Raw genomic sequence first — 285,714 nt, 5'->3', positions numbered from 1 at the left:
ATCAAGATACAAAGCCATGACATTTCCTTTCCTAGCCTCATTACTTTTGTTACTTGCTTTTTATTTACTCTCTTTAATGAATATAAGGACTCATATATTTCATTATAGTCCCCTCCCTCTGCCAATATTTAAATTTAAATTAAGGGAGGTTCTTTTACCAGAGTGTTTGGATCAGGTCATATTGAGGGGGGGGGAGAGCAGAAATGGAGAAAAACAATGGGTCAAATAATCAGGGAAACCATATTTAAATTTCAAAAATACAAATAGTCAATGCCTAGAGTTTTTCAATTCAGATCTAACTTTAACTTAGTTCTTACCTTCTTCTCTATTTCCCACATTCCCACATTCTGTTTCAGTGAATGTTCTTATAGAAACATAGATTTTACATGAACATTTAGATGCTGTTCAATATTTAGAACCTGCTCATGTTTGGCAGGTTTAAACAAAGCAAAGGAAGACAAATATAATGAAGTCGGTAAATGAGCATCATGAAATTTATGATGACTAGAATGCCCTTGGAAGAGCTGAGGGCAGAGGTGATGAGCATTTGTCCATTCAGTCATCAGAAGTTAAACCCAACCCAATGGTAACAAATTAATTAATTTGATATTACGGAATTAATTCCTTTCCTTATCCATGCAGAAAAAAATCTCCATGGATGAAGAGAAAATTAATTAATATATCCTCCTCAACTGCCACTTGTATGTTTCATTAAACCCAATTATCCTGCTAGTACTTTCTACTAGAGTAAGAACTTTTCTAACTCTAATCTTCCATATGTGCAGGGAATAGAATAAATATCCAATGATGTCTCTGTGAATTCACTGTTACATACTTTGGGAATCATGGATTGTGGTATTCTTCAAATGAGTTCATTATTTTATATCTTAATCAGGGATACTTATTTACCTCAGAACAGAAGTAATAGTTTAAAAAATAAAACCACAGAGAGAAAACTCAAGATCTATGCCATTGGAAAAATCAAAGCTTAAATCTTGGATATGACTCTTGCAGGTTATCTGATCACTTCTATTACATTCTGCACTAGTGTGATCTAAAGGAATAGTGTCTCTCAGTTGCCTTAAGATGATGTTCCTTGAAAGGGTAATTAGATATCAGATAAGTTAATAGTGAATACAAACCTTTTTAGCAAAAGGTGTGATTTATCATTTAAAAGCTTTATTTAGTGAAGAGAGGTTTTATAATCACTTTAATTTGTATACACAAGATAAATGTTGCTATAATATAAAAGGCAGCTACTGATTTAATGAATAAAGAAAAACAGGATTTGGCACAGATGCCATGTATTTGTAGGTAACTGTAATGGAATAAACACAATCCAACAAATCCCCGATTTCATTCAGGGCCACATCAAGGTTGTGTTTGACCTTGTGGGGGGGCATGTGGGCATGGCCAGGGTAGGCATGCCAAGGTAGGCGTGGCCAGGTCGACATCCTGCAGCCCTCTTCCAGTGAAAATAGAGCCTGGGAGGGCGGCAGAGGCACCACGAGTCGGTCCTTCACTGTTTCCAGGGTGGCCCTGCAGGCCAGATCTAAGCACCCTTCGGGCCTTGAGTTTGATACCCCTGATCTAGAGGGATGGTGATTTGCATGCACCATTGCACTAAGAAATGAATGAAGATATTTTGCTGATTGAAAAACCCCAAATAGTGCTCTCCAGTAGTAATATAAAATAATGAATAAATAATAACAACTTTTAGTAAAATAGACTAGGTCATCAGACTCATGCTATATGAAGTTTTCCTTGCTAATGGTAAGAACAACATGGATAGGTTTTGGCACGTCTTCCCTAGTTGGTAACCAAAGTTCAATTTTACCTCAAGCATATTTACCCTATTCTGTGCAAGCCAGAATATCTAATCTAAGGACTATCTTGCAATCCAACATATTGTATTGTCCATATCCCACTTACTAGGAGCTACATGCAACATTCTGATGTGATGGAGATAAGGATGGTTGGCAAGAGTAAAAAGATAAAGAGCGGTAAAGTGATTCCTGCTTAGGCAAACTATGTTTGTCTATACCTTTTTTTCTTTTGTTGTCTCGTGACTTAATTTCTTTCCTTTACTATTTCTTTCCCTTTTTCTGCACTTTGTGCATCATTGCTTCATCTGAGTGAAAAAGCATGACTGAAATGTCATTGATGTGTGTGTATGTAGTTGGAGTATGTGTTGGAGTGTATGTGCATGTTTGGGTATATCTATATAAAAGAAGGGGATGACAGAGAATGAGATGGCTGGATGGAGTCAATGAATCAGTAGGTGTGAGCTTAAATGATGGTAGAGGACAGGAAGTCCATGGGGTCAAGAAAGGTCAGATACAACTTCACAATTAACAACAAAAAATACAAAATGATGAAATAATAATTGAAATTTAACGTCATAAAAATTGCCTGCTAGTTGAAACCAAAAGATCTACTGTACAGTATATAATGTAAGATTTTTTTCCCCAATACTGACTGGATAGGTGGCTCTGTAAAGGTGATTCTGCAAGCAAGATATGAAGCTGACCCCTTCCTTTACCTTCACCAGCATTGCCATTGTCCCAAAGGTGCTTTTTTAAAAAAACAACAACTGGATTTTTGAAAAAGCACCTTTGAAGCTCCAGTTCTTATAGTTATAGTTTATAGTTTATTATATTTATATACCGCCCCCTCTCCCGAGGAACTCAGGGCGGTGAACAGCCAGCAAATAAAATACACAAAATTTAAAACAATATTAAAATCCAATTAAATCAATTTGGCCCATAGTTAAAAACCCTATATTAAAACTCCTATTTTTTAAAAAACAATTCTTTTTAAAAAGAGTAGGTCAGGCCAGCCCGGCTTGATGAAACAAAAACGTCTTTAGGGTAGTTCAGAAAGCACGAAGGTCAGGGATCCGCCGTATCTCTGGGGGCAACTCATTCCAGAGGGTAGGTGCCCCCACAGAGAATGCTCTCCCCCTGGGGGCTGCCAGCCGGCATTGTCTGGCCGAGAGCACCCTGAGGAGGCCCTCTCTGTGGGAGCGTACTGGTCGGTGGGAGGCTACCAGTGGCAGAAGAAGCTTAAGAAGCTTCTTGGATGAGAAGCAAAACGTCTTCAAGGAAAAACAAAGTCCAGTTGTCTTTTGAAAAAGTACCTTTGTATCAACTATGACCTGGATGACTGAGAATCTCCATAGATATTCCCGCATTGCCAGTGTTTGGTCCTTGGAAGGATATTTGCCTAAAGGATTGAATAGATTCTGCTTTTTCATGCATGGAATCTGAGAATAAATGGGAAATTTGTATCAACAAATCAGGAATCCAATACTGGTAATGGCATAATAGAAATACGACACAGGAAGATCCCAAAAGAAATTGGATCTATAGTTCTTTTACAGTTTTTCATCTTCTAGTCACCCCTATCTGCTTTGCCAATACCAGGCTGGCTACAATAGATAGCACTCGAAAAATTGCCTTGCAGTTTTCAAGAAGTTGTCTTTTCCCATGGAAGAAGTATCTGTTTTACTCCTTTATTCTCAGGGCATGTGAGAATTTCTTTCAAATATCCTTTGTGGTGCAGTTGAACTTACTTTATTACTGAAGTAGCAGAGAGAGTGACAGATGTTTTTTCAGGGTTTTGCTTTGTTATACCATTCTTCATCCCTCTAAAGCAGTAGTTCTCAACCTGTGAGTCGTGACCCCTTTGGGGGTCGAACGACCCTTTCACAGGGGTCACCTAAGACCATCGGAAAACACATATTTTCAATGGTCTTAGGAATAATTTTATGGTTGGGGGTCACCACAACATGAGGAACTGTATTAAAGGGTCGCGGCATTAGGAAGGTTGAGAACCACTGCTTTAAAGGTTTTCTGCTTGCCTACATTTCCCATTTTGAAAAAATACCAGTGGGAAAAGTTTCTCCTTAATATCTTCATCTGAAACTACCTGAAGTAGAGGAAAGCAGGGAAATTGCAGTCTCCTGGAGAAATTATTATGCAAAGCAGAAACGTCGCATACCCTCCTGAACTATTCTCCACTCGCAAAATGCTCATCAACTTTCTCTTCTCCTTTATAAATAAATTTCAAAAAGAAATTCAGCTGTATGAAATTGAATGAAACCTATTAAAAATTAAGTATTGTAGTGGAATCTCCCCATGTCTTAAATGATTTGCCCAGTTAGAGAGGCATGAAAATACACATCCTAGAATTTAGAATTTAGAATAACAGAGTTGGAAGGCACCTTGGAGGTCTTCTAGTCCAACTCCCTGCTTAGGCAGAAAACCCTACACCAGTTCAGACAAATGGTTATCAACATCTTCTTAAAAGTTTCCAGTGTTGGAGCATTCACAACTTCTGGAGGCAAGTTGTTCCACTGATTAATTGTTCTAACTGTCAGGAAATTTCTCCTTAGTTCTAGGTTGCTTCTCTCCTTGATTAGTTTCCATCCATTGCTTCTTGTTCTACCCTTAGATCTGGGGTGGGTTCCAAATCCCGTCACTATTGGTTTGCTTGTGCGTATGCGCAGAACATCTGGGTGGGCGGGCGGAGCCTCCCACCCCTGCCACTACCGGTTCGCCCGATTTGGTGTGAACCAGTAGCAACCCACCACTACCTCAGGTGCTTTGGAGAATAGCTTGACTCCCTCTTCTTTGTGGCAGCCCCTGAGATATTGGAACACTCCTATCATGTCACCCCTAGTTCTTCTTTTCATTAAACTAGACATACCCAGTTCCTGCAACCGTTCTTCATATGTTTTAGCCTCCAGTCCCCTAATCATCTTTGTTACTCTTCTCTGCACTCTTTCTAGATTTTCCACTTGTTACAGTAACTTTGAATTCTGTTTTCTAAGAGTTAATGTCATATAAGATACAAACACAATTCAAGGAATTATAATTGGATCTACATTAATATACTTATATACACAGGCACCCACAGATGTCTACAAATATGTTTTTGCATGTTAAGTAGGAAGTATCCAATGCACAAATTCTTAATGAGTAACATCGTGACAGCATAAGTAAAAATATTGTAAGAGCTTTGGTAAAACATACTGTAAATTGAACAAGAGGCATTGATAACCAATATAATTTTAAATTGTAAAATTAAAATTTTACTACACTACATACTTAGATAAGAGTCTATTGTTTATTTGTTTTGTTACAATTATATTTTTAATTCATAAAAATATGTTCAAGGAAGGATGTGAAAATGGCAAGTTTAAAGACTATGAAGGATGTAGTAGAATCATAATTAAAGAATGTTAGGGTTAGAAGAGTCTCACCATAATCCTATATAGACACTACTCTGCAAAGAAGAGTCATTAAGTTCAGTGCATCTTACTCTTTAATAATCTTGCCACATTTCTCTGTATTTAATTTTGCATTGACTGCAATGTTTTGTAGAACTGTGTAGCTTTCATGGATTAGAATCTGGGTGTGGATATTAGGTACTTTTGAAAGGCATTTATGAAGCATTTCTCCAGTGCTCACCTACTCAGCATGCCCTTTTAAAATAGCTTTTTAAAAATAACTTATAAGTCTCCCAGGGTCACTTTTGCAACTTGAGGGGCCATAGAAACTAAATGTTTTAATAAATCAAAATAATAAATAAATAACATTATGAATACATTCTATTGAGCTGCAAAATGGGTTCAGAATTTCTTTTTCTATGGTTTTCCTGACAGGATTTTTACAGAGGTTCTGGACTCTTGGTTTTAGCTTCTTTTGTAATTTACTTTGTTTTGACATTTCTTGTTCTTTGTGTTTTGAATATGTTATTATATGTCTTCTCAGTACTTGGCTCATAGTGAGAGAATTTTCCTCTGGGCTATTAGTTCAAAATATATTTCAGCATATGTATTTATGCATGTGTTTGAGGTTCTTAACCTTGTTCACTAGTAGACTACACTTTTTCCTGTTTGAATTGCCTGTGTTTAAAGAAAGAATATAATTTAATAGAATTTTGTAAAGGATGCATTTTTGAATTTATCCTTTATCTTCCTCTTGACTGAATCAAAATAAAAGCTGCTGGAATTGATCTTCCAGTGGTTTCATTCGAACATGTGAACTGTCCTTTGCCACAGTTTGACAGAGAAGCCTTTGTTTCTTTGCAAAGTCTCTTGTGAGTCTACTTTCAAACACAGCATTTGAGAAACGGAATTATTCTCCCTAAGGCAGTGTTTCTCAAAGTTGGCAGCTTGAAGAAGTGTGAACTTCAACATCCAGAATTCTCCAGCCAACCTTCCTTGCTGAGAAATCTGGATGTTGAAATCTGCACACTTTCAAATTGCTAAGGTTGATAAGCACTGCTTTAAGGACTAGATATATATATACTGAAGGAAACTCATAGACCTCTTTCACTGTTTACTCCTTGTTGGCATGAATATGTTTCATACGTTTGCTGAAAAGAACAATGGGAGGCAGGATTATTATTAGTGGGGAAAAACAAATGTCAGAGCCTGGATAGCTCAGCAGACTAATGCATTGTAATTTAACTCCAGCTGTCTGCAATTAGTAAATTCGAATCTTGCCAGGCTCAAGGTTGACTCAGCCTTCCATCCTTTCTAAGGTAGGTAAATTGAGGACCCAGTTTGTGGGGGCAATAAACTGACTTTGTAAAAATATACAAAAGTATGAAGGCTATTGCTTAACGCATTGTAAGCCGCCCTGAGTCTCCGGAGAAGGGCAGCATATAAATCAAATTAAAAAAAATATCACACCAGTAAAATATTCTTTCTCGGATCCACATATAAGGATAGAAATGATTCTAGATTCTTGAGTTTCTAAAGTCATACTAAGAGGCAGAGTTAGGCTCTTGTATATCTCCTATAAGATCTTTTCTTTTCTTTTCTTTTCTTTTCTTTTCTTTTCTTTTCTTTTCTGTCCACTTATTCTCATGGTAGCTTGACATAAACCTAAGAACTAGTTCTGAATCCTCTTGGATCTTCTGGATTCCAGTCCACTCTCACTTGCCCACAACCTGCAGAACAATAGACATCCAGCAATATATTTATATGGAGATAGTTTTCTGCAAAGCCTAATCTGGGATTGTAGGGTAGAGATGGGTCTATTTATTTATTTTTATTTTATTAAATTTATATACTGCCCTACTCCCGAAGGACTCAGGGTGGTGAACAGCCAAAAAATAAAACACATAGATTACAAAATTTAAAAGACAGTATAAAACCACATTAGATAATTTGGCCCGGGACAAATTAAAACACCCCCAATACTTAAGACAAATTTAAAATTTACAATTTAAAAAGTTAAAAGGGAAAAGTTAGGCCAGGCCGGCCTGTTGAAATAAAAAAGTCTTGAGGGCGCGGTGAAAGGTGCGTAGATCCGGGATCCTCCGTATCTCTGGGGGGAGCTGATTCCAGATAGCAGGTGCCCCCACAGAGAAGGCTCTCGCCCTGGGGGCCGCCAGTTGACACTGTTTGGCCAACGACACCCGGAGGAGCCCCTCTCTAGGAGAGCGTACTGGCCGGTGAGAGGCTACTGGTGGCAGCAGGCGGTCCCGTAAATATCCAGGTCCTAAGCCATGGAGCGCTCTAAAGGTGGTAACCAAAACCTTTAAGTGCACTCGGAAGACCACTGGGAGCCAGTGCAGCTTGCGCAGGAGAGGTGTTACATAGGAACGCCATGTCTGTCCCATAACCACCTGCGCGGCCGCACTCTGCACCAGTTGAAGCCTCTGGGTGCTCCTCAAGGGGAGCCCCATGTAGAGAACATTGCAGTAGTCCAGGCGGGAAGCGACAAGGGCATGAGTGACTGTGCGTAAGGAGTCCCAATCTAGAAAGGGACGCGACTGGTGGATCAGGTGAACCTGATGGAAAGTCCTCCCGGTCACAGCCATCAAGTGCTCTTCTAAAGACAGCCATGAATCCAGGAGGACACCCAAGTTGCGAGCCCTCTCCGTGGGGGCTAATGACTCACCCCCAATAGTCAGTGATGGCACCAACTGACTATATCGGGATGCTGGAAACCACAGCCACTCGGTCTTGGATGGGTTGAGCCTGAGTCTGTTTCTCCCCATCCAGATCTGCCCGGCCTCCAGGCACCAGGACATCACTTCAAGGGCATCATTGGGGTGGTCTGGGGTGGAGATGTAGAGCTGAGTGTCATCAGCGTACTGATGATACTTCACCCCAATGAAGTATCATCTAGGACAATTCATCTCGACCACCTCATCCTGACCAACTCAGGATTAGAATTAGAATTAATGGATCCAGCGTTCAAAATGCAAGAAAACTATTGCTTCAGGAAGAAACTACTGGAAAAGATTATGATCTTTAAGAAAGGGCATACAGAGAACTAGATGAATTATGGTCTACATCTTCTAATCATGGTATTCTGGATGGCAACTTTTTAATTGGATGAAGCAGTGGAAGAAGTCTATATTTTTTCTAAGCTAATGGGGAAGATAATAAGGGAAGAATAAAGACACATTAACAAAGAAACAGATATTATCTGCAGGAGGAATAAATTATCTTCACCTAAACCATGATGTCAAATTATAGTTTCAGGAGAACGTGTTGCCCCTAATTAACTCCCACTACCCAAGAATCTGACATCTGAACATTTTCAAAGAATAGTGGGAAGTAGTATGCTGAAAGTACCGGTAATTGTACTTTCAGTATTATGCTGAAAGTAATTGTATAGAAACAGACAGAGTGTTACATAAGTAAATGGCAGTTAGCTGGGCAAGCAAACATTTTACAATCTTAAACTAATGTAGAGGGAAAAACTGGACATGCTGTTTCTTAGAACAGTCATGGTATAGATTCACATTACATAATTTCTTCTTAGTGGTTTAAAATATATTTATAGAGGTCATTCAAGAAGCAGATTTATTTAGAAGCTATTCAGTACATATATTTTGCAGAGCAATCAGGTAGGACTAATAAATGTTTATTGGACTTCTGTGTATAAAGAAAATGCCTGCTCAATTCTGAAATTTCATGAGAACTAAATATGTGTATAGGTACTATAGACTAATTCTGATTAAATATCATTTGCCAAATTACCAACTCCGTTAGAAAAGAAGTTAACAAGAGCTGGTTATGTGCATCTTGGAAAAGAGAAAATTAAGTATTTTCTTTTTTAATTGTTGTTTGTTCTATCTTATTCCTGGGAGAAGAACTTTAATCAACAGATTCTAGATGCAAAGACTGGAATTCACCATAGTATTCATTAATTTCACCTATCTATCCCCCCCCCTTATTTAACTATAAAATGCCTCAGAAGATTATGAATTCTATTTCATGACCACCTCTAAGGATGCTATATAGAATTGTGCAAGACAGTTAAATTCTCCCATGCTGTTTCCTATTAACTTTCATTTAATTTAATGGAAGAGGTTTATTTGTTTTTTCCTTAGAAATTATTTCAAAGAGAAAAAGGTTTTAGTAGGTGTAGCTTTGAGCAATGCATCTTCTCTAAAGTTGCTATGGGAAAAAAAATTAAAAGCAAAGCAAAGTTTCAAAACAAAATACAGAAATAGCAGTGATGCTTTACTACAATCAACAAAATGACTTTGAATTAGAATTAAAGGGTGAATAGCCTGTCCACTGAATTGTGGTATCTTTGATCTGTTACAAGGTATTATCCAGAACTGGACATGAAGACTTTGTGAACTTTATATGTATAAGTAGATGCATTTGTACTGTGCACCTGCTTTTTATGATTTCAATGTAAGGATTTTACCATAAGGAAAGATACCCTTACATTTAATGAAATCTAGGTAGCCTTAATCTAGTATTTCTATGGCAGTAAAAAAAAAATAGTTCTTAATTGTCTTTTTTAAGGCACCCATCTTTATGTCCGAACACTGATAAAATGTGTTTCCTCAATCCAAACTGAACATTTCTAGTTCTTTCAGTCAGAACACATAGGAGAAGGGTTCTTAAACTTTTTCTTATTATACATCCCTTTAATATAATCTTAATGTAAATTCCTCCCCTGAAATTGCAAATACTAAAATAAACACCACTGAACAATGGAAACTATACAAAGGATCTTTGGGAAAGTTGAATTTATTGTAGCAATGTACAGCTAAAAGATTCTTCACATCTCCTTATAATTTGGAGAACCTTGTCATAGGAAATTTCCCCTTTTTGCCCTTTTTCTGGAAATCTGTTGATCAGTACACCAGGTGTGGTCTCACCAGTGCAGAGCAAAACTTCAAATGCCTTTGATACAGTTCTGTTTTGAATGCAGTCCAGAGCTAGACTAAATTCCCTAACATTGATGTTTCATATTCAGTTGATATTAATGATCAACCTAAGTCCTTCTCTAATATAATGCTTTGAAGGCATAACCTCTTTCTATCTTGTATCTATATCATTCCTCCCTAACTTATATTATGTAGTACCTTACATTTTGGACCCTGGACCTGCGAAAAAAATTCTAGGACGATGTTGATGCTGACATTTCTCTATGTTAAAGACATCTTGTTCCCTTCTGGTTACATTTCCAGCCTGCACAGATTAGTAATCTCATTCTGTCATCCTCAGTATTGTCTGTATGTCCCAATTGTGTGTTATCCTCAATTTTGATAAGAAGCGTATCAGTGCCATTATCCAGGTCATTCATAAAAATGTTGAACAACACTGGCCCCAAGAGACATCCCTGTGGGCTGCTATTGGTTGCAGCTGTCCAATACAATGTAGAATCATCAATAATTTCTTTATAATGTGCCTCAGCCAAATGTAGATCCACCCTGCTATTGTGCAATTCAAACGTCATTTTAACAGCTCATCAATAAAAGTGTTATGTGAAACCTTGACAAATGTTTCGCTCAAATTGAGGAACAGTAAATCATTTTCCTCCTTCACAAAATGCAAATTTGGTGAACAATACTGGCTGTTAAGGACCACATTTTCTCAGATAATCAAAATGGCCAAATTTTTAGAAGGTTATTAATTTTTTAAACATCAGCCTTTGACGATTAGACATGTGACAATATAGAAAAATAGAGAGAAAAGCATGTCCAACTGTATTGTTGATAGTCAACATCTGGGGAAAATAGAGAGAAAAAGATGGTTTTATTTCCTAAGAAAGCAAATATGACCTTTGATTGATTTTCCACTATACTAGATTAATTAGACAGCTTAGCTAGTAAAAGCAAATAAAACAATTTCTATAGATATATTTAGGGAAAATAGTTTACACTGAAATTAATCTCATTAAATTAACTCAAGGGTACTAGAAATTCATACAATGGTAACTGAAGACTCTTGGAAGCATCACAAAATCAGAATCCCCCAAAATAAAATAAAAACCCATTTAGTGCAGGAATTAAATATATAAAACATTCCTGACCAATGGCTGTCCAGTTTCCACTTGAAGATATCTTATGAAGTAAACTCATAACTTTCATTCTAGTTTATAACAGCTCTGTTAGAAGGTTTCTTAAACTTTTAAGTATATGCCTTCTTTTCTCTTAAATCCTTTATTACATGTGCTGCATTCTGGAACTATAAATAAACAAGCCTTGACCATCTTCATTGTGATACCCTTCAAATATTGAAAAAGTGGCACTATATTCTCCAGCTGTCATCTTTTTTTAAGTTTAGACACACCAAGTTTCCTCAAGAGAATTAATCTTCAGATCAGCCTTGTATGAACACATTCTACACTGGCACTAGGCCTGTTTTCATTCCCCTGTTTTGATCTTTTCATTTCAAAGTTATCAAAATTTAAGAAAGTATTTAAATGTATGAATATCTGGAAACACAATTATCTGTAAAATTTACATAGTAAAAGTATGGCAGCCATTTTCCAACGTTTATAGATGTTGGAACTTTGTATAACCAATTTAGATTAAAGGGATCTGTAATAGTGCTCTGCAGAAAAATTCTCATTTTTATTAGCCAGTTGCCACTCGGATTTCTATTTTTTATTTCAGATTGAAAGAATAGATGTTCAGGTTCACATTGCTGGAAATATATATATAACAAAACATAACGGCACCACAGTAGTATTCTGTGCCACTTTTAACAATAGCATATGCTCAAAACCTCTTTTGAGAAAAATTAAAAAGAAATTCTCAAGCACCTTTCAAATAAAGTAGAAAAACACATTTTTTTTTCTCACATTAAAAGAAAACTTGTGACTGCAAAGCAATGTTTCAGCATTAATCTGAAATTGATGTTGTTCCATAGGCATCTTTCCATCATATTTATATGTTCTATCGCCCAAAGATTAGTGGTAGGGCAGGATCTCTATAGTAATAATGCTAAATTATTGGGGCAGGGGATTAATAGTGGATGTGTGGAAACCCTTCCCCCACAATCTTAGGATTTGGGCAGAGTATTAATAGAGTACTGAAAATAGATGAATATATAAATAAATACGCATTTGATTTCTAAGGACTTCTGCTTGCACTCAGTTTTGCTCAGTTTGAGGTGGTCATAATGGCTGTTTTGATTATCTAGATTTTGCCTGGTTTGTTTGTTTTTTTGTAACATCTTTTGCATTGGTACAAGTTTTTTTTTTTTAAAGCTGGAATTTGGTTCAAACGGAAAAGTGATTCGTACATATTTTAAGAAATTGATTTGGTTCCCAACCCAGTGACAGGACAGAGAGTTTTACTTGCTCGTTTTACTCTTCCAAGGCTTGGTTGATAAAAATGTACCATGGCTGCTTTACCTTACCATCCTTTAATTCCACGGATGATTGAAACTTTTAGTTGAACCTGTTAAGTTCAGCTTGTAGCTTACTCCTAACTTGTTGGTCAGGCAATATATCTGTTTCTTTAAGAAACAACTGAGCCACGTAATCAGGGTTTGCTGAACCCTGTAATTAGGCTACAGTGCGTACATAAGCAGCGCAGAGAAGTGTTCTTTGTTCCTGCTTGTACCTGTTACTGTTGCTTCCTGCGTCTTTCTGCTGATTGGTGTTAGACTGGATTGTTATATGGTATTGTATACCGAGAGTTACTAAAGTCTGTTTGCTTTGGTAAGGGAAGATACTTACTGGACTGATATTACTGTTTATGACCTTGGACTGTTTTACCTACACCGAGACTGCTTATTATCTTGTATATAAAGTATTTTTCTCACACGAGCTGCACGTTTATCTCCTTCCCTGTGTATTTCTGCTCTGCTCGTTGCACAAGCAACAAATACTGTTACACCCTAACAGAACCAATGTGAAGTGTAATGTAGAACAGCAATGGCAGGATAGTGTTAGATCTGTCCATACTGAAAAAATAATCTTGACACTATTTTAGGTATGATTATTCCTCTGTAAAGGTGGTAAATCTCGACAACCATATTCTGCATTAAAATAAGCCATCCGTTTTTTGCTCATTAGTGACACAATCTGCCAGATGAGGCAGATTGCTTTTCCTGCTCCTGAACAGATTAAATCATTGAAGAAAATAAGACTAAATAATGCACTAGATCTGCATAAAGCATTTGAAAGAGGAAATAATAAAAGCTATCCTATAAGACAAATGCTAATTGCTGTGGACCTCAGAACATTGTCATGTTGATTGGAAACTGGGAGAAGTTCATAAATGAAATGTAATAAAGAAGTGCAAAGCATTTAGCCAGGAGGAAATGACCAGTTGGATGCTGATTGAATCAGCCTTAGGTCATATCGTATGTTGTATTCTCATTAGTGCTCCAAGAGAAAAAGCAAATGAATAGCATATTAAATTATGTACATAAAGATGAGTTAGAGGAAACTAGTTAAGGAAAAAGACAGAAGAATGGCAGTGATTTGATCTGCAGAGAACAGTGAATTTCAGCTTAAGAAAAAAAAGCAAGCCTGGATGAAAGCAGAGGAGGAACTGCAAAAAAAATAAAAATCTATTGGGATAAAAGTAACCAAAGAAAGTATGAAAATATCTAATTTGCACCAGACGTCTGGAAGAATGGTTTAATCTAGAATACGAAGGAAAGGAAGTTGTAAGTTTTAAGATGCAGTACTGTATAGCCAATTACTACTCGGTATATAATAACATAACAGATGTGGTGGCTCAGTGGCTAAGATGCTGAGCTTGTCAATCGACAAGCTCAGTCAGTTCAGCGGTTCGAATTCCTAGTGCCGTGTAACAGGGTGAGCTCCTGTTACTTGTCCCAGCTTCTGCCAACCTAGCAGTTCAAAAGCATGTAAAAAATGCAAGTAGAAAAATAGGGATCACCTTTGGTGGGAAGATAACAGCGTTTTCATGCCAGCCACATGACCACAGAGACGTCTTCGGACAGTGCTGGCTCTTCGGCTTTGAAACGGAGATGAGCACTGCCCTCTAAAATCGGGAACAACTAACACATATGTGCGAGGGGAACCTTTACCTTATATAATAACATATAACAATGTTAGAGCAATTGGTAGAATTACAACTATGCATTTTAACTGACATTGTTTTTTCAATCATCAGTACTTAGTGAAGTAAGGATTAAAGACAATTGCATTATTTTAGTTTTGAAGATGTGTTGTGTAGGTGTTAGCAGTACTGTTCTCACTAGACAGTATTGAATAGTAGCGCAATCCCAACATAAGGCTAAGCATTTTCGCTCACATGGTGCCATGCGCTTCCATCGGCTGTCCTGTCCGGCAAGTATAAAAAGAAACCATTGACTGAAAGGCTCTCTTCCTGTGGTTCAGGAGAGGTGGAGACAGTTGGTAATATACTCCTTCGATGTTCCTTTTACAGAAATATTTGAAAAAAACATATCCTTCCAATAATTGCTAGGTATCCTGGCCATTCCCACACTGCTTATTCCCAGGGGCTACGTAAGGACGAACAGTCCATAACTACAGCTCAGGTGGCTAGATTCTGCCAGCAGCACTGGGGATTCGTCAGAAATACGTGTCTAATCCATCATAGCTATTTTATATAACAAATGTGGCAAACTCTTTGCACTGCTTATTCCTTTGCATTTTAGTATTAAACTGACTACGGACCTCACAGTTTATGGATTGTTATTTTAGTATAATTAGACCATGAATAATTGACAGAATGGATTTTATCAAAGATTTAATCTGTTATTTATTATTTTATTCTAGAATTTTTAATTGGATATTCACTGAGTGTTTTTAATTTGTTCTGGTCTTTGGTCTATGACTGTAATAAGCTGGAAAAAATAGTTTTGAAGAATAATCATGAGTGAAGGATTTTGTTTGGAGATCTAATCAACTATCCTGATTTTACAATTACAATTTGCCAGTAAGTGACATAACTGGCTGAATGGGAGATATTTTGGCAGCAGGGTAAAAGCAACAGTCACATTCAAGGGATGGTCTAAAACAGAGGTCTTCAAACTATGCTGGCTGGAGAATTCTGGGAGTTGAAGTCCACAAGTCTTAAAGCCGCCAAGTTTGAAGACCTCTGGTCTAAAAGGAGAGGTCTTAAGTGGGTCTGTCAGTCCTAACACCCAGCCTGAGATATATGAGGAGACTCAGAAGATTAGTCTTGCGGTTGCAGGTAATACCATGGAAAGTCAGAGATCTGATTTATTTCTCATGAGCATAGCATTTCCAAGATGCTGCCTAATGAATCTGAATAGTGGAGGAGAGTGGAGAGTGGATTGCAAACATCTCTAATAACAATAATAATAATTTGGTAAAGCTTTTATGCTGCCTATTATCTCTATCAATGGCTCTGGGTGGTTAACAACACTCAAAGAATTTACTGTAAAATCAATACAAAATAAAAATAAAAGATTTGACAATGAAGGCAGGACTAGAAACAATGGATGAACCAACCTAGAACTAAGGAGAAATTTCCTGAGAGAACAACTAATCAGTGGAATGACTTGCCTCCAGAGTCTGTGGGTACTCCAAAATTGGAGGTTTTTAAGATTGGACAACCATTTGTCTGAAATAGTATAGGGTTTTCTGTTGAGCAGGGGTTGGACTAGAAGACCTCCAAGGTTTTTTTCCAACTCTGGCTTTCTGTTATTACTCTGTTGTTATTATTCTACAGGATGACAGACGCATTTCATTCCTCCTTTGCTAACGGCCTGGGTGAAGAGCCAAGTCTGCATACCTCTTGCAAACAACAGCAGAGTAGGAGCCACCTGCATCTCAGGGGGAACTTCATTCCAGAAAGCAGGTGCTGCTACAGAAAATGCACACTTCTGGGATCCCAAAAGATGAAACGGTTTAAGTGTACTTAAGTGTTTAATTGTAATCTAGAGTGTACCCATCCTACAGGATCAAATATGCCAGGCAGATGTTATAGGAGAAAAGCAGCCCTTCAAGCAACCAGGCCCCATGCCATGAACAGCTTTAACAGAATGATGACAGAAGCACAACAGAGACACTCTTCATTTTTAAGCCATGGGCAACTTCTTTGTAATTAGTGTTTTCTTTACTAATATTTGATTATGTAATTTAGTTTATGGTATTTTGATATGGTTGTGTAGATTAGTTTCCCCTGACAAAAAACAAGTGTAGTGGAATACTACTCTTTCATCTCTTTAATACTATTGTTCTGTTCCATCTGGAATACAGGCTGTTCTATCTGGAATACAGGCTGTGAGGAAGACTGTTGTAACTTTATTGTAGATTGGAGAAGGCTGCTGTAACAAACTATAGATTTTTTCCCCATTTTGTTGTATGTTTCAAAGAGACAGAGTCAGAAAATTAAATAGGATATAATAGGACAAACCCAATAAAAGAAAACAAGATGAAAGGGAAAGCAGTAGAATGTAAACTGAAAAGAAAATTGCAGACAGTAATCACTAGTTGTAACCTAAGAGTTAAACAATTAAAAGGGCAAGAAAGAATGTAACTGAATTTTTCTGTTTTCTGGAGTTTTAAAGTATCGGTCCATATAATGGATACTATTTGCCTAATGGCTTGTCTCAACATTCATAGTTCAGCTTCAGTTACTACAATTTTAATCAGCTCTTTGTGAAATATCTACCGACTTAGAGAATCCATAATGGTTGGGCCTTCATATTTCATCATATGGTAGCTTTGTAGGTTAAATCTTACTGCTTTAAAGATTCTGCAATGTATTTGCATCAGTCTGCTTAAAGTGGAAGAATGGTAGAAGGAACTGCTACTAAGATACAAGTATTTGGCTGCTTTTAAGACCAGAATTTTGACATAAAGGACTGATTTATGCTAGAGTCTCAAACAATGATTGAGAAGATTGTATATATACAAGTTGGATGCACACACACAAAAAAGGAGAGGATAGGACTGATCGTGGCATACCCAGCTCTTACTTTGAAATCAAAGAGAGTTAATATATACAGTCTATATTTAGTCTCCAATCGCATATAGACTTCCAACATTCAGTTCAGATTTGAACTGGATATCATATATGCAAGTTAAATACTTTATGTACTATACATCCTAGTGCTTTGCTTTTCAGCCATACTAGCTTGTGATCAACTTACCATTTTGGAAGTTATCAATTATAAGTCTGGGTGTAAATTGTTATTATTTTTGCATTCCTGCAAATTCAAAGCAAACTTTCCTATCTTATGCTTTATTTCACCCATGTTCTTCACTCACACCTCCATTTTAAAGCACAAGCTGTTTAATCAAGAATTTTCCGATATTTCTTCAGCTTGAGAATTCCAGGTGTCACTCAGTGAAAAATATAACAGCTCTTCTCAAAACACATACCTCATTCTTTCCCGCAGACTTGGGCTTAAGGGGCAGAAAGTTACTAAGTCTCAATAATATCCAGGTATCAAGTGTAGCTGACTTGTCATGGAGAATTTGAAAGAGCTGGCAATATTATCCACTGCAGGTTTGTGATTTACTGAGGCACAGTTGTCAGGCAGACAATGAGTGGTATGGAAGTTGGAAATGGCAGACAGGTAATTCTTTGAGGAATCTCATAGCCGTTTGCCAGTCCCTTGGGCTTGAAGAAAAAGAGGTAAAGGAAAGCAGGAGAGATGGCCCTTTATAAGACACTTTCTAATTGGCCATCAAAATGATGGAAGGCAGAAGTGAGAGATGACAGTATGAGCCCCTCAAGGATATTTTTGACCATTTTTCTGTGCTCAACATTTTATATCTATGCTTGAATATTTGCCAGAGTGTTTCATCTAACACCTAGTTAAATCTCCTTCTGTCTCATCTTGAGATTCACAGCCTGAAATATATGCTCTTTTTTTCTTCCTTCCTTCCAATCAATCATTGTTTGCAGATCTCGCTTTCTTTATATCTGCATATGCACAAGAATTGACATGAAAACTCAAAAAAAAAAAAATTGGCAACACCGGCATTCTATTTTATTTGTTTATTGTAAATACAATCACCTTGCCTAGATGGTTGAACAAATGAATATCTGGGCTTTGCTCTGTGCAGGGCAGGCATGATTTGGTGAAGTGAAGGAACATGAAACCTGGAGATTTAGTTTCTAAAACACATGGTTAAGGCAGTCCAATCTCAAAGAAATAGAAAAAAATACCTCAAGATGTTCAAATGATTATTGAAATGTGGTAGGGTTTTGAAAAAGAAAGTACACCTTTCTGCTAGAACTGGGGCATGAAAATAAAACCGATACCTAGACATGTTGGAATGTGTCAGAATATTCATGATGGAAAGACATGGTAACAAGGTCAGCCAACTGGGAATTGAGACAGACTGGAGCCAGGGCGTGTCTTAGACTGCAGCTTCTGATTCTGTGCAGATAATTGAAACTGAAACCTCTCTCTCTCTCTCTCTCTCTCTCTCTCTCTCTCTCTCTCTCTCTCTCTCTCTCTCTCTCTCTCTCTCTGTGTGTGTGTGTGTGTGTGTGTGTGTGTGTGTGTGTGTGTGTTAGTCTCTGCTGTACTCTGTGTGTGAACATGTCTGATGATCTGAGCTGAAGAACCACTGTTGGTATTGTAAATATATTTTATGTATTATTATGAATATAAAGAAGTTAATGATTCAGTTATCTGTGTGTGGTTCTGGATTTGATTTTTGCAAGAAACTCTGATAGAATGAGTCCCAACTGATTCCAACATCATGAGAATGAAGGCATAGACAATAGCAGCATGGAAAACTCTATGAGTGCATCTAGCATATTATTTTCCACCCACTCCACTGTAGCTCTGGTACAGTTTCAAGTATCAACCTTTTCCATTAAGAGCTACTTGATCATTTTAAACAGGAAATGCTCAGAGCCAAAGTCTAATCCAGGATGCTCTCTGCCACATTGATATGGTCTCTATAGTAGGCAAGTGAAATAGGCAGAGAGTTGGCAGGAATCCATTCCCAGCCTCTTTATGATTTCAGATTTTTTGAATGAGGATTGCCATACAGAATAACAATAAGCTGCATATGGAACATACCTAGAAATCTGCTTGTATAAACAGGTAACAAAGATTCTGCTTCCTCTATTGATTGTATACACACCTGCCTTAGCAAAAGCATTGCTGTAAATTTTAAATGGATCTTCTTTTATCAATATCCCCAAATAATAAATGATAATTTGAAAGGCAGCCTTACTAACTCACAGTGTTAAATAAACTGAATTTATTTTGATCTATAATTAGACCATCTTCCACTAGCTGGTTACAAGAACTTGTAATATTCTGCAGCCATCATTAACACAGTCTAAACCCATTATCATCATATTTGTCTAATGATGGTTGGATGACACTAGAAGACACTTCAAGTCACTAATGTGGAAATTTATTTTATTTATTAATCAAATTTATATGCCCATCTCTCCAGATTAGATTTAGATTTAGATTTTATTTGATTTTTATACTGCCCTTCTCCAGCAGGACTCAGGGCGGTGAACAGCCGAGATAAAACATAGCATACAAAATTTAAAAACAGTTTAAAAGGTAATTAAATAATTTCGGCCCACAATTTAAAACAACCCAGTTAAAACCAATTTCAAATTAAAACCAAACGGATGGGATCAAGCCAGTCCAGCTAGATGAAATAAATGAGTTTTCAGGGCCCGACGAAAAGTCCGGAGGTCTGGTATCGTGCGTATCTCTGGGGGTAGGTTGTTCCAGAGGGCGGGTGACTCTGGGTGATGACTCTGGGTGATGCACAATAGATAAAACAGAAAATATAAAAACAGCAATAACAAATACAAAAAAGATAGTAAATAAATATCCTAAAAACCCAACATACAAACTGTAAAAGAAGAGAAAATAAAATATAACCCCCTCAACAATGAAGCCATCCAGACAAATCTCCAATTCCATGGAAGGCCCAGCCTTGCCATATAACCAAGTCTTGAGGGCCTTCCAGAATATCAGAAAAGATGGGGCCAATCTGATTTTACAGAGAAGGACATAAAAGTGGTGCCACTGCAGGGAAGGCACAGCTCCTGGGACACTGAATGTAGATGACATGCCTTCTTTGCCTGATCTGATGGGGGAAGCTAATGTAAACATGGGGAGGTAAATCCCTGAGATAGCTTGGTCCCATGCTAAGAAGGGCTTTAAAGGTTAAAACCAACACCTTAAGGGAGACCCAGAAGCCAACTGCCAACCAATATAGCTCACAAATCAGATGTGCAGCATGGATTTCCTAGGAGCACACATAACTGCCCTCATCATTACATCCTGTAACCAGATGAAGTTTGTAAATCCTCTTCAAGGACAGCTCCATGTACAGCGCATTGCAGTAGATCAATTTGGAGGGGACTACACCACGAATAACTGCAAGCTGTATTAAGAACTGAAACAGTCTTCACAGCTATATTATAGTTTAAATCACTGTACTGTTGGAACCACTTCTTCGTGAAATATTTATTTGTTGTCACTTTTCTTCCAGAAGTTAAAGATGGCACGTATAGACTTTGTCCTCCAATTTAATTCTCACCACAACTCTATAGAATGCATTTGGTTGAGAGACAGGGATTTAGCCAAAGCCACTCAGATGAACTTCATGGGTGAATGGGAATTTGAACTTGAGCACCCTCAGTCCCAATTCAATATTTTCACCACAGTATACTGGCTCTCAATTCCATATATGTCACCGGCACTAATAGAAAATTCCATTGATTTTGGAAATTAAAATCTTGTTCAAATCACTCACTAAGCTTGTAGGCAAGCAGAGTTTATTTATTTATTTACTTATTTCCTTACATAGTTGCCACCCCAATCAACTGATGCTGAGAGGTATACCACTCCCAAATCTATCATTTCAATTAAACATTGTCAGTAAAGAAGCTTAAACTTCCTTCTTTTGACTAGAATTACAGTTGTTATTTTGCTTTGTTTTTTACTGCTGGCTTCTTTTAGTATGCTATGGATAAAAAGGTCATATGTTGAAGTAGTAAGAGAACAATACATAAAAGTTGTTCCAAAAGCTGTAAGACTTTACAACAAGTTTATAAAAACTTAAATTAAAACCTGGCACATAGGATGTGTTACAAGTCAGAGAGAGAGGGAGGGTAGGGAGGGTGTGGGAAGAGAGAGAGAGGGAGGGAGGGAGAGAGAGATTCACATAGATAGAGAGATTCACATAGATAGAGAGATTCACATAGATAAATAATAAAACTGATTTTTTTTAAATATTCAGTGAGGAAAACTCACAAACTTTGTCCAGACATCTTAGCCACCATTCGTAGCTGATAATGAGCTATGATGGGGCCACATCATAGCAAGGCAGATATAGAACAATCAGATGGAAGAGAGCCCATAAGGGTATTATAATGCAAATTGCAGATAATAGTTTTGATTTTCCATAATCTAGTTCAGGGTGTCAAACTCACATTGTCATGCCAGAGTCACATGATGTATCAGGACTTTTCCCCCTTCGCTAAAATAGATGTGGACGTGGCCAGCATGTGATACATCTGGCTTGCGGGTCAGGAGTTTTACAGCCCTGCTTTAGTGGCACCTCATATATTCCTCAGATGAAAGTCATTGTCTTCAGGGATGGGTTCTATTTACCTTTATTACCAGTTCGCAATGGGAGTGTGCATGCACACTTGTTTCACTTGCACATGTGTGCCTGCTTCTGCGCATGCACAGATCATCCATTATGACGTCTGGGTGGGTGGACGGAACCTCCCACCACTTTTACTACCGGTTCACAAGAACCAGACAGAACCCGGAGCAACCCACCAGTGATTGTCTTCCATTAATGTAGCTTCCAATTCTAACTCAAGTTAAGCTTTGTTACTGGCAAACTAACAAGCAGTGACAGTTAATAGATCTAATCCTCAAAGAGTAAAGGTTGCAAAAGACAAAATGCCTGTATCTGCTGGTGAGCTGCCTCAGCAAACTGGAAAAAGAACCACCTTTCTTTTTTCCTTCTAGAAAAGTGTCATGATATACATCAATTCTTTCAGATGGATGTGAAGTCACTCCCAACTTCAGTCTCTTGTTTTCTGTCCATGGAAAAAATGCAAGGTGTAGCTGCATGTGACATGGCTTGGGTAAAACAATCTGCAGAACAAAAGGATACAAAGACATTGCAAAGAATTAATAGATAAGATCCAGTTGATGGATCTGTTGGCTCCACAGCTGATTTCTTGGTTGGCTCCACAACAAAAAAGAAATATATCACAGAGATGTTTTCACTATACCTGGCATTTATTCTGCTAATCCACCTGAAGATCACTACCATCAATCTCTGAATTATTTGTAAATAAACCATAATATAAATTGTTCCCTTGAAATGAGTAGGTCCTTACCTGCAGCCTCTCACCATGTACGGTTTCCATAAATATGCAGAACATTTGATAATAATTAAAGCAATTAGTAATTAGATATATGTTGTTGATTTTCCCTTCATACCATTATGTCTTTAGAAGAGTGCAATAAATATAAGGAGCATACATACAATGTCTCACAAAGTGCATGCTAGAAATATTTTTCTACCAATAAAAGATTGTAAACAAGGTCAGATTATTTAATTTCAACAAAAGACAGAAATATGAATTTGGAAAAGGAACTTTCTTAGTTTAGCGTTCTAAATTCAACAAATAATGTTACAGCTGCATCGATTTGGGGGATAGCAGTAATATTTTTTATAATAAAAGAAGCTCTAGTCATCTATCGTGATTTCCCTAACCCATTTAAAAGCCTTTTTTTATATGATACCATAATTTTAGAACTATTGAATCATGTCTCTATGTTACCCTACCCACCCATTACCACAACCATATTCTTCTATCAAAATCAACAGGTACAGGACTTCCGGTTGGCTCCGCGGACTTCGCTGACGCTCCTCCATGGGCACCCGATCCCCGGCACTGTAAAAGCCCCAGAACAGCCGAAAAACAGCTTTCTGGGACTTGGAAACCCTCTCCCCAGGCAAAGGGGAGAGAGAAGAGCCAACAGGCGGAGGTAGAGACCCCCAAGCGCCCTAGGAGTAATCTTAGGGCGCGAAGGGTGAGAGCTCCCTAGAAACCTGTCAATCTGTTCCGGACCTGGGACGACTCCGCTAATTAGCGGAGCTAGAAGCCGCATCCAATTCTGCTGACCACAAGTGAGGGGATTCTTAATATCTTCAATTGCTGCAGGCAGAACAAGCCAGGAGAAGTCAGACTGCAAGTATTTACACTTAACTCCAAGGTTTATAGCCTCCTTCGGAAGTAACAATTTAGCAATTTGCAACAAAATGGCGATTGAAGCTTGAAAGGGAAGGGTGGAGAAAGTGAAAGTTTCAGAAAGTTTTGTTTCGCTGGTAGCCTCTTGCCTGGAAAGAACTTTTGTGTTGAGAGAAGGAGGACTTTAAACATTAATTTATGATTGGGGAAATCCTTTGATTTTGGAACTTTTCCTTTTGGCTTCTGATTAAAATACAAAGACTAATTTAAACTGAAAATGGCCCCAAAATCTGTAAAGACCGTTCCCATTAAAGGAACTGGGAGCGCTGGAAGCTCCCCAGCTCATACTCCTAGATTGCAAGCCTCTGCCCCCCCCCAACAGATTCACAGACTTTAATGTTGGAGATATACAAGAAGCCCTACAAGCCACACAAAATAAAATTGCTACTGTGATTAATGAAAAAATTAATGAAACTAATGAAAAAATACACACTGTTTCAGAAGAGATTTTAATTTGGAAAAGGTAAATTAGAGAAGACATATTTTTGGCATTTAAATGTTTGGCAGGTGATATTGAAATTGTGGATGATAAAGTTGAAGAAATTAAGCAATCTACGGAAATTTTGGACAATAAATTAGCAGAGACTCAGAACAGACTTGAAAGAGCTGAAGTTGATGTAACGATGTTACAATATAGACATATGGAATTTGCTTTAAGATTCAGAGGGGTGAAGGAGAATAAACAAGAGAACTTGAAAGAAATGATGTCAGAGGCATTGGCACAGTTGTTGAGGGAGACAAAAATTGAGCTGGGCTGGCAGATTGACAAGGCATATCGTGTCAACTCTTGAGCTGCCAAACAGAAACACTTACCAAGAGACATTGTAATATATTTTACTACAAGGAGATTACATAACGAAATTTTACAGGCTACCTTTAAAAACAAACTTCAGGTTGAAGGCCAGGAGGTGATGACAATGAAAGAAATCCCCCCTAAGATGTTGAGAGCCAGAAGGGAGTATGCTTTTCTGGTGGATGAGTTGAAAAAACGCCAATTACAGTATAGATGGGAGGTGCCAGCCGGCCTTGTCATGACTTATTTGGGAGAGAGATATCGGCTCAACACAATATGGAAAGCAAGAGATTTTTACATCAACATATTAAAGGCTGGGACACCCAAATCACCAGAAGGAAAAAGAAAGAAGGAAGTAATGGAAGGAGAGAGAGAGAAGAGCTACTGACAGTAGTTCAGGGGGGAGCTATGACTGGTCAAGAAGAACCACTACAAATTCAGATGGCTGTTCAAGATGTGGATTTAATTGATATATTTGAAGAACCGAAGGATCAAAGACAGACCAGAGCAGCAACAGCTAAGCGCAAGGAAGAATTAAGACAGCGACAACAACAACAACTGCAGATAACAACCCAAGAAACTACCAAAACAGAAGCTGTGGGAGGAGCAAGACATCAAATGAGGCAAGATCATCAGAAATTGCTCCAGATGTTTCAGAGGCCCAGACATGGGAACTAGATTTTTGACCTGGAATGTCAATGGTTTGAATTCTCCACAGAAGAGAAGGAAAATATTTCACTATCTTAAACAATTTAAGAATGAAGTAATTTGTTTACAAGAGACTCATATTAGGATACAAGATCAAAAACATTTGATAAATGCAAGATTAGGTACACATTATGTTGCAGCAGCATCAGAGAAGAAAAATGGTATAGTTATATATGTGAAAAGAGACTTAATTGCAAAATTAGTTGAAGCGGATGATCAAGGAAGATTTTTAGCGATTGAACTTTTAATAAAAGGAGAAAAAACACTTGTAATTGGAGTATATGCCCCGAACCAACAACAAGAAAAATTTTATAACTTACTATACTCAAAGTTGACACAATGGAGATATAAAACTTGTATCCTATTGGGGGATTGGAATGGTGTTTTGGACGTAAAAAAAGATAAGAAGGGACCTAAACAAAATGTTTTAACAAGAGCAAAATTGCCCAAACCGTTCTGGGAGATGATGGACGATTGGGAGTTGAGGGATATTTGGCATGAAAGAAACCCAGAAGAAAAAGACTTTACTTTTTTCTCGGATAGACATCAATCTTTTTCAAGGATTGATTTTATATTAATTACTAATGATCTCTTATCTATGGTGAAGAACATGAAGATTTGTTCAAGAACATTGACAGACCATAGTCCAGTCTGGCTGGAATTGGAGTATGGAAAAGGGCCTAGGAGGTCCTGGAGGTTAAATGATAATTTGTTTAGATATGAAGAAAATGTAAAAGAGTGTAAAAAATTTATGAAAGAGTTTTTTGCTATGAATATGCAAAAGGGTACATCTATGGAAATGGTATGGGATGCAAGTAAAGCGTACATGCGAGGAATTTTGATATATTTGAATAATAAATATAGAAAGAAACAGGGGGTAAAAAGAAAAGAATTAGAAGATGAGATTAATAAACAGGAACGGGCTTTAATAGCCAACCCAACAGATAAGAAAATTAAAGAGGCAATCAATTTATTGAAGGGTCAATTTAATATGTTAATAGCAGATCAAGTGGCAACCAATTTACAATATGCAAAATATAATACTTTTTGTAACATTAATAAACCAGGCAGGTGGTTGGTATATTTGTTAAGGAAAAAGTAGAAAGCAAGGACAATAGAGAAAATAAAATACAAGGGTAAGGAGGTTTATGAGCAAGAATTGATTAAAAAAGCTTTTTTAGAGTTCTATTCAAGGCTGTATACTGGGGATAAAATTCAAGATACAAATATAGATAGATATCTGCAGAAAGAGAATATTTATATAACTTCAAAAGAGCAGAGGGATAGCTTAAGTCAATTGATAACTTCCGAGGAAATTATGTTTGCAATTAAGCAGTAATTGGGTAAAGCTCCTGGAACGGATCGTTTGACAGCTATTTATTATAAAAGTTTACAGGAGGAAATGGTGGAACCATTGAAGGAATTATTCAATAATATACAACAGGGAGGAGAGGTACCTCCAACTTGGAAGACAGCATTTATTTCGCTGATCCCAAAAGATGGGCAAGACTATACAGATTCTAAAAACTATAGGCCGATTTCACTTTTAAATACAGACTATAAGATTTTTGCTAAAATTTTAGCAAATAGATTAATGACAGTTATGCAGCAAATGATTCATCATGATCAAACTGGTTTTATAAATGGTAGACAAATGAAAAGTAATGTAAGGCAAATTGTTAATTTATTAGAGTATTTATTTATTTTATTTATTTATTATTAGATTTTTATACCGCCCCCTCTCCCGAAGGACTCGGGGCGGTGAACAGCCAAAATTAAAAAACATACAATATAAACAATTAAAATACGTTTAAAACAGAATTAAATCTAAAATGGCTCCCATTTGAGAAGGAACAACCAGGTTCCCACAGTGCTAGTTTTTTTGGATGCTGAAAAAGCTTTTGATAGATTGAATTAGCAATTTTTATTAAAACTAATATTTTACACAATCTATTAAGGCAATATATCAAAAACAAACAGCGCAAATAATAATCAATGGTGGTTTAACAGATAATTTTAATATAGAAAAAGGAACAAGGCAAAGTTGTCCCCTTGTCTCCGTTATTGTTTATTTTGACGCTGGAAATTTTATTAAATAAAATATGTGGGACTGATATAATAAAGGGAATTAGAATTAGACAGCATGAATATAAGCTACGAGCATTTGCGGATGACCTGGTGGTTACCTTAGCTCAACCGGTACAATCAATTACAGCCTTGATGGATATAATCTGCTCATATGGACAAGTATCTGGTTTTAAAATAAATACAGCTAAAACAAAGATAATAGCTAAAAATATGGACAGAAGCCAGAAAGAAGAGATAGAAAGGTTAACAGGATTTGAAATAGTTAAGAAGGTTAAATATTTAGAGGTTTATATTATGACTGCAAATACGAAATTATATCAACATAATTATGAACCGTTATGGCAAAAAATACAGAAAAAAAATGGAAAATTGGAAAAAATTGCAACTGTCTTTGCTGGGTAGAATAGCTGCTGTAAAAATGAATATCTTACCACAATTTTTATTTCTTTTTCAAATGATACCTATACTTAAAAAAGATGAAAATTTGAAGGAATGGCAGAAGGGCATAAACAAGTTTGTGTGGGCAGGGAAGAAACCACGAGTTAATCAAAAGATAATGCAAGACACCTGAGAAAGAGGTGGTCATAAAATGCCCAACTTAAGACTGTATTATGAAGCCGCTACCCTCTCAGCAATTACAGATTGGATAAATTTAACGGAGGAAAAGATACTATCTTTTCCTCCGGATATGGTCTGGTCTATGGCTGGCATGCTTATCTATTGTATGACAAGAAAGTAGATAAGACTTTTAAAAGTCACATATTAAGAAATGCTCTACTGCGTATCTGGAAAAAGTATAAATATAAATTAAAGGATAAGTTACCAATATGGACAGTACCCAGACATGCGATAGAGAATATAAATTTGGAGCAAAAGCAAGATAAGTTTACATATAAGGAACTCCTTTATAAGGAAGGAGTCAGATTACAATTAAAATCTATGGAGCAATTAAGAGAAGAAGGAATTATTAGGACTTGGTTTCAGTATGGTCAGCTGCAGGCCAGATGAAGAGGGGATCAAAAAACTGGTATTTTGCAGCAGGATGAGAATTTGATAAAGCAAATAAGAGATAAAGGTCAAATGCATATAAAAAGGTTGTATAATGTATTAGTGGAAATAGATTCGGAAACAGAGCTAGTCAAGGATTGTATGATAAAATGGGCACAAAACATAGGTGAACCAATAATGATGGATACATGGGAACAGATATGGGTTAGAAATGTAAGATTCTCACAAGCTCAAAACTTAAGAGAGAACTTTTACAAATTTTTTTATAGATGGCATTTAGACCCAAAAAAACTAGCCTGTATGTATCCAAATTTAAAACCTAAGTGTTGGCGATGTGAGTGTGAAGATGCTACATATTTTCATATATGGTGGACATGTAAAAAAATTAAGGCTTTTTGGATAAAAATATGGTGGATTACTCAAAATATTTTAAGGAAAAAAATTAAATTTACACCACAGTTTTTTCTGTTGGGAATAGTCACGGATTGTACTGTAATAGAGATTAAGTTGGTTTTGAATTTAATAACAGCTGCCAGGTTACTGGTGGCACAGTACTGGAAGAAGGAAGATCCACCCACCATTGAGGAATGGACACTAAAAGTGGTGCATTTGCCAGAGATGGCAAAAATTTCATCATACCTTAAAGATCATTCAAATGAAAGATACATATCAGAATGGAGAAGCTGGACTGACTATATACAAAAAAAGTATTCAAACAAGAAGATTCATATAGCTTATGAATGAAATATTTTTACGTAGTTTATGTTTATGTTTTTGAGTTATAAGGAGTTAAAGATTTAGGGAGAATATGAATGCAATAATGTGTTAGCATATTTTAGCTTTATGTTTGTGAATGCTATACCCTGTGCCTGTTCTGGGAAGTCTAGGGAGGGGGGTGGGGGGGAAGGAGGGGAAGGGGGTGGGAGGGAGGGGGGAGGGGGTTGAGGGGGGAAGGGTGGGGGGGGAGAAAATGTTTGTATTTTCTATAAAACTTTTCAATAAAAGTTTTGGTGCTTTCTAGGGCAAAAAAAATCAACAGGTACAGTGTTTGGGCAAAGATGGATGCTTTCTGTTAGGATATGGTGTAAGTCTAACAAGTTGTCCAGGCAATATATGTGTTCTATCACTTTAAATGTACTCTGTAACTTTATGTAATGCTGTAACAGATGTAATGCTGAGTAATTGTACTGCTGAGTCATTGTAATGACTAATGACTGATAACTGACTGCTGACTGCAATTATAATTGTACTGTTGAGTCATTGCACTGCTGACTTCACTTATCTTAAGTGAATAATTACTAGTGTAAACTGTATATAAGAAGGAAGCCGAGCTATAGTCATTGTTGGACCTGCTCTCATCATTGCTTGACTTGCTGCTTGACTTGTTGGTTGGAACTGTTACTGTCGTGTGTGAAGACGTGGATGGATATGCTACCATTGTGATTTGTTACCAGAGTTAAATTGCTGTTTATTATCAACTGCTGTTTGTCTGGTAAGAAGATATCTGTAACTTTGGATTGATGTGAATGGCTAAAGACTTGGATTGACTAAAAGACTATGCAATTGTTTTTCACTACAAAGTAAAAGCTTGGTTAAACCAGTTTGTATGTATTGTATTCATTGCTCTCAGTACCATTTCTCTGTGCACTTACTCTGCTGGTTGGTAACACAACAATATCCTTAACACTTTCCACTCTGTCTCAGTAGAAAAGTATAAGGGATTTATTTTCATTATTGCATGAGAGAGTTGCCTCCAACTAATTTGTACAGACACTGGATTCTCTCAGAGGAGCAATGCGCAGACCGTCAATAATTAACTCTGTCAGATGGCAGGAGGCCAGAACCAATTACACAGCGGTGCAGACATCTTCAGCTGCTTATGAATAAAAAAAGGAAATCTGGAATAAAAGTAAATAAAAGCATTATTTGCCAGCATGATCAATAATTGCTCTCTATTCCCCCCAGCTTTCATCTATACTGCATTACCTTTCCTGATTGCAAATAACAAAACAAAACAAGAGAACCCAGGAAAGCTGTAGATAATCTATCTTTTGGAACAATAATGGTTTTTCTTAAATATATTCCCTCCTCAAACTTTTTAAAGGATCAATCTAAGGTTGTTGGGTTTTTTTAATTTCCCTCTAGAATTTAGCAATATATATTAAAGCAAACATCTTTCTACAATTACTAGAGGATGAAATGGCATATTGGCTACAGTCCCAAATTTGATCTAGGTTTGATAGCAGTGGTGAAATCCAAATTTTTTTTACTATTGGTTCTGTGGACATGGTTTGGTGGGCGTGATGTGGCTTGGTGGGCATGGCAGGGAAAGGATACTGCAAAATTTCCATTCCCACTCCACTCCAGGGGAAGGATACTGCAAAATCTCCATTTCCACCCCACTCTGGGGCCAGCCAGAGGTGGTATTTGCCGGTTGTCCGAACTGCTCAAAATTTCTGCTACCAGTTCTCCAGAACCTGTCAGAACCTGCTGGATTTCACCCCTGGTTGATAGCCACAAGAAAAATGGTAAAACTGTGGTGTCCTATTTTCTTCCTTCCTGTCCAGGAGAAGTAAAGAAGAAGGGGAATCCATTAACCAGTGGTAGGTCCAGGCAGGACATAAAGTCATTACCATGGTGAAAGCAAATGAAAGCAGGGGAAACTGGTAATGGTATGACAAAGGGCAACAATTTTTGAACCAAGGTACATCAAATGGGCTAACTTACAGAATGCCATGATTCATTATTCCAGTGGGAATGAAATTTGGGAAGAGTCTGTTTACTTCCAGTCTGCTGCATCAGCCATATCAGGTGACTGTCATTTCCAACACTACCAAAAAGTCACTGGGGAAATTATCAGGAATTATGAACTTAATTGTAATTGTGCAAGCTCCTGATTAGTTTCCCAGTAGCAAAGATGCCAGCACACCTTTTCCAATCCATGCACCACTACATACCCCTATAAACCCTTCCTAAATTGGGCAGCACCTCTTGTACAACTGCTTAAGAGCCTTGGTGGTGCAGCGGACTAAAGTGCTGTTAAGTAGCACTTAGCTGCCAGCTGCCTGCAATTACTGTGAGTTCAAATTTCACCAGGCTCAAGGTTGACTCAGCCTTCCATCCTTCCGAGGTAGGTAAAATGAGGACCCGGATTGTGGGGGCAATAAGCTGACTTTGTATAAAAAAGAACACTGCTTGGGGGGGCCTAAAGCCCTACTAAGCAGGTATATACAAAAGTATGAAGGTTATTGCTTAACACATTGTAAGCCACCCTGAGTCTCCGCAGAAGGGCGGCATATAAATCGAACCAATAAATAAATAAATAAATAAATAAATAAATAAATAAATAAATAAATAAATAAATAAATATTCTCTTTCTGACCTATCCTGTGCACTCATTTCAACCCACGACACAACCACTCACAGCCTTCCTAAAAGGTGTCACATGGGTTGGGGAGGATGCATGGGGTGTTGTACAGGTTGGACAAGGTTTATGGAGGAGCTTGTGAGTGCAAGGCAAGCAGCATAAAAGTTAAACATAGTGCATGGAGTTATGCGACTCTTAAATAAGGAATTATCTCTAAATCAATTATCAATGTGTCAATGGATTATCTAGTTTCTACTTAGAAGTAACAAATGCAATGTTCAGGCAGCTGAAAATACAGAGGGAAAGCTTAATAGTTTCTGTTATAGGTTTCCTAAGCATTTTTAACTGTTGAAAATTATGATAGATGATAAAGCCAGGTAATGCTGGGCCCTGTTATTATTGTGGATCTCATAAGCTGAGTCTGTGGTTACTGCCTATTAGAAAGTAGAACTTTGGTAGTCAGCATCTGCTGGAATTGCGTGTACATGTCTCATGTGGTAAAGTACTAAACTGTAAAATACTAACTGTAAACTTCTCTGAAAACTATATGTACCATATTTTTCGGAGTATAAGACGCATAGACTTATTATAGTCTATATATAAGACTTATTTTCTTCCCCCATAGTTTTGGGGGAGGAAAATAAGAAAAAAGCTGATTGGTAGATGGATCAGCTTCCCGGACTACCCCCAATCAGCTGTTCTCAGAATTTTAGCAACAGGTTTGTTGGTTGTGAGTTCTGTGCCTTGCTTTTTTTTTCTGCCGCTGAAACTTCTGAAACTCTGTTTCAGAAAAACTTTTTTTTCTGCCTCTGAAAGCCTCTGAAACAGAGCTTCAGAAAAAAAGGCTTTTTTTTTTTCTGAAGCTCTGTTTGGAGGCTTTTTTTCTGAAGCTTCTTTCAGATGCTTTTATTTTGAAGGACTATCTGTACTCTGTTCAATCTCCTTTCTTTGGTATTGGTATGTAGATTAACCTCTTTGGATCTGTTGGTTATTGTGTCATTCTCCAGATTTGTTAGCATAGTTTGGTATTGATTCTTCTTTTGTTGCTTGCCATATTATTTTAGATAAAAGCCTTACAGAGGCTTTTTTTCTGAAGATTCGTTTCTGAAGCTTCTTTTAGCCTCTGAAATCTTCATTTGCGAGGCTGGGCGGGTCTACATTCGGAATATAAGACGCACCCAGATTTTCACCCTCTTTATTTTTTTGGGGGGGGGAAGGTGCATCTTATACTCCGAAAAATACGGTGTATGTAGATTTCCCTGGCTTACCTAATGCTATGAAAGACTAATCAAAGGTAGGTCACACTGAATTCCATAGGCCTGTTCAGAATGCAGCATTATTCCATTAAAATTTATGCAATTCATTAGCTAGGAGTGCTTTCCTCTATTTATCTAATCAAAAGAGTGATTGCTTTTAATGACTTTTACTCTCAGGGAAGCATGGACTGGACTGTGTGTATGTGACAGCCCTAATAAATCTAATATACAATCCAGGCAAGCCACAGTTAAGGACGTTTATATTCTGTTGACCAAGTTTGGTAGAATCCACTGTGCTATTAATTGCATGATGATATCACACAAATCGTATAATTCACAGCAATTGAATGTTTACTAACCTCCCCTTCCTCCACTGGGTGCTCATGGAAAAGGTTTAAATATGTCCCTAATCTCACCCATTGGAATCAGGGGGACTTAAAGATGCTTACTGTTGACTCCTTGGTGACTTTTGATTGATTGATTGATTGATTTCTATAGTCGCCCACTCTGAGCGGCTTTCAATTCAAATTTACTATTTACAATTACTATTAAAATTTTATAAAACATTTTAAAACAATAAAAAAAACCCAGTAAAAGGCATTAACAATGTAGCCAGGAGGGTTTTGCTAATAATACAAGAATACCCTGTTTTCATTTTTTTTTTCATTTCTTTTATTTATGTATTGAGTTGTATTAAGATTTGTCTTAAATCTGTCAAGTTGAATAGATTGGCAAAAGAAACCAAGATTACTAAATTCCCAAAGAAGGTATTTTGAACCTCTCAAAATGTAGTTGCAAAGCAATTTTCAAAATTTGACAATTCTGAGTGCTAAATTGGTGAAGGCTAGAGAAATCATACTTAATAAACTCCCACATCCTAAAATTTGCTAATTGGAGCCTTTGAAGATTTCTTTAAACTTCCTTTTCTGATTATGATTATTTATACAATACAGACTACCACTACTATTTAATTTTCTCTTGGATACTTTAATTATAATTAACTAACATTTCAGTCCAGTTGTCCAAGGATATACAGTATATCAGTAAGATCTAAAGCTAAATACAGAACATTCATTCCCCTCTCCATTTTTCCCTGGATTTGACTGACACAACTTTGGTAATATGAAATTATTTTAGTTTCCATGAGTGTGACAGCATGAGTGAGAGTCTTACTTTTAAACAAGGCATTCCTTTTTGCACTACTCACTAAAAAAAACCCTTGAAGTTTCTATTCCATATGTTGTTCCAAATTGACATAAAATAACATTATTCTTTGCTTATTAGAACCGAGACCTTAGAGAATTTATCCCACATGAAGAATGATCTACAGTGAACTCAAAAAAGATTTATGGAAAATATACACCTATATTTCTTCCACCTCTTCAAGTATCACCCTTTTGATTGATATTGTGTTGTTATTGTTGTTGTTGTTGTTGTTGTTGTTTACTCACCCACATTTCTGCTAGTAAGAGATGCTAAGAATACCAATCCCCTGTAGGTTCATTTTTCCCTCTGCTGAATTTCATAGCCTTTATTATCTTCGCCAGAAAATTACTCAGAAAATGTAGATTGGCACAGAACTGCCTCAAAATGCAGAGCCATCACTACAGGTATTACACAAAAGAGCTAACTTTGTTTCTATCTCTTTAATGCTGGAAAATGAATTTAAGTAATTTGCAGTTTACTTTGCATCCAGCATGCTTCTGCACAATCTCTTGTCTCCGTATTCCAGTCAAGTTCTCATGCTACTCAGCATGATGAGCACAAAATATAGCTGGTGATTCATTTATTAAACCTCAGCAAACGTCAAACCAATTAATTGTCAAAAATGGGACAAAATGCAGGAAAACGCAAAGAGAGATGAACAAAGGCAAGAATTTACATTAACCCATACTCCATTTACCAGAAAATTCAGAGTTTTCAGGAAGTATTGAAAACAATATTGTGGGAAAGTAGCATGAACAATCCCATAGGAAGTGGCCTTTGGCCGTTCCAGCTTAACCCCCCCCCGCCCTTTTTTTTTAATACACTATTGTAGCAGAATAGAGATGAAAAGTAGGATACCAGGCCTCTCTCTATTCCTCATCATGAAGGAAACGATAGATGGAAATGATGTATCTAGCACTTAACCTGCAATATGTACAACACCCTGCTTTACTGAGGGAGGAAGAGTAGTGTTTTCATGTTTTGTGAGAGAATAGAATAGAATAGAATAGAATAGAATAGAATAGAATAGAATAGAATAGAATAGAATAGAATAGAATAATTCTTTATGGGCCAATACTTGTATGGACATACAAGTAATTTGTCTCTGGTGTGTAAGCTCTAAGTGTACATACAAGCAACAGGTGATAAATCATGATCATAATCATAAAATACAATCATCATAAATCATAAGATACAACACTCAGTGATAGTCATAGGATATTAAATAATCAATCAACATAAATCATAATAGGAAACTAAATAAAAGCAATCAACATAAATCATGAGATAAAAAGAACAAAGTTATAGTCATAAGAGACTAAGGAAATAGGTAATAGGAAAGATAAGGATAATAGTAATAGTAATACAGCCCAAGTAGGTGGTTTTTGTTATCCCAGGGCTTAAGACAGTGTTGTGGGAATTAGTTGTTTAGCAGAGTGATAGCATGGGTGAAAAAAACTGTCCCTTTAGTCTGGTTGTTTTGGCGTGCAATGCCCTATAGTGTCATCTTGAGGGGTGAAGTTGAAACAGTTTATGTCCAGGAAGTGAGGGGTCTGTAGATATTTTCACAGCCCTGTTTCTGGCTTGTGCATTATACAGGTACTCAATGGAATGCAGGCTAGTTGCAGTTATGTTTTCTGCAGTCCTAATTATCAGGTGAAGTCTGTGTCTATCTTATTTGGTTGCTGTGCCAAACCACATGGTTACAAATGACAGACTCAATAATTCCTTTGTATTTTAAAGGCAGAAGGAGAATCATTTGAAAATGACATCATTTGTTTTTAGCTGTGGGAAAGACAATAAATGAATACCTTGTCAGTGAACGGCATGTGAAAATATCAATTTAATAAATAAATGCTGGGAAAAAAAGGATACTAGAAATTCTGAAGATTGGACAGCCATTTGTCTGGCATGGTATAGGACCTCCTGTTCAAATAGGGGGATTGGACTGGAAAACCTCCAGGGTCCTTTCCCAACTCTGTTATTCTGATATTCTAAAACAAATCATAATATATTTTTGGAATAATGATATGATTCCTTCATATCATAATAATATTGTATTCAATTCTACTTAGATAATTCAAGCCCATCATTCCATTTAACTGACCCCTAGATGTTTATTTTTCAGTACATGTGAGTATATCCAAAACATTATGGTAGGAAAATATAGGGCTTATTTATGCTGACCCCTTCAGTTCTACAGAAAACAAAATTCTCAAAAGTAGAGTAGAGCAATGTTTCTGTGGCTAGAAACTGTACTCTTGAAAACACTTTATTTTGCAGCAGCTGAGATTCCACAAAGGGCAGGGCAAGGATGAAATGATGGCTTACAAGTGGGTGGCCCAAAATTCCAAAGGTTTCTTGATTTTGTTGATTTTAAGGAAAGAGATGTTTATTTTTTCCCATCTAAATTTGACTGGAAAATATCACCAACATTTGCAGGAACGTGTTTTTTTTTTTTTTTTTTGCCAAATTTCAAAGCCATACCTTTTGAGGATATGGGAATTATAAAGCAGTCCAGGAACCTTAGACTAATTATGCCTTTTTAAAACCAAAAATATCTTTTTTAAAAAGAAAAAATAAGTATTTTCCAGTCATTTTTTTTCCTTCTCCATCCTGCCTCTTACAATATTGTCACTCCATTAAACTCATATGCAGACAAAATAGAGTTCTAGTGGGCTTGATAGACATTACCAGCTCTGTCCTATGCTATCAAGTTTCTGTTCTTGATAATGGCTAGAACATAGGAGTACACATAGTTCATAAAAAAACTCAGCCTAAGTATTCTGGTCCATCTGAAATATCTGATAATCATTGATCCTTTAGAGAAATTATCTTTTTTCCTATTATCATTAGAATAATCATTCTCTGACTTTTGCTGTTCTTGTGGTTGAAAGTTTCTCAGATGTAATCTCCCCTTATATCCTTGTATGAGGTTCTCTCTCATCAATGTCTTGCCCACACAGCCAGGGCAGTCATTAAGGTAGTATTCACTGATGCCATCTATTATTTTTTTTCCCAAACAGGGTTATAGGAACTAGGCTCAAAAAAATAAATATATTCCTGTTGTAGATGAACAAGAATGGTACACAAAATCATAATCATAAGTTTATTTGTCAAGCATATATAAGATAACAGGTAAAAGTATAAACATAATTTGAATACATGAAAAGAGTAAGTAAAAAGGAATATTAGGACAGGGATGGTAGGCACGCTGGTGCACTTATGCACACACCTTACAGACTTCTTAGGAATGGGGAGAGGTCAACAGTAAAAAGTTTTATTAATACAGTAATTTTTGGGTTCTAGTTTATAAAAAGAAAAGACAAGTAAGGATTTTATGGATACTTGACAGTGGGGCTGGTTGTTTTCTGATTTGCTTTTTTTTAAAAAAAATTCGGAGAAATAAATCTGATTGGTTTGGCTAAACTACTACTAAAGATGTGTATGAAGCAGCAGCAGCATTGGAAAAACTGTTATAACTTTATTATAAGAAGAGTTGGAATGTTGATGAGATTAGGCACCTATGTTAATTGACATGGGATACTTGCAGCTACACAGCGTTATAATGTTGACTTTTTCCCTGATTGGGTTAACCTCAGACAATTACACAGAACTGAATCCCCACTGCTTCTAGTCAGTTGTAATCTGTCTATCTGTTTTGGGTAAGCAGAGCTTCATTTCTTTCAGTTTGTGATGATATTAAAGGGAATTGGGAAAGAGAGAGGAAACAAGTTTTAGGCTTGATTAGATTATTAAAATTAATATTAAATATTAAAATTGTGAACATGGTCCCATGTTCACAAGAGCATTAGAAAAATAAACCAGAAATAAATTCCTTGTTATTTCAGCCATGACATTCCAGTTTGTGTTAAGCGAGGAACAGAAGGGAACCTTAAACCCAATATTTGGCAGTCTGAAAAGCCCTAATCCATTTGAGGCATGTTATCAAATTATCTCTCTTTCAAGACAAAATTGTTTAAAAATGAAATGCATGACATGAAAAATGTATGTTTGAAATGTTACTAAAGATTTAAAAAGAGCAAAGAAAGTGAGTTAAGCTTAAAGAAATTGTTTAGATATAGAGAGACAAAACAAAGAAAGGGACAATGGGTGTGTCCATCCAAAATGGGGAATATGCCTCAGAGAACAAACAGCTTTAAATAAAACCAATCAATTTGTTTTGAACACAGACAAAACAAAACTGTAACCCTACTCCATCTAACCTAATGTGGATTAGATTATGTGCTTCCCTAAAACATTTACTTCATAAGTGAGAAAGGGAGTTGTTCTAGATTTGCTGCTTTTTTCGTCATAGTCTTATTTGAGGGGGAGATGATCTTTGATCTTCCACAAAGTCTTCTTTTTCTTTTTAACTTCAAGGGGAGGAGGGCTAGGTTTGCTGAGGATTTAAGTAATTGCTTATCCATCGGTTATTAATTAGTCTGCAAAGTATTTCTGATGTAACAGGGACCTCCAGATTGCTAGAAGTGCTTGTTACAGCATGGCTTATCTTTTCTGATATCCTGTTTGCAACATAATTTCATCACATAACTTGATATGTAATTTGTGTGTCACCCTAAAGTTTTATTGTCCTTCCAAGATTCTTGCATTATCAATCTTTTTTCCACTTTCTATCCATTTGGTTCTTCCACCAGATGCTTTCAGTCACCAATAATATTCGAATGATAATAAATGTATCCTGTTCCTGTCTCTGTCCAGTCCTTTTCACATATTCAAGTATATATTTGGCTGAGTTTTTTAATAATGGTTTATCATTTAAAAATAATAATTTAAAAACTAAACAGAATAAACGAAACATTTGATAACATAAACCTACAAGATGAAAAACCATGAATTACAATTATTTATATTAGTACATAATTGTGCATACTGTACTAGTTTCATTCTGGTAACATACACAGACCCGTATTTCTGTGTTTATTTTAATATTTATTTATTTGCAGAGCTTTTTTTAAAAAAATCATTAACTCTCAAATAATCAGAACCTCTGCTACAAAGGGATTCATATTACTAACAATGTTTTGATTACTCTAAGATTTTGTCCTATTAGTTACCAATCTCAGCAGAAAAGCATTTAATGTATGCATTTGAGTTGTGCTACTAACTTTTTAGCTGAAAGATTGATGACTGTCATTTAAACAGGTAAGCCAAATATTAAATTCTGGATTATGGAGAGTAGCTAGCTGCTGTCTACAAAATTTCTAGTGTAGCATCTATTATGTACAATGCATCTTTTAGGTTAATATTAATACAAAACTGCTTATTTTGTCATTGTTATTTTTGTTAATTATCCCCTTCTGGTATCCTTTCCAGTAAATGGGTGTATTGGACTTCCTGTATCATGCTGAATCAAAATTTCCAGCTATCTACTTTCCAAACAGTGTGTAAACAATTTGCTGAAAATCCATCAATTTATTTTCATTAGTAACATTTGTTTTTTCTTCCATTCCATCATGTCTGATTCCTGGAGACTGCCTAGGCAAATCCCTGTGGTTTTCTTGGCAAGGCTTTTCAGAAGTGGTTTGCCATTGCCTGCTCCTTAGGGCTGACAGAAAATGACTAGCCCAAGGTCACCCAGCTTGGCATCACGCCCAAAGCAGAACTAGAACACATAATTCTTATGGTTTCTAGCCTGATGCCTTATCTACTACATTAATTGATTCTCATTAGTAGCAAATCGGGATTAATAATGACATCTTCAGACACTCTAAATATTTATGTTGCATGAAGCATAATCTTTAGCTTTTCCCAACTGAACATTTTGTTATTTACTATTTTTGTCTGCTATGTTTATATTTCTTTCCCATATAAAAACCCAGTGATTTTTTTAATATGGAATCTGAGAATTCTCAATATTGACAAGGAGATAAAATGTTTCACAAAAGTGTTGAAAGCACAGATGGGCTTTTTTTTTTCTTTTTCACACCATGTGAAAAAAAAATCTTCGTGGAGGTTAAACCTCCAAATAACAAATGACAAAGGGATTCCCAGTGGATCATGATGGAAGATGGAATAGAGAACAAAAGGTTGCGCATGAAATTGAAAAGTTGCTAACATTTAAGTCAGTAATGTTAACTGATTCTTGTTGTAATGCTGGTTGTGACAATTCATTTGGTATTTGTTAGGGTTTTCTATGCATTTTTATTTTTTAAAGTCCCAAATGATCATTTGTTGCTTGAGTACACAGCTGTTTACAAAAGGAAAAAGCCCTTGAAAATTCAGGAATTATTCTTTTTACAGTTGGGCATAACACTATATAGAAGCCTTTCCTTTAAGTCTAATGAAGGAAAGACTTCTAGATAGTATTATGCCCAACTGGAAAAATCTACAATTATCATTGATGGGAAAAGTAGCCACTATAAAAATTAATATCTTGCCAAGACTACTATATTTATTTCAAACAATACTAATAAAACTGGAAAAAATATTTTGAAGAATTAAATATTAAAATATATTTGGCAAGGCAAAAAAGCAAGGATAAGTTTGAAAATGTTGCAAGATTCTAAAAATAGAGGTGGTTTTGGGCTACCAGATTGGGAATTGCTTTATCAGGCTTCGATACTTACTTGGGTGAAAGAATGGATTGGCTTGAGGAACAAAAGACTATTGACTTTGGAGGGACATGATCTTGAATTAGGTTGGCATGCTTTTTTATGATATGGAAAAAAACAAATTACATAGCTATTTCCAAAGACACTATGTTAGGAATGCATTATTATTAGTATGGGAGAAAATTAAAGAACAACATTATTTGAAAATACCGGCCTGGCTCTCCACAATGGAGGCACTGATTTATCCAAATGTTATTGATATAGAGAATGTTACCAGATATAAAGATATTTTAAATGAAAAGGGGAACTTAAAACTAAACAGGAACTGAGTGATCAGGAGATTGAAATAACATGGTGGTCATATGTGCAGATACAATTTAGATATGAGAAGGATGTTAAAATGTATAGTTAAAATAAAGAATTAACAGAATTAGATCAGGGAAATTAATAAAGAAAATATATAGCTATTTGTTAAGTATTAAGATGGAAGATGAACAAGTAAAAGAGACAATGATAGTATGGGCTAAAACTTTTGGCTATTCGATTGAGTTAGATAAATGGAAGAAATTATGGGATAGAAATTATAAATTAACAATGTCTACTGCATACAAAGAAAATCTTTATAAAATGTTTTATAGATGGCATTTCCATCCTCAAGGTTAGCCAAGGCGTTTAAGGATAAATCTGCAAAATGTTGGAAATGTCACCAGATACCTGGTTCATACTATCACATGTGGTAGACATGTCAAAAATGTCAGGCCTGGGTACATGTCAGCATGGAAACGGCATTGGTCGTATTGGTTGATGATCTCTGGAGGGCTTGGGACAGGGATTGTTCCTCTGTCCTGGTCCTATTAGACCTCTCAGTGGCTTTTGATACCATCAACCATGGTATCATGCTGCACCAGTTGGAAGAGTTGGGGGTGGGGGGAACCGTGTTGCGGTGGTTCTCCTCCTTTCTCTCTGACCGGTCGCAGTCTGTGTTGGCAGGGGGGCAGAGGTCGACCCCAAGGCGTCTTATATGTGGGGTGCCACAAGGGTCTCGTCCCTTCTGTTCAACATTTATGTGAAGCCACTGGGTGAGATCATCCATGGTTTCGGGGTGAAGTACCATCAGTATGCTGATGATACTCAGCTGTACATCTCCACACCGGACCACTCCAATGATGCCCTTGAAGTGATGTCCCAGTGCCTGGAGGCCGTGCGAATCTGGATGGGGAGAAACAGACTCAGGCGCAACCCATTCAAGACTGAGTGGCTGTGGTTTTTGGCAACCGATATAGTCAGTTGGTATCATCACTGACTATTGGGGGCGAGCCATTGGCCCCCACAGACAGGGCTCTTAACTTGGGTGTCCTGTGGATTCACGGCTGTCTTTAGAAGACCATTTGACAGCTGTGGCCAGGAGGACTTTTTATCAGGTCCGCCTGATTCGCCAGTTGCGTCCCTTTCTAGATCGGGACTCCTTATGCATGGTCACTCATGCCCTCGTCACTTCCCACCTGGACTACTGTAATGCTCTCTACATGGGGCTCCCCTTGAGGAGCATCCGGAGGCTCCAAATGGTTCAGAGTGCGGCCGTGCGGGTGGTTATGGAAGCGACGTGGCAATCCCATGTAACACCTCTCTTGCGCGAGCTGCACTGGCTCCCGGTGGTCTTCCGGGTGCGCTTCAAGGTTTTGGTTACCATCTTTAGAGCGCTCCCTGGCTTAGGACCTGGTTACTTACGGGACCGCCTTCTGCCATCAGTAGCCTCTCACTGGCCAGTACGCTCATATAGAGAGGGGCTCCTCAGGGTACTGTCGGCCAAACAGTGTCGACTGGTGGCCCCCAGGGGTAGAGCCTTCTCTGTGGGGGCACCTGCCATCTGGAATGAGTTCCCCCCGGAGATACGGACGATCCCGGATTTACGCACCTTCCGCCGTGCCCTCAAGACCTTTTTATTTCAGCAGGCTGGCCTGGCCTAACTTCCCTTTTAAATTGTAAATTGTAAATTTGTTTTAAAATATTAGGGGTGTTTTAATTTGTTTTGGGCCAAATTATCTAATGGGTTTTTATATTGTCTTTTAAATTTTGTAGTTTGTGTGTTTTATCTTTTTGGCTGTTCACCGCCCTGAGTCCTTCGGGAATAGGGTGGTATATAAATCCAATAAAATAAAATAAATAATAAATAAATAAAATAAAAAGCAAAAAATATTGGACAAAAATACATACATGGCTGGAAAGAATGATAAAACAACATATAGATATGAAACCAGACACATTTTTGTTGGGCATTTTACCAGACAAGTATAATAAAGGGAATGTATATTTTGCATGTATTGACTGCAGCGAGAATAGTATTTGCACAAAAATGGAAAAGTGATGAGACCCCAAGAGATGAAAATGTGATTAGAAAAATATTAGAATGTGCAGAAATGGATAAGCTAACACTTACAATTAAAGAAAAGAAAGAAACTGAATATTTTTTGAATTGGGACTTATTTTATCAATGGTTAGCTGACAAAAACAGGAGCTAAAAACAGGGCAATATATGGAAGGATCAGTAATATAAGAAAGATATGTTAACTTGGTTAAACAAATGGCCTGGTGGCTCAGCAGACTAATAGCAGTGTGATTAACACCAGTTGTTTGCAATTACTGTAATTTCGAATCTCACCAGGCTCAAGGTTGACTCAGCCTTCCATCCTTTCTAAGGTAGGTAAGTTGAGGACCCAGTTTGTGGGGGCAATAAGATGACTTTGTATAAATATACAAAAGTATGAAGGCTATTGCTTAATGCATTGTAAGCTGCCCTGAGTCTCCAGAGAAGGGCGGCATATAAATCAAATTTAAAAAAAAATATTATGATTATTATAACTGTCAATATTAATATAATTGCTATTAATGCAATGTTGTAAACACTTTGATTATTATTTTCTAAAATTATTTGTACCCAGACAACACACTGTTCAATTGAAATTGGAATTTTTGTATGTTATAAAATAAAAACTTATTACAAAAAAAAAAGTCTACAAAAATGAATGGAAGGTCCAGCTGAATATGTTATTATCAAGATTGGATTCATTTCAGAATTCTAGTATCATGAAATAACTCCATGACTATAGAAGCAGTTTGTGCCTGCCATACATGATTTGACAATTCTTTCTTGAAGTGCAAATTGCTTCCTTTCTTCGAGTTAGGGCTGTAGCTAAGGGGTAGTATTTATATTTTGTATATAGAAGATATAATGTTCAATCTAGTAAAAAAAAAGCTGTTCAGAGGTAATTTATGGTGAAGAGCCATTTATACATTAAGAAATGTAATTAAACACAGTTTACAATTACCAGTTACAGGTCAAACCCTAGAACTATAAATTTAAAGACTCTCATCATTACATTTATCCTTTTATGTAAATTATTTCCTAAATAATACATGAATTGTGTTCATTCTGTGAGCTTGCCTCGAAGGGTAGTATCAAGCGGATGCTCTTGTCATAACAAAATTCATGAAACTACTCGGATTTTGTAAAGTGTAGCAACATAGGGAGTTATTGTTATATTTGTAGCTGTTAAAGGTTTAGAAATAATTCGTGGTTTACTAATTCTAAAGATCTTTGAGTGTATTTTGCAAAGTGGCACAGAATTCCATAGAGCTTAGGCTAAGGCTTTTCAACGATCACACAGATAGAGCAGTGGTGAAATCCAAAATTTTTTACTACCATGGGCGTGGCTTGGTGGGCATGGTGTGGCTTGGTAGGCATGGTAGGGGAAGGATACTGCAAAATCTTCATTCCGACCCCACTCCAGGGGAATGATATTGCAAAATCCCCATTCCCACCCCACTCTGGGGCCAGCCAGAAGTGGTGTTTGCCAGTTCTCCAAACTACTTAAAATTTCCGCTGCCGGTTCTGTGAACTGTTCAAAATTTCCGCTACCAGTTCTCCAGAACCTGTCCGAACCTGCTGGATTTCACCCCTAAGGTAGAGCCGTTGTTCTCTTTTTAATGACAGGAAAACTTCCACTTGTGATTATTGCCATTCTTTTTGGATAAGAAGTATTTGATAATATAATCACCACTGCTTCTCTTTGCTACCCTTGACCATGCTAATGAACAGGAATCCTCTGAAAACTTCAGATGTTCAGATATTTCTATTTTCACCCATCTGCAGATCTAGTCCCCTGGAGACAGTTTATCAGATTCACTGTTTACTTGTATTCTGGCACATATATTCTAGCTAGTTAAATATTTATCATCAGAAGAGGAATATTCACTAGCAGACATCTATTAAACCTTAGAAAAAAGAAAAAAGCAAAGTTGTTCCTGTATACCATATTTCTAAATATCAGCTGTACAAATTATAGGAAAATTAGGATCTTATTTCTAGCTCAGCTACATAATGTGCTTTAGTTGTAAGAAACTTTTGTTCCGCCCTATCAATTCCTTCCACCTAATATTAATTTTAAACTTTTCATATATATTCTCCAGCATTAATATAACTTACATATTTGATTCATATATTTTCATGTTGTAGCCCAGCATTACACACTGATAGAATAACTGAATAGGGAAGCAAGCACTTGTTTTATTAATCCTTGAAGTCAATTAATTTCTGAACATTTTTTTTAAAAATTCAGATCAGACCCAAAGTAATGCATATATTTCAGTATTTTTTTCAGTTAAACCAAATTGGTTTAAATATTGGCTAGTTAATGATGTCATAATTGATTGGGTCATACTGTGCACATAAAAAGGTGGGGCTTCAGTCATACAGTTGTGGCTGTCTCCAGTGGTGGGATTCAATTTTTTTAACAACCGGTTCTGTGGGCGTGGCTTAGTTGGGGGTGTGGCTTGGTGGTCATGTGACCAGGTGGGCGTGGCTAGCTGGTCATGTGACTGGGTGGGCGTGGCTAGCTGGTCATGTGACCGGTGGGTGTGGCTATCTGCATAGGGACTACAGAGGGCTGAAAAAAGTCATTTCTGACTGGTCCTTGCACTTTTGACCGGTCCTCGCACTTATGACCATCCTCACATTTATGCCTGTTGCGGCATTCTTAACCGTGACACTAATTTCACAACTGCTTCTCTTCATCATGGTGACAAGATAGGGCAAAAACGTAAAATGTGAGGACAGTCGTAAGTTTGAGGACTGGTCAAAAGTGTGAGGACCAGTCAAAAATAACTTTTTCAGCCCTCTGAGTAGTCCATATGCACAAAAGGACTACCCAGAGGGCTGAAAAAAGTGATTTCTGACTGGTCCTCGCACTTTTGACCAGTCCGGTCGGTCTTCGCACTTATGACTGGTCATCATTTATGCCCATTGTAGCATTCTTAATAACCATGTCACTCATTTCACAACTGCTTCTCTTCACCATGGTGACAAGATAGGGCAAAAACGTAAAATATGAGGACAGTCGTAAGTTCGAGGACTGGTCAAAAGTGCGAGGACCAGTCAGAAATAATTTTTTCAGCCCTCTGAGTAGTCCATATGCATAAAAGGATACAGCAATAGAGAGGGATGAAAGAAGGGAAGGGAAATTAGAGTAGGAGTGAGGGTAAGAGAGGGAGGAAGAGAGGAGGAGAAGGAGAAAGGAAGAGGAAGTAGGGAGGAGAAGAAGAAGGGGAGGAAGAGAAAGTAAGAAGGAAAGAAAAGAGAGAGGTGGTAGGTTTGAGGAGAAAGATTGCTGTACAATAAAAAAGATGAAAGGGAAGAAAGCCAACCCCAAACAAATATAAAGATATTAAGATAAAGAATGAATTGTTAAACTTTAAAGAATAAAAGAGAACAAATATGAATAAATAACAATAATTAGAAACACACATACAAACATACAATGTATTTTCTTTGAACAGAGTATTTGGCCGGTTCACAAATTTAAAGTGTTTAGTCATTTCAATTAAATTTACAATTTCTATATTTCCTTTTTGCCATATTTATTCCTCATCTATTTTTGTAAAAAACCAATATTACCCTTCATCTTCATCTCTAATCTTAATCAAATTCAATTTTTCCCTTCTATTCTATATTATACCCCTTCTCATTGTCATCTATTTTTATATCCATCCTCACATTGGTTAATTATGTAATATTACAGTTGTTTAATATAAATTCAACATTTTAATATAAATCAATTAGTTATATAACTACCTTTTTTGTATATTAATCAATATGAACATGAATATTCCAATTATTTCCATGCAATCCAATTTCTTACAAATCAATTAATTATATTTACCAATAATAATAAACCAAATAATTTCCCCCATATATTCCTCCAAACCACAACTTAACCATTTCTGCTTTCAACACAATATACAATTAATAGTATCTCAATTATTACAATTCCCTAGTTAAATAGAGCTTTTTTTCTTTTGTGTTTTAAAATCTTGAACTCTCCTCTTTTCCCCTAAATTTCCCACTGTTTGCAACTACCTTGCTTGGTGAGGAAAAAGAAAAAGAAATCTCTCTCTGCCTCATTTTGCCACATTGCAACAACAGCAAAGCCAACAGCCTGCTTTACTTTCTGTTTCGTTTTTCAGCATAGCTAGGGGGAAAAAAATCAGCACTCTTTGCAAGCAAGCAGCAGAGCCTTGAGCAAAACAGCTGAGAGCAAATCAGCTGAGAGTCGGGAGCCGATCTAAGCAAGGGCTAATTAGCCTATGCTGAAGCTCCGCAGGCAAATAAAATTACAAAAAAACACCGAACCCTTTGTTAAATTGCTGGTTCGCCCGCCCCTCACCCACCACTATTTATTGGCAATAAATAGTGGTGCGGAGGGGCGGGGCGAGCCAGCAATTTAACAAAGGGTTCGGCCGAACCCCCTAGAACCGGCAGAATCCCACCACTGGCTGTCTCCCTCTATGGACCCTTTCCAGTGCCAGTCCTATGGCAAAGTTGTATCACCTTGACACAAGGGTGAAATGCTCCCGGTTCGCCGGATCCGGTAGTGATGGTGGCGGGTGGTTCGGAGAACCGGTAGCAAAAATCCCTGCGCCCCCTCCCCATGCCCAGCTGAGCCGCATGATCATCAGAGGGTTTTTTTTTATTTTTAAAAGCATTTTTTCTATAACCTCTTCCAACGAAAAAATGCTTTTAAAAGTAAAAAAAAATGATGATCGCGCGGCTCAGCTGGGATCATCAGAGGCTTTTCAAAGCATTTTTTTCTGCAACCTCTTGGCCGAAGAGGTGGTAAAAAAATGCTTTGAAAAGTCTCTGACGATCCCAGCTGAGTTGCCTGATCGGCAGACATTAGAAAAAATGCTTTGAAAAGTTAAAAAGAAAAAGTTGGCCATGCCCCCCAGTCACATTACCCCACCCCCACCAAGCCACGCCCACAGAACCAGTAGTAACAAATTTTATATTTCACCCCTGCCTTGACACTGTTATGAGGGATATTCTAGAATGGAAAAATCCGTGGGTAGTTTTAAGGTTCATGTCATGACGTCAAAGTTTTAATTCATACTTTTAAAACTTCAAAGTCCAACTGAGCCCAAAATTCCTGTTGCTAAAGGAGACATTTGTTAAGTGAATTTTGCTCCATTTTACAACCTTTCTGGCCACCATTGTTAAGCGAATCAGTGCAGTTGTTAAGTTAGTAACATGGTTGCTGAGTGAATCTGGCTTCCTCATTGACGTTGCTTGTCAGAAGGTAGCAAAAGGGAATCACATGATCCTGGCACACTGCAACTATCATAAATATGAGTTAATTGACAAGCATCTGAATTTTGATCACATGACCATGGGGATGCTGCAACCATCTTAAGTGTGAAAAATGATCATTAGTCATTTTTCTTCGGTGTCGTAATTTTGAACAATCACTAAACAAACTGTTGTAAGTCAAGGACTACCGGTAAAAAAACAGATTAAAGCAAGCTGCTAGGTATGTGTATTTGAGGTGTGCTGATTTTTATTCCCATTGCATGGAGGTGAAAGCCTGCAATCCTTATATATGGAAGTAAGGCTTACCTTAGCATTTGTAATTAATTTAAAGTAAAAAAAAAAAAAAAGAAAAGATGTTGCATACAACAGCCTATTGTCAAATGTTTAGTTTAACTTTTAGGCTCTTGCAATCAGAAAGAATATAAAATAGCTTGTATTATATTTAGAATTAGGGAGATCTGGAACAATCATTTTCTGGACATTAGACTTTCTGGGAACTAGCCTGGAAGCAGAGCAAAGTAAAAGCATAATTAGTAATTAATCATCTCCTCTGGGAATTTGCAAATGATGGTGATTTCATCTACTCCAAGAATGAAAAAAAAAATGTCTAAAGATGTTCAGACTTCAAACTAACTCTGTACAAGACATAAGATGAACGCAATGCTTTTATGGCTAAAAGCTAAATAGGTTTGCAGCTAGCAACTCATTTTTATTCCTCTAATTTTTTTTCCTATACTTTCTTTCTACCTATATGTATTTACCAAAGTTTTTACAGGAATATAAAACTCTTTGGGGAAAGGTGCAAAAAAACTTCAATAGAAAAAACAGCAGCATGTACTCTATAAGAAAATGATAGTGTTGCTATGAAGGTTTTGGGAGAATATTTGTCTGGTTACCTTGAATTAAAAGAGTAAGAACTAAGTACACATGGTTGGTGGAGGTCATTAACAATGTTTTTTTTTAATTTTTAATTTTCATTTCATTTTCATTTTATTTGATTTATATACCGCCCTACTCCCGAAGGATTCAGGGCAGTGAACAGGCACAAGATAAAACACATAGAATACAAAAATTTAAGAACAGAAGTAAAATCGAATTAAATCAATTTAGCCCAAAACAAATTTAAAACCCCAGGTTAAGAACAAATTAAAATTTACATTAAAATTTACATTAAAAATAGAATGGGAGAGGTTAGGCCAGACCAGCCTGCTGAAATAAAAAGGTCTTGCGAGCGCAGCGGAAGGTGCATAGATCCGGGATCCTCCGTATCTCCGGGGGGAACTCATTCCAGATTGTAGGTGCCCCCACAGAGAAGGCTCTCCCCCTGGGGGCCACCAGCTGACATTGTTTGGCCGACGGCACCCGGAGGAGTCCCTCTCTGTGAGAGCGTACCGGCTGATGGGAGGCTGTTTGCGGCAGCAGGCAGTCCCGTAAATAACCAGGCCCTAAGCCATGGAGCGCTCTAAAGGTGGTAACCAAAACCTTGAAGCGCACCCAGAAGACCACTGGGAGCCAGGGCAGCTCGCGCAGGAGAGGTGTTACATGGGAGCGCCACGTCACTCCCATAACCACCCGCACAGCCGCACTCTGCGCCAGTTGGACCCTCCGGGTGCTCCTCAAGGGGAGCCCTTGAGAGAGTGTTGCAGTAGTCCAGGCGGGAAGTGACGAGGGCATGATGACCGTGTTTAAGGAGTCCCGATCCAGAAAGGGACGCAACTGGTGAATCAGGCGGCCAAAATCAGGCGGAAAATCCTCCCGGTCACGGCCGTCAAGTGCTCTTCTAAAGACAGCCGTGATTTAAATGCCACCCTTCTCCGGAGACTCAGGGCGGCTTACAATGCGTTAAGCAATAGCCTTCATACTTTTGTATATTTATACAAAGTCAGCTTTGACCACCAACAATTGTGATCTCACAACCAGCAAATCATGCTGGACAAAGAAATTCTCCTGAATTTTCATCTACTAGTATTTTTTATTTTCATGAAAAACATTTTGTTTTATTTTTCTTTCATTGGAAAAATAATGTTTGAAACTGGTATGTGTTGATTGTGCCATATTTTTATTTATAAAGTGGCCAGAGGGCATGCATGTGAATGTCTTATCTTCCACTATACAATTACCTTCCCAAATTCCATTGGTCGGATTGAAATACCAAGGAAATCAGTAAAAAAGAAAACCTTCAATGGTGCTATTACTGTTACTAAGAATATTAACGTGTTAGAGATTTTGTTCCTTCCTTCAAGAAATTGGAACAGGTTATCTACCCAATTTCTGTGCCCGCAGATTTAGTGAAGAGTTTTGAAATTTGTACTCGGCCAAATGGGATTGCCATGGGGATAGGATCAAAGAAGTTAAGATAACAATCCCAACCATGCAAGTGAAGACACACTTTTTAATGTACTTTGCAACACATGGGGAAAAAACAGGGATTTAATCTCATGTATGTGACTGCCATCTTGATTTTTTTTTAAACTTTCCCCAAGGACAAACCTGTGTCCAGCTCATATACGTACAACTACACTTTATTAGGACACAAGTGTCCATAATAGCACTAGGTGGCATAATATCTTCAGGTGTTTTGAATTCTAACTCCGTTTAGGCCCAGTCAGGCTTCCTTCAGATTGCAGCAGTAGTCCAAAGAAATAGCAATAGTACTTAGCCTTATATGCCACTTCATATTCCTTTACAGCCCTCTCTAAGCAGTTTGCAGAATCAATATATTGCCCCCCAAAATCTGGGTCCTCATTTTACTGACCTTGGAAGGATGGAGGGCTAAGTCAACCTTGAGCCGGTCAGGATCAAACTCCTGGCAGTCGGCAGAATTAGCCTGCAGTACTGTATGCTAACCACTGCACCTCCGCCTGAACCTCTTTCAGTATTCATGCACTTCTAGACATGTGAAAAACAGAAATAAAGAGCTGAAAAAGTTGAAGATTTCAAGATGCAATGAGTTTCCTACTAAAAAGCTATGCACAGTGGTGGGGCAGAAAGAAGATGGACATCAAGCCAGGAATTTCAGGAGTCTCACATAGTATTTTATTAGCCAGGCTCTTTCCTCTCAACACAGAATCTCTAGAAATCAATCACAAATTTAATCAAATGAAAAGCTATGGTATGTATTGCAGAAGATACATTCCAGGGGATCTGCTCCCAAAAAGACAAATATATTATAGTCATACTGCTAAAGTGAATCATAAACATTCAGTAGCTGAACAGATGCTAAACAGAAGTTCACAACAGTGCCTTGAGTTCCAAGCCTTGAAGTAAATTATAATGGGGGTTGGTTTATTTACCCATGAAAGCCAGCTGGGTGACTTTGGGCCAGAGACATTCTCTCAGCTCAACCCACCTCCAGGGACATAGGGATATGTTTGCCACCGTGTCTTATTTGTAAAAATAATAAAGGCTGGAAATAAATAAATAAATACTTCTAAATAAATGTGTGATATGAACCTCAGCACTGTAATTTGTAAACTCTATCTTATGGCTTATCATAATATACAAATTCAGATAATTACAATTATCAACAAACCACTATTAAAGACATTATGACTTAGCATGTTGTGTAAATCATTGGGAGGATTTTCAGCATTTGCAGTAGGGCAGCTTTACCAACTTGCCTTTTTGTGGTGTGTAGGCAACATTGGTGTTCATCTAACTAGGGCGCCATTTTGGGGAACACTGGTTTACGGTGTGAATGAAATAGACCTAACTTCTAAAGACCTCGCCAGCAAGGTCCTTTCAGAAAAATGGAGAATGGCCCTGACAGCCATATCTTGCTGCCTACAAGCTGCTAGGTTTTGACAGCTTGGCAGCTTAAAAACAGAAAAAGAGGCATGGATCAAAATGGAAGTGGTCAGAATGGTCAGGCTCAGGGGTGAAATCCAGCAGGTTCTAACAGGTTCTGGAGAACCGGCAGCAGAAATTTTGAGTAGGTCGGAGAACTGGCAAATACCACCTCCGGCTGGCCCCAGAGTGGGGTGGGAATGGAGATTTTGCAATATCCTTCCCCTGCCACGCCCACCAAGCCACGCCCACAGAATGAAAGGAACATAGTGAAATGAAATGAAACCAATAAAATGTAACACAATTATTGTGAAGTGTTGGGTACTCAACAATGAATTTTTCTAAAAAATGAAATGGTGTCTTCTTTGCAGCTGTTCTTTGTAATTTCTTCTGAAATCAGCTGGATAGCTGCAGCTCATGAGATCAGGCAAAGGAAATTCTCTCTCTTTCTTTTAAGGATTTATTTTTTGGTTTTATAGGTTTTAGAGTTCTACTAAGGGAATTGCTAACCTCCTCCTTTTATTACATTGAAAGCTCTCTAAATATCATCATTTCCATGGGGAAGTACAAACATAATGTTCATCATTTCCTTCAGTCCAAGCAAACGGGCAAATATTTTTTTAGCACTCATCTCTCTTCTTAACAACCACTAGCACAAGTACAGCAGCAAAGGCAGTTGATGATAACAGGAGTTTTCTGACCAAAGCAACCCTGGCCAAAAATGGGGAAATCAAAATGGAGAGCAAAATGCAGTACTGTAGAATCCCAGTCAAGATAATACAACATTTTTATATTATTCTTTTCAGTCCCATTTATGGGAAGATCTGGGTAAGGTTTTTTTCCCCTTCCATTTGCTAAATTGGAGCTAAGCAAAATGTTTACAACTGAAGGCCCCATATTAATCCCTAACTCCTGAAGTCTGGAGAGAGATCCAGAATATTTCCAAGAATTGCTGTCAACTTTTTAAGTGAAAGAAGGTGGAATATTAATCTATATAAATAAAAATGTAAATGTCGGTTTGTACATAACCGCACATCTCCTAAAGTTCTTCACTGATTGCTTTCAAATTTTGACACAACGTTGCATTCGACTACGGGAGTGTTTTTATATACCTATATTATATACATGTTACACCTGTGACAGGTAAAAATATGAAAAACATTGGAAAATGTTGAAAGACATTGACAAACATTGAAAAACAGCGCTACCTGCTGGATGTAAAACCAATACACCAACATTTTACCACATGAATTTTGAAAATTAAATCACAAATTTTTCACTAGGTATAATTCCAAAATATATCAACAAAAAAATATCAGCAGTCCAGATACAGAAGACTCAGGTAGTCCTCGACTTGCAACAATTCACTTACTGACCATTCGAAGTTACAACAGTACTGAAAAAAGTGACTTATTACCATTTTTCATGCTTATGACCACTGCAGCATCCCCATGGTTATGTTATTTAGCTGCTTGACAACTGACTTACATTTATGACGGTTTCACTGTTCCTGGGTCATGTGATCACTTTTTGCAACCTTCTGACAAGCAAAGTCAATGGAGAAACCAGATTCACTTAACAACAGGGTTACTAATTTAACAACTGCTGTGATTCACTTAACAAATGTGGCAACAAAAAAAGGGGTAAAATGGGGCAAAACTCATTTAAGAAATTTCTCACTTAGCAATGTAGATTTTGGTTTCAGTTGTGGTTGTAAATTAAGGACTATCTGTATTAAAGATTGATTGGATCGATTGGAAAGATTTAAAGAGCTCAAAACCAGATAAGAAAAATATAGTGCTACAAACATAGCAATAGAAACTTAGATATAGAAATTCATAATTCTATAAAATATAAATAGTTGTAAATTAAAGTAATGGGCTCTAGCTTAAGATAGGTAGGAGAGTAGAAACAAATATATTGTTAACATAACATGCTGTGGTGTGGAGAGCTGCGAAGGCCTGGCCTGAAAAGGTAAGGGCGATGGCGGGTGATGCAGAAGAGGCCAGAGACAAAGATAAATAGAGAGAGAGGGAGAGAGATACATAAAGAAATACAGAGAGACGGGGGGAGAGAGAGAGACACATACAGAGATTCAGAGAGAGAGGGTGGGAGAGAAAGAGACAGAGATACAGAGAGAGGGAGGGAGAGAGAGAGACATAGAGATACAGAGAGAGGAGGAGAGAGAGAGACATAGATACAGAGGGGGAGAGAGTGAGACAGAGAGATACAGAGAGGGGGGAGAGAGAGAGATAGAGATACAGAGAGAGGGGGAGAGAGAGAGAGAGACAGAGATACAGGGGGGAGAGAGAGAGACATAGATACATAGGGGGAGAGAGAGAGACATAGAGAGATACAGGGGGGAGAGAGAGACAGAGAGAGGGGGAAGAGAGAGAGACAGAGATACAGAGAGAGCAGGAGAGAGAGAGACATAGAGAGATACAGGGGGGAGAAAGAGACATAGAGAGATACAAAGAGAGAGGGGGAGACAGAGAGGGAGGATTTTGTGGTTCCCATTGTTTTTTAGCAACCGGTTCTCTGCCCTAATCACCAGCTGCATAGGCATGGCTTGGGGGCTGTCATATGACTGATGAAAGTGAGTGACGTTGAGTTGGCCACGCCCACCAAATGTTCGTGGAGAGTTTGGAACTTCAGCCTCGCTCTTTTAGCCCAGCGGAAGCACCAGACTGGGCCACAGCAATGCATGGCTGGGTACAGCTAGTGATTATATAAAAGGAAAATATATACATACATTTCAATTAAGCCACATTCAGTTTTTCTATTAGTTCTCCTTGCTTTTTGCCTAAATTCTATGTGCTCTTTGATCTGTGGCCTCTAGCATGTCTCTTAATGGTCCAATAGGCCCCTCAATATATTCTAGAAAAGCTATAAACTCTTGCCACACATGAAGCCCTCTCAAGCCTGGCAAAGGCAGAGATATTTATTTTACTTTTTCTATTGGCACCAAAGCAGTGGAGGTGACACAATGGACTGGAAGAAGTAATATTGCTCCTATATCTGTAATTACATAAAGAAAGTGAGAAGATGCAGCCACATATTTTTATTAAGCTTATTGTTGAGTTTCATTGTAAGATTCAGTGATGCATCTTTTCAAGTTTACTGTATTATAATTAATATGTCCATCCAGGATCCCAAGGACATAGCTGAAAGGGCAATACTAAAAGGGGAGTTATGTATCTGATGGGTATGTCTATATTGTTTCAGTGAAGAAGCCAGCCTGCTTGCCAGAAGTGTATCTAAATATTTCCTTTCCTCAGAGAGAGCACTCCTGAAAGAGGTATAAATTTGAAAGTAACTAATTGACTTTGGGGTGGGGGGTGGGGGGGGGAATCCTAGAATAATAGAAAGGAAAAATTGTTCTATGCTGAGAACTCCACTCTGAACACTTCTGATTTGTCAGTGAACCCATAAAAAATATATCAAAAGACAAGAGTCTATATTGAGGCATAGGTTGAAATTGATTAAGCACATCAGCCATTAGGAAATTGACAAATATCAATAACTCAATCATAACCAAATGAAATCCACTCAAGATATAGAAATATTTTACCTATGCAACATGATTCTCCTGATCCCAGACCCATCACTCCAAAACCAATACTTGGATACACAAAGAAGCAAAATTTATTATACCTCACAGGGTGAGAAAACTGCATTTCTTTCCTACTAGATCCTGCATATGCACAGACACATTATACATACCCACCCGGAGGCAAACACACAGGGAGACATGCCCGCATGCGTCTCAGACAAAAAAACAGACTTTCCTATAAATATTATTCTGTCCCTGTCTTTTAACTTGTGGCCACCTTTGACTTCTAAACTGCCTGTTTTGCTGTTGAATTCTGAACAGTTGCTTTGTCTTCTTTGAACCAAGTCTGGATTGAACCAGAATTTTCTCCTCACATATGTTTTAAACAGGCACAAGTATAAGTCTCCAAATCTGTTTTTCTTTCTCTTCATTCAAAGTTAAAGAGCCTGTGGTACAGTGGACTAAAGCACTGTTATTAACAACTGCTGCTTGCAATTACTGCAAGTTCAGATCTCACCAGGCTCAAGGTTGACTCAGCCTTCCATCCTTTCAAAGGTAAGTGAAATGAGGACCTGGATTGTGGGGGCAATAAGCTGACTTTGTATAAATATACAAAAGTATGAAGGCTATTGCTTAACACATTGTAAGCCACCCTAAGTCTCCGGAGAAGGGCGGCATATAAATTAAAGCAAAAAAAAAAAGTTCACCACATATTCACCACATCAAAAACACAGTCAGGTTAATATGATATTCCAATACCTGGAAACAAATCCCAAGGAGAGGATACAGTTGCTAAAACGTTAGGCTGTTCATCTCCTATGAAGATTCATAAAATCCTTTGTGCCCACAGATTAAAAGCAATCTGAGTTTGGACAATTTGGTGTTGATTTCTAGGTTGTTTTTATATACAAGATTCCAATTAACCTAATATTTTAAATATTTTCCCCAAACTTATTCCTTTCATTGTTTTTCTCCCCCCCCCCCTTTCTATCTTGGAAAAAGTTGTTCAAAATGAGGGGGAGGGGAAAATCTCTTATATGCTAAAGTACACCAAAATCCATCTGGAGGATTCAGCTTGAAAAATAATACTAATTAAGGTGGGTTTTCCCCCTCCATGGAGAGAGAGAGAGAGAGAGAGAGTGACAACCTCCTTCCCAACTAACATAAACCCATTGAAACAATTGATAATCCAGTAGCACAAGCTAAAACACACAGGGATTAGCTATAAAACTATTGAAAATATTTTTTTCTTTTTAAAAAAAATCAAGACATTAGGTAGACCAGAGTATTGTTTAATGTCCCAACCAACAGCAAGATTTTTTCTTTATAAGTATTCAACAACACCAATTAAAGGTGCTTCTGACATGAACACAAGGCATGTTTTAAAACTACTACAAACAGATATGTCAGAAGAAGCTTCAGTGGAGTAAATCTAAGTGGATTTATTTATATTTAGATTCATTATAAAATAAGGATCCTTATATAAAACTATAGTACAAGTAATTGTTTTACTTGTCCAGTAATCATTTTATTTTTACCTACAAATCCTTTTCTTTTGTTTTTGTGCCTTTGAGTCAGTATTGACTGGTGACTGCCTGGTTTCTGCCATTTTTTTCCAAAGTTTTTTGGAAGTAGTTTGCCATTTCCTACTTTCTAGGGCTGAGATAGGGAGTCTGGTCCAAGGTTTCCCAGCTGGCTTTGACCCTAAAATGATACTAGAAAATGCTTTTAGCCTGATGCCTTAACTGTTTCCCAATTGGTATTCTTTATTGGTAGTAGCAAAATCTATTACTTAAATATCTGTATCTGAATATTGGACTCTTTCAGAGCTTAACCCATAAGCAGTGACTGCAACAGTTTTCCAAAATGTTCGGAACACCCCTATTTTTAGAAATGGACCATTCCGGTTGCGAATAGCTTTTGTTTTCCCACCAATAAGAATATATGCAGCATCATATTTGTGTCAGTTATTTGGTGTTTTCTGTAGCGGCACTTGAATTTGAGTTTCGGTCATTTTGACCACAGATCTTTGTTAACGTATTTTTTTTTTATAATGTCGGGGTCACGTTTTCCACCAAAAAGAGTACAATTTGGTGATCCAAACTTCAAAAGAACTGTTCTAAAATGTTATGGAGAAGCAGATAGTGATCTGAGTGAAGTGGAATCGGATGTGATGAAAATTTTGCAATGAATGATAAGAACCCGCCGCTGTTGATTCTGACATCAGCGATAATGAAGCTCCCAATGAAATTGATGACCAGGGACAATCTACATTGTGCAATAATTTATATGGCAAGAACAAATTCAAATTCTGCACCTTTTGGAAGCAATAGATCCAGAACTGTTAGTCACAATATTGTTGTGCAATTACCTGGACTATGAGCAGCAGCTAGAAATCTTGGAAATTCACCTACTCCCCTAGAGATTTGGAAATTATTATTTTCTAAAGAAATTATTAGCACCATCATTCAGTGGACCAATGTAAAAATTAGAGAAGAAAGATTGAAGTTCAAGGGATGGAGAAACAAAAAGTGACCTGTGCAATGTGGATTTGATAGAGATCAATACATTTTTTGGTTTACTGCTCTATACATCAATTTTTAGATCCAACCATGAAAACATTGAATGTCTTTTTGCTACTGAGGTCATTATGACCTCATGTCTATAATAGTATAGCCAAAACATATGTCTGTAGTTAAGGGTTAATAACAGGGTAAAATGCTCCTGGTTTGCACCGGTTCAGGTGAACCAGTAGTAATAAAAGCTACTGGTTCGTCTGAACCAGTATTTCCAACAATCAGCTGTGCCGTGCGATTTATAGTCCTAGAAAGCAAGAATTTTTCCCCCCCTCGTTGTTCTAATTACCTTCTTAAGCCTCCTTTTTCAGCGCTGCGCGGTAGCACCTGTGGTGCATATGCCTGCAAAGTGTGCATTTGGTGTGCACTGCTCATGCGCATGCGCATAGTGCACATTTGGCACACACCACGCATGCGTGCGTAACGAACCGGTGGCAGACCTTGGAGGATTTCACCACTGGTTAATAATATGGTTCCCACCGGTACAGAGTCTTCAACAGCCAAATTGTTGTATGATATCCATGAAATTTTAAATAATTTTGAACACACCAATGCTGAATGTTTACATATAATGCATACATCCACAAATGCTCTCATGAACTTGAATAGAAAAATTGCTGAAAATTGGTTGAGTGATCTTGGGAAGGGGAATAGTGAAATCAGGTTTTATTGTGCAAGTTGTGATGGCTCCCAGGCCTAGAAAAGACTGCTGATGCTTGTAAATAAATAAAATGACTTGCTGATCAATAAATGTTTATAAAAGTTCTTGCTAAATGGAAAACAATATAAATTTATTGTATATTGAAAAACCATACAGTAATACATCAGCACTGATTCCCATATTTTTTAAATCTATGTACACACTTATGCATATTAAATGTATAACGAAAGAATCTCAGCTCAGTCAGAAATTGTGTGACATCAGACTACTTTTTTCAATGTTTGGTAAAATGTCACATCAGTAGTGCAGGGGGAAAAAAGACAAAAAGATAAGTGGGGGTGGGATGATATTTATATGATTTAGAGATAGCCTAACCAGTTAACTCTGGGTGTTTTGCATTTTAAAAAAGCAAAATTAGGTATTATTTGTACATAATATCTTAATGTTAAATGTGGAATCTAATTGTCTATGAATGCACTAAATCTTTGCTGTTATTATTTTTAATATTAACATTTCATTGAGCTGCTAATAATGTAATAACTCCAAAAGCATTAAAATGATGAAATATTCAAAATGATATCATCATATTAAAGCTGGGACTCTTGCATCACAATATCCAACATAAGTATGTGAGTCTTGGCATTTGCATGACAATGTCTTCTGTGTGGATCATTACTTGTCAGTCAGATAAGTTTTTTACAGTTTTTCTGCCTGTAATCTTCTATTTCTAGAAACAACTATGATTATGTTTTTCTGTTCTTTAGATGTCTGTGAAGCAAGGCAAACAGATGCACATTGGAAATAATTCTTGCCTTTAGGTTAATTGTTCTGTGGGTTACTGTTGAATGTTTTGAATTGTGAACTACCCAGACTCATTTGCTGAGATGGGTGGCTACAGAAATCAAATAAAAAATAAATAAATTATGAATAACTAAATAATTAGGGTTGGACCTCAGAGTCAAATTGTAGAGCCCACAACAAAAAATAGCAAATAATGGGACCAATTGTCAATTATCTGAGCTCACATGGAAATGTCATGCTTGACGCTGCATGCATCTATATTGTCTCAGTGTCTGAGTTCTCTCTCTCTCTCTCTCTCTCTCTCTCTCTCTCTCTCTCTCTCTCTCTCTCTCTCTCTGTGTGTGTGTGTGTGTGTGAGAGAGAGAGAGAGGTGGGGGGGGAAGGCAGCTTATTGGGAATGCTCTTACTGTAATTGCCAATATTGTACTTGTACTTATCTTAACAATTTATCTTATTTATCTCCCCTAAAATTATTTTATCAATTCCCAAAACAATTAAAGGGAGGAATCCCCCTTTAAAATCCCCCTTTAAAAAACATTGCAATTCAAAGACTATTTTGATTTGATATATTTAAGAAACATAATGTACATGCAAAAAATGCATATAAGGCATTTGAATTGTTTTACCAGTAAAGGAAGTAAAATGATTTTCAGACACCTAAGGGAGATAGGGAGATAATGGATTGTGTTTCAAAATCTGAAAGAAAATGCAGATGTTCAGATCAATAAAGAAAAAAAAATACTGATGCAATATTTGGAAATTTTGGGCAAGTTATTCTTTGTTAAGATTGTCAAAATAAATCAAAGACAATCATTGGACCAGTTTAGGATTAGGGATCATCTCTGCTTGTTTGCATTCTACAAGCTTCCATTTTAGCAATATCACTTCCAGGAATCCTCAGTTAATCTACAACTTTGAACTACTGTATTCATGGGTAAAACTTGACATTTCTAAAAAAACTGAAGATCTCTCAGTCAATACTTTAATTAAGAAAGTATCGATAGTATTCGTTGTCTTTGATTTATTTTGACAATCTTAAAAAAGAAAAAGTTGCCCAAAATTTCCAAATATTGCATCAGTATTTTTTTTCTTTATTGATCTTCTATTTTCTTTCAGATTTTGAAACACAATTAGACTGCATGTCTAATTGGAGTGGACAATCTAATTTTACTGTCCTCAAATTCCTTAGTAAATTTCTTTTCCATTTTAAGAGGAGAGGCCATGTAGCTATTTTGCCATCTGGACACAAATGTAAGGAAAAGGACCTTCCAGTGTGCCTAAGACTGTTATGGTATAAGTAGATTGTAAACCCTCTTTTTTTAAAATTAATCCTCAGTCATTGTCATCTACCCAATTTATCAGCTTTAAAATTCTAAAGCCAAAATATCTTTCTGGATTAAGAAGTAGAGTTTAATGCATCCCAATCATTTGCTGAGTATGTCACTTATTTTTTCACTTAAATTGCCAAAATAATCCCAAGCCACTCCCATTTATTTTTTGAATCCCAGCTAAGAATATATACAGCCCATTCCTGCTAGAAAAACATGTCCTGTCTTATGAACCATCATATCTTGTATATATTGACAGATGGCTTTGTTTGAGGAAGGCTTCATTAGCAGACCTTTCCCTTTCAAAAAGCCCATATGGCACTTTATACTCACAAGAGTATAAATGTGTTCGCTTTTTTTTTTCATTTTTAAACAGCGACTAGTGATCTTTTTCTATGAAATGTTTCTTCAATCCTACAATAACGTTCAATCCTAAAAACCCATTTTTAAAATATATAATAGTACTGGACTAATTCTAGTCTTTATCTGATGACCCCATATACACATTTCTAATAATATAGCAAAGTGACTGTGGATGCTTTGCTTTCTTCCATAGCCTTATCCAATGTAGAAGGGGGGAGGGAGTCTACTCCTTTAATATAGTTCTGTAGATTCACCTATTAAAAAGAGATGCACACTTGGCAGTCTTCTCATGAATGGAAGAACAGATACAGCTCCTTTCTTTCAATAAATATAAATGGGGTCAATCTCTGCAGAGATTCCTACTTCTTCATTTTGATGTAGATATTTTTAAAAAAGTGATGTGACATTTTTTTTTAATGTGATGGTCTCTCTGGAATGTTCATGTCAAGTATATTGTAATATATATAACTGTAGGGAAGGGACATGTCTAATAAAGGTTAGTGATTGATGTGAATTCTGCCTTCCAACCAAACTCCTCTGATTTGGAAATTCCTCTCAAAATGCAACTTAAGCATAGACATTTTTTTTAGACAAGACATCAGCAGCTTCAGAGCTCCTATTAATGCAAAATGGACCAACAATCATATATTTATGAATGAAAGATTGGTGCCCTGATCATCTTTCCACAACATCCCTTTTATTTAAAGTTGTGTGATGGAATGTGCACTTGTAGAAGCAGTGGATGGGATTCTTGGCAGCACAGTATTTTTTCAGGGAGGAGGCATACTTTCCATCAATGAGAAGCACAAAGATACTTTGCAGGACAGAGGTGGATGGGGAGATTCACCCCCCCAGTGGATGAGGGGGGGAAAGAGATTCAGATTAGCCACACCCTGAATTTCTCAGGATACATCTATCAGGATACAGAGTTATAGCTTTAGTTTGTCAAGATTCTGTCCATTAGGCGTAAACAAATAAAACATTGGACTCAATTGGATTTCTCTGTGACACCATTGGGCTTTGGACTGACAACAAATCCATGGTAGATGCACTACATAACATGCAGCTTGATACAGGGGTGGGTTCCAAATCCCGTCGCTACCAGTTTGCTCATGCTTGTACGCTCAGCGCTTCTGCGCATGTGCAGAAGCATCCAGGCTGGTAGGCGGAGCCTCCTGCCACCGCCACTACCAGTTCGCCCGATCCGGTGCGAACCTGTAGCAACCCACCACTGGCTTGATACTGGATATCTCCTGCCTGTAAAAGAAAAGGATTTTAGTACTTCAAACATCTCTTTAAACATTGTATAAATACCTTAGTGATAAATAGAACAAACTGATATCAATAACTCAAAAGAGAAGAGTTATGGAGAACCACATTAATAAACATATAAATGCAAATTTCTGACAGTGTACATCACTCTCTAAAGTTGTTTTGAAGAGCAATATGGCCACCTTGTCTCTTAGAATTAAACAAAGTGACTGTGGCTGCTTTGCTTTCTTCCACAGCCTTATCCAATACTTGCAGTAGGTAAACATAACTGCCCTGGATCTTTTTTTGAGCTTTTGCAACTGGCTAAGAGGTGACACAATGTGCCATGTTAAGGCCAATTGTTGTAATGATCATGTCATTTTCATAACGCAGAGTGCCTCATATTTTCCTCTCTGTAAAATCAAATTCAGCAGGGTAGAGTAACAGGAAATATTGTTGCGTCAATAGAAAGCTGCTTTTTCTGCTATCTCATTGATTGACTAGCTGGAGTGTTCAGTTCATGGGAAGTATGAACATGACTATTTCATATATGTGGTCAGGGGCAGGTTTTCTCTTTTTCCTTTGAGGTATATGTCTGTAGAATTTGTACTTCTGTTTTTTTAATCCATGTTAATAAACCAAGCTACTATTTTTATTATTTTGCCTTACAATGACACAAATCTATGCTGGGGAAATTTGAGGGAATTATAGTTGGGGAATGGTCTGGAATTAAAAGTGTTTGTTCATTTAATAAATGAACTGTATGAAACACAATTCATGACTATTTACAAATTTAGCAGTACAAAATTACTTGGAAATTTGGAAACATATAAATTATTATCCTCTTCCTCAGTATTGTAGCTTTCCTTGCTAGAACAGGTATTCAAAAACATGCTTTTTTTCCTACTATAAAGAAAATAATGATTTAATGGAAAGATGAAATTCTAATCAAAAGGGTTACCGCAAAATTGTCTCAGCCAATATGGTATATCAGCAATTCTTAAACAATAATTAGTATTGCCAAATATAATTTATTCATTAAGGATATTCATCACTTGAGGAAAAAACATCATTAGAACAGAAAGGTTACTCAATCAGTTAGAAAGTATCCTATTTATTTTTTTAATTTAAAAACATATGAGGTTTTAAATGTATTACTGATTTAATTCATATTTATTTATTCAAATGCCAGCCTAATGCTGCACTCAAAGCTCTTTTTTCAAAGAAAAGGTCACAAGACAAGGAAAGTGAAGTAAACATAAATAATGAGCAAATAGAAAAAACAATATTTAAGAATAATTTAAAATTTAAAAAAATACAAAGGGATACCATTTTTAAAAACTGTTATTTTTTATTATGAAATATTTGCTGCTACAACTGCTGGAGATGCATAAGTTCTCTATTGCCAATTTTAAGATGTGAGGTCTTCAACATGGCTGGTTGAGGTCATGAATTGAAGTCCACACATCTTAAAGTTGGCAAGGTTGGGAAACACTTCCCTCAGCTCTATTCAGGTTCTGCTATGCATTTGTATCACAACATCTACCCTGTTTTCCCCAAAATAAGACATCCCCTGATAATAAGCCCAATCGGGCTTTTGAGCGCATGGCAATAAGGCCAAGCACTTATTTCACGGTTCAAAAAAATATAAGACAGGGTCTTATTTTCGGGAAAACATGGTAGTCTTTTGGGGATCTTCATCTTCCTGAAAATTGCAAATAGACGATTGAAAAATGATAAGAATCAGAAGAGACACATTTGTGAAGCCTGTCAAGCAGAAAGTACTTAAAATAAGGACAAAAGAAAAAAATGTTTTCCAACAAGAAGTTTCTCACAGAATGTGAAGTAATTTGAAACTTTCCTTTTGATTGTCTGAGGTGCTTACAGAATGGGAAGGAAAGACAAAAAGAGTTACTTTGTCTCTGAGAACAGTTTTTTATGCTTTCTAATGGAAATGTGTTTTTTTCCCACTGTCCTAGTTATTTCTTTAATGAGTATATCATACAGAGATGCCTTATGTCATTCCATCAATAGATCACCTTGACTATTTACTTGATATAAATATCTTAGATCGGTTTTCCACAGTTAGATGCCTTCCTGATGTGTTGGGATTCAACCCTCAGAATTTCTATGCTAGCTGGAAACTCTGGTGGCTATTTCAGAAAACATCTGAAAACCATCAGTTTGCAAAACTGGATCAAATCATATTTTGTTTAAACTGCAATTAATCTGAAAAAGATTAAGTTTCATGCAAAAAAAACCTAAGCTTGCTTCTAAATAGATATACCAACATCTGGGGGTACAGAGTGGGGTTTAACAGTTTAACAGATTAACAGAGTTGGAAGGGACCATGTAGATCATATAGTCCAATCCCCTACCCAAGCAGGAGACCCTACACCATTTCTGACAAATGGCAGTCCAGTCTCTTCTTGAAAGCTTCCAGTGATTAAGTTCCCACAACTTCTGAATTATGTATGTAACACTGCCATCCTACACATGATGATAGTGATTTTTTTCTTATTGGCTTCAATAAAAAGCCAATAAGTTGAGTTTAATCTTGTAAACTCAAATTGGTCAATTTGCCATCCATGAGCTGTGTGGAACTTTCAGATCCTACTTCCACAAATAAAACAAGGAGTAAGTTATGTTAAACTTTGAATAGGTTTAGCCCATTTGAAACAGTTTTTGATTCCAAAAAGAACACAGCCTCTCTTCCTATCTATATGGGATATTCTACCCATATGATCCTGGGGGACCATAAATGAGATGCAGCAAGAGTAATTTTAAGCAATGAAAGATTGCTTGCCCCTGAAGTATAAATTAGCAGGCCTGTCTTAGATTCATGAGTCTCTTGGTTTCTGTCTACTTACTTCTGGGTAGGTAGATGTTGATATAAATGTGGATATATACTGTAGATATGTAGATATGCAGATATAGAAAACATAGACACAAAGGGAAAAAGAATAAGAGAGAATGGCTCAATTTGACAGCTTTACTAGCTTTCAATATGTATTGGTTTTATGCAGGGGTGAAATGCCGGTTTACTACTGGTTCACCCAAACCGGTAGTAAAAAATGCTACTGGTTCGCCGAACCGGTAGTAAAAAATGTAAAAAAAAAAAATTTCGAACGATCAGCTGTGACACACAATCATCGGAACTCTTTTTTTTTTTTTTACTTTTTAAGCATTTTTTTTACTACCAGTTCAGGCAAACAGGTAGTAAAAAAATGTTTTTAAAAAGTAAAAAAAAAAAAAAGGCTCATGATCACGCAGCACAGCTGTGATCGTCCGAGCCTTTTTTTTTTTTTTTTACTTTTTACTTTTATAAAACATTTTTTACTACCTATTCACCTGAACCGGTAGTAAAAAAAAATGCTTTAAAAAGGCAAAAAAAAAAAAAAGGTTTCCAAGATCACAGCTGTGCCGTGCGATCATCGGAACCTTTTTTTTTACTTTTTAAGTAAAAAAGCATTTAGTAAAAAAATGCTTTAAAAAGGTTTTTTAAAAAGGTTCCCAAGATTGTGTACCACAGCTGATTCCCTCCCCCATGTTCTACTTACCTTCCAAAAGCCTCCTTTTGGCGCATACTGTGCATGGGTGCGCAGCGCATGTTTGGTGTGAACTGCGCATGCCAGCAAACCGGTAGCAAACCGCTTCAGATTTCACCACTGGTTTTATGAATATAAAATGTTCTACTGCATATTCTAAAGGTTCCTTCCTATTTATGCTATTTCTGGATACATTAAACCACAGTGGTAAATTATAGTAAATAAAATAAAAATAAAACCACTGTAGAATCAAAATTTCTGGCTTGCAACATCATACAAAACCCAACTACTTCGATTCCTTCAGTATAATCTTTTCAAGATCAGCATTCAGGTGTTTTCATGAACTACAGTATTTTGTTGTTTGGAAGCTTAGAGTTGCTATGAGTTCAGGTAATGCTGAGTGGTTTACACAGCAGGCTTTGAAGACAATGCTATATTTATTCAGGATGTGAATTTCTACACAAGCATCAGTCTTTAAAAAAATGTGTTGAAGTAAGCACATTAAAGAAAATTGCTCAGTGTGGCTACACATTTTGCATCCAGAATAAGAAGAACATTTTAAAGTCCAAATAGCTTCTTGCTGTGCCATCATGTTGCTTTTTCTTTTCAAATTGCCAGAGCAGAAAGCAAGTGCTAAAGGAAAGCTTTGGAGATTACCGAAACATGATGACTTTTATTTCCTTACCAAGCAAATTTTACCACATATATAGACATTTTTGTGCTTCCCTAGCATTTAAAATGATCAGTCTGAAATCTCTTGACAAGGATTTCCCAAAAAAAGTATCAACTGAAGTTGGAAAACAAGAATTTGGAAGATCACTGACAAGACAACTAAACCATACTAGGGTGAAGTTTAATCACTAAGGTATAATGCATTCCATTAAGAGAATATCCAATGGAGTTTTGTAAATGGAAAATACTAGCTTATTTTTAAATTTGTATACCACCCTTCTCCCTGAGGACTCAGGGCGGTGAACAGCCAAGTAAAAGCATAAACTACAAACATTAAAATACAATTAAAAAGATATATTTAAATTTGGCCCCATGATTAAAAACAATAACAAACAATTAAAAACATTTTAAAAAGTGTTAGGCCAGCCCGGCTTGCTGGAAAAAGAAGGTTTTAAGGGCACGGTGGAAGGCACTGAGGTCTTGGATTCTCCTTATCTCTGGGGGCAGCTGATTCCAGAGGGTAGGTGCCCCCACAGAAAAGGCCCTCCCCCTGGGGGGTCATCAGCCTACTTTATTTGGCTGATGGCACCCCGAGGAGGCCCTCTCTGTGGGAGCACACAGGTCGATGGGAGGCCGTCGGTAGCAGCAGGCAGTCTCGAAGATAACTAGGTCCTATGCCATGGAGCGCTTTAAAGGTGATAACCAGCACCTTGAAGCGCATTCGGAAGACCACTGGGAGCCAGTGCAGCTCACACATGAGAAGTGTTGTATGGGAGCGCCATTTTGCAATAGATTCTTTCTACTTGGAGTTATCGCCATGTAATATGGATATATCCACTAGCATGATGCGGAACATAATATCTAACAATCAAATCCAATTTTTTTGTGGGGGAAGGGAGAGAATAATCATTTCTACAGCAATGAATGTAATATGGGAAGAATACTGCCTTTTATTTCAAATCATCTTGCTGGATAATCCTGAACTCTAATATCACAAGAGAGAACATTTCTCAAAATTCATATTTTCCTCACTATGAATTTCTTTTTCTCCTGTGGCAGCAACTTATTAGCAGTTTGCCAGATTTTTTGGGGGGTGGGTGGGTTGGGGGACAGAGTGGGAGATGGTTTCTGGAAGTGACTGATGATGGCTTGACTACTTCATCAGCAAACTGTCCTTCCTCCCAATAGGTGTTTGCAATGAAATAGGTGATTGGTTTTTTTTTTTTTTTTTCTTTTCCTTCCACATTTTCCCCAGAAGTCTTTTATGGAGATGGTTAGATTTACATCTCAGAACATGAGCTACAATTTCTGCAAAAAAAAAAATTAAGGAAAAAAAATCCAATTTGTTTCTTTACCATTGTTTGGTGCATGCCAAGGTGATGACCAAATGAGAATAGAACATATTAGTCTGTCCATCTTTCTATTTCCAAATTATTTTAAAAAATATTATTAGAGCACTGAGCTGTCATAATAAAACTGCATTTGCTGCTCACATCTCAGCCATCATATCTACCCTAGACCTAGCACTGATATTTATCCTACCACTTCTGCAAAGTCTAATTTGCATATATATTTGCATATATATTGCAAATATATTGCTCAAAGGAACAACTGTGGTTCATTCAACAAATCATCATTGAGCAGCTATGACTTAGTGTGATGTGTGAATCAGGTGATTTAATAGCCTTGAGTGTTTTCTGTACTGTAGGAAAGTCTTATTCTGGAATACTTTGGGGTTGCAAATATATTTGCTCCTGTTAAAATAAATGTATGGTATATTTTTTTGCTACAATAAAATATATTTGCTGCTGTTATAACATGAGAAAATTGATTCTGTAAGATTCAATTGCTTTTTAGAAAACATAAAACTGTGTTGAGTAATTATTAATTTTTATCTGCCTTTCTTGGAATAAAATATTATAGCAAATTCCCATCTAATAATCTTTTTGTTGTTATTTCAAAAATGCCACACATATAGATACATACGGTTAATTTTGTATGATTTCACTTTCTTATGGACCTTCTGCATGGTATACATTCATTCTTTGCAGCTATGCAGATAATTTAATGAAGTTGTTTTTCAAACAGTGAACTTACTTAAGTGTCAAGGAATTGTCAAGCTAATTTAATATAGGACACAAAATTTAGTTTAGAACACAGTTCTGTGTGTCTTTTGACAGGAATGTTTAAAAACCCAATATGACATTATATATGTTAATCACAAAGACATATAGTTCTATATTTAACAGAATTGCTTCATATTTGAATGAATTATATAGTTGATTGTTCCATTCCATTCTATCCCATTCCATTGTTATAAGATAAAAATATAGTTGAGCTTAGCTACTATTGACTGCATTGACTACATACAGTTTTCATGGTATGGCAAAAAGACTGAAGTAGTTTGCTTTTGTTTTCTTTCAATATTTGTTTGTTAGTTTCCACTCTACAACTCTGCAGTGCCTTGGATGTGAGGTCCTCTATCCAATTAATAACCATGGTTGATGGGTTCCAAGCTCAGAAAGATTCAGCTGAATGCTGCCATTTGCTGAACTATACACCATATAGTTAAAACACATAAATATAAAATATTTTGAATTTTGAAATGTGCCTACAAAAATCAAGATAAATGGTCACCTAAAGGAAGCAGCTCTAAATGTAAGGGGCAGAAAAGAAAAAGTAGTCTGAGATATTTCAAGAAACAAGAGCTCCATGAACAATATAGAAAGATGGAATTAATTGGGGAAAATTTGCAAGAAGGAAAGTACAACCAGAGACTGGCAGGCCAAATGAAAATCAATAAGAGATTCTAAATTAGCTGGGAAATCAGTTAAATGTTTAAGATTAGACCTGCACTCAATAAACTTGCAGTCTAGCACCTGTTGCCTCTCAAAATAGCTCCAATAGTTCATGAAAAGTTTTCCACATAAGTTGTAACATGGAAAAGAGACAAATGAGGATTGAAATACATGTTAAAAAGTAATATAATAAAAGACTGAGAAGCACTTTTATGATATAATCAACCATACAAAACAATTGACTCACTCAAAGTCTACTCACTCAAAGTGCTTCTAGATGGGCACAGTATGGAAATGTTCAGATTTCCAAAGTCTAAACAATCACTGTGAAGTTTCTTTGAAAAAAGTCTAAAACCTGCATCTGAAGTTTAACTTTGTATGGGATGGCCTATGCTTTGTGTATTGGAGGGAATACGTGCACCCATGCTTCCGACAGGAATGTGATTTATAATGACCTCTAAAAGATGATTTGCAAGAACATTCTATGATTCTCTATCATAGTGGATCACAGTATGAAACGTAGATTATGAAATTTGTCTCCAAATTGCTTAGAGAACAGAATCCTCAAAGAAATATCACAGCAATCATCAATTGTCTCCCACAATTCTTTGCTGAGATGACTAATTTACATTATTTTAAAAAAAATTGAAGGAATGGATTAGGTGGATATAACTGTATTTTAAAAAGTTTGGAAAAATAGACATATCAGGCAAAAGAAAACATGAATGAGCATTTAAATCATGGGAAGAATAGATTCTAGGAAATTGAGCAATCAGATCAGTAGCAACCCAGATTTTTCAGATTTTTTTTTAAAAAAAGCAACAGTGCAGTATTTTTTCTGCAGTGATAGGCACTGCAGTGATATACGTAAGTATATAACTAAACCAGGGGTGAAATGCTCCCGGTTTGGACCGGATCACCCGATCCAGTAGCAATGGAGGCGGGTGGTTCGGAGAACCAGTAGCAAAAATCCCTGCCCCCCACCCCGCCCAGCTGAGCCGCACAATCATCAGAGGCTTTTTTTTAATTTTTAAAAGCATTTTTTCTACAACCTGTTCAGCTTTTTTTTAAAAAAAAAAGCCTCTGATGATCGTGCGGCTCAGCTGGGATCGTCAAATGCTTTTAAAAGCCTCTGATGATCCCAGCTGAATTTCCTGATTGGCAGAGGCTTTGTTTCTTTTAAATGCCTCTGACGATCCAAGCTGAGTTGCCTGATCAGCAGAGGCTTTTAAAAGAAAAAAAGCCTCTGCCGATCAGGCAACTCAGCTGGGATCATCAGAACCTTTTGAAAGCATTTTTTTACAATCTCTTCGCCGAAGAGATTGTAGAAAAAATGGTTTTAAAAGTAAAAAAAAAAATTGGCCACGCCTACCCAGTCACATTACCACACCACTACCAAGCCATGCTCACAGAACCAGTAGTAACAAATTTTAGATTTCACCACTGAACTAAACATATGATATAAACATATGTTTACAGATTTCTTATTTATTGGAACAATACCATTAAAAATAGCAGGAATAACAATGTAACACAAATATGGATCTTGGTTGACGCTGCAAAATGATTCAGACTGAAAGTGAGCCATAGTAAAAAACCTGTTTTAAAATACTACAAAGTCTCACATAGTTAAAAATAAAAGTTCTTTCTAAGAAGGTTATAAAGTCATAATTGCCTTAAAATAAGCAAAAGAGATGCTAATGAAAAATAAAAGTGAGGAAGGAGAAAATACAGAATCAACAGTTCCTTTTTGAGAAGCTTTGATGAAGTTTACTTAAGGAAATTGAAGACTGGCTTGCCAAATTTCTGGTTTACAATATAAGGACTAATGAATAGTTGATCAGATATCTTGGAGGAAAGAAAGAACAAGCAACAGAGGCACATTTGCACAAAAATGTTTGTGTTGAAAATCCAAGTCCAAGAAAAAAATCTTATTAGGAAATAGAATGAGATGTCTACTACATATTTAAAAATTGTATTTAAGCATTGTAAGCCCCGCAGAGTCACTTGATAATGAGATGGGTAGCATATAAATTTAATAAATAAATAAACTGTTTGGTGTTGAATACAGAGAAATAAGCAACATTTCATGTGGAAACTACACCAAAAGATTTCTTAAAACTTATTGTTCTGGATAATCAAGTGTAGCTTTCATATGGATCAATTTTTTACATTACATGTCTCTTCCAATTGCAGATTAGGACATACTAGCATACATGAAACAGAAATGAAGCAATCAAATTAAGCGTACCTTCATACATTCTATTCTATTATTTATTTATTTGGGAAAAGAGGACAGCTGGAGCTCTTAAAGTCAGTTATTTTTTACATCCACTGCATGCAGTTATAAGCATTCATAAATCTTTGGAAAGCAATGTGAACATCCAGAAGAAAATGGAGAAATGAAATGTGACAAAATTCATATTTTGCATTAAGCCATGATTTGTTTAACTTTGCTTAATTTAAAGAGTTTCAAATTCACAGCCAATCCTCTTTCTCCCCATTGGAGGTCTTCTAGTCCAACCTCCTGCTTAGGCAGGAAACACTACACCATTTCAGACAAATGGTTATCCAGTTTCTTTTGGATTCTGGTGGCACCTGTCCCTGTTGATCTACCCCAGTGATATGTTAATATGGCATCTGAGAAATGTAAACATCATGTCCCATCATGAGGTGAGGTTAGAGGGTGGGCAAAGATTTAAAAAATGTCATTTCACTTTGGGAGCTGTGAGGTAGGATTTAAATGAGGAAAATGGATGTGTTTTGCCTACAGAGGCTCAGTGCATTCCTTGCCTCCCTTTAAAAAAAAAAAAGCAAATGAAAACATTATGTCACTGAACAGCTGCCATTTTGATATAGAACTTTAATCATGCAATCTTGAAGTTTCAAAGGATAGAAAGTTGAAGCTGAGGGCAGCAATGAATTTATATTGCCTAGTCCTGCAATATCTTACAGAGATTGTTTCACAGACATTTAAAAAATTGTCAGTACAATGTACCATTGTCAATTTTTGATGTTGGAGAAAAAGGGACTCCATGGGCCAAGCAAAGAAGCAGGTGCACTCAATGGGGCTTTTGATACTCATCGTTGTCATTCAGCAGAATGTTTTGCATAAGTGCCTTTGAGCTCATATGTATTATATATTGACTCCCAAAAGAAAGAGAGAAAAAGAAAGCATATAATCAAAAATAAAGATAAAAGGTACAGATTTGCCTAAAATGTGCAGGCTGTTTTTTAAAAGGTAGATGCAAAATTAGAAATAATGTTGATAATGAAAATTAAAATGCAATACGGATCACCATGTGGATAAAATTACAAATTTATTACTTGTTTACCTGATCACATTCCTTGAAGCCATGTCTCCTGCTTCAGATACTGGATAATCTGGTGCAAAGTAGAACAGATGGTCAGCCTGCTTCCCAATTAATAATTACACCTACTTCCTAGTCAAAAATTGTTTTCTTGCACAAAGTTTTATCTTTGGAGTTATATGGGGTTTGATTATGCACCAAACAAATTGGAAATGGCTGAATGGTTAATGTCAGGAAAAAAGTTAAGCACTTCGGGTTTTTTTTTTCCCCTACCCCACAGCAACAATTAGAATGAAAACTGAAGTTTCACATCTGCAAAATGTTCCAATTTGGATGAGACAGTTATGGTTTCAGGGAGCTCTACCTGTCCAAAAAAATAGCACAGTGATAATCTGGGATGGCGTATTGATCTCAGCTGGCAGAATTTTCTACAGTGGGGTTGAAACCATAGCAGCAGGCAAAACAACTTCCTCATTGGAAAAGTTAAATTCAGGAACATGGCACACTAGCCGCTCTCAGATTTATTTATTTATTTTATTTTTATTTATTTATTAATGTCAAGCATGTATAATATAACAGATATAAGTATAAACATGATTATACAGGAAATGGGTACAAATAAATGGGGAGAGTAGGACAGGGACTCTCTGTAGTAGGTGCACTTATGTAGGTGCGCTTATGCATGCCCCTTACTGACCTCTTAGGAATGGGGTGAGGTCAACAGTAGACAGTCTAACATTAAAGTTATGGGGGTTTGGGGATGAAGCCACAGAGTCAGGTAGTGCATTCCAGGCATTGACCACTCTGTTGCTGAAGTTGTATTTTCTGCAATCGAGTTTGGAGTGGTTTACCTTAAATTTGTATCTATTGTGTGTTCATGTATTATTGCAGTTGAAGCTGAAGTAGTCACTGTACTGATTTATTGTATAAACTCAAAGAGAGACCCACTCCAGGCTGGCTCTTAATCCAGTCTTTTTATTATTATTATATAGAAACACCACAAAGTGAGAATAAAACTTACGTACAGTATAACAGAACAGATTCAACATGATCCGTTAGTTTAACATGAAGAAATATAATGGCATATTAAATTCAGATGTATAATGCAGATCCCAGTTAATTATGTCAGAGAGAGTAGAAGCCAGAATGTAGGAGACACCAAACTAGATTATTATTCCAGTCAAGAAGTTATCTGATACAGAAGAAAATGTTTCTTTTCAAAAGTTGCTTCTATCACCAGCTACTTAACTTAGTTTTTTTATGAAAATCTGTACATTAGTCTACTTGGAGGCTTTTCTGATGTTTTTCTCCTCCACACTTCCTATTGCTTCATGCCAGACAGAAACTGAAGCAAGAACCTTTTTCTCATATTCTTCAATTGGCAAGGGATTTATAAAATATGCAGAAACTTGTATATGAAACCAGTCTCCGTGATCTGTACATCCCATCATTTTACTCCTGAAATAAAAATGCATGAAACTTAAGATAAATCACCCCCAATCCTGAGGTCCATTCAGCCCAATCCGGTAACAGAATAGTGAATATGGAAAAATTTCTTCATTTATTTTTTTTACTGCATTAGAATTTGCCATTTGAAAGAAATAACTAGTTTTAATAAATCAATAAGCTTTTGGACTTTGGCATTGAGAAGGCTCTTGTGAATAATATGGACAGAATACCAAGAAAACAAACAAATGGTTCATTGAAAAAATCAACCCAGAGTTCTCGCTTGAGGCACAAATGAACAGACTCAAATTATCCTGCTTCAGAGACATTATGCAAAGGCTTAGCTCTCTAGAGAAGATTCTAATACTGGGAAATGTGCAAGAAAAGAGAAAAGGACAACCAGCAACTAAGTGGAACAACTCATTCACAGTTGTGATGGGTGCACTATTGGTAGAAGAAAGACCACAATAAAGCAGATTATTGTGTATGTGTGTGAGGGGAATCTATATAGTTTAAGAGTTGACAATGACTTGATATTCCACAATCAAATTAATAACTAATACAATTAGTTTTCACTTCTTAGTTCAACATATTTTTTTTCAATCTGAGTAAAGCTAAGTCTGACAATGGCAGATGCAGCCTGAGTTGACTTACTCTGCTGAATTTAGCACTGAAAGAACCTAATGTTTGTGGAGGAAAGAGCACAATAAAACAATACATGTGAGGTGCCATAGATGAAACTTTAAATATACTATGTTCCTATTTATTACACCATTGTGTTCGCATCCACGGAGTTTGATTTTCTTGTTACACATTTTAGAAGTTTGGGATAGATTTTTGGGCATTAAACATTTCAGTATGAGCTGATATACAGATTTCACTTTGCCACATTTAAATGTTTGGCAAGAGGAAAATATATCCTTTGGCTAATTCATTGGCCATTTGATGCAGCACATTCACCTGGCTGGCAGAAGGCCTAATTAGCCAAAGTTCCAAGTACTCTCCACTGTAATGGCTCACAATGTTGTTTATTGTGGTTCATTGGTGCTTTGGGGATCTACAACATGGCTGCTGTGCCTGAGATAACTAGAGCAGAAATGTACTAAGCTGAAAACATAGCAGAGCAACTGAAACCCACCTGGCACAGTGTCAGTTCTCTCTATTTGCAATTCAGTCTTCTGGCTTTGAAGTAAAAAAATCTTAGGAAGGAAAGTCTTTAAGGCTTTATCAACAGAGGAGATCAATTGTAGACTGGTAGGCTAGTGAATAGTACTTTGATTGGAAGGAATTTTCAATTGGATTCAGAATCCCTTTGCTTTCTTTTTGCTTTCTGTTGCTATTGTCACCTCAAAGAAGCATTCAGCCTTTATTTTGGCCAAATTTCACAGCAACACATTATCACTACATAGAACATTGCTTTCTCCCTAGCAATAAGTTCCTCTCTATTTCTCCAATACACTCTCCAACTTTACTCTTCCGTTCAACCCTCTCCCCTCAGATATATCACTTTCAATTCTTCACCTTATCACCTGTAAATTCACTAAACAGTACAGTTGATGTTAGTTCAAGGCATGTACAAAAAGAGGAGAAAGTGAAAGAATAAGAGGCAGACCCAGAAGAAGATGGACAGTCAATATGAAAAACAAAATACAACTACATCAATTAACAATGTTTGAGGCCATCAGAAGAGCAAGAGTCAGAACTTTGTATTTCCCTCGACAGCTGAAGCGGTAAAAGAGGAAGTAAAGAAGAAGAAGAAGAAGAAGAACATTAACTCAGATGTTTGACTTTCCATTTTTATCTTCATAATGAGTTTTTCTAAATCATTTTAATTGGCTAACAAAATGTTCTTATCTGCATCTTTTGAATTATTTTCTTCAGCTTCCAATTTTTATTCCAGCTGTCCTCCTTTGCTATTCTGCCTTTCTTTTAATAGGGGACCATATGTATCTTTTCTCACACCTTCTCTGTTCTGAACTACTCTCAGTTCTCATAATAGCTTCTTGTTCACTGTAAAGTTCCTTTCAATAATAGGGTGTTATGATACACCCCATTAACCATTCAATGTTCAACATTTTGGCATGATCTATACTGTCAAAGACCTTTCTGTAGAAAAAGAACAAAAAAGTTTATATTCTTTTGCTCTTCCATTATCTATTATATGTTAGCTATTTAATCTAATTTCATTCTATCTTTTCTGAAACCTGCATATTCATTTGACATTATCTTCTCAACAAATCTGCTTTTGTAAAATATTAAATAAAATATTGCTTGCAAGAAGAATCAGTTCAACAGTTCTGTAATTAATATTAGACTGGATCCATTTCTTTGCAATAGATTTATATTTTCCCTTAATGGCCTCATCCTCATATAGTCTATAACATCATGAAGCAAATAACAAAATGGGTTTATTGGAATCGGTTGTGATAAAAGTATTGAATTGCATCTTTTGCACAATGACATCATAATGTTTGTTGTTATTTTGATACCATCTTGGCTTATTATGAATGCTACTATGGAGGAGTAGAAGTTCTGTATTTGGCTTTTGGGTTGTTTGCTAGTATTGTCCTCCAAAAAAGGAAGAAGGATCAGGAGAAAGAAGTTGAGGGTAGCAGAATACATACTAAATATAATGTAATTTATGTTATTAAAATGTAAAAAAACACTGTTCTTAAATAATAATGAAATTATTTTTTATCTTCAACTTTTATCTAATGATAACACCATTGCATTTTTAAAGAGTCAGGGACTACTGAAGGTCCCTTCCAAATCTCTTATTCTATGTTTTTTTAAGTGGATATGAATAGAGCCTTGGACCTCCAAAGGTTCACCTGTTCTATACAATATGTACATAACTTTTGAAAAAAGTGTATTGTACATGGATACATCAATTGATTAATAGAGCAAGAGAAAAATCAGACTAATATAAATCTGACATCTTCCCCTCGCCAATGTTTTCTGTGCTGTTTCATTGTGTTGGAGGCTGTAAAAGGGATGAGCAAAGGATGACAAGGGTATATAATGCCAACAGGATCACTGAAGGGGTGAACATGATCCCAGCTGTCCCACTAAATCAATCAGGCACTTATATTGGGCAGCAGTAATATAGGAACATGCTGGAGGCCAGTTATTACTTTAGTGACAATGACGAAGGCATTATTTCATAGGGGGGAAGTAATGATAAACCACTCCTGTATTTTACTAAGAAAACCTCATGGATAAATAATGTAAAGTGGTGATTATAGTGCCAGATGATGGACCCCTCAGGTCAGATGGCATTCCATATGCTACTGAGGAAGAGTTGAAGATCTTTCAGAGGCTAGTTGTGTTAGATAAAGCCTTCCTTCCAGAATTTAGTTGCTCATTCAGTGAAACTAAATTTAAAGTTGCATAGGAAGAGTTCCTGCATAGGAAACATGACATTTAAGAAGTAGGAACATATGCAGACCAACACAATGAAAGATGAAATGACTAATCATTGACATCTTAAGCATCAGGGAATTGATATGGACTGGAATTGGACACTTTCAGTCAGATGATCATACTATTTACTATTCAGGATCCCCCTCAAAATGGATTGATATTGTTTTCATAGTCAGGAAGGACATAGCAAAGACAGAATTTGAGTACAGTGTATTTAATGACTGAATAATATGATTAGAGTTCATGAACATCACTTTAATCCTCTTAGCCAAGCTTTTGCTTCAACCACTGATGTAGAAGAAGAGGTTGATAAGTTTATTGATTGCTGACTTTAACTATGTACTCTGCTTTCCAAAGCTGCTCTTCTACTTTTTGTATTTCCTTACAGTGAGGAATAAAATTAGAGCTGCCATATCTGGACTGCAAAACTCTGGACACATACTTAGCTGACATCTGTGGATCTATATTATTTACAGGCCGGATATGTTTAAGCCATTCCAACTTTATCCCTCAATTCTGCACTCACTGTAGCACAGTTTTGGGTTGCTGACTTTCTTGGAGCCTTTTTCAACTGTAAGATAGTAATGGCCCTTTTATGCTATAATCAGGTATTTCCAGGGGATGGCATACAGCTAAATTGAAGATCTTATTCCCCCCCCCCAAAAAAAATGGGAAAAATGGCAGCAAAAATATTCTTTTCCTTTCATTCTGTCCCCTTGTATCACACAGGAGAGCCTTTGCTTCCTCTCTTAACCTCCCCACTGACACCTGGCTTTTACTGGAAATTTTCTTAAAAGGTGTGTTATACCTGAGAAAGGCTACTATTCTTTTCACTGTGTATGACCCACAGTGATGGTGCTCACCATTCTTCTCTTAGCTGAATAGACCCATTTATACCATTACTGAGTTCACAACACTTACAGCTTAAATCTGGCTTTGATCCTTTTGTTACAAAGTAGACGGATGACAAATTTCTTCTGATGTAAAATTAACACTGTGCACTTTAAGAAAAGCCAGGCTGTACGCTATCAAAGGTCTACATTTTGCCCAGATTACTGATTGATCTAGTGTATATAGCAGTACAAAGAATGAAAGGGTCAGTGAAAACATAGAACATGTGTTATCTCCTGTGTGCAGTTGTTCAAGAAATTGCAATCGAATGTATGAATTCTATGTGTATTTTTAAATGTCAGCCCTGCTTTTCACATTGGTAGTACAACTTTATTGAAGGAAAGCAGGGAGATGGAGGATACATGGCAGAAGAGCTGTCATTTTCTATTTATATTTTATCATATTTTTATCTTGCATTATTGCAAATATACGTATATCTCTATAAGTCCATCTCTCTTATTTCTCTCTATCATCTATCTATCTATCTATCATTTATCTATCTACCATCTATCTATCTATCTATCTATCTATCTATCTATCTATCTATCTATCCATCCATCCATCCATCCATCCATCCATCATCTCTATCCATCTCTATCTCTCTCTCTCTCTAAACTCCTCTATCTCTTTCTATATATATGGAGCATGATGGCTCAGCAGTTAAAGATGCTGAGAGCCTGGATTCGCAACCTGAGCTCCACACAACAGGATGAGCTCCTGCTACTTGCCCCAGCTGCTGCTCACCTAGCAGTTGGAAAACATGCAGACACAGACACACACACATATATTGTCTTTCCCTGTGTGTGTGTATGACTCTAGGGAGCAGTGTTCATCTCTGTTTCCTAGTCGTGGGAGCCAGCATTGTCTGAAGAGGCTTTCATGGTCATGTGACTGGCATGACTCTACGCCGAGGCGCACAGAACACTGTTACCTTCCCACTGAAGTGATACCTATTTATCTACTTGCATGCTTTTGAATTGCTAGGTTGGCAGGAACTGGAGCACGAATGGGAGCTCACCCCTTCACATGATGCTTGGGTATTGAATTGCCAAACTTTCGTTCGACAAGCCCAGAGTTTTAACTGCTAAGACACTGTGCATGTGTAGTTACAAAAAATAAAATCAAGCTACCTAGTGACTTGGTTTCTCTAATAAATGCATTTTGCGAATTATGCATCGAAAGGGTATGTTGACGACAGCAAGATCCCACAGCAATGTTCTTCCATAGTCAATAGAATAGCACTCTTCAATTGACAAAATTTGTGGTTTCTTTGTTGTCCTCTTTGGGCAACGTTTTGAAAAGAGTGCTCTTTCCTTTATTAGCAAATTTGCTGTTTAGCATTTGCTAGTAAATTACACTAGCATTCTTATGGATTCGTTTGTGCTTTTTGAAACTCTTTGATGTAGATTTTAGAATGATTTCCAAGCTTCAGTAGAAGAAAAAAAGAACTGAATTGAATTGAATTGCATTGCATTGCATCCATCTTGAGTGGGCAAGCAAAGTAGCAGTAGGGAGAAGGCACTGCCATGTGTGACTAGATAATTCATAATCTATGATGGATGATGAAATCACACTCATCGTATATCCCAAGGGGCACTGCTGGGAAGATGCCCAGAGACTTTCCTGTCTGAATGCCTTAACAGTATCTCTTGAATCCCTTTAACTAAAAACTGCAGAGCTATGCACTGGAATACATAGATAACCACACAGAATATAGTGGAATGTATTTGCCAATAAATATGCACAAAATTGGCATGCACGTTTCTCATTTTAAATCTTTTTTCCTGAATTTAAATTTTAATATATAGGACTATTAAAAAAATAATTGCATATAGCTATTAAATTTGCTGGATTATCACATCTAAATGATTCAGGAAAGTTAAATCTGCTACTATTTGCTAAGCGCTTCTTGGTTGCTTAAAAGAATACTCTAGAGCACGATACTTTATTATGGTTTCCTGGATTGCTTATCAGTACTCACGCTTCAATTTACAATGAATCAGCCTCTGAGAAAATGCCACATTTTTTTAAACTAGTGGATTAGTCCTTTTCCATTAGGCTTTTGATAAGAAAACTAAACAATCTGGATCAGTGGTGGGTTTCAAAAAATTTTACTATCGGTTCTGTGGGTGTGGCTTTGTGGGCATGGCATGACTTTGTGGGCATGGCTTTGTGGGCATGGCAGGGGAAGGTTACTCCAAAATCCCCATTTCTTACCGATTAGCTGGGACTCGGGAGGTAGAGAATAGATGGGGGTGGGGCCAGTCAGAGGTGGTATTTACTGGTTCTCTGAACTACTCAAAATTTCTGCTACCGGTTCTCCAGAACTGGTCAGAACCTGCTGAAACCCACCTCTGATCTGGATCAAAATTTTACTTCCCAAATTTTAAGGAAACCATTTTAATTAATAGTTCCATCAAGCTTATGTTGTGAGGACCTTTATTAAGAGCTGTTATTGGCTCAGCAGATTAAACAGTGAAATAGGTGTGAGACAGTCAGCCAGTTTTCCCTTTTCACTCAAGCAATTACTAAATGGCTCTTCTAAGCCAATTTTTCTGAATGCTAATCTTCCTAATGCCATGCTTACATTTTGCAAGGCAGCACATTCTTAGATCTGCTGGACATCAGTGCCAACTTCTTCCAAGACTGCGTATAATTTTGAGACTGGCTTTTGATTTTATCCATACAAATATAATATACGTAGTACTCCCAAATATGAATAAAATGATTGCTAACTTTTATGTCGGAGGATTTATTTAAAGCATAAGTGTAATATTAATTAATTAATTAATTTTTTATTCTGCCTTTATTACTGTACAAATAACACAAGCTGATACACATATCTAATTTCCTTCTGTCTCCTATTTTCCCCACAAGAACAACCCTCTGAGGTGGCTTGCTCTGAGAGCGAGAGAGAGACTAGTCCAAAATCACTCAGCTGGCTTTGAGATATAAGGAACTAGAACTCATAGTCTCCTGGATTATAGGCAAGCATTTTAATCACTACACTAAAATGGCTCTCTTTATTATTAAATACTAATTAATATTTAATTAATGCCAAACTTAGAAAGCTTATAAATGTGCCTCTCTGCATAAAGGTTGTACTACTTCTTTTGGAGGATATGATGTTTATTGTAAAGATAAGAAAGGAATAAATAATCAGACAACACCTCCAGTGGTGGGTTTCAAATTTTTTCACTACAGGTTCTGTGGGCGTGGCTTGGTGGGCATGGCATGGCATGGCTTGGTGGGCGTGGCTTGGTGGACATAGCAGGGGAAGGATACTGTAAAATCTCCATTCCCTCCCCAATCCAGGGGAAGATTACTGCAAAATCCCCATTTCTTCCCAATCAGCTGGGACTTGGGAAATAGAGAATAGATGGGTGTGGGGCCAGTCAGAATTTTTACTACCGGTTTTCCAAACTACTCAAAATTTCCGCTACTGGTTCTCCAGAACTAGTCAGAACCTGCTGAAACCCACCTCTGAACACCTCCTCTGATGGAAAGGCTTTGGAGACATTCTTGTTAATACACAAAGAATGGAAATTAAGTGGGCAGGGCTAGAATATGTATCTTTAACGCCTCTACACACTTAAATTTTCTGTTTCTATGAATAGTTTTAGTGCCTTATTTATAATGACGGGATATATTTGTTCTGCTCAGTTTATTATCTTCTGTTGTGGTTGCTTGATTGTGCTTGATTTGCGTTTTATTGAATTTTGAGGGATTCTAATCATTATCTTATACAGTGCCCTAATATCTGGAAGTCATGTCTATATTGTAACTAATAAATGAATAATAGAGATTCAGAATGCTATTTTCAGCACTTCACACACCATCAACCTCAATTATCAATGAGGAGAATGGCACACTCCTGTAATATTTAATGATACTTTCAAAGCTGTGTATTAACCAGATAATAATTCTTGTTCTTGCTTATTGCCTCAGTCATTTTACTATGACTCTTTAGACAAAAACATATTTCTGTGGAACTGCCTCTGCTAATGAAATAATGCAACACTTCTCATGAACCAGGATACCCAGATGAATCTCTAGCACCTGTAAGGGACACACTGGAAACAAGGTTTTTCTGTTTAAATCAATCACATTTTTGCTACCATCTTTATTTGATACGTTGTCAACTTTAATATATTGTGTAATTTCACATTGACATAAGAACTAGTGCAAAAATTAGCCAAATGAGCACTCAGCTACATAAAGAATAAGATTGATAATGTCCAAATTACAGCACCTTCTTGGAAAATACTAGATTCATGTCCACAGAGAAAAGATTAAATAAGAAATCAAAATTAGAACTGCTATTGAAAAGTACTTCAGATTTAACAATCAAAATTAAATATTTAAGCTGTATCAGTTTCACCCTCTGCTTTCTCTGAAACTGTCCATATAAATTGGCGTAAAGAAGTCTATTTAGCAGTCACTATTCAGGGAAATCACTAGAAATAAAAGCGTAAGCAGCAATTTATATTGAGTCTGTGCAATTTCTGAAAGATACAGAAATTCCTCCTATGCTATTCAAGATGGCTGGACTGATGACATTAGGGTTTCTTCCTGATAGTCACATGTGCTTGGTTTCCAAATGTGTGTTGGTGATTATGGTACATAAAAACATTATGTCATAAGGACAAGTGTCATTTGCTTTTTTCATAGGAAGCATATAGATTTTTGCCTGTCTGCTTCTGTTCATCTGAGATACCAGTTAGGCAGGGGCAGGTTTCAAAACCTGTCGCTACCAGTGTGCTTGTGGGCACGCGCACATATACGTGCATGCATGCAATGCATCTGCGCATGCACAGAAGCATCCTGATGGATGGGTGGAGCCTCCCACTGCCACCTCCCACTGCCACCGCTACCACCCGACCCGGGGCGAACCGGTAGCAACTCACCACTGCAGCTATGGCATAACAATAGGAGCCATTATGAAAAGATGATAGTTTGTACATTTCTTGCATATACAATAATTCAGTGCAAAATTGTATTGAAATACAAAAGTATGGCTTACATAATAGATCTATGACAATTGTTTTTTGTATCAAACAAGTGTGCTAAACTGATGTAATTTATACATGGTATAAATTTTAGAAACCTATTCCCTTCTCTTTGGCATTGCTGGCCATTTTATTTTTTATTTTTTTACTTTTCTCTGATTTTAAAATATACAGTTTAAAAAGTATTCTATTGAGAACAATGAAAAACAGAAACTATAAGAAAATGTTCTAATGTTCTAATTTTACAGAAAATTGTTTGCATATAGCTTTTCTCTACAATCAGATACCTTTCATTAGCTAGGATTACAGATGTTACTTGGAGCAGGGATCTCCAACCTTGGCAACTTTAAGACTTGTGGACATCAAATCCCAGAGTTCCTCAGCCAGGAGCTCTGGGAGTTGAAGCCCACAAATCTTAATGTTGCCAAGGTTGGAGACCCCTGACTTGGAAGGTATCTGGTTAAGGAAGACAATTAGAGGAGTAATTTTAAATATGTACAGTGAAAACCGAAACAGGTTCATCCATTTTAGTACTTCAAAATTGTCATTAGTATTTCATGCCTACTAATATCCTGATTTGAACAAGTCATTCTACCCAATAGCATATCTTAGGAAAAAAATGATCTGAGTGCATGATCTGACAGCACTTCTTTTCTACACTGAGAATCTTAATGTCTTTTTCTCTACTGGTACCACAGCAACCACTGAAAAAAAAAGGGACATAATATGCCAATTGGCTCAGCTGCCCCAGTTAGCTTCAGTCTTCATTTCATATATGACAACAGGATGACAAGTAGTCTGCCAGGGAAAGAGTTGAGAAAATAGGCTGTAGGAGAATATATCACAAAAGGAAGGTACAGTCTAAAGTTTGGGTGATTGTAAAGAATGAAAAAGGTTTTTTCTTATCCAGAATGTGTTTTATTTTGATAAATTACGGTAGAGGTAAAATAGAAATATTTTATTTTTCATACCGCTATTTTATTTCCAAAAGTGATTTAAGTGCTTCAGGTAAGAATCTTTTTTAAACCTTCCTTGTTGGAGCAATTATTCCTGGTCCAGTTCAAGTACTGGAGAAGAGCCATACTGACCATCACAGTTCCTGAAGTGATGCTGTCTATCATAAAGCAGAGGAAAGCTATATCTTCTCCATATGTATTCCTCGTTGAATATAAGCATATCACTATTTTATATCTTATATGAATGAGGTAAGTAACTTCATAAAAATTTCAACTGAGCACAAATGGCCTTTTAAAATTCTCTTCCAGATTTATTGGCCAGAAATTCAGTCACACAATAGTTTTCCAAGAAAAAGATAAATTCTCCATTCATTTCTTAAGGATAGGACCTTTTCTTGGTCATGACAATAGTGGCACAACTATGCAAATATTCATGTGGAATACTTTCTTAAAATATTTTTTGTACTGGGGATTTTTTTAAAAAAGCATGGAAAGTCAAGGAGAGCTGGGGGAAAAAGAGCTGGAAAAATGATAATACATTGAACATTTACACAGACCCTTGGTTAAATTATAATTAGAGCCTTGGTACTACAGTGGTTTAAAGCACCCTGTTATTAACACAGCTGCCTGCAATTTACTGCTGGTTCGAATCTCTCCAAGGCTCAAGGTTGACTCAGCCTTCCATCCTTTCTAAGGTAGGTTAAATGAGGACCCAGTTTGTGGGGGCAATAAGCTGACTTTGTATAAATATACAAAAGTATGAAGGCTATTGCTTAACGCACTGTAAGCCGCCCTGAGTCTCCGGAGAAGGGCGGCATATAAATCAAATTAAAAAAAAAATTAAATCAATGTACAGGCATCACAAAATTTTAGAACAATCCCTCTTTCTTTGCCTGACATGAGAAAGTGACAGAAACTTTATCTGCCCAACATCAATAAAAGTATGCAAATTTACTCCATTCTCAGTTTTTTTTTTTTTTTTAATATAATTCTATCTGGATAAATAGAAGAAATGCAATGGTTATCACTATTGTTTGGTTATCATTTAAAACTTAAATATATAGATAGTCTCTGCAAGTCTATATTTTTTAGGACCAATCCCAGAAAACTCAATGTATTTATTGATAATTAAATAATATAAGATCTCCAAGTGTACTTTTTTCATTATTTGCTTTAGATTTGCATATAGAGATTCAGATAGAGTTGCTTGGAATTCTATTCAGAGTAGAGGAAAATAATGGGAATTATTATAGTGAATTCCTATCCTGCTTGCAGCCCATTTTGACAAAATTAGGTAAGTGTCTGAAACACCATGAGAGGCAGCTTAATGGAATATAGGAGAAACTCAAGGTAGATCATTCTTTCACCTTCTTTCCTAACATGGAACTTGTATCTTGATACTTTCATGAATGTAATGAGTTGCTCCATTTATACAATGATTGGCTTGGGCCCAACCCAATGAAATTCTTAATAGATATAAAATACAATATATGCAGTGAATTATCAGGCATAATTCATGCTTCAGTTAAGAAAAAAGAGTAATATCAAAAGCATATTTATCAGCTAATCAGCAACTGGGATCTGTCCTCTGTGAATTTATCTAACATTCTTAGAAAAAAAAATTCTAATATTGGATAACTGATCTTGTGTAGGGTAACTTTAATGTAATCTTATGAATGCAAATGGGAATGAAGGAAAGCTGGCAGAGTACATAACTTTTCAGAAGATTTTAATATAATGATTATTTCTTTTTCAGATCTGTGAATTAAATATAAAACAGATGGGAAATGTTGTATATGGAAAGGAAAAACTGAAGAAAGTGTTATATCTTAGTCAAAATTACCAAATCCCCAATATGCAAATATTTTCCAAGAATCATTTTACTTTATTTAATCCAGATGTTTGGTAGTTTAAGTAGTCTGCAAAATAGATCAAATAGAGAAAATCATATATCTGTAGCAGTACCTTCCCTCTGGGATGTGGTTCCTCCTGAGATCTGGATGAAACCTGCTAGGCTGTGCTTTAGAAGAGATGTGATTATTTGTTTCTTAACCCAAGCTTTTGTAATCACATACAGAAGTAGAAGGAAGTTTATGAACAGTTTAGCTGTGCTATTTTTCTATACCTGCCTATTTTTTGCTCTGTTTACCTTAAACCTGAAAAGGTATTATGGCTTCAAATTACTGTTTTCCTTTCCTATTACATGTTTCCAACTGATATGTTCTGATGGGACTTAGCCTTTAGCTTAGCTAGCCTCTAACTCTTTCCTTTGTAATCCAGACTGCAGGATATTCTATCTTCGTGCAAAGAAGAACAGAGACTGCCCTTTGGGATTTAGTCCTTCACAACCTTTAGTAAAGTTTTTTAAAAAGTTTTGACAGGTTTTCAATCAATTTTCTGGAACAAAATTGGAAACAAAAAGAAATGGGTGCTTTATAATGTAGAGTAAGTAAGAATAATATTTTGAGATTTTAAATCCTGGCCCTCATTTCTTTAAGTAACTTATTAAAAGACCTTAAACTAAATAAAAGGGATTAGCCATTGTTCAGTATAAATTGGAATTGTTCAGAAATTTATTTAACTGAGATTGTCTAGTTAAAAAGTCTACTTTGAATAATTTGAATTGGATCAATAGAATTTGAACTAATTTAGACAATAAAACTATATGTGGAAAAGCAGAAATGATATCCAAACCATTCTGAATTTAATTGACACTTTGAATCAAATATTCTCACATCCCCATAAACCATATTCTGGCTAATGTTGACTTCTTAGCAACAGATAACCATAGGGGATGGAACAAATCATCCATCTGTTCCACTTTTAGGTCATCAGTAAATGGATGGGAAGAAATGGATAGGCAATCTCTCTCTCCTGGATCTGCTTTGAAACATATAAGCAGATCAGGAGTAGCTCTAGACATTTTGGCACCTTAGGCAAAGTCATCTTCTAACACTTCCTTTGGTTTGACAATTTTGTTAGGGATTTCAAAAGAGCATCCTCTTCTTTTTCTTTCAGTTTTTGGGATTTACATTTAAGATTTTCAGCCCTTAACAATTTCCCCCCTTTCACAGTGATTTTCACCCTATTTACATAGTAAGTAATTTTAATTGCATCCATTCTCCATCCATGTGGCAACAATATTGTGAAATTATATTTAACTCTCAAATTCATGGAACACACTATTACTGCTTTTGTGAAGTCTTTTCAGTTTTGGTGTCCCCTAAAATTTGCAGCCACTTGGCAGGTGCCTACATGACCTTATCTTAGAGACAACCCTGAGGCAGAATTACCAATCACTATCATGCTTCTTCAGTTCAAGAATATGGTTTGTGGCCTACACTTTTCCACAATTTTAGTTAGTTCCAACTGTGAAAACAAGTTCTTGGATCTACTAAGTGAGTTGTTTGGATATTATCATGTGACTAGAATTTATAACTGGCCAAAAGCAATGAAAAAATATAAATACCCTAGTACCTATTCTGATAAAATACTGATAACTGATAAAGTGGTAGATAGAAAGGGAGAGTTGGCTAAAGTGCTAAATGAAAAACATACACTTGAATTGTATGTTTTTCTAAATATATACAGTAGAGAAACTATTCAATATTTGTTGTTCAAACAAAAATCTATGTATGCATGGGTATAAAGAGTTTTACTTGCATTTTTATAATACAATATATAATATTTTATAACTAGCCCTTTTTATATCCTAGGATTGGAATTGCTATACAGTCAAGAGTCTGTTTTTCAACATGATTTTTTAGCTTTTAAAGGTAAAGATTTTCCCCTGTCCAGTCATGTCCAATTAGGGGGCAATGCTCATCTCGATTTTCTAGCTGAGAGAGCCAGCGTTGTCTGAAAACATTTCCACGGTCATGTGACCAGCAGACTATATCCCAAGACACATGGAATGCTGTTACCTTCCCACTGAATTAGTACCTATTTAACTACTTTCATTTGTATGCTTTCAAACTGCTAGGTGGGCAGGAGCTGACAAGATCGTTGTCTTTAACCACTGAGCCATCACACCCTTCTTAGTTTACAAACACAGGTTAATATTTTCATGGAAGTAAGTTCTATTCAGCTCAGTGAAGCTCACTTCTAAGTAGTTATGCTAGTGACATCTTTGTGTAAGTAGACATGCCACACTTTCCAAAGGAACATAAGCAAAGCTCTGAGAACAAATAGTGATTAAGCTGCTAAGAACAGAAACAGAGAGAGGGAAAGAGAGACTCAAAGACCAAAGATGACTTGAATGTGTAATATCAATCAGAATTTATCCACCACCCTCCTGAATGATTCAGCAGCAATGTACGGTCCATTCACACTAGCTGAGGTGTAGTTTGTTAGCCACTGTTCTAAAATGGAAAGACAGGAAGGAAGAAAGGAAGGCTGGTTGCAGAGATATCTTTCTAGGGTTAACTGAAGTATGATGCAGTTCAGATAGAATTGTTTATTCCTTCTTGTTAATAATCTGTGATAATTTATCAAGGAGCTCACCATTATTTAAAAAGATGCACTTATAATTCAGTTTTGTCTTCTTGGTCAGTTCATACTTAAAGTCCTCCCATTGTAAAATTACTTCATCAAACAACCATTACTATGCTTATCCATCTCAACCAGGCCAACTGAGAAGCTACGTGTTTCTCATACTCTGTCTCAGCAGATGATATGGTTGGACAAAAAACTCAAATCAGGCATTTCTAGCCAATTTCTAAGGAAATAATGTACCAGATGAGTTAGTTGCAGGGAACTGGACATACACAAGGCAATTCTATATAGCTCTTAGTCACTCTGTGTAAGTCTAGATTAGAGTATAGGATTAATGGGAGGTTAAAGAAGGCCATTCCAGCCTTTGGAGGAATGCAGCTGTGAAGAGATTATAAACTAGTCCTTCAAATGTTCTGAAATTTATCTATATGTTTTTATATATATTGACCATATTTAACATTTTTTTTCAAGGAACAAGTAGATGGGAGAATTGAGGCAAAATCAATAGTACTGTGTCTTGTTTATTAAGGGTTTCCTGGGTTATTTGGAGGGATTTGTATGTTTAACTATACTAAACTTAATTTGGCCTTACACTATATTTTCTGTGCTTCCTAGCTGGGCAATTGTAACAAGTTTTTAACTATTTTAATTGGAGGGCACCAAAGGTCACCAAAAGCAAACTGGAGGACCAATGTCCTTGTTTGTCCCAAACTGTACTTTTGTTGCAAGAACTGGAAGAAAACCAACATTATAGAATAGCCGAATAACAGAGTTGGAAGGGATCTTGGAGGTCTTCTATTCCAACCTCTCGTCCTGCAGAAACCCTATACCATTTCAGACAAATGGTCTTCCAATCTCTTCTTGAAAATTTCCAGTGTTGGAGCATCCCAAACTTCTGGAGGTAAGTCGTTCCACTGATTAATTGTTCTAACTGACAGGAAAATTCTCCTCAGTTTTAGATTGCTTCTTTCCTTGATTAGTTTCCATCCATTGCTTCTTGTCCTGCCTTCAGGTGCTTTGGAGAATAGGTTGACTGCCTCTTCTTCATGGCAACCCTTTAGATATTGGAACACCACTATTATTACTTAGCTCTCCATCTAGATGCCGCTCTATTCTAGTGCTTTTGCAGTAGGTTTTTCTTTCCTTAGGCCTTTTCTGGCCTTTTCATTTTTCTGAAAGTCTACCTTTATTGGAAGAAATGGCTTCCTGATTATTCATTGTCCTTTTAATCTCTGTGTATTGTACATCACTGATAATTATATCGGCAGCTAAGGCAGCTGACCAAATGACTCACTGAGGTAGCCAACTACATTATTTGGGAACCTTACCTTATAGGCCTCTGCTAGTCATATTTTGGTTCCTAATGAAGCATCCAGCTATAAGCAAGTATGTTTTCCTGGCCTCTTGCCTCCCTTGAAAATTTCCCAGTGAGCCACCCTGGGATGAAATAAATAAAACATGATGCTTCTCAAGGAAGGCAGCGTTAAACCCAGCAGCACTTTGATTAGGCACATTTCTGCCCTAACTTGCTTTCAGTAATGAGGAGTAAACAAACCATCTTTGCAGGAGGGTGATTTGAAGGCAATCAAAAAGGTTAATGAAGGCACTCAGGTATCAGCAAACTCTGGCTCCTGATTCTGCAGCAAGTCCCTGCCTTGTTCATTTACTCAAATGGCAGGGTCCTGTTTTAATGCCAAGTCATGAAAAGAAAACTGTTTCTCCCTTTAAAAAGAAACTGTTTATCAATCCCACAATGAATCCTTTTAAAATGCAATTGCAAAGACTCGCTGAACTTCCAAGGCAGCAGTTCTTTGCCTTCCTTCTCTCATGAATATTAAAGCTGCTCCAGGAAGTCACAAGATCTTATGCATGGTATGCAAATAAACCTTTAGGTGCTAGTGGGACATTAGAAATTGTATTTTTTTTTAACCTTGTACTTAATATTTATTTATTTGCATAAATTCCTAGAAACTTGTATTGGATTCTTTTCAGAATTTGGAGGGGCTTCATTTTAATAATTCATGAGATCTATTTTAGTTGCACCTTTAATAATTTTCCACGTAAAAATCTTAAAGTAGCAGAACAAAAAGGAACTCCACTCTATTTGTTAAACTTAGTAGCACAGAGAAACCCATTGAAAATGATACGAACCAATCTCCAAATTCAAAGGTTGAGGAGTTTGACCAGACTTGCACTGTCTCAGTCTGCATTACAAGAATTAGTAGAAGAGATTGGAGTAGAGCACAGGTGTCAAACTCGCCAGTCATGTTGCCATCGGGTGATGTTTTGGGATATTTTTCCCATTTGCGGAGCTGGGGTAGGTATGGCCTGCTCATGACACATCCAGCCTGTGGGCCACCAGTTTGACAACCCTGGAGTAGGGGGAAAAGGTATATATATAACCTTAGCTAAGGTTTTAAAGGACCTTGCAGAGTGCTCTGTAAGGATTTTTGGAAGATTTTAAGCTAGGACTTTAACCAGAATTTTAAACATTTTAACTAACTTATTTAACATGACGTGGGAAAACACCCGAGATTTTAATTTTATATATATATGTCTTCTTAAGTTTTTGCGGGTGTGTACATTGTTTCCTAGTACGATTTGATAGCTTATTAGTAACCTTGACAATCACTAAGTGTCGTATCTTTTTATTCTTGTTGAATGTATTTTATTCTCCTTATGTACATTGACTTTTTCTCTTGACTGTGTGATCTTTTCTGATCAACCCTTAAGAGTTTGCTCATCCCTTCCCTAATTTCAAAGTAAGCCATACATTCTTCCTCTACAGAGGACACAACATATCCTGATCAATAGTATCTTGCAGCAATTCTAGCTATACATTAGGGCATTACTTTTTGATAGGAGGGATTTCGGTCAGGGTGGATTCAGGGCAAGCAACTGGGCACAATTAAAAGAGCATTATATGTTGAAATACTACACAATATCACTAAGAGTCTGCTATTCAAGGCCTGATATTTTTAGCTAATAGAACTCTAACCCTTCCTTCCCTCCCTCTCTCCCTCCTTTCATTCTGCCGTTAGGATAGGATGAATGTGTTTCAATGCCTTTTATTTTTTTCTAAGAATTTCTTTATATTTAAAATAAGGAAGTCGGGAGAACGAAAGAAAAACTGATGGATTTCTTGTGCATCGGTTTCCATTTCTTCTTTATCTTTTTCTTTTCTTTCATTCATTATACTGCTATCACTTGCATGTCCTAACTAATGCATATGCATTAGAAAAGAAGAGACATTTATATCAGTGCATAAAATAAATGAATACTTCATCTATATCAAGCAACTGATAATTTTTAAATGAAGATGATAACAATGATTTCTATTACTATTGTTCTTATTTGCAGAGTCAAGGCTATGTCAGACTGCAAGAAAACTATACCTCTTTATATAATTGTATTGGATTTATATCCACTAAGTGTTTTAATGCATAATACCCTGGCGTGTATTAAAGACACTAAAAAACCCACTTACATATTATTGCTATATCATTCTCGTCTTACGTTATAAGAATCACATGTACTTTCAGTTCTGATTATACATATTTTCTATGCAAATTCATCTAAGGGTGTCTATGTTGACATGGCCCACAGACAGGTAGACATAAGGCCATAATTGAGCCCAAAATTTCTGCTGATGGAAGAGATAGTTGTTAAGTGATTTTTTACCCTATTTTATGGTCTTTCTTGCCACAGTTGTTAAGTGAATCACTGTCGTTGTTAAATTAGTAACATGGTGGTTAAGTGAATCTCGCTTTCCCATTGACTTTGCTTGTCTGAAGGTTGCAAAAGGTGATGACATGACCCCAGAACACAGCAACTGCCATAAATATGAATCAGTTTCTAGGAGTCTGAGTTTTGATCACATGACCGTGGAGATGTTGCAATGGTTGTAAGTGTGAAAAAACAATTTTCAATGCCATTGTAACTTGGAAGGTTCACTAAATGAACTGTCGTAAATCAAGGTCTAGCTGTGATGACCCTGGGGATAACTATATGGACCAAATTGCAGCTGAGAACCAGGTCCAATATAGGCAGAAAATCTTACACAGGAAAATTTTAATCCTCGTTGATTCTATAAGGACATGATTCCTTGTGAGGTATAGGGAGAGTGAGCAAGAAGAATTGGTAAATTGGTAAATTTTAAGGTAAAGTCCTTGTTTTTTTTCTTCTCTTAAATTTAGATGCTGCCCATCTCACTCTCCCAAGTAACTCTGGGCAGTTTACTATAGTATAAAAGCAGATATAAAAATATTAGCTGCATTAAAATTAAGATTTGTCACATTCAACCAGAATTTATCTTGAGAAGAATTGCTATATATATTCTTGACAAAGTCTGACCTTTAATCTTATTTTATTGCGGCAGGAAGAGAGCTGTATGGACAATTCACAGACTGTTCAAAGAATAGTTTCTCTATTCTTACCTTTAACAAACTTAAGGAAGTGCTACAGGCAATGCTTATCCACCCACCCATCCGCCCACTTTATTTATATTATTTTTTTGCTAGACTAGACTTTCCTGTGAGGTTTCCGTCAGTTTATGATTTGGGCCCAAATCAGAAATACAGTGAGAACTGGAGCTCATGGGTTTTTAGCAAAGACACAATGTATGAAACAAATGGTGTACTAGGAGGGAGGGAAAATCAAAACAAGAAATGGAAACATTATCCAGACATGGTCAAGGCTTAAGTAAAGATTTAATTCAAAAGATGGCCAAACGTTTATACAAACTTGCATTCGGCTGGAATCAATGAGGTATCAAATAGCAGTTACTCAGCTAGTGGAGGCTAAATTTCAAATTACAGAGCAAGAACAGGAAATGGGCCATAGTTCATAAATGTAGAAAAGCTGTACACTGCATTCCATTTTGCATGGAGAAAGAGCAAATAAGGGACCTGTTAAAACAGATATTATTCTAATGTATGTGAAAAGAACGATCCACAGTTCTACATGCATTTCAACTAGATTTCTTTCCTTCTTCCTCATCCCCAAAGCCTTGGATTTTTATTTATTATTCAACTTTATGCTTTCCCCAAGATTTTGCTGATATTGGGCCTGGGTCGTTACTTCCAATCTTATCTAAATAATCATATATCATTAAAATATGTAGGTGGTGTGGAGCTCATGTCAATTCATATCCTACATGTTATCTATTAATTCAGAGAATGTGGTTTTATTCTAACTTGTTTGCAAGGACTAAAGTGACTAATACACATTCATCCAAGAGAAGCAAGTTGATGACAAGCACCATATTTGATTATGGAAAAGTAATCAGAGCTGGTATTAAAGTGAAGAAATGTACCAACACTCCTCCATCTGTCTTAGGTGATTGAGTTTTGTGTAACTTCCATGCAAACCAAAGCAAGGCCAATACAATGTTTATTCCACTCCAGAAAACCATCTTCAAGTTGGTAACAGTCAGTTACATCACTGATGGCTCCATCTTCGAGGATAGTGTTTGTCTTCACCAACTACAAGTGGTCCTCAACTTATGAGCACAATTGGAACTGGAACCTCTGTCACCAAGTGAGATGGTTGTTAAGTCAGTCACATCTGATTTTACAACTTTTTTGCAATGATGATTAAACGACTCTCCATGGTTGTTAAGTGAATTCCCACATTGAGTTTGCTTGTTGGAAGCTGGCTAGGAAAGTCCTAAATGCCAACCACATGACCCCAGAATGCTGCAACAATGTAAATGCATGCTGGTTGCCAAATGCATGAATTTTGATCATGTGACATGAGGATTGTACGGAACGGTCATCATCATTGGAACTTCAAAGTGTCATCATGCAAATGGTAAGTTGGGGACATTCTGTATATTCCTAGCAGGAGGTGATGTAATATATGATGTTCTGACCCAGCTCCCCAAACATGATCAACCCTCTGAAGTTAACTCAAAGATTCCTTTATTAAGAGCGCCAGCAGCTCCAGCAAAAAGTTTCTCTCTAACAGCAGGCTAACAAGTCTGTCCGTCGGAAGATGAATAGTTGTCTGCCACATCTATTCATTTCCCTGCCTTTTATCCCCAGAGCTAGGGTAGGCTTCGCTAGCAGCAGTGACTCTTCTGTCCCACAGATTTCCACTTCTCTCCTTTTCTCTGTATTCTGCACATTCATGCATCAGGCACTGGACCCAGCTTCTTATTCCTCATCAGCCACCTCCAGACTTGGGGGCTGTTGACTCTCCATCAGACAGATGGCCCAGGCTCTGCCTCTGTCTGTCTCTCAGACAGCTCCATTCCCTCTTCCCCCTCTGAGTTCTCAGATTGCCTTGATGCTGATCCTGCCTCCCACGCTTCCTCCTCACCTGATTCAGCTGCTGGAGGGGCCTGCAGGCCACAACACATGCCTGTTTGACAAGTAAAAGCCCTAAATCACCAGGAAGAAGTATAAGATCCCATTTATTTATTCATTTATTAAATTTCTATGCCACCCATCTCCCTACAAGGAACTTCTTTCCTGCTGCCCATATCCATAGCTCTCCTCTTACACTGACTGCTGAAAATAGGTAGAGAGATATCCCTCATCAAAACTACCAGTGTATTGTAATTTAGGATTTACACAAACAGTCCCCAATGTCCATTCTGATTGGGCCAATATACCAATAAATAAAATAGACTTACATATTTAAGGGGGAAATGTTCCCTCCCTCAGAAAGAGAGAGAGATAATGTTGCCTATAGCTACATATACTACATGACCCCCTTTAGCCCCCTTTCATCAAAAGAATGACCACACTTTTAGTTAACATTGGAGCATTTTAGCGTTATTAAAATCTAGTTGGGACTGTGATTCCAATTAATTTGAAACTTAGTATAAGTTGATAATGGAGTAAGATTAATTAAAATTGTATTTTTGTTCAGCTACAACTATAAGATCAAAAGAATGTCTTTTCATCTACAGGGAATTGTTGGCCCAAATAAAAGTTTATTAAACATTTATTATGATGAAATGGCTATATATCTAAAAAAGAAAGCATTTGGAGAATGTGAAAGAAGAAAATAAATATAACAAATGTCCTTAAAATTATAGGGAAATATATATAATCATTCATTACCATGCAATCAAGAAACCATTATGCAAAATTGGTAAGAAGCATCTCAGATGAATTACATATGCTTACCAATGTTTATGTAATATAAGCTATAGTCTTTTGACAGAACTAATTAAGCTCTTTTAAAGTAATAGAGCCATTCATCTAAGTGTATAATGTATAGCATCCTATTGGTATATTATTTAAAAGTCACAGATTTAATAAACCAAATTAGTATTCCTTAATATAATATATCCAATAGTATTTCAAATGAAATATAGCAATAAACTATTGAGTCACTCAGCTCTTAAACTGCACAACCTCTACTACAGTTAGCTGGGAGCATGGACTATCTTAAAATTGTTTCAGTGTTGATCATAGACTACTTTAACTAGATATTGTCATATTTTATTGCTCTGCTTTTATGGAATTTCTCCTACAGTAAATATCTTTGAGCCAATTGGGACCAACTTGAGATAATTCAGGTCTTATCGTTTCTTTCAATATTTTCAATTCATAAACCAGAGCTTTACATAAGTCTCTGCCCAAACATCCTTCATCATTAAATAAAACAAAATATCATAAATTTCCACCTACAGTAGATGAGGAAAAGCAGCTTCTATTTTATTTCTCCAGAGTTTTAGAAGCATATTTGAACTGTTTCCCAATTTGATACTGAGTTTTCTTATTTATTCCTTCAAGATTGTTTACAATGTATTGTGGATCAATGAAAACAAAATAAAAGAATAAGAATAAGAAGAGAAGAAAAATAAGCTTAAATTTAACTAACAAAGAACATTTTGAAACCTAAGTCCTATCGCTTTGGAGCTTCAGAGAAATAAACAACCATTCTCTTCTGCTGGCAGAAAATTGGGCCCATTAATTCATCAGATTACCTCTGCCATCAACTCCACTAGTTCTTCTTTAGAATAAATAATTCTAAAGTGGGGGGGTAGTGTAAGAGAACTAAAGAAAGACATAATGCCTTCTGTCATGAGCAGCCAGCTGCAGACTCCATGATGAATCTATTCCCCGACCTTTTGTCAATGAATGTTTGAACAGAAATTTGTCTTTTGAGAACTTGGAAGAAATCTTATAAGATGAATTGCTGGAAAATAAAATTAGCCCTTGTTCTCTGGCACTGTAGAGTTCTTACACTCCTGCTCAGAACTTACACATGGATTATTGCCTGTATAAATGAGCACAATTGCACTTTAATATTAGTACCCTTAACTGTACATTACATATGTGCTGTGGTTTAGCTGCATATTAACCCCTGAAGGTATACTTATTTAATGTTGCTGCTTTAACATATTTTGATCAATTTATTGTACTAAATTGTTCAGTTATATTTTAACATGTAAATGCATGTTAACATCTAAATAGTATTTTCTATTCTTGCTGCTTAAATAGTCTATTTACCTAAATTCTCTTTGCTTGGAAGAGATAGTATTTGGGGATTTTGTCAGGAAGAATGTGGAGTATGTGGTTGCGATTTATTCAGACTGACTTTACTGATAATAAAGAAAAATAGTGGAGATTTATCAGTCAGTTCAGGGAAAGGAGGATCAGATACATGTTATATACCCACTCTAATTTCTCCTTCCTTTATAATTGACTAATTATTTAAAATCTGTAATATCAAAACTTTTAGCAAAAACCAAAAAAGTTAAGAATACATCCGTGTTTTAATATTTCTCATGGTCAGCTATTCTTTATATTATTGTATTACTATAGTATATAGCAAATAATAATACAGTATTTGTCACAATGATGCTACATTTGCTTGTCTTAGAAAGGATTAGTAATCTTTTTCTGTCAAAGAGCTATCTTTCTTTTTATAGATTCTTGGGAACAACTATCAATGAAGTCAGAAGGGGCAGAACATGAAGTGAATAAAGCAAGGTTAGCAGGTGGTTTGTAAGCAACCAACATTCAAACAAATAGACAGACATACAACTAACCTAGGTTAGATTTTAACAGAAAAAAAACAAGAGTTATAATAATTATGAAGACATTACAATAGCTCATTGCAGACAACAAGCTTCTCCACTGAATTTCAAGGGCAACTGTAATACAGGAAATACGACTTATGACCACAATTATAAATCAAAATCAAAATCAAAATCAAAATAAAATAAAATAAAATAAAATAAAATAAAATAAAATAAAATAAAATAAAATAACATTAAGGTCAACGTTTCTGTTCTAGGTAAAACATCTGTTAAGTGAGTTTTGCCTCATTTTATGACCTTCCTTGACATAGTTAAGTTAGTAATATGGTTGTTAAGTGAATCTGGCTTCTCTATCGACTTTCCTTCTCAGAAAGTTACAGAAAGTGATCACATGGCCCCAGGACACTGAACCATCATAAATATGAGTCAATTGTCAAGCGTCTGAATTTCAATTACGTGACCATGGGGATGCTGCAATGATTGTTAAGTGTGAAAAGGTCATTTTTTTCATTGCTGTTATAACTTTGAACCCTCACTAAATGAACTGTTGTAAATCAAGGACTATCTGTATGAATTTTGGAAGCCACAAAGAAAAAAATCACTGGAGTGGACAGGGGACTGTATATAGCCTATAGATTGCCTCATCCTCATTTAAAGAAATATTTGTAAGAAGAATGCTAGAGATTATGAATACTGTAGGTTTCTAGCTCTTGCGGGTTTCTTGTAGAGCATACATGGACAATCCTTAGGCTTTTCCTTACTGAAGGAATTATGCCATCACATTTTATGCAATTTCAGTTGTCTTGCAGCCTGTCTTCTATTCCAAGCAGCCAATAAGAAAAGGAAGAAATGTTGATTATTATATAGGATATCCTACATAATAGGTAGTGATTGATCTGATGGATTATTGAAATTATACAAACTTGTCATAAGTCATGCATCAAGCAACAACTATCTAGGTGTACAACTTTTGGAATGGCTTATAAAGGAATTTAAAATTAACTATCTTCTACCCAATCATATGACCGGGATGAGTTCCCATTCTTGCTCCAGCTCTTGCCAACCAGCAGTACAAAAGCAGGAAAATGCAAGTAAATAAATAGATACCACTTTGGTGGAGAGGTAACAGCACTCTGTAACATCATGTTGGCAACATGACCATGGAAATCTCTTTGGAAAGCGTTGGTTCAATGACATTGCAATAGAGATGAGCACCGCCTCGTACAGGTTGGCTACAACTAGCAAAGTATAATCTGCAAGGACTCCTTTACCTTTACCCACACAGAATATACTTTAGGTGTGATCACAAAACAGAATCTAAAATGTTAGGCTTATATGTAAGTAAATGAAAAAAATATATACAGAAAGGCCATGACTTAATACTGTATAAGGATTTTTTTTTAAAATTTACATTCCTAGGATCATTTAGAATCTAAAAGCTCAGAAGTGTAGAACCTGCAGTAAAAAAGTTTTCTACTAGACTTTTACATCAATAAAAAAACTTGAGAACTAATAGTGAAACTAGTGTAGAACAATCGGTCATGCAGAAATGAGAACACTTAATGGACGAAGAACTCTAGTTTGCTGTATAAATCTTACGCCAACTTGTTCATTGTACTACGTTTTGTTAAGTCAAGGGAAAATAGCCACTTTTGTTAATTAATAAAGACAGCCATGATTATTTCCTTGCCAAGCATGTTTTCAGAGATGAATCAATTCCAGTTTTTAAATTTAAATCCCATCGAATTTAATTTGATATATTTTCAAGTGAATGAGAATATAACTGTTGCCTAATTCTATAACACAGCCATTATAAATCAAATTTTATTTTCAATAGATGAAATGTGTGGTGACCAAACTGTTGGGTATTCTATTTGAACTTTCTACAGCTCAAACTACTCAACCCAAGTATCTAACCCCAGATGTATAACTGAATTCTACAGCTATTTATCACCATCAATCACAATGATGGTTACAAATCCTTTTTCTGACTAGTTTTCAACAATTTGGAATGCTTTTCCAGGATTGGTATGAAGTTTTCTTCAGATTGTGAAAATGTTTCTGACATTGTTAGAATCAAGCCTTGATGAGAAAGAAAGAAGATTGCGTGTCAATATAGTAATCTGATATCTGTTAAAAAAAAATACAGTGAGTGCAATTTAACAAGATCACCAGACTGAAACCATTGGAGAAAAATTATTGTCCACTGGACTGACAGCAAAGGTAAACTTAAGTCTTACCTAATTAATGTAACTCATACAGACAACTTACTGGATGGCATAGATTTTCAATAGAATAACAGCTATTTCTTCACATATAAACTCTAAACCTCTTTAATTATAAACATTATTTATAGAAACAGGTTAGAAGGAAAAATTGCAACCAATATAATGAGCTATATCCACCTTTCAGTCATCTTTCCCACTGACCTCCTTATATTGAGGAAAACATCTAAATTGGGGACCTCTTGACAATCTGTAAAATGTTTATTATCTAGGATTTTGCATCATACGGAGATTCTCCATGGATACATAAGACAACATAAACTGTTGCTTTGAACATGATAATCAGGATAAGAATTGAGTCGGAGCACAATTTTCCTTATTCGCTGTTTTCATGTGCCATTGCAATTATGTTCTAGAAACCCAGCAGGCTGCCTTTTAGTTGCATGCTGTCACTGTGCAAAATTCAAAATTTGTGTTGTACTTTAGAAGTCTGCATTTGTCTGCATCTCAGCACAGCTACACATTGTACTTGGCAATCATGTTGTTTAACATATATTTATTTTATTTATATTTCATATTTCTGAACCACCCACCTCCCTCAGAGAGGGGCTTTCTGGCATATGCCAGTTCTATGACGTTTCTTACATCCAAACCCCAGACCACCAACCCTTTTTATCTCCCATGTCTTCTGAATTCATTTTAAAGTGTGTCCTACATTGCTTTGATTTGTTTTCAGTATTTTCAGATTTATTTAGACACTATTACCATGGGCATGTTTGTAAATATGTAGAGATTTATTTGGGGGAGGGGTGAACACCAACCAATCATCACTTGCATCTTCTGGCCAAAAGCTGAGCATAGGGAACTGTCAGTCAATCAGCGTTCACATGCCAAACAGTAAATAAGTCCCTTGCTTGCCCTCTCAGATCATATCTTCTGCCCTTCTGCCTCTTCACAAAAGAAAAGAGAAGAGAATTAATGACAAATATTTTCATGTTTCTTTTTTACCATGATAGCCAATCTCCTCTGCTTTTCAAGCAGCAATTCTGCAATCTGAACCCTTTTTCTAAGCATGCTTGTTCTCTACTATGATAAGATCCCATAAATAATAAATAAATTAAAAAATACCACTAAGAAACAACAACAACAAAAAACCCTTGAGAATAATATAAAAATAAAATATATTTTCTTTTGAAGGAGAACAATTTTGAGATATGGCAAGGAGCATTTGGCACAGCAGTAGTTCAAAATGCGGCTTCCAATATTCCCAACTAACTTATCTCAGCATAGCTGAAAGATACCCCTATGGGGAAAATTGTTTAGCTGTTCTCTGCCAGAACAGACAGACAACATGAACATCCTGAAAGCCATAGAAATTCCAAATATTAGAAAATCCTACAGATAACTCACTATTATTTTCTTTATTGTTAAGACTTAGAAAAACTACTGTTCTGAAAAACAATGTAGATACAGATTTGAACTCTTTAAATTTTGGATAGAGTCTGTGATTGGTAGTCTTATCGTTGATGGGGAAAATGCAGTGTCGACCACAGACACAGAAAAGAAAAAAGAAAATTGGGTAAAAAAAGAGGAGGAAAAATAGAGAGAAAGAATAAACAAATAGAAAGAATTGATGAATGAGGAGAAACCATAACAGGCAAATGATTGTAGCAATGATTTTGATAAAGTTGGGGAAAGAAATACATTTGATTTTATTGCTGAGTTGAAACAGTTGACTTAAACTGGCTGAGTATCTTTAAAGAATGTCCAGCAATAAAGCCTCCTCAGCCCTAAAATCTTATATTCATTCAGAGATATCCTACTTCCCACAAAGTTTTTAAAAGTTATGAATCTAGAAATATTGTATCAGATGTTTCTGCTATGCAATATTGGAATCTTACACGAAGCTCCATGTGAATAAAACCTTGGTCATTATCAGTTACCAGTGCATTTTGAGGAAAGCTACTTTCTCTGCTGTACTTCATGTTTCTGTTAACAATAAAAAAAGAATTTGGTTTTCTAGCAATTCATCCAGGTTGGAGCAGAGCAAATGAGGATGGACTTGGCGTAAGGTCTTGACAGAGATGGATTGTGACTTTTCCAGGCTGCTGTGGGCCTATTAATTAAATGGTAAAAGATTTTCCCATGAAAGCTAGTAAAAACACTGCAGTCACTTCCAAAGCAACAGAGAAATAAACACCACGCACAGTGAAATGCTTTTAGCAAGCACATGTGAAAGTACTTATCAAGAGGAAATGAAAATGTATGATTTGATGCCATTCTCTATGCCTCATCTATGGCTTTGTTGGTAGTTTGATGTCAGAAAACACAAAATCACAAAAGGGCTATGATAATGACAACGTAGCAAGCACCTAACATGAGCCAGAACATCTGGGCTGCATGTGTTTAAACAGCATTGTTGGAGGCAAGCTGGGAAGCCAAGAACATGTGCGTCATAAACCTTGGTGAGAAAATCTCAGTTTGCCTGCTTATAATACTATGTGCATTTAACATTTCACTCAAGGATTGGGGGGAAAAATTAGAAACATTGGTCCAGCTAGCTTTTGACAGACAGTGCTAATTTTCTAGCCATTACATTTAAACTGCTTTATTCCCATTTTTTGTGCAGTTGTCTTCAGAATATAGAAGTCTCTAGACAGCACCAAATCTTGAAGCAAAGAGCTATATGCCCTTTGCCATATGACATATCCTGCAGCCTCCCAGCTATCTTTGTGTTTTATGTTCAGTGGTACTATCTCCTTTTTTCCTCCATATTCAATCATGTCCAATTCTCACATGCTGGCTGGACAAATCCCTGCCATTTTCTTGGCAAGTTTTTTCAGCAGTGGTTTACCGTTGCCTCTGTCCTAGGGCTGAAGGAAAGTGACTGACCCAAGGTTTGGGCCTTGTCTTGACTGACATCAAGCCCAAGGCAGGGCTTATACTCAAATAAGGATACCAATAGCCACAGTGGCGCAATGGTTAGAATACAGTACTGCAGGCTACTTCTGCTGCCTGCATGCTGCCTGCAATTTGGCAGTTCAAATGTCACCAGGCTCAAGGTTGACTCAGCCTTCCATCCTTCCAAGGTGGGTAAAATGAGGACCCAAATTGTTGGGAGCAATATGCTGACCTTGTAAACGGCTTAGAGAGGGCTGTAAAGCACTGTAAAACAGTATATAAGTCTAAGTGCTAATAATTGCTAATAGAGTTTCTGAATACGATCATCATATTAGAAGAGATTCTTACTAGTTCAGCTAAATCTTGTTCAACTTTATTCTGTGCTACAGAAGAGGTACAAAGCCTTAGGACTTAGCTTCCAGTAATAGCCCTGAGAGCAACCCTCCAGAGACTGAAAATGTAATAATTAATGAGAGAGGCAAAACCATATAGTATCAGCCATATCTAATATTGTTAAATGTACTGTAGCTTTTATTGTAACCATATTCATTATGCGTATTAGTGCAGCACCTAGTATGGATCTCAAAGTCAAAGAAAAATGTGGTAGAGAACTGTGTTAAAGGAAAATAGCAAACTGATTTTTTACATGTTTACATCACTTCATTTGGAATACAACTGTAAACTTTACTTGTGACTCACAAGTAAATTATATAACCACCAAAACCAAAATCTGCTAAAGATGTTTGACAAGAGATCTAGCAACTCCAAGTAATTACCCAGATCCTGAAGTCCTGCTGCAAGTTGCTATCTGTCCCTGATCTAAAGACAGCCATTGATTATGTCAATCATAGGTTATGTCAGCCAGAACCAAATACATAAAATGACAGCTTTATCTTAGTTGTGTTTCTAAAAATGACAGTGTTTATCTGTTTTGCAAAGAGGTATAAATATCTACTGAGAAATCTTGTGAACTGAAACTGAATGAACAAAATAAAGTACAAATGGAGTGTTCTTTGTTTTTTCTTTTTCCTTTCCACGAATGCCACAGTATTTGCACGTTCTTATTCTTTTATTAGGTCACATTTTTTTCACCTTCTGGATAATCTCAGTTTATTAGGATCTCATGCATCTGTCTTATTACTATATAAATTAAAACATACACAAACACAGTGTAAAAGCAGTAGCAAAAATACTGTTCAAAGGAGTTAAATACAACAATGTCTCCTGTGTGTAAACTAAAGGGATACATTTTTCTATGATATATTTGATTTAAACTCTGGGTTACCTGTGAGAGCTTTTCTCTGGGTGTCATGTCAGGATTGGGAATTAGAAACTCTCATTTGCAATGGTTCCATTTTTTTGCTCAATGAGTTGTTCCAGTTGAGATATGGAGGGAAAATCAACCAAGTGGTTGATGCCTTTATGGAGTACTTCTCCCATAGGTCAGTTCATTTCCCAGCTTTTCACTATCTACATGAAGTCACTTGAGGAAATATTCCATAAATTCATACAAGAATATCTTCAGGAGTTGCTGTCAGAATCTTTAACTGATATTTTGCAGATTTTGCAAAGATGAGAGAGGCTGAAGTTGAATCAAAATAATACTACACTGTTTTTTCACCGATATTCTTGACATCCCAATTGTTGTCTGTTGATGATATGCAGTAGTATTGTCTCTTAAAGAGCAGGTGCATGACTTGGGCTCTCCTAGACTCCTGGCTAGTATTAGGATTGGCAAGTCAACTCCATGGCCAGTGAGGCTATGTTCAGCTCAGCTGGTGTACAGCTGTCCAAGCTTCAATGAGGTCATTCATGTCCACATTGACATCTGCTTGGACTTTGCATGATGTTGTGAAGACAACTGAAAGCTCTACTTGATGCAAAATATGCAGCCCATTTGTTGACTGCTACAGGCATGTGGATTTATAGAATTGTATTGTGCTGAGATTTTATCCTTCTAGATCAGGGGTGTCAAACTAGTGGCCCGTGGGCCAGATGAGTCACATGCTGGCCACGCCCACCCCCATTTTAGTGAAGGGGAAAGTCGCAATATGTCACATGATGACAACATGACAATGCGAGTTCTAGATTTATCATACCATGGATATTTTATGGTATTGTTGTAGATACCATAGGAGGGAGCCTAGGTGGCACAGTGGTTAGAGTGCAGTACTGCAGTACTTCAGCTGACTGCTAGTTCAGCAGATCAGTGGATCAAATCTCACCGGCTCAAGTTGACTCAGCCTTCCATCCTTCCGAGGTGGGTAAAATGAGGACCCAGATTGTTGGGGGCAATATGCTATTTAGTATACTGTCTTTGGTGTAAGCTGCCCAGAGTCCTCAGAGAGTGGGCAGCATTGAAATATGAATAATAAATAAATAAATAAATAATAAATATACTTTAAACATCCCTGAGTCTCCCTGATTACAGTAGGCATAACCTGAACAAAGAAAATAAAGAATGAATGAATGAATGAATGAATGAATGAATGAATGAATGAAGCTATACAGGTGACACATTTCTCGAAGGGCATTTATTTAAAACAACACTATTTTTTCAGGTAGTGCTATTACAGAAGGAACTTTGTCTCCCAAAAGATTTTCAAAGCAAATTTGAAGTTTTGAAAAAGCTTCTTTCCAATATCTCCATTTATTTCACAATCACATTAATTTTTGTTTAGATAATGCTCAAAAATAATCCTTCAACTTTCACTAATAACTAAATATTAGTATCCTCTGTAAAGGTATAGGAATGTAGGAACAATAAATTTAAGGGATTAATTTATATAGTAAATTCAGCATTACAAACTGGCCAAATCTGTGTGCAAATGCCTTGTGCTGCACTCTATATACCTCTTGGTATCTGTATTCTATCTTTAACTGATCTTCAGTTAAATACAAAGAGGAAAATATTGGGAGAGAACTCTTCCCAACTGGCTTTTTTTTTTTTACAGTGCAGCTGTTGCTGATACTGCTAGGAATAGAATGCTGATGTTGAGAAAATGTTGGAGAAAATTTGGAAAAATCATCTATCCAATTTCATGCCCATAAATTTGGTGAAGAATTTGAAAAACAGTTGTGCCCAGCTCTAGTTATATTGAAAATAGGCCCGTTCAGGTAAGTCAATTTCACATGTGCAAATTAGTCCAAACAAACATGGACTGTGATAATTTCACTGGTGAATTCAGCCAACATTCCTTGTTCTTGCACCACCAGTAGAAATGAGATCTGTTGTTTCCCAGCATAAATGTCAATGTTTAAGATTGCTACATTTTAAAAAGAAAAAAAAATAGAAATGAAATCGTTTGGAAAACATAGATGAAATATGTTTATAACTACTGAACTTTAGGGATAATGAACTCAGGCAGAAACTTTTTGTTCCAATAGTTTTATAATAAAAGTTTCCTTCACACTCAGCCATTTGTTGAAATTAACTTCTGAACCCTTCGATATTCCATTACATCCCACACAGCCATTTGTTGGCAGCCAGAAAATATTAGACATACAAAAGACCTAAACCCCACAGGAGATTTTACACCTTGGTAGGCACTGTCCCTGTTTGCCAAGCAACACATCAATTTCCTTTTCTCTGACAATATGTTTAATCTGTGTTTTTTCACAGTAGGCTTTAAATAAGCAATTAGAAGACATAGGGTTTTCCTTGGGTGACCAAATGACCTTTAAGGCATGAAGAGAATCAGGAGAAATGACAACTTTTCCTAAACCTCTGAAACACTATAGGATAAAATAAAAGTGTCATGACCATTATTTTATTTTAACAGGCTTGTTTATAACCAAACAACTGAAAATAGACTGTTTAAGATCTATCTTCCCTGAATCTAGAAAGTGAGGTGTTTTTATGATAATGCCTGAACTTAAAAGATTTACACCCAAGATCCCTTAACTCTGTTTATGAATTCTGTATCTATTTTCTTTAAAGAGCTTTTTATTGACATCTGGATACGTATGGAAATACTGAGAGGTTCATGAGCCTTTTTATTAAAATAATATACAAATGACTTTGTAGGAATCTTTCCAAGACATTTTATAAGAATGCCAAATTGGTGAGCCTTGGTGGCGCAGCAGACTAAAGCACTGTTAAGTTAACACCAGCTGCCTGCAATTACTGCAAGTTCAAATCTCACCAGGCTCAAGGTTGACTCAGCCTTCCATCCTTTCAAGATAGGTAAAAATGAGGACCTGGTTTGTGGGGGCAATAAGAACACCACTGGGGGGGGGCGTGAAAGCCCTACTAAGCAGGTATATACAAAAGTATGAAGGCTATTGCTTAACGCATTGTAAGCCACCCTGAGGCGGCATATAAATCGAACCAATAAATAAATAAATAAATTACTATCAAATGTATTGGGGAAAATAAAATGGGGGGGGGGAAATAGACATATTAGACAACCCTAACCATGAACAGTTTAGGAAGATTTAAAACTGCTGGTGCTTCCCCCGCTACCACTGTAACCATCATAGGTATAAAATGACCTGGTCATTTGGGGAGTGGCTACAGTTCAAATGTACACAATATGTTTACCATTCATAGTCAAGGCTATGCAAAATTAGATTATTCACTCCTTGGTTTGCCAAAGCTTTGAAAAGAGCCAAAAACACCTGCTAAAAAAAGGAAAAGGCAAATATTTTTGCAAATGACCTTGTCGGTGTTCCATCACTAGAGGTTTTCAAGAAAACATTGGAGAACCATTTATCCAGGATAGAATAAGGACTCCTGTCTCTGGGCATTGAGGATGGGGAGAAACTCCAAGGTCCCTTCCAGCCCAATGATTCTATGATTCAACAAAGAGGCCCTAAGTATCAGAATTTGATTACTGGCAAATAGCCAATGGTATCAGTGCATGAATGATATGAATGAAACATGTAATTATTTTGAATGACTGAGTATAAAAGAGGCCATAAAGTCTGTTGCATGGTGGATATGAGAGCCAGTTTGGTCTAGTGCTTAAGGCACCAGGCTAGAAACCAGAAGACTGTGACCAAAGCTGCTTTTCAAAAGGCAAATGTACTTCCTTGGTTTTTTTCCTTGAAGAAGCTTCAGTTCAGTTCAGAACCGAATGATAATTGAGAATCTCCATAGGCAGGAGATTATGAGTTCTAGTCCTGCCTTAGGCATGAAAGCCAACTGGGTGACTTTGGGCCAGTTGGACTCTTTCACTCCAACTCACCTCAACACAGTTGTTGTTTGTGGAAATAGGAGGAACAAAGAGTATTAGCTCTGTTTACTGTCTTGAGTTATTACTCTTGAGAGTAATAAAGGCAGAATCAAAATCAAATTATTTCATTTTTCAGAGAGCTTTATGGCAATATACCTGGAGGGATTGAGACAAGGGGAAACCCAAGTTCCCTATATCATTAAATGAAGACAAAGGAGAGGAAATTCTTGGCCCAGCCAGGCCAATGAGAGAGAGGATGGACAGGGTGGTAGTGTCAGGAATTCATAAGCAGCAAGAGATCCCCAAAGCAGAAATGTGGAGAATATAAACAGTCAACTGTCATTAATGACAGAGAGTAAGAAACACAAAACAAGGAACAGAAAAGGGCAACATAAAGTGAATGCACTGGATTTGAACTAACGGAACTATACATTCTGAACCAGCCTTGCAAGCTCAGTGATTTTCAACTGCTTATAATAGCTTCCATTCCTGAGTTATAATAAATATTTAGCTTCCAACTGTGCTGCTCAAGTTTCTGGGAAGCTGAAGTTCATGCCTGTCTTGGGAAACTTAACGGTCGGCTGGCTAATTCTGAGGTACACTGAGGGCAATCCCACAATATTTTCCAAAGAAACCCAGCCTGGAAATAACTTGTAACTATGTAAGTGCAGGAATCCACATGCCACCTATGAACTTCTTTGAAACTATTATTTTTGTTCCTTTGAGAAAACGTATGGCCTTTGAAGTAATTTCTAAAATGTATCTTTTTATCCAGTTGAATGAGTACAAGCAAAAATAATAGTGGAGATTTTTGTCTGCCTAGCACTCATTTGAAAAGCTAAATGTTTCTGCTTTTTAAGGGTCTATATGTTTGCTCACAAACCCAACCCCCCCCCTCCTATATCAAATTTGTATTATTCACACAGCATAGACTGTCTCTCGCTCATTTGCACAAAGTAGAGAATAATATTGCTTGGACTGCTCTGGAATTTAACAGTTTGGAATTGGGTGATATTTATAGACGTGTGTAATAAATCTCCTTTTGAGACAAAGGCGTGTGTTGAAATTAGGCAGTAGGTCTGGCTATTGACATACCTATTACAGCTTGGAACTCTTGCTGTGTCTCATTACCTCTGATGTTACACTCTGCTTATCTAAAGGGAATGTAATACAATCTGCCTCATAGGATAGATTTTACATCATATCAGTTGTTTATAATGAAGTTTAGATGTATTGTGGTGGCGTCATGGTGACTATGAAGGATTTGGGTTATCTGATCAAGCAAAATCCAGTCATATAACACTTTTGCATCTGAAATATTCAGTGATACTGTATCTTGTCTTCCTCAGGATGATAATCAGTCATATTCCTTAGGGAGCTATTGATTTGCATCCTGGGGATATCCCCTGGGGGATCTTTGTGTTCTGTATGCTCTGTACATGACAATTAATAAATAGTGAAAGCTGCAAGCACCAGCCAGCAAAATACCATCAGAAATGTAACATTTTTAATGAACTAACAGAACTCTAATGTCACCTATCTATTGATGTAGCTTCCTAGTGCTGTTTTTGTACAGCAAGTTAAAATTTCAAGAGAGCAGCCAGAAGTGTAGAGAGACAAAACTGACAGCCAAAGCCAGGAATGCATTTCCTCAAAAGATATGAAACTATTGAAGTTTTGTTGAGACTTCAAAGCACTGGTTTTTGAGCAAGGATTTCAGCAGGAAGTTTGATTCATTATATTCATTAAGATGGTTAGGTTCCTCTCCTCCTCCTTCAAGGTACATATAGACAGCCACATTAAAGTGTAGTCCACTGATCCTACAGTAATCTGCTGACACTATCCTGACAGTGGAGCCATATTCTGCCTCAGTACCAAGCTGGAATCAATGCTATTCTAATTGTAAAGTGGAACAAGTTAAGGAGAGCCATGGATGGAGTCTCCTGACTTTCTTGCCTTTTTGACTAAAGCATCATATATTGATTGATAGGAAAAAGAATTATAAATATCTCTACTCATACGGTTGGGATTGGGCAAGTCTAGGGAGGTGCTTTGAATGGTAAGTTTAGTTTCCCTTGGTAGTACAGTGGTCTAAAGCACCCTGTTATTAAGACCAGCTGCATTACTGCAGGTTCGAATCTCGCCAGGCTCAAGGTTGACTCAGCCTTCCATCCTTTCTAAGGTAGGTAAATTGAGGACCCTGTTGTGGGGGCAATAAGATGACTTTGTATAAATATACAAAAGGATGAAGGCTATTGCTTAGCACATTGTAAGCCGCCCTGAGTCTCCGGAGAAGGGCAGCATATAAATCGAATTTAAAAAAATAAAAAAATTAATTTTTTTTTAAAAAAAGCTGCCTAATCAATTACAGGTTCAAGATAGCTCTGCATCTGCATCAGTCCAGCTGTTTCAGAACCCACATCCAAAATAGCCCAGGGGCATGAGGTAAAAGAGAATGGAGTTCTTCTTTCAAAAGAACACACTTCCTGTGTTGGGAAATAGGCTGGCTGAAATATCAAAGGAATGGCAGAGGGTAGAGGGCTATGACCTTTGTTTTATGTACACTCTGTACATGACCATCAAAGAATAGTGACAACCCCAACCGGCAGCCAACTGTGCTTCACCTTGTGCTCCTCCTCTGTTCCTGTCCTATCAGTCAGACTTAGAGAATGTAGAGAATAATGGGACGATGCAGGAAGAAGCAACTAATGATCAGTGAATTCACTCCTGAACAAGGGCTGCAAGCGAGTGGCAGTGCTGATCATAAATAATATTGCTGACAGTATTTAGGAGTTGCTTGTGAAGAAAATGGCATTTTCAAGAATAAAAAAAAACAGTAGAATATACAGTATATAGCCACACAAAACCTCTTGTGAACAGACAGCAAGGATTTGTGCACTTATTCTTGATTGAACCCACCAAACCCAAGTGGCAGAATCTGGTAGTCTTTCATGCTTTAAGCAGACCCTTTGAGCAGCCTAGAATTAGCATTTGTTCGAGGGTTAATCACATAAAACATCTAAAACAAAATTACTTCTCTTTCAATCCATTGATAATGCCACACATAAAAGAATCCTGTACAGCCACTGTGAAAAGTGAAGTCAAACATTTCAGGGACATATGCCTCTCTGGAAGCCAGCTATCTGGCCTCGCCTGCAGGCCAAGCCAAAATGTCCTTAGTGAGCAGTGCTGAATGAATGAAAGGGAGAGTTTGTGTCTGCCGCAGCCTAAAATTCCCTATTCCACAAACACATTATCAGTCTGCTAGACTGAGTCCAAGGCCAAGGTTGTGCTGGTTTTAAATGACTTTAAGTCACCTTACTCTGAGAATGAGATGAAGACATACAGATGCTTTCCAGGGCATGTTCATGCCACAGTTATGGAAAATATGGATGATAGTTGCTAATTCATTTCAAAGAATTATTGGGGAAAGTATAATTTACCAGGAGTCTCTCTCAGATCTTGGGAAAAACTGGAACTCCCCTGCTGTCTTGAAGTCAATTAACTGCTATCCATTCTGTAGATTATTTGCTTTTTTTCCCCCTTCTTCCCTTCTTTCTAAATTTTAACTTGCTAGATGTTAGAAGCCAAACTGGCTTCAGGAAAGGCAGCCAGATCCCATCCTGAGCTCCTCCACTTATTCCTTTCTTTTGACAAAGCCTGGAAAATTATTTATGAGCTGTGCTGAAAAATCATAGGGTCTTTTTCTCACTCTTTCTTTGTCTTTTGGCTCAAATCATTAAAAGCTCATTATATCTGAACTCGAGGAGGATATGTTCTGACTATTCCTTTTCCAAACTTGGAAAAATATAGGTATCTTAATAACTACCAGCCCAGTTCAATTCTCTTGATAGATCTGTAAGAAAAGAATAAAATCAGATAAAGGCTAATGCCAAGTCACGGGGATTAAGAGGAGATTTTATGAATTTAAGGATTTTTCATGCAATGATAGACAATGGCTTATAAAATACACACACACAAAAACAACCCATGAAGAACAGTAAGAGAATGGCAACTGTAATTAGAATCATATTTTTTATGCCTAGATTAGCTTCATCGGGAATTAAGAAATGTTTGTTCATTTTACCCATCAGACATAAACACTGTTGGTCTGATTGTTTCATAAGCTTTCTTGGAGCATAGAATACTTTTTATTAATACTGGGCCAAAACAAAGTATAGTCCACCAACGAAAATTACAGTACATTAAAATTCTTGCTTTTCAGAAAAACACATTTTCTTTTACCAAACTGAAGAAGAACTAACTGAAAAAAGTGCAGGACAGATTTTATTTGCACTACTAATTTTTATGGACCACTGGGTTCCTTCCAATTTTTTAAATGACATTTTTTGCTGTTAATTTGGGGATATATGCTTTGGGTATATTGACATGGAATGAAAACTGCCTGCATGTGGATGATCTTTATGGGATTTGGATTTGGAGGTCCAGCTTTCCTTGTCCTTTTAAATTTCTCAGATACATATGATACCATTGAAGAAGATACCCTCAAGAGGGTATCTCAACAGCTCAAGAGGATTGGGAGTTGAGACATTGTACTACAGTGGGTATGCTCTATCCTTAGTGTTGGTGCCACTTTATATTGGTGGGATATGAGCAGCCAAGCCCTTGGTCTCTTTTATATTGTGCGTAAACCTCCCCCCCCCATGCTATTTAATATCTATATGGTTATACCCAGTTATACTCTCCACTTCAAGCTGGACAAGAAATATTATGGAAGTCCTTAACCCATTAGTGGAAGCTATAAAGATATAATAATACAGTACAGGATTAAAATTGAATTCTGGCAAGACAGAGTCCCTGGCTAATAGTCCATCAAATAGCTACTCTGGTTATTCAGTAGCTCCACTGCTGGGATTCTTCCTAAAGAAGCAGATCCATTTGTCAGGATGGATTCATGCACCGTCTGAGACCAATAGGTGGAAATGGGGCCAGAAATGTCTTTGCATAGCTACAGGTAAAATGCTAGATATGGACTTTCTTGGAACTGCTGTGATCCCATTACCTCCAATTGGATTATTGCCTGTATTTTACCGGGGATTGCCCTTGAACATTATCCAGAAATTGCAGTTGATATAGATCCCATCTGCAGGTTTTGAAGGCAGTTAATGTTGTGATCTAGGCTAACTTAGTCATTACAAGACACAATTAGTCCCAAACAAAACTGTTTTATTATAATGGCTTCATTCCCAGTTTAGTCCAAATTAATCCCAAAACAAGTCCTTCAGAAAAAGTCCTTTAGGCTTATCACAAACCTTTATCTTCTTTGGCACCCTGCCAAAGACCTTTCTTGGCAAAGCTCCACGAAGTTCAGAAACAAGAGACGCTGACTGGAAACAGATTTAGCAATGTAGCTTTTCTACAAAGAGCCCAAGAGCCTTTGCTGCTCTTTTAAGCCTTATGGGAGGGACCAATCATCTCCTGGCCTTACTGCCGAGTTGTCCCTTTTGCTTTAGCTGCTCTTGCCTTCTGGCAGCTCTGCGTATGCCTCTCTGCTATCTGACTCTGGAGGCTCCGGAGTCCGCGCATCACTCCCAGATGGCCCTGGCCCCATTTGTGCCTCCAAGAGCCCTCATCCGGGCCTTCCCCAGACTCCCCAGACTCCAGGACTGGCCCATGTTCTTCCTCAGCCTCATCGCTGTCTGACTCCGCTCCGCCTCCACAGGCTGCTGGTGGACCACAACAGTTAAGTTCTGGTTTAAACCAATGGAATCCTAGAGTATATAAACCTGGAATGTGTTCAGGAGTATACTCTAGTTAACTATGACATATATATTTCTTCTGCTAAGGACAGCATTTTCTTGGAAATGAAGGAAGTGGGGGAAGCAGTGCTTTTCCATTGCTTTCCTTATTCAGTTGGGTCCTTGGTGCTCTCTGAGCTTGGTTGTTTTCTTGCAGTGCTTGAGGCAGTACTAATGATGTTACCTAGTTTGGGCAATGAAGCATCTGTTAGAAAACAACCAAATTCAGAGAGCGCCAAGGACCCTTCATTTCAACACTGAGCTACAAATATTCTCCTCCATTGTCCTGATTCTCTCAAACAAGCTCCCCACTCACAAGTTCTGACTGGCCTGTACCTTAATCATCATTTAAAAAGCTGCTTTAAAAACTGTTCTGTCAAGATCTTAGAGATTAATATCTGTGCTTTGCCTGCCATCTGTTTGGCAATACACTGTTTTAATTTTATATTATTTGTAATGAGCAATATGATGTGTTTTTATGGTTTTACTATTTAATGACTTGATTTTGTGAACTGTCTAGAGATGCACAGTTGTGGTGGCATAGAAGTAATGGAAAATTCAAAAGTCTTTCCATCTACACATATGGTGATGACAGCAGGGCTGGAATTTCCATCTATTCTTCATCATTATTTTAGAGTGGAATTTAGCCTCAACAGGAGTGTCGGTTCTCTATTATTGACATTTACATATTAAAGTTGCAATCTTGCCACTAAATTTTAATAAACGAAGCCTATAGAAATAGACTTTAGAGCTCAAAACGACCTGAAGATTATTCTCCCCTTGACTTTAGGAAACATCTTACTGCATATTTAAAAATTGTCCCCAACTCAATATGACACAGTGAAAGCAACTATTTCACAAACACAAAAAATATTCTCAAGAAACAACAGCAAAATGGAAAGTACAGAGCTTTATGTGGGCTATATGTTAAACAAAAGATGATCAGGAAGTACAGGAAAGTATGCTAACAGAAATCAGAAATTATAATCCATTCATTCAGTTTTGAAGGTTTGGCAACATCTAGATCAGCAAATATCCAGGTCTGAAGTAGAAACCAAGGATAAACAAGTAAGTACTGTAGGTAGCATATTCCTTAAATTCATATATCTAACCCATAACAATAGAATCCTATCACTGCTAAGAAAAATTAAAACAAGTTGTTGAATATCATTACATTCAAGGCCAAGTCTGTGGCATTGCTAACCTATACTGCCTTTTTATTTATTATGTATTTGATGCAGTTTAGGTACTGCCTGACTTCAAACTAACCCTGATTGGCTCACAACATAACCAAATTGAAAAATATAATCCGGACACAACAAGACAAGATGTTCCTGAATCCATATTCCTTTGTTAGATAAGCAACTCATAGCATTTTTAGGGTAAAGGGGACCAATTAAGCAATAAGGCATAATCATGTAAATACAAACATATAGCCCCTTCAACCATTCATAAACAAGAAAGTAAGAAATTGGCAAGCCGGTCATTTTGCGAGATACAAAATAGGCAGAACTGGTAACTTGGGAAACAGTTAAATATTGTTTCAATGTATGACATGTCAAAGTCAAAAATACAATACTTTCCACAAAATGATTTTTTTTAAAAAAAAAATGAAAAACATGCCACCAAAGAAGCACATAATACATTAATCTTTGCAAAAGGAACATTAAAAAAAAGCAATATTCTTTAAAGCAATGGCCTCCAACCTTTTGGGCACCAGGGCCGGTTCTGTGGAGAGAAGTTTTTCCGTGGACTGGAGGAGACGTGGTTTCGTGCACTGCCTGCATCCCATGGATGGGGCTTCGCTTGTTCGCATGTCCTGGTTTCTGGCATATCGCAGGCCAGTGCCAGTCCATGGACCGGGATTGGGAACCCCTCCTTTAAAGTACATACCTAGACAGATCATATTATAGTTACAATCATATGTATGCTGTTTTGAGGCTACCAAATATGGATTCCAAAAATCCAGATGATCGCTAAATTGTAACAATAAATTGGAATGGTCTCCGTATTTCTTTGTTGTTTCTTGTGATTGCCTGGATTTTGGCAGCCCTCCTTGGAGCTGTGAACCCTGCACAGTATTTTGAAAGTAAGTATGATTGAATGGCACAGACATTCTTGGACTCATTTGTGTGGTGATTCATCCAAATGTAAAGGACCCATTTTTAAATAATTGGGAAAATTAAAAAGAAAAAAAGACACATATTGAATGGATAGATTCTAGCCTGGAACATATGCATGCACACATACTCTCTCTCTCTTTTAAAATCTTATGCTTGCAATAAAAGTTCCTAGAAATGGTCCAAAGATTCTATTCTAATGAGCAGAAAAATTAGCTGCCTGGTCAGTACTTCCACGGCTGCTGTTTTCCTTTCTTTCACATTGTATGAAAAGCCTTGTTCCCGACATTCTGCTGCTCCTCCCCTCTTTGTCCTATACCAGGCTATCTGAATGCCAAAAATATTTGTATTGGTTGCCTTTGTCTGAAAATTTCAGAGAATTCTGGTCTTGATTGTTTTCTGGATTAAAACCATTTGGGAAGTAGACAAGCCTTTTCTCTTTGTTGTCTGCCAGAGAGCAAACTTCCAGGAAAGAAAGAAAAAATAGAGGAGAAACTAAGCTAATTGAAAAGATGCAGTAAAAACATCCACCACTGATTACCTCTTTTATTTCTTCCTTTAAATATGCTAAATGTTGCAGATATGGGGACAAATAGGTAGTACTAGTTTGCTCATGCAAGCGAGCGAGCGAGCGAACTCTGCCTGTAAAAATGAACAACGAAGTATGCCTTTTGTTTGTTTGAATATATAGCTGCAGTCTGTGGATGAGGCTCTATGAAAATAATTTCTGTGAAATGGACTTAGGCAATCCACATCTTCATAATGACATTAAAGTAATATACTGATCGTAACATCCTTAGAAATGAATCTATGGTCCAAATTCTGAAAGATTTATCTCAATATAGTTGTGTGGAAAGGAAGAAAATGGACTTCAATTGTTCTTCCCATCTCAACAGTAACAGTAACAGAGTTGGAAGGGACCTTGGAGGTCATGTAGTTCCACCCCCTGCTCATGCAGGAGACCTGTACTAGGGATTCGAACCACCGAACTGCCTCAATTCCTGTTGTCTTCTGCTTTAAAACACCAATTTAGCCAAACACATAATTACTGTATTTTTCAGAGTATAAGATGCACCGGACTATAAGACGCACCTACCTTTTTTGGTGAAGAAAACAAAAAAAAAAAAGAAATCTGCCTCTGCCTCTGCCTCCCAGCAATTTTGCCTCATTACAGCCAACAGCAAATAGCCTGCTTTACTTTCATTTTCGTTTTCAGCATAACTTGATTAGCACAAGGAAAAAAAAAATTTGCTCCAGCAATTTACCTCCTTGCAGCAAGCAGCAGAGGCCCACGCAGCAATAGGCAATGGCAATCCCTGCAGCCTGAAACAGCTGAGAGTTGGGAGGCCAATCCAATGGACAATCAACGTGTGCTAATTAGGCTGAAGCTGAAATGGGCTGTTTCTTCTGCTGCTTGCTGCAAGGAGGTAAATTGCTGGGAGGCAGAGGCCAAAGGGTGGGGGCCAGTGGGTGGATGGGGCTACATTTGGTGTATAAGATGCACCCAAATTTTCACCTCTTTTTGGGGGGGGTGAAGTGCGTCTTATACTCCGAAAAATACGGTATGTTGAAAATATTCATCCTTTTGTCAAATTTAACAAGGGAGAAAGTAAGTGGACAGTTCATAGACAACATTTGAGAAATGGTTAAACAGGTTTTAGGTTAAGAAAAATGGAAGATATATAAAAGGCAGAGTAGCACCTCGGTTAGTTTTGGGTGGTGATTTTATGCAATCACTAACCATAGTGATCCCACAGATTGGGGAAAGGGCCTTTTTGCCAGTTGTTTGATAGATTGCTATGATTCTTATCTAGAGTTATTTTCTCTTCCTTCCAAATTATGGTCTATATTTTCTACAAAGAAATTCAAAGAAAACAATGACTGCCCAGTATGTAATCTGCATAGTTTTCTTTAGCTTATATATACCATGTTAGCTGCCATTTGTTAATCACAGTTGAGTACTGATGGCAAAACAGAGTCCTCTAAATCCACAGTTGTAATCAGCATAGTGAGGAGTGATGGGAAATGCTATCCAACAACACTGAAAGGACAAATATTTATCTTGTGTGCACTAGAGTTTGACAAAAGAGAGCGAGAGAGAGAAAGAGAGAGAAGGAGAAAGAATATGTTGGAAAATTGGAACTGTTTTTAAAATAAATGCATATAGTACTTTGATAACCTGACATCATGTTCATACTTTAAAATGTTTTATATTTTGAGACATCACTCTGTACTCTCTTCATTTGTGTTGATGGATTGAATGCAATCTGAGTTTTATTAAATATCAAATCATATTAGGAAACAGTCAATATAAATCTTAAGGATACCAGCAACAAGATTACAGTCATAGTCATAAGTGGGAGGAGATGGGTGATAGGAACAATGAGAAGGTTAATAGTAATGCAGACTTAGTAACTAGTTTGACCGTATTGAGGGAATTTTTTGTTTAGCAGAGTGATGGCATTCAGGAAAAAACTGTTCTTGTGTCTAGTTGTTCTGGTGAAGTACATAATATTTTCAAGTACTGTACATAATATAGTAAAATAAGGTCCAAAATTAATGATAAGGACTAAAGAATGCATAGTAAATAGCAAGACCTGGATTATAAAGTTTATAAGATATTACAAAGAAGTGTAACAGCTTAGGGCAACACCTTAAACGATAACAAATATGAAATGGAATAAACTATTACAGACTAATATTTACTAATCATAAATATCTAAGAAAATAGACTATAACCCACAAAAGCATTATAGCATAATAAAAACATAAGTTTTTTTAAAAACCAGGAGACTTTCTTGTTAGTTTTGCTTTAACATTAGTTTGTTTAGATATTCCAGAAATTCAAGCTTTCGAAGTTTTTCTTTTAGGCTATTTCAAAAACGCTTAATTTTTGTTCACAGTATTATTTCCAAATGTTATTAAGAAGCTTAAAATGCCACTAATTTTATCTTCCCCATATCAATCCATTTGATGTAAACAAATGTATGTATTATGTTTACACACACACACATATATATAATACAAATTATATATAATTTCATTTATATTCATGATAAAAATCAGCTTCTTTTTCCAGTTTTTTTCAACTTCATTAAACTCATAGACTGCATGAGATGGAAGAGAATGTGGTGGCCAGGTAGCTCAATGATGTGCTTCCAAACTATTCCTGATGGTTGGTCATATACTTCTGTTTGAAAATCTTCCAGTGAGAGTTTCTCCAGGTTTCTTTTAAAGTGCAATGTCTAAAGCTCTAAGCAGATCAGACCCCAATGGAATTGTTACAGAATAGCAGAGTTGGAAGGGACCTTGGAGGTCTTCTAGTCCAACCTCCTGCTTAGACAGGAAACCCTACACCATCTCTCACATGAACATAATGCTTCTGTTAATGCAGCCTAAGACTGCATTCATTCTTTTAGCTAGTCCGTCATACTTCAGCTGGTGATTTGCCAGTATTATTATTAGTAGTAGTAATTAATAGTAATAATACTACTAGTATTATTAGACCTTCTCACATGCACTGGTGATTTGCTGGTATTATTAGACCTTCTCACATGCTTTGTTGTAAAGCTAGTTCTTACTAATCTTGCATATATGATTTTTCCTACTCAGATGCATAGCCAAACATGTATCACAGCTGAACATCATTCTGTTGAGTTTGTTCAAGCTCCTATTGCATGGCTGGTGCCTCAGAATGCAGCCTGCATCATAGGAATGAAGTTGGCACAAGGTGGGGATTTAACTGGAACTCTGAAAACTGAATAGAGTTTCTTTTTAAATAGAGCTTTTAATAAATAACTTAAAGAACTTGATGGAACTGCAGTATATATTGTAGTCTGTTGGTGCCACAATTTTATTCACCCTAAAAGCGGCTTCTGCAAACTTCATAGAAAAGATTGATATATTGAAGTTCGAGAAAGCTAGCAAGTTTGTGATGAAAGTGGGAATCACTGATGAGCATTTTGCATGCTAACAAAAAAGTATTCTAAACAAATCCTAAAAATAATCTATTGTTTTCCATTTCCCAATGACATATTTCTTGAGCAAACTCATAATTAGACCCAACCCTAAATACAGAATATAGTAGTATCATAATATGCCATGAGCAAACAACAATATATTTGAACTTTGTCCATCGTTACACTCTTAAATTTTGCATATTGTATTTCAGATGCCCTTTAAATCATTTAGAAAAATGACCAGGAGATTCTGTAATTGAATCCCTTTTAAAAAATATGATGTAAAAGTCTGACATGCTACTTTTGGGGCATTCCTTTAATTATATAGATATGTACCATTAGAAGTAGGCTGGACTACCAACACAGCTAGGGCTACAAGATATGAATAGCAAAAATATATAGAACCACTAGATGGCAACAGACAATGCCATTTATTTTGTCTCTACCTCCAGCTAGTGGCCATCTGCCTTTTTTGCATTCCCAATCTAGGCAATGATCTGGGGATCCAGAGACAAAGGAACCCCCTATTCATTTGACTCTTAAAGCTCAAATAAAATGAGGTCCTCCTGCCCCTCCTCACCAGGATTCTGTTTCCTTTCAAGTTCCCTGTCCTTCAATATTCACTCTTTCCTCCTTAATTGAAATACTGGCACCTTTTTTTCCCTTTCTTTACACTTTTGAAAAAAACTGGGCAGATGGTAGAGCCAAGTACAAAATCAGAATTCAAAACAACTGCATAATTGAAAATTATATCTTTCCCCTTGACAAAATACATGGAACAAAATGTTTTATGTTTTGCATTATATTCTCCATGTGGCTCAGAAAAATCAGGTACTTTCTAAGTTTTCTTAGGAATGAAATGGGTTCAAAACATTTAAGGCAACATTCTACCCCTTCGTTCTCGCACTTTCTCCTAAAATGAGCTGAAAACTTTATTTTTATGTCATCAAGATGCTGGTACAAGTCCTACATAAAACCCTCAGAAGACAAAAATATGATTTTTTTGGTTTTGTTTTACAATTGGTAAAATATGTTTTACCAATGTGTAGTCCCCGAGCTTCAAGGAAGATGCCTATCCCTGCTTACTGGTTAGGTGATAGAAATATGGGCAATCTAGAAGAATTTAAGATTTTAAAACCTGGGATATTTTGCAAGCTTCAAGTGAGAAGAATAGGAAAGCAAGTTGCAGTTGCTTTCCTATTTCCCAAGGAAAGCAAGTTGCAGTTTGTCAGATGATGCTAGTGGAAATGAATTATAATATCCTTAGGCCTGAAGTAATATTAAAGTCTAATTATAGCAATCAATTGAGTTTAAACTAGAAAAGCTCTAAGCCCACATAATGAAGAAGTCATCAAGTGAAGAACAATAGACACTGAAATGCATGATAACCCTGCATTCATTATTGCCACTCAGATTTCATCTTCTTTTCACATATTCATTGTGTTCATCTGGTTGAAATAATTTCTTCAAAGTTAATACCAGCCCTTCATCAGCCTCGAAATGAAGGCACAAAATGCTAATTATCACCTGAGTTGATTTTCTCAGAATTGGTCATCTTAAGTATTTGTTCTTTTCAAAATCAGGCTAAGGATCCAATTCATTACACACTTGAATGTGAAATATACTCTTTTTTTTTCTTTTTAAAAAAATCTTTGTCTCATTTCAGGGACAGTTCATTTACTTATTTGTGACATTGTAAGATATTGATTTTTCTATTAGTTAATAAATGTACAATCATCCTTTTGCTTATTTTGCTTACCTTGCTCTTTTCTCTTGCTGTTGTGGAAGTAATGCAGCTTGTGGCTTGAAGTTTCTCCAATTTTTTTTGTAATGGTTGTTTTATTGATTTTGGTTAAAGTTAATGGGAAAGCTGAATAAACAATAAGTAACATATTAAATAAAAAATAACACTGAATTTTTACACTGAATTTTTTTGGACCATGCATCCTTTAAACAGTAATAAAGGGCTCTTTGTCAGATGCGAAAATTCAGGTTAAGTTTCAGTTAAATTGATTTATTGATCATGTGTTCTGACCCAGCCTTAGCAGAAGCAAGAAACAGACTCCTTGTCATGAAAAAACTCTATTTACCTCTTGTGAATTAATTGCATTCACCCACTGAAAAGTCCAGGCAATAGTCCTTCAAGGAGTTAATTGCAATAACAGACCTTATCAGTTCCTTGCAATAATTGCAAGGCCATGAGCTCCCAGCTGAAAGGCTTCAAATTAAGTTCTGGCAAGCAGTCTGTGTGGCACGAAACACAATGAGCAAAATCTTCAGAAATACGAACTGTTATCTCCTATGACAACCACTCCCTTTTCTTTCTATTTATTCCCCAGCCAGAGAGGGGCATTCAGCGTCCATGTGTTCTTTGCTTCCCAAGTCAACTCCTTGTCCTCCGTTGTTCACCTCTCCTAACTGCTCTGCGTGTACATGCATCTGGAACAGGCCCCAGCTGTTCTTCTTCCTCATTCATATCAGCCTCCAAAGGCAGCTATCTTTCCAGTGGCTGGGAAATGTCAGGCAGCCCTGGCTCTATCTCTGCTTGCAATGCAGAGCATCCATCAAAGCCTTCCCCAGATTCCAGAACTGGCCCAAGTTCCTCCCCAACCTCCTCATCGTCCGAGTCTGTATGCCTATACATAAGAATCTAGTAAACTAGTGGTAAGTACTAAATTGGAGTTAGATAAGAGCTAATGGAAGTCAAGAGTGGTTGGACTTAAATCATTTGTGGGAACATAACTCTTGACTGATTTGTCTCTTTATTCCCAGCCTCTGCCTTTCCTTCTCCTACATTTTTGTATTGAGGTACCATTTATATCTGGCAGCATTATCTGGCTTGTAACACAAAGAATTTTGGGATAAACAGCTTTAGTACCACTTCCATGATTTCATAATAATAATCTTATCGGGTGTTCTAATATTTCTCTACTTAATTATTGGTATTTTCATATCTTCTTAAAAAAGGCAAAGAGGACAAAGATGGTTCACCCAAAAATTTAATTCTAGAAATTATTTATTAATTTACTATTGATAACTTTTCTCACCTTATCTGCTGTAAATATTCAGGGTTCCTTCTGGATCAGAAAATCTGTGAGTTCTCAGCACTCAGAACACTCAATTAAATAAAATATTTTCTTTTCCCATACATTCTTATTCATGGAGATAAGATCATGTGAATCAGCCTAGAACATACACTAATAATATTACCAGTTTTAAAATAAACTAACATTAAGTAAAAAAGGAGAAAAGAAAAGAAAGAAATCAAAGACAAAGCTAAATGTGCAAGAAAGAAAGAAAAAGAAAAGAAAAAAGATACAAAGAAGTGGTTTCCAATCTTCTTTACAGGAGTTATAAGTACTGTGGGTAAATTTACCTCTTTCTCTGAGGTTACAGTATGATTCTCTTCTTTTTATAATCTATCCTGTCTAATCATCAAAGCAATAAATCCTAACTTCATTTTTTGTTTTACACAGAGAGTCCATAAGGGTTTTTTTCAAGTAGCAATAAATGTGTCAAGGCTCCAAGTAACAGCCCCAATGAAAGAAGACTCTGAGGCTTGAAGTTCCTCATAGTTACATTTTATTAGAGATGTCATGTTGGCACATCTGGGAAAACCCAAATCTGAAAACTCCCAGGTTTTCCCCACCCAAAGGGAAGTCCAGGTCCCTGCCCAGCACCCACATCCGTGGTGGGTTGCTACCGGTTTGCCTCAGATTGAGCGAACCGATAGTGGCGGCAGCGGGAGGCTCTGCCCACCCACCCGGAAGCTTCTGTGCATGCGCAGAAACCTCTGTGCAGAAGCGTTGCACGTGCACCTGAGCGAACCGGTAGCAAACTAAATTGAAACCCACTACTGACCCACATGTCCATCACATGGTCCAATCAAAGCACTGTCCCATCTGCAGATCCCTCCCAGTCACACCCCTCCAGGTGCAGGGCAAGATGTCCTTGACTCTCTGAGAAAGGAATGTTATTATGACTATTTATCTTCCCTGCTCCATACAATCCCCCCTCTCAATTTCCCACAGTAGTAAATGTGGCAGGCCTGAAGGCCCAAGGCAAAAGATGGCTTCCAGGCCTGACAAAATGAAGATACTGTTTTTTGTCTGATCAAAGAAATAAATTTGGCCATCTCTGCAAATTCTACCATCTTCATCAACTATTCTGCCACTGTGGGACATCTTTCCATCTTTGTGCATAAAAAATCTTATAGAAGAACATTTACAAAAACAAAAATTTCATTTTTTCCAACTGTTCCTGTGTTGTTCCCTTTTGTATCTCACAAGGCTTTATTAGATCTCCATTAACAATATTTGCACTTTATGTAAAGGATAAGTTAATTTATTCATTTTACAAAGTTTTCTCCAAGTTAATGTCTTCCAAAACTTTGAACAAGTCCAGTTCAAATTGTCAATTGCAATCAGGAGGGGGGAAGGCTAACTACTCATCGTACCTTCCAGAGACATCATCTCAAAGTCAAAATGCTGGGACCGCAATGGTTCACCAACCAGCCCGCAATTGAAGAGATAATTCCCAAAACAATGTATTCAAATATAATTGGAGAATAAGAGACCAGCAAGGGGGAGGAACTGGGAAGGAACTGGATGGGGGAATTTAACTAGGAAAGTTTGATGCTCGGACTTTAGTTATGACTTTGCTACTTGGCTTTTAATGAAGTATACCTTTCATTAAAAATGGAGCTGAGGATCTTTCTTGCCTAGAAGATCAAGCCAGGGCAGATCTGACAATTATACTGTGCTATTACAAATAGTAGCACTATCATCTAGGCATCAGATTGGAGTTAATACATTAGTTCCAGTCAAAATCTATTTCCTAGTGATACTCTCTATACTAGGAATTGAGATACTGGCATTCTTCAGTGATTCTGGATTTCAATTTCTATATGCCAAATCAAAGGAGCTGTGAGCTGGTATTACAGGCATTACAGTTCAAAGATCTGAGGGACATCAAATTGCCTGTCAGAAAGGAATTATTTTGGAACTCATGCTGGATATTTTTAATATAGTTTACTTGCCTGTTGATATTTTGGTGTTTTCTTTTTTTTTTTTTCTTGTCTTCCTGCTCAGCCAAATATTTGACATGATCTGAGTTCAATCTAATATAAATAAAACCTTCTATTGATTGCTCAGTTAATTGGCTAACCTAGCCTAGAGACAGGGGAGAAATATATTCCTCCAACACATTTAAATGAATAGCAATGCAGTTTAGACATTGACAGTTTAATTTCATATTTTGTACAAATAAAAATTCACTGAATGTTTGATAGGCAAACTATCCTTTTTTACCCAACGATCATTTCCCTAATAATATTGGGGAAAATCATTTACAAGCATGCACACACACATGTAAGGTAAAATACACAGACAAAAAATATCCACAATCATATAGTCTTTTTAAACTTTGGTGGGGGGAGGGAAAACTGAAATTGATGCAGATTAAGACAAAACTAAACAAAGATAGAAAAAAAATGAGGTATTGATGACAACATACATATGTATCTTTCAAGTCCATGTTTTATATTTATTTTTGTTTTTCACATACATTAACTTTTAAATTAATGAATATGCCTCACTTTAATTTAATACACTTTTTATTGCTGCATAATATTTAAATATTTTCTATTGCCTGTTGGTTTTTGCTATTGTGTTCTAAGCCTAATGGAGAGGTTTTATCTATGACTCAGAAGTCTCACAATTATCCCATCAAAATGATCACAAAGGCGAAAATATTTTAAATGCATTATGTTTACATTTCTTATTCTTTTTAAAACTGTAATAAAAAGATATAATATGCTCAACCAGCAGAAATTGGTGACAGGAATAAATATTGAAAGAAAAGAAATGACAGCACAGTGAGTGACTGAAAGATCTGAATGGGAGAAGGAAGAAATCTCAAAATATTTAAGGGCAGGGAGGCAGAGAGGCAAATGAAAATCAAACTTTTTACATTTGTGGAATCTTCATGTTAAGTTATAGAAATCGAGCAGAATCAATGAGTAGACATGCTTGTTGCTTTTTCAGTACTCATTTCTCAAAATGGGTATGCAGCCATTTGCCAAGCCCTGGTCTAATTCCATTATAAAACAGTGTTTCTTGCAGTATAACTTCCTGGTAAAGAGAGGAAAAAAGGTTATTGATTTTAGTTCTAATTTTATTGCCTAAAATAATTATTAAGTGGATAGTAAATTGTATTGTGATATTTGAAAATCTAAGAAAAAATCACAACATGGTGCACTCATGGAACTCAATAATTCTATTCATTTGAGTAAGTATTGGGGAAAAATACTATGGTGGAAGCTGAGTCTGTCTGTCTGTCTGTTTGTCTTCTATTTATCTGGTTCAGGACTAGCTTTGATAATGTTACCTAGTTAGTGTAATGAATCGTCTGCAAGAAAACAAGCAAGCTTAGAGAGCACCAAGAACCCCTCATAGTAGGAATTTTCATGAGGACTCTATTGGCATCTGCTAGCATATTATCTGATGGTACTTCTCTACTGAGCCTTGGAATTGGTCGTGGGTATTGATTGTAGCTAGTTTATCCATGATATTATACCTCATATCAGCAGCTATGCTCTGTAATGGAGAGGATGGTAATGATGTTCCAGCTTCAGGTGTTGCCTACACATCCAGTTGTTTTCTTGAACTTCTTGAATATGGGATGTAATGTGTAGTTGGTCCAGTTGAGTTAGCAGCTTTCTCTTCACTATGTTGAAACATTAGGTAACTAGCTGCTTCTTGGTTAATGTGGATACAGGTCTACTGTCCATCCATAGTTCCCTCAAATGCTACATATATCCCTTTCATTAGGTCTGCTGTTATAAAAGCATTCTATCAGTTCCAGGTTCTCCTGTCTTGTCCATGTATGGATTGTTCCAGTAGCTCAACTATTAGATGTTCATCCCTCAACATCTGACTCAAACCTTATTAATTTGAGTGATGTCCAAGTCAGCATGACTCTTCTAGTTCATGTCTCATGAACCGCCTGGGATTTGAATTCTGGACTCCCACATCAAAGGTGGTGCTCTAACCACTATTCATTCCTTACATCTATCTATTCTCTTTCTCTTTCTTTCTTTCTTTCTTTCTTTCTTTCTTTCTTTCTTTTTCTTTCTTTCTCCCCCCGCCAGAGAGAGAGAGAGAGAGAGAGAGAGAGAGAGAGAGAGATCTTTGGAGTGTGAGCCAATCCCTAGTAATATTTATCACATTCTTATTCACAAATATACTTTTGCCTAAAACACTCATTTTCCCCACTTGCACTGTATGAAATGGGGACATTTGTGCAATACCATTTTTTAAGACAGATGTATTAATTTTTTCTATGTTCAATGACAGCTCCTTTAAAAGCGGCTGCTGTAAACTAAATAAATGTATATTTTCATTTGCTGAACAAATTACATATATCAAACATATGCAACATTTTAATTATGGCGCAATGGTTAGAATGCAGTATTGCAGACTAACTCTGCCTATTGCCAGGAATTCAATCCTGACCAGCTCAAGATTGACTCAGCCTTTCATCCTTCCAAGCTCAGTAAAATGAGGAGCCAGCAATATGCTGACATTTTAAACCGCTCAGAGAGTGCTGTAAAGCACTATGGAGCAGTATATAAGTCTAAGTGCTATTGCTATTATATAAGCATTTAATTTCTATAATTTATTGGAACTTTAACATTTTGATACTATGTACAAACTACTTCCCCTCCCTCATCTTGGGTTTCTCAGTTGTGCTCCAACCACCCTATCTATCATCATGTCTTGCTTAAGTTATCCAACCCATTTAATGGATATTAGGCCAGGGAAAGATGAGCTGGATAATAAGGGTGTTCCCAGTGGAAATAACTTCTTGGCTACCTTTTTGTGTCTCCATTCCATTTCTTTTTTGTTGTTAATGTATTTATACTTGAGATCTTCCTGTAAAAAAACACAATACCAATAAAGTATTGGTAAAAGTTTAAATTTTACTTCTCAATTATTTAGCCTTTAGTGACCTAACTTCAAACACTTCTTAATTTTATTCATGAAATCTTCCAAGATTTCATGAATCAGTTTATATATATATTACTTAGAATAAACTATTTAAAAACAAGTCATGGAAAACTGTCACTGCAGGACACATTATAACTGAATAATGTGTTCCTTAATAAGCATAATGGTCCCTTTATTAAATTGATAGTATCAAATCATAGACACATGTTTTCTTCAGAAGTCCTAGCAATTTTGAATTACTGCCTTTTTTATTTCATCAACAAGGCAGAAGAATTAATTTCTGTTGGTTAAAATGGAGAGATACATTATGAACAGCTATACATATATATGCTTAGTGTATATTATTTATGGATCTAAATTAAACTTTTTATATTTACCAAAGAATAAACTAGACTGCTTTTAAGAAATACTTCTACAATATTTTACTACTAAAACTTTTACTAAACTTTTACTACTACAAATAAACAAAACGGTAAACTGTTGTGAATGATCTGGCTGCAGGAAAAGCAAAAAACATATAGACTATTACTGTGAAGGAAATACTGAAGGCAATTTTAGTTTGAATATGTAATATAGATGTATTTAAGAAATTACACTTGTTATTTACAGAAACCCCAAAAAGAGTGTAACCATCTTTGATAAAATCTGTGTTTGAGATGAAACCTGTTGTTTTATTTTTTAAAAAATTTTGAATTAACTAGCAACAAAAAATGACAAAACACAAATAAAATTATGATGTAAATGCACATATTCGCAAAGAAAACACAATGCATAAATGTATTTAAAAGATGAAAAAAGAAATAAAGTATATCTTTATAACAGTTAGCCCTTACAATTCTGTGCATATATTTATCTAATGTAAAAATTATTCAAGTGCATATCTATTTATTTCTAATTCACTTATGTAACTAACATTCTTTTTCACCTATTGTATTTTGTATAAAGGACCCATATTTCATTATACTTGTCCATTCAAATTCAAAGTCTATAGCTTCTAGGTGGCAAACATAATCAAGTTTTTAATCATATTTCCAATGCTACAGTGTGAAACCTATGTAGTAGTGCTGTTCTTCTCATATTCAGTTCTTGGATGCACACACCTCATCCCTGGCTGGAGAGAAGCATATACAACTTGCAAATTGTCACACAGTGGAAAGGGTGATCCGTGTTGCTAAGGAACTAGAAGCAGCTGGGAGTTAGAAAGTGACAAATGGGAAAAGAAAAGAAGCTGGGAAAAGTGGAAACTTACAAGGTCACCCACTTTAGGCTCAACTAATGCCACTCATAGGCCACTTTAATGGAAAGGGGGCCATCCAGAATTTCAAAGTGAATTAATTCCGAGCCCAGTTGGGTAAATAAGGACATTTGTGCAATGCTTTTGAAGACAAATGCTGTCCATCAACTGTAATTTTATCATTGCTACCTCCCCCTCCCATGCAAATATGATTACTAATCCTGCCACCTACACACACCCATACCCAACATGCTATTCTCTTTCACGGTAAGCAACATTATGCAAAGCACAGAAAATGAATAAGAAATAGTAAGAGCAAAATTAAAGAGATGAAGGGAAACAAAAGGTATATAGCTAAACAGTTTGTACTGATTCTATTCTCCATAGCTCTCCATATGTTTCCATTTTTGTAAAACATCCTTGCTTTCAAAAATCTACATAACTATCCTTTATCCTTTACAATTTACGCCTCTCCTTTTGGGAGCGGGCTCACATTGAGCCATTCCAACCATGATTTTCCTAATCTTCCCCTTCCCTCTTATCCATTCATACTTCATGTATTTAGTGTGTGATTTGATCCTAATTGAATTTCTCTTATGAAGCAACAAACTTTGTTTTCGTTTATTTATTTATTTATTTTTATATTACAATATTACATAATGTAGGCAGATGTATAAATCTAATAAATTAATAAACTTTTCATTCCAGTTGCTCACTTTAATATTCAATCCACATTTCTTTAAATACACATCATTTCTGACACTATGCTTTCTTGTCAATAGCACAATATGTTTTTTAAATAGTTATCATCCTTCCCATGAGGAACAATGGCTATGAAAAACATGGAACCAAAGGCTTCTAGCCCTAATGACAATATGGCTGCTTCTAGCAGGACTACCAGATTCTACAATAGTTTTGTTCCCTATGTCATCCGTCTGGCAAACTCGCAAGATTTGTTTTTCTCACCATGTACATGTGTACATACGAACTAGATTGTGTTGTTTCTCTGTATCATATAATTTATATGTGGGTATATGCATAAATTCGTATTTATTTATTTATTTTGTCATGTTTATCTAGGGCCATGATGGCGAACGTATGGCATGCGTGCCACAGGTGGCACGCGGAGCCATATTAGTGGGCACGCCAGCTCAGCTCTGGGGTGGATGCGCGCACCGGCCAGCTGATTTTCGGGCCTTCTGGGCCTACCAGAAGTAGGGAAACAGGCTGTTTCCTGCCTCTGGAGGGCCTGGGGGGTGGGGAAGGCCCGTTTTTCTTTCTTACCTGGCTCCAGATCCTCTCTGTGTATCTGGGAACGGCGAAAACAGTCTTTCCCACTCCCTTGGAGGCCCTACGGAGGCTGAAAGGGCCCATTTCCCCACTCCCAGTGGGACAGGAAGTGATGTTTTTTCCTGTCCTCAGCCTCCAGAGACTCCTAGAGAGGCTCCTACAGACTCCTAGAGAGGTTCTGGAGGCTGGGGACAGAAAAAAACGTCACTTCCTGTCCCATCGGGAGTTGGGAAATGGGCCCTTTCAGCCTCTGTAGGGCCTCCAAGGGAGTGGGAAAGGCTGTTTTCGCCATTCCCAGATACACAGAGAGGATCTGGAACCAGGTAATAAAGAAAAACGGGCCTACCAGGCCATCCTGTGCCAGGAGCGGTGGGGGGGAGGGGGGAGGGGGTTGCGCACACATGCACGTGGGTACGTGCATGCGTGACCCTCCCCCACCCCCTCTGTCCTGGCATGCGATGGCAAAAAGGTTAGCCATCACTGATCTAGGGTATATGGGAGGTGGAGACCCTTTGAGAGCTGTATGCAATGAAATTTCATTTTCATGTAGTGTACATTAGTGTACATTCAAAGTGACAATAAAGTTATTCTAAGTCTAAGTCTCTGATTATCTAGATCAGGGGTGTCAAACTCGACTTCATTGCGGGCCTCATCAAGGTTGTGTTGGACCTTGGGGGGGCGGGGTGGACACGACTGGGATGGGCATGGCCAGCTCGACGTCACTCATGTTGGGAGGTGCCTGTGGTGACCTGACCGCTCTGCCAGTGAAAATGGAGCTTGGGAGGGCTGCCCGCAGCTCTCGTGAACTCCATTTTCGGCTGCGATAGCCTCCGGAAACCCTCTGCCAGCGAAAACAGAGCTCGGGATGGCCACACACAGCTCTCCCGACCTCCATTTTCACTGGCAGAGGCACCACAAGCCAGTTCTTTGCTGTTTCCAGGGTGGCCCCATGGGCCAGATCTAAGCACCCCATGGGCTGCATCCGGCTCCCGGGCCTTGAGTTTGACATCCCTAATCTAGATGGCTTCCCTGTACAGTTGGTTGGCCAACTGTGAGATAAGCCTGTTGGAATATATAGGCCAGGAGTCCAATCCAGTAAGGCACTGCTTATGTTCTTATGGCCCTCTGATACACCCAACACTTATTTCTGTCTAACAAGGTAAGTAGAAGAAACTCTTATACATGATCATATTTGCTTCTTTGGACAAGCATTCATTCTTTGCAACAGACAAATTAGTAATCACATTTTTTTTCTGTCAGCATTGCCATGTCTTAAATAAAACTAGGAAGATTACACAGCCAAATTAATTCTATATAGGTTAACATATAAATTGGATTAACTCAAGTGCTGGAAGAGATAGATATGCAGGCAATGTGGGGAAAAAGGACTAACAGGGAAAGGTAATTTATCGATTGGCATTCAAACTTACAGCATGTTGTTATGTTGGCATACAATCTTAGTTAGCAAGCAAAATCCATGAAATCCAAACATTTATTGAAGGATTTTATAAGTAACTTGTTTAACTCGAGTAACTATATTGATTTTATTTGGAATTCTGGGAATGATTGTTGCCTTCCCTTGTTTTCTCTACCTATCCTTTTCATAGCTTTATAAAAGATACATATTTAGTGATTTGGCTTGATAGTGTAAGGCAACGGTCTCCAACCTTTCTGACTTTGCGGACTGGCAGGGAGAGGGAATGGTTCTACGTGAGCGATGGACAAGCGTGCATGCGTGCACTGTTCCATTTGCACAAGCAGCAGGCACGCTTGCCCATTGTTCACACAAATGGAGCTGTGCATGCATGCTTGCCCACCACTTCTGTGGACCAGTTCTGAAAGGACCATGGTCTAGTAATCATCTGCAGTCCAGGAGTTGGGGACTCTGGTGTAAAGTAATGGTTACAATAATGGATTAGCACTGGTGAGAACAAGATTCTAGCTCATCTTTAACCATGGAAACTCACAGGTGACTAGTGGTTAGTCTCTCTCACTCTTTGAGCCCAAGCTACCATACATAGTTGTTGCAGAGAAAAATAGGAGGACTTACTGCAGACCTGGGCATTTTTACAGCCTTTGAGCCACATCTGGCCCTTTGGCTGTCCCTATTCAGCCTGCGTGAGGTCAATTGGAAATTAGAAATCAAATTTAAATAAGACATAACTTGCATCCTTACCAATAGCAGCTAATCAAAACCATAAAATGTACTGCTTTTTATGAAATGATAAGATTAATATTAGCAGAACTAAATTCAACCTATCAGTACAGCAGCCTAAATTTCTCATATGGCCTTTGGGAAATTATTTGTCCACTGCTGAGCTAATGTTATATCTACTTCCTAAAAGCAAACAAGAAAGAACATGGTTAGGACAACCAGGTGTGAATTACCCAAATTCGCTGAACAACAGCAGCAATGAAATAATAATGGTAAGACAAATTAAAATGTTATCCAACTTCCAACAATTCTGGGCAGTGTACAAATTGCTAAAAACATTTAAAAACAAGAAAACAGCACAAAACAGAAAGAACAAAAAATGGTAGAGATAATGTTATGTCCTTGTAGGGATGAACAGACTGAGGCAAGACTGTTTCTTTAAGGCTAACAGTGTTTATTAGGTTAACAAGTGCGGTTAACACTTTAGCTAGCTTGGCGGCTAGCGAGGCTGCTCAGCTAACAGGAGCAGCGGCTGTCAGCACTTTGACAGCTACTTATATACTCGCGCCAGAAACAAAACAACCAATCAGAGCGCAGCGGCTTCTGTGGACCAACGTGAAACCAGGACGCAGCAGATAACATACCCACAAGGAAACAAAGGGGGAAAAAAGGAGCTTCAAATAAAGAAAACTCCAATTCTGCCACTATCTAGTGGCCAGAATTTTGCAGCCCAGAAATGGAAGCCCTAACTAAAGTAACCATAATATTTTCAATAAAAGTTAGTATGCTTGATACTTCCATGTCTTCTTAATAAATTCATAATGCAGGATCACTGTGGATGACTCTGCATATAGTCTGTCTTATCCTAAATTACTCCTGAACTTCCACACACGCACACATCAAAAATTAGTAATCACATGGTTTTCCCTATTGCATTCATAAAACTAATAAAGAATATTGAAGGAAAGGAGGGGGAATATTAATTTTAAGCTTTTAATCTACACATGCATTAATTCCACATTAAAATCTTAATGAAATTATAAAATGTATAAATCCCAATGGTAAAATTAAAATACTACCGGCATGTTAAATAACTTCCCACCACAGCCATTTCTAGCGCTTCAAGACAATTCCTAATAGCCACAAAACAACCATTTATCACTCAAAGCAATACAACTATATTTCAGTTTTCTAACAGATATCAAAAAAGATAATACATAAGCAATTAAAATAATAATAATAAAAAACCCATCCACTAGATAAGAATTTACTATTTCATTTTCAAGGGTGAAATGGCTTAAATAATGAATATGACTTGATACATTTAAAGAGACAATGGCTACAATTCTAAACTATTTTCAAATATTTCTTCCTGTTTGTTATAAATATGTATTTAATTTTGAATCCCTGCTGAGAAATTCATCCTCTAACTCTTCCTAAACATCCTGAGGATAGAAGGCAATGGCCCTTTCAATGCAAGCAATTAAAAAAGCAAATTTATTTTTGCATACACCGTATTTTTCATGTAATATGCTCTGTGATGAATGAAAGTCTTCTCAAGATCCAGAGTTTGACATTTCTTTGCGGAGTTTCATATGGGTCAAGGATTTTTGCACAGCACAACAGTGTAACGGTTGCCATGGTAGCAGCTTATCAGCCAACTTCTAATTGCTCATGACCCTGAAAAATGCCAGCTTCTGCTGGCATAGCTGCTATTTGAATCCAGCAGAACACCTACCAAATGGAGAAGAGTGGTAGGAACAGATAATACCTCAAGTTGTGCCAACAAGGAACTTGGATCTCTACCCATTCTTGCTGGATGCATACAGTTGCAGCTCTTGAAATATAATTTTGAGGAAGTTCTAAAAAGCAATTTTAGGAGGAGCTGAAATTCAGGCAAAGTTAGAAAACCTTTATCCATAAACAGGATTCAAACCATGCTTTATCTTGATAGTATTTATCAGTACAACTTACAGCAGTGAGCAATCTGAGGACTGTTAGCAATATACTTTAATAATAGCATGTAATCTCAAATATATTTTTTAAAAATCACTACAGATTTTTTACTGGCTGCTGGAAACCAGAAAACTTTGGATTTATTAGTAAGTCCATCGCAACTCTTTCTCTCTCCACTCCATCCCTATTATGATGGTTCTGTAAAAAAATCTCAGTATATAGTTGGCATAAATTTGAAGTTTGTAATATGGAGAGAGTGTGGGAGGGGGTGGAGAGAGATGTATAGCATTCCATAAGTGTTTTAATAAAATGCCATTATTTTTCACACACTGAGTGTGTGATCCATTCAACTCAAATAAATATAATTTGACATAACTCAAGCCAATTCTATATTATTTTATGAGATCAGTTTATTGGCATATTGCCGACAATCAATTTCTTCCTTGCTCATTTTAAATTAACATTTGATATATAGCAGAATTCTTTAATTGTAGAGTTGTAGGCCCCACAAAGAAATGGCTTAGTTGTAAAATACCTCCATTCAAGACCACCTAAATGAAAAAAACTTATATTTTTCCATATCCAAGGATTCTTCACTGTTCAGAAACATCCACATCATCATTGTGTAAATTGTTTGATTCCCTCAAACAATCTCTTAGCATCTTTTTCCTACTAACTTTGCAAGCTAACAATAAAGTGAAAATAATTACTCCAAGCTGGCCCATGTTCTGGAAAAACTAAAATTCTGTGACTCTCAGTCCACACAAACTGGACATCAATTGCTTGATTTTCCATTTCCTCTCCACTCCATAGTCAATTCCTTCATTTTGTGTGCATTTGTCTGCTTGCATGCAATATAGCATATCTATAAATATGCATATAGAGAGGGAGAGAAAATGTGCTGCATAGCCACTGTTTCCCTTGTAAGGCTTGCAACAGCAAGCAGATTAAGGTAAGAATGCCCGAACAAAGAGAAACAAAGAGACTGCATACAGAAACCAGAAAGTCATAGAAGTCCAAAGCAAATATTAATTTATAGCAGTTTCAAAAATACCACAGCTCATTGACTACGCCCTTGAACACATTGTACAATGTGAAATCATGAAGGATGGAATATATAGCCTAATAGTAGTAGTAGTAGTAGTAGTAGTAGTAGTAAAATGTTCCCAGCAGCAAAAACCACTGGGAACATCAGGTTGAGAAAGTTTTAGAGAATGAGAAACTCAAGATTTGTGGGACTTTAGGATTCAGATTGACAGGCACTTGGTCCACAACACACCTGACATAACAATAGTTGAAAAGAAAAAAGTATGGTTCATTGACATTGCAATACCTGGTGATGCATGGATTGAAGATAAGCAGCAAGAAAAAATCACAAAGTACTGGGACTTGCAAATTGAAGTTGAGCAACTGTGGAAAAAGAAATCGTGTGTTGTCCCGATTGTAATTGGAGCCCTTGGAGCAATACCCAAAGGGCTACCCCGCTATTTAGAAATTCTAGATTTGCCGGACTTGAACATTTTGACTCTACAAAAAACCACCTTACTTGGAACAGTTTACATCCTCCGACGATACCTTAACAGTTCCTAGGTCCTTGGTTAGGACTCGAGCTGCTGAGCTATTAACCAGCCTCAAAGGCTGTGAATCTCACTAAAGATTAACCAATAATAATAATAGTGATGATAATAATGATAATGATAATGATAATAATAACAACAACAACAACCTTTATTGTCACTGCACAACATATGTACAATGAGATTGGTGGAACTCCCTCAGTGCACCCCAACAACACAATACAACTCACAGTGGAAACAGAAAATTCCTAACCCAATAAAACATATTAACAAATACCCAGTCCTATTACACCAGTAGGAACATGTTACACATTGTGCCGGCCCTGCAAGTCTATCGTACTACGTAGTTATGATGTTATTTCGCGTTCAGGAGTCTGACATCCCACGGATAAAAACTGTTCTTCAGCCTGTTTGTGTAGCTGTCTATGCTTCTATATCTCCTTCTGGATGGTAGGAGGGTAAAGAAGTGCTGACCAGGGTGTGTTACATCCCTGAGGATTTTCCTTACTCTTCTAACGCAGGGAGCCCTAGCGATCTCATCTATCAGGAGACAGCCCATGACGTTTTTGTTGTGCTTACCACCCTCTGTAATGTTTTTCTATCCACCGCTGTCAGACCGGCATGCCATACCATGAAAGTGAGGACGCTTTCTATTGTGCACCGGTAAAAGGAGGTCATCAGTTGTTGTTCCATCTTGTTTTTACACAAGACCCTAAGGAAATGGAGTCTCTGTTGGGCCTTCCTGGCCACCTGGATCATGTTGTTTTTCCATATATTACTGCTTTTTCTTTTTACAAATAATTAGGAATTTATAAAGACTTGCAATCATTTCTGAAAACTGTACCTAGTGCTACAGAAATAATTTAATTTGCTTGTTCCAAAATAAGTTTGCCCAAATAAGAAAAGGAACATGAAAACTGAAATTCTACTGTCCCATTACCTTTTCTAATATATAACAAGACATAATCTGCAGATACCTTGAATAGAAGGAAGAGATGAAACAGGCTTGATTTCAAAACAAAGTGGGGTATAAAGGTTTTCAGCTATCTTCTTGAAATATGTTCCATTGTTTTAAAAGGATTTATTAAAATATATATTTTAACTATTCTTAACTTCTTTTTTTCTTTGTTTAAGCAGAACAAGCTTAAATTTGCTGGGTAGCTAGACTTGATTGTAGCAAACCTATTCTTATCATGAATAAAACTTGCTGCACATTTCGGAAATACATTTTAATGGATTTTAGACCAAGGATTTATTTATTTAGTGTATGGCATTCGAGCAAGGAAGGAGTATTAATAAGAAATATCAACTTGAGGTTCAGATTACCCTGTTTCCCCCAAAATAAGACATCCTCTGATAATAAGCCCAGTCGGGCTTTTGAGTGAATGACAATAAGGCCAAGCGCTTATTCCAGGCTTCCAAAAAAGATAGGGTCTTATTTTCAGGGAAACACGGTACTACTAAACATGGCACCACTGATCCAGAGGTTAAAAATGGTAAGAAGGATTATTAATACACAGGCTTTTTATATCAAAGAAAACACTTGTTAAGAAGTAAACTAGCTATGGCAGATCAGAAAACATATTTGGAGAAGTGTGAACAGATTGAGAAGCCAGAATCAGTGGTAATATTAAAGGAAAAGAAGCTTCTCCAAGGATAATATCTGAAGGAGGCCATATTGAATATCTTGTGTTTTATTTTTAATCAAATCCTGCTTTAGCCTTCTGAAAAGAGTACATAAGGGAACTGCTCCTTTCCTTTAATCCAAGCATTGCTGGTACGTATTCTTCGCCTGGGGGGACTAGTAGATACAAGAAACTGATTTGGATGAAGAAAGCACAGATACATAAAGGCGAGAACCAGAGCATTAAAATAGCATTTCTCCTTTATTGTAACATTGCCATAGACAGCTACACAATAGTCCTTGATGTACAGCCATATTTGAAGTTACAACAGTGCTGAAAAAATGACTAATGATCGGTCCTCACATTTATGACTGTCCCAACATGACCACAGTCATGTGATAAAAATTGGGCTACTTGGCAACCGGAATGTATTTACAACCATTGCAGCATTCTGGGCTCATGTGATCACCATTTGTGACCTCTACCTCTGGCTCTCAACAAGTAATATCAATGGGGGAAGCTGGATTCACTTAATGACTGTGTGATTCACTTAACAACAGCAGCGATTTAACTTAACAGCCATGGAAAAAAGCTCATAAAATATTGATTTGACTCACTTAACAACCTTCTTGCTTAGTAATGGAAATTCTGGTTGTAATTGTGGTCGTTATTCAAGGACAACCTGTATATAAAATCTGTTCACCTATTACTTTGAAGGGAAGTCAGGTGATTCCAGTGTCTTGAAATGGGAAGTAGAAAGTGAATAAGAATTAGCAGAGATGGATATGACTTTTATGCCAGTGCAGTTTTCCACTGAGTCCTGGATGGGTAGTTAGCACTTCAATTCACAGCTAACTCTCACAAAATTTGTGAGCATTGCTGGCTGGGGAATTCTGGCAGTTGAAGTCCACATATCTAAAAGCTGCCAAGGTTGAGAAACATTGAACTAAACTATCAAATAATTTTCAGTTAGAAATGTACTGAGAGCCAAAAGTGCTTTTCCAAGAGACAAATGGACTTTCTTCTTTTTTCTTTGAAGACATTTCACTTCTCATCTAAGAAGCTTCTTCAGCTCTGATTGGAGTGTGGAGAATGGAAGGATTTATATTAAATTAAAATGTTAAATTAAATTAAAAAATAATTGTTAAAATCTATTTAGAGTGATTAAAATGCAGTAATTTTACATCTTTAAAAACCTATTTCTAAGTCCAATCAGTAGCTTTCAACCTAAGGATGTTACAAAGTTAAGAGGTGGTGGTAATACAGAAGCACTACAGTACCTTGAACTTGGAAGAGAGAGAAAGCAAAAATAACTACTATTTCATCACAGTTAAGCCAAAAATAATGTATTGTTGCATACATCTTAACTATCAATTTCTATTCATTATAGAACAGAATTATTATCATTTTTGTGGCAAATATTAGCTTTCAATGTTGTTCTAAATTTAAATCAAATCAAATAGGTAGCCACAATTATCCCTAATGCAAGTACAGCATCCAGTAATGCATACTGAAGTTCTTTCAAAACAGATGATCAATGTTTCCTTTAATAAATGCTATTTTATCTTCTGTTCAAGAAATACCAAAAGAACTTACCTGGGTAAAAAAGTTAAGTGTGTGTACTTGTACTTCCATCTTATGCTAAATGTACCTTCTATCTTGGTAACAGGAAGAGAAGCATAAAGGGTCATTTTATCCCACGGCTCGAATACTGGACTATTAACTTTCTTTTCTGTCACCATGGCAACATCAGAGGATGAAAAAGTGGTTTGCTTCAGTTTTTCCTCCTAAACCTTGTTGCTTTCTCCCCTCCCCCCCTTCACAGCTTTCAACTAAATAATCTAATATTTGAATTTCCTAACAGTAATGGACTGCCTGTTGAGTTCTGGTGCTAAAATATTTATTTGGGAGTTGGTTCCACTGAAACAGTTACTACAATCCAACACCTAGTTAAGCACACTTAAACTCATTAATGTCAACAGCCAACAGTGTGCCAGATGGTTGGATTGTGGCCAATTTGTTTAAAATTAAAGTGATGGGTTGTCACTCAAATGACATTTGTGATTATATTAAAATAGGAAGGAACATGTTTTCTGCCAAGAGGAAGCTAAGGCCAAGAGTCAGTTCGTTTTTGGTTGCATACGATGCTCACATGCACTTTTTATTTTAGGAACGGTGTAGTTCATATCAAGAGAAGGAATAACGCTGTTTCATTTTGCAGGAATAATGTTTTAAGGTGTCTTTATTCATTACAGGTAGTCCTTGACTTACAACCGTTCATTTCGTGACCATTGAAAGTTACAACGGCACTGAAAAAATTGCAGCATCCCTGTGGTCATGTGATCAACATTTGGTTGCTTGGCAACTGACTCATATTTATGAAGATTGCAGTTCTGGAGTCATGTGATTATCTTGTGTGACCTTCTGACGAGCAAAGTCAATATGGAAGCAAGATTCATTAACAACCAGGTTACTAACTTAACAACTGCAGTCATTCACTTAACAACTTGGCAAGAAAGGTCATAAAATGGGGCACAATTCTCTTAACAACTCTTTCACTTAGCAGCAGAACTTTGGGGCTCAATTGTGCTTGTAAGTCATGGACTACCTGTATAAGAAAACCCTACCCAACCTCATTCCAAAAACTTACTCACACCAATGATATATTCAACTTGCTGGGAAACAAATCTTTAAAACACTAAGGTTCCAAAACTTATTATCTTTACTTCAAAAAGGATTAGCATTAGCACAGAAAGCAAGTTATAAAACTATTAGTATTGCAGATATCTGTTTTGTTTTTATTTGGATTTGCATAAGCAGTGTCATCTGTGTCTGTCTTAGCTTCTGTCTGTCTCTGTCTGTCTGTCTGTCTGTCTGTCCGTCCGTCCGTCCGTCCGTCCGTCCGTCCGTCCATCCATCCATCCATCCATCCATCCATCTCTCTCTCTCTCTCTCTCTCTCTCTATCTCTCTCTCTCTATCTATCTATCTATCACTATTCTATTCTGCTTACAAGGAATGTACTTGAGGAGCAGGTGACAGGAGGACTCCAGATTAAGCAGTGTATCTATCTATCTGGAGCAGTGCAGCCCCATCAGATCAAAGATGGTATTGAAAATTTCTCAGCATGGCCCTGACAATGAACCTTAGAGTTCCCTTTACTGAAAAGGGAACAAGTGACCCTCACAGCTGTCAGACAGAGCTCTGCAGACACAATAAGAGCATAGAAATATTGATATTTCACCACTCCTACCACAACATGATAGGTCTTAATAGTGGCTGTAACTCATGATCAATCAGATTCATCCCTCAGCTTCCTCCATGGCACTCTAGATGTCTCCTGACCTGTTTCAATTCCCTCAACTCCTCTGTAAACATGGGATCTGATGAGCATGCTGGAATGAGAGAGGTCACATGAGCAAGTCCTTGCCCAAGGCCTTCACTATCTCCCTATTCCAGATAGAAACCAGGGCCTCAGCAGGACCATGCAGCAGAACCTCAAGAATACTCCCCGCCCTAACTCCCTTTGAAACCTCACCAGGTCCATAAGTCACCAGGAGCAGACCAATCAAATAGGTCCTGCCTCCCTGCAGAAGGGGAAAGCATAGGGAAATATCAAGAACATGATCTGACCATGACAGATGGGACAGGGCAAGTTCCCCCCTTGGATCACATTACTACTGCTCTGACAGTGTGTGACCACTATTCCAAATTGGGCCCTTAATAATCATGCCATGGTAGCCATGAACTTCCAAGCTGCTTCCTAAAGTAAGCTTCTGCTTCTGAAATAAATTCACTTTATTTAATGTATTTTCATTCAATTAAATAAGGTTTACTTCTCTAAGTAAGTGGATAAAAGACTTCAGCCCATATTATGCAACAATTTCTTAGAGTGCTTAAGAATTTGCTAATTATAAGGAAGACTTTTTGAAATTTGCAAATACATTTAATTTGACCTTAATTAAAGTCAAACTTTCTCTGGTTTTCCACTTTGAATAATACTGTGAAAGTTCTCATTATGGTGGAAAATGAATTTCAATTCAACAGTTTGGCTGATTAGTTGCAAAGTGTATTGTGGCGTACTTATAAATATTCATATACACTACTGCTATATTTAGTGAGTTCCCTTAGAATTAGTCTATATTTAAAACTTCTTGAGCATGAAAAAGGACCATTCCCTCATAACCACTCATGTAATCTACCATTTAAAAGTTTAGCAATAAAAATAATATTTCCTGAGCAACTAGATAAAGGATAGAGGAAAATATATGATTTAAGGGAAAAGTACATTGTTTTATGCTGGCCTTAGGATATACACAATAAGATCAAGGAATTATAGTCTTGTTTCTAGTACAAGATACAATAATATATTCTGACAGTGATCTTAGATCATATACATTCTACTCTATCATGAAACATATGGAAAATTCTAGGTTAGAAAACTGATCTGTATCCAAGATGTAGAAAGAATGCTGTAAGTCTAATTTTGGTCTACCCTAGCAGAAGAAATACAAAAAGATAGTTCAGGTAAGAAGATGCGATAAAAGATTGCAAGATTGAGAGCGAGTATGTTGTAGTGGTTAAGGTGCTAGCCTAGAAATCAGGAGACTGTAAGTTCTAGTCCCACCCAGTTGGCATGAAAGCCAACTGGGTGACTTTAGGCCTGTCACTCTTTCTTTGATAAATCCATCTCATAGGGTTGTTGTTGTAGAGAAAATAGAAGAAGAAAGAATAAATGAGTAAATTGACATTTGAAATTAGAGAACAGGAAGAGAAACAATTTTATTTGATATGAGATTTGTTTTATCAATGGATAGATAATAAATCATGGAACTGATGTATGAAATATGGGTTTGATGTAAAGATAAAATATCTGATGTTTTTTTTTTCTATAAAAGATATAAGTTTCTGTTATAAATTGGTATTTTAAAAATGGATTTATGCACAAGAGAATATGAACCGTTCGACTCACTGTAATTGTTTGGAATGATGATGGTTTTATGTTTTGTTTTTGTTTTAAAATAAAAAAAATTCTCAAAAAAAATCAAATAAATAAATAACACACATCCATATATGTAAGAAGTTCCATAGCCCCAAGAGTCTTCATTAGAGTTTAATATAATACTTAATTACTTGATTCGTATCTCTGAAATCAATCTGCAAAGCAGATTTTATGTATTGATGTTAACACTTTCTAAATTTTGTGATAGTTTCCTACCCAAGCCTATATATCTTTAAGGCAAAGAACATACAGAAATTTGTAAATTAGTCAGAGATTAAACTAGCAAAATATTTCATTTTTCAGAGAGAATGTAAACCAAATTTATACTGTACAGTATAAGAAATAAGACCAGAGAGAGAGAGAAATGAACAAGAAAATTTTGAAATTGAAATTGCTGAAAATTTGAGAGATCAAGAAACTGAAATTTGAAGATTTATTGAACCCTAGATGTGATCAAGCTTGACATCTGAGAAATTACTGAACTCACTGGTTCTAAAACTTGTTTGTTTCTATGCATTTAATCATACTGTATATCCATCCTCTTTTATTTCCTACAAATTGATGAATTTTTGAAAACCACAAAAATTTAAAGTGAAATGAGATTTTAAATACCTATTGTTATATTGTTTTTTATAAAATATGCATTTATAAGTAGTTGTTTACACACCTTTAACTTTTTTACAATATAATGTAATACAACCAGTTGTATTCCTCCAAAGACCAATCATTTCTTTTTCCAGTATTCTCTACATCCCAAAATCAAGAACTGATTTTAGGGTATGGAAAGAAGGCAGAAGAGAAGAGCTTCTTATTCTATGAATGAGTGTCCATCTTTATAATGTTCCATACAGCATACTTACATTCAGTTATTTATAGCTCAAATATAGTTCAAGTATCTGTATGTTCAAAGTTTTCATAGCTAATCAAATATGTGTATCTTGGGAGAAAATGTAAACAACTTTTATTACATTTTTAGAGCTAAGAAATTTGGAGAAGTGCAAAAATGTAATCAGTACTTTAGTCAAGGATATACAAACCCAGTTTGTACAACAGTATACAGACTGAAATTTATTTATTTATTCAATGTTATGGCCACCAATCTCAACAAGTGATTCTGGGTGGTAAACAAAATTAAAAGAAATACAATTGCAAACTAAAAAAAACAAAAAACAAACAGGAGCTGAGAAAATATATTCCATATCATTACAAATATAAGTATAAATGGATCCTTGAATATATTTGGATCCCTATAGCCTGATAGAACTTAGATAGTCTTTAGGGATTTACAAATGGCAAGCATGGTCAAGGCTATCCTGATCTCTAGAGGGAGAATGTAGGGCACAATGGCAGAGAAGCAGGGGTGAAATTCAGCAGGTTCTGACAGGTTCTGGAGAACTGGCAGCGGAAATTTTGAGTAGTTCAGAGAACCGGGAAATACCATTTCTGGCTGGCCCCAGAGTGGAGTGGCAATGGACATTTTGCAATATCCTTCCCCCAGGAGTGGGAAGGAAATGGGGATTTTGCAGTATCCTTCCCCTGGAGCGGGGTTGGAATGGAGATTTTGCAGTATCCTTCCCTTGCCATGCCCAACAAGCCACACCACGCCCAACAAGCCACACCACACCCAACAAGCCATGCCCACAGAACTGGTAGTAAAAAAATTTGAATTCCACCACTGCAGAGAAGACACATCTTCTAAGTCCTACCAACTAGCATTCCTTAGCTGACAAGATGTGAAGCATGCCCATCCTGCATGACTAGATCAGATGGGTAGAAGCAATTGATGAGAGATGGTACCTAAGTAACTCATTCATAGCCAGGAAGAACTTTAAGAATGTCAACCAGCACCCTGAATTGCATCCGGAAGCACCTTGGTAACCAATGCAATGCAGAGAGTACTGGTGTTACATGTGCCAAATAGCCAATATTTAAAATCATCAAATATCTTTAGAAGGCTATTTAAATGTAGAATCTGAAGAGAAAAATGAAGTTTGCCCTGGGTTGATTCTTATTTTGACTGCTTAGAAAGACCAGAAAACGCTATTCAGTATGAATCCAAAAGTTCTTTCTTGAGACCTTGAGAACAGTTATTTCAGGGAAATAATCACTATCTCCTCCAGATGTTTTGGGTTACTATTTTCCAAAGTGTGGCCATTGACCATCTGGCTAGCCTCATGGCAGTTATAGTTCAAGACATCTAGACAGGATCACAATACCTGACCTTGAAATGTATATTATTTCTGTTCCTTCAAAATGAAGAACCCCTATAAGGTTATTGTTTTAGAAGAAAATTTTATTTTATTTTTCTTTTAACTCAAAAGCTGATATTTTTCTACATTTCCACAGAACATGAAAACTGCTATCTTATAATAAAATGTTCCATTTTGTATTCTCTAAACTAACAGATACTTGATGATCTCAGTTCACTAATAAATGGAGTCATTATGTTTATTTTCCTCAACAATTTTAAATGTGTATATAATTTTAAGACTATATCACTCTTACAGTCTGGGATATGTCAAGATTCATATAAAGCCAAATAAAATATCCTCCACCCTGCTTCATAATTTGACAAGTCCAAAACACATCCTACACATGGCAGCTGAATGCCTTGAATTCATCACAGCTCTTCAGTATGTTGAAAAATGGGTACATCAGTTTCAATTCCAGAGTATTCTTGATAAGACTTTTTTAGACATTCACAATACCAGAATGCAGAAAACAATAAATAGGCTACAACTACAATCTTGTTTGGAATGATAAATACTATGATAAATAAAAATAATTGCTTGCTTAATTACAAAAGTGTTACATTTTATTGTACCATATTGAATTATATGGCATTTAAGTAGAATATGAATATTTGATGGCATGGAAGTTGTGGGGGCTTAAATAAAATGCAGCTCTAAACATTTTAGCTTCTGCAGCAAAATTATGTTGACTTTATTTTATATTGGTTTAGGGTTTAAATTTCTTTTTTTTTTCCAGAAGAAAAGCTTTTTATTTATGAACAGAACCTCTGTTTTAACGATTTGAAATCTACCTAGAACAATTTTCTATTTCCACAATGGGCTTTTCAGATACCCAGAAAAATCCTGTTTGCTGCTTCAATTGATTCAAGTATTCAATTGATATCCAGAGGCACTGTATTTTTGTTCTTAATAGCAGAATAAAGTTGTCATGACATGCTGTTTTGATTGTTTCATGATCCCATTCATTCATTTCACTTCTCCTTTAAAATCCTTCATATCAGGATAAGGAACATAATCTCTGATAAAATATGCATTTTTTTCCCAGTTAAGTGTTTTCTATAGTATGTGCTGGGCTGGACAGTAATATCTCTTACTTAATTTTCTCATCCCAGCATAGTTTTATACATAAATCAGCACCATAACCCCCACCTTCTTGGCCTTTTCTTAATCATATATCCACAAACATTGTTATATTTTCTTGAACTGATTTGTTGTACCTTTTTGTTCTTGCACCTTTTCAATGGTCCTTGTTCCTTCCTTGGCTAGTCTGCTATGTTATTTCATTGGCACTTTACGGAAATATTCCAGGTTCCCTCCACCATGCCTCCTTCTTTCTTTTTATTAACTTTTTCTAGTTCCAGGCTGCCATGTAATTTTACTGCTTATCCCTTTTCTTCTTTGCCTTTTTCTTTTTTTCAAACTAAGTTAATGTTCTCAGGTTCTAGCTGGATTCACTTCCACATATTTTCATCCTTAAATTTCTATGTACTTCTTTAAACCTTGGAATTAGGACTACCACATTTGAGATCCAAAACTCCAGATGACCATGATATAGCAGCATAAAGGTAAACAACTCAGAAATGTTGCTGCTTTCTTATCATATTCTGAAGTCTTGCAGCTCAGATCTGGAAGCCCTACTGAAATCCATCAAAATTTCTTTTTTCTGCAGGTGCTGTTTTGGCAACATAACATACTTAAGGATTGGCATCTGGAGAATCATTTCACTATTACTATATCAATTACATGAGTGCCCAAAAGCATCTTTGGAAAACTGAAACTGGTAACCTTCTAATATTGGGTTTAATTCAAACCCTGTATTATAGTGCTTGGTTCTTCCTGTATATTTGATCATTTTTTTCATGGTTGAACTTGTATTTAGATTGTATTTTATGACTGTACCCATTGTAGAGTTGGGTGATCTTAATCATGTTTAAATAAAATAAAATAAAAAATAAGCTTGGACATTGTAACATTTATCTACATATTTTCTGGAGTGTGGCATTGTTTAGCTTTCTTGTTAAATTTCAAATATATCTTACTTACAAAAGTGATATTTTCAAATGATGGTTGTATTATTTGTAGAAGGAGCATCTGTATCACTGGATCTAAAGCTGCAATGCAAAGAAAGGAAAAGAAATATCCAATTTTATTTTGTAATAAAGCTGGAGGGAGAAATAGAATCAAGTATTGTCAAAATAATATGGCTGAAGTAAAATAAATGTTAAAGCAGGGATATCATTAGAGTTGTTCTGGATGGAATTTTACCTTTTTTTTGGTTCTGTTTATATTTTGCCCTATGCACCTAAACAGGTAGTTTCTCAATTTTATGTTAAAAACATTTCTTTAAGCTTACATTAGATTCTATTAATCTAATAGTTTAATTTTAATAAAAATTAAACAGTTAAGTTAACCAAAGGTTTCCAATAGAAGAGACTATATGCAGAGCAGGGTTGAACTGTAGAGTCCTTGGTAGTATCTAAGCTTGGTTGTTTGTTTGCAGATATTTCATTACCAGACTAGATAAAATCATTGGTACCAATGAGATTGAGGTTTGTTCCCTATTTATATACAGTACTTTGTTTAATTCTTATAATTTCATTCCAGTCCTGGCCTACTTTAAAAAGCTTTTTGAGAAGATAAAATAAAATACAACCATATATGGGCTTTTGAAGAAAGTCCAATGTTAATAAAATCAAAAGACCTCATTGCTAGGATCTGGACCAGGGGTGAAACCCAGCAGGTTCTGACAGGTTCTGGAGAACCAGTAGTGGAAATTTTGAGCAGTTCGGAGAACTGGCAAATACCACCTCTGGCTGGCCCCAGGGTGGGGTGGGAATGGAGATTTTGCAATATCCTTCTCCCAGGAGTGGTGAGGGAATGGAGATTCTGCAATATGGTTCCCCTGGAGTGGGGAGGGAATGGATATTTTGCAGTATCCTTCCTCTGCCATGCCCACCAAGCCACGCCCACCAAGCCACACCATGCCCAAGCTACGCCTACAGAACCAATAATAAAAAAAAATTGGATTTCACCATTGGTCTGGGCCAACCTCTTAAGCTTCTTTTAAATCCCAAGTGTGGTGACCACATTTTACCTGCAAAAGTCTCGATCACTGTATCCCAGATCTGCCAGCCCTAATTACCAGGTTAATTAATATATGCAAGGAATCAGCATTATTAGATTTCACTCTGTTTGTTTGCATGAATGTATGTGTGTGCAATTGAGCCAATGTTGACTCTTGGTGACTTCCTGGGCAAGTTTTTTGTGCAAAGTTTTTGGTAATGGTTTGCCATTGCCTGCTTCTTAGGGCTGAGAGAAAGTCTGGCCCAAAATAGCTTCAAGCCTAAAACGGAACTAGAATCTTGGTTTCCATTATGATGCCTTAACCACTATTGCAAAGTTTATATATTCTGTCTCTAAACTTATTTAGGCTAAAACTATAATGTGATTCTGTGCTGATCTATCAGTTTTGGAAGATTATTCTGTCTCTTCCTCCTCTAGAGATTGAAATTTCTTCCAATTTCTAATCTGACTTTACTTTTATCCTTTGTTCTTATCTATATTATTTATTAGTACTGTTTTGAATCACTCTTATCTACTTAGGTTTCTAAAATAAAAATGCTGAAGATCAGCCAAAGTTTTTTCACATATTGATGAATCGTGAATGCAACATGTTTTATCATGACAACCCGCATAGCTCCACACCTCAATGACAGCTCATAAATCCCCCATAGCACCTCCAAGAACTGAGGGACCCATAAAAATGTACATATAAAATAGGTAAATATGTAGCATTTTGGCTATATTGAAAAAGCATTTTTGTTTTATTATCATCATGTGTTGTTATTCTCTACTTTCTTTCAGACTAATGACCTGAAATGTATACTTTCACAGTTTATATCATTCTGACACAAATATTTTAATAGTGCTGCATTTGAAAGACAAATAGTATTTTTTTTCCTTTTCAATGAGTGCTATTTATATCATTTGTGTTCTTTTCTTCCAGATTCCATCATAGAAATGATGCAATCAAAATATAAAATAAATGATAAAACACGCATTGGGATTTCACAAGGGCAGGACAAGAAACAATGGATGGAAACTACTCACGGAGTAAAGCAACCTGGAATTAAGGAGAAACTTCCTAATAGTGAGGAAAATTAACCAGTGGAACAGCTTGCAGTCAAAAGTTGTGGGTGCTTCATCACTGGAGGTCTTTAAGAAGAGACTGAACAATCACTTTTCTGACATTGTTATAGGGCCGTGATGGTGAATCTATGGCACGGGTGCCAAAGGTGGCACGCAGAGCCATTTTGGTGGGCACACAAGTGTTGCCCTAGCTCAGCTCCAGCACGCATGCATGCACTGGCCAACTGATTTTTAGGCCTTCCTGTCCCACCAGAGGTCGGGAAACTGTCTATTTCCAGTCTCCAGAAGGCCTCCAGGGGGATGGGGAAGGCTGCTTTTGCCCTCCCCAGGCTCCTAGAAAGCCTTTGGAACCTGGGGAGGGGGAAAAATGGGCCTACCGGGCCCACCGGGCCATCGCATGCCAAAAGCAGGGGAAATGTGGGGGGGGATCACATGCACATGCACGGAAGGGCAGGGCGCATTGAATTATGGATGTGGGCACCCACTCCCCCCCTCTCCCCCCGTTTTTGGCATGCAACGGCAAAAAGGTTAGCCATCACTGTTATAGGGTCTCCTGCTTGAGCAGGAGGTTGGACTAAAAGACCTCCTTCCAGCTCTATTCTAATTGAACCACTCTACCTTTTTTATATATATGTTGCCCTACTGAATATATGTACACTAGTAGTGTCCCAAGACTGTCTGAGTTGAATCCCCTTTCCATTCCACATACAAATAGCTGTGGTAAGACATTCATTCAACATTGACCAAGAAACAATCTTATATTTTATTTGGAGCCATCAAGTGGGTTACAGGACAGTGTAACTGCACTTGCATGATTAGACAGCTTTATTCTTTAGCATAATGTTGTGACTTACAACCTACCATCTAATTCCTAGAATTTGCATCAAATGGAGTGATGCAAAAATGTAATGCTTCAAGACTGGGGTCTACCAGAGAGGTTTTTCCTATAAATTCTGAGTAAAATCTAATAGATTCTGGAATTTTCTGCTGTCTTACATAGAACTCTTGGGCAAAAAGCAATCAAAGCAATCAATATTTTGGAGCATTTCGGCAAAATGCTCCAAAGATTTTTGGCTGCTTCCCTTCTTTGTAGATGCTGTACAATTATTCTAGTCATTACTAGGATTAACTTGCTCAACTAGATGCCTGAATCCTGTTTTTTTCTCTTGCATGTATGATGTATTTTTCCTTCCATATGAATAACACTGCCAGACTCTGACAATACAGGCTGCCATCATTATGTTGTGTCCCTTGCATTTGTTAAAAGATGCTAGCATTGCTAGCAAATCCACCCTGCTCTTAGAAAAACCACCAACTTTGAGGAAGAGAATTCAAATGAGCATGAAAAAGAGAAGGAAAGAATACAATATGTTTCCTTGCAGCATAGGGCCCACAAATCAGTATTCTGCCATATCTCTCCCCCCTTCCCTCAATTCCAGGCAAAACTCCTTCTCTCAAAGTCCTGTTTTCAGGAGGTATGTAATAAACTAAATAGGTCTTTACTGACCATTGATGACTGTGCTAGATGGCAATACCTAGAAATATCTCTTTGCTAGAAATTGACCCCCCAAATCAGTGCCTATAAGCTGGACAAGAAAAAAGAAAAAGAGCTAAGAGTTTTGATAGTTTGCCTTATCCATTTATTATTTTCATCTTATTGTTTGTATCTGTGCAATATGGAAACAGAACATCTAAATAAACTGTGATGCCTGTTTATGAAAATCTTTGCTATTTCATTGTTCAACCTTTTCTTCACAATTTGACTTCCTTCATCAACCTCAGTTTGCTGCACTAGCAACTACAAATCAATGTACTGAAGCTATGGCAACCGCATTGAAAGCAAAATTACCTCTTAAATGAGCAATTGCTCAAAACCTTGTTTTCTCCAGATTCATCTCCTATAAATGTGCTGTGTTTTTTGCTATATTTTTGTTAACTGCTTATAAAAACCAGCTGTTTGTGGTTTGGTTTGGTTTGGTTTGGTTTGGTTTGGTTAGGTTAGGTTAGGTTAGGTTAGGTTAGGTTAGGTTAGGTTAGGTTAGGTTAGGTTAGGTTAGGACTAACGAACAGTGTTTCTATAAATATTTTTGAATTTGATGGAAACTGAAAACAACCTATAATAAAACAAACTGAAGGTGCAATCTTTCATATAATAACAGTTTTCAGGCATTTTTTCTTTTCAAAAGGAATTAAAAATACTAGGATTTGGAATAAAAAATTAGAATTATGTTTCTGTAATATTGTGATTCACATAATAATGCTATAAATTGTTCTGTTACAACAGACACCGAACATATAGGTGGGACATCTTGTGAATAAAATATGAAGAAAAAACTGTGCTAACTATAATATGTACAGCTAAATGGAAAATATATACAGTATATATTCTAGAAATTATCAGTTTTGTATTAGACAGCTTGGTAATTTTTTTCCACAGTAAGAACATTTTATTTCCTACAGAATAGCTACTTAGGAGTTTTGTCTTTTTCTACAATCGTTTCTACTATCTAAAAACCAAAATGAAACAGGAGCCTTATTGTGAAAAAGCCATCCAAATATATATATTATTTCACAGTTGTTCTTTAAAACCCTATCTGCCAGGTTCATCTGTCATACAAGTTATGTCACTTTCCATTTATATAGCCAACTTTTAAAATAAGTTTTCCTGATTTCCCCTCTTCATTTAATTTTATTTTCTCTAGCAGTTACTCAACTTCTCGGTTGCTAAAATAGTTTTAAATGTTTCATTTTGTAAGGAGTCAATGTGCAGAGAACAACTGTAGGTCAGCAGCAAAATATGTACTTGATAACTAGAAAAAATAACATCACTGTAACATTTCTACTCTATATTCCTTCAGTGAGCCTTGGGTCAATCACTGTCACTCAGCCACTAGTCCATTCTTATGTATGGTGATTTAAGGAAGAGAATTCCATGAAAACCCTTGTTGAGTTTAAACTGATTTGAATCTCACCAGCTGCATCTTAGCTACCCTTATTTATTTTTTTTCTTATCAGCCAAGCAATCTGCCATGTTTTAAAAATACATCTGTGTGAAATCAAGGATAAAGAAAAATAGAATAAAAGGAACACTTCTTGGAAAGATAATCTTTGAGATGCTGGTGGGCCAATTTAATACTTCTTTTACAGACACTTTCAAATGGACATTCCTGAAAAATATAGAACAGTGTTATGGCAGAAATGGGGAAATAGACAATTTCCAGGAGAAATTGCACTGAGAAACACATTATTAAGGAACTCTAAAGCTATTTCCTGGCATCATCTAACCATACATGTGTTTCTCAAGTGATCCTCCATCTGAGTCCAGTGGAGTTTGGATGTTTCCACAAAAGCCTTTTACATTATTATTTTTCCACCATTTGTTGGAAAAGAAATTGAAATAGAATTTCCATGCAGGAAAAAGAAGGATTGCAAGATCTAAATGAAATGATGCAGAGAAAATTCCAATTTAAGAAGAATATGCTCCCTTCTTCCTTTCTAGGAATAACTGACAATATTTACTTTGAAATCTACATATTTTAAGAAATATAATAAAAGTCAGACTAATTTTATTGATTTCTCCTTTGTGAATTATCTCATAGATTTATAAGTAAGGCAACCACATTAGACTTCAAACAATGATAGATGCAGATCCATCCTTAATAACAATGAAATAGTTTTAAAATGTTAGCAGTCAATGTATAGTTAGGTTTCTGCACAAGTGTTTTCAACACTTTTCTGGAAATTTGAAAGATTGAACGTTTCAGTATTCTTGAAACAAGAAAGGGTTAACAATTGCTATTTACATTCAAAGAAGAGTTGGCTCGGCTTGGTTTTGTGTTGCTTTGAACTTGGGCCTTCATATATTCCCCATGGTTGGGAAACTCATTTTAGCTGCCCTCATAAGAGAGTTCAGAGATTTATCAACACAGCTATACCTAAAGAGCAGCCTTAGAACTAAATCAGCTTACAACAATAGTTTAAGAAAATAACTGAAGAAAACTGCTTCCAATTCAATCAGTTAATGGAACTAAGAGGAGAATGTAATCATCTGTATTCAATTTTAGTCAAGACCCAAAAGATTAACAAGCAACTCAAATGATATAAAATGTTATTATTGCAAGGCTCAAAGCACCTCTTATTACAAGCATTATGAAGCAACTACTTGAAAGTATGAAACCAACTAACATTACTTCATTTCTAGCTTTAATGGCCTTATGAGTTGTATTTTTGAATGGAGAAGATGCATGGATTTAGAATGCATGGCCAAGGCAAGCTTTTTAATCTTTTGGTTATGCCCTGGAGAACTGATAGAAGTGGCAGTTCAAAAATCACTGTTCACTGTTCACAATTAAAAAGACACATTCCACCATTACTCTACTACTAAGCAATGCATATACCATTGCTTAGTAGTAAAGTGTGCATTGTGCATAGAGTTAATTGTGGTTTAATTTTCCAATATTTCCAATAAGAAGGATCTAAACAGTATTACAGCTAGGAAACTTCTGGGAGTTGAAGTCCACACATCTTAAAGTTGCCAAGTTTGAGAAACAAATGTTTAAATTAATGGTCAAAACTTCTCCTGTTCGTTCTTCAAGAAGTGGATGCTTTCAAAGTATTTGGCAATATTTGAAATAATCAAATACAATTTTATTCTTTTCTTCGAAGGCATTAATATTCATATGTTAAAGTATAATCCCAAGAGTTATTTCAATGACCTCATTATTGTTTATGATTCCTAACTTTAATGGACAAAAACATTTGAGAAAAATTATATTAACATGCAATGACAAGATAATTGTTGATTCTGTCCCAAACTTCTTCAGAAAAATCACCTAGCAGATTGGTGCTTGATTTGGAGAATGACTGCCCGATCAAGTATCAGGAAATTGTCTACCAAGTGTTATTTCATCTAACTGAATGCTGTTAGCAGCTCTCTACTTACTATAAGCATTTCCACCCTTACCCAGTGATACCAAACATTGAATAATACTGCACCTAGTCCATTATAATGGAGAAAGGTGAAATAATACTGATCTAATACTCAGATCAGTAAAAGATGGTAGGAGAATAGTTCCCGCAACATGGAAAAGGATGTAAAATTGTACATCTGCAAAAGCATCATCATTTGTGATAAACAATGATACCATTGGCAGCATGTTGGATGGAATACTACTTTATTTGATGTAACTCTAGGGATGACTTCAAGGGTCAATTAATCGTAATTCAGTCTTGGCTCTTCCACATGAACAATATGTACTCTAACAATGACTCTATTTCTGTCTTCAGTATTGAGGCTATATTGGAGAAAGATCAGGTTCAGGTATAAAATAAAATATACAATAATGTATATTATTATAATGTAACAAGCTTAAATGAGTTCAAGAGAAAAAGAAATGTTTTCTACAAACGTAGTGGTTGATGCAAACAAAAAAATATATGCATTGGGAATGACACATTATTAGGCTTGAGTAAATGATTCAAACAAGATGCCTAACAGACAAACACACACAAAAAGCTTTGCTTCAAATAACCTTTTTCCAGACATATGAAGGTGCCTTGGAAGCTGCTCTGAAATGTTTCTTCATGTGTGAGCAAACATATCCACTTCATTAAAATACATACACAGCAATGCATACACAGCAATGGAAAGATAGTCAGGATAAGTTTCCAAAACAGCTATGTACAGCTGAAAAAAGATACCAATGAATCCAAAAAGAAGTGTTTCATATCCACACCCACATGTTGCAAAAACAATTTCTGAAGTTCTTGCAAAACCCATGTTATGATTTTCTTTTGCTAGAAAATTATCCAGTATAGTAGGTGGTGGGAGCAAAGTGATAGATGTCTCTCATATGGTGTTTATGACAATTAGTCTTAACAAGGATTTCAGCATTAGACCATGGGGCCATTTTGAAGTAATATTTAAATCCACTGAAGGGTACATCTCTCCTCTATGTTGTAATATGGTGCTCTCTGACTTTCAATTAGAACAGACAGTTTTATACATGAAATCCTCACCTAATGTAATGGGAAGGGAAGGGAAGGGAAGGGAAGGGAAGGGAAGGGGAGAGGAGGGGAGGGGAGGGGGGTAGGGGAGGGGAGGGGAGGGGAGGGGAGGGAGGGGAGTGATGATATTTACCAAGCACATCTGTAGCATTAATAACTCCCAGTTCAACAGGAGTTGCTGCTTTCAGTGTATATGTTGATGGTGTCTGAAGAAGAACACTTGTTTCTCCAAAGGATTGGTGTCGATGTAACTGGCCAATGAAAACTTGCCTCATTTGCTTAGCCTGTTTAAAAATATAAACCCAAGTAATTTTTTGTTGGTTCATGTCTAAAAATGGAGAAGATTTGGAAGACAGACAGGAAAATATGCATGTAAACTGCAGACACAATCCATCATTACAATATTCAGGTTAATGCTATTTCACATGTACTTCAATAAAATCCAAGTTTCATTCAGAGCATGAAAGGCAATGGTTAGGAGCATGAGTTCATTGCCATAGATATATGCCTATATATAGACATCCAATTTTGATTTATGTGCAAGCTTAAAAATCAACAGAATAATAGAATAATAGAGTTGGAAGGAACTTTAGAGGTCTTCTAGTCAAACTATTGCTTAACGCATTGTAAGCCGCCCTGAGTCTCCGGAGAAGGGCGGCATATAAATCAAATTTTTAAAAAAAACAAAACAAAACAAAACTCCCAGATCAAGCAGGAAACCCTATACCATTTTAGACAAATGATAGTTCAATCTCTTCTTAAAAACCATCAATGTTGGAGCACCAACAACTTCTCAAGGCACATTGTTTCACTGATTAATTGTGTGTACTGTCAGGAAATTTATCCTTTTTTTTTTTAAATTTGATTTATATGCCGCCCTTCTCCGGAGACTCAGGGCGACTTACAATGTGCTCAGCAATAACCTTCATCCTTTTGTATATTTATACAAAGTCAGCTTATTGCCCCCACAACTGGGTCCTCGGTTCTAGGTTGGTTCCCTCCTTGATTAGTTTCCATCCATTGCTTCTTGTCCTTCTCCAGGTGCTTTGTAGAATAGATTGACCTCCCTTTTCTTTGTAGCAGCCCCTTAGATATTGTAATATCCCTATCATGCCACCCCTAGTCCTTCTTTTCATTAAACAATTCTTGCAATCATTCTTCATGTGTTTTAGCTTCCGGTCCCCTCATCATCTTTATGCTCTTCTCTGCACTCTTTCTAGAGCCTTGACATCTTTTTTAGTTGTGGTGACCAAACTGGATGCAATAGTCAAAGTCTGGTCTTACAAAGGCATTATAAACTATATATTATAAAGGTACTAACACATGATGTGATCTTGATTCTATCCTTTTATTAATGCAGCCTAGGACTGCATTGGCTTTTTTGGCAGCTGCCAAAATTTGAACTGATATCAGAATGGAAAGATGAGCAAGTAGAATGAAAGACTACTATCTTGTTCATTATTGTCCATACAGTTACAGTCCATCCAGTTCTCTTCATATTGAAGAATTCAAGCCTTTTCTCCTTGGCATATATAAGTATACCAGATATTGAAGTTGAACTAAACTGTTGATTAGAATTGGGAAACTGTACACACCTCCCTTCTCTCTGTCCTTGATTAAACATCCTAATTCCGAAATACCAGAAGGCAAGGTCTGGATTGAATAGATTTTTGAGAGACCCACAATTTATTTTACAGATCATGATAAACCAAGCTGATCGTATTGTGCTTAGTAAGGTAAAGGTTGAGCTCCATATGTGTAGCACAGTCTAATGTTCACATAATCACCAAACGATGGTCCCAAAATCCTTTAGAGAGATAAAGCTCAAAGAACATATTAATATATCTATCATATGGTCACCAGGCAACAACTGATAGGTCAATTTCTATTCTTATCAGAATAATAATATTATATATCTGGGCTTTATTTTGTGAGAAGTAACATCACGACTGCATTAATACCTTGTTCCTGAATATTTTTCATCAGAGGCAATGAAATGTAGTTTCATGCTTTTAAGCAGTATTCTAAAAATGTTTTTTTTTCTCACAATGTTAAATGTCCACCTGTGAGAGATCTGTACAACTCAGAGCTATAATGAACTTGGTTCATACAAATTAGTAAGGTGTTATTTATTTCTTCATTTTTAAATATGTAACACCTATATTATTCAATTCATAATTTCATAATGCCATCACATTTTTTTTATTCATAAAAAGGCTTCCTACTGAAAAGCTTATTCATAAATTCCCTATTCCAATGTGGTCAAAAGAAGAATTTCCTAGAGGAAAATCTTGTTCCTTACCATTTTCCCCAAAGGTCGCTTTACAAGAGCTGGAATTATTCGGTAAGCATTGCCATGTCCAGACTTAATGAATCCTACATATTTGCTTATTTCTCCTTCTTCCATAAACACTGCAACAAGAACAAGAACAATAAATCATTTCTCTGTATGTATATATATATGTGTGTGTGTGTCTGTGTGTTTGTGTGTGTGTGTGTAAAGAGGTTTCCCACCATAATTTGAAACAAGTGAATGTTTGCAAGCTTGTGAGAACGTATGGAATGATGTGAATACTATCAAAATGAAATAAGGATGAAGTGTATAAAATTGTCCCTAGCCCTAGACTACTATTATATCCCCCATTTCTACTATTGATAGAAACATGCTGCAAATTCTTCAATATATCTGGAATGCATTATCTATACAGTTACTTAGAATACAAGTTTGCTATTTAAAAAAAAAAAATTGATTTATATGCCGCCCTTCTCCAGAGACTCAGGCAGCTTACAATGCGTTATTGTAAGTATTTAGTGTTGGATATATCATTCCCATTTATGAAATTGTTATTTTGGTGGTACAGAATAGAGGAGAGAATCACCCAGGGCTGTCTATGTTAAATAGCCAGAGTTTTGTTTCCAGTGGTTCTAGAAAGTCCTATGCCTTATGTGGTGGCTCAGTGGCTAAGACACTGAGCTTGTCAATCGAAAAGTTGGCAGTTCAGCGGTTCAAATCCCTAGTGCCATGTAATGGGGTGAGCTCCTGTTACTTGTCCCAGCTTCTGCCAACCTAGCAGTTCGAAAGCACATAAAAAAAACTTCGGTAGGAAGGTAACAGCATTCCGTGCGCCTTTGATGTTTAGTCATGCTGGCCACATGACCACAGAGATGTCTTTGGACAGCACTGGCTCTTCAGCTTTGAAACGTAGATGAGCACCACCCCCTAGAGTCGGGAACGACCAGCACATATGTGCAAGGGGAACCTTTACCTATATATATATATAACAGATGCCTGTTGCTCATGTATCTCTCTCCCTGCTATTGTCTTTTATTCTGTTTTTGCCAATTAAATGTGCTTCTTACTGTTTGATTATATTTAATAACTGTTCCATTCCAGAGACAAAACATTTGGGGAAGACTGAAATATTATTTTCTCCTATGAACCAAGATGATTTGGTAGTACCAAGAGTAGTCCTTAAATTTTCCAGAATAAATCTTCTGGAAGAAAAAGTGGTTTCTGGTTTCAGGGCCAAGCCAAAATCAAAACATTGTAACACTCCACTTTGTCCATTGCTCTTTGTATCAACCTTAACTAAATCAAGTAGGAAGAAAGGATTGCTTTTTGACACAAAAATGGCTTAATGAAATTACTACATGAAATAAATCACATATCTGCTATAATGAAAACAGGGAGACAAGCACTACACTGTTCATTACAGAAGTCTATATGGAAACCAAGGGGAAGAAGCCATAGAACATTAAGCAGACTGCACAGCTGTGAAGAACACAGGCTCCGTGGAACAGGAGTAGTGTAAAGTCATTTCAGACTTTTATTTGATGTACAAATACAAGAGCAAAGCTCTATTGAAGTCAGAGAAGCTATGAAACTGATTTTTCTACACCAGCTGGATTGCTCAGCTTGAGTTGGCACCTAACATTTTTCCACTGCTGGAAAAAAAATAGCAATAATAAATGCAGATGCTTTCCAAATGTAATGTTGCCATTATATGCTCCTTTGTGACTGTTCATTGATGAAAAATGGCTAGGGACTAAAAACCACTCATTATTTAACCCACATTTACTGGCAACTGACAATAAAACACTGATAGTACTGTAAATGCTAAGGTGACATTAAGGCTCAAGTAGATTTTTTTTTGGTAAGAAATAACTTCATCAGGGATTCTACATTGAACTAACACCATGACTTTCATATAATAGAAGAACACACCCAAAGGCTGATGATAATATTTAATAATAAACATTTTGAGGAACACATTCTTCCCATCTGATAATTACATAAAGAACAGTGTGCTTGCTATGTGTTATTGAGTTTAACCAAAATCCTATTTTTTCAGATATTATATATTCTCTTTTATATTGAATCAGAATTGGAAAGGGGAATGGGGACTAGGAAAGATCTCTCTTAAATTAAATTTCATTTCACGACGAAAGAGTTCTTATGATGTTGCAGAATGCTGTACATATATCAGGAACTTTATCTTAATAACAATAAAAATTCAGAAACATGTAAAAATGAAGTTGAGTTATTCACATATTCTTCATCATTGCTTTGAGAAAATATTCAAACTAGTTGCTACCATCTAATTGCTACAAGATTTGTAAAAACTGCCTCTTTCTTCAGATAGGCCATTAAACAGAAGATAAGGAACATTGGTCTCAAAGACCGACCGGTAATACAGTCCAGTAGGACATGCCCTTTGGTCTACTAATATCTCCCTGAAGTCACTATACAAAGATCCATGCTTTCTGAGCTATCATTGAGGAATATATGGATACACTGTTTCTTTGAGGCCTTCTTTTTCCTTATTCTGAATGTTCTTTAGGAATGATACACATTAAACAAAACCAGCACTTGTGAATCTATGATTAAAGAGCCTTTGCAAAGAGAACATCTTCAACAATTTACAGTCCAGCATTTTATCAAATTGCCTTTTCCAAATTCTGATTCACTTAGGTGTAACCAACATCTAGGGGAAAGTCACTCAAGCCAGGTGATTTTGAGGTGGTTCCTGCTTAAATGTCAGTGCAAAGTATGGTAATTGATTTATCCTGTTGATTTCCCAGAAAATCCAGTGAACTAATCATCATCCTAGTTATATCAGATAGCATAGAGATAACTCACAGAAAAACATGGACAATGTGCTGCAAAAGCTAAAAGAAGAAGGCAATGACATATTTAGACCACATAATAATATGGATATTGATATATATATGTATATTGATATATATATATATATATATATATACAAACTGCAACTCTGTGTTGCTCTCTTTGTCAGCAGAAAAAAGGCCCAGAAACTTGTGAATGAGATTTCACAGAACCTAGGTCTGTAGAACAACTAAGTTTACGTAGGTAAAACCTGGCTAGAAAGAATATGCACATAAAAGCCTACGAAAAAGAAAAAAGATACATTGTACCTTTACAGGAAGGATATCTGAGAAGTGGGTGTGGCTCACTGACGACGCCTTAAAAGGCAGAAATAGCTATCTGAGTCTCCCAGAGAGCAACACAGTTGCAGTTTGTCAGCAGAAAAAAGGCCCAGAAACTTGTGAATGAGATTTCACAGAACCTAGGTCTGTAGAACAATTAAGTTTACGTAGGTAAAACCTGGCTAGAAAGAATATGCACATAAAAGCCTACGAAAAAGAAAAAAAGATACATTGTACCTTTACAGGAAGGATATCTGAGAAATGGGTTTTCGCGGGTGTTTGTATGTAGGTCTTTGGTTATTCGGGTCTTCTCCCACGTAAAATTGGAAGTGTCTTGGCAACGTTTCGACGAAGTCTCATTCGTCATCTTCAGGCTGGTGTTCTCGGCTTCGTGCTTCCAGGAGCAATGTGAGATCTCAGCTGTCTCTTCCTTTTAACTGCTAGTGGGGGTGTGAGCTGATTGGGTGGGGACTTGGCTGTGTTCTGATTGGGTGGAGGTGTGTTCTGATTGGTTAGGGGCTTGGCTGTGCTCTGATTGGATGGGGGGTTTGTTGTGCTCTGATTGGCTGGAGGTGTGTTCTGTTTGGGTGGGGGCTTGGTTGTGCTCAGCTTAGTCTGAGTTGCAGTGGGATTTGAGCTGGTGAGCTGCGTTGTTGTTGTTTGGCTTCGTGTTTGTGGCCATGCGAGCTCTTCATGGTGGGTGTCAGTCTGCTTCAAAATAGATTGGAGGGGGTTAAAGTGGCTAATGATGCAGCTGCGGTCTGGCTTCTGGTCCTTGGTCGTGGCTCATTATCAGTGTGGGTTTGAGTCTGCTTTCTGCGTGGATGTGTGGTGGTGACATCCTGTGTGGCTCTCGTGAGTGTGGGTCTGGTGTCATTCGTCGTGTTAGGGACTCATTTGTCAATAAGGGCGGGTTTCCAAATGGCTGGTAGGCGGGAGGTATCGTCTCGTTTGTTCATGCTGTGTGGGCGTTTTTCTATCTCGATGGCTTCTCTGATTATTCTGTTGTTAAAGTGTTCAGTTTTGGCGATAGTTCTGGTCTTTTTAAAGTCAATATCATGTCCTGTGGCTTTAAGGTGTTGGACCAGGGAAGAAGTTGGTTCCTCTTTTCTGACTGAGTTCTTGTGTTCTTCTATGCGTGCACTTATTCGCCTGTTGGTTTGTCCGATGTATGTGGTGGGGCAGGCGGTGCATGGGATTTCATATACTCCTTGATTTTCTAACTCAATTTTGTCTTTGGGGTTCCTTAGGATGGTGGATATTTTTCGGTTTGTGCAGAATGCTGTCTTGATGTTATGTTTGTGGAGGATTTTGCTTATTCTGTCTGTGGTGCCTTTTATGTATGGGAGGAGGGCTTTGCCGTTTTCTTGTTCTCTGTCTTGGATTTTAGTGGGGGTTTCTTTTTGGATTAGGTTGGTGATCTTATGAAGAGCTCGCCACGGCCACAAACACGAAGCCAAACAACAACAACGCAGCTCACCAGCTCAAATCCCCCTGCAACTCAGACTAAGCTGAGCACAACCAAGCCCCCACCCAAACAGAACACACCCCCATCCAATCAGAGCACAGCCAAGCCCCTAACCAATCAGAACACACCTCCACCCAATCAGAACACAGCCAAGTTCCCACCCAATCAGCTCACACCCCCACTAGCAGTTAAAAGGAAGAGACAGCTGCGATCTCACATTGCCCCTGGAAGCACGAAGCCGAGAACACCAGCCTGAAGATGACAAATGAGACTTCGTCGAAACATCGCCAAGACACTTCCAATTTTATGTGGGAGAAGACCTGAATAACCAAAGACCTACATATATATATATATGTATATATGTATATATATATATGATAACACATGTCAGCATAAATTTTTTGCCTTCAAATATAATGTACTGTATGGTTGTGAAATCTGGACCACTGGGAGAGGGGAATAGATGCATCCAAATTATGCATTTGGAAATGATTTTTAGAGTACTGTAGACTTCAACAAGAACCAGTCAACCAATACTGAACTAGATTGACTGCTTCCTTAAGGCAATGATTAGCAAACAGAAACTTGGACATATGATGTCTTCAGGTGATGGACTAAAAAAACAACTATGTTTGGCAGGATTTAAAAAATAGGAGAAAATAACTTGGAAGAGATCAAGTAGTCTTCTCCTTGGAAAAGCTACTGATTATTATAGAGATAGAAAGTTGTCCATGCCTATCAGGCCTAATGCAACATTTAAATGACTAAATCCTGTTTGTTTGTTTGTTTGTTTCAGCATAGTGATGTTGAACTGATTACTTAATAGTAAAATCTCCATTGTATCGTTACTTAATATACACATATACAGAACACATTTAACAATAATTAAAATATCATATATATATATTTTTACTTTTTTTGGCAAGAAATTGAATCCTGAAAGAATTTTTAAAAAAGAAACTAAAAGGCAACAAAGTATAATATGTCAGTGATGCAATTGGTGTGTTTTTCATATCATATAATACAATGCAAATTTGGAGAAGTAGCCAAATTAGCTTCACAGGACTGAATGTTTCCTGTAAGTATATGAACAGAAGGAAGAGGCCTCACTGGGGAAGTATTGGAAGAACCATTGTGATTTGCAAACCATAATTTATGCCTTAACATTTCATTGAAGTCAGCCAGGCAATTATGGTTTACTTAATAAACTCTGAGTGACTCATACCATGTCTTCACTCACTGTAGATCCAGGGCACTGCATATATTGGCTTGAAGACAGTATAGCCTTTATAAAGTGAAATTAAGTGTTCATTATGAAACAATTTACAATGTATTAAGGAGCATTTAACAAATTAGGGCTTATTTCACAGCAAGCAGACTCCATAGGAAATATAGGACAGATCATCCTGGAGAAGGTCAATCTATGTACTCAAGCCCAACTTGATGGCGCAAAATTGGTAAATTAAAATTTCAGGTGGAGAAGGCATCTGTATTTTTCCCAGAAATGCCCTCTACAATTGCAGTCCAATTCTGGGAAAAGACTATTTTTAAGTAGTTGCAGACAGGTGTTGCCGAACTAACATCAAATGTGGCTGTATGCTTGGTAAAGTAATTTCTAAATGCAACTGTCACATCTTTACAATTTGTAGTGACTGTATAAAGGGAACAAAGAATATTATTTATAGAGTTTTAGTGCTTTATTACTACATCAGTCTTTGTAAACTGAACCCTGCCACAAATCTTGGTTTTATGTCCTGGTTACAGCTACCCAAAATCACAGGTCCTTCAGATTTGGAGGACACAGACATCCATAAAGTCTATAAAAGGGTCAGCATGCAACATGGGGAGATATGGAGTAAGTTCACATGCCTTTATTAGCCAAGCTTTATAGTTCAATGCATTATGCAAGTACAGCTCATATCTCTTTGTTCAGCTCCTCTATCAAGGTTGCTTTCAGATAAAATTAACTCAGTGCCAATGGAGGTAGCTGCATATAAACCAAGGTATATTCCAGATATTTGGAAGACAGGTTTTTCTTCTCGAGCCAAAACTCAGTGATAAGTCCTCTATTTATTTATTCATTTGAACAAAGGACTGCCTGCTGGGAAATTTAGCGATGAATTTTGTTAGCGTGGTGAATGTTGCCACTTATGTAAAAACCTAATGTTTAAACCACAACATGGATGGAGATTGAGAAGTATTGATTGCATTTAGAGTCATGTCTATCTAAAAAAAATATTTCAACAGAAGAGAATATCTGTACCTCAGGACTGACCTGTGGGGTTCTTGGTGTTCTCTAAGCTTGTTTTTTTGTATTTTTTTTTTTGCAGATGTTTCATTACCAAATTAGTAACATCATCACTGTGAGTTCATCAGCAAATATGCAGTGATTATGTTACCAAGTTTAGTAACAAAATGCCTGCAAGCAAGCAATCAAGCTTAAAAAATATATTTTCAACAATGGCAGCAGTGTGACAATTTGCTGGTTGCTGCAAATTAGCAGTTTACTAGTTCCATCTACTGTGCAAGAGAGATGGAATAATTGCCAGGAAATACTTCTTAATAGATTTCCTCATATTTCACTTCATTTTTTCCCCTGTGGTTTGTTTCTAAAATATTCTTTTACTATATACTGTGTCCAACAGAATTGTATATGATCATTTAGATTGGAACTATCCACCAGTTTTAGATACTGTACTATATACTTGAATGCTCTAACTTTTCTATACCCTGAGAAGTTTCAGCGATACCAAATTATATTCAGAAAAATTGGTTTGTAATGTATTTGCCTTCAAAAGCGCTGGACCAGGACATGGGATTTTGTGAATCACTTAATTTTACTTAAGTGATGACTAAGCTTTCTACTGACTCTGTGCACAAGAACGAGTTTCAGTACCTTCAAACCACAGATTCATACGTATATATGAGAAGCATCAAAGTAGTCAACAGGTAGATGAATACCCTTTCTGAATAATAAAGAAAAAGGGACAGGATTTGCATTTCATAGAATTAAGAATTCCAGCTGCTTCAAAGTGGAGAATTCATGGTTATTATAGCTTATCGTGAAAATAAGAGACAGGAGTAAAATTGTTTAAATGGCTTTTTACATGTAAAAGCCAACAGGGAGCAAATATGAGTGTTGTAACATTTAGCTATCAACTGAGGGAATATATAATCAGTCCGCATGCCTGAACATACCAAGGGTAATATCCTTGCCACCAAGATTCACTTTGTTTTTATTATATCAATATAAAAGAATTTTAGTTGTAGCCAAAAAAAAGGGGGGGGAGTAGTTTGGCTGCATTTAAACTTAGAGTTTCACCTTCAAAGTATATACTTTGAAAATTGTATATTATAGTTCCTGTGATGAAAACACAACTGAGGGGTACTGTAATATAGTTAAGGCTAAGAACCAAGGGACTGTCCCTACTACTGCCTTCTTCCAGTGTCAAGGTGTGCTGGGGACATAGATGATGATGATGATGATGATGATGATGATGATGATGATGATGATGTATGATCTCTGTTGATGTCTTTGAATATAAGAAACTCTAGATGACCTAAGTTATTTGGTGGCCACTAAGAGGCAGCATGATCAAAATTGACTTCAATAAGCTCATGGGAGCTCACTCAGAAATAATACAAGGGTGCCTTTGTGATTATCAGATTATTAATGTAGCTCAGAAGTATTTGTACAATAGGAATTTTGATAATGTAGAAGATTCTCACAGGGACCGGGCTCACAAGTCATGTGTTTATTTATTTACTAACCAAATTATGTGGCCACCTATTTCTGGAGAGTGAATTTAGCCGCCCTGAGTCTTCAGAGAGGGGTGGCATACAAATTGAATTAATAAATAAATAAATAATAAATAACAATCAGATAAAGACAACAAATAAAAACAAAAATGTATAATGTATAATCCATATTAAGAAACACCACAAAAGCTAGAAATGCAAACTCTAGGCAAGAGAGGATAAAAATGGCCATCTCATCAGTGCAGTCTCTGTTTGCCTGAGAGGTCCAGGGAGCCTGAGAACATAGGCAGGTTTCAAGGGCTTTTTAATTAACAAAAAGTATGGAGCCAATCTAATTTTGGGAAGAAGAATATTCCATAAAACAGACGCCATCTCCTAGGACCCACCAAATGAAAGTCCCTGTTAGTACCTGCAATCAGGGGTGGGCTTCAAAAATTTTAGCAAACCACTGCCTGGTTGCTGGGTGGGCATGGCCATGGTGGGTGTGGCCTAGTCGGCCTCCTGCACAATGGCGGTGGGGTGTTTTTTCCCTCCCCGGGCTTCGGAGGCTTTCCTTAAGCCTCCGGGAGGGTGAAAACAGCCTTACCAGGCTCCGGAGGCCCTCTGGAGGCCAGAAACGGGCCTGTTTCCAGCCTTCCCAAATTTCCAGTAGGCCCGTTTTTTGCCCTCCCCGAGCCTCTGCATATGCCCTTACCTGCATCCAAAATGGGCTGCCTGGCAATTCCTGAGAGGGGCAGGGTGGGGTGGGCGGGGCCAGCCAGGATTGGGATTTGGGGGTTTTCCGAACTGCACAGAATCTTAGCTAGAGGTTCTCCCAAACCCCTGTGAACCCCCAGCAGCCCATCCCTGCCTGCAATATACCTACTCTGCAAGATCTCATGTAATTATTTGCTTTGTCAAGATTTCTTAAATCTTAGCTGCGGTTTCATGGCTTCACACAACCTGACTGACTGACTTGACTGACTGATTATGTGCCAACTCTTAGAAAGCATAAATTATTTGCATGACAATCTGTTCCCAAAACCAGTCTTACATGATAATGAAAAGACTGAAGATTTTCATGGTGAAAAGCGGGGAAGGGGGAATCAAGTACCATGTTTAATTGTGTAGCAAAAGAACATACAATGCACAAAAATGCATCAATGAGCAGTAAGTTTGGAAAAATCTACAGCAGTTTGCAGATATTCAAAGCTGAGTTTTTACAATTTATACTTGATGAGTCAGATATTCAATAATCAGTTTAATCAATTACATTTTTCAGAAGCTTGTCTTAGTGTTATTTGAACTGTCTTTATGGACATCTTAAAATTTTTTAAAAATCCTCACTAGTTTTTTTTTTTATATATACCATTTTACATTCAGTCCCCTGCATATGCCATGTTATTGTGAACAGTATTTCTTTTAAGATAGTTAATAGTCAATAAATAAAACAAGTAAAAATCACTGAGCCTTGTCTTAATGAAAATATTATATTTTGAGGCGAGCCACATGAAAACTATTTCCAAAGAAAATTGGATATTTTCTTTATGAAATATGTTGCAGATATTGTTTCTGTGTTTTGTATCACTATATATTCTGTTCACTGTGTGTAGGAAATTGTACACTGCAATCATTAATGAAATACAATGGCATTCTAGAATATTAAAAAAAAGTCATGAATGAAAAGAAAATCCATAGCAATAGAAAGGAGACAAGAATTAATATTTACAAAAATAATAGTTAATATTTTTAACCAAAACATCATACTACATTCTAAGATATCATAATCTACTGAAATGAAATGCAATCCTCACTCGATCCCCCACTCTCAACACACAAAAGTAACTCAGTAGAGACTTTTAAGAACTTTTCAAAATATTTCATGGTAACAACAGTGATCAGCATATGCTATTTGCCTCAATTTTAAATAAGATGGCTGATTTGTATGTGGGGGGTGGGGGATGGACTCACATGCCTATTTATTTTGCAAAAATAAAATTGGCACTGCAAATCAAGCCACTGTGGTTTAATGATTTGAGATGCTACATCAATCATTGTGGGACTTGGGTTTTCTTCCTAATTTCCTAATTTCATACCAGCTTGTCCTGGCAAAAGTTATCACCATCAAAGCCCTATATGGCTAGAGGCTTTATTTTCCAAGGGCGCACTATTTTCTGCATTAATTGCTTATATAATTACCATCTCATAGTGTCAATCTTCCTAGGTAAACTAGAAGAAACACAACTAGATGAGCTAATTCTATTTTATTATAAGGCTACATTAATAGAATTGTGCAAGTCTGTAAGTACAAATCTCCTGCCAGTTTTAACTTCCTGATCCATTATGGTGGTCCTTTTTATATTTCTTTTTCTAACTGTTAAGCTACTGGAGGCTTCTCCTTCTCTTATCTGATTGTGTATTAGACAGCATCACTTCCCATTGTCCTTCAATGTCCCATTTTTGCCAATTTTCACATACATTACATAAAGGTAAAGGTAAAGATTCCCCTCACACATATGTGCCAGTGGTGGGTTCCTCCTGATTCAGCCCGGTTCGGCCGAACCGGTAGCGGTGACGATATGACATCACCAAACCGGTTCTCTTTGTTCGGGAGCTGGCCCCCCCCACCCCCGCCCCCCCGCCTCCGTGTTATTCTTACCTTTTATTTGGCCCCACCCCCAATCTATTGCTGCCTCCTGAGTCCCAGCTGATCGGCTAGAAGGAAAAAACTGTTTAAACTCTTGCCACAGGGCTTCAAAGGGCCACCCTACAGCTGATCAGTGTTAAAAGGCAGTGTGGTGGTAGACCGGTGCCTCCAAAAACAAATGAGTAGACCGGTGCCTCCAAAAATAAATGGGTAGACCAGTGCCTCCAAAAACAAATGAGTAGACCCGTGCCTCCCAAAACAAATGAGTAGACCGATGTCGCCAAAAACAAATGAGTAGACCGGTGCCTCCAAAAACAAATGAGTAGACCGGTACAGCTCTGCAAGCAGTTAAAAGCCTGGTAGACCAGTATCTCTGCTAAATCCTAAAGAATTGTCACATGATCATCAAGCCACACCCACAAAATAAGCCACATCCACAGAACCGGTAGTAAAATGTTTTAGAACCCACCTCTGATATGTGCTAGTCATTCCCAACTCTAGGGGGTGGTGCTCATCTCTGTTTCAAAGCTGAAGAGCCAGTGCTGTCCGAAGACATCACCGTGGTCATGTGGCCAGCATGACTAAATGCCAAAGGTGTACGGAACGCTGTTACCTTCCCACCAAAGGTGATCCTTATTTTTCTACTTGCATATTTTACATGCTTTCGAACTCTAGGTTGGCAGAAGCTGGGACAAGTAATGGGAGCTCACCCAGTTACGCAGCACTAGGGATTCGAACCACTGAATTGCCAACCTTTCGATCTACAAGCTCAGTGTCTTACCCACTGAGCCACCGCGGCCCTTACATACATTACATACAGGCTTTGAAAGCAGGTTTTGTCAGTAGTGATTCCCACAGTTTGTAATTCCTATCTTATGGAGATTTGATCAATTTCATTCCTCCTGGGCTTTAGGAAAGATTCACTTCTTTCAATGAACACAAGGAGGAGGGGGTGCTCCAATGGAAGTAGAATTGCAACCATAAAATTATATCAATGATTTCATTTTTTAAAAAAAATGAATAAATTTTGAATTTCTTCTTGTTTTTTTTTTCTTTTTATTAATGTATTATTTTATTGGATGGTGAGAACCTAGAGACTTTGGTGATTGGAGGGAGTACAAATAGGATGGATGGATGGATGGATAGATGGATGGATGGATCGATGATGGATGGATGATAAGAGTTTTAAAGATTCTCTTTTGATAATCACTTAGCACTATTCATCTTTTAGCCATGCAATAAATCATGCTGTATTAGTCACACTCTATATGACATGAGCTTCTTAAAGAATTAGCTCCAAGCAGCTAACTTTCATTAGGTTAAACCTGATTCCTGGGAGATTGACAATAAAGCAGCTTTCCCAATTAAGCAGAGTGAAGTAAAGTCATATTTTAAAGTTATGCAGCACCTTTCATCCCAAAACATTTCTGCAAATTAAAGATACATAATAATCAATGCTTTTGTGGAAGTGTTTTCATACAAAAGTGAAAAAAGGGGGGATGGGGATTAAACCATAGCAATATGTCAGATACCCATTCTTACATTTCACAAAATGGATTTGTAAATTTCTAAGTGAGACCATGAAATTCTGTGCTATATGAACTTAGTAAAAAAAAATATTTAATAAACTACTAGATTTTTTTTCTTATTTTGTCTAATATAAATACAAAATACCTGGGCTGAATATATTTCAAAACTTCATTGTTGGGCCGGTATTTATCTTTAGAACACATACTATGTTCTAGATCAAGGGTGTCAAACTCAAGACCCATGGGCTAGATCTGGCCCATGATGTGGTTGGATCCAGCCTGCGGGGCCATCCTGGAAAATGTAAGGAGCCAACCAGCTTTGGGCTGGTCTACCTGCGTCACTTCAGGCCGGTCTACCCAATGCAAAGAGGAAACATTGGACCAGTGTGGCTTTGGCCCGGTGTACCCAATGCAAAGAGGAAACAGGCCAGCAATTTGGGGAGTGGAGTCAAGCTGGCCACGCCCACACAGCTGACCATGCCCACAAAGTCAGCCATGCCCAGTGAGTGATGTCAAGCTGACCATGCCCACCCAGTCGGCCATGCCTGCCCAGCCCAAGGTCAACCACAGCCCTGATGTGGCCCTCAATAAAATTGAGTTTGACATCCCTGTTCTAGATTCTTTAAATCCATTTTTTCCAATACTGATTTCTCAAATATTCTTAGTCTACTGATTTCATAATCCCTGATATCTGGTGTTGATAGTAATGACTCTTTATACTATATTTGAAGGACCAAACCAGGTTTATATAATTTTTGTTGCATCTATTTTGGATTTAGCATAAACCAGAATTTACTGTTATATTTGAATTGACATAACAATGATTTACCTACCTACATAAATCTTCCAAAGCAGTCTGAAAACAAAGATTAAATAATATTTGCAGTTCTAGTTGTAAGAAAAAAGGAAATCATCTGTTTGCGGATTCAGAACTAATAACTAAGTAGAAGTTATTGAAAAATGGAATATAACTCGCAGTGGTCCATCTCATTGTCCCTGTGAAGTACAGTTACATTGGTCTATGAGATATTAATTTCAATCTATAGTTCTTGTTGCTTTATTCAATCTAACATTGCCTGCAAATCATTTAGGTTTTCAGCCAACAAAGCAGCAGCATCTGCAAAAATACTTAAACTCTAATGTCCCATTTCCAAGAACACCTTTAACTTCACCCAAAATTTATCTGAAAACCTATCAAAGGGATAGTATCAAACATCCCAGTCTTATACCCTGTTCAGTATTGAAGTATTCGCTAAGCATACCATTTATTTTCATGGATGCATTATTTCCATCTTGTACCTCTCATCACACTGGCAAAGCCATAGTTGTGCAAAACATTCCATAATTTAAACCTATTCACCTTATGTGATTTGTCTCATTAACAAATGTACAATCAACTTTCCTTTTAATGTTCATATAGGTTCTCTGTAATTTGTTACAGAATAACAAAATCCAATTCATATTACCAGGAAAGGCAGTAGATTCCTACTGAAAAATTAGAAATAAGGTTGACATGTGGAGATACATATGAACATATGAAGAACGGTTGCAGGAACTGGACATAGCTAGTCTAGTGAAGAGAAGGACCAGGGGAGTACATGAGAGCAGTGTTCCAATATTTGAGTGGCTGTCACAGAGAGGAGGGGGTCAACCTATTTTCCAAGGCTCCTGAAGGCCAGACAAGGAATAATGGATGGAAACTGATCAAGGAGAGATTCAACCTAGAAATAAGGAGAAATTTTCTGACAGTGAGAACAATCAACCAATAGAACAGATTGCCTTCAGAAGTTGTGGGAGCTTTATCACTGGAAGCTTTCAAGAAGAGACTGGGCAGGCATCTGTCAGAAATTGTATAGGGTTTCCTGCTTGAGCAGGGGGTTGGATTAGATGACTTAAAAGTTCCCTTCCAACTGTTTATTCTATTCTATTCTATTCTATTCTATTCTATTCTATTCTATTCTATTCTATTCTATTCTATTCTATTCTAAATCCAGATAAAGACCAGATGTGATTAAACCAACTATATAGGCTAATACTTTTCCAGATTCAAAAGAAATGTTGCTTTCCCCCTTGAATGTCGTACAAAAAGCTTTTGAGAGATCAATGCATAAACATGCAGTAAGAATGTAGAAGTCTCTCATTAAAACTGAGAGAAAGGACCCTAATAGCAAGTGCCTGTGTTCTAGAAATATACTTTGAAAACTAACTTAAATGCTTTTTTGAGCAAATATCTATTATTTGATTAGCAATGGAATTGCTGGCTGGGAAGAATTACATTCAGAAAGGCAAATGGAGAGAGAGAATTTCAACAGTACAGAAAAATAAAATGTAATGATACAATCTTTACTTTTATTTTTTAGCACTTTTGAAACTTAATTTCCCTTAGCATTGATGCCTTGAGTCTTTCTGGTTTGGGGTTTGTTTTTGGGTTTTTTTGGCTCACTTTTTAGGGCTATAGAGATTCAGTCTGATGTGCAAGAAAGCCTGTTTTGACAAGGGTATCATTTGAGCCTGTTTTCTCAGAACACGTCTTCAGAGGACCAAAATATGGTACATTTAGTCCTCAAGTTACAACAGTTTGTTTAGTGACTCTTTGAAGTTGTTGTTGTTGTTGTTGTTGTTGTTATTGTTAGTATTATAATTATTATTATTAGTCATATTTCTATTCTGCCCACTCTCCGAGGACTCTGGGCAGCTTACACCAAACACAGTATACTAAATAGCATATTGCCACCAACAATCTGGGTCCTCATTTTACCCACCTCGGAAGGATGGAAGGCTGAGTCAACCTTGAGCCGGTGAGATTTGATCCGCTGATCTGCTGAACTTGCAGTCAGCTGAAGTAGCTGCAGTACTGCACTCTAACCATTGCGCCACCGTGGCTCATACAACAATTTACAACAGCACCGAAAAAAGTGACTTATGATCATTTTTCACACATATGACCGTTGCAGCAGCATCCCCATGGTCATGTGATCAAAATTCAATGCTTGACAACTGACTCATATTTATGACGCCTGCAGTGTCCCAGGTCATGTGATCACCTTTTGTTGCCCTCTGACAAGCAAAGTCAATGGGGAAACCAGATTCACTTAACAACCGTATTACTGACTTAACAACTGCAGGGATTCATTTAACAACTCTGACAAGAAATGTTGTAAAATGGAATAAATCTCACTTATCAACATAAATTTTGGGCTCAATTGCGATCGTACGTCGAGGACTACTTGTATTCTGCTGCTTCAGACTAGTTTTATTTTAGTGAGAGATTTCCACATTGTTACTGCATGTTTATGCAGTGGTCTGTCAAAAGGTTTTTGCATGATGTTCAAGGGGAATGCAACATTTCAGTGTTTGGTAATGTGAGACCAGGAAATCCATTTTATTTGATATAACTATTTAATAATTTTATTAAATAATTTAATAACTATTAAATGTATATTCTGGGAAGCATACAACAACATACAAACACAACATAAAACAGAAAATTTAAAAATTCAGCATTGAGAATTAAAACATTAAAAATTTACAAAGAACCAGAAAAAAGGATGTCATTGTAAAATACTATGAAATTCATCAGACATTAATTTCTAATACTTATTTGAACAAGGACTTGTTTATCCTTAACAAATCTGTGTTCCAAAGTTAATGGAAGCAATTAAAAATTACGATTTTAATAAGATCAGCCAAAAGAGTAATTATATAAATTATTTGAACAACAAAAGTATTGTATGAAATTTAGCATTAAAAAAAATCCCTTTTATCAGCTAACACTGTTAAGTATTGGGAAACACACTGTGAGAAAATTAGATAATCAAGCTGAACAAGAGTCATGGCAAAAAAAAAAAAGAATTATAAGCATTTTAAAATAATTAATTAAAGACATTTTTCACTTTTATCTTTCATTCTAGATTACAGAGTGGATACTTAGAATCCTTGTTCAGTCATATGAAAATGCCATATTTTATTTCTGCATACATACACAAATACAGAGAGAGATTGCTAAAGCTACAGATGATACCAAAAGAAAATTACTATGAAAAGGACAATTTTTATCTAATTCCTTCCATTTCCCCATAATCAATTCAAGAGAGCATAAAAGAGTGTTATTTCACTCAACATTTTTCATTCCTAACTCATTATTGATTGTGTGAGAAAAATTACATAATCAATTTATTTTTTCATGTAACTTATTATAACAATCACAAGGAGCAAGAATTAGATTCTGGATTACATATTTGGTAGCAAACCAACAGTTATAGGCATGTGCAGTTGTTTAAATATGACCTGGGACAGGCTTATTTGTCCAGTTTTCTACATTTTGGAGATTACCCCAAAGGTACTTTATCAAGAGGCAACTGGACTTTCTGGTTTTCATTGAAGACGTTTTGCTTCTCATCCAAGAAGGTTCTTCAACTCTGGCAGAGCTGAAAAAGCTGTTTGGATGAGAAGCAAAACGTCTTCAAAGAAAGAACAGAAAATCCAGTTGCCTCTTGAACAAGCATCTTTGGGGCAACCATGACCTGGATGACTGAGAATCTCCATAGAGATTCTGGAAATTAATAAATCCCAAGGATGTCATGTGGGAGAAATATTAGATTCATGGAGAATTGAATACGTTAATCTGAAATAGAAATTAAATTTAGTTTTTTGCATGACTTCTTCCATATAATGGAAGTGTATCCCATCCACTTTTTAAAGGTGCAGCCCCTTGTACGTTATTTTAAAGGTTCCTGTTTAGATCATGATTTTGATATGGATATCAATATGGATGCTGATATGCATATTAAATTATACTCACCATAGTCTGTTGGAAACTTCCTCCATTTTAACTGAGCAGTTAACTTAAATATAAATATCATCGGCCAGTTTTGATAAAATGGAGAGCCACGGATTACTTCTTCTTTGGCCTGCTGTTCATGTTTTGCTATATCCTGAAAGAAAGTTTCAGTTTTAGATAGCAGTAAAAGCAGTAATCCCAGTTGCAATGTATGGCTGTGAAAGTTGGACCATAAGAAAGACTGAGCACCAAAGAATTTAGGCCTTTGAATTATGATGCTGGAGAAGACTCCTGCGAGTCCCTTGGACTGCAAGGTGATCCAACTGGTCAGTCCTAGAGGAGATCAACCCTGACTTCTTTAGAAGTCCAGATCCTGAAGATGAAACTCAAATACTTTGGCCACCTAATGAGAAGGAAGGACTCACTGGAGAAGAGCCTAATGCTGGGAAAGATTGAGGGCAAAAGAAGAAGGGGATGGCAGAGAATGAGGTGGCTGGATGGAGTCACTGAAGCAGTAGGTGTGAGCTTAAATGGACTCCAGAGGATAGTAGAGGACAGGAAGGTCTGGAGGAACATTGTCCAGGAGGTCACAATGGGTCAGACATGACTTCGCAACTAACAACAACAACAAAAGCAGTAATATCGTAAGAAAAAGAGAACAGATGTGAAGAACAGACAGGAAGGATTCCTAGAAGGAATCAAGTATGGGAATCACATTTAATGAGAATTCTAGTCAGCATAATTGTTATGACATTATAATTTAATAGTTTTATGAAATAATTTCATTCTAATCAATATATTAATATATATTGATTAGAATGAAGTTATTTAGATTGAGTTGAATTAGAAAAGTAGCTGTGTGACACTGTATTTAGATATGTCCATTGATTATTGGATAACATAAGCCAGCCTCTCCCATGATTGATTGAAACATATAGACAGATAGAATCCTGCCTTCCTTCAAATGCATTAGATTACAAGTCTCAAAACCCCCATCAAACTATTTAGGAATTCTGGAAGTTGAAGTTCATATGTGAATAGTTATTGAGCAGCATTTTAATGGAATGCATCCATCATGACAGAAATAAATTGTAACTGATTTGATTTTTCCAGGTCTACCTCCAAACAGAGGGTTCTGCAATGTTAATCAAAAGGCAATTGCTCCAATTTAATACAAATGCACGTGAAGATGTATGTTAATAAGGCAACTGAAATGTAAATAATATTATAAAAAGTCCAGTCTGTACTTATTTAAGTCTGTATCTTGAAGCAATGTTTTTTAATAATATTATTGGCAGCCATTGCTAGTTCCTTCTAAGGCAAAACCCATTCATAACTTTTATGAAGCCCCTTTTATTAAACAAACAGTGAATTCCTCTCATTCACCTTCAGCAAAGTCTTTCAAGGGAGAATTTAGTCACAGACCTTATCTGGCTTGGAGACCTGCCAGGCTGATATCTTCAAAATTTGGCAAGGAGTCTGGGAGAGTCACAAACCAATTAGGTGAACTAATTGTCTCCTGCAAACTCCACTCCCCTTTCACTCCTCTTTTATTCCCTCTGGGAGGGGCCATTCATTGTCCACTTGTGGCCTTACTCCCAAGTTGACCCTTGTTCTTTAGCTGTTCCCTTCGTCTGGCAACTCTGCGTATGCGCACACTAGGAACAGGGTCCAGCTGTTTGTCTGCCTCACTGATGTCTGACTCTGAAGACAGCTGATACCTGGCATTCGGCCCTGGCCCCCTCTCTGCCTCCGACGCAGAGCCCTCATCAGACCCTTCCCCAGACTCCAGGACTGGCCCATGTTCCTCCCCAACCTCCTCACTGTCCGAATCTGCTGCCAGCTCTGCTGACCCCTGGCGGGCCACAACTAATATGTTTGGGAAAGGCAGATATGTTCGTGATAAAGCCTTGGAATACAGGTTAATAGTAAAGGGAGAAGACACTGATTAAACTGGTTTAATGAAGCCTCTCTTGGAACTGAAAATGAATGAACTCATTTATGCTGTGCGTTTTTAAAATGAGGCTCAGGGAAGCTTGCCCTTTACCAGTTTAATCAGAATTCTTTGGGTGAAAGTAATTGACTCTTTATCCAGCATTTTTTTCTAGTGGACGGAAGCCTGGAAAGTATGATAAAAGAATGTTTTAATTTTCACCACCTTATCAGTCATTCAAACATGTTCATTAGAGGGCTGCTTCATACAATACTTAGCATCCAATTTCTGACTACCAAAAATAGGAATGTAGCATCAATTGTCCAGAATCTGCTCATGTCTCTCTTGGGGTGTTTAAGTGCTTTATAAAATAATAATAAAAAATGGAATACAATATTTTAAGTATAAGAAGATGCATTTTAAATTTAAGGAGCTTATAACAGCTTAGTGGGTTTTTTATTGCTTTTTTCTTTTTCTGACTCTCTCTCCTTGTCTGTGGTTGAGGGATGGAAAAGGAGAAAAGTGAGTGTCCAGCTGTTGCATTGTGCTTTGTTTCATGGGTTACACTCAGGATTTTATTCAAAGACGAAAATGCAAAACAAGTTTAAACAAATAAGTAACTCTAAGAAGCCGTAGCATTCTGGACATTTGCAAAATGCTATGACCCTGTGCTGAAAACACTGGGAACAGAAGATCAGCAAGAATGGGAGATCCACAGGTTCTCCATTCTTATGAAAAATGCTTACCTCTTTTACCCTTAAGTAATTGATGGATGGAATTTTGATAAAATCACAGTTTTCCTCTGTAAGAACAGTAAGTACATCATGTTTCTTCTTTAAAGGGAGTGGTACCAAAGTCCCAAAACAGCACCCTACACCAAACTTCCAAAATAATTAAAAAGAAATAATAGAAATTAATATTTAATATTCCTTTATGTTTTACACAATTATAAAAATATGCATCAGTGTTATATACTTCTGCAACTTGTTGTAGGCAAAACAGTAACATATATCGTGGATGTTTATACTCATGATGACAGCTGAAATTTTTAATAGTTGTATAAAATCACTGAAATGTTCCACAATAGTGATGAATGGATTGAAAAAAATCAAGGCAGCAGTGGGTTTAGTCATTGCTGCCCTGGAATTTCCCTCCTGAACAATAAAATACATCAGGGATGGATCCAAGACAACTTGCTATGGGCAACCCACCACAGCGATCTCACTGCGGCCAACTCACTAGGGGACAACTTGCCATGGATAATTTATACAGGATAATTAGACGTGATAAATATTATACACCAATGTTTCTTTGACATTATTTCCATTGACAAAAATGGAAATAATATCAAAGAAACAGTGGCGGATAACATTTATTGCATTGAGTTATCCCACTAGAATTGTCCGCAGCAAATTGTCCTGCAGTGAGTTGGCTGCAGTGACATGGCTGTGGAGAGATGGTTGTGACCAGCTGGCTGTGGTGAATTGTCCCATTCTGTCAGGGACTGCCTAATGAAAAATGATCCTGTCCATCCTATCTGGACTTCTAAAGGTAACCTATTTAAGGGCCTATTCTGATAAAGGAAAGAGTGATGAAGGCAGCCGCGTCCTATAGCTGCTCCGATATTAGAGGACACACTGTTCCCAAATGCATACAGTACTTATTTCCTTCTTGTTGACATTTCAGAAAACCCTGAAAACTCTGTATAGTACAATCTACATTGTCCGTAAGTGGAGAAGTATATAAATGCTGTGAAATAAATAAATATTAAGGAAGTTGATTACCATTAGTCCATAAGTTAATGTTCTCAGCTCCCTGAAGCTAATTCCAGATGGGTGCAACTATAAACACTATTTGAAGAATGGAGTAGAAAATTACTTCCTTACTTTTGTCCATCTCAATATTTGCAATTTCCCCTCAGCTGTAAACATATTCCTACCAGAAGAAAGAAACTAAACCCACAGAACAAATCAGGCTGGTTTTTATTGTCCATCCCCAATTAGAAATGTATTCTTGAATAGTGACCTTTCTCAGAGAAGATTGCAGACATTCTTTTATAGCCAAATTCTCTATCATCAAATCAGTACACTTTCAAAACAAGAAGAGACAAAAATTCAAATGTTGCTGTTGCTTAGAATGTTAAATTCATTTAAAGCTGAATCATATATCTAATATTTTTGTATAGAATGTGCTCTTTTCTAATACTGAATTAATTTTCAGATTTTTAGTCTTTTGCCTGTGCCTTCTCATTCAGCTATATTATTTTATAAAGATGCAGACCTTGCCATTTAACTAAAATAGATTATATTGACTTCAAATATTTTGACTATTTGCCTATATGTCCATATGATTAATTCCATTAACAAACAGATGAAAAAGCTCTTTGCATAAGGTGGATGCATGCATGTGGATGATAGGTTGTAGTAATGTATCACGAACAGTCTTTCTCAAGGGATCTTTGAGATATATAATAGAACTACTTATACTGAAATGAACTAATGTCATTTGCCCTCAAGGAATACAAAATTAATTTCTAATAAGAAACAAGAAAGTTCAGTGGACATGACAGTTGACTTTGACTATATCTGAAATCAGAACTTTTCTTCTTGTGACTGGTAGAGAAATAGTTGTAAAAAAAGTCATAGAACTTTTTTTATATACAGTATATGATAACTGTAGCAAGATTACTGTAGTACTAAGATGGAAAAATCTGGCATTAAGATATTGACATTATAATAGAATTTGCTGAGATGGCAAATTGATCTGTTTGATTACAAAAACAACAAAATCTATATTTATTGCTTCTTGGAAAGCAATTATGATTTTTTTGTGTGTGTAAAACAGAAAAAAATGAATTTAGGAACTTTGGTTTTGATGATTAGATAGGCTAAATTATAGAAAGAAGGGAGTTGTGACATAACTTTAGAAAAAGCGGTAAATAGAACTACAATTGTACTTATAACTACTGTAAAAATGATCAGAAATCAATTCTTCATTTTCTTTTGCTTTCATTACTAATTTTTTTCTACTTTTTTCTTTCCTTCTTTCTTTACTTTATTTCATTTGTATTAATCAAACTTTTGTTTTTTAAACTTTCAGTACAATTATATTTTTAAAAATATTATAAATGTGAGCTGTGTGAACTAGAGAAATAACAAAATCAGAACATGCCTATGAGGCAGCATTGCAATGAGCATACACATTCACTTCCAAAAGAGCTATAAGGAAAATGTAACACAAAAGAGCATAAAATCTGGTTCCAAAAGGCTCATTAAAACATGAAAATGCATAAAATTGGTAAGAGAATATACCAACAAATTTGGGCTTGCATGCAACCAATTCTAATAAAGGCATTTAAGACAGGGGTGTCAAACACAAGGCATGCAGGCTGCATTTGGCCTGTGATGTGGTCAGATCTGGCCCGCAGGGCTGTCCTGGAAAATGTAAGGGGTCAGTCCGCATCACTTTGGCCCGGTCTACCCAATGCAGCTTTGGACCAGTCTACCCAATGCGAAGGGGAAACATGCCAGCAGTTCGGAGAGTAGTGTCAAGCTGGCCACACTCACCTAGTCAGCCACGCCCAGTGAGTGGCATCAAGCTGGCCATGCCCACCCAGTTGACCATGCCCACCCAGTCCCCTGAGGTCAACCACAGCCCTGATACAGCCCTCAATGAAATTGAGTTTGACACCCCTGATCCAAGGGGTGCCCACCTCCTAGTTAAGGTGAAAAATGAAATTGTTAAGCAAATATGAGGTGGGAATTATCTTAGAATTCCATATGTTGTAGAATTCCTTTAATCTATTTCAAGAGGTGACTGAGGCTTAATCAAACAAAAGAAAATTCACAAATGGAAATTCCTCCTCTTAAAATTGCATTATATTAAAGTATTTTCAGATTGTTTGGAAAGCTGTAATCAAGATGGCCCAGTTAATCATCTCTGATGTCAGTACCTTTTTGGTTATTTAGTTTTGTTTTAAACATTTGAAAAATTAGAATAATTACACAATAGTCCTCAATAAATGGTGTTAGTATAGTTTTATTGTAAATTTTTCCAGGACATATAAAATGGTGCAATTAAAAAATGGTATTCAATTATTGTTAGTGCCAGAATATTTTTTTTTCTTCTCTTTAGTCATATCTAATTCTCAGAAAATGCCTGGACAAGTCCCTGCAGTTTTCTTGGGAAGCTTATTCAGAAGTCGTTTGCTATTGCGTCCTTCCTAGGACTGAGAGAAAGTGACTGGCTCAAGGTCATCCAACTGACTTTGTGCCTAAAATGGCATTTGAGCTCATGATCTCCTGTGTTCTAGCCTCAATTACTACACCAAACTATATCTCGATGCCAGAGTTAATGTAGCAAAATGTTGCAAAACTAAATTGCATTTATTTTTCAATCAGTAGTATTCATAAGGTCTTATAGAAAGGTGCATTTGCTTTACAGTTTCAATAGATGTACTCTAGCATGCTCAGAAATACATTTTTCCCTATGATGCATAGATTGACTGATAAAATAATACAACGAAGTCTTTAATTAACTATATATTTTATAGCAAGTGATAACATCTATCACCAAAAAAAAAAAAATCAGACAACATTCTCCCATCTTTTCATGCCACTCAGGTTAATTTAGGTCACTGTGGATGAGCTAAAGAGAGATTGCGGTTTCTACATTACACCACTCTCCAAGATTTTTTGCAAATATTCTTAGATCAAGGCAGTTCAATAAAACCAAGGGGTTTTTTTTCTTGCTAAACAATAATAAACTGAGCTAAAAGGTATTCACTACTTGCTGACACTGAATATTCATTGATTGGAGTCTGCATTAGAAATTGCTAGAACTAAACTAAGTAACCTTTGGTTCTGGGAGTACATGTCCTATGTTAAGGGCCAACAATTTACTGTTAATCCTCAATTTCTAGCAATTCCACCTAGCTTTGTCATGGCAGTGGTCAGGATTTTATACGATGCGCCACCCAAAAAGGATCTTTGTACTTACTGGAAATAAGAATTCTCAGATCTGGACTAATCCCAGACCTGCCAACATGATCCACTTGAGCTCCCAAATTAAGACTAGGAAACTATAAAGATTATTATGGTTGGTTGCATGATCACCTTGATGTTTAGACAAGATCTGTCATTTTGTCAACCTATTGAGTCCTTTCTAAGGACCTGGTATAGGTCAATATTACTTTCCCCCCCCTCTCTCTCTCCCTCCCCCCCTCTCTCGGAAGGACATTAAGGACTGCTCAATAAGAGGTAAATGTCAAACAATACTATTAATACATGGGAGAACATGTTTAGTGAAGTTGGATTCTGCCTTAGACACATGACTTAACCCATCATGGTTGATAGTCAAATATGGAAATACCACTAGAAAAAAGATTGTATGCCTAGAAAAATTGTTTGACATATTCAAGCAGTTCCTTAGTCCCCTAGAGGAGATGATCCTTGGAAACCCAGAGGCAGTGTTGGGTTGCGACCGGTTCGGACCAGTTCGCAAGGACCAGTAGTAAAGTAGTAAAGGCCCCGGATGTCATCATCAGTGATCTGCGCATGCGCAGAAGCTTCCCGTTGTGAACCGGTAGTAAAGGTAAGTAGAACCCACCGCTGCCCAGAGGCGATGGTCTTATGGCACCAGGCTAGAAACTGAGAGGCTGTAAATTCTTGTCCCACCTTAGGCTTGAAGTCAGCAGGTTGACCTTGAGCCAGTCCTCTCTTTCAGCCCTAAGAAGGAGATAATGGCAAACAATTTTATGATAATGCTGCCAAGAAAACCTCAGGGACTAGTCCAGGTAGACGCCAAGAGTCTTTGTTGACTTGAAGGGATAAATAAACAAAAATTGTTTTTATTAAAGGCATTTGATCAGATTTCAATCTTGTTTTCCTTGTATGTTTTGAAACAATTTTTTGAGAATAAAAACGTAGGTACCTAATTTGACCTTCTTAAATATTTCTACTAATATGTGCTTAATGGTAGATTTCTGTTAAAACTTACCATATCAGATGATGCTACCTCAGTTGGGTTTGATTCATTTGTAACAGAAGTCACCTGAGGAGGCACTGAAATAAAATGTCCTCCAATAAGTCTTTTGTAATACTTTGTCTGTGGCTTAACAGAGCCTCTAAGTATAATATAGAATCCTTGGCTTGCATCCACTGGAATTAAAATTAAAATAGAAACAGATCATAATTTCACATCCAAATTACAGAAAATGAACTAATACGTCTACAGCATTCAGAAGTATAATAAACCTACAAGTGTAATCTAGCCAACACATTTTCATGAAACATTGAAAACTCTCAATTTTCCTCTTTTGCTTTCAAAAGAAAAATGTATGATTGATTGATGACATCCATATCTAAATTAAACATACGTGCTCCTAACTCTGAGATGGTAAATCATTTGATGACATCGACCACCAAAATGCATATATTTTATTTGACAAAAATTATAGCCTGTCAAATATTTAGCCATGAAATCCTCTTTTTATAATAGCAAGAATATTTGCAACCAGCATATAGTTGTTGTGGCCCCGCCCTCTGAGCCTGTCCCATCGGAGGAAGAAAGCTCCGAGCATGAGGAAGAGGAGTCAGCCAGGCCTCCCTCTCCAGGCCCCTCCCCTCTGGCACTGTCTCAGGTGCCGGCCGAGGGAGAGGAGATTAGCAGGGAGACAGGTGGCTCGGATGAGAGCGAGGGAGAGACATCATTCCTGGACGCACGCCTCTGAAGGCGTGATAAACGATTGCAGCAGCTCAGGAGGCGTGCTAGGGATTAGAACTGAGTCACTGGACCACACCCCAGAGACTATATAATAGAGGGTGGTGGCCAGCGATCCCTGTGACGAACAAAAGTAAACCTTGGATAGTCACTAAAGCCTCGTCCGGAAACTGCTGAGAGGAATATTATTCTGATTGGACTTTTGTACGCTAAGTATCTTATCTTTCTGTTTTGTGGAAATAAATGCACTTGGCAGACGGTGTGTAAATCACTGCCAAGTTGGAGATAAACACCTGGGTGTGTGACAAAGTGTTTCCTTAACCCTCGGCTGGCTGTGTTTGTGTGTGTGTGTGGACGGGGACAGATCAATAGTGTGCACATGTGTAGAACCAGGGATGGGCTCCTGGGGGTTCAGCAGGGTTTGGGAAATCCTCTAGCCAAGGATCGCCAGGGTTCAGTGAACCCCCAAATGCCACCCCTGTCTGGCCATGCCCATCCCACCCCGCCCATCCCAAGAGTCTCCATGCAGCCCATTCCAGGTAAATGCAGGGGCCATGCGCAGGGTCTGGGAGGGCAAAAAATGGGTCTACCAGAGGTCCCGGAAGTCCAGAAACAGGCCTGTTTCCAGCCTCCGGAGGGCCTCTGGACCCAGGGGAAGCAGTTTTTGCCCTCCTGGAGGCTCATGGAAAGCCTCCAAAGCCTGGGGAGGGTGAAAAATGCCCACCACCACTACCATGGTGCAGGCGGCTGACTAGGCCACACCCACCATGGTCACGGCCACCCAGCAACTGGGCAGCGAACCCATTGGTAAAGGATCTGAAGCCCACCCCTGTGTAGAACCAAAGTCTCTATGAAGGCCCCATTATGCCCCAGTAGTCCTTCTTGGTATCATCTACATACCCTGCCTAAAATGACATTTTACTTCTTAAAATAAAACCTTTTCATTTGAAACAAAATGTGGAAACTGGCAAAGTGCTGCTTTCTAGCATCTACTTCATTTCCACTTCTGAACTTCTGAACCTGCAAAGCAGCCCCTAAAGCTTTGTTCTCTCTCTCTCTCTCTCTCTCTCTCTCTCTCTCTCTCTCTCTCTCTCTCTCTCTCTCTCTCTCTCTCTCTCTCTCTCTCTCTCTCTCTCTCTTTAAGAAACAGACTTATTGGGACGATGCAGCTAGCAATTTTGTGGTATGGCCCCCTGCCCAAAGAGAAGGAAGGGAAGAGGGAATGAAGGTAGTGCTTTGCTATTCTATAGCCGCTATTTTGTGATTAGAGACTTTGCAAATGAGCACAAAATGTATTCTTCACATTCCAGCTGTGCCCAAAATGTATTCCCAATGTTCCAACTAGCTCCCAAAGTTCTAGAACACTTTTCCCATGCATGTTCATGGGGGAAACTCTTGCTTTACTGTAACAAGGATAAATGGTCTCAAGGGATAGGCCATTATCCCTTAATGATTCTCAACAACTTCTCCCCCCCACCACCACCATTTTTTTACAGTCTTTTCACACTTCAAGTTGTAGCAGCACAGCAGTGGCAACAGCTGACACCATTTCTCCTTCCCAGAAGCATTTTGTACATGGCAGAACTGTAGAACCTCTCCACAGGGAGTTCTTGACAACTGTTCAAAGTTATGACGGCACTGAAAAAAGTGACTTACAATCAGTTCTCATACTTACAACTGTCACAACATCCTCACAGTCATGTCAGGTGCTTGGCAACTGCAGAAGTGGTATTCAGCAAGTTCTGACCAGTTCTGGAGAACCGGTAGCAGAAATTTTGAGTAGTTCAGAGAACCAGTAAATACCATCTCTGACTGGCCCCGTCCCCATCTATTCTCTGCCTCCCAAATCCCAGCTCTGCCTCCCAAATCGGGAGGAAATGGGGATTTTGCTGTAACCTTCCCCTGGAATGGAGAGGGAATGGAGATTTTATAGTATCCTTCCCCTGCAACACCCACCAAGCCACACCCACAGAACTGGTAGTAAAAAAAATTACTGGGATGTGTCTGTGACAGTTGCAGTGTTCTGGAGACTCATGGTCATCATTTGAGACCTTCCCAGAAGGCTTCTGATAGGCAAAATTAATAGAGACACCCTGATTTGCTTATCAACTGCATTATTTGTTAAACAACTTCAGCAAAAAAAATGTCATAAAATCAGATGTGACTCACTTAACAACTCACTGGTTAGAAACAGACGTTTCAGTCCTAATTTTGGTTGTAAATCAAGGACTACCTTTATCCAAGTCCAGCTTAAATTTTCTCAAAATGCTATCCTTCTATCCTTTCATTTAATTTTGACCAGGCCCAACTCCAAAATGACCAAGCCACAAAGCAAAACAAGACAGACTCTTCAAAGTTGAGCACATATAATGTCCAATTTAAATAACAGAACATAAGGAAATGATCTTGAACATCTTAAAGTCCAAAACCATGTATAGAACCTTTTTCTGCCCTTAAAATTTCCATATACCTTTGGGGGAAGGGAGTGAATTAGTAAATAGGCTTTTTAGACATATCTACAATGCAGTTTAAAACCACTGTCAATTATGGAGCAATGTTTTGCAGACGTTTTCCATCTGTTTTCAGGAAATTCAGAAAGCATCAAACTAAGAACAATTGGTGCTTACAATCTCACACAATTGTCAAAACCACCATTAAACAAATCGCAGACTAAATTATTATAAGCAGGAAAAGTGGGAGCTGAGGGCAATTCCCAAGGAAGTACATTCTGTACCTTGGAAGTCAGGTGACTGCAAGGTAGCCAAAATAATCAAGATGACAGTGTCCCAAGCTCAGTCTATTTTTTTTTATGTGCCTCACTTTCTTTAGTGTGCCAGATGAATGGGTCTCAGAAGGGCCCTCCCATCTTTAATGTACAAGTATTTCAAAGCATGTAAATCAAGTGATCATTATTTTACCTTTAAAGAACTGTATATTCTGTTTTAAAAACTGTCAGACGACATTCTCCATTTGAAGATGTGAGTTTGATTGACCATCTGTTTTACATACAAATGACCACTAATGTTCCAGACTGACTAGGCCCCAAACCTTCTCCAATGTGGTAAATTAGATTGGTTAAATTCAGTTTTTACTGAAATTATTATAATTATGCATACTTTTTCTCTACACATATCAATTAGCTCCAGAAAAATTTAGATAACTCTCAACTGTCTCATTTCCTTTCTCTTGATGCTGCTTTTTCATTTTTCTGGTAAAAAATCTCAGTGGTTACTTTAAACACACCCAAGCAGAACAGTGGCACAGGCTCCATGCTAGTATTACATTCATCTGTATTCAGGGTAGCTTGTCCTTTCATAGATGTGAAAGGTTCATCTTGAACTCTTCGTAACAGAACATACAAAGACTTGTTACAGTATATTCGCTGTTATTGTTAAGCAGTGGAAATCTTAAGGGTAACAAGGAAATGTCAGTAGTAAAATCAACAATGTTAAAACAGTATTCCTTATTCCATCCATGTGAGAGAATTTTAGAAAGTCAGTTTGATGTAGTGATTAAAGTGTCAGGCTACAAACCAGGAGACTATGAATTCTAATCTTGCCTTAAGGCTAAAACCAGCTGGGGATCTTGGGCCAGTCAATCTTCTTCTCAGTCCTAGGAATAAGGCTATGGGCAATCAGTTCTGAAAAAACCTTGCCAAGAAAACTCAGACATTTATCCAGGCAGTTGCCAGGAGTCAAGATTGACTCGAAGACACACACACACACACACACACGCACACACAAATTTAGAGTCAGCCATGACATTATGGGTGTGAGTGGTGCGGTGGCCTAGAGGTGGAGCTCTCGCTTCACAATCAGGAGGCTGTCAGGAGTTCGATCCTTGGTAGAGGCTGGGGTGGGTTCTACTTACCTTTACTACCGGTTTGTAACGGGGCCGCGTGCGCGTGAGCAAAACTCTCTCACACGCGCGCTCTTCTGCACATGCGCAGAAGTATTTTCATCACATCAGGGTCAGTGGGTGGAGCCTACCGCTGGTTTTACTACCGGTTCTATAAAACCGGTGCGAACCGGGGGCAACCCACCACTGGTAGAGGCAGATATTTCTTTCTCTGGGCACACTGGGAATATATCTGCTGAAAAAAACCCTCTGCATTGTGACAGGAAGGGCATCCAGCCAGTAAACACTCAGCTCCATTCAGTTGCCCAGACTCCACCCTGCAAGGGATTATGGGGTTGTTAAAAGAGGATGATGATGACATTATGGATGTCTGCTAGGGGCCATAGGGGAGGAAAAGGCAAGGTAGGCAAGTGCATCTTGACACAAATACTGCAACTTATGTATCTCTCTCGGATGTTGGTGTGCAAGTACCTAAAAGTTGGTGTTTGTTTGTGACATCCCTGAGTACATGTCATGTATGTCTTATTGCAATTTTCTCCATGACATTAGACCTGTCAACCATGTGGATGTTTGATATGAGGGTACATTTGATTTAATGTATGTGAAATCTTTACTGTTTTTTGTTTTTTTAAATGAAGCTGTCATTATTATGGAGTTATATGGGGAAGGAACCATTAACAGAAGCAACCTCACTACTTTTCAAATTCCTAGTCCCCGTGACTTTCTTATATAAAATGATTTTGGGGGATTAAAGACTCATCAGGCATGCATTATTTTTGTAAAGTCAGTTTCACTTAGGAAAAAGTCAATCTTGTGTTTATTTTTAGCCTGCCAAATCAGATGAGATTGAAATATTGCTTTACCAGGTTCAAAGAACTGGAAAAGATTGCACATTGATGCAGAGCTGCTTTTTCTTTAAAAGCATAATGTGGCAGTCTGAATCATTAAGATTACCTTTTATCTCGTTTGCACATTGATGCTCAACAATTTTAGATCTCATTCTGTGCCACCATATTGCAGGTTTTACTGAACATATTAAATCAACAGAGCATCTAATCCAACACAACTGTCCTTGTGGCCAAGATAGTAAACAAGATTTGGATAAAGTTGTTTTGTTTTCCAAATAAGATGCCAGCTTTCACCCCAATCACCCCAATCACAAGTTTTGACCTTGAAATTGTCCTTTTCATTGTCTTAATTTATGATAATGTAATTCCTGTCTGCTCAGATTACAGTTTAGTCTGTCTATTAATAACATGTCCTTCGGTTACTATATTATTCTTAGTTGGTTTATCTTTCTATTTCAAAGGATCAGCACTATTGTTAACTCTTACCAATGAACATATTTGATTGATTCAAATATTATTATTTGAAACTTGGTTTCTCAATTTTTGGTAAGTCAGACAAGACTGATTTTTTAAAAAAGATAATATAAAATTCTAGTTCAAACTCTGTGTGTTATCAAAAATAGAATATTTCTTAATGGCGTTTTGGTGAACTGAAACAAATGAGCATTGAGATGAATTTTCATAGTAAATAAATAAATAAATAAATCTTACAATAAGTTCACTTTATTTTTCTACATCAATGTTGAATTCAGTCTGGAAGGAGGCAGGTTAGGTGAAATTCCCCTTGTCCGTATATTACTTATTACTGTTACTACAGCCCATTCATGAGCTTCATTCTTTGGATCCAACAACTGCCAGTTCCAAGAGAAGGAAAGAGAGAGAGTGAATCAGACAATCGAGAGTAAGGATCTCTTCTCCTCTTTCTGACACCACAGGTGATCAATTATTTGAGGCAGCTGCTTAGGGATATAAAGTACAATGCAATTGACTTTTTTGTGTGTGTACACATCATGCTACACATCTAGAGAATGAGTGTTACTTATATGAGGATAATCTGTGTGGCAGCTAGGACTTTCTTAAATCTTTGGTCAAATGCCAAATTCAATCTACACACATGAGAGTTGGATTAGGAGAGATTGTCATCTGCTCCTAAAATTCTGATTGGATCCTTTCAAAAACTTGTTAAAACTAATTTGTGAGGCATTTTGAAAATAACATTATTTGACGTCATGGCAACTTAATGATGCTTTTCACATATATACTCAAAATGTACAATATATACCAGAATACTTTTAATCTGGTTTCCAGTCTTTACTGGAAGACAATTGGCCATGGATATCTTCTTATCTGACTTCCTACAGAAAAGCAGGCTGTTTGAGTCTATGGATCCTGCTAATCTCTTGGCCAGGGGTGTCAAACTGGTGGCCCACACGGCGGATGATCACGCACAGACCACTCCCACCCCAGCTCCGTGAATTGGAAAAATGTCACAAAACGTCATATGATGGCAATGTGATGCAGCGAGTTTGACACCTGTGCTTTTGGCAATTTGTGACACTATCAACCCCAGTATATTCCAGGATTGCAGTTGTAAATTAAAGGTTGGAGGAAGTATGTTTTGGTAGTTCAACTTCTATATGCTGGTTTGACCCTATACTGGTGACCATTATTTTGTCTCTAGAGCTTTTTAACTTTAATTTTACTTTATATAAAGCCACTGTGGGTGGTTAACAGATATTCTGAGTGTATTATCATTTCATTTCATATAGAATCAATATTAGGTACACCTCCAACATATTTAAAAATGCAATGTAAAGAAGAATCAAAATTCAAAAAGAAAACGGATTTGGATAAGGGATGCGGAAGAAGGACAAAAGTTACAATGTTAAAACAGATGATTTAATAAGAAAAGATTCCACTTTTAGTATTTGAAAGAAAAAATGCATAATCTAATGGTAAAAACATAACCATCATATCTGCATTTCTCATTAAAAGACTTTTCACATCTATCTTTCTAGCAGAATAATGACATTTTACTTTCCGTTATAAGACAGGAGGAAGGAAATAAACTTGAGCATTAGAATAGAGGTGAAAGACAATGTCAATGGTGCAAGAGAAAAATAAAAGATACCCCAAAAATGAATTATTCTAATTTTTTTTCAAATGTAATCTTGTAATAGAAAATTATTTGCTAAAATTGCCTGCCATGGGGGGGAAAGTAATTACATACCTAATCTAATAAAATAGGTTGGTCCAGTGCTTGGTAGTAGCTTTGGTTCCATAATAAAACTGGACTACAAGTTCCACCATCTCTTATTTTGGCTTACATTAGCTGGTACCTCTGACCCTTCAAGAAGTAACCACATTTTTAAAAAATCTATGTTTACCTACCTGTACTTTCCTTCACCCAGTATTCTCTTAGAACTACTTTGCTGATTTCCTTTATCTGTTCTTCAGATAATTGCTCATTAATATCAGGAATAACTTTCATTATTTTATAGACAGCCTCATGTTCTTCTTCAGTTCTTAAAATAGGTCTGCAGGAAAAACACGCATAGAAAATAATAGCACCCCTCTTGTTCTATAGTTGCATAGATCAACTAATTTGCCCAGGATCTGAGAAACTTTAAACCAGGTATCAAGAATTTGTGTCACTTACTAAACCCACAATTCTTAGCTGTACCAGTTAGAGTGCTGGGTACTAAAAATAAAAATTCAGCAAGATAAGGAGGACTGGATATTTCTCACCTTGTTTTCTAGAGGTTAGTAAGGAATACAAATATCTGTGTGTTTATTAGGAGAACTGAATTTCACAACTTGATTTGAATGGGGCCCAATGTTCAGTTGGGGCATTCTAATTTAATAGACTGGTGTGATGGGAGAATTAAGTCATTCCTAGATTTTCTTTTAAATTATTTGCATCCTTAAGCAATGGGTTCTGCAGAGGCTAACTGTTCTGACATCTAAGAAATACCATTACCGTCATGTCTGAGAGCAAAGTGCTATTAAAACTTTATTTTATTCCTTATTTCCCCTATCACAGGACTTTAGTATTTTAATCCAAGACTTTCACTGGACTCAAACTGTAACCTGCTTTAGAGAAATATCAGTAACGGCAGTTGTAGTCGTCCTAGTAACTATAACGTATAAAATAAATATACCAATTTTTTGCTAAATGATTCAGTAATTACAATAATATTCTATTATGTCAGGCAGAGAGGGAATGAAGAGATTAAGTGGGTTTTTTTTTCCTTTAAAAATTGCAATTCCTCTATTGTACTATTTTATTATACTGTGGCAAGTAATTTGGGTCTAACCCTGTCATTCAGGTTTGCAATCCCCCCCTTTAAATAATTTTAATAAGTACAATTTAAAGCATTGCAGATGCTTTCAGCTGCTACTGAAAAGCTGGCTAGATATGCATGTATTTATCCTCCAACTCAAGCTACCTCCACCAATGGATTCCCAAGTGTGATTTTATGTGGCTGAAAACCAACCTTGAAGACCACTGGGTGATTGTGAGTAGGGAAATAGATGGTCAAAAAGTCACACACCATTTCTTTCCAATCCACCCTTATCAAAAAACCAAAATCCCCCTTCCCTCTTTTCTTAAATGAAAAAAAGCTGGTTTGTGCCTGATAAAATGTCACACCAGTATGTGGCACCTCTCTTTTACAAAGAGAGAAATTGCACCAAAGGAAAAATGGAATTCATAATTTACTGTATGCTTAAAGATACAACAAATTGAGCCTCTTTGGAAACAATATCATTCAGTAATCAATATGGATGCCAGCAGCCATCAGTGCTCAGCCTTCTCACATGCTTATGTTATGGGCATACATATCTAGTTGAAGAGAGGTCAGAAGAGCAAAGATTCAGGTTGCTAGTAAAAATCTTCCATTTCATCTAAAAAAGCCTTGTTTCAAACAGAATAATATCAAAATGAGAAAAGAAGTATAGCATAGCAATTTAGTGTTCCAAATTATAGTATTTAGGGCTTGAAACTGGACATTTCTCCAGGAATTCAAAGGAACACTTTGTACAGTCCACCATTGCCAAAAAAAAAAGCAGCTTTTGCCACTCTTAATTATAAGCTCTTGAAATGCCACAATGCTTAGCAATTATAGGATATGCCACACGAACTGTGTCTCCACATCACCTGAGATTCTGAATGCCAGAGGCTAAGCCGGTATTCATATTTACAGATGCAACAACTAAAGTGGTGAGAAATGTTGGTGACAATAATAGAATTTCAACTATAGAATCTTTTTGCAATTCAACAGTAGTTCCAGAGGATTCAGTTCACTCAAATCACCCCCTAACTGAACTGGGGTATAATTACATATCTCTGTCAGAATGGAGGATATGCAACCACTATTTCTGAGGTCAGTGCTTCTCAACCTTGGCTGCTTGAAGATCTGTGGACTTCAACTCCCATAACTCCCTAGCCATCATTACTGAATATCTTCAAGCTGCCAAGCTTGAGAAATACTAATATTGAGTCCAGAATTATTGCCCAAAACCTAAACACTCTGTAGTGAACTGGTACTATATCAGCAACAAACTATAAATGATGGTTACCTCCATCATTGCAGTTATCACTTTAACTTGGTTTTTTAAAGTTTTGGTATTGTTGTTTACTGACATCTAAAAGATATCTTTCTTTTCCTGCATCCACTAGACTGAAAGGAAAGTTATAAATGCTAAGAGACATAGTAACTAGCCACCCCAACCAGCTACCATCCAGTTGTAATATATTGAAAACAAAAATTGAACTTGATTCTTTAACTTTAATAGTTAAACCATGAACAGGCTTATGGAGGAAAAAAGCTCCAGATAAACTGCTCTTTGATTTAGTTGTTTATCCACCTAGGGGATTCTGGTAACACAGACATGGAAGGTATATTTTGGGGATTAGTAATTCTGGAGCACTAAGGGATTTGGTACCTAGAGCAGTTTTTCTCAAGCTCAGCAATTTTAAGATAGGTGGCCTTCAATTCACACAATTCTGATTGAGGAATTGTGGGAATTGATGTCCATACCTCTTATAGTTGCTGAGGTTGAAAAACACTGCTTTAGGACAGGGCTGTCAAACTGCTGGAAAATGAGCTGGATGCGTCATGTGCTGGCCACACCCACACCCGGTTTAGCAAAGGTGGAAAAAGTCCTGATACATCATGTGATGCCGCCATGACAAGGTGAGTTTGACACCCCTGCTTTAGAGTATCCTACTTTTATACAGGCTTGAGTGCCATATATTGCTCCAGACTGATTCCAGGTGACCCAGATTTTCAGAGATAATTCAGCCAAACCCAAAATTACCAAGGAAGATTTTAACTCCTTCAGCAAAGCCATTAAAAAATTAATCTCAGAAAGGGCAGTCCAATTTGCTCAAATGCCCTATGTTTTTCCTCCTTGAAATATAGCAATCTGTACAGATATAGATATGTCAAATATAGCAATCAGATGGCAAAAATCTAATCTTCTGGCATTTTATCCTCAGATAAACAGCAGGATGTTGTTAGTTACTGAGCTGTCAACAAAAGTGTGGAGCAGCAAAGAAGTCATATACAAAATTCATTGGAATCTGGCCAATGAATGAATGAATGAATTAATTAATTAATTAATTAATTAAGTCTTGTCTTAATATTTTGAAGCTGTAGGGGTTTTGGTTAAGAACAACAGGTTTCTGATGAACTTCGGCAAAATTGAATGATCTTGGGTTTTGTTGTGGCTTCCAGATCTGGGAATTTATTTATTTATTTATTTATTTATTTATTTATTTATTTATTTATTTATTTATTTATTTATTTATTTATTTAAATTTGATTTATATGCCGCCCTTCTCTGGAGACTCAGGGCGGCTTACAATGCATTAAGCAATAGCCTTCATACTTTTGTATATTTATACAAAGTCAGCTTATTGCCCCCACAAACTGGGTCCTCAATTTACCTACCTTAGAAAGGATGGAAGGCTGAGTCAACCTTGAGCCTGGGGAGATTCGAACTTGCAGTAATTGCAGGCAGCTGAATGTTAATAACAGGCTATTAGTCTGCTGCGCCACCAGGCTCTATTTACCATCTTTGCTGCTGGATCTTTGCACTGTTCCAAATAGATCTTGGGCACAATCTGGGGTCTTTCTGGACTCACAACTCCTGCTCAAACAGCAGGTAGCAATCATGGCCTAGAAAACCTTTCCTTAAGTTGTGCACCAGTTGCACTTGTCCTGGAGTAAGAGACTCCATATTACCCAGAGTTACATTTGTGAGATGGGTAACTATATATTATGAACAATAATCTCATTGATCATTGGTATTTATTTTTAACACTTTATTTTGTATATGAACAGATAGTGACATTCTATATGTAATATTTTAGTAGAAAGTTATGCCAAGTGAAATGTGTATCCATGAGATGAAGGCATTTATATAATATGATAACCAGGTGGAAATGATTTAAAGTGAAAATGAAGGAAACATTTTGGAAAATTAAAATGAACCATAAACTAACTCAAACTACACACCTATAAGATATAAAAATCTACTAAACTCCATGCTTTTATTAAAATATAGAATAAAATATTCAAGAATAAGGTTTAAAATGCCAGCATACATTTTTATTGCAATATTATGCAATTATATTTGACTCTATATGGTTAGTGAGGTATTAAAAATCTCTAGTTTTACAGCAATAGAATATGTGGTGAGCCATAAAACCATGTTAAACATCTGATCTAAATTGTGTTTGACTAGTATACTTTGGAAACTGTCAACTATTATTCACACATTAGTGGTGGTTTGAATGGTATTAGGCTTGACTCATAAATATGCAGTAATGACATTTTAGATTTTCCCTGGCTATGGGAAGAGATTCCTGCAGCTCAGCCTGCATTATAAATTCAATGGTCTTGCTTCCAAATAAATATTCACACCTTTGCACAATCATAATACAAACATAGGCATTTTTATTTACAAGATTAAAATTATACAGGGATTTATAAGCCACTTCTTAAGATGAAATGTTAAGAAAATAACATACACAAAAGGAATCATACTGTATGGTGATTTTATAAAATACAGGAGATTGATGCAAAAGAGGCATGTTTCAGATCACAAGAGACAAGAAATATGTATCTGTGTATATTCAATCGGCCTTCAAGGTCACTCACAAATCAGTTATACAAAGGGTTACATTAGAGTCAAAAAGAAAAAAAGAAAAAAATTTGAGAGGGGAACAATAATTCTGCTCTATTGCTGGCAGTTAGTGGGAGCCCACATCATTCTAGTTCAGAGACTGTTGAATGCTTGCTTAGGGGTCTATAGGGTAGGTCATACAAACCTTAGAGGAGATAGCAATAGCAATAGCACTTATATATCACTTAACAATGCTTTTCAGCCTTCTCTGAGTGTTTTACAGAGTCAGCATATTGCCCCAACAATCTGGGTCCTCTTTTTACTAAACTCAGAAGGATGGAAGGTTGAGTCAACCTTGAGCCAGTGAGACTCGAACTGCAGAACCACTAGCAGTCAGCAGTCAAGCAGAATTAGCCTGCAATACTGTACTCTAACCACTGCGCCACCATAACTCTTGAACACTATTCCATTGTGCAGATGCAGCAACAGAGAAAGCACATTGTTACGTCCAGATGGCAAGTACGAGTGGCCAATAGAGCAGCCGATTGGTCCGTGTGCCAGCAGGCAGCCGGCGGGAAATTGGTGGCTCCTGATTGGCCCAGCTACTGACAGCTGAGTATAAAAGAGCTGTCAGTGCCTCAAAATGCCACTCGCTCTCCAAGGTAGTTAGCTAAGCAGAGCGAGTCACTGTTAGCTGTTATTGTTAACCAATAAACATTTGTGTTTATCTGCCTCGCCTCCCTTCTTTAACTTTTGTTCCGCGAATAGAACGCACATCATCTTATTCTCACAAAGTGGCATTATTTAAGTGATGGGATCTGAAGTATACCAACCGCCTTGAATCTTTTTGGCTGGCCGGAAACAATTGAGAAACAGTCTCAAATCCAACAGTGGAATTTTGGAACCATGGCTGAAGAATATTTTTGAGAGGACCCATGATCTCTGATACAGATCTTAGATATTAAACATGATCACCAAAGTAAAAGAGATTGTTTAAACTATTCTAGGATTGAATAATTTAAGATGTTAGAAGTTTAACAGTAGAACTTGGGTAGAAATGCACAGAGGCAGTTCAATTAACCTAAAAGAATGTAATGCTTCATGCTTAAATTTTTTGAACCTAATGATAATCAAGATGACTAAATTTTGCACTACCTGAAGTTTTTGAAGGTAGCAAGAAGCAAAAGGTATATTGCTCTAATCCAATTTTTAAAAGGGCTCCTAATGAGTTTAGAAGCTTGAAATCATAGAACACACTACCAATGTAGATAGTGTTGACTTTAAGAACATCTTGAGCTGCATACCTGCTCCATTAGAACCAGGAGATCATGCAAGCCAAGATACCTCCCAACCTACAATTTTATATAGGTAAATTGCAGCTTTTCCCTCCTCAAGCATCTCAGTAGCATATACTGTATATTCAAAAACATTTTACTATATTGCTACAATTCAAAGGACCCAGTTGTGGGGGCAATAAGCTGACTTTGTATAAATATACAAAAGGATGAAGGCTATTGCTTAGCACATTGTAAGCCGCCCTGAGTCTCCGGAGAAGGGCGGCATATAAATAAATAAATAAATAAAAAATCAAATATACCGGTAGAAAAGAGTCACAGCTTATCAGAAGCCTTCAAATGACATGAGAATCTACCTATAGATTTTCAGAGAATAATTGTAAATTGAATCCTTCCATTTTATACAAAGTTCTGATAATAAATTCTATTGCCATCTGTTTTGATCATTCTGAGTACAAGGAAATTCAAAACCCATTCAAAGAATTGCACTTCAAGGTGAAACATATCATGGACAAGAATGGAGGTGGTACACCACTCATGAAGAGACCGGGAATGTTTCCCATTAGTCCTCTGGGGGAAGACTCTAATGCTGGGAAAAACAGAAGGAAGGAGGAGTGGAAGACCACAATGTGATAGACTCAGTTACCGAAGCGATGAGTACACCGTTGAAAGATCTAAAAGGCCAGGTTAGGGATAGATTGTCATGAGAAAAAATCTACCTATGTGCACTCAAACTGTCAACAACAATTGGATGATACATAATCATTCAATCCATGAATCCCATTCGTCCTTTCACATTTTGAACTCCAATATGTTCAGACTGAATGCCTGAACAGAGCTCTTATTTGAGCCTATCTGAGGTCAAAACCTATACAGCTGCTTGCTGTCATTAGTCCAAAGCATAAGGTCTATGTAAAGATATTCACCCTATAACTATCAACCTCTGCATTCCTTCCTACAGATGTGGCAGGTCCTTTATACATCCAAGTTCACTGAGCCCTAGTAATAACTGGTGGGTACTCATTTATGAAATAGATGCACATATGCCATTCACTTAAGAAGCATTTCATAATGCGTGAACCAGGCAAATCATTTTTTCATCTATCCTATAATTATATGTTTATTATGTTTTTTAAAAGGTTGAAATGAAAGAATTCTAATCAAAAAATTCTAATTAGGTGAAAATTACTCTCTTATTCTGTAATTTTATGATCTAAATTATTACAACTGTGTGTCATTATAAAGATTTAAAATAACCTCTCCTCTATTATGAAACAGTTCTGAAGATTTCACATTAGTTAGAAGCAGCAAAGAATAATTATTATCAGTGTAAACTGACACTAGGATTAATTTAGAAAGGTGCTGTAGTGAAGTTCCTATAGTTTTGTGACAACTGTGATTAGATTTCTATTTCACCTTATGTATAGGAGATTCTCAGATGATTTGGAGAGGTTATAAAAGAAATATCTCTTTTCAAACTTTGTAACCTTCTGACTTCTCCTATGATTTTGACATCAATCTTGTGTATCACTTGGAGAATGTCTTCATAAAGACAAAGCTTATATGGCTATAAACTGTCCTAGACTGGTTCATTTCTTATTGCAAACATTTAAATCTGGAACAAGGCAGCATTGATTCCTATATATGTTGCAAAATAATATTGCAAAACTTTATCACGGTTTCTTCTCTGGCAGCATTACAGTTTGCTAAACAATTCTGTTTAGCAAATGGGTCAAATATACATTTCTTTATATATTGTTATATATATAACAAAGAGAGGCTTTGTTCTCTCAATATGGTTTAGTATAGAGATATAAATATAAATGTCCCTGAAGGTTCAGTATACTCATATAGTTCATATGTCTTTAAATTACTCCTTGGTAAAGAGTAGTTTGCTTGAATGATAGATAGGTAGCCAAGTAAATTGCTGCATTTTTGAACAAGCAAGCAAGGAAGTCTGAACAGATTCCACTCAAAAGGATGTTTTATAAAATCAGAGCTAATTCTATACTATTCTGTGCAGCTGCTCAAATCAAAATTTCTTCTAGAATGAATGCATTTTACTTCACTGTAGTTAGAAATGCATAAAGAACAGCAGGCAGTGGGCAACTTCCCTGGGTCTTGATTGTCTGCTTTAAGAATGCATTTATTTATGTATAATAGATAATATCATGTCTTCTATAAGTACTAAGCACATCCCCAAAAGTAAGACTTGTCTAAGAATACATAGACTGAAAACAAGTTCATGAGGGCAAAGACCAGTTAGTCACATCAAAACAGAACCTGAGTTTAAAATCCATCCTCCGAAATATTAAAAGCAATGTGGTCTCCGAGATGGTGATCAATAGTCTATCAGCAACAAGCGGCTTTAGCTATTTTGTATGTGCCTTTCAAAACTCCCTGTAATCACATCATGACATTTGATGGAAAATTAGTCAGAATTTCTTTCTACCCTTCAGCAATGAACAACAGAAACAAAGTGAAAAGGTGCTTTAACCTACATAAAAGCAAAACATACACTTTAAACTCCATCCCACTCTCACCAGTATGGTGTTATTGTACTATTAGTCCTCTCAGCATGTCTCTTTGCGACAAAAAAAAGATAATAGGATGTCGCTGACATTCAAAAGTTTATAAAAGTCTTAAAATGCCTGAAAAAAATAAAAGTACTTGCATAGTGTCATAAGACCCGAGAACCTTCAAAAGGAAGTAATTCCGCAAATAGGTTGGGAAAATTTCCCACCAAAAAAGCCCTCAGCCCGAGAATGCTTCTGATCTATAGCCCAGAAATGTGTAATAAAAATATTGGCACTGCTGCTACTCTCATACAACTTCACAGCATCAATTTTCTGAATATACAATTTCCACAAAATGCTGGTGCTTTTGCTTAATCAGGTAGCTGATATCTGGCCTACTAATGTAGTCCAGGAAAAAGTAGCAAAGAAGAAAATCAAGGGAAAGTAAGATGGGAAAAGTATAGAAAGGGAAAGGAGGGGAAAGGGACATAAGTAAAGAAGCCACGAAATGTCTAGGACAAAAACTCAAGGAAGTAAAAGAAGATCTGGGAAACCTAGCTGAGATATTGAAGAACAACCATGTTAATCTATCTGTTAACAAGTATATAAATCTACACCTCTTATAAAAGAATGGCAAACCACAATTTTGCCAAGAAAACTGCAAGGATGTATCCAGGCACTTGCCAGAGTCAACACTGACTCAAAGACACACACAAACACTCTCCAAACACCTGCCTCAGAGGTGGTACTCAGCAGGTTCTGACCAGTTCTGGAGAACCGGTAGTGGAAATTTTGACTAGTTCGGAGAATCAGTAAATGCCACCTCTGACTGGCCCCGCCCCCATCTATTCTCTGCCTCCCGAGTCCCAGCTGATCGGGAGGAAATGGGGATTTTGCAGTAACATTCCCCTGGAGTGGGTTGGGAATGGCGATTTTACAATATCCTTCCCCTGCCACGCGCACCAAACCACGCCCACCAAGCCACACCCACAGAATCGGTAGTAAAAAAATTTGAATCCCACCACTGGCCTGCCTATCACTACTTCCAATACTGGGCCTGGTGGCTCAACAGACTGATAGCATTGTGATTAACACCAGCTGTCTGCAGTTACTGTAAGTTCGACTCTCACCAGGCTCAAGGTTGACTCAGCCTTCCATCCTTTCTAAGGTAGGTAAATTGAGGACCCAGTTTGTGGGGGCAATAAACTGACTTTGTATAAATATACAAAAGTATGAAGGCTATTGCTTAACGCATGGTAAGCCGCCCTGAGTCTCCGGAGAAGGGCGGCATATAAATCATTTTTTTAAAAAAAAAGAGTGTCTGTTGTTCAGGAATAATCTTGTACTTCCGTGGAATCCAGGAACTAAGTCAACATTCAACCTTCCTTCATCTTGGTCAGCCTTTTTCTCAAATCCAGGTTGCAATGCTTGTATGCCTACCGGATCTTTTTCTTGAAATAATGAAAACATAATGATGTACAGTTTATTTTAAAGCTATAGGTGCGCAAAAATGATGGTCGGTGGGGGATGTTCCTTCTGTGGAGGAACCAGAACATGCCGCAAGGATTTATGATTTTCTTCCATTTCCCTGAAACAGCACCAGAACTAACCACTTGAAAATGTTCTCTAAAAATAGCAGCTGCTATTTTTGATGAAATTAAATATGCAAGGGACTTCTCTGACAGAGTTCAGAGGAACATGGTATTTGCGATCATCACATGTTAGGCAGGAAAGAAAACAGCACATTATAGCAAAAGACTGCATTCGGCCATAGGTATGTGTACAGTATATGATAGATCTAATGGGTGCACATTTGAAAATCTACCTAACAACTAAGAGGGAATTATGAATGGATGTGTTTGGCTTTTATGACTACTCTTCTTATGCACAGCAGCTTGCTTAATAGCTCTATTTTGTTTTGGATATTTATTGTTTTGTATTGTGTTTCTTGCAGCATTTGTCTTCTATTCCTGCCTCTCTTGATTCTTGCTCTCTCTTGCAAACAAAATGTAGGATTGTATGTGGCTTCTTCCTGTCCTTCCAGTTTAAGCCTTCTGGGACAGCAGGGAGACAACTAGGTCATGCTCCCCGAACACATTTAAATGTGAATTGATAGGGAAACTAGGCCAGTCTGTTCCAAAGAAACCTCAGCAAAGACCACACAACGGCTCCAGAATGAAATGCTTACTATGAATAATAAACTTCAGCATAGTAGTGCCCTGAAGGCAACCTTCATTTCCAAGCCACATTTCCAAAAATACATTGACAAATGAGAGAATTCAGAGGAGGAAGAGGGCGAGCACTGGCCTATAATGACTAGGTTATGAAGACAGAACTGTAGTACATGTATAACCAGGCTACCTGACACTAAAGGAACTTTTTGTTAAATAAATGCCTACATATTCTCACCACTGTAATCTTCTTCCAGGAAGCCGTTTCATATGACCCTTCCATGCACTATTCCTAATTTAAAAGAGACTCTCTTTATCAAGGCTATTTCTACTACTGGATGCTGCTGTAAAAACATTCAGCAGCTGGGTATAACGAAGACTCTAGACCAGATTCAAGAGTAATAGCATAGTTTATTTTGTTTGTTTGTTTGTTCTTTTGCTAAACTCAGATTTTACTATGTAAGATTTAGGCCATAATTCATCCATCATTTGTCTGATTTGTTTGGGGCACAGTATGTTATTAATAATAATAATAATAATAATAATAATAATAATAATAATAATAATAATAATAATAATTTTATTTCTATACCGCCCTTCTCCTGAAGGACTCAGGGCGGTGTACAGCCTATTTAAAAACACAGAAACAAAACAACAGTTAAAATTTAAAATCATTAAATAATTAGGCTCCAATTAAAATCCCAGAAATTTAAAATACCCCAATTTAAAACTTTATGTTAATAGCCCGGCCTGGCGGAACAACAGGGTCTTCAGAGCACAGCGAAACACTCGGAGGTCGGAGATCTTATGTATTTCCGGGGGCAGTTCATTCCACAGGGCTGGGGCTCCCACAGAGAAGGCCCTCCCCCTGGGTGTCGCCAGCCGACATAACTTGGCCGATGGCACCCTGAGGAGACCCTCTCTGTGGGAGCGGACTGGTCGTTAAGACTTTTGGTTTGCTAACTCAGATCAGAGGCTTATAGTCACGGGTAAAGTGCTCCCGGTTTGGACCGGATCGCCCGATCCAGTAGCGATGGCGGTGGGTGGTTTGGAGAACCGGTAGCAAAAATCCCTGCCCCCCCCCATGCCCAGCTGAGCTGTGCAATCATCAGAGGCTTTTTTTTTTATTTTTAAAAGCATTTTTTCTACAACCTCTTCAGCTGAAAAAAATGCTTTTAAAAGTTAAAAAAAGCCTCTGATGATCTTGAAGCTCAGCTGGGATCGGCAGAGGCTTTTAAAAGCATTTTTTCTACAATCTCTTTGGCCGAAGAGGTTGTAGAAAAAATGCTTTTAAAACCCTCTGACGATCCCAGCTGAGTTGCCTGATTAGCAGAGGCTTTTAAAAGCATTCTTTTTTACAATCTCTTCAGCCAGAGGTGTAGAAAAACTGTTTTTAAAAGAAAAAAAAGCCTCTGCCGATCAGGCAACTCAGCTGGGATCATTAGGGGCTTTTAAAAGCATTTTTTAACAACCTCTTCAGCTGAAGAGGTTGTAGAAAAAATGGTTTTAAAAGTTTTTAACAATGGCCACGCCCATCCAGTCACATTACCCCACCACCACCAAGCCACACCCACATAACCGGTAGTAACAAATTTCACCACTGCTTATAGTATTACAGTATGTGAACCTAACTTTGTTTTGGTCTTCTTGCTCTGATACATTATCCCTTTTTCTTTTTTTTTTCTTTATGAAATGTATAGGCCACCCCAATATGTTATAACTCTGAACAACTTATAAAATTACTATAAAATGCAGAATCCATGGAAGTCGGGGGGGTGGGGGGAATCCAATCATTTAAAACCAGAAGGCCATACAAGGAGACCATGTATCCACATTAACCCAGAGCCTGGGGATACAGTTAGGTTTTAATGGAACATTTAAACAAAGCCAGGGTGCAAGACTTACAAATCTCAGAAGAAATGGTGTTCCAAAGGGCAGGTGTCATGACAGAAAATATGAGTTTCCTGGGCCTCACCAGATGGCATTATTTAATTGATAGGACCCAGAGCATGACACACAACAGCAGGACAGGAAAACAACAACAGGGGAAGCTTAGCTTCCTGCTTATTTAATTCTCTTTTCCTGATTCTTCTTGGTCAGGAAGAAGCAAAATCTGAGATAGAGCTTGTCTGGATGGTTCCATTGTCAAGATGGGCATTTGTTACCGTTGTATTTTGGGGTTTTAGGATATTTAATGCGATGGGGGTTTTTTTATATTTGTATTTGCTGTTTTCATTTTTTTTCTTTTATCTGTTATTGTATGCTTCCTAGAGTTGCCTTCAGTGAGATTGGCAGCTATATAAAGTTTATTAATTAATTAATAGAATCTTCATTCTAATATAATAGGCACTTCTGGGAATGAATTGAGTTAGTTTTTCAGTTACCTACCTGATTCCAAATTACTCTTTGCCCATCCTATAAGTATCAACAGCTCAGACTGGGGCAGAACAGCCTAGAAATCTATATCACATAATATAATTTGGTAAATGAAGAAATCTGGATATGGTGTGCAATACATAATAGCACATTACATTATGAAACAGATGTCTTTATTGAGGTAAATTGTCAGTGCATTGGAGTTTTAAATCATCCAGAGTCTGGAACATGAGAATAGTTTATTGAAATATGCTTGTGTCTGATTCTGGAAAGAAATTGCAATTTGAGTTATACGTGTATATCATTTAATAGGAGGAATGTGAAAATAACTTTTTTAAAAAATAAAGCGGTACTATGTTATAATATGCCAACTAGACTTCTAGAAATTATATGAATTACATCATTTGGCTTTTCATAGGAAAGAGGAAATAAGCCAAAACAAGAGAATTTAAATTAAAACCATAGTTATCTTTGGAGAGCATGTCCAGAAGATTAGAGGATGTTGGAAAAGGGGGAAACTTTTAGGAACTTTTAGATAGCCAATTTTTTTGTAGTAGAAGACACCATATAATGTGTAATCAATATAACCTAAGCTTCACTCTTTTTTTTTTTCCAAAATATGCTTCCTGATATGTTTCAGATTTCTCCAGGCTGTGACCAAAGAGGTCAAAATAAGACCATCTCACTTGATTAATATCATGACCAAGCTAGGATATTTCTCATACACACTCATAAATCTTTGGCTGCTGGATTTTGGAGCAGTTGAAGAGAACATATTATTATTCCATTATTGCACTATATTCATGTGCATTTGGCATCAGAAAATTTTAATGAAGGGATACTGAATTAGGTTGATACTCAATCCGAGAAGGTTGTCCTTAACCATTAACAATAACTGCTCCTGATTTACAGGATCCAGTTGAGATTTGGTGCAGCATGTTTCCCCATTTAGGAAAGATGAGTGTTTCCATTGCTAATAGAGTTTTCATTACAGCTGAAGCTAAACACTGAAATGTGATATGCAACTATGAATCCTATAACTGTATTTGCAGTTACACTTACTATGGCAAAACTACTTTTCCATCTGTGTACATGTCTTTGTATATGGAGGGAAAGAAACAGACATATTTGGATGCTCAATGATTGTGCAAAAGTGTATGTGTGTGCAGGTTGCTCTACTCTTAGAATACCAAGCAGTAATTATTTCAGTATCGCTGTTCTAATGTTCAGGATTTGGATGAAATAAAAAGCTACCATATTGTACTGTAATTTTATCTTTTCTCTTCTGCAGGCAAGCATGTAAAAACAGACCTAGCCTTTGTTCTATCCCTGTAACACTGATGAATACACAGTTAGTATGTGCTCTAGTGACTAAATTGGGGATTTCAAGGAGTGTTGCTCATACAGATGGAAATGGAATAAAGTAGAATTGATTGAAAAACATTTCTCTATGTTCATTTGATGGATCCCTTTTTGGTTGTGTTTTTTTTTTCAATATCATTTTAAATAAAAGATTTATAGGCATTGGGAGTTGCATCTAAGGCATTTCAAGCAGAATTGTGGCCCTATGGCCTTAGATGGTATGCGATTCCACCGTTCAACCTTAACATGATTGGTTTTCTTCAGAAGGAAAGCATGGGAGAGTATGAAGGGAAAGAAATATCGTTATATTACATTTCCCAACCTCGAACAAGAAGACTAATCCTAAAACTTGGGATTCGATGACAGGGGGAAAAAAATCAGAATGCTTCTTTTCTGTACCACACTAAGGACAAATTCTACTATTACGATACTTTTTTTTGTATCTGTTCTCTACTCATTCAACAGTTTGCACTTGCCCTTTGCTATATTTTCCTTGTGTCCACTCTTGCAATCTACAAGACATTCTGACAACTGTTCAGGATTAACCATAAAACCCTAAAATTTCACTTGGGATTTTTGATGTTATACAAGCTTGTATCTCAATATCTGTCTCTTAACAAAGAAATATGTAGGATAATTGCTATGGCTTCCTATACTCTGTCCTACATAGCTTCTGTTTCTTAATGTTATTTTTTACTTTTAATTGGATTGATAGGGAATTTCCTATGTTGTATTATATGTCAATCATATTTGGTGTTTCGTATAGGGGAACAAGAAGTGTGACTGTGAGGCCTTAAGATCATTTTTGGGGACCTTCAAATCTTTTCATTACTATGTGGTTGTGTAGAACAGAATTTTTTTTTTAATTCGCCCAGTGTGATTGGACACACAAGGAATTTGTCTTGGTGCATACGCTCTATATACATAAAAGAAAAGATACGTTCATCAAGAATCATAAGGTACAACACTTAATGATAGTCCTAGGGCAATAAGCAATCAAATCATATTAGGAAACAGTCAATATAAATCTTAAGGATACAAGCAACAAGGTTACAGTCATACAGTCATAAGTGGAAGGAGATGGGTGGTGGGAACGATGAGAAGATTAATAGTAGTGCAGACTTAGTAAATAGTTTGACAGTGTTGAGGGAATTATTTGTTTAGCAGAGTGATGGCATTCGGGAAAAACTGTTCTTGTGTCTAGTTGTTCTGGTGTGCAGTGCTCGATAGCGTCGTTTTGAGGGTAGGAGTTGAAACAGTTTATGTCCAGGATGTGAGGGGTCTGTAAATATTTTCACAGCCCTCTTTTTGACTCGTGCAGTATACAGGTCCTCAATGGAAGTCAAGTTGGTAGCAATTGTTTTTTCTGCAGTTCTAATTATCCTCTGAAGTCTGGGTCTGTCTTGTTGGGTTGCAGAGCCAAACCAGACAGTTATAGAGGTGTAGATGACAGACTCAATAATTCCTCAATAATTCCAAATCAGAAATGTAGTTGTTACCAAACTTTGACAGCATGATATTAACAGCATTCAGAACTTTCTAATAATGCCTTTAAAGCCTAAAATGCACTGTAAAAGCATGTGTTTTCTCCATTTGAGGGGCTAATTATGTATTATTGATCCAGCTATGACTTTCTATGCTTTTCTTGACTTTCCATGATAATAATTGCCTACTTGCCTATAAAGGAGGTAATATAAATAGCTACATTATCACGCTTCTTTTTCATTAGAACTTTCTATTCCCAAAGATCTTTAGTAGAGTAGGTCCTCCTGTCCATGCAGAAAGTTAATAACTGGTGAAACTAAGGGTTTACTTAAATTAAAAATAAAATAAATTAAAATTAAATCAAATTAAAATTAACTTAAAAGGGACGCGGTGCCTCAGTGGCTAAGACACTGAGCTTGTCGATTGAAAGGTCAGCAGTTCAGCGGTTCGAATCCCTAGTGCTGCATAACAGGGTGAGTTCCCAGCTTCTGCCAACCTAACAGTTTGAAAGCACGTAAAAAATGTAAGTAGAAAAATAGGGACCACCTTTGGTGGGAAGGTAACAGTGTTCCGTGCGCCTTTGGCATTTATTTATTTTATTTATTTATTGTTCAAATTTATATACCGCCCTTCTCCCGAAGGACTCAGGGCAGTGAACAGCCGAAGATAAAAATACATAGAATACAAAATTTAAAAATAGTTTAAAACAAATTAAATAGTATTGGCCTACGACAATTAAAACACCCCCAATTTAAAATCAAATTAAGAGCTAAATTACTCAATTAAAAGAGTTAGGCCATGATCTATGATCTCTTTCAGCGCTGACACCCGGCTTGTTGGAATAGAAAGGTCTTGAGGGCACGGTGGAAGGTGCGTAGATCTGGAATCCTCCTTATCTCCGGGGGCAATTCATTCCATAGGGCACGTGCCCCCACAGAGAAGGCTCTCCCCCTGGGGGCTGCCAGCCAACACTATTTGACCGACGGCACCTCAAGGAGCCCCTCTCTGTGGGAGCGTACTGGCTGGCAGGAGGGTCTTGGTGGCAGAAGGCGGTCTCAAAGATACCCAGGTCCTAAGCCTTGGAGCGCTCTAAAGGTGGTAACCAGCACCTTGAATCGCACCCGGAAGACCACCGGAAGCCAGTGCAGCTCACGCAGGAGAGGTGTTACATGGGAGCGCCATGTCGCTCCCACAATCACCTGCTCGGCTGCATTCTGGACCAGTTGGAGCCTCTAGGTGCTCTTCAAGGGGAGCCCCATGTAGAGTCATGCCGGCCACAAGACCATGGAGACGTATTCGGATAGCGCTGGCTCTTCGGCTTTGAAACGGAGATAAGCACCGCCTCCTAGAGTTGGGAACGACTAGCACATATGTGTGAAGGGAACCTTTACCTTTTTAAGGGTTTACAATCTTTGGAATTTATTTACTTGCTGACCAAATTCTTTCCTAGGTTTCCAGATCACATGCTATAAGCATGTAAATAATGCTTACCATATAAAGGACATAATTCCATATCAATAAAGCCTATTCATAAATGTATAACTTAATTTTAAATGTGTAAGAACAAAATGTGTTACTTTAATATTATTCCAAATGCTGTACATTATTTGAAATAGTTTTAAAAACATGTGATTCCATTGGCAGACAAAAGAATTGTCGTATTATATATCTTTCCCATTCCTATTTGGTTGTAGTATTTTAATTACTATGTAATTCCTTATTTTAATAGTCCAAAAATTGGAATTTTAATCCTACCTTATATGGTCCATAAAACCTCTGTAAAATTAAGCCATTGTTTCAGAATTGCTATGGCGTAGCTATGACCTCTCCACCTTGTAAATCAATCTCACAAATTTTAAAAGATAATATCAAACTGTATTTTCCAGAAGAGTTTTAATATTAAGATAGAGAGTTACTGTCAGCAACATTCTGAGTCTTGCTGTGATTCATTCGCTTGAAGGCCATCTTTGACAGTTACAAAGTACAGTGCTGAACTCAAAAGAAAAAACATCAACAATACCATCACATTTTAAACAGAAGAATGCTGCGTTTATGTTAAGTAGAATGAACATAGGGCCCTATATTAGAAATAGCAAAATAAAATAAGAAAATATTTTATAAATTAAAAGAATAACAAAAATAATTGACCCTACAATCTTATACATGCCTATTTAGAAATCAGTTATCATATTTTTTGGAGTATAAGATGCACTTTTTCCCCCATAAAAGAGGCTGAAAATTGGGTGCATCTTATATTCCCCTGCCCACCCACCAGCCCCCACCCTTCAGCCTCCACACGACCTCATCCTGCTGCAGAGATTGCCACCAACAATGGCTTGTGATTTTGGGCTCCATGCATCGCATTTTCAGCCTCCAAACTCTCTATTTGAGAGCCCTTCAAGGCTGTGGGGTTTGCTAAAGCACACCACGGCCTATCACTGCCCAAAAACGTGATGCATTTGGAGGCTTAAAACTCAACATGCAGTGCCCAAAATGGCTACCCAGAAAAGCTGCTGCCTTCTCTTACACTTTCCAAGCTTCACTGGAGCTCTTTCCGACGATCAGCTGTGCTTTCGAAGCTTTTTTTTCAGCCCTAATGACGCGCTAGCGATCTTCCATGCTTTGCCTGCTTTTCTCATTGCTGTTCCCTCCAAAGATCAGCCGTGCTTTAGAAGCTGTTTTTAAGCCCTAACCAGGTGCGTGTGCATTCAAAACCAGCAAAGTAATGTGCTGAAGCTGACCAGGCTAAGGACGCTAGCTAGATGAATACCTGGTAGGCAGAATTTTTTTTTTCCTATTTTCCTCCCCAAAAACAAAGGTGCGTTTTATACTCTGGTGTGTCTTATACTCTGAAAAATACAGTATATTCCGTTCATTGAGGGTAGTAAGAAGAGAATTTAGCATACTGTAAATTATCTGAGCAATGAACCCAGAACAATTTAACTTTAAGACTATCTGGTTTTACAAGATCCCTTACAGAAATTCTTAGGAAGTAAATCTGGTCCAATGCTCTCAATGTCTATACAATTGAATCATAGCAGAATTAAGGACACAAGGTTCCATTCAATTATACCAACATATTCTTCACATTGACCAATATTTGAAGCAGATATCTTCATAGCAAAAGAAAAGTTCCTATTATTCCATTCTCCTTCCATATATATCCCAACAGAATGCATGGCATCCTTAATAAATAAGGATCTGGACTTTCTTTTTTAAATGAATACACATATTTAATGAAAATTTAAGAGTATGTAAAGACCTCCATATTTTGAAAGATTGATTATATGCCATCAAGTCATATTTGACTCCTAGTGACCACATAGATACATTTTCTCCATGACTTTCTATCCCTAAGCTGTTCCTTCAAGTCTCTCAATAGGGTATTTATTATCACTATGACATCCATTTTGCTCTTTGTTGTCCTCTTTTTTTTTTCCTTTAGCCTTTCCCAGCTGGGTTTTTACATAATGTGTCCAAAGTAGGATAATTTCAATCTGGTCATTTGTTCCTTGATGAAAACTCTGGCTTGATTTTTTTCAATGACCCACTGGTTTGTTTTCTTGGCTGACCACAGTACTCTCAGGAGTCTTCTCCAATACCAAAGTTCAAAGGCATCAATATTCTTCCTATCCTACTTCTTTAAAGTTTGAAACAAATATAGGTCAAACATATAGTATGTCACAGAAGTGAGTACACCTCTGCACATTTTGTAAATATTTAAGTATATCTTTTCATGTGATAATACTGAAGAAATGACACTTGGCTACAATGTAAATAGTGAGTATAAGCTTGTATAACAGTGTAAATGTGCTGTCCTCTCAAAATAACACAACACAATAACACAATAACAACAACCATTAATGTCTAAACTGTTGGCAACAAAAGTGAGTACACCCCTAAGTGACTTACTGTAAGTATCTGAGATCACAGAACATTCTAAGGCAAAATCATGTAGCCTACAAGGTCTTGACAGATTATGCTCAACCAAAACCGAAAAACTATGTCTTGATGTGTCATTTGAACCCTAACAAAAGGTAGACATTTCACTCTTAGCCTGCTCAATTCCTAAACTGGACTAATTTACCATATTCAGCCTGCAGCAGCAGGAAAAATTAGAGAAGACTAAACCTCATATCACTAAGATGTAGTGAAAATAATGAACTGCTCGTTAATAGATTCTTCAGGTAAAAGAATTAGGCCAGAGAAGAAAGAAAAATAGAATTAAACAATTCTTCCACAACACCATATTAAAGAAAGGAAGTGAAGAGATTAAGTCTAGGGTTCATTTTCTCAATCATCATTAAGGGTGATTTTAAGTAGAAGATGTTGCATTAAAAAAAAATCAGAGCACATTATTGAAATGCTGAATGTGGCTTCCAAGAAGAGAAAATAAGTGCATAAGCAACTTCTTCACAGCCAGAAATTCAGTAATGACAAGTATGTGTTGTCAAATGAAGACATTGTCTTTACCAACAGAAGAGAAATTGTCTGTATTTTTAGGCGCAATTCATGCTGACTTTTTTAAAACTCCAAAAACGATACAGTACATCACTTAAACACCATCAAAGATTATTATTTGTTTTTGCTTCCTTTCTTAAACTTTTAACAACAGCCTATTTTTTTTAAAATAAAATGGAATTTCTCTTAGCAAAGAAATAACGATGTCAAACATGTTGTTATGTTTTTATCTATCTGTAAGGGAAACATTGAGAAGACAGGTTCCTAGAAATAAAGATGCTTCTATTGTCTTTGCTACTCACTCTCCAAAAGGACCAATATCTAGGCTTCTTTTGAAGGTGCTCTTAAGGTAAGAATTTGTATACTATCTGGGACAGCAGTTAATTGACTTCTCATGGCATATACTATATGCCTGCCACCGTCCCCACACAGAGAATGCCTCACTATTAAGAGTTCCTCCTCCCACGCTGTTTAGAAAAACTCATTTGGGAATATCTTGTACCCCAGAGAATACATTGTTCTTCCAACAATGCAGCTTTTCAGAACTCACTTAATACCTTGTTCTGAGGATTTCTCAGAGTGAGGCACTTAATAGGGGGAGCTTCCCTGGGAAATTTAGAAGAATGGTTCTCCTAGAGACTTTATTGCTTGAGCAATCTCAGAAGTGAGCATATAGTCTTTCAGATAAGATGGTCCTATAACACATATGATTCACAATAGATGAACTTTAGATTGGAATATACTTCAATACTTTACGTACTTTGAAGTATGCATAACTGTAAAAAATAAAGTCTCTAAGCAGACCTGGTAGCTTCAATGAGATGTCCCTGTAATTTTCTTAACATCAGTACAGAAATAGGTTGTCACTGTTTCTTTCCAGAGCAGGTTGATTATTTGTTTTTTATTTCCCAATCTACACATTAAATTCCGTGGTATTCTCTAGAAATCAAACTGAAACTTAGCTTCCTGGTCAAGTTCAGTTAGTGTTGCCATGTGCTGAGTCCAGATTTGTGGGAGTGTCTATGTACTTTTGAGACAGTTATTGTCTCCTGGTGACTGCCTGGACAAGTCCCTGCAAATTTCTTTGGAAGGTTTTTCAGAAGTAGTTGGCCTAGTTTCTAGGGCTGAGAGTAATTGGGCCCAATGTTACCTATCTGGCTTTATGCTAAAGAAGGACTAGAACTCACAGTTTCTGAGTTCTGAGGAATTAACTGCTAACAAAAGTGGCTCTCTACAGAATAGTAATCATTCATCCTGTTTAAAAGGAAGCCCCATGCTCCATAAAACCAGTCAATTGTTGTGATTGCGGTTGTTGTTGTTATTATTATATTTATATTTATATAACTGGCTATTAATAGCCTGGCCATAACAATCTGGAGCAGCTCAAGTTTTCAAATATTTTTGAAGAGTGTTTTACAATAGTTGAAACAACACGTAACTCAGCTAGGAAAGGGCACATTGGCATATTACTACTGGCAACGGAAGCATCTCTTGACTACCATGAAAAACCTAATATCCTGGTTCCCAGCTAAATCAATAGTAACCCCATTAAAAAACCTGAATCTAGGAGATGTGAAAATGTTTGTAATTTGTATGTATTTATTTATTTATTAGTCCAATTTGTATGCCGCCCTTCTCCGTAGACTCAGGGTGGCTTACAATGCATTATAGCAATAGCCTGCATACTTTTTTGTATATACCTGCTTATTAGGGCTTTCGGCCCCCCTCCCCCCAAGCGGTGTTGTTCTATACAAAGTTGGCTTATTGCCCCCACAATCCTGGTCCTCAATTACCTACCTCGAAAGGATGGAAGGCTGAGTCAACCTTGAGCCTGGTGAGATTCGAACTTGCACTAATTGCAGGCAGCTGGCAGCTAAGTGCTAGCACTTAACAGCACTTTAGTCCGCTGCACCACCGAGGCTTATTGGAGAGGTATAACTCAGATTAGGATGGGCAAACATCCAGTTTTATTCCAAACACTCCAAACGTTTTAAAGTTTGCCCTCCGTCCATTTCCATCCCTGGCTGACTCATCTTTTGTCCTCTTTGGAGGGGGATCTGCTCTGCTTCTCCCCCACAAGGCAGAGGACTGTAAAAAAAATCCAAAGGATAGGATAGGGCAAAAAAATGTTGGGTGTTTTCTCCATTTGTTTGCTGCCATCCTGTAGTCATTTGTTTTCCCCAGGGATTCTAATTAATAAAAAAAAAAGAATGAACAAAAGGATGGAAGATGAGAATATGTTATTTAACTGCTTGTTTAAGAAATATGAGCAATTAGATGTTCAGATTGTTTCTTAGAAACAATCAATTTCTGGATCTCTCGACTAAACCACTAGTGTTACAGAATTCATTGCCCTAATACACACTAGAATGGGCTAGAGTCTGTATACAGATACAGATTAACAGAGTTTGTTTGTTTGTTTGTTTGTTTGTTTGTTTGTTTGTTTGTTTGTTTTATTAGGTTTATATTCCGCCCTACTCCTGAAGGACTCAGGGCAGTGAACAGACACAAAATAAAATACATAAATACAAAATTTAAAAGCAGAAATAAAACCAGATTAAACAATTTAGCCCGAGACAAATTTAAAACATCCCAATAATTTAAAAACATGTTTAAAATTTAAATTTAAAAGAAATTTAAAAGAAAAGGGGGAAAAGGTTAGGCCAGGCCAGCTTGCTGGAATAGGAAGATCTTAAGAGTGCGGCAGAAAGTGCACAGATCCAGGATCCTCCGTATCTCTGGGGGGAGCTCGTTCCAAATAGTGGGTGCCCCCACAGAGAAGGCCCTCCCCCTGGGGGCCGCCAGTCGACACTGTTTGGCCGACGGCACCCAGAGGAGCCCCTCTCTGTGAGAGCGTACCGGCCGGTGGGAGGCTATTTGTGGTTGGAAGGGACCTTGTAGGTCATCTAGTCCAACCCCCCACCCAGCAGACCCTACACCATTTTTGACAGATGGCAGTCCAGCCTCTTGAAAGCTTCCAGTGATGAAGCTCCCACAACTTCCAAAGGCAAACTGTTCCACTGATTGATTGTTCTCACTGTCAGAAAATGTCTCCTTGTTTCGAGGTTGAATCTCTCCTTGATCAGTTTCCATCCATTATTCCTTGCCTGACCTTCAGCTTTGGAAAATAGCTTGACCCCCTTCTCTCTGTGGCAGCCCCTCAAATATTGATAGATAGACACTGCTATCATGTCTCCCCTGGTCCTTCTCTTCACTAACAGATTAATTTAACAGATTAATAGAAAGACATGTTTGTATGAAAGACATGTTTCAGGATGCTTGGAGGAGGAGTTGCACTGTTTGTTCAGTAACACCAAAGAGCCTTGGTGGCGTAGCAGACTAAAGTGCTGTTAAGTAGCACCAGCTGCCTGCAATTAGTACAAGTTCAAATCTCACCAGGCTCAAGGTTGACTCAGCCTTCCATCCTTTCAAGGTAGGTAAAATGAGGACCTGGATTGTGGGGCAATAAGCTGACTTTGTATAAAAAAGAACACTTCTGGGGGGGGGTGGCGAAAGCCCTACTAAGCAGATATATACAAAAGTATGAAAGCTATTGTAAGCCGCCCTGAGTCTCCGGAGAAGGGTGGCATATAAATCGAACCAATAAAATAAAAAAAAATTAAAAAAATAAACACCTAGCAAGACTTGCATTTCTGTCTGAACTGGAGACCTTTTTGTATCAATATTTTTCTTTCTTCTTTTTTCTGAATCCATTGGGGGAAATGTGTGATGTTGTTTATATTTTGTATTCCTGAAGAAGAGTTAAGGCTTACTTACTTATTTACTTATGTATGAAACAAGATTTAGTAGACGTGGACATTATTGGCAATCTTGCCAGTAAACCTAATTAGATGAAACGTGGAGCTATTCAGTCCAGAAAACTTTAAATCATTCAAATGAAGTGGAGAAGGAATCTCCAGCCAAACTTGCCACGAGTCAGTTGCAGATGACTACACATTGTTGTTTTCTGATGTTTTAAAATCTTTACCCCAATGGTATGTTATTGGACTTTTGTCTCACGTATTAAAAATAAATGGAGCTTCAGACTTCAGATATGCTTGATCAAATGTATTAAGAGTTCCAACGGTGTCATTTGAACTCTATCTTAATTAGAATTAATTTCATAATAGAGACTTAAATTAGAAGTTTCAGAAAGCTTTCCTGGGCTTCTCTGAGATTAAAACCTGGTTCAAGCAATTTCAGAGAGCTTAATGGTCATTACTATAGTATCAAAAGAAATGTCAGGACTTTTTACATATTCTAGTCCAATAGAAGTTTGATTGTAAGGGTTGCTGCTAGTGAATTCTCCAGATTCTCCTGTCAGAGTTGTGTGATAAACAAGGGACAGATGGCAAACATTTTCAAGAGAGAGAGAAAAGGCCACCCCAAAGTTTTGTTGGCTCAGAAAGGATGGAACAAGATCCAAGATTGCAGTCTTGGGATTGTCATATATAGAGGACAGATTTTCTGTGCTAGTACACACAGTGCTCCTTCGTATGTATGGTTTCCTCAAATTGGCAATAAAGCTACTTATCTAACTTTCTTTTTATTTTCTTGGGAACACAGAATACTAAATGGGAACACCGACATGCACATACACACACAGATACATAGACAGATAAACACAAACCCACATTATTCAGGTCTATTCATCTGTTTTAAACTAAGTGGGTCCTGTTCTTGTATGAAATCTGATAAATTCACCATAACTGTAATTTTCCAATGAAACTTTTACTGGATGTAGGCATCTACCAGCTGTGTTTGCTATGCTCCATTCTAAAGTATATGCTACCTATTTCAGCTTGGCTTTCTTCATCTTATACCAGTTGCAAGGATCTTCTGGTATCAATCATGTTTTAAATCCCCTTAAATATATGCCTAGTTGCATGGTCTAATCCTTCTCGAATAAATCACTCCAAACTGCAGCCAAATCTAAATGGCTTGCACATCTACCTATTTCTGTCTAATCTATCTAAGCCACATCTAGTTCTAAATTTATCTATAGTACTAGCAAGTATAATAAGAAAAGTATTTCTACATAAAAATCAAGCCTGCAGAAAGAACTTCATAGTGATTTGATTAAATGTGAAATCACTTTTCTACCATAAAACTCTACCCAACCATTTTAAAAGTTTCAAATTATCCATATTTTACCTACAAACTCACACAGAATTGATAAGCCATCAAATTCTGTTTGCAGCAGATCTATTCATTTGCAAAAATTGTTAGACTATTTCAGTGGTGAAATCTGAACTAGTGTGCTACCGGTTCGCTCTAGACTGACTGTTCCACTGCTTAATGGTTCTTACAATTAAGAAATTCCTCCAAACATTCAGCTTGAATCCTACTTCATATTTCCCTCCAACAAAACTCAGAAACATTTACAAAAATACCCTTTGGGTAAGGAGATTCTCAGTCATCCAGGTCATGGTTGTCCCAAAGGTGCTTTTTCAAGAGGCAACTGGACTTTCTGGTTTTTTCTTTGAAGACAGAGCTGAAGAAGCTTCTTGGATGAGAAGTGAAACGTCTTCAAAGAAAAACCAGAAAGTCCAATTGCCTCTTGAAAAAGCACCTTTGGGACAACCATGACCTGGATGACTGAGAATCTCTACAGACTTTTAGCTATGCAATTTGGGATGAACACCTTTTGAATGGTGTGTGAGTATGAATGGATTTCCAGAAAAAATGCAGACTACAGGAACCATTAGCACTACTCAGGTGACCCTGAGGACACAGATAAGCCTCCAAGTGCTTCAATGACCTTTCAAAAGGATGCAAATGATCAGCTGTCTGCAAGAAATATAAATCCTTCCATTCCCCACCATCCAGTAGAGCTGAAGAAGCTTCTTGGATGAGAAGCAAAATGTCTTCAAAGAAAAAACAGAAAGTCCAGTTGCCTCTTGAAAAAGCACCTTTGGGACACCTTTGAGATACCCTTTGGGTATGTTTGTTTAACTAGCTGAAAATCCACCAGATGGTAGTATTAGCTAATTCACATTTCTCTGCCTTGTCTACAAGAACATCAATCAATTAATTAATTAATTAATTAATTTTTTAAATTTGTATACTGCCCTTCTCCCGAAGGACTCAGGGCGGTGAACAGCCAAAATTAAAATACATACAATATAAAATTTAAAATAATTTAAAACAAAATTAAATCGAATTGGCTTCCCAAAAATTAAAACCCATTACCCTTAAAATAACCCATTAAAATTTTAAGCCAGCCCAGCTTGCTGAAATAGGAAGGTCTTCAAAGCTCAACGGAAGGTCCGGAGGTCTGGGATCAGTTGTATTCCTGCGGGTAGCTCATTCCAGAGGGCGGGTGCCCCCACAGAGAAGGCTCTCCCCCTGGGGGTCGTCAGTCGACATTGCTTGACCGACGGCACCCTGAGGAGGCCCTGTGGGAGTGAATTGGCCGGTGGGAGGTTATCGGTGGCAGAAGGTGGTCTCGTAAATAACTGGGCCCTAAGCCAAGGTGCCTCATGACACCTTGTCTGAGATCAAGACATAGGACATCCACAGAATTTCTTTGCTTTGCTAAAATTAGTCACTCTACAATCCTGAGAGTATATTAAACAGAAAATTTGATGCACCAATTTGCCTCATCCCAAAGTAGCATGACCAGTGTCAGCTGATTGAAGGAAGCTATGCTAAAACTCATTAAATTTATTATGATATAAATTAAATATATAAATTATATGCTTTTTAAAATAAATAAAATCAATCCACACAATCCACATCCGAACTTTGTACCTTTCGCCATGCCCTTAAGACCCTGTTGTTCCAACAGGCCGGGCTGGCTTAGAATATGAATTTTAAATTGGGTTGTTTGTCAATTTTTAACTTTGTGAGCCAAATTTAATATATTCGTTTTAAATTGTTTTTAAATTTTGTGAGTTTATGTGTGTTTTAATATGGCTGTACACCGCCCTGAGTCCTTCGGAAGAAGGGTGGTATAGAAATTTAATAAATTAACTAACTAACTATAAGAAATGAAATATTTACCATTTTTAGAATACGTGGAAAAACAAAAAAGATATACTTCTTTTTACTGAAAAGAATTACAATATAATTTGCAAGGAAATCTTTTGGGGAGACTATAACACATCTGTATTTCATAATGTGTGTGGAAGACTGTTGCTTTTACAATATGCTATTTTTTTTTTAAATGAACATTTTTAACCCAGCATGAGAACTACTTTGCGGGGAATGAGTTTTGTGTGATGATCTCTGATCATTATCCTTACACGGATTTGATGAGAAACTAAAGCCAGTTTTCCATTGTTTGTGTAAAATTCTACAGGCGCTTTAGTATTCCCTCTATTCACTGTATAGTCATCGATCTATCTATTAAGACATAAAGGGATTGAACTGCAAAAAAGAGAAATACATGTGAATTATCTTGTGCTATGTTAACCTAAGAAAACAGGAAAAATAAAAGGAAGGAACAAAAAAAATGGCAGATTATTAGTAGAAGACAAGTAGCATTAACTAAATTATGTGCACATTGCATTATCATGTGTACAATGAATGTAGACTGAATTAGTTTCAAGCTTAAATCCTAGCATGACATATAAAAGCTGCCAATGTGTAGACACAGGTTCAATAATTAGAGACGCCCATAATTGCAAAGCACTGATCCATACGGAAGGAAGAAAAAATATAATATCCATGTTTTGCATGTTCCAGATCCTCCAGGTTCAATCCAGTTAAGAGAACTGGACATGTGATAAGAAAGAACATTACAGTTATTTAGATAATCTTACAGTAAATGGACAAATATTTAATTCCAGTATGCTTTGCCATTGCAACGCTCGCAATTCTAAGAGATTTTCACTTCTAGCTGCAGGAAGGCTGAGTTAGCCTCATGTTAGTAGTAGTAGTTAGTTAGTACTCTAACTGATTAAGATTAGGATAAGCAACACTCAAACTCTTTGGCCAAGGGCTTTTCCCATAATCTACTGCCTGATTCTTTATATAAATTAAAGTTGATTGGGATCATCGTCAAGACAGAATGGTAGAGCATAAATAGCTGCCAGCAGCTACTGCTTCTCCCTTTAAGAACACAACACATGAATGTTGTTTTCCTCACTGGCTATAGCAGAACACAAAATACAGAAATATATAAATCAAAACTGATCAAGCAATAAAAAGTATCTAAAGGAGTCCTGAAAAGCCACAACAGACTAATGCCACTTGATATTTAGCAGCAAACATTATGATTACAATCTAAAACAAGTGAATCCAAGCACTTTAATTGTTTTACATCTGCTAAGGGAGACATATTGTAATCGCAATATGTCTCAATCCAAACCGTATATTTTAGTGCTATTTTGCAAAGATCAACTTTATGTTTTGTTGATCTACAACAATGTCCTCAACATAATGTCCTGTCTTATAATTGCCACCGACCCTAAATGTTAGTTAAAGGATTACTGGAACTATAATTTAAAACATTTGGAAAACACAACATTGAAAAATGCTGAACTTTTCAAAGCAGCTGCTCTAGAAACATTCTCATAGATATTAATTGAAAATATAATGAATTTTTCCTTCCATAAATATACTACTGGAGATTAAACAGCACCTTGAGATGCCATCTATCTCTAATTGCTAAAAGTGTTTGCTAAGCTTTCATAAGGTTAAAGCTCTACTTAAATCAAATGTTGACATATCAAATAAGTAAATTTTGATTCATAAAATTAGTGGTTCAAGTCTTAGAAGTCTGGCAAATAGTCCTAAGAACTATAGAAATAAATTTCACATGGAAACAAGATTAACTGGAAATAATAATCTTATTGTTTGGGGGAGGGGGTGTATCTAAATAGTGATATATTTTTCCTACTCAACTGGTCTTAATTAGGTCTTAGTTATCATATAAGACAGGGAGAGCTACGAGGACTCTTCGAGACCAGGACTCCATAGTAGCTCTGAATCAAAGGAAGAGACATCATTCTTTCTTCTTCAATCCAAATGTGTATGTATGTATGTGTGCCCCCTTGATACTAATGCTATATATCAGTGATGGCTAACCTTTTCCGGACTGTGTGCCCAAAGCGGGCATGTGCGAGAGTGAATGCACACGTGCACGCCCCAACCCCCAAAATGCAATGCGCACGCCCTCCTATGCATGCATGTGTGGTCCTCCACAAGTGCCCCACTTCCTGAGCATGCATGTGTTCCCCCCTGCACGCACCCCACGCATGCACACATGGTGGCCCCGCACATGCCCTGGCCACCGTGCATGCATGGCAGAGACTTGACGACCAGCTGGCCGGTGGAGGCGCATGCGCAGCAGAGCTGAACTGGGGCGACAGTTCGTGTGCCCACAGAGAGGGATCTGGGTGCTTAGAACATCATTATTACCACTGTTTGTGATTGCATTGATTCCTATGACAACAATACTAAACAAGTCAGGCCATCTCTATGAAACATCAAAAACATCAGCCAGACATTATCCTTACATTATCAATCTGAAACTACATGGAAAAACACCATCTAAAATAGAATCGCTGCCCAATACTGTCTGCATACACAGCCAAGATATTGCAATGGAGTTTGGACTGGACAAATGTGCCATCCTCACCATCAATAAAGGAAAAATAGTGAAAACTGAAGGTATTAAGATGCCCTATGGAAACAACATCAATATTCTGGATAAAGAACTCAATCAGTAAAAAATCAATTACTCTATGCACTATTTGCCATCCTGTCACATGAAATCCCTCATAAGCAAAGCCTTCTTTTTTCACACAACAGAAAATTTCTCATAGAAAAAGTGGAGGGTGGGGTGAGGAATTGATGGGATGACAGGGAAAAATGGAGGAAGCTGACTGTAGCTGAGAGATTCACAACAGGGCAAATGGATTCTAGTTAGTGTTGGCTTGTTTCTTCTATGGTAACCCAGACCAAGATTCCTCTGGAAAGCATACTATCCAAAGAAGACTATAGGGAAAAAAAGACGAGAGACATTTTTCTTGGCAATTCCAGTTGCCATTTGGGGAAGGCTAAATAAAGAAGAACAGGTGCTGCCAGTCTAAGAATGTATGCCTGATTAATGCCCTCGCTTAAATCTTAAATTTAAAAAAGAGGTACATAGGCTTTTCCAAGCAAGATAGTTTTTTTTTTTTAAATGTGCATTATTTTCCCTATAAGAGAAACGAGAAGGAGGATTTGTTACAATGCTTGTTTATCTAGATTGGCTAGAAAACTGAATTACATTTTATATTGAAAGAACTTTGCTATTTCTGTTAATAAACAGGAAAAAAAGAAGAGATTTCATGTGATATGTGTTGAATAAGCCATAAAAAACAAAACCCACAAAATGTCTTAGCAGAAATATGTATAGATCTTTCTATTCACTCATAAGAATGTGTTTCCTTTTCTTCCATCTCATGAATGAAACCTCTCTAATAGGGATAATAGAAATGAACACACTGTGCCTGGTGCTACAAATTCCCCAAAAACTGATCATAAGCTATGAGAGGAACTAGATTAATTTTAGCTTGGAGGAATCCTTGGTGGGAGATGAAATGAGTTTATCCACTCTAGATGAATCCATTGCAGCAAATCAGGCAAGAGAATAAACCGTGTGTTAATGAGAAAAATAGATGAGTGAAAGAGGAAGAAAGAAAGAACACATATACCCACAGAACACACACCTAATGGCAAATTTAGAATCTGGCAAACAAGCAGCATGACATCTAAAATGGGCCATTTAATATAATCATAGTAGCACTGTAGCACCCACTTTCTTATTAGATTCCCCACAACATAATTCAATTGAGAAGAATGCCATTAATTTGGAAATTGCATCAGTCATGTTTTATTAACTAAAGATCATTTGACAGCTTAGGGATGTTATTGTTTTTCATGTTCATGTTCATTTGTATTTTAAATTGTTTTCATTTTTCTTCCTTTTTTTTTTTTTTTACTAATCCAACACAGTGGGAAACAACTTGGGAAATAATAAATTGTGCAAAGATTAATTATCCCTACCTAATAATTTTTCCATTTATAAAAAATGCCAGTAGCTGCCAAAATCCTTCCCAGAGAACAGGAAATATAGAGATCTTTTTAAGCACTAAACTTTCAGTGACAATTTGAAATAATCATACTGGAAGAATAATATGCCCGTTACAAAAGTAATAAAAAAAAAAATCAACACCACACGATATAAACAAGTATTTAGTGTCTAAGGAATTACAGATAAACAGTGACAGAAAGAGTGAGCCCTGAACAGTTCATTAAACAATGTTCTGTTTGTACAAAAATTATAATAAAGATGCATAATAAAAAAAAAAGGAAAGACTCTTCAAATCTTGATGATAAAGCTTAAATAAAAAAACAATTCCACTGAGTTATCTTTGCATGCTGAAGAGAATTTAGAAAGGTTATGCATGTTTCTAAAAAAGCTTAATATAATTTGAATCAATAATTTTTCTTAGTGAATCAATTCTTTTCTTCATGATTAAGATTCTAATTTAAATAACTAATTAAACTGTATTGATTTAAATCAGTTGGTGATGGAATGTGCTACTGTACCTATCCCAAAAGTTGATGTGGACAATATATTTGAACAGACTTTATATTTTGAAAAAATAGATCATTTAAGGTGATTTAATATTCAGGAAACATTCCGAACCTTCAATAATCTTAATAAAAAGCCAGTAAGAGTTCAATTTAAGGAAACAGCATGAAAAATTCAAGTATACTGAATCTACCTCCAAAAAGAACAAGTTTTTCTCTTATTTCCCTTTCCTACAAAAATTTATAATATAAGCTTTGATTCTATTCAAGTGGCTGGGCACATTTGTATCCCAACCCATATAGAAATTAAATCCTTGATTTTAAAGCCTGGAAAGTTTATGGTATAATGAAGAAAACTTTTAGAAAGAAAATTAAGACTATAGACAGTTCATTAACCAAGTATATTACTCTACGGAAGGGTTTCACAGGAGAAATTAAGAAGGCTTCAGTGGGTGCAGAGAGGTTGTCTGATCAAGTTAGCTTTAATGATAAATGGAAATAGATTCCCTTGGTAGATGGTTTGTATCCAAATGAATCCAACTGGTGAAGAAAAATTTCCCATATAAATATAAATAATTTCTGATATCTTTTCAACAGCTAAGTGCAGTTGATTGATAGTGAAAGATTCTTTAGAACTATTTTTCCTTGGTATTGGAATAAAAACTGGGTTTTTCTAGTCAATGCTGTGTTTTTCCATAAAAGTGCAATAAGTACATTAGCCACATAATTTGTTCAAATACTTTGGGTCATTTGTTCATGTGGCTTTGCTTTTAGTAGCATTCTCTAGGGCAGGGGTGTCAAACTCACGTTGTCATGTCATCATCACGTGACTCATCAGGACTTTCTTTTACCCTTCGCTAAACTGGGGGTGGCCATGGCCAGCACATGACGCATCTGGCCCACGGGCCGCGTGTTTGCCACCCCTGCTTTTCTAGTATGATTTTCTAGAGTGCCATACTTAAAATATCTAGTTCTACTTCAGTGATTAAATCTTCATATGTATCAGTCTTTCTAATGTTTTTGGTAAAGCTCTTCGATATATTTGCACCATCTTTTATATCTTATTTCTGCAGTACATCTTTGTCTTGTCTATTATAATGTCTATCCTTTCATGAAAAATAGAAAGATTATATAAGATATTGTTTGTTTGCTTTTGTTACTATCACTCTACTTATTGATGGCATACTAGTAAGACAGTTAATGTGGGCTCATATTTCTTTCAACCGGGTTAGGTTTCTAAGTTTTTGTATGGAAAACAACATACTAATACCAATTAAGGTTCAAAAAGAGTCTGCCTTTGTCTGCATAGGATGTATAGTATGAGACACTTTTCCCCTGTTGCCTATCAGACAAATTGATCACTCAAGATAGAGACAGTGAAAGCTGGTTTAACCTTTGACCTGTATGGAATACTTTACTCATGCATTCTGAGAGAAAAATTCACAATGCATAGTGCATACAGATAGTCCTCAACTTATGACCATAATTGAGCCCATAGTTACACTGCTATCATATCACCCCTGATCCTTCTTTTCATTAAACTAGACATACCCAATTCCTGCAACCGTTCTTCATATATTTCTGCCTTCAGTCCCTTAATCATCTTTGTTGCTCTTCTCTGCACTCTTTCCAGAGTCTCAACATCTTTTTTATATTGTGGCGACCAAAACTGGATGCAATCCTCTGGGAATTTGTCGAAGCACAAGAAAAGAGAGCCGGTTTGATGTTGCGGTTAAGGTATCAGGGTAGAAACTGAGATACTGTGAGTTCTTCTAATCTTGCCTTATACACAAAGCCACCCCAGAATCACTTTAGTCATTTTCTCTCAGCCCTACCTAGAAAAGAAGGCAATGGCAAATCGATTCTGAAAAACCTTACCAAGAAAAGTTCACAGGCTTTGCCCAAGCAATTTCTGAGAATCAGACATAATTGAACGGAAGAAAAACAAAAATGTAAAAATATCCCTGCAGGATCAAATCAACGGTCAATGTAGTGCAACAATTTGTTTATTGCAGAACCTTTCCCCACTGCCACCTAACCATGGCATGAGCCTGTCCATCAACCTCTTTTTATTGCCATGTCCTCATAACCTTGCTTCCTTCTCGTCTCCAACCCATACGTAATGCATCTTAAAGTTATCTTTAGTTTAACTGGTGTTAAACTAATATATTCTCTTTTAAGCAGCCTGTAACTGCCGAAAAGAGAATATATGAGTGTAGCAACTTTGTCCTGGGTGAAATCCCAAACATTTCTTTCAATGAGTGTTGGAGCTAAGCTCTTCTTAATGTATCTTCTGCACAATAAATAAGGGAAGCAGGATTTTCCAGCATTATGCCTGGGGATGGGTAAGGAACTGTGCTGTAACAGCAAGTTTTATATCATTTTCTGCTGATTTATGGATAGATGGATAGCATTTTAATTTGGGCATAAGTCCACATCAGCAAACAACATGTTTCTGAGTTGCTCGTAAAAAAGAGGTAGAGACATACTGCTCCCACGTTCCATAAGTAGTATTTCTTTTAAAGCCCTCTAATTTACACATATGAGCGCAGCAAATTCCAGTTTTATATGCTTTATATAAAGAAGTCCTTTTTATTGGGGTTGAATACACCCACATTTATATGGATGACCTGCAGTTCTAACATAGGGAGGAGAGTGGAAAAAGTTTTCTCTGTATTCTCAGTTTCCATACTATAATTGCAGGGGTGGGTTTCACTTACCTTTGCTACCGATTCGCTCGCGGGCCACTTCTGCGTATGCACAGAGCGTATTTGATGATGGCCGGGCGGGTGGGCAGAGCCTCCTGCCACAGCTGCTATCGGTTTGCCCGAACTTGAGTGAGCCGGTAGCAACCCACCACTGTATACTTGGTTATATTATTCACTTTTGGTCCAAGCTAAAAAGGGGCAATTGTAGCAGTCATTCCTCATAGGGAGCTTATTCCCCCTAATTAACCTAATGTTGGGGGTTGCCTTTTTAAAACAAATAAACTTTTCCAATCCTGCAATATATTTTTTTAATATAGTGCTTAAAACTATATACAGAATTTCAAAGGTGTCTTGCAATAAGTTGATGTGAGGGCATTACTATATTAGCAACTCTTTACAGGGATTTTTTTTTCACAGCCCTTAAGACTGTGTTTAAATATGGCAGCCTCTTTATCTTGAACATGTCTAGTCAGAAAGTAGCATTCCAATATAAACTGATATATTAGTATGCATCAGCTCACTTCTGTGTGCTCTACTGCCATCTAGTGAAGACTTGAACAAATACATGGCACAGGGTTACAATAATCAAAATTCTGTTTCTAAGAATATTGCTCAAATCTATCTCAAAAATAAAATAACTTGGAAAAAATCTATCAAGAATTTTCATTTCAATCCTATGTTTATTGTTTTGAAAAATATATGGCTTTTGTTCTAAAATCACGTTTGAGAATTGATGTTGAAAAAGAAAAAGATCTTTCTTTGGGATTCAAATTAGGGTTACCATACATGGACTGCAAAACTCTGGAGGGCTACTAGAATTTTTCAATGTATATCTTTGCTGAAATCCAGTGCTCATCTAGATTGTTTACCCTAGATGTGGTAGCCCTCATTTGTATTCATCTAATTTCCAAGATAATTTTAATGGCAAGACAAAACAGTTTGCAGATAATTTAAAATAAAAGCTAAATTAGGTATCACAGGAGATCTTGAGGCCAGGTGCAAATCCTGAAACCTTGAGTGCAGCTGTCAAAACCTCTCCAGAATTTCTCACTTAACTGTCAATTTGAAGTGTGGTGGAAGATAAAACTATTAATACAAAAGGATTCATCATACTTTTATTTTTATTTAAATAAATTTTAATTACACTTTAATTAAATCCAGGTATGTTTTGGTGGTGCCTACTTTCCTGGTTCCTTTTTCTGTGTTGCATGTATAGTAGGCATATCCTAGCCTACTACTGTATATAAAGACTAAATAGAGCCCTTAACCTGTAAAAAGTGTACTCCTGTAATAATACATCAGAACCAGTTTGTTCACTACTAGGCATGTTTCATTCTTCTGCCTTACTTCTTTTTTTTTTTAAAGGCTGATGACTTCTGAAGCTACATCCAAAGATTAGAAAGGATCTAAGTCTAAAAAGGAAAAAAATATACTATATATTTCCGTAATATTAATAATAATATTCCTAAAATTAATCTTAAGAAGCAATCCACATCTTGATTATCTACATCAGGACAGGGGTATAATTCAGCAGGTTCTGACAGGTTCTGGAGAACTGGTAGTGGAAATTTTGAGTAGTTCGGAGAACCGGCAAACACCACCTCTGGCTGGCCCCAGAGTGGGGTAGGGATGGAGATTTTGCAATATCCTTTCCCCCAGGAGTGGGGAGGGAATGAGAATTTTGCAGTATCCTTCCCCTGGAGTGGGGTGAGAATGGAGATTTTGCAGCATCCTTCCCCTGCCATGCCCAGCAAGCCACACCCACCAAGCCACACCACGCCCACCAAGCCACGCCTACAGAACCGGTAGTAAAAAAATTTGGATTTCACCACTGCATCAGGGATGTCAAACTCGCGGTGTCACATTGTCATCACATGATGTATTGCAATTCCCCCCCCCCTTTGCTAAACTGGGGGTGGGCATGACCAGCACATGATGCATCCAGCCCATGGGCCACGAGTTTGACACCTCTGGTCTACATGCTGTCTATGATGGAACTGTGGAGAATGGATGAATGGATGAGGAGATAGAAAACAGATAAATAGATGAGAGAGAGAGAGGGAGGGAGGGAGGGAGGGAGGGAGGGAGAGAGAGAGAGAGAGAGAGAGAGAGAGAGAGAGAGAGAGAGAGAGAGAGAGATCTTTCATTATTGTTATATGCATAAGAACTGAAATTCATAAAATAGTCAGGCACATCCATCCAGATGAAAAAAAAGCTAGACAGTTAAACTGCAAGTAGCCCAGAGCAAATCTAAGTCTGTTTAATGAAGCAATAAGATTGATCAGCAGATGTTAATATGTATTTCTTAGAACCCTGCAGCTTTCACACCACATTATGTATGTTTTGTTTTATTGTTTGTGAATTAATAAATATCAGACCTATCTGCTTTGGTTTTTATTCCTTGCAAATGTGGAAATCGTGACAAAGGTTCAGATGTGGAAATCATAAAGCTGAGAAGAATTAAGAATCAGACCACTGCGCTCTGCGTAGTCTTGAGAAAATGTTCTCAGCAATATGACTGCAGTGATGAATGAGCCCAGTTCCCTTCTAAAATAGTCAAATATGACTATTCCCAACAAGTTATTACAAATATTTGTCACAGGAGAGGGGATTTTCTGTTATATGTTGAAAGAAACCAATTGTAACAGAATCCATCTCAGCAACTATGCATTAACAGTGTGGATATGAATGCTTTGAATGCAAAGTCTAGAAATTGAAAGGATCAGGAAGTCAAATTCTCCTCCTTAAAACAAAAGTGATGGATTTATAACTGAAAAAAACTGAAGACTTAACACAAACCTTCCACACCATGAACAACTGATTTTTGACATGTCAAGGACTCATCAGGCTAAATAAAATTCACTAGACTCTGGGTGATTATCAGTTTGTGCTTAAAGAATCAGTTATTAATCACCTGAGCTTCAAATTCAAGAGGCAGGAAGAAGTCACTGAAAAAAATATGTACATTTGAGTACATATGTATGCTAGTGAGGCTAATTGGGGATGTTATTTAACTGGCAAGGTCTAGTCTTTGAAAACTGGTTGATAAATTTTGTATGGAAAAGCAAATGGGAAAAAGCTCAAATATTCTCTCTCTCCCCCATTCTTTAATGGAAAATCACCTTATCAATATTTATGGGCACATCTGCACACACACACACACACACACACAAACATACATACACTTATTCTAATATATCAATCAAAGGAAGTGGTTCATTAAAATAATAATTGTAACACTCCTCAGGCATAAATTAACACCATCATTAATATAAACATTATGCAGTGATAATTGTCTTGAAAACTTACGAAAGACGATAGTGTACTCAAAAAAGTAAATGAAAAAGGACTATGATCAGATATGCTTGCTTTTTTTCCTGAAATGCCTAAGAGTCTGAGCCACATTGACAAAAACATGTTTAGTAATTAGAACATGTAGTTATGTATTTAAACTTGCTGTGTTGCTAAAACTGTTTGTTATGCATGAGCCTATGAAAAGTTGATTTAAAGGTTAACTTGATTTTAGAACTACAACTCACCTAGCAAAATTATTTTATTTAATAGTGTATATTTGCATACATAAATAGTTATAGGAATTTGTACTGATAAAATTGTTGAAGCATGAAAACTGTACTGTGTGATAAGTAACAACCGAAGTAATTAGACAGTTCCATTCTATTTCAAATGAAATATATAACATTTTTTTCTATTTATATTGATGACACTGGCTTTTCTTCTACAACTATTTAAAATTATTTAACAAAGTTACTTATTGTAAAATGAATAACAGATTTTCAGATTATAGGGGGCTCCTTCTCCCATGATCACATCAACCAGGCAGATAGGGGAGATATGTAGTTCCTCAAGTATCATAGGCACATATATGATCCAATTTTTTTAAGAGTCTATAAAGACTGGAACAGGATTATATAAGTGGAATACATATCCAAATGAATGACATCTTCTGGAGAGCCTTGGGAGAAGTGTAGGAAGGCAGAGTGGGGAAAACACCCAGTTTTTCCATGCAGTCTTGGAACATCTTCGATGTACAGGGGTGGGTTCCTACCGGAACAACCGGTTTGCTACATGCACGTGCGCACTTTCCATAAAATTGAACTTCCGCATTGCAAGCAAGGAAAGGAGCAAGGAAAACAGCTGAGGAGAGCCAATTCAATCTGCTGCCCCTGATCAGCTGGGCTTCGGAAGCAGAAATAAAGGCCAGTATAACCCGGGAGCAGGTGGGCAGGCGGGCTCACTTTCACAGCAACAGAGAACCAGTTCGCTCTTGGCAGGAAGTGGGAACTACCGGTTCGGTGAACCGGTCTGAACTGGTAGAATCCCACCAATGTGGATGTAGCTACAGAATCCAAACATTGTTGCCATGTTGTAATTCTCAGAACATTTATTAAATAATTATAATTAATTAAATTAAGGAAACATCGATTTAAACAAAATCAAATTTAGGTTTAATCCTAATTCCACTTGTTGGCCTGCCTATTGTTAACCTGCCTATTTTTGGTTTAGCTTCCATTACAGTATTCAAAGTGTGGCTTTGGGTGAAGCTGGTTCCTTCCTTTCTATTGAGAATCTTGATTGACTAAAAAGGCATTGTGAGATGTAGCCCTCTTCCCATATGTATCCTGTACTACAGTGGTGGGTTCCTCCCGGTTCGGTCCAGTTCGGCCGAGCCGGTAGCGGTGACGATATGACGTCACCGAACCGGTTCTCCCCCCCGCCCTCCCACCTCCCCACCCCCCCACCCATGTTATTCTTACCTTTTATTTGGTCCCACTCCCAATCTATTGCTGCCTCCTGAGTCCCAGCTGATGACTAGAGGGAAAAAACCTATTTAAACTCTTGCTGCGGGGCTTCAAAGGGCCGTCCTACAGCTGATCAGTGTTAAAAGCAAACAAATGAGTCAGGTCGTAAGTGCGAGGACTTGGTCGTAAGTGCGAGGACCTTCCAGAAATGACTCTGACCAGCTAGCCACACCCACCTAGTCACATGACCTCCAAGCAACACCCACAAAATAAGCCACGCCCACAGAACCGGTAGTAAAAAAATTTAGAACCCACCTCTGCTGTACTAGGGTGGAAAGGCAATGCACAACATAATTTACCAACAGCACCAAGCCGAAAAGACTTGGGAGATATCAGTTGAGATTTCTGAATTTCCCATAGTTGTCGCTTTTGAGAAGTGACAAACTTTTACGACATGACAAGGAATTCTGCTGAGTTTTCATGGATGCTCCCAATAAAGTATCAGGAGGCAACTCTGAATAATCCCAAACTTGTTAATTACTCTCTTTCACTTTCCTAAGAATGCTGTACTATTGAAAAACATTTTCCTTCATTGCATCTTATTCTTGGAAATATCACACAGCTTTGCCTTACTGATTTCCATCAAGTCTTTCCTTCGAACTCATCATATACATCATATACTAAGAAAACATTTCTTACTATCCCTGGTAATTTATCTTAACTATACATAACTGAAACTGTATTATGTTCTTTTCTTCTCTATTTCGTTTTCGGTTTCTTTCTCTTCCTTGTTTCCATTGTATTAAATCTTAATAAAGTTCCCACTGAAGATGCTATATAAATGGACATTTTTGATTCATTACTTCCAACCTTGGAAATGGGAATAATAAATGTTACAAAGAAAATAAGTTACAGAAAAATGAGCAACATTCTTTGGTTTCTCAAGGATTCTTTATGCTCCTTGCTACTTTCTCTAATCCATTGTCTCCATGTACCACTGAAAGAAGTAGAGAGAATTTTAATCTACTGAAATGGATTCTGGATGTAACTCCCAAGCTTATGATTAGAGAATATGTATGCTAAACCAACTCAATAGACAACGTTTACATTGAAAAGCAATGCTTTTATATCTCCTATATATTCTAGTATTAGAAACCAGGTAGGAAGCAATAGATGGAAACCATGGATATTCTTTAAAGAATAGCCTCATAGCATTTTTTTTAATTGATGGCAATCTCTTTACTATTGCTACATATTGTATTTGACTTGTGACACGGATGTGATGGCTAACCAATCTGAAAAAGTCTTAATAACATTCCATTTAAAAACCAGGTATATGAAGGTTTCTATCAAACTTTAGCTTTCAGGTTACAACTGGCTACAGCTGGAAATTTAAAACTTGAACAGCACATTTTTATCTGCTCTGAGTTTCTTTTCACCTGCAAGCCACTTCTCATGAAAGAAACAGGGGGGAGAAACAAAGAGTTTGATGATATCCATCATACTTTTTGCTTTAATACCCAGTATCAGAAAAAACAGTAAAGAGGTAGGGAGGTACCAATTTTTTTCAGTAACTTCTTATCTTAATTGATCACAGTAATCCAAAATTCCTCAACCCACTGCTTTTTAACTCACATAATTCCCCTACATCTGCAAAGCATCAGGCTGGAGAAAGCCTCTTTAATCCTAGCCTTTAGTACTAGGATTTAAGAGTGAAACTGACTGAAATAAACTGGGATTTGAAGCTGTACATCTTGAGGAAAGAAGGGGTCTACATCAGCATGAAAAGAAGCACCTCACACTCCCTCCCTTCCCTCTGGTTTTGACATAACTCCACCTGCTTATGCTGATGTTGCTGTGTGGCGGAACACAGGAATTTACAGCCTAGCTTTAGATGGTATAAGCATAGCCATGAGACTGTGAAAGAATTGCACTTGCAGTTTGAAGCTGGCTAGACTGACAGGTTTCTTTTTTTAATCAAGGGAACCATAAAGCCTTTTTTTCCCCCTTTTATCTGTAGAGCTGGAAGCTGTACCGGCGAAAGCCAAAAGGAAAACCCTAGTTTAGGAGTCTGCAGCCTTAAACACTCAAAGAGCCATTTGGACCCATTTCCAGTGGTGGGTTGCCCCCGGTTCGCACCGGTTCCATAGAACCTGTAGTAAAACCGGTGGGAGGTTCCGCCCACTGAGCCCAATGTCATCAAAATGCTTCTGCGCAGGTGCGTGGCCCCGCTGCGAACCGGTAATAAAGGTAAGTAGAACCCACCCCTGCCCATTTCCCACAGAAAAAACACAGGGAGCCACAAAACCCTTCCCATGCCTGACTATTTCTTGAGCGGCCACAAAACTAGCATATGTAGTTGAATTAAATGTTCTGTTTTCTTCTGAATTGGATTTATCCATGGCTGGCCTACCGAGGATTGAAAAGGTCAATAAATTGCGTGCCAGTGGGTGTTGAACATTGGTGATTGTGATGCATATTTTGAGTGACAGGGAGCCTCAGCAGAGGGGTGAAAGAGCCACATGTGGCTCCAGAGCCGCAGGTTGCTGACCCCTGCCCTAGCTGTATGCTTCAAGCTATAACAATTGGAGAAAGTAAAGAAAAACTCATGGGAAAGATAGGTAGAAGTCCAATGGGAGTCAATCGGCTGATCAGGAAAAATCCAATGACTTGACATGGATGCTCAGAAGCACTGCAGTGGGCAAAGCCTAAGAGGTGTTCCTAAGGCTGTAAATAGGCAACAATGAGGCCAATAAAAATAAAATAAGGGTGATCTCACTGCAGCATCTGTCACTCTACTGATTACCAGGGTTGATTCAACATCAAGCACATGGGAATAAAGGGAAGAATACTTATCTCAGTTATAATGGAGCCAAGCACATTGACAAAATTATTGTTGCTGCCTAACGTAAAAAAGAGACAAAGAGAGAGTGTGTTTCATTGTCTGATGTGAAATACCCTGTAGCAACATGGACACAAGCCATTTGATATCATTGAAACCGTACTCAGTATTGGTATGCAATTACATAAGGCAACCCCCTCCCACTAGGATTCAAGTATATTCCTTTAATTTAATTGCCTTTCTAAATATCTTTTAACCCATCTTTTGCATCTAACTTTTGAAAATTAATGAGAAACTGGGAAATTCAACAGGCTCTTTTCATTTCCTCCTTATGCTCAGCGTATTTGTTTATTTTATTTATTTATATCCTACCTTTATTATTTTTATAAATAAGTCGAGGTGGCTGGACACATATAATACTTTTTCCTCCTCCTATTTTCCCCACAATAGCAACCCTGTGAGATGAGTTGGTCTGAGACAGGATGACTGGCCCAAAGTCACCCAGCAAGCTTTCACACCTAAAGGGGTACTAGAATTCACAATCTCCATGTTTCTAGCCTGGTGCCTTACTCATTAGACCAAACCGGTTCTCAATATCTGATGATGATCGTTTCCATGTTATTTTGTATGCATATCTGCATGCTTTTATAAATTAACTAGTCTGAGACTCTGGACCCAACCGATGCCATTAAAATCCAGACCACATTCAAATATAATATGGGCAAAACAATGTGTTCAGTCAACATATTATCATGCATGAGCTGACTATGGCTCAGTGAAACCTGCTGCATGCCAGTTTGCATCATCTGCCCGAATTTCAATGAATGGTCTGAAAGAAAAATGATATATTTGATTACACTAACATGTGAAATCAGTAAGAATCTGTCAGTTTTATTTGAAATATGAAAAATAATCAGATTGAAGTAAAGCATGTGAAAATAAAATCAGCAATGGCACCATATCATCCTATTGTGGGGTTTACCTTTCACAATTATGAAGCTGCACTGCACAATCATAAACTCAGTAGTGGGTTTCAATTTCGGCTGCTACTGTTCGCTCTTAGGCGCAGGCGTGCACGCTCAACACTTCTGCACATGCGCAGAGATGTCTGGGTGGGTGGGCGGAGCCTCCCGCCACCACCGCTACTGGTTCACCTGATCCGGGGCGAATTGGTAGCAACCCATCACTGCATAAACTCCACAACAGTCATTTTATAGAAACATTTGACATTTTTCAGGGAAGGGTCTTATTTCTGTGGATATTCTATCAATCAGCATGTGGGAAGTTTTTTTAAAAAAAATATTATTATTTGGCAATTCCAGACTTGGAATTAAAGCCATTTGCAATTGGCTTTATTATATAAGGCTCCAGGAACAACAACACATGGAATTACTTAATTGTAGTATTTTTTTATTGTTCTTCACCTATAGACAGAATCTTGCCTAAAGCAACTATTTGCATAACTACATATATACTTTGATAATAGCTATGGAAGAGCCATTTTAACCCTCTTTCTGCCTATGGAATTTTCCAAGCTCTTTGCCCTCTGTGAAGCAGCTCCTCTCTCCTGGGAATCCAGACTACATTCCACCACATATTGGTAGATATGATTATTCATTGAAAGCAATACAGGGTGAATAAATGTCTTCATTGTCTTGGATGTAGAAGTGTTTTAAGGGGAAGGAGATTTCAGTATACCCTCCAAGGTACATTTATACTACATATATATCTAAAGATCACATTTATTGTTATCTTGTTCCAACTTCCAATTCCATTTACTTATTTCTCTCATTGTATCTCACTCTGATAAACAGCCAGACATCCTATACCAAAGGTGGGTTGCTACTGACTCACCCTGGTTCGGGTGAACTGGTAGCGGCGGTGGCAAGAGGCTCCGCCCACCCACCCAGACATCATCAAAAACGCTCTGCGCATAAGCAGAACCTTCTGTGCATGTGCATAAGTGCCACACACTTGCAAATTGAGTACACAGACCCACGCTCTCTCAATAGCGAACCAGTAGCTCCGGGATTTGAAACCCATTACTGCCCTATACCATTGGCTAATGAAATTGTACAATGAACAGTGGATATCATGGTTGATGACTTTATGGAAATAAGTAGTTTTTCTGCCATTCCCTTCTTTCAGGATGTCATTTCAACTTCCCAGTATAACCAATACCCTGGCATTCCTGAAGATCTCGGTTTCGAATATTATGCAGAATTTACCCTCCTTAGCTTCTGAGTCCAAAGAAGACTAGGTAGGTGCTGCCACCCACCTATATGTCATATCTATACATTCTGCTTTTAAGCTATTGCTGCATGTTTAACATATTTTGGAGAAATTCACAGACTTGGAGAACAATAAAAATCAAGGGCACAGTTACCTGTAGTTGTCCTAGTTCTTACTTAAAACCTTCTCTTCAAACATCTATCTGGCCATTCTTTAGGATGACATATGTGATGGACTTCTGGTCTCATCCAATAATTATTAACAGCAATAAGGGAGACATGATGTATGTTGAAATGTGGCCAAATATTAATAAAAATCTAGAGTACATATACACAAAGGGCCTACAAGGTTTTTAAAAATTAAGGAAGTGATTATTGTAATTGTACCAGTTTTCCTTTGCTTCTGGCTTTTGGTGATTGGTTACAATTCTCACTTGTCCCCCACTATAAAGAGAAAGATATTCACAGCTCAGTCAATTAAATATGGTACATTCGAAAGAGTCTTATAATAATTGCAGAATAATGGATTACAAAATATTAGTGTTGTGGGAATAAAGTGCAAAAGGCTCTTTCTGAAGTTTAAACCTCTCTTGTTTTGATTACAAAATAAATGTTTAAACTATTGTTTCGCCTAACAAACATTTTTTTCCATCTTGTAAATTAAAGGTATGTCATTCAATACTTGTGGCTCTCTTTGAAATCAATTTTATGCACACAAATTAAAACAAAAATCATTGGAATGTCCTGAAATGAAAAGCTTTGTTTATGCTCTTCACACAGGGCGACATTGTAACTCATGGCTGCCAATTCTCTCTGAAATGAGTTGCCCTGAGGTAAAATATCCAGTGGAAGGTAAAGAATAGCTGAAAACATTTTGTTCAATTGTTGACATTTAATTTCGAGACTGGCAAGGGAACAGCATCCTTCAAAAATAATTGAAGGCCATGGCTAAACATCCATGTACGTGGAAGTCTAAGTGGAAGTCTAAGTGGCAGTCTACCCTCCAACATTATATTTCTCTCTATTCTTGTATCAATTTAGATATCTCATTCAGGTATGATAAATCCTCTTTGTACCTGTCCTATACTCAAATACTTTGGCCATGTAATGAGAAGGAAAGACTCGCTAGAGAAGAGCCTAATGCTGGGAAAGATTGAGGGCAAAAGAAGAATGGGACGACAGAGAACGAGGTGGCTGGATGGAGTCACTGAAGCAGTAGGCATGAGCTTAAATGGACTCCAAAGGATGGTAGAGGACAGGAAGGCCTGGAGGAACATTGTCCATGAGGTTGCGAGGTTGCGGACACGACTTTGCAACTAACAACAACAGCCTGTCCTATGATGCTGTACAATAAACAGTGGGGATCATTGTTGGGAGGACCTACAAGATAGGATGAAAAGACCTGCAAGATTTTTATAGTTATATAATCATCAAGTTAAATTTGCAGTGTAGAGTGGAAATGCTGGAGCATTTTTTAAATATATCATGGTTTTAAAAATGTTTAATGTTTTACTATGTGATTAAGCCTATGGTTTCCTACAATCATAATCACTATTTTTGTAAACTACTATAGGAACACATTAGATTAGTTACAAAGCAAAGCAACAAAAATCCCAAATAAGCAAAGAAATAAAAATACAGGTCTGGGAGAAGCCATATTTAGGAATGGCTATCTCTGACCTCAAAACTGATATTATGGTATTCTTATTGATAATGCTCTAATATTGAACTTGGGCTTAGATTTTTAATTCAAATCCTTCCATGGATCCAGCTAAGATCAACATGGCTTGCTGTTTTTTCTGTAGAATTGCTTTCTTGAAATAATAAAGAAAGCAGGATAGTTCAGTTTAGGGAGATGTACTATCCTGCAAAATTATACTTTATGTCTCAGATGGGAAACATGTAGCTTCAAAACTTCTTGTTTACAGATTCTTCTAAATACATTATTAGTTGTTTTGTTGCGGTTTCTTTTGGAGAAGGGGCCAGGTCAAAAAGGACAACTATTGACATGATTTCCTGCCCTGGCATCACATTTTTTAAAAATTAACCTATCTAATGCATTTTTAAAAGCAAAGAAAATTGGGAAGGAGTGGAATGGAGATTTCTAGTCCTTCCTAATTGAATAATACTACCCTTCCATTTAGCATTATCTAATCTGTGACAGATGGGGCTGCGGTGGCTCAGTGGCTAAGACGCTGAGCTTGTCGATCAGAAAGATCGGCAGTTCGGCAGTTCAAATCCCTAACACTGCTTAACGGAGTGAGCTCCCATTACTTGCCTCAGCTTCTGCCAACCCAGCAGTTCGAAAGCATGTAAAAATGCAAGTAGTAAAATAGGGACCACCTTGGTGGGAAGGTGACAGCGTTCTGTGCGCCTTCGGCATTTAGTCATGCCATTCCATGATGACATGGAATTGTCATCAGACAGAGCTGGCTCTTTGGCTTAGAAACGGAGATGAGCACCACCCCCTAGAGTTGGGAACGATTAGCACGTATGTATGAGGGGAACCTTTACCTTTACCTTTAATCTGTGACAGACAGCCCTCAACCATTCAGTAAATAAAAGAATAAGTAGAATTATATTTCATTTCATATTAATGAGTAATTTTCTAAAGAAGGAAAAAGAGGAGGAAGAGAAAAGATTTATAATGACATAATTTATAATGAAATTTGAAAATTTTGGCAAACATCTATGAAGAATTTCATTTAACATTCTCATCCATTTGAGTTTCACACATCCTTCACTCAGGATGGACCATTCATATCTGCCAGTTACATCTTTAAAAGGACTTTGTCTGGGGGGGGGGATACCAATTCAGTATTCAGATTGATAAATCTGCTAATCTTCCATTTTCCCACAATTGAATTTGTTTTAAATTTAATTTTTTTAATGTATTTAGAGCAAGAAAGAAAATAGAGTTTAATTATCAGTTGATATAGGGGCAAACATTAAATGGTCATGACTCATCTCAACTACTATAGGGCTTACAATGATGACTTATCAAATTTACACATCACAACTGTTCATTTAGTTGTGACTGTTCATTTAATTCACTTTTGCTTCCCCATATATTTCAAAGTCCAAGCAGAACCCATCCAATTCAACTATGGGAGAAGCAGGAAGAAGAAATTCTAGAGTGTTATTCTCCTCAGAAAGGAAACTGGTAAGAGGATTTCATCAGAAGTATCCCCACTAGATGGGCTAACTCAGTGGTGGGATTCAGCCAGTTCGCACCACTTCGGGAGAACCGGTTGTTAACTTTCTGTGCAGTTTGGCAAACTGGTTGTTGGAAGAAATCATTAGGTCAGAGAACTGGTTGTTAAATTACTTGAATCCCACCACTGGGCTAACTGCATTTTAAAAAATTGCTGTTCATTCACACTGAAGTATTTGGAGGAAACACATTTTCAATTCATTTTAGTAAAAAATATAAATGTATCTTTACTCCACAAAAATATATTGCTGTTTAATTTCACCATAATCCCTAAAGAAAAACTTGTTAATTGGTAGGACTAGGGTTAAAAAAATTGTGTTCCAGATTTTAACCTCCTAGGACCAGATTCTCTGGCAGATGGATAAGGAAGAATTTTGTAATTCCTGATGTGCTGAAAGCTGAAACTATTTTTTTCACACCTAGTTATGAGCTCATCTCTACATGAAAAGGGAAAAAGTTTAAAGTACAGCTTTGATTTATGTCAAGCAACTGACATAAAGCCAACCTCCCTCCTTTAAATAATGTTAAACTATTTCTTCATTACTGCAGTTTTCAAAATTAATTGAGGATATTTATATATTTCTCTACAATGTTCCAAAAACATAGCAAATGAGGAGAAATGTTTCCTATGATTACCTTTGTTAAACATAACTATTAGGTTGCAAATTATTATTTCTCATTAAGAAACTCACTGAGACTATAAGTTTAATTCACTTACAGTCCTTTATTCTTATTCATTAATCTTTCTTGCTTGGTTTAAAACATTTTAATCTGCCCATCACTTTGAATTATTCTAGGGTGGTGATACTATGGTAAAAATGCAGAATAATAAAAAAGAAGAGATACAAGATAACATATCAGCCTTTGAACAGCTATAAGATTAAAAGGCAGTAAGTTTATAAAAACTCAGAGGAGAAAAAAACTAATAAAATAATTGTGGTGGATGCAATAAAGAACTGCAATAGCCATCAGACCTCGTTTGTGGCCAATTAATACCACAATTCAAGCACATTATGAGCAATCCCAGTTTATCCTATGATCCCAGATCCAATAGTTGTCTGTTCTGATTCTTTCATTGCCTGGCCCTAAACTTCATGATAAGCAAGGTAGCCTTGAAAAACATTACAACATTTTAGCCTTGCTTATTCAATTGGTTAAAAACGTATTTCACCACTTAAGCTTAATTACTGTACTTTCTCAAATATACTGACTACATTAGATAGACTTGGCTAGGTGTCCTCTATTCCAGAAGCTCCTCAGAGTGTTCAGCAAGAAAAGCAAATTAACGAAACAAATTAGTTTGGACCAACTTCCAACTGTGATCATGATAAAGAAGAGCCAAAATGGCTACAGTCTAATCCTATTCAGCAATGGTACAGTGAATATGAGTCCCATGGTAAACTGAAACCACCCAAGGAAACATAAGGTGACTAGCTACAATATACCAAAACAGAGAGAACTTAAAGTAGACGGCTGCAATCCCAAAAATAGATTGTTATAAATTTCCTAAAAGAGTTGTCTTTTCTCATCCATTGACAGCTAAAGACCATGCATATCTTGCTTGATGTGTTCATGGAACATTTGTTGCTACTTCAAGAGCCAAAACTTCAGGAGAGCATTGAGTTGGGACTCTTGCTAAGGATATGATTCTCAAAGGTCCAGGCCCAGACCAGGGAGGAGTCAAGCAAACTCAGGAAACTCAGCAACTCAAAAATCCAGGCTTTACTTCCCACCCATAGGCCAGAACCCTGGTACACAATGAGTCTAACACACAGTTCCGTGCAAAGTCAGCATTGTATAGTCCTGGGTCATGCCCGCTGACCGGCCTGCCATGCCTGCTGTCAGCTCAGCATCCGTCTATCTGTGGCTGACATCCGGTCGCAGGCCGATGGCAAGGTGTAGAGTCCTGGAATACAGCGCTGGTGCGGGAGCCCATGAGTGGTATATTCCGCAGTCTCCACAGCCCCTCTTGCTGGTAATGAAATACACTCTGTGCCCCCACCACCACCATACCACCCCCAAGTATTGCGAGCCCCAGATCGGGACTCTATTCTAGTGGAAGTTAGTCAAACTGACTTCTCTTTAAATCTAAAAAGAGTTACTTGAGAGTGTTATCTGGGAGGAGTTTGACCCGGTGACTCCTGAAGACATGGACAAGATTCTGGGTAGACTTAGTGCTGCCACATGTTTATTGGACCCGTGTCCCTACTGGCTGGTGCTGGCTTCCCGGGAGGTTACACAAGGCTGGCTCCAGAGGATTATCAATGCTTCTTTGAGTGAGGGTTGCTTTCCCACCGCCTTGAAAGAGGTGGTGGTGAGGCCCCTCCTCAAGAAGCCCTCCCTGGACCCAGCTATTTAGCGAATTATCGTCCAGTCTCCAACCTCCGCTTTGTGGTGAAGGTTGTTGAGAATGTGGTGGCGTGACAGTTCCCCCAGTACCTGGATGAAGCGGTCTATCTTGATCCGTTCCAGTCGGGTTTCAGACTTGGGTACAGCATGGAAACGGCATTAGTCGCATTGGTTGATGATCTCTGTAGGGCTCGGGACAGGGGTTTTTCCTCTGTCCTGGTCCTATTAGATCTCTCAGCGGCTTTTGATACCATCGACCATGGTATCATGCTGCGCTGGTTAGAGGGGTTAGGGGTGGGAGGCACCGTGTTGCCATGATTCTCCTCCTTTCTCTCTGACCGGTTGCAGTTTGTGTTGACAGGGGGCCAGAGGTCAACCTCGAGGTGCCTTGTGTGGGGGGTGCCACAAGGGTTGGTCCTCTCACCTCTTCTGTTCAACATTTATGTGAGATCATCTGTGGTTTCGGGGTGCAGTTCCATCAGTACGCTGATGACACTCAACTGTACATCTCCATCCCGGACCACCCCAATGATGCCCTTAATGTGATGTCCTGGTGTCTGGAGGCCATGTGGATCTGGATGGGGAGAAACAGGCTCAAGCTCAACCCATCCAAGACTGAGTGGCTGTGGCTCCCAACGTCCTGATATAGTCAGTTGGTGCCATCTCTGACTATTGGGGGTGAGTCGTTGGCTCCCACAGAGAGGGCTTGCAACTTAGGTGTCCTCCTGGATGCACGGCTATCCTTAGAAGAACATGTGATGGCTGTGGCCAGGGGGGCTTTTTATCAGGTTCGCCTGATCCGCCAGTTGCGTCCCTTTCTGGATCCCTACGCACGATCACTCATGCCCTTGTCACTTCCCCCCTGGACTACTGTAATGCTCTCTACATGGGGCTCCCCTTGAAGAGCACCCAGAGGCTCCAACTGGTCAAGAATGTGGCCACACGGGTGATTATGGGAGCGTCATGGCGCTCCCATGTAACACCTCTCCTCCGCGAGCTGCACTGGCTTCTGGTGGTTCTCCGGGTGCAATTCAAGGTATTGGTTACCACCTTCAGAGCACTCCATGGCTTAGGACCTGGGTATTTACAAGACTGCCTTCTGCTACCAATAGCCTCCCACCGCCCAATTCGCTCCCACAGAGAGGGGCTCCTCCAGATGCCGTGGGCCAAACAATGTCGGCTAGTGACCCCCAGGGGGAGAGCCTTCTCTGTGGGGGCTCCTGCCCTCTGGAACGAATTGCCCCCCAAGATGCGGAGGATTCCTGACTTACGCACCTTCCGCCGGGCCCTCAAGACGCTAATTTTTAAATTTTTAATTGTTAACTTTTAACTTTTAAATGTCCAAAATGGGTAGTTTTGTTTTAATTAGATATGGGACAAATTATTTAATATTCCTTAAATTGTTTTTTAAATTTTATATCTGTGTGTTTTATTTTGGCCGTACACCGCCCTGAGTCCTTCTGGGAGAAGGGCGGTATATAAATTAAATTAATAAATAAAATAAATAAATACTTCTGAAAGCTCCATGTTACAGTCCACTTAGATATTGATTCATGGAAAATACTTTTAAAATGTATTTAAGCTAATAAAGTGGGTGATAATTAAACAATGAGCACAAGTAGTCCTCAACTTACGGCCACACTTCAACCCAAAACTTCCATTACTAAGCAAAGCAATTGTTACGTGAGTTTGGCCTCATTTTATGACTTTTCTTGCCACATTTGTTAAGTGAATCACTGCAGTTATTAAGTTAGTAACACAGTTGTTATGTGAATCAAGCTTCCCCACTGACATTGCTTGTCAGAAGGTTGCAAAAAGTGATTACGTAACCCCTGGACACTGTGACCATCATAAATATATCCCAATTGTCAAACATCCAAATTTTGATCAGGTGACATGGGTTTCAGCAGGTTCTGACCAGTTCTGGAGAACTGGTAGCAGAAATTTTGAGTAGTTCGGAGAACTGGTAAATACCATCTCTGACTGGCCCCGCTCCCATCTATTCTCTGCCTCCTGGTCCCAGTTGATCGGGAAGAAATGGGGATTTTGCAGTAACCTTCCCCTGCCACACCCACCATGGCACGCCATACCACACCCACCAAGCCACGCCCACAGAACCGGTAGTAAAAATTTTTGAATCCCACCACTGTACCGGTATTTTATATAACACTGCAATTCAAATTCAATTTTTGAACTATATACTTTGAAGGGTGGGGGGGGATTTAACTGAGGAAAGAGGAAACCTTCCCCACTGCTCTAATATCCCATTTCAGAATGTTTAATTGTATTGTCCACAGATGGATTATATTGTTGACCTCAGAGATAAATTGTCTTTTATACATTAAAAGATTATTAACAATCACATGGGGTATGCCATTAATAATGAGATACTGAAAGTTCTATAATAAAAAGCCACAGATCTTTGTGGCATCCTTGTAAATTGCCTTAGACTAGTTAGTCATATAGCATATATTAAAAACATGTCAAAAATCACATTGGCTTTATAATCTTTTTATGGTATAGATTAACTACTTTTAAGCATCTAATATCACAATATTAAATCTTAGTATCTCAGCTCCACCATGCATGGGTGCCTCCCGCCGGCCAGCTGATTTTCGGGATGAGGGGCAGGGCACATGCGGGAGATGCCTGTGCATGCGCGGAGGGCCCCGCGTGCATGCACAGGGGGAAGGAGGTTCCAGGAGGCTGCAGGTGTTTCAAATAGTTTTAATTAAAATGCAGTTAAAATGCTATACAAGCCATATTCTAATAAATGCATATATACAACAGGAACAGGAACAGGAAGTGCCTCACAGGAGCAAATAGAGGTATATCCTAGAGAGGCAGAAAATGCATCCAAAACAATGGAGATGAATGCTAAAGAGGAATAAAGCTGCATAGAAGGCAGACATAATACCTGTAAGAACAGGGAGGCTTACTAGACCCAAAACAGGGCAGGGAGTCACGCGCACATGCATGGAGGGGCGGGGGAGCATGGGGGGTTGCATGCACAGGCCAGTCTGTAGGGCTCATGTGCGCATGCACGGGGCTGCATTGCATTATGGGTACCATGACAACATTGCATTTTGGCACACAATGACAAAAAGGTTAGCCATCACTGGTATATAACATTACAATAATGGCTTGCATTAGCCAGCCTTGAATAATCCAATTGCAATGAAGTGGTATGTTGTAAATTCAGTTATCTTACTATTTATATGGTATAATATAGCTAATATGCTAATATACTATTTATATTAGCTAATTAACACCGACACAAGATCTCTACTGCAAACATGCAAGGTATCATTAAAGATAAATTATCTAGGTATGTTATGGACAACCATTTAAAATTATGATATTAGCATATAGCCATAAAAATAAAATTTCATAAAGTTTACATAGCAAGTTTATATACTAATTAAAGGATATATTTTGAAAAATAGTTGCTTCTATGTATCCACCAAAACAAGTCATAGAAAGCTCTGAATAAATTTGATACTTACATTTTCTTGAGTATTTTTATTAAATTTTGTACACTCTCTCGGGATTTTGGAAAGCTCGGCTGAAACCTATCGGGATTTTTCATCTTATTCAAATAGAAATGTATGTTGTGAAAATCTTCAGCAGTTACAGCATTGGTGCAGAAATTACAGGAATGTACCCTACAGACCAGAAGAAAGAAAGAGAATGCTACTATTAAAGCATACTTACCCTTGAGCTTCCAGGGAATAAAATGTGATTTAATAAAAAAAAATAAACATCTTTGGCACATCATTTCCCTCAAGATGAGATTAGCCTTGACCCTACTGGCATATAGAAAATTTAGAATTTTTTTTCAACAAGCTTGGGGGAATCACAGAGAAATGAGAAGCCTGTAAGATGGCTAATATTGTATGTAGGACAATGGATTGCTCTCCCTCATTTTTATTTTTATTCTGCTTTTATTTGTAACTGTGTCCGATTGTTTTTAACTGTTGTTTTAATTGTTTCAATTGGCTGTTATTGTATGCTAACCCGAGTTATGTCTGCGAGATGGGCAACAGCTATATATTTTACATCAAATAAATAAATAAATAACCCACAAACTCTGATATCTGTGACAAATTATGGGTTTCTATGAAATTTCATTCATAATTTAAAACAAAATTATAACCGGTAGCTGCCGCTTTTGATAACTGACCATTACCATAGTGTTTTTAAAAAGTTTAACATAATTTGCTAAATAAAGGAAATGGAAGAGGGCATCAAATGTATTTCTAACTTCCTAGGTTGACATGATTAATCTCTTTTAAAAACAGAAGGCAGACTTTTGAATCAGCAGGCCTTTGGCCTGTTCTAATCCATTAGATATTTGCCTCTGATACTTGAAACCCAATCAGCCCATTGTTCTTCAAGACTTACTAATGGAAGAAAGAAAAGTATTTTCTACTGGAATTATTTTTGCTTTTGCAAAACTGCTCTGCAAAGGTAGAAAGAAAAATGGTAGTAATCCCTATAATGAATATTTTTTTTACAGGACTCAAGAATAGAATTTTTTTATTTATTGTATTTTATTTATTAGATTTTTATGGCACCCATCTCCCTATAAGGTGATTGGGTGGCATAATATAAGGTCAAAATAATATCAAGTAAAAGTTTAGCAATGCTGTGTGTATCTGTGTGAGATGAGAAGGAAGATCCTTGTTTTATAAAAAAAACACCTGCTATGATCATGGCAGAAAGACAGAACAAACACTAGAACAGAAAATAGAAGTGAGACTGCCGTAAAGATCAACCACTGCAGTTTGTTTTCCTCTTCAGGAGACCAATACTTGCTCCTGTCATAAAATCTCTATCCATCTCTCATTTTGGATTGCTGTTATTTCAATTAGACAACTGTTCCCCATATAATTGGGGAAGACCAAGAAAACAAGTAGTACACGTTTTTAGTAAAAATAGCTTCAATAACAGACTTCTGAAAACTTTAAGATAAATTTTCCATCGACATTTATTATGAGAGAATTATCGGGTAGTCTTTTTGAATAATTTCAAATGCTTCTTTCCATGTTTCAGAGGTGTTATTCATATGATAAGCTTCCTACCTCCCATCTTTAATTTTATGCTTTGCAACATATGTACGGTTCATTCCATTTAGTGCATAACAGCAAAAGATGGAATGTAACTTAGAAAAAGTTCCCATGAACTAGCTCAAATCCACCAGTCAGGACCACTGTGAGTTTCCATCCTTGTGATAACTGTCAAGAAAACCTGATCAGAAGCAGCAAAGTACACACATTCTCTATCCCAGAAAAACAAGGAGAAAACAAAGAGCTTTTTTTAAACAAAAAGTTTAAAACTGGAAGCAAAAAATTTCATGAGAACACCATTGAAACTTGAATTAAAAATTCAAACTTTGTTGGAGTTAGAAATTATTATTAAAACAATATTATTTTAAGCTGGCTTTTATAGGGTGGGATGGAGGAAGGAAGGAAGGAAGGAAGGAAGGAAGGAAGGAAGGAAGGAAGGAAGGAAGGAAGGAAGGAAGGAAGGAGTAACAAATAAATTAACATCACTGTTATAAATGTATTATAACATTTATAATACATTTTATTTATCAATTCATGTAAATATCTGCCTTGCTCTTTTGTAGCATATTGCTTTACGATTAATGTGTGTATTCTCATTAGTTGTTCACACTGATGCTCAATTTACTTGTAAGCAAAATTATTCTGAAAAAGCTTTACTTTCTATTTAAAAGTAGAATTTGAAAAGCTGTATTTTATTCAATGCTCTTCTAAAGCAAAGAAGCTGTCTTTCTGTGTACAATATTCCAGACAGTTTATCTTTATAAACATTGGCTTAGATCAAAGTTTAAATGATACATTCTCATGAAGGAAATTTCATACTGTTACACGATAATCTCCTTCCAAGGAATCTCAGGTTTACTAAATAATATTGAGCAGCATATTTTTGGGCAATTATATAAACTTCCTCTGCTTTTCTCAAAGATCTAGAAGCATAAAAAAAGAAGTCTACATTTATGCTGTCAAATCTATCAAAATTATCTCTCTGGGAAATGAATACTATTAGATCTGAGCAGGTTGTGACTTTCTCCTGTCCATTTCATTTTGCTGCACAAGACTGCTAATAATAATAAAAAATGTCTACATGAATAAAATTTCAACATAAAACTGCTTTTGTAGAAGACTTGACAAATATGAATAACTTTGTCTCAATTAGATTGTTGGGGGCTATATGCTGTCTCTGTAAACCACTTAGAAAGGGCTATAAAGCACTGTGAAGCGGTATATAAGTCTAAATGCTATTGCTATTGCTCCTTAACCTGTGAAAATTAAGGGATTCCCAACAGATGGAGTGAATAAAAAGGGTGTGTGAAAAACAGAGAAACAAAATGAATGGAAGAATGTTCAGAGTGATACCACATATTGTTTAGCAAAATGTCTCATTTTCAGAGTATAATAACGCACTTCATTTAAATTAACTAGGAAATATCTTCTTGTAATATGCATTGATCTAATGCCTAATAAGTCTATATCTCAGAATTATGCAACTGGAAAAATAATGGGGGGTGGGGGTGGAATGGCCTCGAAATAGAAGAAGGTTTCCATAATATGCAAGGACTACTCTTCAGTTTATGCTATGTGTGACAGTGAAATATGGAATTAAAAATGTATAAATAAATAATGTCAGTAATAGTAAATAATGCATTAAATTCTCATGAAGATTTTTAAGTAGCTTTTCCAATGCATATACCTCTGGACATAAAAATAATCTACTAGGGAAATTTAATCATCCAAAAACAAAATGGGCATATCTATAATTTCTATAATTATGCACGTGTGACAAGATGTCATGGCTCAGTCAGCTGGCAAATATACATGATATTCTTTTGTGGTTATTGTTGATAGAAGTTGCAAATAGAGAGATGTCATGCATATTTCTTAAAACCAGAAACGTTTTCATAGACACTTTTTCACAGGAAAGGGGGCTGCCGTTGTGTTAATGAGGGAAAAGGGAAACTGGAAATTTTAAAAAGACACTTCTATGAAGGAGAAAAAAAATATGTTTAGTAATACTAAAATTTATTTTGGGGACCAACTATGGAGCCACAATGGCCAATATATATTGGCCATATATTTCTTACCTTTTTGCTATTGGTTTAATGATACAACATTAAATAGTAAAACATTATTATTGTTTTAATATCTGCAATATATTAGATTCTGTATTAGAATCCACTACAGTTGAGTTGGTTGCAGAAATAGATAATGCATTTATTTTTATTTTATTTATCGAATTGACTCACTCTCAGAACAACTCTAAGTAGTTTACAGCTAAAACATAAAAACCATATAAAAGATACAATACATTAGTAAAATGGGAGTGAAGTAAAGAAAGCAAAGGTAGTTTGTTTTAAATTATTGAGTTAAAAGGCAGAAACAAGGCCCTAACCATGAGTTGCATGCCATTCTGAGAGCCCTGTGCCATTTGGTAGAGCCAAATCTTTACATCCTTCCAAAGGCAGCTTTGATCTGCCTTTGGAAGACTCATTGGCTCAGAGGAAGGATGAGGCAAGACTTCTGACATGGAGCTGGGTGAGATCTGGAGATGGTCCACTGAAGAAGGAAGAACAAGGGCAAATAGGAGACATGATTTTTCAGCTCAAATGGCTTACAAAGGAAGTTGAAGAGAGTGAAACAAAAATATTCTACTAACCCAAGGGAGAAGGCCAGCCACCCTGTATAATTAACCACCCTGTTTACGTCTAAGTGGAAACAAAGCAAGTGGGGCTGCGAGTGGCAGTGCCCACTGGTTGTACAAGTCGGACTGTGTGCAAGCATGTGCGCTCCAGCCCACCACTCACACAGCCCAGTTGTAAATAAACCACAGCCCGTTATTGGGCCGTGGCCCACAGATTGGGAACCCCTGTCCTAGAGAGATAGTTAACTTTAAAATGCTTGACCATACAAGTATTAATGAAGCCTGTGGTTTATCGTTTTACTTCTATTTCACTGCCACTTATCCAAAAACCTAGAGCAAAATGGGAGAGTGTAAAAGAAATCCTGTTTTGTAAACTGTTATTCTACCACTTTCACATTAGGGATGCGCTACAGCATGGGTACAGTTAAATAGGTTAAAATTTATCCCAAGGCAAGCAACTGTAGACAAAACATATAAAAATTAGTACTGGTAAGCACTAAGAATAATATATTCAAGGTGAAAGAGGGTGTCCAACTTGTGGGATTGAAGTCAACAAAGGAAGTCCTCTGGAGTTTCAAAACGTCACAATTCATGGAAATAACTAAAATTAGGAAGAGACTATTTATCACTTAAAAATATGGTCAGAGGCCAAGACGTAAAGAATATTATCTACTGGCTTGAGATTTGACTCTGCATATTTATTTATTTATTATTTATTTATTATTCGAATTTCTATACTGCCCTTCTCCTTTCGGACTCAGGGCGGTGAACAGCCAAAATAAAAATATTTATACATAAATACGATTAAAAATAGATTTAAAATAATTAAATTTGGCCCATAGTTTAAAATTTATCAATTTAAAATCCATATCAAAATTTAAAACCAACCATAAAATCATAAAATCAAGAGAGACCGGCTAACTGAAAGAGATGAGTTTTTAGGGCCCGACGAAAGGTCCGGAGGTCGGAGATCACTCGTATCTCTGGGGGTAGATTGTTCCAAAGGGTAGGTGCCACCACAGACAAGGCTCTCCTCCTGGGGGTCGCCAGCCGGCATTGTCTAGCCGACGGCACCCTGAGGAGGCCCTCTCTGTGGGAGCAAACTGGCCGGTGGGAGGCTATTGGTGGCAGAAGGCGGTCCTGTAAGTACCCTGGCCCTAAGCCATGGAACGCTTTAAAGGTGATCACCAACACCTTGAAGCGCACCCGGAAGTCCACCGGAAGCCAATGCAGCTCACGCAGGAGAGGAGTCACATGGGAGCGCCCAGTCGCTCCCATAATCCCCCGCGCGGCCGCATTCTGCACCAGTTGGAGCCTCCGGGTGTACTCCAAGGGGAGCCCCATGTAGAGAGCATTACAATAGTCCAGACGAGAAGTGACGAGTGCTTGAGTGACTGTGCGTAGGGAGTCCCGATCCAGAAAGGGGCGCAACTGGTGTATCAGGCGAACCTGATAAAAAGCCCCCCTGGCCACGGCCGTCATATGCCCTTCTAAGGACAGCCGTACATCCAGGAGGACGCCCAAGTTGCGGGCCCTTTCCGTGGGGGCCAATGATTCACCCCCAATAACCAGCGATGGCGTCAGCTGGCTATACCGGGACGCCGGCAGCCACAGCCACTCGGTCTTGGAAGGGTTGAGTCGAAGCCTGTTTCTCCCCATCCAGACCCGCACGGCCTCCAGGCACTGGGATATCACTTCCAAGGCATCGTTGGGATGGTCTGGGGTGGAGATGTACAGCTGAGTATCATCAGCGTACTGATGGAACTCCACCCCAAAACCATGGATGGTCTCACCCAGCGGCTTCACATAAATGTTGAACAGGAGGTGCGAGAGGACCGACCCTTGTGGCACCCCACAAACAAGGCGCCTCAGGGTCGACCGCTGCCCCCCTGTCAACACGGATTGTGACCGGTCGGAGAGATAGGAGGAGAACCACCGCAAAACGGTGCCCCCCACTCCCAGTCCCTCCAGCCGGCGCAACATGATACCAGGGTCGATGGTATCAAAAGCCGCTGAGAGGTCTAACAGGACCAGGATAGAGGAGTAACCCCTATCCCGAGCCCTCCAGAGATCATCCACCAACGCGACCAATGCCGTTTCCGTGCTGTACCCTGGTCTGAAACCAGACTGGAGCGGATCCAAATAGACAGCTTCATCCAGGTACCGTGGAAGCTGTTGCGCCACCACACTCTCAACAACCTTCGCAATAAAGCGAAGGTTGGAGACTGGACGATAGTTAGCCAAAACAGCCAGATCCAGGGATGGCTTCTTGAGGAGAGGCCTCACCACCGCCTCTTTCAAGGCGGCCGGCAGGACACCCTCACTCAAAGAAGCGTTGATAATTCCCTGGAGCCAGCCTCATGTAACCTCCCAGGAAGCCAGCACCAACCAGGAGGGACACGGGTCCAAGAAACATGTGGTGGCGTTCAGCCGTCCCAAGATCCTGTCCACGTCCTTGGGAGCCACAGGATCGAACTCCTCCCAGATAACATTCTCAAGGCCTGCCTCAGTCATTTCGTCTGAACTAACCCAGTCAGTGGCCAAGTTTTCCCGAATCTGAGTTATTTTATCATCCAGATACTGTACAAAATCCTCAGCTCGGCCCTGCAAGGGGTCCTCCCGCGCTCCCAGATGGAGAAGGGAGCGGGTCACCCTGAACAGGGCAGCTGGGCGGTTATCTGATGACACGATAAGAGCGGCAAAATAGCTAGATTTTGCCGCTTTTATCGCCACTAGGTAGGTCTTAATATGAGACCTTACCAGTGTCAAGTCGGATTCGGAACAACTGGCCCTCCAACCGCTCTCTAGGCGTCTTTTCCGGCGCTTCATCTCTCTCAGCTCCTCGGAGAACCAAGGAGCTAAGTGAGTTCGGTGCCAGGTCAGAGGCCGCAAAGGCAGGACCCGGTCCAAAGCCCCGGCAGCCGCACTATCCCAGGCGGCCACCAGGTCATCAGCCGAGTCATGAGCTAGAGTTTCAGGAAATGGCCCAAGCTCCATCTGGAACCTATCAGGATCCATCAGGCGCCTGGGGCGGAACCACCTGGTCGGCTCCGCCTCCCTGCGACGGGGTGCGGTGGTCAGAAAGTCAAGTCGAAGGAGCGAGTGGTCAGACCATGACAAGGGTTCAGTATCTATATCCCCTATATCAAGGCCACTCAACCACTGACCAGAGACAAAAACTAAGTCCAGAGTGTGTCCCCCCATGTGAGTAGGGCCGTGAATTACTTGGGTCAGGTCCATGGCCGTCATGGAAGCCATGAACTCCCGAGCTACCTCAGAAGTTTCACCAATGGATGGCAAGTTGAAATCCCCCATGACCAGAAGTCTGGGGGTATCAGCTGCCACCTCGGCTATAACATTGAGGAGTTCGGGCAGGGTCGTCGCCACGTGGCAGGGAGCCAGGTACGTGATCAACAGACCCATCTGCACCCCACGACCCCACTTCACGAAAAGGGACTCACATCCGGCTATCTGAGGCACAGTGGTCTCCCTCGGATCAAGACCCTCTCTTATAATGACCGCCACCCCCCCGCCCCTGCCCTGAGCTCTCGGCTGATGAAATGCACGGAAGCCTGATGGGCACATCTCCATGAGGGGAACCCCCCCTCATGGCCCAACCAGGTCTCCGTAATACCTGCCAGGTCCGCTCCCCCCTCCTGAATAAGATCACAAATGAGGGGGGCTTTATTTACTACGGACCTGGCATTACACAACATCAGCCGGAAACTCGGGCCCTGAGACTCTAAGCAGCCTGAGGAACAGGAAGAGCTAAGGGGACCGGGGCACGCAATCACTCGGAGATAGCGAGCGCGTGCCCCCACCACATGGTGCGGCCCCCTGCTCCCGCCATACCTGCCCCTCCCACTCAGCGTATTGATGGAAAAGCCCTCAATAGAGGGCATTCTAACAGTCCCTTTTCCCCCAGAGTCCGTACCCCCTATGGCACCATTAACAGCCAGACTGGCCTCCCTCCCCACCCCCCTCCCCAAACCCCTTAAAAATTTACACAAAGACAATTTTAAAAAACCCCTCAGCCCCCTCTTTGCGGCATACCACCTCTCGGGATTCCAAAATCTGTCATCGAGGTAGGCCCTCGATAACGTGGGGGGCCAAGCCTGCGAGAGGGGGGAATCTCGCAGACCAAGAAGCTCCGCTGCTGTGTACATCTTGCCACAGGGATGGGGTGACCATATGATGGCTTTGTGATCATTTTGGATCTGGAAAGAGCACCATTCTCACTAACATTCACCTTCCATAGCTTCCTCCTGCTCATATTTCCCCAACAGAAATATAACAGTGGCACAATGGTTAGAATGCAATATTGCAGGCTAATTCTGATGACTGCCAGCAATTCGATTCTCAGCAGCTCAAGATTGACTCAGCCTTCCATCCTTCCGAGGTCAGTAAAAGGAGGATCCAGATTGCTGGAGGCAATATTCTGACTCCGTAAACTACTTAGAGCGGGCTGTAAAGCACTATGAAGCTGTATATAAATCTAAGCGCTGTTGCTTTTGCTTTATCTGCCACCAGAATATACTTTATCCAGTTTCCCCAGCTTTCAGATGCTACCATTGCTGTGAACCTTCACTGCAATTATAGGCAAAAAAAGGAAACATAGATTGAACATAGACATTGGCTTTGGACAGATACTTATAAGGCAGGATTGTATCATTTATACTTTCTAAATCTTACAAAGCTTCTATAATTAGTTTGCACAGCAGTATAGGACTGCAGCAGTGGTGGGATTCAATTTTTTTTACTACCGGTTCTGTGGGCGTGGCTTGGTGGGCGTGGCAGGGGAAGGATATTGTAAAATCTCCATTCCTACCTCACTCCAGGGGAAGGATACTGTAAAATCTCCATTTCCTCCTGATCAGCTGGGACTTGGGAGGCAAAGAATAGATGGGGGCAGGGCCAGTCAGAGGTGGTATTTACCGTTCTCCGAACTACTGAACATTTCCGCTACCGGTTCTCCAGAACTGGTCATAACCTGCTGAATAGGACTGCAGCATTTATTCCTTGTAAACTATAGATTGCTCCTCTCTTTGCATTGTGATTTGGGTTTGGTTTTTTTTTGTGGGAGTTTTGGCAATCTTTTTCGTCTCCTATGCTTTACTACAGTGAAAGAAAAAAATATGGTGACATATAATTAATTTATATGGATAGTACACCATGAATGGTCTCCAATGTAAATGGATTCCATTTTAAACAATAATGAGGAGAAAAACATGGCCATGTAAGACTTGGACTCAATTTGGATTATGAATTAGACATGCTTTTCTCAGAGGTAGGACAAAATACACTTTGAAACAACAAACAGACATTTCTGTTCAAGCAGAAAATAAATTTACCACTAGCTACTAATCTTTATATTTGACAGCTGCTTTGAGGCACATGTTGGCGACAACTGACCTAATATCATTGCTTGATTACTTTTTTACATTAAATACAGATTTTAAAAAATGAATTACCCTATTGTTCTTTTTTCAGGAATACCTGGCAATATGGGCTTTTTTTTAATGAAGATCTTGGGATAAATTTTCATAAATTTTTGATGAGCTTCTTCAGTGGAGCATAAATTCTCTCTAAAAAAAGAAATATGAAAAAAGCAATAAGACTGTGTTTTAGATATATTCTAGGAAATAGTATTGCTAATCATGGAATTATTTCAGTTGGAACCTTCCCCACCTGTTAATCTTAGGATGAGATGACCCAGCATTTTTAAAGATTTCTCAGCCAGTACTGATCACTTACAGAAATACCATGTTTCCCCAAAAATAAGACCCTGTCTTATATTTTTTTGAACCCTGAAATGAGCACTTGGCCTTATTTTCGGGGAGGTTTTATTATTTTGGGGCACATGGAGCAAGATGGGGCTCCTTTTGCCATCTTACCTGATTTCCAGCTCTGTCTCTCTAACCCTAACCAAAGGAAATGGCAGGGACCGGCTGTGCATGCGTTTAAATATTTTTGGGGAGGGCTTATTTTCAGGGGGGCTTATTTTAGTGCATGCGCTCAAAAGCCCAATTGGGCTTATTATCAGGGGATGTCTTATTTTCAGGGAGACAGGGTATTTTAAAATCTTTGCATATTAATCAAAAGTGGTATAGGACTGACCTGAAAGTTCTAAATTCTGAGAAACCATTGTGATGAATTTAGAACTAAATTTAGAATTTAGAATTTTTTTATTTCCCCTTTTCATATCCTAGCTGAATTATAGGTAGGTATGTTTAAAATCATCCACAATTTCAATCAAGATGGTTTTTTTTTCTTATTTGTGTACATTATGTTATAGAATTCATATTGAGCTAGAATGTTTTCATTTTGAATTGTGTTTTCTTTGAAAGTACCTTGACCCAGGAAAAGAAAACCCAGTGCTGAAAAATGTAATGTAAGATGTAATGTAAAAAGTGTAAATGCAGAAAAACTCAATACAATGAAATATGAAATGAAACAACTGAAAACTGACTTCTTAGGCACCAGCAAATTGAGAACACTTGAGGCACAAATGACCAGGCTCAAATTATCTTACTTTGGACCAGTGGTGGGTTGCCCTCAGTTTGGACCGGTTCTATAGAACCGGTAGTAAAACTGGCAGGAGGCTCCACCCACTGACCTTGACATCATCAGAAGCGATCTGCGCATGCGCAGAAGCAAGGCGCATGCGCAAGCGAAGTGACGCGAATAGCTACCTTACTGGTAGTAAAGGTAAGTAGAACCTACCCCTGCTTTGGACACATTATGCAAAGACCTGGCTCTTTGGGGAAGGCTCTAATACTGGGGTAAGTGGAAGGAAAGAGAAGAAGAGGAAGACCATCAGCAAAGTAGACAGATTCAGTTGCAGTGATGATGTGTGCACCATTTATGACTTGAAAGACCAAAATACAGACAAGTCATCATGGAGGAATCTTATCTATGTAACTAGAAGTCAAAAATGACTTGATGGAACACAATCATTCTTCCCAAAATATGTCTTTCCTTCAGGTATATTAAAATGGCAATTTCAGTAAGAGATCATTTGTTTTAGGAAGGTCAAGCAAAGTTTTGATTTTGTAACATCCCACTCTTGCTCTCCAGATGTGGTCAACTCTGACGGTTCCTTTCAGGTTATATATAAAAAAATAATCAGACAATTCAACTATATTTTCAACATCAGAGCCAAAGAGATTAAAGAAAACACAAACTATTCTACTTTACCATTATATTTCAAAGCAGAATTTCATAGCTACCGGTAGCATCTATAAGTACATTTTAGTAACTAAGTTAGATGGAGTAAAGTTATGTATAATCAAATTTAAGCACAAAGCAACTTAAGAAAAAGCAAGTCAAAAAGATGTGGAAGAGTGTTCTTGAACAGGAAAGAAAATGCAAAGAGAGAAAGGGAAATGAATGAATACATGCATACTGTACATATGTTTCCCCAAAATAAGACATCCCCTGATAATGAGCCCAATTGGGCTTTTGAGCACATGGCAATAAGGCCAAGTGCTTATTTCAGGGTTCAAAAAAATATAAGACAGAGTCTTATTTTTGGGGAAACATGGTACTGGTACATACATACATACATGCATAATATATACATACATACATACATACATACATACATACATACATACATGAGAGAATTGAGCACAAGGGCTAAATGTTAATATTTAGCTCAATAGTTCTCAACCTGTGGTGCGTGGATGCTGGGGGGGGGAGGTACAACATCATCACGGGGGGTTGCAAGAAATTATTTAAATCTTAAGTTTTGAAGGTATGTGGCCAAGATCTGTGGCCACAAAAGGGGGTCCATGGTGAAGAAAAGGTTGCGAACCACTGCTTTAGATTCCATAACTTTATTATATATTAAAACAGAAAGAGACCAATTTCAGAAATATGTCAGAGGTGGTTTATCAGACTGAGGACTTTTAAGATGCTAATTTATCTGGCTGCTATAAAGTTCATTTAGCATGGTAATAGTGCTCATAGTGAGCATTTTAACTTTTGATTTTTCCCCCAGATTGGAGACAAATGTAAATCTGTATCTTCCATATCGAAACCTGCAGGTGCAGTTTCAGATGCATTTAACTAATTTCATCATCATCTAAGTATACCCTGACTAAAATTTCCTCTTTAATTATGTACTATCTTGAAGAAAATTGTCCTTAATTATGCATAAGTATATTTTTAAAATGTCCTGAATTTAAAGGTTACAACACCAAAAAAAGAATATTCAAGCTCATCTCATTCAGCTCACTATTTTATTTTCCTTATTTCATGTTTTTTTTCTAAAAAAAAGATTCATTCCATAATCCATGGACAGAAATATATTCACTGATAATCCCTAATTGAATAGTTGAGCAATGATAGATCAATAGAAGAATAGAATAGAATAGAATAGAATAGAATAGAATAGAATAGAATAGAATAGAATAGAATAGAATAGAATAGAATAGAATAGAATTTTTTATTGGCCAAGTGTGACTGGACACACAAGGAATTTGTCTTGGTGCTTACGCTCTCAGTGTATATAAAAGAAAAGATACATTCATCAAGAATCATAAGGTACAAAATACTTAATGATAGTCATAGGGTACAAATAAGCAATCAGGAAACAATATTAATATAAATCCTAAGGATACAGGCAACAAAATTACAGTCATACAACCATAAGTGGAAGGAGATGGGTGGTGGGAACGATGAGAAGATTAATACTGACTTAATAGTGCAGACTTAGTAAATAGTTTGACAGTGTTGAGGGAATTATTTGTTTTAGCAGAGTGATGGCATTCGGGAAAAAACTGTTCTTGTGTCTAGTTGTTCTGGTGTGCAATGTTCTACCCTATTCTATGTTGAGGGTAGGAGTTGAAACAGTTTATGTCTAGGATGTGAGGGGTCTGTAAATATTTTCAAAGCCCTCTTTTTGACTCGTGGAGTATACAGGTCCCTAATGGAAGTCAGGTTGGTAGCAATTGTTTTTTCTGCAATTTTAATTATCCTCTGAAGTCTGTGTCTGTCTTATTGGCTTGCAGAACTAAACCAGACAGTTATAAAGGTGCAGATGACAGAGGTGCAGCATAGATTCAAATAAAAACTAAAGTTTTGTTTTCTGGTTTGCTATAATGACATACTAAATTTAAGGTTAGGGTCGCATCTAATTAAGTGGTTATCTGCTTAGCTTTTAACTGCTTCACTGCTTAATTGGTAAACATAAAACTAATCAGTGGTCCCTTTCCCTTGATTTCTTATGGACCCAAAATCAAGAAGACAGAGAAAACAAAAGTTTCTTCTTCCACTGTTATTTACTCATGGGAGAAAGGCTTTCTGAACTGGCATTAGACCAGCTGAGACTTTTGGTTGAGTTTAATCCATATCAAACTTGAAAGAAATGAGCTTCTTTCTATATGAAAAGTTCTTGCCTATGGTATACACATTTTTAGAATGACTAGATCTGTATATATCAAAATTATTATGGATAAGTTGAATCACAAACTTTGAATCAGATATTTGATATTTACTTTGTTGGTTAAATTTGTACACTGGTCAAGATTCAACCTCACTAAGTAAAAACACAGAAAGATAACAATATAATAATAAAAACAAAAGGAACATGTCAGAAGTATGTATGTTCATAGCTGGAATAGACATGGTAACAGGTCAGCCAATGAAAAGGCATAGCAACTATGTCAGCCATTGAGGACTGTTTGGAAACTGAAACATAGTATTTCTTTGTATGGGACCATAAGAGACAGTTTGGAGTCTGGGCGTGGCTTAGACTTGCTGAACTATATATATGAGTTGGTTTGGTCTGTAATGAGAGCCTCTGTACAATATATTAGCCTCTGTATCTCTCTACTTGCTTCTGTGAATATTGCTTTGGTGTTCCTGATTTTCTATGCTGATTTCTGCTGTATGGTATTGTATATAAAAAAGTTTCTTATGTAGTTGAATCCTGCAGAAGTATTTAATTGTGTCTGATTGTGTGTGCTGCAACAAACTCTGACAGAACAAAAGATGTGAAAATCAGACAACAATAGACATACATACAATGCAGAAAGCACTCCAATCACCCTAGCTAAAGAACTGTTCAAAGAGCCAAGCTTCAAAACCCTCTGAAACACCAGGAGAATGGAAGCCACCCAAGGAATCCTTTGTTCCAGAGGGGAATGCAACTGCAGAGAAGACATGTTTCTGGGGTCCTTATAGGCATTGTTGAAATATCCAGAAATGTGCTAACCCTGTTGCATTGAATAAGCTGGGCAGATACATTAGGACAATGGGCCCCAATCCCTGGGTCATGAACTGGTATCAGTCTGCGACCTGTTAGGAACCAGGCCACACAGCTGGAGATGAGTGGCAGGCAAACAAGATAAACCAAAACCACCACCATCACCTCAGACCGTGGAAGAATTGTCTTCTAGAAAACCGATCCCTGGTGCTAAAAACGTTGGGGACTGCTGACTATAGGAGATAACATATGTAATCAAGAACTATGCACTATGCTACCATAAATTTTAAAAATGGCAGAGTTGAAAAGTCTCATGATTGATTCACGTGGTAATAATTAACATACATGGTAATAAAGTTATTTAATGGATTCCAAGAAGTGCATTTTGCATGTGTGTGTTTTGCATAAGAGATTAGGGATGAAGTTCTCTAACTACCTGCAGATTTGACAGTAAACCTTGTTGAATTGAATGGGGTTAAGATCTGAACTCAATAGAGGAGAAGAGGAGGTCACTTATTCCATTAAGACAGGTGTTTACACCTCAGCATCGCAATCCATACTGAACTGATATCCCATAGTTTCATTTTGATAAGGACAGTAATTGCTTATAACTCCAATAATTCCAATAAAAGAAAACCAATAATTTCCATTTTTAAAAATAACAAGTAGTAAAAATCACTTGTTATTGAAGAAATTTTCATAAAGAAAATTTTAATCCCTATTTATACAGGCTACATGTAATGCCTTGCTAGTAAATTTAAAAAGGTGTGTATTAATTTGTATAGACAGTTACTATTGTTGTATAAGAGAACAACATAATAATATGAAGAAAATTGATGCTTCTGCTGATCATAATCCGTTCTGACTGTGTGTGTGTGTGTGTGTGTGTGTGTGTGTGTGTGTGTGTGTGTGTTTTGTTTTTGGCAACTTAGTTGTGGCAGCAGTTCAAAGAAAAAAATAGCTCCTTGGACTTTTGTAGTTTCAAGCTAACTGTTAGTTTTTTTATTTGTAGCCTGAGGGAAACCTGTGTCAGATCAAACCAATAAAATATATACTTTATAAGTAAATTAATTCCATCAGTCCTGCTTCTGTTGCCTTGATTGATTCAACTGGAAATATTAAGGCTTTTCCATTCCTGGTTATATGCCTTACAAATCTATGAAGCCAAATTCTTAAAACTGGCAAGGTAGTTTTAAACCATTACAACCCAGAAGCAATAGTTCTGGATGCCTTCATATGGGTGATATTCTTGGTACATTGTCAAAAAAAAACCCATTCTAAAATGTTTTGTCTCTGGCCAAGGCCCGAGTGATGTCTGATTTTTTTTTTTTAATTTAGCAAAGAGTAGCCGCATAAGATTCCAGTTCAGATGAGAATCACAGCACAGTACTGAAAGATGGATGAATTATTTTTTTTAATTGTATATCCCAGTTCTATCAAAAGCAAGATTCTCAGCAACTCACAATAAAACTTTCTTCAAATAAACTTTGACCAGCTGTACTGAGATATTATGTCTGAATAGTGGATCATTTTAGATCTAGTATTAAATCACCTTATGGGGACTTCCCTTTTTATGTCTCTGTCTCTGTCTCTGTCTCTGTCTCTCTGTCTCTGTCCCTCTCTCTCCCTCTCTCCCTCTCTCTCTCTCTCTCTCTCTCTCTCTCTCTGTGTGTGTGTGTGTGATATACATATACATACACATACATACATACATACATACATACATACATACAAACATACTACATGGCCATATAAAGGGATGTTCCTTTTTTTTTGTTTCCTGCATTTTTTAGAGAGAGAGAGAGAGAGATGATAGATAGATAGATAGATAGATAGATAGATAGATAGATGATAGATAGATAGATAGATAGATGATAGATAGATATGATTAAGTCAGAAAAACACATTAACAGTATGAATAAAGTCTGAACATTAATAGTATGAATAAAGTCTGTTTTTATATTGCTATCATAACTGCCTAAAACCCAGTGACATCAGCAGGTGGTGATATATGGAGACAAAGTCAGAAAGATGGATAGCTGGAGCACTCTGATGCAAGACTCATCCTGTTGTATGAGCACCAGAATCAAAAAGTACTACGATGCTTCCATTTATTTATAGCTAAGTATATCTGAAAAAAACATATTGATAAAAAAAATTCAAACATTCCCACAAGCATTCCCTTTTCACAAATTTTATATGCATCCAAGAAAACTAATTCAAATAGCTTACTTGCTTTGAAGACCATCAGTGTGGAGTAATGCATCCAATTGGTCATAGTTCAGCTTTTGAAAATCTACGGCGATATTGCAAAAATGTGCTTACACAAGAATTATTTACAACAAAACTACATTTAAAAAGAAGGAGAAATAATTGAGCTAAAGTATAAGTAATTACATGGACCTTAGCAGATATTAGCAGATACAGGAAAGATAATAACATTAATCTGCTACTTGTGGTCTGTAAATAGGTATGTAAAATTCAGCAATGGCCAAAAGCCAGGAAAATATGAATTATTAACATATGGACAGACTTAACCATAGTTTCAACTAGGAAACTGTTACCATCCTAAACTAGGTCAAGTCCAAAAATGTTAGAGAATTTCTGGAAGCTTGGCATTCTGACAAGTGGGCTATCAGTAGACAAATAGACATAAATACCATCTACATACCATGCAACAGAGATAATTAATAAGCCAAAAAGAGAACAAAAAGACCAAAACACCTCCCTACCAGCAATCAACACGCATAGATTAACTGCAAAATTAAGATGAGACCAACAATCAAGAAGTAAACAATAATGCAATCAAGGAACTGCCAAACAAGTTAACAGTAAAAAAAAATCCAATCAAAGAACCAGAGCACTCCCACCAACACTGACAGGATAAACCACTAGAACAGTGTTTCTCAACCTTGGTAGCTTGAAGATGGGTAGACTTCAACTCCCAGAATTCCCCAGCCAGCACTGCTGGCTGGGAAATTCTGGGAGTTGAAGTCCACCCACCTTCAAGCTTCCAAGGTTGAGAAACACTCACTAGAATATAAACTGAGTAAACTCCACTCCTTATTAGCATTTATGATGTTACCTAGTTTGGGTAATGAAACATCTGCAAGAAAACAACTAAGCTCAGAGAGTATCAATCACCCCTCATTTCAACCCTGAGCTACAAATATTCTTCTTTATCGGAATCAGTAAATGGTTGAACATGTCATTCTGTAACAATCCTTTTCTTGTCACTTAATATGCATATAACATTATTTGATCTAGAACTTTTTAATAGCAATGCAAGTACTAGCTATTAGGGGTGTGCAGAACTTCAAAGGTACAATGAAGCTTTGAATAATGCACAACCCCCATAGCCCCTGCCCACTGCCGAGCAACCAAGTGCAGCAGCTGTACTCTTCACATCAGACACACCAAATACCTTCTGCACAGAGACAACCAATACACAGAAGCTGATTCCTTTGAAGCAAGGCCACATGTTTTATTTATTTATCTATATATTCACACATATAAAATATTTCTCTACTTTTTTATTTTAAAAGTGGTTTAAAGTGGTTTAAAAAGTATTTTAAAAGTGGCGGGAGAAGGGCGGTATACAAATCTAAATAATAAATAAATAAATAAATAAATAAATAAATAAATAAATAAATAAATAAATAAATAACCATGTTGCTTGTATTTTTACGATTTATATTCTTCTGTTTGTTTCCTGGTATGATTCGATTGCTTATTAGTAACCTATGACTATCACTAAGTGTTGTATCTTATGATTCTTGATGAATGTATTTTTTTTCTTTTTTCCTTTTATGTACACTGAGAGCATATACACCAGGAGTGAAATCTATTTATCTTCTTAACCGGTTTGGAAGCACATGCGCCAAAACCAGGAAGTAATGACACCCGGGTGAGTGGGCGGAGCTTCGCTCCACCATCGCTACTGGATTGCCGACCCACCAGCCAAGATCGCTATCAGACCAGGCGATCTGGTCCGATCCGGGAGCATTTCACCCCTGATATGCACCAAAGACGAATTCCTTGTGTGTCCAATCACACTTAGCCAATGAAGAATTCTATTCTATTCTATTCTATTCTATTCTATTCTATTCTATTCTATTCTATTCTATTGACAATTTTAAAAAAAGGAAAATTACAGCAATAGTTTGCAACAGAAAAGCATTTAATAAAATAAGCAGGTCAAAATAAGGAATAAGATAAAGTAGCAGCAGAAGGTTAAAAATCATAGCAGCACTATTATCAAAAACCTTTGGTAGTATGAATATGTATTTGCCAGGCATCAAAAAGATAATAAAGATGGCTCCAGATATATCCTGTCTGAAAGGGCATTCCAAGGCTGGGATCGTCACCAAACAGGTCCACACCCAAGGAAGTCCCCAGTCCCACATCAGTCAATGGCAGGAATATCCAGGGGATAAAGTTAAAGCATCATTCATCATTGAAATCTTCAATGATGGCAAGGGTTTACTCCCATGCTGCAGCCACCATCATGATTATTTAACTCCCATCCTCAGCCTTGCCAGTCAATGGTATCAAGCCCTTAAATGGTGGCATTTTCCAATCTTTCTCTCAGCAGAGGTAATCCACCTGAGCATCCCAAGCAGTTCCAGTGCCAAAATTAGGCCTAAAATTTCATTGAAATTGATCTAGAAAATCTAGTTCAGCCAAAAAGATCTTGGTGGATTTGAGCAGCTATGACATGTTCAAGCATTTTGTTGGCCAACCATCTTTAATATGTATAAGGCTTTACCAACTCAAGCCGACTGAGAGAGAATATCACTCAGAGAGATTAGCTGTAATAAATCATAAGTGGTATGGTGGCTGGCTTACTTCATTTGTTCATTTTTATATCCTTTAGAAATAGATCATACATCAGACTGGAGACAGACAAAAGAAACCAACAGCTTTCCTTCCTTCAGGATGTGAATGGAATGGTATGAAGGGATGTAGATACAATATAAAGGTAAATGTACAGGTTTCCCCTGTCCAGTCATGTCTAATTCTAGGGGACAGTGCTAATCTTAGCCAAAGGAGCCAGAGTTTTCCATGATCATATGACCAGCAAGTAATGGGAGCTCACCCCGTCGCACAGCGCTTGGGTCTTGAACCCAGGCTGTCAGCTTTCCACCTGACAAGCTCACTGTCTTTAACCACTGAGCCACCGAAACTCTTGGATACAATAAACATTATTGTTTATTGAACATGATGATACTATCTAAAAGGACAGAAGCCAAATAGTGTGAAAATTTACAAGGTAGTCAATTTTAATAGTTTATCAAAAACATTCCAGTGAAAGGATTTATTATATTTCTTTATCTTTCTTTATGTAGGTAAATTACTCAACATAGATAGTTTGTACCCTTGTTTTACTCCCAGCTCTCTCCTGCAAGTCTGGCACGCCAGTGATCACTACATACATTCCAATAAAAATATACTTGCATTTCAGTGGTGGATTTCAAAATTTTTTACTACCGGTTCTGTGGGCAAGGCTTGGTGGGCATAGCTTGGTGGGCGTGGCAGGGGAAGGATACTGTAAAATCTCCATTCCCTCCCTAATCCAGGGTGAGGTTACTGCAAAATCCCCATTTCCTCCCAATCGGATGGGACCTAGAAGGCAGAGAATAGATGGGGGTGGGGCCTGTCCGAATTTTTACTACTGGTTCTCCAAACTACTCAAAATTTCCGCTACCGGTTCTCCAGAACTGGTCAGAACCTGCTGAAACCCACCTCTGTTGCATTTGTCTCCAATTACTCTTATTTCTTATTTAAGTGAGCATTTTTTTCACAACAGCGGCAAGGGTCAAGAAACACTATGGCTGATCAAACCCATTCACCTTTTTCACATCTGAAATTCCATATATAAACAAATTGAACTTTGAAACATATACAAATTGAACTGTCATAATTAGAGCTTTCTAAAAATGTAAACTATTTTCTCACTCCATGAGTTCATGTGAAAGATCACTGATCATTCCCAGGGATTATATTTTTGTCACAAAACAATATATTCATTCAATTATAAACATTTTCCTATGACACATAGAGATGTTCATAATACATATTTGAGTAGCACTGACATTCAAGGTTCTGGATGTTTTTATTTTTGACAACATATGCTAGTGTTTCTCAACCTTGGTAGCTTGAAGATGGGTGGACTTCAACTCCCAGAATCCCCTAGCCAGCGCTGCTGGCTGGGGAATTCTGGGAATTGAAGTCCACCCATCTTCAAGCTACCAAGGCTGAGAAACACTGACATATGCAGTTTGGAAATAGAGGTGTTGCACATGGATAAACAAAATAGTCTTTTGGAAACAATATAGTCTACCTCTCAGTGTTACACTCAGTTTGCAAAGATCCATTTGGATTCCTCTGTACTGTGAACAGAACATTATTGTGGATACAGGACCTGAAGATGAATAACTGAATGCTTCTGTGTCCAAAGAAAGGGGGGGGAGGGAATGTGTCATGTTGAAAGAAAAGTTTTGGAAAGCATGGAAAACTAAATTGGCGCAGATGCTTAATTGCCTCAGGTGCTCTAGGCACACAGCAGGCATCTTAATGAAGCAATACTTGCATAGCCTTTGGATTTTTGCAACACATTTGGCTGCCTCAAATTATTGCCAAAAATAATTCAGTCTATAAATGATACAGAATGATTGCCAGCAATGCGTCACTGAAGGTGCAAACACACATTTAAAAAAAAAAAAATAGGAAGAAGACATACTGAAAGAACTTCACCCTTTCTTCCTGCACTGTCAAGAATTCTTGTACAAAATATGTAATTGCAAAATTATTTTGGTGGGGGCAGGTTGCTAATGTTAAAACTAACATTTCCTGTTCGCATTCACAATTCATCACTAGGAACAAATTAAATTCATTTTCATTCCAGTAGATTAGTTTTATAGTCTAATCCTTCTTAGCAGCTCTGGGTTGACAGATGGAAAGTTATCAGCATTTCATCATAGATTTTATGTTTTCATAGGGCTTTTCTAAACAAAATATGCATTTGATGATTGCCCAGTTCACTTTTAACAAAAATTGGCTGTTTACTGAGTCCACTGAGTGTCTGTTCAGAGTATAAGTAAATACTATGCTTGCCAATGGACACTATTAGAGCTAAACCCTGAGTAGCCCAAAGAGTCTATAAATTATCCACAATTGTCAGTGAATCATCTCCCTCCCAAATCATATCCTAAGGATGATGAGCAAATTTTCCAAACAGTAAAAATAATCTTATAATGAACTAAAAAAATGAATGGGAAATGCAACAAATTCCCATATAGAAATCCTAAATACGTACCTGTTTCAACATTGGTTTAATACCTACAGTATGAATCATTTTCTTAAAATACCACTATTTATACATACATATGCTGTAACTGTCTCTATTTCTCTGGCAGTGTTCAAATGTGTCGGACAATTCCTATCACTTCTAGCTAGGCTTGATGACATAGGAAGGCTAATTTACAAAAACTAAAGAACTATGTAATGCCAATATAAAAAGATATTCAAAATCTATGTTGATACTTTCAAAAGGATGTCCATGTCCACAGTATATCAAAATGACCATGGACAAATTCATGATTAGCAAAAGTTGATCTGCCAACTTCATTTGAAGTTTTATATACTGTATGCAACTATTTATATGTACATAAAAAAAACAGAATTAAACAGCTGTGTTAAAGCCTATTAAAGGCTTCTAAAAAGTTAGATTGGTAGTATTAGTGGTTTTATGGATTACAAGTAATCCTTGACTTACAACAGTTCCTTTAGTGATTGTTCAAAGTTACAACGGCACTGAAAAAAGTGACTTTATAAACATTTTTCACACTTAGGACCTTTCTAGCAGCCCCATGATCTTGTGATCAAAATTCAGATGCTTGGCAACTGTTGCTGTGTCCAGAGGTGGGTTTCAGCAGGTTCTGACCAGTTCTGGAGAACCGGTAGCGGAAATTTTGAGTAGTTCAGAGAACCGGTAGTTAAAATTCTGACTGCCTCCACCCCCATCTATTCTCTGCCTCCCAAGTCCCAACAGATCGGGAGGAAATGGGGATTTTGCAGTAACCTTCCCCTGGAGTGGGGTGGAAATGGAGATTTTCCCCTGCCACACCCACCAACCTACGCCCACCAAGCCATGCCACACCCACCAAGCCACACCTGGAGAACTGGTAGTAAAAAAATTTGAAACCCACCACTGGCTGTGTCTCAAGGGTATGTAATCACCTTTTGCAACCTTTTGACAAGCAAAATCAATGGGAAAGCCAGATTCACTTAACAACCATGTTACTAACTTGATAACTGCAGTGATTCGCTTAACAAATATGGCAAGGAAAGTCATAAAATGGGTCAAAACTCAATTAACAAATGTCTTATTTAGCAACATATGGGCTTGATTATGATCATAAGTTGAGGACTACCTGTATAGTTCCACACCCATTTGCACCACGCAGGTGACCCTGATGACACAAATAAATCTCCAGGTGGTCTTAACAACTCACTAAAAGAATGCAAATGAACAGTTGTCTGCAAGGAGTATAAATCCTTCAATTTCCCACCATCCAGTTGGAGCTGAAGAAGCTTCTTGGATAAGAAGCGAAATGTCTTCAAAAAAAAACAGAAAGTCCAGTTGCCTCTTGAAAAAGCGCCTTAGGGATAGTGACAAGAAACTACTTTTTGACAGAAGCAACTGAGAACTCAAATGCAATTCCTTTGGAACAGAAGCATGTAACTGGCAGAGCTGAGCTTTCTTTTCCAGTTCAATTGGCCTTTTGAACCTGCACTGTTCTGAAGTGCTTGTACTGTTTTTTTTAAAAACAAATATAGAACCCTTTTAGAAGACTACTAAACCCATGTTTAACATTGTGGTCTAGCACTTTTGCAAAAGTGCTATCTACAAGGACCCTGCAAAGCACTGGTGAGAACTGAAGATGCAATTCTGGAAGCAGGTACAGGGTCTATTCTGCATTTCAAGCCCAAGTTAAAAGCAGTGCCTGGTGACAGGAAGGAAAGACACATCCTTCCAGGTAAAAGATAAAGGTAAAGGTTCCCCTCGCACATATGTGCCAGTTGTAGAGGGTGGTGCTCATCTCCGTTTCAAAGCCAAAGAGCCAGTGCTGTCCAAAGACATCTCCCTGGTCATGTGGATGGCATGACTAAATGCCAAAGGTGCACAGAACACTGTTACCTTCCCACCAATGGTGGTCCCTATTTTTCTACTTGCATTTTTACATGTTTTCGAACTGCTAGGTTGGCAGAAGCTGGGGCAAGTAACGGGAGCTCACTCCGTTACGTGGCGCTAAGGATTTGAACCGCCGAACTGCCAACCTTTCTGATCGACAAGGTCAGAGTCTTATCCACTGAGCCATCGCTCCCCTTCCAGGAGAAGTAGCTAAATTTTGCTGGGCAGATCCCAATTTCCAACTGTACCATCATGAATATTGTCAGTGAAGTGACATAGATTGATTGGTTGATTAAATTTATTGCCTGCCAATTCCACATCGTTCTGCTAGTAGTCTTGGGAAAAGGGAAAAAAATAGAAGCATTATGTATGAATGTAAGGCACTTCCACTATGAAGTAAGGATGAACCATAGGCCATATCATGAGGATGTGACCTTGAAGAAACAGCTATTGAGACATCTTCACAAGTTATGGGACATAAGGATAAGCCAATAGATCTTTTAATTAATTTACAAAGCAATTTAGAATAATACATAGCAAAGCAGAGGCGCAAGCAAAATATAAATTTCCAAGAATATTTCTAGGTCTCCATAAAGAAATTTACTTAGAAAAGGTAAACAGTGAAGGCTTTATATGAAAATATTTCTGCTTGCTAAATTGATAAGTTGTGGTTAGCTATGGCAGTTCTTTTTTGAGAGGGTCCATCATATGGCTTCAGATTTTCATACATGCCTATTTGCCTAAAAGTATAGATCCCAGTATGGCTAATGGATTGGAGTTGCTTGGCAGGCCACAAATTGAACAAATTATTTATTTGAATGCATTGAATAATAGCTTTGCTATTTCCTAAGCTAAAGATAATACAAAAACAATCAATGATGTTAGAGTTATCTGATCTCAATGTATCTTTTGAATAATCTTTAAGAAAATAATAAGTGCATTTTGAGTAAAACTCTATAAATCTCAAAGTGCTATAACATACCAGTCAGCATTTTGTAGATCTGTAGAAATAAAAAACTGTGATGCTGTTTTTCTAATCCTAGTAGAATCTTAGCTGAAATTCTAAGAATTTTGAAATACTTATGGATGAAGTCATAAAAGAGAAAATGAAGGCATAATCATCTGAAGTATAGTCCCTAGTCTTATTAACGGTGCAGAATATGGATGTCAAAATGCAGAAGATAATTATTCTCTCATTCATTTTCAAAGATGTTTTTTTCAGTGTCACATTTTTCTACATAGAACAGACTCTATGGAATCTAATAATTAAATCATTTATTGAAGCCAACACATCAGATTTAAAGGCAAAATATGTTTCAGAAAGGCTGGGAAATGAAGCTAGCAAAGTTTCAGGAAGGTAGACTGCAGATTTTCAATCAGTATATGAAACAATAATGAGTCATGAAATATATGAACTTGCCTGACATATATGATCAGCATCCAGTCACCAATCAAGTATAAAAACACAGTTTTGCTCCTAAGCTTACCATGGTTGCTTGCCATCCTCATACCTTTGAGATGGCCAGCCATATAAATTTAAATACGTACGTACATACATACATGCATACATACATACATACATGCATACATACATACATACATACATATTCTTTACCTTAAATCCAAGCCACATAATCAGCAGCATAGGATTATACAGAATACAATATCTGTTGCTTGAATTTATTAGATGTTTGGAATCAGATAATATTATTCTTAATGTACAAAATTCAAAACATTTGCTTTTACACCTTCAATATATTCAGATAACATAATGAAAAGCTGTTGACCATATATCACAATTTAGTTATTGCTGCTTGGTGTGTCCAGTCTTTATTTATAGCTTATTGTTCAAGGGCATCTGCCAGAGGCAATAAGAAGAGTAACTATAGTGCTACCATTAGGGCCACCATCTTGAATTTATGACATTCTCCACCTTCCTCCACAAATCCTCTTGTAATCTCTGCTTACTTTAATTTCTATGTGAGTTGTACCTCATATTCTAGGCTTTCCTTTTCATTAGTACTAAAGTGCAACCTTTTTTTTGGAATAGCATTTTAGCAGGATGTTTTTTGTTTTTTTTTTTAATTTGATTTATATGCCGCCCTTCTCCGGAGACTCAGAGTGGCTTACAATGTGTTAAGCAATAGCTTTCATACTTTTGTATATTTATACAAAGTCAGCTTATTGCCCCCACAATCTGGGGCCTCATTTTACCTTCCTTAGAAAGGATGGAAGGCTGAGTCAACCTTGAGCCTGGTGAGATTTGAATTTACAGTAATCGCAGACAGCTTGATGTTAATAATAGTGCTTTAGTCTGCTGCACCACCAGGCTCAGGATGTTTCTTAAATCTATTCCTTTAATTGATGTAACTTAGCATTTATTTCCCATCTGGAAAGGCATCCAAATGGTTAGCATGTTTGCCTCAGAATACTTCTGATTCCAGTTTAAACACATCCAAGCTGATCTAGGCTGTTTTAATTTTTTTTCCCCAATAGCACAATATTCTGATCATAGGAAGTGTGCATATGTCATAATATAAACAACTGACAATTGATCATCACTTTCCTTTTCTGCCCAACGGTTCAATGAGAACAGTCAGACAATCAATGGTGGCTTGTTGGCCAGTGATTCAAAGCTTTCTCTTGCCCTTTCAGGTCTTGCCAAAAAACTCTCACAAAAATAAAACAACATATGTTTCTAGTGTTCCCCATGATAGTAATATGCCAGCAGTTCAACATTTGGATTCTTTTACCAAGACATAAAATCTTGCAACCCAACAGATTTTAGGGCCTGTGTAGCTCTCTAGTAGAACCCCAGAACTAACCACAGATGCATGAAAATCATTCCTTATTGCTTTTCAAGCGATAATCATGCCTTTCAAATGGAATTAGCTCACTGAAACAACAGAGATAAATCACAAGATAAATGTATGGTTTTTAGCTAATCCCTTTTTCTCTTTTCTTAAAGGGTCACTGATATTACTGAGCCCATCAAGGTGTAATTTCCTGAGAAACATTGTAAAATTTCACATTGTTAAATAAAATATTCTAAGTATTTAATAGGCAAGAAAGAACTTTTTTGTGTCAGTAATTGCTACTCCCTTTCACCTCAAATAATTTGTGGCTATTCCTCCTTTCATCTTAATTATTACCTAGTAAAAAGTGTCCTTCAAGTAATTCATATGGTGACAATTAAATGATCACCTCTTGAAAAATGCTTTGGCTTGCAGCTAATCTCCTGTAATTCACTTTTTTGTTGATAATATGATTTATGGAACTCTTGCAAGAAAAATACGTGCATCAAATAAAAGTTATATTTTTCTTATTCTCAGATAAATAATCAGAATATTATCTGATGAAGATGAAATTCAGTTTCCGTAGCCATAAAACTTTACTGTTGGTTCCATGCATGAATTGTTTGCTATTAAAATATATTTTGTGGCTTTAATTCTATAACTGCCTTTCAGATGTTTTTAGTAACCCACTGAAAGCAAAGGGGCATAAATAAATTCTCATAGAGTGATGGATAAATGAAATAATTGTTTCCTTTGAATTTTATGAATGATAGTAAGCAGAAGAGCACAAAGATAAAAGCTATGGAAGAATAATTTTTAAATCAGAAATTATGAGATTTATTTCGGAAGTGCATGTTAGCAACATACGATTTGGCCCACAGTAAAAGCATGTCAAGTTTATTTCTGTTTAAAACAGCCTTCTTCAAACTGATGCTTTCTAGTTGTATTTCATTAAAACTACCATTCACACAGCATTATGAGTTGAAGCCAAAAATGTCTTGAAGGCACTGGGTTAGAAATCACTGGTTCATAGAATTCTTAAAAAATCAGTGGGATTTCATAGACCCCAAGAAAATAAATCATCCTATTTACAAAACTGATAATTTGGATCATAATACCATTTCTGGGAAGAATTTAAAATCTGCCAGAAACTTTAGGTGAGGGGGAGAAAAAGATAAGTATTCCAAACATCCACCTCTAATACTAAAAAAATCTGCAGGGTATATAGTCAGCAAGTATTCTACACCCTTTAAGTAAAGTGACAAAAACTGATGGAAACCTAAAATAGTTTGAATTCATATCATAAATTTAGAAAAATATAATCTATTATAAATTAATCTAAACAAGATTATATTATTGTTGTATTTCCAGCTATTGTTAAAACTGCTTTCAACTGATAAAATGTTTAAATGCTTAAAAAGTTGCTGCCTCTCTTCAAAGTATTAAAAGTTCTCACAAAATGACTTACATGACTTTTTTCCCATCTCAACATTTGTCCTAACCAAACCAATACTTGTTTTCAATTTGTGCAACACTAATTTCATAAAATGGCTCTCACCGTGATCAAGTAGTGAGGATTTTTTCACCACATTGGCACTCCCAAGGTGAAATGGATGGGACCATCCTAATCAGCAGAATCAATTTTCACAGAAAAACTACAATGCCAAGCATTATTCACCATCTGGTTTTTTAAATTCTTTTAATAATATAAACATTAATATCAGTAAAGGGATAGACCATTAGGAAGCTGACAAGTTTCGAATAAATCATTCATTTTTAATATTGTATTTATTTTCAGGAATGCCTTTGACTCTCAGAAAGATTCTTGTGGATTGGTAGTCAGTGGTTTTGTATGTTTACCTAGTCTCTTTCTGTTACATTAATATTTTGGGGAAATGTCAATCTTCGCAACCATTTTGTTGGTTCATCAACCATATACTTTTAAAAGCAATAGCAACAGTACATAGACTTTTATACTTCTCCATAGTGCTGTACAATAGAAGTCCCCTACCCGCAGTCTGTTATGGCCCGTCAGCGGCCTGTGCAGTTAGTAGCTGATTCCAACAGCAAGGAGGCTGGTGTGGTGCTGCACCAGCAGCCTGTGCAGTTGGCACTCGAGTCGGACAATGAAGAGGCTGGAGAAGATGTGGTGCCAGAGGCGGGGATTCAGCCAGAGCCTTCAGAACCTCCAGAAGCTCCCATAAGTGAAGAGGAAGAAGAGGAGGAGCCTGTTTTCAATGCATGAGCACGCAGAGCTGCGAAAAGGCAGGAGTGGCTCCTCAGGAGGAGGTCTCCTTGAGAGTAAGGCTTGGTGCTAATTGGCCACTCCCCTAGCCTATTTAAGGAAGGATGACGACTGATGCAATTTGCAGGAAACAACTTTGTTCAAATTCCTTTGTGTCTTGATTCCAGAAAACGTTTGATTTGGCTCTTGTTTCTCTCTTATCAGTTTTCCTGCAAATTGCTTCTAGGCATTCTGCCAACCACAGTAAGATTATGGTTATCTGAAATACTGCGCCTCAGAACCGAGTTATTATTCTTTGAATTCTTGTCAGCTGTTAATGAAGTTAAATTAACAGTCCTTGTTCAGAAAAGACTGATTTATTGTACCTGTGTTCGAACAACTACTAAGAAAGCTCATTAGTAGTCTTTAATTAGTAAATTTGCGTTCTTCAGGGTCCGTAGCTGGGGCAGAACACAGTCCGCAGCATGCCAGCAGCCAATCCATGCAAACAAATGAAGTCCCATCTGCAGGATGCAGGCAGCATGTAAAACTGCACCCCTTCTGGTCTGCAGAAAAACCTTTCTCAATGGAACCAGTCCCTGGTGCCCAAAAGATTGGGGACCACTGCTTTATAGCATTCTGAATGATTTACAATGCTAGCATATTGCCCCCAAAATCTGGGTCCTCATTTTACTTGGAATGATAGAAGGCTGAATCAACCTTGAACCCCATCAAAATCAAACTCCTGGCTGTGGACAGTGTTATCCTGCAGTACTGCATTCTAACCACTGCACTACTATAGCTCTGAATTGGTTGCCCCCCCTCAAATTCCACACATGGTGGTGAAATCCCCTTCTTTTTGCCATCCATCTGGTGAACCCGCAAGATTCTTTTTTTTTCGCCATGTATACATGTATACATCTGAACTAGACTGTGTTGTTTCTCTGTGTCATATATGTGGGTATATGCATAATTTTGTATTTATTTATTTTGTCATATTTATGTAGTGTATATTAGAGATGGAGACCCTTTGAGAGCTGTATTCAATGAAATTTTATTTTAATGTACTGTATGCTGATTAGTGTACATTCAAAATGACAATAAAGTTATCTAAGTCTAAGTCTAAGTTATAATGGTTAAGGGGTTCAGTAAACACCCTCAACCATGAAAACTCATTCTCAGCCCATCTTCCCTAACCAGTTTGGTGCTATGAGTAAAATATGGAGGAAAATGTTCTATGTAAGCCACTTTCAGCTTGAGAAGGAAGGCAGGATATAAATCAAACAATTAAAAAAAAAAAACCTGTCTTCCATTTCTAAAGGGACTGTCCCACTGCTACTAACATCTTGCAGTGTTCTTCTTTTTTTAGTTGTCCTGGGAAAATGTGCCAGGAGAATAACTTTAAAGGATATGAAGTATCCTGCCCCATTACCTTGGAAATGGAATAATGAATGCTATGAGGGTCATAAAGGAGCCTTGGTGGCGCAGTGGACTAAAGTGCTGTTAAGTAGCACTTAGCTGCCAGCTGCCTGCAATTACTGCAAGTTCAAATCTCACCAGGCTCAAGGTTGACGCAGCCTTCCATCCTTCCGAGGTAGGTAAAATGAGGACCCGGATTGTGGGGGCAATAAGCTAACTTTGTATAAAAAGAACACCCCTTAGGGGGGGCCGAAAGCCTTACTAAGCAGGTATATACAAAAGTATGAAGGCTATTGCTTAACGCATTGTAAGCCGCCCTGAGTCTCCGGAGAAGGGTGGCATATAAATCGAACCAATAAATAAATAAATAAATAAATAAACAAACAAATAAATAAATAAATAAATAAATAAATAAATAAATGTAATTTCCTTCTTTCTTCTCCTCTTTCTTCTCCTCACCCTCAATACTTTGAGAACATTTGGAAGTAAGCACTGAGGAACATTAAGATCTAACCGTTTTTCTCCCTGAAATTCTGTTTGGAATATGCTTCCTTGCAATCTGCCATATTTCCTCACACTTGAGGGCTTTGAGTTAATTAGTAATTTCTGCTGAAGAAAAGAACAGATTCTCTGCCTCAGAGTTCTTTTTTTTTTTCCTTGTAAAATATATGCTCTTTGGAAATTTAAACCACCTTGGATTTCCATCAGTCCAAGCTGATTGCACACACATACAAAGACACTTTCTTCATTATTAATAAAGCGGCTTAATAATGCTGTTACTTCCATTATTTACTTTATTTTTTCCTCCATAATGGTCATTTGCCATTTTTAAAAATGATGGAAGAAATGTTGAGGAAAAATAGAAAGATTAAACCAAGGAGGTTTAATCTACTTGCAACCGTTTGAAAGTCTATGAAAGAGATAACAGAATTGTGCAGTTTAAAGCAGTTGTCTTCTGAAAGGCAAGGTTAGAAAGAGGGGAGGAAGGAGTCATAAGAAATCCTGCTTTCAAAATGTTCAATAGTCAAAGATAATTGCATTCATTCAGTAAAAGCAGAGACAAAATCCACAACATATAGCCATATATTCCCTTTTGGAGGCCATCTAATATCCTATACATCATTCTACTATTTCACCCATGACTGTGAAATTAGACTTTTGGAAGCTGTTCTAAGCCATGTTTGATTTTAACTATGATTTCTTCAATATGCTATACTGTTACCAGTTAAGACAGTAGCCATGCTCACAGACTGAGCAATTTTATAATCTGTGAGTGATGAGTTCATTTAATACTGTAGGCAACAGTGATGAGTTCATTTAATAACTGTACATATACAAGGTATGTAATAATAGATGTGTACTGTCTTGGTATAGTTTCATACACATACACATACACATATAATCACAAAGACTTTAAAGTTACAAGGGATACTGTTGTACTATGATTTAGGCGAACAGAGAAAGGAAATGCTGTATACTGCAAATGCATATCCAGATGCAAAGACTATTTGCAGTATGTCAACTAAAATATTTTAAAAACGAAAAAGGTGTGGTTTAAAAGGCAGATCAATTCTCAGATTTCTTCAAGATAGTAAATATTTGTGAATTTGGTTAAAAATATTGAGGATGGTGGAAAGTTAAGAGGCATGCATGAACTTCTTTCATGCATATATCTTAAATCTAAAATGAAAATTTAATACTAAGCCACATCAGACCAATTGTCAGTGGCAGATATAGGCGTGATATGACTAGAACTAGACCAGTGTTTCAATAGGGCACAAGATTATATTTGCTATCATCTGCCTTACCTTCATAAAAACATTTCATTTTAATAAGGACAATGGTTTTAATTGTGCAATTTTGTGCAATAAGTCTAAATTTTCTAAACAGGAACTTAATATTTAGAAACTGGCTTCCCAGAAGTCTCACTGACACAATATGTCCAGTTTAATTTCTTCATTACAGTCAAAAATGAACAGAGAAGTTCATGTTTACTAATGTTTGCTGGTGAACAACATTTAAAAGTTTCCAAAAGGATCTATTCTGTGGAATTTAAATTCTAGACTTGTGCCTACTGCTGCCTTCCAAGTCAACAGAAATTTGGCCATTCTTTTCAAAGTTGATATAATGTTTCTTTTGACTCTAGGAATATATAATTTATGTCTTATTAGCTTCATTCCTAACACTTGTTTAATTAGGATAATGGGCAACTTGAGCTACAATATAGGTTATCATCTTCTCCTATCCTTTTGGGTCCCATGTGTGCCTTCACTAGTGTGGGGGTCAACAGCAGTAATCACTCCAAGCCATTCTCCAGTCATCATCACACAGGTTGCTTAGCAACCTTGACACTTTTCCCCAAAGGCAGTTGATGTGTAGAATATTTGTTTGCATTGGCTAGGGAAGTGAATGTCAGAAGCTGATGAAAAGGCAGAGCTATTTGGTTCTTTAATTGCGTAAACTCTCTAATTAGTTCTTGCACAAAATGCCTCAGATTGATCTGCTACCATCTAGAAAAGGCATGCTTGTCTTTTACACCATTAATGCAATAGATAACTAAATTGTTATGATCATAACTTCTTTCCCCAAACTTCCTCTCTTATCCACTCAACCAATACCTATTTACATCAATTATATTGTTTACTAGACCAGGGATCTCCAACCTTGGCAACTTTAAGCCTGGTGGACTTCAACTCCCAGAATTCCCCAGCCAGCAAAGCTGGTTGGAATTCCTCAAAGCTGGCTGGAGAATTCTGAGAGTGAAGTCCGCCAGGCTTAAAGTTGCCAAGGTTGGAGACCCCTGCACTAGACCACATAACAGAGAATTGAAGGGTAAATGGAAGATGAGGGAGGAAGGGAGAGTTTGAATGCAACTTGTGCAGTTGCTTGATAAAGATTGGATCTGCAGGCAATGTGGCAATGTTCTTTACCATGGCAAGTCTTCTTTTCACTGTTTCAGTCAGAAACATGTTAAGCAGAAGATATGAATTAATGACACTGACTCTACAGTGCTTCATGACTTGATGATTACAAAGGAACACTTGGGTATAGTTAAAGATTTACTCTATTTCCCCTCTTTCTCTATCACATTTTTTAAAAAAAGCTTTCTATGTGACTGAAATATGAATAGAGGACCAATGTCTTGTACATAGTCAAAATGTTCATACTTCAAACTATCTATAGCAACTTTCCAGAATTTCAGGCATTCTAGTTCTGTCTGGAGACACCAGAAATGGAATATGGAATTTCTGGATCTGTTAGCAGCTTCTCCATTCAATACTGATTTGGGGAGAATTATTATTACTTTAAGCATTTCCATCCTGGTTATTGTAGATATGCAATAACTATTCAGATCTGAAGAAAAAGCAGTGGTTATGTAGTAAGCGAATAAGCAAGCAGAGGCTGAGGTGTTCTAACATTTTAAGTGCTCTTCTGTAATCTATTTTAAAATGAAATTAACATAAACTTCTGATCTTCAGAACTGATTTTAAATACTTTAAGATTGCATCTTCCTTTAGTTTCTTTAACTTTAGCAATCTGAAGAGAAGGAGCTTCAAAAGGAGAAGGAATGATTAACCAAGATAATGAGAAAACAACCTTAGATTTACCTGTGGCTGTAATTATGAGCTTGTTCTACATGCTAAGAAGAACCCTTAAAGTAATTTGTTTTGTATACTTGATTACTCTGTCTTGCTATATATATTTTACTCCTTATCTGGTTTTAACCTCATCTTATTTAAAACATTTCTTAAAATGAAAGAGTGCATTTTATAAATTGTGTTTTTCAGATATGTGCCTGATAAATAAATTAAAGCATCTTACCCAGTGGTGGAATTCAATTTTTTTTTACTACCGGTTCTGTGAGCGTGGCTTGGTGAGCGTGGCATAGGAAGGATACTGCAAAATCTCCATTCCCACCCCACTCTGTGACCAGCCAGAGGTGGTATTTGCCAGTTCTCTGAAATACTCAAAATTTCCATTGCCGGTTCTCCAGAACCTGTCAGAACCTGCTGAATAGCACCCCTGATTTTACCCAATCTGGAGTTCTCCAGGGATGCTGGCTTTCTACCACCATCATTTCTGATTGCATACCCAAAAATATATTTTCTTGTCAAGAAATATGGGATCCAAAGTCCAATGCTTCTAGAGGCATCAGGTTGGAAAAGACTGCTCTGTTTCTCTGGTTTAGCTTTCTGGAGTTTCTATAACGTTGACAGGAGATTGCAAATGTTCATTATAGAAAGAGATCTAGCAACAAAGATCAGACTGAAGTAACCCTTGATTAATTTGATCCACTTTGCAATTTACTATATGATGTGAAAGAAGGGACACAATATATGGATTTGGATTTGGAAAACTGTGCATTGGAGAAATGATTTCCCCCTCAAATCAGACTTTTTAGCAGCTGTGCTTATTTCCAGTTCATCCTACCAGGGGTTTCTATCCATGAGTAGAAGAGTATCAAGGAAAGCTGAACTTTTGGTACTCTCAATTGTCTCTAAAAATCCCAGAGTTGAGACTTTTAATACTTTTTTATTGAATAGATTGAGGGAACTCATTTATAAATGACCTGTCCAGTTCCAAGTGCAGCACTATCATTATATACAATTTTCTGTTCTACCAAAGGGGCTTCAAGGCAAATCTATTGTGGCAAAAAAACCTATTGCCATCTGCATTTTAGCTCTTTCCATTAGAAAATTACCTTGTGGAGTAATCGTGCCCTAAAGGTTAATGAACATTCATTACAGTGAAGTAAATGGATAATGAAAAGACAAAATGAGCTTTTAGCTCATGAATTTAAGAGAAGAAATTGGGACTTCTGCATTGAAAGCATTACAATTACACGAGGTGTTGAAAGCAATTTTGGGGTGGAAGTATATTGTTTATGAATTGCAAAAATTCTGAAAACTGTACAGTCCTATTGCTTATCTGTAGTCACACCTTGGCACTCCAATTAAAATTTTAATAAACCAACATTACTGGACTTTTGACACTGCTGAAAATCTGTGTTACATATAACTTTTCAGAGTAGATTTATTGTTTTGCTTTCAGTTTACAAGCTTTTATTGTAAGAAATAATTTAGGGGTGAGATTTGGCACAGAAAGATACTCATTTGCATTTAGGAAATTATTAAAAATAATTTACTATATTTTCCAGATGTATTATTGAAAAAGTGCTCCATCTGCAGGCTTAGCTAAATTTATAAAATTCTTATGGACAAAGAAGAGGAATGTGGGGGAAAAAGGAAGAGGGAAGAAGAGCTGGAGACAAGATTAATAATTTAAGAAAAAGCAATTTGAATTGTCTTAGTTTGTCTTAATCTGAGCTTTCTAACACTCCCCCTTGTGCCTGTCAAATCCCTGTGCCTAATTAGATTTTAGATCAGGATTCTCTTTCTTGGGGATTTGCATGGTAAAACATGGGCAAGCATTTGTCAAGAAACTCTCTGAAGGCTGCCTTATCAATTAATGTAGCAGCAAATGCTAAAATAGATCAGATTGTATTTCTTTTTAATGGTCTGAAAAATGTGTATATAATATGATTCTTCTGCTGTTTTAGCCTTCTGTCAGTCATAGTTTTTAAATGCATCAAAGTTGCTATCCTATACACAATAACTAGAAAGTAAGACCTTTTGAATATAATAAGATAAGTATTTATAGGTAAACATGTTCAGTATTCTAACTCTACCATATAAGAAACTTTTGAATTATTTTCTCCTCCCATCCTTCATCGCCCAATATTCTGGTAACATGCATTTTGTAATTGCTCATAAATATAGAATCATTCTCTGTTCTCCAGGGAAACACAGAAACCATAACTTGGTTGATGTCTACTGAAGCTTAAGAGACTTGCATGTACTAAATTAATGAAATCTTATTAAAGTCTGGCTTCAAGGACAGCATCTTAAATATTTATTTAAGCCCTTTATATTTTGCATTTTAAAAAGTGAATAGTTACAATTTTTACTATGCATGCATTGCAAAAATAAAGCAATAGCTGAAAGTAGACAACAAAAACTCTGGAAAATACATTTAGGAGATGCAAAAACATATTACACATATTTCCATGATAAGGTTTGAAGTTTGTGGCTAACTGAGATATCAGATCCTAAAGTTTCATCCATTAATTGAGCCTGCAGACACTTGCCTTCTGCCCCACTGGATCCATGACTCAGTTCTTTTTAAAAAAATAAGATTATTTTATTTAAAAATAAAAGGAAATTTGGAAATTCCTGCTCTCCTCACACACCTCCTCAGAAAATAAACAGTGCAAAATATATGTGGAAATGAGTTCACTAGCACATAAAGCAAACAACCCTTGAATGTTGATCAGAGAGTAGTAGGGAGCATTCTGGGGACTCCACTAGGTGATGTTTCTCTCTGAGAAATGTTCAGAAGGTCCCTTTGTGAACTGACAAGTTCCTGGCTTGTGGCAACTCTATTAGTGTTCCTATGAGAACAGTTCATGAATAAAGATTGAATTCCTCCACTACCTGAATAGGAAACAACTGCTTGAATAAATATACAGATATATCTGAGCAAAGTACCTCAGCCATAGCAACTGAAAGTCAAGAAACAGGTATACTACAATGGCACTCATATCCAAAGAAGCCAGTGATCCATATATTTTAATAACATGGCTTGACAGCTGTCTCAAATGATGGAAAGTATAATTCTATTACATTGACAGACCAACTTAAAGGGGAAAAAAAACAACCAGTTGTCCAAATTATAGAGGAAAACTATATAGACAAATAATCTGTGGAAAGTTATCTACCTTGCTTGATAAAGTAATGTCCCAAACTTGGCTTATCAGCAAAGAAAGAACCAGAATTGTGTGGAAGAAATACCGGTAAGTGCTCATCAGTTTCAGCATAATGCCATACAACATTAGCAGAAAATCTTGTGGACAGCCAACTAATTTTTACAAGAACAAGAAATTACATTATTTATTAATAGCACATGATAAAGGTGATGAATGTATCAGTCTATCCTCAGCATCAGATACATAGAAATATGTTGGCCTTGAATCATTTAGATAATAAGGTGCTACACAACTTTCATATAGTGTACCATGTTTCTCTGAAAATAAGACATTCCCCTGAAAATAAGCCCTCCCCGAAAATAAGCCCTCCCCAAAAATAAGCCTTCCCCAAAAAATAAGTCCTTCCCGAAAATATTTAAACACATGCACAGCCGTCCCCGCCATTTCCTCTGATTAGGGTTAGGGAGACAGAACTTGAAATCAGGTAAGACGACAAGAGAAGCACTGTCTTGCTCCACACGTTCCAAAATAATAAGATCTCCCCCAAAATAAGGCCAAGTGCTTATTTCGGGGTTCAAAAAAATATAAGACAGGGTCTTATTTTGGGGAGAACACAGTAGTACTCTCAAACTGAAGGAATAGTTAGCCTGATATCTTTTATGCTCACTTTGTAGTGTTTAGAGATAATTCTATGGTTAATATGCAAAATGGATAACCATACCACTGTAGCATGTGCAGTCATACCACTGCAACCTGTTTTAGGCATTTGGGAGTTGTCCACTGTATTGACATTCTGGAGAAGCTCAGCCATATCATCATTCTGAGACACTAAGTGAATAGGACTTGGCAGAATAACTAGCCATCACTTCCACTCAGTCAAAGGAGTCTGAGGAGAGGGAAGGATGCTTAATTCATTACTAGTCCTGTCTTTTAATTAACCTTCCTAATGTACTACACTCCAGAGTGTTAGGCAACAACCCACAAAAGATTGAGAATTATGGGAGCAGCAGGAGTTAAACACGACTTAAGAAACACATTTATTTAATATTTTAATTCAGCACATGTGAAAGAGCTCAGGCTGAGGAATTTTCCAGTTCACAAAAAAATTGGTGCATGTTAAGTTCTTGTGGTAGGTTTATTCTTCTTGTGAATACTATGCTTGTATCAGTATTTTTATGTATCAATTCTTGGCTGTGTTGTAGGAACTATGGACTGCATAGTCTTCTAATAGATTTTTTTTTCTGGTCAGGATTTATATAAATAAAGCCAGTTACCATAACCAGCTAAAGATGAATTCTACAACTGAACATTGCATTTTATTACATTATATTCCCCTAAAAGTACACACTGGAATGCCAACTGTATTTCTTAAAGATTTTCCACAAATTTCTGATTATGAATTGTTCATTTTCTTGCAAGCCAGTGTATTAGAAGTTCCAAAATATTTTTCAAGTACTTACAATCCAAATCCTAAGCATAAAGATAGAAGTTATTTTGACACACTTAGAAAGTTAGCTTTAGTATTCATTTAATCAAATATACATAAACATATTTTAAAAAGTAAGATCAGAAACAGATCCTTTACAGCCCATCCACAGTATCGCTATGTCACACTTCCCTAGTCTCAGAGACTGACATAAATCACTGATGCAGAAACATCCCTTCTCCACAAAGCCAGTTAAGCTTGACCTATCCATGTCAAACTGACATCTGCTAAGCCATTGTGACAAGGGAGTAGAAGCACACACACAAAGAAGTGCAACACCATTATAAGCAAAAGTAGCCCACGTCAGATCTGAGTCTTTTCAAGAATGATGATGGAAGCAAGTAAAATGTGAGTTTTGTGGTAAAAATGGTGACTTGGAGCACATGAAGAAAGTAAGCAATAAAGTTTATCAGGCAAACTGCCAAGAAATGCCCATTGGACAAAAATCATTTCAATAAAATAAAACGATATAATAACAAACTGTGAAGGACAGCATAAGATTATAAAACTATTCAGAATCAGAAAATTCTTCATCAATGCAACTCTGGCTTAATTTACATTTCTTTACTCCTAATGTGTGTGTGTGTGTGTGTGTGTGTGTGTGTTTATGTGTGTGTGTGTGTGTGGTTTTTTTTCTCTCTCTCTATAATAAGAGTGGGAAAAGATTGATAAGTCTTTTACAAGGCAAAGTCCATCCATGTATATCTGTAAACCCATTAAAGAGCTAGAAAAACTTATAAGAAAGCCCAGGGTTGAAAGATTATAAAACATATTACCCAGTGGTGGGTTTCAAATTTTTTTTACTACCGGTTCTGTGGGTGTGGCTTGGTGGGCATGGCATGGCTTGGTGGGCATGGCATGGGAAGGATACTGTAAAATCCCCATTCCCATCCCACTCCAGGGGAAGGTTATTGCAAAATCTCCATTTCCTCCTGATCAGCTTGGACTCGGGAGGAAGTCAATAGATGGGGGCAGGGCCAGTCAGAATTTTTACAATCTGTTATGTAAATAGGTTTTCTTGGCGGGAAGTTTGAACTAACTGACCATCAGCTGATTGGCTGACCACCACAGCTGCAAGGTATATAAAGGGAGCTGTTTCCCTAGGTCAGTCGCTGGGTTCTCACCATACAATAAAGAGCTGTTGTCACTCACTGCCTGGCTGGCTGCGTCCTCGTTTACCCAACTTAACATTGGCGACGAAGGTGGGATTTTGTGGCCAGAAGCCAAGGAAAGAGCTGAAGCCACAACCGAAAAGAGCTGAAACCACGTTCCGAGAGAGAAGCGGAACGCCCGAATTCAGAATCCAGCCAGGCAAGCGAGCGGAGCACAGGAGAATCGTGAACGATGTCTGCCTACACCCCGCCAGCGCCTTTTAACCCCAAGGAGGAGAAGTGGGGGTCCTACATGTCCCGTTTCGAGTGCTTCATGGTGGCCAATGACCTGCAAGGGCTACCGGACATGCGGAAGAAGGCCCTGTTCCTGAGCCACTGCGTACCACGGGTGCTCGACACAGCTGAAGCTTTGTTGGAGCTGAATTCGGACCATATTATGGTCAAGGCTACAGACCCTGCTGAAAGACCACTATGCCCCAACGCCTTCCAAGTACATCTAGCGGTACGAGTTCCGGCAAAGGCTGCAGCAGGACGGCAAATCGATCAGCGAGTACATCGCTGCCCTGCGTAAGGCCGCAAACCAGTGCGAGTACCGAGACTTGGATGAAATGCTGCTAGAGCAACTTGCGGAGTGAGGGACAGCCGACTGCAATGGAGGCTATTTGCGAGATCGAACCTGACCCTGCACATTGCCCTAGATGAAGCAAGAGCACAAGAGTCGTCCGTAAAGGCCACCGAAAGACTGCAAGGGACCATCCATGGCTGGACAGCGCAGAGGTCGGTGACCGTGCACCGTGAAGCCATAAGCACCGAGAGTGAAGGGGAGTCCGAGGAGGAAGTCTCCTGCACAGAGCAGTCCAGGCCGGACTGACGGGGACCCAGGGACAACTGCGCCAGCTGCAGAGGCCCCCACCCCCGACACAACTGCAAGTTCTGGGATGCGATCTGCTGGTTCTGCAAGAAAAAGGGGCACATCGCTCGAATCTGCAGAGCCAAGCAAGCACAAGGCTACAAACCACGAGGCCAAACCAGCCAATCTGAGACTGCACTGCGCCTCAGGCCCAATAAAGATGACGGAAGCCGGAAGGGCGTGAAAATTGAAAACATCGAGGCCTACACGATCCGCATCGGCCAGACCTGCACCTCTCCCAGAGAAAAGACCTACACCGCGGTCGAGATCGAGGGACGTGAGTGCCAGATGGAGATCGACACGGGATCCCCCATATCCATCATGTTGTGGGCCAACCTCAAGAAAGCCATCCCCAGCACACACAAGTGGCAGCTCCAACCACAGCGACGCCGGCTAAAGGACTATCAAGGAAACCTCATCCCCGTAGAAGGAATAGGCGAGTTCCAAGTGCAATACGGGGATTGCAGCGAGAGACGCCCCCTCACCATTGTCAGCGGCAAGCTCCAAAGCCTCCTGGGCATGGACTGGTTTCGAGCCCTGGGCATGGGATTCACCGGAGTGAGGAACATCCAGAGCACCCTGAGAGACGACCTGATGCAGGAGTTCCAGGACGTGTTTGACGAACGGCTTGGCAAGCATGTGGGGACCCCTATTTCATTCAACCTTGACCCCAACGTTGCCCTGATCCGTTTAAAGCCTAGGAGGGTACCATTCGCCCTGAAACCCAAAATAGACATTGAGCTGGACAAATTAATTAAGCAAGGGGTACTTGTGCCAGTCAACCACGCCAAATGGGAGATCCCAATTGTGACACCTGTGAAACCGGACGGGTCAGTGTGCATATGCACTGATTATAAATGTACAATTAATAAGGCCCTGAAATAGAGCGCTTATCTGGTCCCAATTGTACACCATCTGCTGCATTCCCTAGGCCCCGGCAAGATTTTCGCTAAACTTGAACTTGCGCAGGCATACCAGCAGTTGCCGGTAGATGGCGCTACCGTGGAAGCACAGACTATCGTAACTCATAGAGGGGCCTTCAAATGCACCAGCCTGCAGTTTGGAGTTAGCATAGCCCGCTGACTTTTTCAAAATACCATGGAGCGGCTGTT

The 285,714-nt window shown here is 37.4% G+C and overlaps 1 protein-coding gene and 3 long non-coding RNA genes across 9 annotated transcripts; 2 read left to right on the top strand and 2 right to left on the bottom strand.

The window, feature by feature from the left end:
- Positions 1–61,858: 61,858 nt before the first annotated feature.
- LOC148114938 (uncharacterized) lies at positions 61,859–115,920 on the bottom strand. The gene is made up of 3 exons (XR_015733420.1): positions 115,752–115,920; positions 72,788–72,836; positions 61,859–62,440 (listed from the first exon to the last, which is right to left on the bottom strand). It is a non-coding gene; the product is annotated as an uncharacterized LOC148114938 (long non-coding RNA).
- Positions 115,921–125,643: 9,723 nt separating this feature from the next.
- Positions 125,644–268,925, bottom strand: CNBD1 (cyclic nucleotide binding domain containing 1). Of its 6 annotated transcripts, none has more exons than XM_034422385.2 (13): positions 268,873–268,925; positions 260,927–260,990; positions 253,956–254,069; positions 244,287–244,445; positions 190,739–190,884; positions 182,919–183,079; positions 177,668–177,802; positions 175,010–175,142; positions 157,681–157,790; positions 155,512–155,662; positions 147,267–147,334; positions 127,999–128,058; positions 125,644–126,255 (listed from the first exon to the last, which is right to left on the bottom strand). In XM_034422385.2, the coding sequence occupies exons 1-13, from the start codon at positions 268,880–268,882 to the stop codon at positions 126,172–126,174; spliced, it is 1,395 nt and encodes a 464-aa protein (XP_034278276.1). In that variant the 5' UTR covers positions 268,883–268,925; the 3' UTR covers positions 125,644–126,171. The 6 variants fall into 6 exon arrangements, with proteins under 6 accessions (XP_034278276.1, XP_034278277.1, XP_087746898.1 ...); XM_034422386.2 differs by having other exon boundaries at positions 182,919–182,983; XM_087890772.1 differs by having other exon boundaries at positions 253,981–254,069; positions 268,873–268,909.
- LOC132709112 (uncharacterized) lies at positions 187,835–196,211 on the top strand. Its single transcript, XR_009620144.1, has 2 exons — positions 187,835–187,901; positions 195,959–196,211. It is a non-coding gene; the product is annotated as an uncharacterized LOC132709112 (long non-coding RNA).
- Positions 255,111–277,883, top strand: LOC117668482 (uncharacterized). The gene is made up of 3 exons (XR_004592300.1): positions 255,111–255,192; positions 263,571–263,675; positions 277,847–277,883. It is a non-coding gene; the product is annotated as an uncharacterized LOC117668482 (long non-coding RNA).
- Positions 277,884–285,714: the final 7,831 nt, after the last annotated feature.

The sequence above is a fragment of the Pantherophis guttatus genome, chromosome 3, assembly GCF_059756535.1.
Source record: "Pantherophis guttatus breed Tessera chromosome 3, ASM5975653v1, whole genome shotgun sequence".
Lineage (NCBI taxonomy): Eukaryota > Metazoa > Chordata > Lepidosauria > Squamata > Colubridae > Pantherophis > Pantherophis guttatus.
The sequence above is the reverse complement of the archived record's forward strand: the minus strand, read 5'-3'. Positions and strand labels throughout refer to the sequence as shown.

Coding starts and splice junctions, on each gene's coding strand:
- CNBD1 (XM_034422385.2), bottom strand. Junction 254,070..260,926: donor ACTGATGGTCTTCAAAGCAA/GTAAGCTATTTG, acceptor TTCTTTTTTTAG/AGAGAATTTATGCTCCACTG. Junction 244,446..253,955: donor CCTGAAAAAAGAACAATAGG/GTAATTCATTTT, acceptor TCTGGTCTGTAG/GGTACATTCCTGTAATTTCT.